Source organism: Adelges cooleyi, unplaced genomic scaffold, assembly GCF_023614345.1.
Source record: "Adelges cooleyi isolate 19-005CV unplaced genomic scaffold, UGA_ACOO_1.1 ACOO_flye_CR_arks_rails_tigmint_CR_PRNA_1, whole genome shotgun sequence".
In the NCBI taxonomy this organism is placed as follows: domain Eukaryota; kingdom Metazoa; phylum Arthropoda; class Insecta; order Hemiptera; family Adelgidae; genus Adelges; species Adelges cooleyi.
The window spans coordinates 5,915,905-6,204,262 of NW_026095751.1; the positions used below are offsets into that span (position 1 = coordinate 5,915,905).

Consider the following 288,358-nt stretch of genomic DNA (forward strand, 5'->3'; position numbering starts at 1 on the left):
TTATTATGGGCAAAAGTCATTCCTGGTAAATAATAAAATATACTATATCGGAAATAATTATTGTTTCTCTCTCTCTGGCCACACGTCACCGTGACATCGCACAGACTGTTTACAAAACGATCGCATGCAATAGCCGTTGTGGTGTTGGCAAGTTCACATGCTAACAAATCGTTGTATAGGGATGTGATTTTTAATCGACTAGCCGTTCAAATGGTTTGACATAGTGTTGGGAATCGATGCACGCATCATCCCAGAGCAAAATATCATCATATTAATAATAATTATTATTAATGTGTCCGTTATGTTGTCGTGACTCGTGTTGTGCAATAAATCCATTCGAGTACAATAATATCTCTACACAAATACAATTAAGAATAATAGCACTATTTGTGTTGACGAGTCCCTCGATCAATAATTATAATAATAAATAATAACTAATTGAAAATTTGTTTCATAAGCTACCTAGGCGTTGTGAATGGATAACTTGCTCTTACCACGTCACGTTTATACACGCTATTATTACCTATGTTTACGGGGGAGGGGGTACAGCCAATAGTATGGAATTGTATGTGGCCAAATCCGTGGTAATTGGTAAGTACTATAAGAATAGGAAATTAGTACATTTTTTTTTCTATTTAGAAAAATAGATTTTCTGCTTTGAAGTTCAATGTAACCGTTGTCAGTAACTCAGCCTATTCCTTTTATAAAGACATATCAAGATAATAAATTTAATGTGTTTGCAATGTATCATAATCGGGTAAGATTAAAAACAAATACCTTTTCTGATTGAGGCTAAAAAAGTAATAATAGTATTAACAAAGCAATTATTTTTTATTAAAAAACAATGTTTCTAATATTGTTTGAAAAAAAGATTAACTGCTGTTATTCTTTTCTTGAAGTTTATTAATGTCAATTAAGGTCATACAATTATTTGTGTTATTTTCTTACAACCAAATATTATTTGTTACATTTCCTATTTTTTAGTGTAAGAGTTATTGTAAGTTTGAAGACGCTAGCGTTATTGGAAAAAGTAGGTATATATATATTTAGTAATGGTTTATCGTTACAAGAACTGACGTGTTACCAACAAACAAAACTATGTATACGATTAAAATTTACTTTATACAATACAAATTTACCTATTAACAATTTTCTAAGCCCAGCGGATTGCAATTTACAACTTTTTAATTGAGATCATTCTCAAAAACCGTATTATTGATATGAAAAACCCTTTTATTTGTACTAAATGTTTAATTGTATTTCAATATTCACATTGTAGTTATTTTAATAAAAGTGATAAAAATCAAAATGGTACAAGTGACATTTTTTTAAAAGTGGATTTTTATTTTAATTCTACTATAAAATGAATTACACTACAACCTTTCATTAGGTCAATATAACACAATCAATTATTTGATTAGAAATTAATTATAAAAAATACGAACACATAACTCATAATATAATCTTAAACAAAAAAGGTAAAAATACAAATACACTTCGGATGTTTATTCGATTTATATTTTATCTTTTTGGTTTAACACAAAGATTTGTCAATTTTAATTTTATTAATACTTTGCCCCTAAAAAATGTTCCAATTATATTTTTGTCTTATTTTATGTTTTTTTTAAGAAAAAAAATAATATTATTTAAGAAACTAATCAAGTTACATTATTTTACTGTGCGTTTTTCGATTTTATGTGTTGATTTAAAGTCAATTTTTGTTTTTTTACAAAAATGATAACAGTTTACTTTACCTTATTGGTTATCGCGGTTTTCAATTAACTGCTAAAATAAATAAACGTGTTAAGCTCATTTCAGATTAATTATTTGACTTTTAATAATATACAGACTATTCTATCATAACCGTTATAGTTTAGATTAAATATTTTTTTTTCATTTTATGTAGCATAATAATTATTAACAATAAATAATATAACATACAAGGGATTTGTAATAATATGACTTTTATTTTTGACGCTGAAATGGTTATCATTTCCAAAATAGTAACTGTTTTGAATCAGCACAACCTATATAATAACAATTATTTTCACGGTAGTCTGTGAAGTGAGTTTTCGTATAACATCTTAGAGACGAGCGCGAGGTGCATACTTATACCAGAGTTGACAAAGTGTATGTTGTGCAAAATTACGTGTGATGTTTCCGTACTGGTCTTGGTACGTACATGTATTTCGAATATACATTATTATGAAATTACTTACGAACCCGGGTATACTGTAAGGAGATTAACGTCGTGTGATGATGACAAAGTATAAACAAGGAACGTGATAAGACAACAACATTCGGAGGAACGGGCAACGAACAAAAAAATATACACGTATAAAATCTCAATTTTAATAATTAATATATTATAAATAATGTTAAATTTAGTGATAATATAAACGTCTACTAGCCACAGAATAGTAATTTTATTATGTCGAAGTTTTTTAGTTTTGTACCGATTTACACATTTCAATCACTAAGTTACAAGAGCGCCCATAGGGAGGGGCAGGGCGGGTCCCCTAAGTTAAATAAATGTATATATACATTATCCGAAATTTGTAAAATATATTCCATCCTGAATTTTCACTTTTTTTTTTCCCAAGTAATCGCCAACCTGGGAGGGGACTGTTTGTACACTACTTCCTCTTAGGCAGCACTATTTATTATACACTACAAACCCAGGTTAAAAAGAAAAGACACATGTCTTTTAATATACAAGAAAACTAATAGTTGTAATTTTCTTATAATTCCTTTTTTTTTTGGAGGGGGGCGGAAGGGAGTGCGTTAAAAATTAATACCTATCAGCTTCCTCGGACTTCTTATGATTAGTATCAACTTTTCCTGACCTAAGAATAGATTTTGTTTCACATAGATGAGATATTGTGATACCTCAATATCTCATCTATGTGAATCCAAGAGTACCAAAACATCAAAAACATAAATTTTGCACATTTTATCGTGGAACGGCGGTGTAAGGTTAGCGAAACATAGTCGAGTTAAAATACATGCTTATTTCTTATTTCCCAACAATTGAATAATTCTGCCTATCTAATCTTAAACCTACTAGCTGTTATTAAAATATTTTTTTATAATATGTATTAATATCTTGTTTGTCTAAACATTTTGTCCCATTATTGGGAAACGAATCAATAGCTTCTGAAGGCTTCTCGTTCTAAAACTAAAATAGTGTAGTTGTAACTTAAAAATCATTGGACGATATCATTAGTTATTGTGGAAAACACTTGTTTCACTATTGAATTTAAGTATTAAATAAAGTTCAATAATTAACGCTTTATATTATAATAATTGTTTTCAAGTCTTATTAGTTCAATTCTTTATTTGTGTATTGTCATAAAACAGTACACAAATTATATATATAGTTGGTATTTTTTAAACGTAATTTTCAAATATAGCGTGAAAATTTGTTATTGTTTGAATTATTCAATAACTGTCAGTGTTACTGTTAAAATAGAATAACGTGGTAAAGACTTTTTATTAGTTACGTCGAAAAGAAAAAGACGCTTGAAAACTTATGATATATTGGGCCACAAATTCAGTTATATGAGGGCAAACTAAATCAATCTGGCGGGAGCACTCAGAGTTTGGTATAAAAAGTTTGATAAGTTTAATTTAAACTTTAGTCTTCACAAACACGTGTTATACTGACAATTTTTATCTTGGGACAAGACAACTATGTGATTAAGCTTTTTAAAATAGTTTATACAACACAATAAGGTTTCAAAAATAAACATGTCACAGACATATTTTTTTTAGAAATTTCCATATTACTTTAAATGCACACGATATCAGAAATACAAATGTTTTATATTAACTAATCTGTCTTGTGTGACAGTAAGTAGTTGGTAACTAGAAGTAACTTTGGTTAAAAGTACGGTTAAATATTATAATTCAAATAATATTTAATTTTTTACTAGCATAAGTTAGATTTATGACACTAAAGCCTTTTTTTGAATACTAAAATAATAAATGATTTTGCAAAAAAAGTTTGGATTAAGTAGATATTTTTTAGAACATTTATTAGTACGCCTTTAACAAACAGTAGCTGTAAATCTAATTTTTTATAAACATCCTCTCCCCTCACCCCAAAAGAAGTTTTTAGAGTTGTAATTTTAGAGTTCATGAACTGAAAAATAAAATGACCGTGAGTATACTTATTTATATTTAGGCGTAGCTTTATTGTTGAAGGTCATTTTAATGAGGTCATTAAGATGTAAAATATTTTTTTTACTTTATACCATTTTAGTGCTAGTAAAATAGTTAAATTATATTAGTCTACACAAAAATACCCGAAAGACAATTTTATAACCTGCATTAAAATTGTTTTCAAAAAAAAAACTACCAGAAAATATACTGACTGTAGTAGCTGATTCGTAGATAACGTGTTGTTTAAACGCTTATTATTTAAAAATTGTAATAATTTCAACAAAATTGTGTTAATATAGTGCATTTATTCTGCATCTTTATGTTATAACGTATTACCTTAACAAATACTGGTTAGTAAGCTAGCGGTCATTGGTTCGGAAAGGTTAGGTTAGTCAGGTCTATACTCACAACGTACTACATCAGCGGTCACTAGTTTGTAGGAAGCTCACGTAGTTCTTCTAAGTATACCTAATTTTTATTAGAGAGGACAGCAATAGTCTTTATCAGGGATGTGCTCTCCACTGTAAAAAAATAACCAACTTGAATTAAATTAATTAGATTATCAAATTTTGCTCTGTAAATAAATTGCTACCTTACAATGCTACAAAAATAAAATTAAGTAGATTACAAAACATTTAATGTTCAGAAGTATTTATTTTATCTAATTATAAAAGGTAGAATTAGTTGTTTTGACATGATAAATATAAAAAAATAACAGAAATAATAGTTAGTCAACCAACTGTTTGTTACTCGTTAGGTAATAGAGAGCTTAAAAATTAAAACTAACTAATTATAAAAGGAGAAATTTTGATCATATGGCTTGATGCAAAATCAGATTCTTTTTTTTTTTAACTATTTTTAAAAACAAACAATCTATAACTTAGTTATTACAATAAGCATGTAAGTGGAAGTATGTTTTTTTTGACATAAAACACGTGAGAAAAGTAGCCACCCAATGGCTACTTTACATAGGGCTTTGGTTAATTATGATTAGCATTTAATTTTGATTTAAGTCACGACACCAACTTCTCTTTAACCTACGAGGAGGATTACCGAGGAGGAATAGCGTCGGAATTTAACTCTAAAATTAAGGGATTTGGATGGTTTGTTAGTCGTGAGCGGAATCGTTTGTATAGTTTTTTGCGGTTTCATCTACTGTGTCTATTCTTAAGTCGGTATGAAGGGTGTGATTTGAGACATAGAGAGGGGCATTTGTGATTATACGAAGGGTTATAGATTGAAAAGTTTGAATTTTATAAATATTTGATGAGGTCTAAATGATTTTGTAGGTTATTACTAGCAAATATTGGGTTTTTTTTGTGAGGAATAGATTATTTTGTTGTCAGCGAAATCCGCAATGGAAATGTGATGGGTCGTCGGTTGATCTGCCGAGTATAGATTGAACAGAATTGGAGAAGAAGTGGCTTTTTGGGGATCCTGCTGCTATTGGGGCTAAAGTCGAGATTTCGGCCTCTACTTTGATTGTAAAGTAACGGTCTTCGAGGTACGATTTAAAGAATAAGTAGTAAGGAGGGGGTAGGATTTTTTTCAGTTTGTATAGGAGGGCAAGATGCCAGACTTTATCGAATGCTTGGGCTACGTCAAAAAGAACGGCTGAGCAATATTCTTTTTTTTCCAGTGAGTTAGCTATTGAGTCTGTTAGCCGGTGTATTTGGTGAATAGTCGAGTGGCCCTTACAAAAACCAAACAGGGTTTGTGGGATGATTGGTACATCGTTTATGAAGAGGGAGATACGTTTTAAGACCTATTTTTCACAAAGTTTCGTGAAGAGAGGTAGAAGACTTATTGGACGATACCAAGAGGGGATGTCGGGTGGTTTCCCTGGTTTTAAGATTAAGATTATAACTGAGGTTTTCCATTGTAGGGGAAAATAAGAAAGCCTTAAAATAGAATTTAATATATGTGTAAGGTGTATGATTGCCTTTTTTGGTAGCTGTCGAGCTACTTCTGCCGTGATTAGGTCCAGCCCAAGAGATTCCTTGAGAGGAATTAGTTTTAAATAATAATGAAGTTCACCAGGCGTAAATGGTTTAGGGGCTAGATAGAGTAGGATAAGGGATATTAGAGAGTTTTCAACATACTCTTCAAAATCGTTGTTGATAATGTCATGGTGGTTGGAAAACTAAATCAAATTCTACATACTATAATATAATAACCTAAAAATCGTCATTCTTGACCTACATTTGTTTAGTTCCAAGCAACAGAACTTAAAATGTACGAAAATTGTAGTTACAGTTTTTGTAGACAAAGCATAAATAATATGAAATTATTTGTTGAAAATTTGAATAATTTTGAGGTTTAATATTAAAACATTCAACCTAACCTTTTATTAAAATCGATAAAATTCTCATTTCAAATTAAGCATAAACAAAGAAAATGTTTTTGCCTACGCAGTCATTGAAATCCAACATGGAATATAATAAGCATATTGAAAGGGGGGAAGTGTTCTAAGCCCAAGTGCTCTAAGCCCCAGAACATAACCCATAAAATATGCTGCTAAATGTAACAATGCAGGAGGGTGGCTATTGAATACAACGTGATTAATAAAATGACCAAGGGCCAATTTTAAAGTATTAAAATCAATTAATACCTGTCACTTTTTAGATTAGCCAAGGAAAGACACGTATAAAATGTACATATCTTCATAAATATAGCGTCATGTTAAGGTTTAATCTGTTATAATAGCTCCCCAAACACACACTTTTTTACAAACAACTTGCTAAAATGTACAAAGGAGATGCAATTTCAAAATTATATCCTTTAAAACCTGCATTTTTATTAACTATTATCTCAATAGTTAGATATTATTTTTTTTTTGAATAATAATAGAGGATTTTCAGGTGTTCATATTATGTAAACATAGTACGATTCGTAAACGGTTGGGCGGTCGTGTCGTAAACTACGTGCTTAGCGAGAAGGCATAATATTAATTACTTAATCCTCTTAAGTGTAGGGTTATAATGTATTGAATACATTATATACACAATACGTAGAGGAAATGTCGTTTACAGTAGAAATAGTTTTCAAATAATATAGTCAGTAAAATGAAATCCAGTGACATGGTAGTGGTGAATAACTGGCCCAATTAACAGGTTCTCTAATCATTTTTTTAACAATCTTAAATAAAATATCAGAAGATTTGAAGGCAGCCACAAAGTTGAACACTTAATGGAAAACGGAACAATAATCCTGGTAAAATTAACCTAATCAATAATTCAAGAACAGATTGTATATTATGTACTCAATGAAAGATACTTTATCCAAAAAGAAGTGTTACAATTAAATTTGTATTATTAGAAATTACAGTACACAATTTATACTATTTTATATTATGTTGATGCAATTGTTGAGTGCAAAACACTGTGTATTAATCACAATTGACGCTATTTCTTTACTTATTTTTCAATTAAAAAATAAATGAGGATATAATTACAATGATTCTCAACCTAATGACATCTAATTTTAAATAGAATTATTATACTTTTAAGTTTTGCTTCTTATACAAATTTCCATTGTTTTAATTAAAATTTAAAGTTTACCTTGAATACGTGTTTGGATACAATAAAATACAATTTTTAAAACATTAGTATATTTATTATTAAGTTTTTATGTTTATAAATTTCATGCTATTTTATGAATGTATTATATATTGCTGTTCCTAGTATTTAAAGAATGCCAACAAAAGCACAACATCCCTTTGACGAGATTACACGGTGCTGTTAAGAACGCAGGCCGCATAAATAGCTATAGGAAACAAGCGAGCCAGTCAGTATAGTCACAACAGCGAAACGGTGACTATCGCTCTCAAGATGGTCTCTGCAATAAGAAATGGATACTTGCGTCCAAAAACTATCCACCTTCACGATATTTGTTAGACATATTGAGCAGTGCAATTTATGATTTATGATATTAATTATATTATCAACATAAATATAGGTAACATTTACTTAGCTATAATAAATTACACTATTAACCAATTACATTTGAAAATGTATTAAGACTTTAACATAATCTTTTTTTTTTTAATAATAACTTTTAGTCACTTTTAAATAATATTTACAATCAATACAATGTTACACAATAAGTTCATTTGATAATAATGTAACAGTGACAGTGACGGTGATTGGCGTATGAAGCAGGTTCACATTAAAAACCCCTTAACAATGAAAGAGAAAAAAATAACGAGAACAAATGCTGTTGGTAATTACAGATAAGTAATCGAGCAGTATTAATTATTATGATGTGAATGGTAACAAGTCCTGAACCATTGGCGAGCTTAGCGACGAGCTGGTTGTTAGGAACGGCTGTTAATACCCAGTTGGCATACAATGGTATTTGAATGATTCTTTAGTTTTTTAGGAAATCTCAAGTAGTAGAGAATAGCTGTTTCTTTTGCCGTATTGACTTTAAGGTCCTAGTAGAGTTGATTATTAGTTATGTATTAAGGAGATTTGTAATGTAGCGAAGAACAATTGGAATGTCTGGATAGTCTTAATATTTGAGAATTTGGCAGACCCTCCGACGGGTAATTAAATCTTTTATAGTTTATTTAACAACCAATGAATTTACTTAATATATAACAATCTAGAAAAAAGTTTTAATACATTTCGACTAAGTCAATTTATTTTTAGGTTAATTCGTATAAGCTCAGAGTATTATATTTTACTTATACATTTTTCCAATGAGTAATAGTCATTTAAAAAATTAATCTACAAAAAAAACTCACCTTTCGGAGAGTAGTCGGATCATAGTTTCTACTTTAATTTTTAATTGTACTACTGAAGAAAAAATAAGTCAAAATTGGTTACACTTAAACTTGTATAATAGAGTTTGGAAATATACTTTTGAAAATCGAAATCCAGTACACCTTGCTGGAAGGCTTCCTCTATTAAAACAGAAACAGACAAATTACTATAAGCGATCAACTCTACGAGGTGTGAGTGTTTTTCTCATAGGTGTAGCATGTTTTTACCCATAAAAAAGGACGAGTGCAATTCCTTTAATTTAATGAATGAAATAATTCACCAGATTTGTACTTAAACAGAGAACACTTCATCAGCTAATTGTATTATTAATGATTTAATTGGCGACCTCTTGTTGTAATAATCATCGTGCCATAATCGAGTTACAACATCTTGATACAAATACACTAATTAAGTCAATATTATGTTCGAATTGCACATACTAAAATGAAAAATACAATTTTATTAACCACATAAGGCTAGGTTACCTATTACAAGGTGATTTACCCATGGTCTAATAATAAGTACAATGTGTAATAACTAATAGTAATCTGCTTATAAATCATTATAATATGCTTTCTCCTCTACTTCGACCAGGTTTGAACATCGGTGCTATAAATATAATACTATAAACAACAATGTTGAGTAAAAAATAATATAATTGTATGATGTTACTGAAGTAAAAATAAATTATTTAGCGCTGTTTCTTGATATCATTGTGAAGATTGTGAATTAATAACGCACCAACAATATGTTTTAATGGCTAATATATCTATAAAATATAATGTTATTGTCAATGTTTTTTTAGTTTATTCTTCGAACAATGCCATTTATTTTTCAGTTTAAATTAGTAGTATTATAATAATAATATCAGGTAATTTAATTTAATAGAAAAATTGATTTACGTGACTGTTAAATAGTATACCTACAATATTACTATTATACAATTAAGAGTATAAACTAAGTATAATAAAAAAACTATATCGACGGCCCCAACAAAAAGGGCAGTAACTCATTTTTTGCCATTTTTCAGGAGACTAAAACCAAACTTTAAATCTGATTTCTTATTCTGTTTTTAATTTTTTTTTGCATCGTGGTTTTTTATTAAAATTGATGTTAGGTGCTAAAAAAAATTAATAATGCTAATTTTGATTCTGATATAAAGCGGACGTAACTAATGATACTACTTTTTTCGTCGGAAATCGCTATTTTGGGAGTTTTTAAAAATTGGTTTTATGATGTCTTTGGGCTCTTTGAGATACTGCCGTTTTCCAGGGAAATAAATAAAAATATGCACTATCAGATTTTATCAAAACCTGAAAAATGATAAAAAGTGAGTTACTGCCCTTTTCGTTGGGGCCGTCGATATTATAGTAACGTATTATTATTATTATTACTTATCGTTTAAGTATTAACTTTGACGAAAATGTGAGAAAGCATTGATTTTACATTTTTTAACGATAAAACTAATTAATTATATAAATATGTACATAAGTAATATAGTCTTATAGATATTGTGTAAATTATATATTTAGTTCATGATTATATTATTCATCAATATCTACTTTATTTTACAGTTTATTTTTAGGTAATAATATAATGTCTAGATAGAAAATGTGTTATGTCAATAACACATTATCTTGGTAGAACATTATTTGATGATTTTTAATAAAGCAGGATAGAGGCGAAATATGAAGTATTGATGAATTAGCTTAACTTAATTATTTATCTGGACCTTAGGCGTTAATCTTGCCCCTAAGGTAAAACAAAATAAAAAATTAAAAAATAATATTATTTAAAAAATACTAATATTATGAGCACTTTTCATAACTAATGCACTACCTCAAAACTGTAGTGGCCTGTTTAAGCAATACCATTTTTCAATTGTCAAACCTTCGATTTTGTTTTTGTTTTGTATCATTATAATAATAATGAGAATAAGAGAGTTAATTTGTTTTTTACATTTTAAATTAAATGATGTATAATACATATATTGTTTGTTAAAATGAATAAGTTCGTTAACTAATTTCCTTGTGCAATATAGACTATGTTAATATCAGTTTTAGACAAGTACAAGGTAACAATGCTACCGATATAAATACAATTGATAAAATGCGATTACGAACAAGGTTTATTGTTTCTAGCCTTGGTTTGCGTAGTTTGTTCAAATTTATAAGTGTTTTTATTTCAGAAAATAATAATTTAATATTTTTATCTGTTTTAATTACTACTCTAATTAATAATTATAAGAAAATAATAAATTATTAATTTATTAATGTAATCAGGGCCGTCTATAGGTTCGGCGAGGCCGAGGACAAACATTTTATCATACAACAAAAATACAAAATAGAATATTTTATGTTGTATAATTCTTTGAACTTTATCCATTCTAAATACAATTATAACAAAAATATTGATTAAGGAGAACATTTAAATTAAACGTAATAATGTTTTAGTTAATATGCGAAGCAAAGAATAGGTATTGGTTTTTTAGTATATTTTTCACGTTTTTGTTAAAATTGTTTTATTGTGTGTACCAACGATAGACTATAAATAGCAACTTGTTAGCTGCTGGACCGATATATTTATACGTCATATAATCTATGAACTAGTAAATTATTGTTCCTCAGCGGTTAGATACTTATTACGTCCATCGAATAAATATTTCAATTTTTCCTTTTTAAAGTCGAGAAAAAATCTTAGATAACGCAGAGTTTTTAAGTTTATTTTGTACCATACTGCTTACATGACTGTAAATATTTATGGCTAAATTTTTTTTTTCATTATCTCTAAATCGGTATTAAAGAGTTATCTTTAATATATTTTTTTAATATCAGACATTCTAAAAGTCTTGTGTTTTATCAAAAAAAGTTTTCTTAGAAAACATAGGAATCATAGTTACGATATAAAACAGACAGGATTATTACAATTTTTTTTTTAATACAAAGTACCTTAGCTGATAGTTTTAGTTGTCCAACTAAAATTTAGAAAGATATATTTATATTATAGAATATAATAATAAGTAAATATTTAGTTAAGTAAAATTCGAATTATTAGTTTGGCTAAATTTTAGTCCTAGGCTCTTCAATATTTTGGCTGTTTTGCTCTATTATGTCACCCATTAAATTTTATCTTTAGATATAGTATTATTACTCAATGACAATGTTGCATTATTATAATACAATTAGAAGACAACTTATAACCCCATCATTTTTTTTTATACATAGTTTAATAATTATACAGTACAATTAAAAAAAAAATATATATATATATAATTAAAAATAAAACAATATGCATTTGCATATTTTTTAACAGTGAGAACAATTGCCATAACATTTTAATGTTATTGTTATTTAATAAAGTATACAAATTAATTCAACACTAACTTAAAAAAATGTTCAAATACAGTATATATTATAATAAAACAATAGACATTTTACATTTTAAAGCAATAATGCTAAATTAAGCTTCGTATAATCAAGGTTATATACACTTTTTTTAAAACTATCTAACAATTTGAAGGTGTTTAGTCTGTATTAACATCAAGGTAACTCAAGTTATCTTAAGGGGTCACCTTACATTTATTTTTAATTTTAAAATTATATTATAATTTTTTTTAATAAACCTTACTACAATCGTGTACCTGATGAAACAACTGCCTGCGTCCTACGCAGTCACATGCTGTATTTTAATCTTTATGACAAACTGCATTAATTATTAAGTATTAAGTACCAATCAATATGTAATTAATATTCTAAAATAAACGCATTACATTAGTACAGTATATATTATCTTTGTTTCGAATTGTACCCTTTATCTTGTAGTAGGCGTATTTTTGTTAAACAAATATTTCCTTCTCACGTACACTTGTAATTTAACCAAATGAATTGTTCTCTCGGCGAACAACCACATGTATCCCTCCTAACAATAATCAGCTCTGAATAGAAAGGCGGAAAGCACAAATATTAATTGAAAATCATTCTGTCGGCATAAGCTTAAAATGTCCGGGCCATGGAAAACTGCAATTACCACAAAGCATAATTTTTTTAATAACGCGACCTAACACGAGACAGGGTGATACTATGTTAAAATATTTTGTTGGAGAAAAATTATAGTAAACTGTTTATATTTGTGACGGTTTTCAAAATTAATTAATTTGGCTCGTGACGTTTCTTACACAAACACATGTCTCAGATATATATCTTAGATGGGATGTGTTCGATTTTATGACTATCGTCAAATCAGTAAAAGTAAAAGCTTGTAGGAAGCCACCATTCAGTTGGTCAAGTTAAAAGTATTAAAAAAATTTAAGTCTAACAAAATTATACACAGTCAGATAAAATGAACGAATATTAATTTTAAACAATTCTTATCATTGATTTCTGCAGAGAAATATTCCCAAAAAGCTGCCAGTCATATTAAATTATGTTAGTTATTGTTTTAATTTTGTTCTATCCTATTATTATAAAAATATTTCAAATGTTTTGGAACACAAAAAAATTGTTACGTGAATGTATTAAATAATAATAAAGTTAATATATCAGAAATTAAAAATGATTCTACCAATATACATATGTAAAATGTTCCTAGTAGGTATGAAAGTGCGGCGATAATAAAATGTATTCTTCATCTTTAAATTTAGGTACTTGAGTTTTAATAACATATCCTGATAGTATATATTATACATAATATATTCTATCGTTAGGTGTACAAGAATAGTGCACAACTAAAAAAAGTAGATTTTCTAGTACAGACGTTTAAAGTTTTCTTGTGCCATAAGGATTATACAATAAGGAAATGACACAGCAGCTGCCGTTTTCTTTTGTTCGTGCACATACAATTATGGGTATTTTGCTATAAATGTTCATATCAATCTCGATAATAGTAATTTATGAGTTGTATAATATATTGTGTCATTTGACGAAATCTTAATAATATTAAATAAATAATAATAACAAATTCAACCAATATTTTATTTTTGATATGAGTTAAATTATATTATGAAGTTACTTAATTTACATTACATATTAATGAATGAAATACTTCATTTTTTAAACAATAAATTATCTACTGCAGTTCCTACAGAAATCAATATTTATAATTAATTTAACAAAACGCATATTAACAATATTACAGATATTATTATGTAGATTTTGACTTTGTATACTTCTGTTTGAAAATAATGTAAATACACTTTTTTAAATCGTACGTTCATATTGAATTCAAAACGTAGGTTTGTTGACTATTTGTTATTACACATTGATATAAGCTTTCCATCTCTTTTATAAAGATGGCTAAACAATGTTATTTTTGTAGCAACGAGGTAGTCTTGTAGTAAACTTTTGTTTTAATGTTATTTTTAATGCAATGAATATGTTTCGAACAAAATCTAAAATTATGAAAAACTTGTCACTGTGTACATATTTTTTATCAATGAAAATTTTAAAAATGTATTATTTATAAATTGATGATAATTGTTGATAAAAGATCTGTCAATTATCAATTCAAATTTCAAAATCAACGAACGCCTGACCTGGTGACTATTTCTATATACTGGCCATCAATATTTTAAGATTTTCTTCAATATACATATTATAGATCGTAAACAATTTTGTTGCACATAAAATGATTTTAGGAGCTATGATTTCAGAACTGTATTAAATATCATAACGAATTAACAGAATGTGTTCGCTTTATTTTACTTAATACGTGCATATTATTATTATTGCTGACAGGTATTCGAATCGAACCGAATCTGTTCAAACGTTACGCACGACTCACAATAGTATTTATTATAATAATATATTAATAAAACTGTTATTTGTATGGTTAAAGGAGGCGTGGCTTCGTCAATTTTCGCGTAAACGAAATTATGACTTTGTGGCTTTCAAACGCCACTTGTTCTCTTCCATTGTTCACGCCTGAAACATTTTGTTTGACTTGTACCTATATTATTATTCCATACACGCTTAGTAATTTAATATTATTACCTACCCTCTAATTTATATTCCTCAGCGGGTTGGTGATCTAAAATTCAAATATTGAATAATTGCAAAATTTAATTTAATCTTGCGTGTTGAAAATAGAATTCGGTGTACATTTGAGTAGTGTCGTGGAATAATTTAGGATTTAAATCCACAGAAATAAAAATACAATTTTTATACTACGGTCAGTCGAATCGATTTTTTTCAGGAAATTGAGTTTTCAAAAACCATAGAAATGATATTATTCCATGTTGTATGGATTGTATACTATCACACTAATAATGGTCGTATTATGCAAGAAACAAAACTCATATTTTTGGAAGTCTGTCATAGATATTTACATTGTGGTGACATAAATGTTCGCCGATCGCACGTTTCATTGAAAAACATTATAATAATGATTTCTAATAGTCAATAAACACGTGTTATCGATTTCAATAAATTATGCATTTTATCGGGTAATATTTCATAAATTTTGATCGCTTCCGTTAAACGTGCAATTTAGTTTTCATTGATCTTTGGAGCATTAGCAATTAACTACCAGTATTGGTACATGGGTTAATATTAAATTAGTTATACATTACTGAATGCTTAATATGTAATATTTATAGTTTTATAATTACAAATGCATATAAATATATTTTTGTTGTCTAATCCGAAATGTTGATAAAAGTGAAGAGCATTTCTATTGTGCTTGAACTAGTGTCTCATAATAAGTGGTGGGTAGACGCAATTTGAAATTCTCTTCGTCGTATATCCGGCAATGTTAAACCAGAAAGTGTTGAAAGTGTGAAACACGGCGGTGTTCTCGATTAACCATCAAGTGCCCCCGGCATGAGCGGTTTAAACATATATATTGGCATCTTGCTGATAACTACTGAATTTCCTATGTATTATGAATTATTATTTGTCTTCATTTGGTATGTTATTTTCCTCAGCGATATTGTCAATTATCTTTTGGCGGAGTAGAGTTTTGAGATTATGCCGGTCATTTTTTGCTTGAAAATATATTTCATAGAAATAGGAATGCATAATAAATATTATTATTTGATTTTTGTTTAAAGACCAATGTGTTTAAACTTAAATTTTTTTTAAAATAGTAATTTGAGCATTGAATCTAATGAACAAAAAACAAAATGTAAATAACAAATAATGAGGATTTAATTTTTAAACCTCACTTTTGAGTAGCAAAACTTAATATAATAATATTATAATGATATTTGTAAAAAAATTATAATAATACTAAATTATCACACGGATGTACAATTTTAACAGTATAATATATAAATAACTTTTTAAATTAAACTATAGGCAGCTCCTCACTCAAAAGAGTTGTCTAACAAAATACTTAGCTAGTTAAATCGTGGAACATAATACTTAAATTTGAATACAGTAAATATACAATACGAATTAGAGATATAATATAAATATAATCAAGACATAGAACATAATATTAAATCTTTTTTGGTAGTTAGTACTTATTGTATACCACACAGACGTCACGATTGTATGGTAGAAGTGTACCAAAAACCTATAAAATAAGTTTTAGAATAAACATTTTTAGTATTTTAAGTGAATAACTATAACTACTCTTTACTGTGAACCATGAAAGCAGTACCAAAATAATTACATACATTAGGTAAATAAATAAAAACATAAATCGTCATAATATATGTTTTATTAGTTGTTTCATTAGTGTAACAATAATTACCTGTACATATATTTATATTATTCGCGATAACACGATTATACGCAATGATGCTATTTTAATTTGACCTTCATAAGGTTTTGTTTTGATTTGCTCTTTCCTTTGAGACTTTTTTCGTTGAAATATGTTATCGGCTATACTATTGCAAACTTAAGTTTTAAAAAAAAAAGAAATATATATATATATAACTTAATTTACAACACATTAAAAAAAACAATGTAGCGTTTTTCTTTGATATAAAAACTGATAAAATAATTAGGTTTACAACATTTTTTCATTACACAAGATTCTTATCCGTCTCATTGATTGAAAAATGACGTACAGGCATGTTGATTTCAGATTTACTTCTAAAAACAAATCGTAGATATTATTGAAAAATAATAAATATTGGAAACAAAAATGTGTTATCTAATAAAAAAACCATCGATAAACAATCATAACAACTTCGGATGAATTTCTTAAATTTGTAAATCGTTAATTAATTTTATTTGTATGATATTTTTTCGTGCGTTAATCATAAAACTATATAAATACATTTACTAACCGTTACACAACTCTATTCCTAGATCTGAAAAAAACAAAGAAATGTCAATTTGTTTTAAATTAGTATACAGAAAATAGCCAAAGTTATACAAAATGGTACTGTAAAGTGATACTTTTTTAGATACTTTAAAATGTGCTCATGATAAGTGATAATTATAAATTACAAACAATATAATATATTTTTTTAAATGCATACATTTTTTTCTCTAGAACTTTTGTTTCGTCGAAAGTAAAGTCATAACTTTTTTAATTTGTTATCAAGTACTATAAATCTGTAATTTTGGTTTCCTTGTGCTAAATTCTTACCGTACTTACTCTATACACTTTTAGCATATTTCTGTGAATTTCAACTAGTATAAGATCGAATTAAAAAAAGTTTAACTTTTCTCTGGGAAAAATCGAAACCATACACTTCAATTATTGACATTTTTTAAACTTAAAAATACAACATGAAATACATTTTATTATAAGTTCTAATTTTTTGAGGCTATACTTAAAAAAATCATAATTCATCACATTTATACTTAAATAAAAATGTGCAGTCAGTCTAACTTATATATTGCTAACAAAGTGAATTCAAAAAAACAGTATCAGCACTATTGATTAAGTTGTTATAACGATTATTACGTATAAATAAATAAACTAGTTAATTATACACCGTAATTTTAATTTATCTCTATCTACAAAATTACCAAAAATATTAAGTATTAAAGAACTTAAATTTTTTTGTAATATACTTATGTAATTTTAAAATTAACTAGATCAAAACATATTTAAAATAATTTCACTTAATTTCACTTAATTCATATATTGTTTATAAGATGTGGTATATAAATTGCTTTGCTGTTCAAATTTAATGAGTAACTTTTCACTTTTCCATGGTTCTCTTTTTTTTATAACAAAGGGGAATAATTTTTTTAACATTATTTTTAACATATGGTTTGTTATCAAATACTAATGAACTATGAAATACTAATTATTATTAAATCAATATTTTCCTACTTAGAAGTTATTATGTTATTAGATAGGATATTATGTCATTTGATTGTTTTAATAATCAAAATCTAAAAATACTTTCGAACTTTAAACAAAGGTGTAAAGTAAAAATAAATTATGAAAAAAGATCAAAGATTAATGGAATTTAACTAAAAATACAATTAATTTGTGCATGGTAATAAAATATAACATAAATAATAGCTTTTAGGTTAGTTTAAATAAAATATAATATATTATATGGTCTAATTTTTATTATTTTCGGTGATATATGTTGAATATATCTATTAAGTCGATGCTGCCAAATAAAATAAACCGGTTAGTTACTCAAACACCACTGTTTGTTTCTAATTAATAGTTAATATTAAGGATATGTATTTTCAACAAAGGTATCATTGTTATATACAATAAAACTAGTGAATATAGTGAATAAGTGATTGAAAGCTTTGTCTATCGCTCCTGTACCTTATTACTTGAATGTTTTTTTTAATAATTTATAAATTGTTGCTAGTAAAAGTAAATATTAATTTTTTTCTAAATTAATGTAAACAAGACATTTAATATAATTGAAATATACTGTAATTCATTTTTTTTAATACATTGTTTTAAAAATTTCATATTTATACATAAATGTTAAAATATTTTAAGTGACCTTCATTTTTCAAATGTTAACAAGATCTCAAATTAGTTTAACCTGTATTCTGTAATACCTGCAATAATGTTGTTGCAATCGTTTTGATAATTGCTATACATTTTGCCACATGTTTATTTCGTAAATTTACACTTAAGTGTAAATATCTTCGAATTTAGTATGAAGAAATTTTCACAGAGAAATCAGTAATACCTATAAATATAATTTACTGTCGATTACCTAAACATGGATTAAATTGAACTTAAGAGAAAATAAATTTAAATCCTCTATTAAGTAAAAAGGTAACTTGAGGTACTTATAGATTAATAATTAAAAAATATATACAGTTCTGAATAATTTCTTGTAGTTTTGGTACAATATATTTTATGCCAAAAAATGACAATATAATATGAATGTTATATTAATATTGTTTCATCGTCGTAACGAAATCCTGAAGTCCAAAGACTAATTCTGCTGATACAGTTTCACTATAATCGCTACTTAAATATTAATTTTAATAGTAATATTATGTGTCAATAATTAACACAGCAGTCCATTAGAATTACATAAAATAAATTATAATGTTTTTATGTATGGATTATTTTAAGACGGGAAACAATATTAATAACTATATTATAGTTAAAAAAAATATCAAAATACAAACTTATGCTAACATATTTATACTGTCTGTCAAGCTTAAAACCATACCAAAATAATAAAATAACAATAGATTTTTCAAAATAATTTTTCTTTTTTTAGTCATTGTTTATTAAATTAAAACCACCTTGAATTGATTTATGTGCATTATTTTTGGAAATTATTATAAAATAATTGAATTTATCAATAATATCGTCAATTATGTTTTTTTTAAATTATCAGATATGTCTTGCCACTTTAAGGCATCCTTAAAGTATTACCACTAGAAGATATCGTATGAAGTAGAAATTTGTGTGTTTTTTATACACACAACTTAATTGTATTAATATATTTTAATGAAATATTTGTGGTAATATTATAGATTATTAAATTACATATTTATATATAATAATGTGCGTTAGCTTCGGCCCATATTTTTAGATCCACGCTTTTCTGGCTTAGAGGGATTCAAACAAAAAGTATTTTAAGTAAATATCAAGTTTCGAGAAATTACTAAAAGTTACTCCATATTTATAACAACGTTTAATTTGAATTTGTCTAAAACAATTTTAACAGTATTTTATGTACCTGACAAATTATTTTTAATTCCAAAATCGTAATCATAATTAAAAATTGGTTACTTGTAGCTTGAAACTGTGTAATGTTGGACCAGTATAGTTGTCAGTTTTTAATGGGTTCGGTAAAATGTAAAATACAATATGTATACATAATTCCTAAAATATTAATTGCTTATAATTTTTTAGGTATTTCTCAGTAAATTTGGGAAAGTTAGAAAATGTAATTTTTTTTGTTTTGCACAAAATATGTAGGCAGTTATATAGCAAAATCTAAAAATGTAAATTTTAAATATGGTTTTTTGAAGCAGAAGAACAATGACAATTTATTTATTTCACCAGAGAAAACTTAATTTTTGAAACCGACAAAGGAAATATACTCGTATTTCGAACAATTTTTGTATTCTTAGAATGGTTGTACTCCAGGCACACCAATAAGATAATTCGGAGAATTCGATCAAAAGTAAAGCTTACATAATTACTTTAAGAATACTGCAATTCGTTTTATATTTACTTCTTTATACAAATATTAATTAATAAAACTTAATATTTGCCAATTTTTGATTATGTTTTGTAAGTAATATTAGAGGGAAACATTTTATGAACACCAACTTACTACCGCTTGTGGTTATTAAATAATAATATTAAAAAAGAGCAAAATAATTTTCAAAAAAAATATTTTAATACTTTCAAGTTGTTATGAAGTTTTGTAAAAAAATGAAATTATGTTCTTTTTAGATGTTTTTTTTTGTATTGTGAAATTATATGAATTATATGATTTATAAATATATAATAGGATATAATAAGAAATATGTAATTGTTACTTGGGGGGTAAGTGATAACCATTTAATTAAACAAATAATTTTTGTTTTAACTACTAATATTGTCGTAGTTAATTAATCATCATACGTTGAGTACACTATAATAACCAAAATTTACATAAAAATTAATAAGTTTAATACGTATCTATAGAGTTTAAACTTAGGGTACAGAGACAATATTATTCATATTAATCATAATAATAATAATAATAATAATAATATTCACAACTATTATAATAATAATGAACTATTATATATGAAATGCTTTATTATAGAATATGATTAAATTTATATGAACGTTTTAATTAATTAATAGCGGTAAAAAGGTCAGCTCCTGGCATACACTGACTGCAATAAAAGGGTTAAATTTTAATCTATAAGATAATTGAACTGGTTTATATCCTAGTATGTTCTAAATTTAACATCAACACAAACAACTAATATCGTTATTTTAACAAAGAAATACACAGCTTTCATCTATTATTGACTATTTTTAAACACAAAATATTTTATATACGCTATAACAGATATTGATTTAAATATAGACAATTTACTTATAAGTAGAAAAGAAAAAATTAACTATTTTAGCCCCTATTTATGAAAAATATAATAATTTTCCCACTAGAATAGCGCAATTAATTCTTAAAACATCTTTAGGTTTGGGTTCCTTAATAATAATAAATAAGAGTTTTTAATTCTGTTATATTTTATAAATAATAAAACTATTTATTAATAATTGGTTCGTTAATTGTAAGTGGTGTAACACCAAATTTTTAAAGTATACATATTTTTGCTTAATGAAGCCACATTTTAGTCATATCTTTCATTATAAATGAAAAGCAACTCCAATTAATGTAAAAATAGATAAAAAATAGAAAACACTGAACGAATACTTGTATTTGATTTCTTACACATTAATTCACAAAAAGTTCGTTATTCTAAAATTCAGTTACAAGTATATATCACTTTTACAATGAACGTCATAATTATTGTTCTTATAATATGAATAGTACTTTTTTTTACATCATAGTTTATAAATTATTATGATTATACAACAATAATAATAAAATCAAAAACCATGTATAACTAATTACAAACTTTCACTTAACTTTTAAAAATAAACAATTACTTCCACACATTATAAATTGTTAATGTGTTGTTTTTCCTTGATGTAGTATTGTAAATCAATCTTCATTTATAGACTATTACACCAAATGATGATTGTACTCAAGTGTATTAAGAACAAAGTACACTGGCGGAGCATTACGTTTTGTGTTATCGGCAATAGACTAGTAATAAACCTAATTTGAAGTCTGATAACTATTGTAATAACTTAGTGGGTGTCTAGTGCTAAGTGTGTGGTTTAAAAGACTGTACATTTATATGAAGAGCCGTACATAAAATACACTGTAAGTTTAACTGAGAAAAGAAAACTTTTAAGTAAAAATAGATAAATAGCTGGTAGAATATTACAGTAGTGCTAAAATGAAAAATTATCGTTTTCCACTCGCATCAAATGCGTTTATAATTTTAGTAATTAAAAATCAAATATCGCACATAATATAGTATTAGGTTATAGGTAAGCGCTTTAAAATTAGTAATCGAGATAAAATATGTAATATTAATACCTAGATTTTGGATGTACAACTTCACACTTAAGAGGAAATCACACCACCTGTATTTTAACCGAAAAATGTGAAAAATACTTTAAGTAGAATTATAAAATGTTTACAGTACACAAAGAAGAACATCACCTTTGTCGTAGGGTTTTTATTTATTTGTTAATAACTTAATCACAACTCAAGTTTCGTAAATATTGTATTTTTTTTATTTGTTTATTGAAAGTTCGTGAGTATTTATCTTATAGACATGACTGTAATAGTCAGATAAAAAAAAATGGCAATGAATAATGAATCCTCGTTACTGTATTAATAAGTATAGACTACAGTTCAAGCTCTAAACTAAGATTTTGCGAATAATTGCCTTAATCCTCTCGACTGGACTTATAGTTAAATATTTTATTAAAATCAACTTATTTAGCGAAGTAACATTTTCAAACAATATTTTAAGAGCTAAAAATTCTTAGTACCCTTAATAAGACTGGAATTTGGTCGATATACTTGAAGTATTGGGTTTACGTTGGGAAACGCCCTGTATAAGTGGATTTTATAAGTATAGGATTTGATTTAAGTTTCAAAAGTTTCCCTATAAAAGTTAAAACTAGTAAGACTATGTCGGCATTAACAATGATTATAAACTATACTATATATATGATAATAATTATTAATAATACACTTTTATAGGCATAGCCATAACAAAAATCTTAAGACCTCCTAATATCGTATACCCTTAATTAACCATTAAAGGTTATTTTAGAATATTTTAGCTTGTTTTTTATTACGAATAAACCTAAAAAGAATGGTAAGTTACGTCAAAATACATTTTAATAGCTTTAGATTTGTAGTTTGCTCTTAACAATTATACAACGTTTCAAAAAATGGTCAATGCTAGTTATTTTATTTTAACAGTACGTATGTACACGCAACAACATAGAGGCATGTAAAGTCTCTATTTAAGTCCCTCAATAGAGGTTCCATTATATGACAATCTTCGTTAGGTAGTTGATACATTTTTGTTTGTATTGTATTAGAAAATAGGGGTTTTATATTTCGCAGGGAACCTATCAAAGGTTTGATTTCCAAAGTTGCAAAATGATTATTGAAATCTTCGCTTACGGTCAATATATAGTGCTCCTGGATAACTCTCGAAATCTTTTTAGAAAAACGTTCAAAAACAATAGACATTTTATATTTTTGACGACAATGAGTTTATTCAATGAGACATATAATCAACTATCAATAGTGTTTTGTTTTTATGAGATGCTCAAGTTAGGTTGTATCGACTAGATGGGTTTTTTTTGTTATTCGTTTATTTTGTCGAATTAGGTATCATATTTTGCGAAGTGCATACTTAAATGTAATTTCTATTTTATTTATTTCTTTCCCGTTTGATCACTGATCACTTATATTGAACTGAACTCGATAATAACGAAAATTCCATTTGAAACATGAGCCCTCTACTTAGGCGTTCGTTCAATGGTTTAACATTGGACTACTTGGATCGGATTATAGAAAAATAAGAACTATATATCTGATGCCACTCGTCGGCTTTGTATGTTTATAACACAACTCGGTGCTATCTTCTTTCGAAAATATTAAATTCTTTAACTCTGAAACATCTAAAGATAAACTTGAAGGCTTCGAATTTTTTTTTAAGAATCAAACTATTGGGCTGTTGAGGAGTGCGTCATTCTATGATAAAGGCTGCGTCTTTAACATAATTAAAAACGAATATCCTAACCTAGTCGATAATGATTACAAAATAAGGACAGCCTCTATTTTTCATTAAAAGCAACAAAGATAAAACGTGTATTTGCTAAAAATAAATACAATAATAATAATATTATGATTTATTCATTGTGAAACAGATTTAGGCAATGTCGAATCAGATAAAGGTTATATTATTATAATTTGTTTTGCTTACAAAACAAAAACATTAAAGTTTTTATTTTATAAATATTTCAGTTTCACTTACCTGTATTAATTATGTACTATACATATTTTTAAGAGCTCTACACAATTCGATTTAATAACGTAACAAACGTTCCTCTTAAAACTTAAAATAATTTTCTCAGATATGAAAAATGTGATATTGTTACAGAAATATTTGTTTGATTAGAAGTCTTAAGTTCACCTATAAATACCTTTAAATATTCAATTTGTAATTTGGATAGTAATTATAACAAAATAAACAGCTCGTTACAGATTCGAAACTCAAAACAATTAAATAGTTACTGTGCACAAGAACAACATTTTGGAATTTATAACACACATTTTAATATTTCATTTTGACAATTTTTGTTGTTGTTTGTAATATTTTTACTAAAACTCTTACTATTATTATTTGATAATTAGCAGATTATTCTAACATCGGATTATACACATACAATGTATATTATAATAAAATTGAAAGAGTTCTAAGCTCCATCCCTAAATCGTAAAACATATATTATCCATTTACAAACAACAGCTAAAAAACAATAATAGTTAATTTTTTTTTTTATTAAATAATACACATTTAAAAAAAATTTTAACACAAAAATTGGCTTACATCTTTGATGCACTGACTATAATATCGAACAAAATTTGCATACATTTTGATGTTGAACGGAAGGTTATCAGCCCCCACTATATTCAAATTTATCTAATCTGGAAGAACATTAGAAATAAAAGTAGAGCTATAAAAATAATTATGTTTGAACTATGTAAACCCGTATGGTCATTTACGTTAGTATTCATATTGTATAAATATAGTGTTCATATAAATATCTGGACATGTGTAAATATATAATATGATATGGTATATCAATATACATATACAATATGCATATATTACATATATTACATATCGATACATATACATTTATTTGTAGAAATTAATGTTTATTAGTTACAGATCGACTATGATTCATTGGTGGGAGTTATGATTATTGTTGCTTTTTAATTAAGCAAGTGCCAATTTATTAATATAATAACAGTGTTTTAGGATAATATTTGTTGTTTGTGTTTTTAGTTTTATCATTTTTGTCTATCTGCATTTGCATCTTGTCGTCAGTGTATTTAGTATAATATTAGCTATGTATGTTTTTTAAAATAAATTGTATGGGAAAACCGGTTAATTTATTCGCAATTATAAATATTCATAAATAGTAACAACTAGTTAGTTAAATGGCTGGTTTTGAGCTTGGATTGGACATTTTATCCTGGCTTCTCTGACATTTTCTAGATGATGATAATTAATTAACTATAAAAATTGTGTATGTTGAGTATATTAAGTCTTTTCAATTACTTTTTTTAACTATTTATTCAGTATAACTTATAATTATATCAAATTGATGTATTCAATTTAATTGTTTTCAACGGTTATAAATATTATCATTAAAAATTGCCTTACTAAAAAGGTGACAGTTTTGTCTTACTATTTATTACTAAAAAACATTATGGCTACGCAGAACTTATTTGTTATAGTGGGTCACTACTTGCGGTGGCCAATTACTAATTTCTCGTGTGTGATATGTATTACTTCTTATTACAACAGTATGAAAATTGATATTTCCTATAATAATTACATTAGATAATGAACTGTATTAAAGTATTTAGACGCCACAACTATACGAGTTGAAACGTAGATTCCACGAGGCATGTTGTTTTTAATTTTTGACTATAAAAAATACAATAGGTAGCTAAAGGTCACTTACAATGATAAACTCTTCAAATGCTTAAAAAACAGTACGAACGATGCAAATGTGTATAGTATAATACTAAATTATTAATTGTAAAACGGTGTTTTTTAATATTTAATGTGTTGTAAGCAATGTTATATATAAATATATAACTACTTAAGTTATAACTTAAAGCCATGAAAGCCTAATAATTGATGAACGATCCGATAAATACGAATATCATTATGACTATTTTAACACACTATGCTGTACTTAACTTACGTAAAGTTCGCAAAGTTTTTATCTAAATTGTCTATACTTATAAAAAAATATCCATTATTTACAATATTTCTAATAATTATACAAGATATTGGTATAATTAATGATAAGTTCAGAATAATTGCTATCACAGTTTGCTCTATTTCAGAAATAATAGAATCAAAACTGTGTATATTTTGACAATTCCGCTTTAAGATTTTATCAGATCTACAAATTCTGAAAATGTGTAGCTCTAGGAAAATGAATTATTTAAATTTAAATCAATATTTTTTATAAATTCTACAAATATTCGAAGAAAACAGAAAAAAGAGGTACGTACCTATTGATAATGTTGTTAACATTTTTCTTTATATTATATTAATATCTTGTTATTATTATTTTTTGTAGTAGTCTAAATGTTTTAACAAAAAAAAGCTTTCGATAATATTCCTAATAATTAAAAAGCTTCCCTTATATAACTTCCCTATTACAAAGTATGCAATTATTAAATATTTGTATCAAATCATTGTAGTTCAAAAGCTTTGTCTTTTTCAAAATGTATAACTAATTTAAACCAAAGGAAACCTCACAAAACTACCTTCCCAAACTTTTGTTAATTTAAATAGTCTATGATCTTTGCCATCTCAAGTATTAGGGTTGTCGTTATTTGTCTTTATTAAATGCATGAGAATGCGTCGTACTTGAAACCCTCTCGCTGCACAGTTTATTATTAATGAACTAGTTTTGCAAACAAAAAAATTGCAAACTTATTATCTTTACTGGAGTTAATATTACTAAATCGTGGGCTAATTTGTAAAATGATCTCACCGAACAGGTTTCACTGTTGTAATTGAGCGGGTTAATCAAAGAAAATAACCTGATATACAGCGTTAATCGGACGTTGAGTCAAAACTATTATGCAACCGTTGCTTAAGATTTTATTGTATATTCTGATCTAGCTGTTTATCCTTATGGTTTAGCACGTGTAATAAAAATATAAAGATAAACTGTATTCGAGTTATGTGTATGCTGTACAACAATATTAAACATATTTCGTTTGGTAACCAGAAATAAAATACATTGATCATTTGGAATTTTATCCCTAATTAACAATATAGTAGAATGACTAGTTTTTAATATATTCACGACTAGTTTTGTGATTCTTATTTTGTAAATCACGTCTCAAGTTTTGAAAGTCACAATTTTATAGTAACTTTAATGTTTTATGAATCTATACTTAATAAATATTATAAAATTCTATTTAGTCATAAATATGGCTAAGACTTTTACATATTATAAAATGTATAGAATATAATTATTTCAAAGAACATTTTTTTTGTTGATGTAAACAAAAGAAAAATACTATGAATATCAATTTATTGAATTTTTATCGTAATATATTAAATCAATATGTGGTTGCTTTTATAGTTGAAATCATTAGTTTTATTTTTATTTTGATGCTCTTAAAAAAACATTAGTAGAAAATTATTGTATTTTATATATTAACATTATTTATCATAAACTGTTTCAAAAAATTTTCTAATTTTTTTTTTAAATTTTTGACTTTAACCAAAGTACATAAGAGGTATATTTTGTTTTATTGGTTTGTAACAAATCACAAACTAATAATTTTGTATCCGCTATGAAACAAAACGTAATAACGAAATAACTACTATCAAAATAAAAAAAATTAAAAAATTTTCCATTTCTTTATGTATTTAAACAACTTATATTACATGTGCAAAAATAATTAAACTGCTCTTTAGATTTTTTTGTTTGTTGCGAAACGGAACAAAGTATGCAACGTCACCATACCCGGTTTGCTACAAACTCTTTGGTGTAATTACAAAGAGTACCTTTACATCCTCTAAATGGTTTAGTTCTTCAAATTACAGCATACTTTAAGCTTACTTTTTATACAGTTTACATCAATGGAAACTTTCATTAGCATAAATTGTTCATATACGTGCTCATTCTGGCCGTTAAACTAACTGAATATAGTGTATTGTCATCCGGAAAAAACTTGTTAATATCTAGATACCATTCAGTTTGTCAAAGATACTTTAATGATTTGGAGATGTAATTATTTGTTATATATTAATTCAACCACCGTAATATTTTTTCCCTGCTTATATTTAGAAAGATTTATGTAGTTGGGTCATTCCATGTGAAAAATGTTCGTTCAGTCACTATGTGTTGTGGGTTATTAAAATAGACAGTTTTCAGCAAATCGCAAATGTTTGAAACCATAAATTAATAGCAAAAAATTACCTTAATTGGTTCAATGGTGATATGGGTCACAAGAATATAACTTGGATTTTATATAGACAAAATACTTATTGACATTTTTTATCTTTGACCCCATAAAATGATTTTTTTTTTAATTTAAACATTTTAAAAAACGTTAAAAATAAATTTTTTTTTTTGAAAATATGATTAAAATACACTTAATTAGAAACTTAACTGTGCAGGTTTCCCGTTAACACCGCTATCGGCGGTTAAATTACAGAGCCTGGAACATGAGGTGTTATTGGATAGTTTTCTTAAGAAATCAAACCACTTAAATTGAAAAAAGTTTTAAAATTTATAGGATCTATAAAGAATGTATGATAAAAATGTTCAAAAAATGTTGACCTATAGTCGCACACACATTAGGTGATTATTAAATTATTAAAATATAATTAAATTTACTTTGGCCAATTACAATGTGTTTGTATTGATCTATTGTAAAATTATTTTATCTACTAAATCGTATGGTTAATACGATTTATTAGTTAATAAAATAATATTAATAATTATTACGTCATCGGCTCAAATGTTTAGGTTTTTTTTTTAACTCTTATAAACATTTGGTACGTACCACACACATATGGTATTTTTTATTTATCAGTTTTGACCTACCTATTTATTATTTTTCCCTCTTCACATGCATGTTGTCACGTGTACATGAACAAAAAGACGGAATAACATTGAAGACAGTGATACGTACCTGTTTTTAATAATATTTGGATTTTCGAATCGATTACGACGCAGTACATTTTTACATAACTTATATGTTAGTCTATGACGTGAATGCCTATTTTGTTGACATTTTTTTTACGTCAATTCCTTTGAACGTCAACAGCTAGTCGAAAGCGTGATAGAAATATGCATAATTAGCCCATGTTCAAAGTAAATAAACAAAGTATATTGTGACACATGGTTTCGGGCTCATTTTATGCGTACAATAAAAACTATCAACGTACTGTATTCAAATGAGTTAACTGATCTTAGGCAAAAAAGATACAATGTAATAGAATACATGTTGTATTTCATAATTCATTTGTAATACTTCGGGTCTAAAAGAGCCAAGTACCGTTTTTTTACATTTTTTGATAAATGTTTTAACATTTTTATAATTTCCCATTACAATCTGTGTTTATTTTGTGTATAAATATTTTTTTATAACTTTTTTAATTTGTGTCCAACGAGACGGTTTTATTTCCTGTTATTTGAAAAATATATATAAAATAATAATATTTTGTGATAATTAAAAACGATGAGTAATAATTATTACAAATCTTATTTAAGCAGAAATTAAAATGTTCGTAACAGAAATGCAAAAAAAAATTGTTTTGTTTTATTACAGTAAATTTACTTTTAAGTCGTTAGTATTTCTATCACGCTTTCGATTACTAATTGTTGACATTAAAATGAAATGACAATAAAAAAAATTGTCAACAACACAGGCATTAGATTATTATTGGGCAATAATTAAAATAAAATAAAATTTTGCCGTGTCGGAGCATTCATAATATATGTCGGTTGTTATATAACAATAACTAAACAAAATATAGATATTTTTTTTACATCCGCGTTCGGTTCGACATTAACTATTAATGTTAAATTATTTTAGGGCAAGCGCACGTCATGCGTTTTTCCGGCAATACTGTATAATAATGTCTTATTGTTCAAAACCGTTTGCACAGCACTATCGTTTGAAAAAAAAAGTGTTCTAGCTTTGTATAAATTTGAATTATATGGAATTTAATTCCACAAACGTCAATGATGTCGTCGGTAATAAAAATCGAATAGGATATTATTTTTTCGAAAATATATTATTCTATAGCTGTTGATAGCTGTTAGTCACTACAGCGCTATGCTATGATGCCCACATAACTTCGGGCTCGCACGAGACGTTAACATGTTAATCTGATTGTAAGAGGCCAACAACTGGTAACACGTAAGAACATTGTGTGTGTTAATCAGTACGTAACGCGTCCGATCAATATCAATCCGAATTATTAACGTTGGCACGTTGTAGGTATCTAAATGTAAACATATCGGTATTATCTATACCATATTATTATTGTTTATTGTGTGCTTGTGTATAATTTGCAAATGTGAAGTGCGTTTTGACACGGATATGTCTTATGGCTGGAGGCGACACGGTAAGTGTCACAGTGGGAGGATGGAGAGATTATGGAGCAGTATGGAAGAGTATTAAGGAAAAACATTTAGCCACAACATAAAATTCAGACAATACTATACTATCATATACTAAGGCCAAATAATAAAAAAAAAAATTAAAAAAGATTTGGCCACAACATAAAATTAAGACAATACTATACTATATTATCACATTTTGAAGTTGTTATCGTTTAAAGAACGGTAAAACTCAGTTCTTCTTCAGATTTATTTTTTGTATTTTTTTTTAATCCGTGCTCGTCTGCGGCTAAGTTTGTCGGTAACATAATCGGCCTGTATATTATGAAATCGTATAGATGCTAATATGATATGTAAAAAATATTAAAATATTAAAACAAAATATAAACAGGGAAGAATATTATAGTATGATTAAACTAAAACATCAGAGCTAATAATTACATTAAATTTTATGTTGTTTTTATAACTGCATATATTATTTCCAGAAACGAAAAAAGCCCAATTTGACTTAGTGAGAAAGCGAAAGTTTATCCTCATTGATGTACATATGTTGTTCGGTACAAGGAAATAATATCTATATGGATTATCTAAACATTATCAGCAATTTTTCAGACTAAAGAGCTGAAGCGTGAAAAAATTATTATTAAAAATAAACTTTTAATTTGCAATTTGTGGTCGTTTACACTACCTTTGATATACCGTCTCCACAGTGCTCTACCCCTTTCGGTCCCAAATTAAATTTAGAGAATATTATTTTTTTCTAATACAACATGCAACACTACATTTATAATTTCCTTGATATCTTTATCGTATAATACACATGTTTTTCTATTAAGTTAAATCGTCATCACGTGTGTAAGTATTATCATAACAATAATACTAAAAAAAAAAGAAAAGAAAAACAAAGTTGTGCACCATGTAATGTGCCTGAAACGACTAAAAGGGCTATATAAAACCGATAATAAGAAAGGACATTTTGTACAAAGCGCAGCGAGTCCTATAAAAAAAAACGATTTTAAAGCAAATAATATTCAGTTTTGGTATTCAAATTTGTAGGTATAAAAAAAAGTGAAATTTATCAGGGGCCTGATATATTATTTTGTGACGCCCGGCGGGTATAAAGGTACGAGGTTCCGGCTTTCCGTTGCGTTATCAGCGGTCAATGATATTCGTCGGTAGGTATAGATAGGTAAATATTATACATCCATTATATTATGTACATGCATAATTGCGTTAGGTATATCGTCCATTATAAAAAAAAAAAAAACAATATTATTATTATACCGGTCTGTTGATAAGGCGGCGGCGGCGGCGGTGGCAGAATAAATATTGGAGCGCGCCCACCGTACTGGTTCAGTGTAACGCTTGTGCTCGTCACTGACAATTTCACTGACTGTCTGGAAACACTTGTTTTGCGCATAACTTATCGACGAACTTCTCGAAACGTACATTGGATATAATATTATAATACTATATTATTATTATTATTATTATTATTAGTATTATCATTCGCGTCTGACAGTTTTCGGTGTTGTATTAAATTTATACGTAAGACGCACGTCTTACGAACCACCCGGTGTTGCTTTTAAGCAAATCTCGCTTGCCGTTTATCCAAGTGTTGTACGTGCGCGTCTCATGTTAACTCAAAGCCAAAGCCAAACGCAAAACATGGACGAGACCAACGAGTGAGCATAATATTATATTATAACATTGTAATAGTAATAAAATGTATAGTAATTTAATATCAACTGTTGTAAATCGTAGTGTGCATTTTTTTGTTGAAAATTATGATTATTATTTCATCGAATCGCGTTGTACGGTTACGGATTAAAAATTAATTAGGCTCTATCTGATATGATTCTATGTAGGTATTAACGGACATCAGGGCGGGGCAGGGGTTAAACTCTAATGATAGCCGCGCCCGGAGTAATCATCGTAACAATATTATGTTGTATTAGAGCAAAATTGGGCCAACGCGTTTTGCGTTGAAATTTGTTCGCTCAGCGTTTTATTAGTGAATCTGATTATTTCCGTTTTAGTTTTCGTTAGTATAAAAAATTACAATAATACATAGATTATGGACTATTATAAAATTATACTATGTTCCGTTGTAGTGAAAACGTGCACAACCGTTCAATAGTATTTAATGTATGTATATAATATAATAGTAATTTACTGTGGTACTAATAACGTGGAACGTCATCGCGGGGAACTGTGACCTAATGTTATCGACTAGGTTGAAATAATGATTGAACGAACCGCCGGTAAATCACTATAACGATAAGTGTGTAATAAATAATTACACGTTTATAGTCCCGACGACGTTTTCGAATACGGCTTTTCTTTTGTACGCCTGTAATATAATCGATATACAATAAACATGTGTGTGTTGGGCTCGGAAAATTCGGACTTGCCGTGTACCGTGTAACAATGAAAGTAGAAATAGGTTTTCATTATTATTTTCCGTAAGACGTCCGTGCCGGCGAAATTGATATTATCAAAGAAATTGGGCGAGGGCGACGAAAAAAAAATATATATAATATTTAGAGAAGCTAAAAGCGACGGGACGGGAATAAACATAAAAACGGCTCAGGATCGAAGGTAAAAAAAAAACCAAACGAAAATCTGCAGGTCCCAGTAGTAAAAAAAATCTCCACGCTAGAAAATATGTAGTCTTTTATATGCTCACTGGTCGCGTAGCAATGGCAAGACGTTAAGAGTGACTGAAGAAAACAACAACAACGCACTTTTATCCGCGAATAAAGATACCGTCACAAATTGAACACCACCTATCTCATTCCTGTCGCCGGTCCGTATTTGTCTCTATTTAATGTGAATAATAATAATTGCGACTTGCGGTTATTTCCGGTCGTTTAGCCAAAATCCATTTACCGTGCACTGTCCATTCGGCGGAGGCGGCAAAATGCGAGTAGGTATCCACTCGTTAACCGGCCCATTGTCTACGTTGAGTAATATAATTTGCTTTTATCTGAACAGTTGTGCATTACAAGAGTTGTGCAACATAATATTAATGAGGTTTCTCGGATTACGCTAGCTGTGATAATTGCGATGGTATAATTTTTATTCATGCATTGTGCATTGAATTGCACAACATTATATATTCGAGCATCTACCTCGTGTCTGAATAATAAATACGCGCGTGTGTGTGTGTGAAATGAACATTTTTATCAATCGAGAACAAGTAGGTACCTGTATGGATGTTGTGCAACGGTTTTTGTTCTCGGTATCGCATTTTTAATTGCACGACTTTAAATAATATTCCATGTGAAACGTGCATTTGTCTAACGACCCGTCCCAAAAAGGGAATTCGTCAAAAAAAAAAAAAAAACCACCTCATCCTGTTAAACGACATTATAACGATAATGTGTTAACGCTCAATAAAGATTATGTGCATAATAACGTTTGTGTTAGCTCGGTTATAGTAGCGAATTAGTATTTTCAAGGTCTAACTGATGTTTGTAGAACTGTCATACCAGTTTTCTACAACCAATTATACTCGTTATGCGTGTATTTTGTTTTACCAAATATTATAAATAATAAAAATCAATTAGCTGTGTAGCTAAAATATTCGTATGGCCGGACCGGTGTTTCTGGATTGGCTTCGAGACGGCGCCGGGCTGTATAAAGTAATATTAACATTTAGGTAATAAAAACATATTTTTTCAACATGATCGTTAGACCCGTTGTCTTGTTATTCGTATTTGACAAACACGCGTCAACATTGATAGCCAGTTTAAAAAACAGCGTTCGCGTGACTAACTATAGAGTCAACGATATAATATATCTGTAATAAAATCCAACTGCGCTTTATATTGTACCGGCGGAAGGAAATGTTTTTTTTAAATTTTTTTTAAACGTATTGCACATTGAATTTGTGTCATACCTATCTACTATTGGCACGATTAGATGATAGCTAAGAAAATGGAGTCCCTTTAAAACGGTTAAATCTTGTTTAGAATTTCAATGTAATATATTAAAAACGTTACACGGGGCTATGCTATAAAAATGGTTAATATTTGAACGGCAGATTTGAAAATGTTAACATTTACAGGTTTTGTTTGTAAATCACATTTTAATAAAAACGGTATGATTTTTTTTGTTGTAGGTCGTATTGTTCAAGATGCGTGTTCGACCGTCTTCCGCCAGAGATGATCAGGTTAATTTTCCGGGAACTGTCCACGGAAGACTTGCTCCAGGCTTCTACCACGACAGACCGGCTCTATCAGATCGCCCAGCACCATTTGTACCTCTCCAAAGGCGAGTTATTGGTTCGCGGCGGCCAGGACATCAGCGGCCGTTTCGATACGAACCGCGTCACTTCGCTGTACCTGGACGACGTGTACGACTTCGAAGCCGACGTGCCCGAGGAGCTGTTTGCGACCAACGACCGCAGTACGTTGGATGTGCTGCACGTGGGCTACGGGAAACCGGTACGGTATGCAGACTTGCCGTCGGCCGGCCTGCATCAGCTGTTGTCCGGGGTGAAGACCAGGCGCGTCAGCTTCAACAACGTGTTGATGACCGCCGACGACGTGATCGACGCCGTGTCCAGCCTGGACGGTGAAGACGAAGAGCCGCCCGTGTTGCGTTGCGCTTACGACCGCGCCAACGACGCGGAAGTTATGCGACTGATGGACGAGGTGGAGTCCACCTGCGCCGGTCTGCTTACCGAGTTTAAGGTAACCGTTCGGAGACCGGCGCCCCGTGCGTTCGCGGTTTACCCTCAGGCCAACGGCGGCCTGGTCGATCCCGAACTGCCCGAAGATTTGCACCGTTTCTCCGTCACCGATTGCGCCGGGCTGCAGGCTACCGCATACAAACGGTTGGCATCGTGCCGTCGGCTTCGCAGGCTGTCACTGAAAAACGCCAGGAACATAGAAGACGACGGGTTCGAAGCCATTGCGGCCATGCCTTCGCTGGAATATCTCGACGTAAACGGACTGAGCAACGTGACGTCCGACGGACTGCTCAACGGTAAGCAAAAACTATAACACCACCCAATTTCGTAAGCACTATAGTCTTCTTTTTCGGTCAAAATATTATAAGTGGTTTTTTTAGGAACAATTAATAGTAATGTTCGAACTCAAACTGCTTCTGTCATTTGTCCAAACCAAAAATATTTGCTTAGTCACTATCTACTGTAGACTATTGTGACTTGCGAAAAGTTAATTCAAGGCATATTCTAAATGATACGCGGATTTTATTAATTATAAAGTAAAGGTTTTTTAGTCGTTAAAAATAATTTCTCAAATGGTATATTGATATTATATTATCGTTCACTCGGTTTACGGGTGCACTCGTATAATAATCCGTTGTTTTACTTTCGGAATTCAATTTCCGATCGCGTACCATAAGCCAACCTCTGGAAATCCGATTATGGTTTAACACGTTACTCGACCCCTCACATATCTGCGTGTACGTCGAATCTAATAAATCCGCATAGCGTAGTTGTATATTTTGATTTGCGCAACCCGGCACGGTCTTTTGCGAAGAGAAAATATTAATTATGATTTCGTTTTAATTTACGCGACCTAAACAAACACTATCCCCGAGTCTTTTGATAGAAACGTCAAACACGAGAGGTCTTATTTGTAATACTACACCGCAGGGGTATCTCAAAGCAACACGATGAAAGGAATGTCATCAAACGGATACGACAAGTCACTTTGATAGGTTTTAAATGAAAAAAATGTATACATATTTATTATACGACTGAAGTTTCTGTATACATATTTTCCATATCATAACCCAAGTCCTAAACAACAATATCAATATAATGAATAATATAATAATTGTAGTGCTATAATAATAATTATTATTGTTTGTTTTGGCAGGTTTCGAGAGCCTCAGCCAACTGAAATCATTGGCCCTGCGGGAGTGTCCGTACATGACCGACGACGTACTTTGCCGGATCGGCGACTTGCGACAACTGCGTCGGCTCCACCTGGACCTCTCGGATTGCGTCAAAGTGACGGCCGCGGGCGTCCGGGACATGTTGCTCGGGTGCGGCCACGGTCTGCGGGAGCTTCGACTCACCTTACCCCTGAACCGCGACTACGCGGACGCGGCAACCGCCGCCGTCGCATCGGGACGACGTTCCAGTCTCCGAAAGTTCCAGCTCACCTTCGAGCGGTTGTCGTTCCAAGATCACCAACACAATCAGCCGGACGACGGCTGGGAACGTGCGCTGGCCGACCGCTTCCGCCGGGCCGGCGTCGACTTCACCGTCGAGCACGCGTTCACCAACATAACCGTATCGGTTGACTGAAGATCATGTAAAAAACCGGTTGTTTGGTGTGTCACAAACGAAACTAGTCAAAAATAAGTTCTATTAATTTTATAATATTAAAATGTTATTATTATTGTGTACATAAACGCGCGTATTTATATTCGACGAAAGATATACAATGTTAAGTTATGTATATAGTAAATCTTATTGCGCCTTGTGCAAAAGTTAAAGGTACCTTAATTTTTTTAAATATTTTTGTTTGTTTATTTATTTTTTATACGTTTAGTCTTAATAAGTCATGGTTAAATTATGTGTGTATTTCTCCGACTTCAGGCCGGGGTTCGTCATATTATTATTATTATTATTACTATTATTTATTAATATGCTTACCACATATATTTTTCTGTCGTCTGGTAATATTAATAATAATATTGTTATATTATATAAATTATGTCTATGTCTTATTTGTGTATGTATGTATGTATATATATTATGCATTTATATGTATAGAAAGACTGTTGTGTGCCTACAAGCATGTACATGTGAAACTTAAAATAAAACGTGCGTTTTACATTACCCGTGCGTGTAATACCAACTATAATAGCAGACCGCTGTATATATATATATATATATATATATGTATACGGCGCCTACACCTACGTGTGACTTAAAAGTTACTGCCCTCGTGTTAAAATAATAATATTAATAATAATAATCATATTATACAAAAGCAGCGGCGAGGCGGTGGCGTAGTCGTTAATGAAGTTACCTGTCTGTCGAACGATGCGACTCTTCACTCAACCGCGGCTGTTGTCATGGCTACAAATCGTGCGACGGCCGAATGCGTTTTCTAGTTAAACCGCCGTTTTCGAGCCGCCAACCGTCTTATGCTTCACTTCCATCACGTGCACTTTACACCTTCGCCCTCAACAACTTATGTTACTTTTGCAACGTTTACGGATATTTTTACTAATAAGGCACGGCCTAGAGTAACGAATATTATGGTACCCAAAGCGTTAAATATACTTTTAATAGACTCTAAATAGATGCTAAGCCATTTTGACTAGCAGTCAAAACACGGTGTTGACATGGCAATGTTACTGTTGTAGAAATATAATAATTATGATGTCTGAAATTAATGAAAAATAAAAGTATCCATGCGAATCTAATGATGGTGAAATAAACTTGAATACAAGAAGGAATTCTAAAAAAACAATATCGACTTCATACACATGTTTTCAGTCGTTGTGGATACTGTTCAATACGTCCTAGTATTATAATATTCAGGTTTTAACGCTCATGGACATCTAGTAAAATCAAGAACTAAAAAAACTGGTTTACGGCATCCGCATTCAATAATTAAAGCTTAATTACGTTAGTTTCATTATGCATTACAACAACACATTACGAAGCGTGGTTTTCAAGCGTTTTGTTCCATACAAACAAAGTGATAGCTTTATCACATATATGAAAATGGTATAAGGTTATGTGGCCGGTATAGTACAAACATTTATGATTCTAGGTAGAAATGATTTTCAAATTTTTATAATATTGAATTTTGTCTGAAACAGTGATAATAAAACATAGCATTTTTGGGATAATAGTACAGGTTAATACAGGTTTCTTAATATTATGACGGGGATGCACATTTGATCGATTGTCTAACAAGAATAGATTTAGCAGTAAAAAAAGTTATTCAGACATAAAAAACATTTTTTTTTTTTGTAAATCAATATAACTTCTCATTTCTGAATCTAAACTTAAGTAGGTATGTGTAAAATAAAAATGCCTCAATGGAGATCAAAGTACGTCAAAGTACTTGAGGGAATTTGTAAAAGTTATTTCTTTATCCTTTATTGTTTTTTGTAAATAATAACAATTGTAACAGTGATAACAGTAACCAAAAGAGCATAAGTGAATTTCTACAATAGAACAAAATGAAATCAAGTTTTTAGAGTATCAAAATATCCAATTATCTTTGAATGGCAGATTTCACTAATACATGAAATTTGGATGAACCTGTAAATCCAACACTTTAAACCGACTATTCAAAACAATATTCGCTCATTCATTTACATATTAAATGTCAACATTATTGTCTGAAACCGTCCAAGAAGACCTGTCCAACTATTCACATTACTTATATTGACTTTCTGTATTAATTACAACGTTTTAATGTCATTGTACCTCGACGAGACAGGACTTCAAATTTCATTAAAGCTTTTTTTTTTAAACTGATAACATTATGCTATAGTCATTTTTCTTTAGTTAACTGATTATTTATATTATATACAAAATAAATAATATATTATAGTCAGTAAAGACCTTGAAAAAAATAATTGTGAAAGTATTGGCATTGAAACGCCTATAGAATATGGTATAATATTGTACAGTATATACACTTGATACATTTTAATTGATTATCATGTGTGCGATTTATAAAAAGTTCAACTCAAGCAGCTAAGGCCGGAAAGGAGCTTTATGTGAATATAAATAATTGTGAAGAAATTAATTTGATTATTTTTTTATAATTTAAGCTTATTCATTTTACATAAATCATAAATGTAAAAATATATTATAAATCAAAGGGAATATTTTACGATCATTTATTTATAAATATTTCCTATTAATATTATTTGCTGAAAATGTTGAGTATTTAATAACCAGTTTTTAATGACTACTTGCAAAGTTATTTGAGTTTAAAATATAGTACGAGCGGTTGAGTAATGTACGCAGTAGAAATAATACTTCACTTCATCCTTTCTCCCATCCTAAACTTAAAATTCTAATGACGTCAAAAGTATTTATTTAAAATTAGATGTCGTCGACCGTTTAAAATTTTCAGCAAATTATTTTTCTTTTAAAAAGTTAATTAATTATACACGTAACCCATCTAAGTTTCAAAAGTTGATAGCGCTCTGGAAAATAATAAAAAGGGTAAATAATTGGAAATTAAAAAATATTATAGGTACAATGATGTAAATAAAAGTATTTTCAAAAGAAAAACTTCAAAATTGTAACTATTGCCCTGGAAAATGAGTGACTTACGTTAAGTACATCACTCCGCACTCGATACTTCTAACGAAAGCGCTTAAAAACCTCGGAGGTTATTTCCTTTGAAAAGTTCGTTTTCAACGATACTGCCATTTTTAAGAGATATTATATTTTCATTCGTAGAGAGATAATAAAGAGAATATAGATATTTAATATATTAATTTAAAAAATAATATAAGGTTCAAAAAAAAAATTTTTAAAGCCATGGTTTTCAAAAAAAAAAATAGTAAAAAGTAAATAAAAACGTTATAAAAATAATTTTATTACAAGAACAATTTACCAATCAATTGTAGCGTATTTTATTTAAAATGTCAATAACTTTGAAAACAACCGAAAATTAACTACAATATTAAATAATGTTAAGCATCTTTAATTTTTGACTAAAAAGAAAAGCGTGGGCCCTATTCAACAAAGTCCAAACTCATTGAGTTAAGTATTATAAAATGTATATGTCACACACAAATATTAAACTAAATTTAAATTACAAAAGAACTTACAATATAAAACATTATCTGATAAATTTATTAGGGACTTTGTTAAATAGGGCCCACGCTTTTCTTTTTATTTAAAAATTAAAGATGTTTAACATTATTTAAAATTGTAGATAATTTTCGGTTGTTTTCAAAGTAATTGACATTGTAAATAAAATATGCTACAATTGATTGGTAAATTGTTCTTGTAATAAAATTATTTTTTACTTTTTAGTTCACTTTTTAATATTTTTTTTTTTTAGAAAAGCATGTTTTTAAAAAAGTTTTTTTTAAATTTATTTATTTTATTTTTTTACTTTTTAGTCCTATTAAAGGTATTTAATAATTGCTGAATAGATTACTAAATTAATTTTGAAAGATTTGAAAAAAACATGAAATTTTAGTATAATGACCCCCACATTTGACTCTGTGTAGGGCGACCTAAATGTTCGAGTCCCAATATGATTACAGGATATTGTATTGTCATCTAAGATGAGTTTCAGCCCTATATGACATCGGGAAGTGGGTTAAATTAATTTTGCAAGATTTGAAAAATACCCGTACAAACGTACGTACGTGTTAGCAAGCTAAAGAAAAGCATGTAAAAATAATAAATTTATAAAATATGTTTATTACTTGCTATTGTGGTTAATATTTTTTCTTTCAAGTAATTATTCAACAATAATTTATGATTTTATCTAATTTTTTTTAATTTACCATGTTTGTTTTAATTGATCATAAAATGAGCACTTTATGATAAATGCGTTTTAATGGTTTTCCGATACCTAACCTTTCATGAACCTTCGGAATGAGAAACCCGCACTTGGCAACTATAAATAAGCAATACTTAATCAAAATTACAGATTAACCAGTGAAAAGTAAAAACAAAAGTACTCATTAATAATCATGGGCTCACTGAGCCTTCAAATTGTCAAAACTGTAAGACCACAAAACCATTATGATTAAAAGAAAAATTAAATAATTATGACCCTCGCTGATGGGCAAGTTTAATAATTTATTTAAGTTTGCATTTGGATTAATACTTATTACCAGGTTATATTTATAGTACCGAAGCGTATATTCTCTTGTATAAACACAATAATTTGAAGTACAAGAGTAGGTAAATTGCTCTTATGGAATTACATCAATATGCGGAGCAGAACAAGTTTCTTAAGTATGCTCTCCGAAGTCTGTTTGTGAAAATTATTCAAATAGTCAATTCAAGTTTATACATATACAATATTGATAATAATCTTTTAGACTTGTACATACAATCGAATAATTTGTATACACTCATAAAAATATATGAGACTTAAAGACTTCATAGAGGTTTCTTCAGAGTAGTTGGCAGTTTTCTAGGTTAAATAGCAAGTTCATTATTATAGTAAACAATTTATTAAATGTGAAAAATAATAATAATTTTTCACAATGAATTAAAGATTTATCACTTGTCTTTTAAGAGTATGCATTCAATGGACATTACATTAATTAGGTAATTTAAGGTATACCATCACAGTTTGTAGAATATGAATTGTTAATGCAATTTAATTTTTAAAGTAATTACGATTATTGCAATTCTGATGGCTTGCATTAACTAAATTGGATATTTGTTAATGAATTGAAGTTATATGTAAAAAAAAAAATGAGATTCTCTATTATATTCTAGACAACAAATGTCTATTGTGTTTATTATATGGAACTATAAGAGCTATAAAACATTGACCATTTTTATTTATTTCAAAGAGTTATGTTAATTGTTTGCTGTACAAGCGATGAGAAATTTAAATCATTTTAAGTGGGTAAGGTACCTAACATAGTCTGTCTAGTTTCTGGAGAAGGTTTAATGTATTCAATTCACGAGCGAAAAAGTATGAGTTTTTTACGTGGTTTCATTACAACCGCAACATCCCAAAGGTAACCATTAGAAAATGCAAATTGTAACTTCTCGTAGCTAAATAAAACACCCGTCGTTTAACAAATTAAACGTTTTAAATAAAGGTAATCGAAAAAAAGAAACTTTTTATTGATAAAATGGTGGAATTTAAAATAAAAATACGACGTTAAATAAATAAATAAAGCAAGCCCGGAATGGTGGGACCAGAGCAAAGTACGGTCGAAAGGGTCAATGGTTTATTGGTAGTAAATATTTGAGTGATAAAATCATTTTTAAATAAAACCCTTCCATATAAATCGATCATTCAGCATGTCAACTTTCACAGAAAAATTGAAAATTCTTAAATCTCATTATCGTATCATATCATATCACAGCATATTATTTCATTATCGCTTATACAGCGTCGTTTTAATAATTACATGTATACCTAATAAACAAACTGATAGTATTACAATATAAATAAATGGTCGAAAATTTCAGTGGGATTATCCTTCTTACTAAGTGCTAATCCACTATGGGATTGTAGTCGGTTATGAGAACGTTTGTAAAAGTGTTTGGCCTCTCCGTGTACAATCTTTAGTCTGAAGTCTGTATGAAGTGCATAATTTGAGATGTAAAGAGGTCCAATAACAGTGTTTTAAAAACGTTGAATTTTTCCAGGTTCACTTCACAACGCACATTTGTGATTCGTCTCACTTAAAAAGGCATATTTCTAGTTAATTGTGAATTGTTACTGTCGATGAAGATGGGTGTATTATAGATACTATACGTATTGGATTATCTTATTTTACTTGGTAGGTATGCCGTATGACATTCAGCCTTTTCTTCTAAGAATGGACCAAGTTCTATGGGATTTAGGATCTTTAGTTTGAATGTTTAAACCATCAAATGTTTATTTACATAATATGACATTTTCCACGCCTATTAGTTCAATCGTTGCAGTACAAAGCTCAGTTGGTGGCTCCTTTTACAAATATAGAAGATGAAGGATTATTAGTTTGCTCAGTGTTATTATTTATTATTCTCTTGGATATTTTCATAAATTTGTTCATTTTGACTAAGTATTTTATAGCGATTTGAAGAGTGAATAGGGTTTTTTTTTGTAGCTGAGAAGTAAGAGAATGTGTAGTATTTGAGTTTTATGAGTAACAGTGATGTCTTTTGTTTATTGGAATTTTGGTCCATTCGTCTGGTTTATTTGGTTTTGAGTGTTCGCAGTCTATTTGGACGGCTGGACATATTATTTGTAATATTATTAGCAGCACTGTTTGTAAATAAATACAACATAACAATGATTTAGTTTTACAATATTATACTGCTATAATATATTTTATTAGGTATAAATAATGCACCAAATGCATTGATCGAAATTTGTGAATCGTTTTATTTTTTATAAAGGATAACGATTTTAAGTAAAATTTTATAAATTAATGTTTGGATAATATAATGTGATTATTTTATAACTATATCGATAATATTAGTGTTACATTAGAGAGCGATAAAAATACAAATACAAAATACAAAATAGTACAAAAATAGCCGGTGTCCGCTTGGTTCGATTATATTACATTCTACTGGGTTACGTCGTTAAAGAGTCATAAACTATTCACGACACAGGCACGATGCGGTTGATGGAGTGAAAGCTCACTCTGGTCTCCGTGTCCGCATTCTGAGGTCGCATTTAAGTTCTCTATGTATATATATAATGTCGACATATGGATTACTATATCCCGATAATGATGGTAATAATTAAATGTACACATTATTAATTAAAGTTACCGTGTAACTTTGATATTCAAACGGGGTTAGGTTAGGTTATCCTAATCATATTATAACGATTAGAGATGATAAATTGTATAATATTGTAATTTGTTAGAGGATTTAAAAAACAGTCAATCATTAGTTAAATAATATTTAACCCGTTTAGTTTAAATGACTGGAATTAGATCATCAAGATGATATTGTATCGCCTATTTTTTATTTTTAAGCATTCAACGCGGATTTCTTTTTAACAAATTCCGCTTTTGACAAATTTAAACGCAAAACTATTTTGTAAAATATATCTTATTTTTATTTTAATTTTATATTTTATTAGTGCGGTTCTTTATTAAATTTTTGTAAGTTAATTTTTTTTATCGGACTATCTGACGAAGTTTTTCATTATTTTTTCTTTTTAAGTAAGATATTTACGCAGAGAGCGTTTTACTTGGTCTATTGAAAATAAATGTGTCGTAACATTATTTTAAATAGAATAATGATGGTTTTATTGTTTTTAAGCATCGCGCGTGTAATTACGTAGATTGTAATTAAATGATGACTTTGCAAATGTCGAAAGAGCTTTTTCTCTCGTTTACTTTTATAATTGAACTAAAACATTAGCTAATTATTATACTGATTATAATTGAAGTGGTCTATTAATTTCATTAGTGCATTTTCCCCAATGGCAAAACTATAGTTTTTATTCGTTAAAATTTGTGCACTTTGATCTTCAAATACTACTGCCCCTTTTCGAAACAAAGATTTAAAAACATTGATATTAATGTAAAATATAATAAAATAAGTTTCAACTTATTTTTCATTTAAACTCAGAATTAAGAAACATTTAGGGATGTCCGATTTAAAGTATTTCCGGAGTTTTTTAGGATTAAAAATACGTTATACAAATATAGTCTTATTGGACAAGATAAATGGTCATAATGTAATTCCGTCACTCTGTGTGTATGTCTATATATTTTATAAATCAGTTGAAATTATTTAACTACCATTTAATTAGCTGTTGTGATTATCTGATGGTTGTTAATTTGTACTTGGATTATGACAAAATAATTTTTATTTCGAGTATAAAATAAAATATAGGTAGTATACAGTTAAAAGAAAAATTCAATATTTTGGTTGGATGCTGTTTCCAAACAAACCGATTCAAGACAATATTTTACTAAATAGACCTACTAACTGTTATTAAAAACTATGATATAACAAATATCTACAAAACCTAGAAGATAAGTATATCAAGTTATTTCGTTCATTTAGTATTTTATCATATTTATGAATTTCAATTAACATATTGTATTATATTACACGGCATTATTTGTTTTATGTATAATTTTATTATTCAGTCATGACTTATGATTAAGATATGTGGATAAAGGCAATTTAACTTTAAGGATTGATAAGAAATAATTTTACTAAGTAAAATAAATAGTTTTAAGTTATGTAATTACCTGGAAATTATTTATTGTTCTTATCTTATTGAAAGTTTTTGACAGTCGTTATATTATTTTACTTTTTCATATTTTATTTTACACCTGGGTATAAATCGAGCAGCGACTACAATTTTCCAATGTTTTTGTTTTTATACAATTCCTGTGTTACGTCTACACTTTAACAATGGTCACTAGGCACAAAGAAAAAAAAAACACAATTGTCATTAAAACTTATTTTTCCATTCGAGAATCGCAATTCTCGGTGTGGTTAAAATTGCATGATATCGAGCAAGGAAAGTTTCAGGTATCAAAGTTTGAACTCTAAACATAGACAAATATGCCAAGTACAATGTTCTGTGACCAACTAACGAGTAAAACCGAGGTGCAGAGAAAGAATGAAGTAGAAAAACTTAAAAACGGTTTTAAAACATCGAATTGAATCGGAATGTTCAGAGTTTATTGGAGTTTTGCCAGAGGCCGAAATCGTACAAAAAAAAAGAAACCTGCCAGCCTTTAAGGCACTTTTTTGTTTCTACGAGAAGTATAATCGCCAAGAAATCTCTTTGGTTTGCCTCCTCTTTATAACTCGCTACTTCTCCATTTTTATATATTTTGATCTCGTGTTTATTCGACTAGAAAATGTCTTTAAATGTATCGAAAGGACGACCAATATTGTTTCCATAGTTTTTATATTAAATTACTGGTAAAATTTACCAAAGCATTATTGTATTTTGCCGTACGTCTATTATATTTAATAGAGAGGGGGTTTGAAAATAATATATACAATTCATATACATCATACTGACAATAATAGGTTATGCAAAAATAAATACAATTATATTACGGTTTTCTACTCTTTAATAATGCATTTTATTTGTAATAATTTTATTACGTCCATTAATTAAGTTATGCATTAGTTATAAAAGCTGTTACTAATAATATAACCAAAAAACAATTTATATTATAACACACAAAAAACTCTTAAATAACAGTTAGTCCATCTGACAATCATTAAAAAATATAAGTAAAAATATGTATTTATAGTTGTGGAACATTTATTTAATTGTAATTAAACACAATACATTAAAAAATCAGCAAAATGATAAGGCCATAAACCTAATACAATTTAAATAGCATCTGAAATAATATAAGCTAAAGAAAATAGTCTTCAACTAACAAAATGCAATTGTACTTTTTATTTTTACCTAATTTTATATCATTATGGTTTTATGATAAGAATATAAATCAAACCTATACTATAATTAAAAATGTAGGCAACAAGAAACAATTCTTCGTTTTATTAAATGGTAAATGTAGGTGTAACTGTAAACCATGCAAACATTTTGAATATGTTTTGTCTAAATATTTATCTGATGCTTTTAAGAGTCATTCATTTACAAATTTTTTTAAAAGTTCCGATCGGGTGATCGGTGTAATTAATGTTTAAGTGAGCATCCCGATCTGCGAGAAACTTTATTGACTTGATTCAATTCATATTTGTTTGGCCGCAAGCCGTAAGTTATTATTAATGAGCTTTCAAGTATTCCACAGTGAGTTTGGTTTACTACGGTTTTTGCTCTGTTTACAAATCATTTCAAAAGCGTTATTTGTTTGCTTTTACTGTTGTTTCTTCGTTTTGGAGATAATTTTAAATTGATTTTGAAAATAAGTATGCATAGAGACTGTACAGTAAGATGATTTCAGTGCTGTAGTTTGTTAGGCAGATCACCTGGATTAACATCTGTTACAGATGTAGTATATTAAATCTTTCATAGAGGTATAACAATAATACTTCCGAAGTAAATATCATACACTATTACTTGATACTTGAATCATCTATTGAAAACATGTATTATAAATAATTTGCTTAAAACACGTACTTACTTATTTTGATCTTGCTGTTAGCCTTACTCGATTTTTGACTTGTTTTAAAAATTGTAAAGATATTCGATGTTAACATTAATCTTTTCTTTAAATTTAATTAACTAGTATATTTTATTTTACACTTTTTCTTATTGTTGTATTGCTGTAGATCAATTGTTAGGCAACTATATATTGATTATAGTAAAGTCGTTTGTAAATTACAGTTTCTTTCTAATGATACTGAAAAATATATGTGAACAAGAAATTGAGGTTTGAAAGTATAGAAAAAGTACACTGGACCGATTGCTTAATATATTTAAAGTAATTATTAAAAACAAATTTGGATTTTTACGTTTGTTGAAACATGCTGGTATTTATTTCATTGAAGTGGTTATTTAGTAAATACACACACACATATATATATATTGTTAATTAAAATATGACGATCGACACAAATACAATTATTATAAATAATAATTTAAAAACATTCAAGAAATAATAATGAAACGACGACAAACTTAAAATTTCAAAACGATATCAAAATACTTTAATTGTAAATTGTTTCAACAACTAATTAACTTGCTCAAGTTTCTCGTTTTCTCAGTAATTGTATGCAAATGAAGCAAACGAAATACATGAATTAAGACAATAACAAAGTTATTATACTTAAGTAATGTTTTCTTGATGCTATTGGAGAGAACTCCCAAACCTGTTAGAAGTTTGTGGCGTGTGTTGCATTTCCCAACGTCCAAACAACTTATGGATTTGAAGAATACTCTAAAACCTCCTTGAGTTGTACGATTAACTACAATGCATTTAAGATAGTAAAGAAAGTTTTTAAAAGTTTACCAATCCCGTTAAGTACACATATTAGTATTTTACAGAACTTACATTTTCACGAATCTCGACTGGAAAAAAATATATTATTTATATTATCACCATATGAATAAATGTTATAAACGCTTTCATTTAGTTTAATGAATAGACACCCTAAGACATTTAATCTTTATTGCTAAGTGACAACGTACTTTTTTTTGTGGTAACATGAGTTGTGCTAATTATATCTCATCATATATAATAAAATGTTAAAAACTTAGCGCGGTACACTATATTTGACCTTAGAAAAGAAAATATAATACATCTCGCTCATGGAAAAGAATCTGAGGCGGCTTAGGCAGCGCATAGCGTTGGCGCGCGTTTTTATCATGTCAGAACGCTATTGTATCAAATAATAACGGTGACGGCGTGTGTTGTTTTTTTTGGCGAGTTTGTACTTTACTTAAATTAAATTAAACGTATAATTATTATTACTAATTACATATCTGTTGTTCATTGTCATACGTGGTTTTCATTCAATAGTGTTTCCGGTGTGTCAAACTTTACCTATGCGTCGTTGATTGTTGTTTGATTGGTTAATAAATGATAAATAAATAAACAATTGTGGTACGTTTCTTAAAAATATATATATATATATATATATACACATATAGTACAGTTCATATTAATTCATTATTTTTGTTTGAGTAAACCAAAATATCCAATTAATTAAATATACAAAATTCTTATATTTTTCACTTGATTTTTAACAGTCTGATTTTTTACTCGAATTTTGATAGGTTTATAAATCGTTTCTGATCTAACAGATAGCTAGACACACTACAGTTAATCAGTTAGCTTCAAAAATATTTTCTTGATAGCTAAATATAGGTACTATGAATTATAACGACATTACTTTAAGACACTATGCGTTGGCCGCGTTTAAGATAAGGAGATTAATTCGACCAATATCTAGACATGTAATATAGGTACTACGTTTGAAAAAATTTTGTTCCACATAGCAACACCATACCAGACATATAGCCGACTGATCTCTAAACATTTTTTTCTATTTTAAACCATTGCTTACCAAGCCTGCGAAGTAAGCAACACCAGATACTCGATTTTCAACATATTCAAATTAAAAAAAAAAAAAATTGTACTGTAAGCAAGTAGCACACTTGCTTTATTAGTAGGACGTTTTGAAACTAGGTATGAACTATGATTACTAGATAAAGGTACGATGAATTATAACGGCACTACTTTATAACGTAGTGAGCTGACTCGACACCATGGCTGGCGTAGCCGGGCACCCCCCTCGGAACCGCTGTGTACAGACATATAACATACTACGTTTGAACAAATTTTGTTTCACAAAGGTAAACTATAACAGACATTTAGCTGACTGACCTCTAGACAGTTTTATCAGTTTTCAACTCATAAAGCGAAGCTCTAGTAATATATATATATTTATGTAATAAAAACGATCCGATAACATGCGATATTGCTAAAAAATATATTTGCATAAAAAAAACAAACCAGTAAACTTATGAAATACAAAATCATTTTATTTTATAAAGTTCTGGTCGGTGGGGTAGGTATATAACTGTTAAAAACAAAATAATATGTAAATTTCTATGAGAAGTTTATTACTTGTGTGTCGACCAGCGGGTACGACCAATACGGTTTTTCACATTCAATAAGTGAAGTTCTGTCAAGGATTTTGACTTCGGGCAACACCATGCAAAAACCCGGGTAGGAAATCATATCTACACTGCAGTGCAAATGGCGGCTGTCCATCGTCAAATTCCAACTGACTTCTTCTTCCTTATATAACTTTTTTAGAGAGGTATTTTATATTTTAATAGATTTCGGAGAAACTTTTAAGCGCAAAACATTTAAATTTCTATGAGAAGTTTATTACTTGTGTGTCGACCAGCAGGTACGACCAATACGGTTTTTCACATTCAATAAGTGAAGTTCTGTCAAGGATTTTGACTTCGGGCAACACCATGCAAAAACCCGGGTAGGAAATCATATCTACACTGCAGTGCAAATGGCTGTCCATCGTCAAATTCCAGCCGTTTTCATGTAGTGCTGACTGGCGCATTGTTCCAATCAACACAAAAACCTTAGAATACAGTTTATACATATTGTATTAGCTGTAAGAAATCCTTCGAAACAGGAAAAATTAGCAAAAACGGTTTGGAGAAAAAATTTGTTTTTTACACTGAAATGGTGCGGTGATACAAATGTAATAACAGTTACGTTATAAACAAGCCGTTTTTAATACACATGTACCTATATTAGTAGTATTCGCCAGCATATTTAAATATGTAGAATGTTTTTTTAAATAACATATGTGCTACTTTTTACCGTGAAAAGTTCCGAAGTGTATTTTACACTTGTTGTAGGTATAATATGTTAGACCTATCTTCAGACTTATAAGAAAGCCAACACTCGGTTGAGCGCAAAACAAAACTTAAACGTGAATTTACAATTAATAATTAATATAAATATTTTACCGATTGCGCGGTTGTTGAAGCGGTCTTTATGACATTTTGACTTATTTATACATTTTTCAACTGATGACTATACTAATTATATCCGCGTTAATAGTAGGCATATAGGTTGCAATAATGCTGTAGTTGTGCATCATAGTATTAGTATTATCTTACTTGATGATGTTTAAATAATAGCAACAACTTTTCCAGTTGAATAACTTAGGTGCACCGCCCTCAAGTCATCCAACACGGATCGTATTGCTTCCATATTTTAATCATTATTGCACACTTGCGCGGCTTGTGGTAATTCCCATACAAGCGTTATGCAACCAAATATAACACATCAGTAGCAGAAATAACGTAAAGAACAATTCCTAAACGAAAATGCACTATTTAAAAACATGTACTGGTACACCTAATAAATGAATAGCCAAGTTATGATATTACAATTTTCATTTATCTACAAAGTAATTGTTTGCCGTAAACGTTAATAAGTTAATTTGAATGTATTTTATAATTTAGTTATAATAAACATATTTATTATAGTGTTGTTTGAAGCGACTGGAGCAGTTGAGACGATAATAACTAAAAAAATTAAATAATTTATTATAATTTATGTTATTTATGTACACAAAATATAAAATTTACTTTTGGCGTGTATTCTTGAACTCGAGTATAGGTTTATAGGTGCATACAAAAAAGTAAGTTGTTTTAAATGTTTAATTAGTAATAATTAAACTATTTTTTTTAAATTTTATAGAGAATAACGGCTTTGTTTTAAACAAAATTGAGCGGACTGTCCAATGAATGGGGCAAGATGCCTTATGATACAGTATACTTATATACAGTACTAATATATATATATATATATATATATAGGATGATTGTAAATAATAACACTTCTATTTATTAAATAATACATAAGTGATAATGTGTTCTAAAAAAAAATTTAGTTGTTTTATTTCACCGTTTTTTTTCTATAATATTATAGTTAGTCTTATAAATTTGTGTTTTATCACAATGTATATGGTGTTTTATCATATGTTGTATGGTAAGCCTTTATGTGACAATATTTTGTGTGCACAAAATCGCAATGGAACATTTTACTTGATGGTACTCTTCGAACTTCGTTGTGCCATTACTATAGTACGCAGTTTGAAAAAGGCCTGAAGGAGATGACCTATTTTCTTTGGAGGGGTTAAATAGGACAATACTAGTTATATATAAAAAAAATTTAATCGTTCATTAAAATGTAATGCCTTAATAAGGCCACGAAATAATGGTTAAGGATCCATTAAATGTCTATTGATTTATTAAACCTATAATAAAGGTTCAGCCAACTCGACAGAATATATTATAAAATAATGTTCTGAATAACACAGTAATGTGTTTAATTGGTTAGTTATTTGTAACATACGTATAACAATATATTAGTATTAAAGCTTAAAAATAATATAATAACTTGGCATCATGAATGAATAGTTCAAATTTGCCATACGATGATATAACATTTTTATTTTATTTTCTATAGTGCTGTTTTAAAATAGACATTAGTCATTAGTTGTTTTATTAGTGTTAGTTTGTTAGTATTAGCTACTAAACATAAGTAGTGAGTCTATTTAAGTAATACAAAACAAGTTAATGGTATCTAGCTAAGTGAGCGCCAATTCTCCTAGTACTATGGACTAGATTTAACAGTTTGTTCACACAAAGCGAAAAAAGGCTCATTCGACTTTTCCCCAGACTTTTATTGTTGTCTTCCTTATCACAATGGTAACATTATAGGCTATACATCATTCCCTTATCCAATCATCGTCAGACAAAAAACTACTCTGGTAATAAAGAAGACAATAGTGACTACATTTAATAATGTTTTTAAGATTAATTAATCATTCTTTATCCGTTATAAGTGGATGTAGAAAAATTAAAAAGATAGATGGAAAGTTGAGGCAAGGAATATAAAAGTAGAGCAATTGATGAAACGGGCAAATAGATAAAAGAGAAAGATGAAACAAAATTATTAAATATAAAAGTTTAAAGAAAACACGTAAAAAGGTAAATATTGGGTGAAGGGAGGGCTTAAAAAATAGGAGATGGAAAAAATATTTTTTAAAAAGATACTGAGTTACACAACATTAATTTTTTTAATATAAAATATGTATAACAGTAGTAAGTATACTTGCCTTCAATTTTTAACTATATACTTATAATTTCTTATTACTGTACTAGCTATTTTTAAATTCATCACTGTTATCGAATTTTTATATTTGGGCAAATTGTGAAGACTGACAAAAAACGAATGGACCATTAGTAATGGTATATCTATTACTTTTATGGCAGCGGTTAAAAAACTTAAGACGATTAACCCAGTGTTGGAGATTAACACAAGTGTATTTTCTCTTACAGTTTGAGTTTATTTTATATGTATATTCCATAACTATGTTGTGTTTAAATATATTTTATCCAATGGGGGCAATCAAACAATTATTCGTTATTCAAAGCAGTTTTTTTTATAACACTCGATTAAGCGTTACAATAAATTTCATTTTTTTTTTACTGCAGCTGTAAGCGCGTAAAATTAGTTTTCCATTGCGTGCATTTTATAGCATCTGTTACCAAAGAAGCGATGTCAACTTACAACGACACGCTGTGACAGTAACGGAGTTTTTAATTTTGAAAAAACCAATGTCAGTGTAAATGGGTGATCAAGTTTTGCCAGCAATCAGAGTGGGAGACTAAGTATTAAACATTTGCTATGTCAGCGGCATTGTCAACTGTAACTTAGTTAGAAGTGAGAAGGGAGGTGATGGAAATGAATAATCGACCAGCCCGAACAACCGGCAGGCATATTCCTCTCATTATTCAACTCCCAAATGCGGTAGTTCAAAAATCCACAGCACTGCCGGATCCTATAACGTTGGCCCGTAAATCCGAATGCAAAAATGATGACATAGAAATGGAAAATAGAAATGAACGCCATACTTTTTATTTCATAACTCTACCATTTTACGAGCCAACGTTAATCTTTAAAAATTAAAAAATAATTTTTTAAACAATTAATATAAACGAAGCTATTAGATATATCAAGAAAACCTTGATATATCTAATATCAAGAAAACCGTCTTTCAACCATAACCAGTTTTTTTGGTCAATTTTTAAAAGTTTACTTATTTAACTAATCATTTTTGTTTTATTTTATTTAAATAATCGGAATGTTCATTTTCTTTTTTTGCAACGTTATTTCTAACGGCCACCGTTGTATTTTAGTAATAAGTATGTACAGAATTAGACGAGTAGTCTAAATAGTAAGTATACCATTTAAATTATTATTAATTTATAAAATCAACCACTTGAGATCCTGTGCCAATATAATCTTATATTCATCATTTTTGCTTACGTTATAGGGCAATGGTCTAAACCAAACACAAATCGAAGAGTTCATTAGATTGTATAGAACTCATAAAACTGAATCCCGTTGCATTGATTCTTAAATAATTCAAAACATCTTCAAAGAGTTTGATATGGCTACTGAGTCTCTTGTAACCACATGCTATTTAAATTTAACCATAAAAATAAAATATAACTATATTCACGTTAGATACATTGTAGTTTCTTAAATTATATATAATTTAAATTGGCACAGGACCCGCTGCTAAAGAGTTGATGTAGTTGATGATCGTTACGGCAGAACTTTCTAAGAAAGTAAACGAAAATATAATATTATAATGTTATTTTTTTTAGCGATTTAAAATTCCTTTGCCGTTATGCATTGCTTCCCTATTATTTAATTATTACTATAATAGAATACGTACATAATCTTACTTTGATGATTCGGAGATTGTGTTAAGGTGTCAGATCATTGATAGATATCTGAATTCGCAAAACATGACACGGACAACGACGGTATACTCTCCGATAACGAAGATGATTAGATCCTGGAAGGATTTCACGCTAAGATCCCAACTGTTTTAAACATTTAATTTTAAAAGTAATTTCACCATTTATACATTAACGAGCTAACGATGGTTGTTGGCCATCGCCTAAACGTTTGTTACTGTGCTATTTAAATAAAAAAAAATTAAATGTTGTGGAATACTTATTGTACAACATGCGTAAAAAACTGAGGGAAAAATATTATATATATATTTTTTTAAAATTAAATTGTCAAGTTATCAATATTTAATTTAGTATCTTATTTGCATTATAACTTAAATATAATTTGTTTTACATATTATATTTTGTATACCTAATTTGAAGAAAAAAAACTTTTATCTCCACAATAAGCATAGCTTATGGAGACAATCATCATATTATATTTTTTACATTATAGTTTGCACAGTATAATATTGTAATACTATTATATTTATCTTTTATAACGGAAGTAAATAAATCTATAGAAATATAGTTGTATACAATTGTAATACGATGAAGACTGGTTGAATAGATTAGGCGCGTTCCGTCGATGGTTTGAATCCGGTTACGGGCGGTCTCATTTACTGGTTAGGTTGGGTTGGGAGAGTACTTTTTAATTCTAAACAATACTTCAACTTACTTATAGAATGATGAGTCATCGATTTCCGGTGGTATAGGAGTAGTAGGAGTAGTTGCTACTAAGGAGTAGTAGAACTATATATATATATATTTACCATGAGATCGTACAGTATAGTTTTTAATTCAGTTGTCGAAACGGAGGTTATAAAACAACTTTTAAAGATATTAAAAATAACGATCTTTCCGTTAAACTTTCTGTATTTTCTTTAACAAAAAAAATAATTCCGTTGTTATGAAGGCTCGTGCACACTCTTTGATTGATCGTGACACAAACGAGTTATAATTATATTTAAAAAAAATACCCAGATTGTTACTATCGCAAAAATGTAATTTGCTATTAAAATACCATCAAAGCTGTAACTTGCAGGTAGTTAAAAAGTCCAAAGTGTGTCTAAGTTTAAATCTATAAAAAGAACACTGAAATTGGAAAATTTTTCTTAATTTTATTTATTTGATATATTATATTCAACATTTTGAAAAGGCAGCTTAGTAGATGCCACAAAAAACAATACTTATAAAACAATGTTGTATTTACATCGAACCACATTTAATGTAAGTAAACATAATGTGAATTTTACAGTATGCAATCATGTATATATAATAACAGTTTAAACATCATAGGTACATTTTTAATAATTTATTATCGAATATATACGAGTATATATATATATATAATTAAAAAGTGATAAATACTATACAATGTATACTTACAAAATTTTACAGAAAACTCTTTTTGGGTTTTTTGTTGTAGAAAAGTAACTTATTTTGTACACAAAAATGAATTTAATTTTTTTTTTCCAAAATGACAATATTGTTTAATTTTTATGGTAGGTTTACGATCATAACTTGTATCTTATTTTCTTAGATAAAAGCAACAGTTTTTATTAATACCCGTGTCACTTGAGCCCTATCTTTAAAGTTTCGAGTAATTAATCTCAATCGCTTAACTCGTTTGCTCCCTTCGTCATTAACCTTTTTTCCATAATGTCTTTTTTAATAAAATAATTACTGTCCAAATTGGTAAATATAAAGTATTATGATATCATCTAATATTTTCGTTGGAGCTAATTAATTATGTATATTATATCGTATATATTTTATAATTTAATAATTACAATTCATCAGTTAATAAACAAGAAAACGTATAAAATGTGTATTATATATTATATTGTGTATTTTAATAATAAAACTGAATTAATATAATATAATGCGTTCAAAACAAAAATACGATATAGGGTGAAGGAAGGTATTTTCATGGCATACGCAATTTCGTGATATAGTTTGTTTGATCGTATCGCGTAATTCCCTATTAGAAAATTGTCTTGAAAATTACACTGATTGTTAAAATAACAGTTATTTTAACAATCAGTGTAATTTTCAAGACAATTTTCTTATAGGGAATTACGCGATACGATCAAACAAACTATATCACGACATTGCTTATGCCACGAAAATACCTTCCTTCACCCTACATATTTTAATTTGTTTAGTAAGGGAAATGCCTATTTAGATAGTTTACTAGATATTAGGTTATAACAACACATTTTGCCTACGTGAAATATTTTACTAAGGTAACATAATATTAATTTAAATATCTATAACATTTTATTTAAATTTCCCTCTACGAAGACATAACGTTTGAATATTATAATATATATATTTGATATAGATGAAAATGTATTTGGTACGTTATCATCTGAATAGCACTCTAGAATATTTTTGTTATTTTTTAAGAAAGTTAGGTATATGCATTTTATATAAATTAAAATTTGAAATGCTGTAGCATTTTGGAACCCTGTACATTACCTTAATTGCATCACTAAATAATTATACATTCGTTAAATGAATTTACAAATAATAATATATTATTCATACACCAAACAATTACATTGGTAACCATACAGACAAGTATGAGTTTTAAGTGAATAATTAAATAATTTATAATAGGATAAAGTTTATGCTCCAATTATGTGGGTATAGGTATTCACAGTTTAACGTAGGTATCTTGCAACAAAATCCTTCAATTGCAATGTACTTAAATAGGCATATTATACAGATTACTGAACAATAATTAAGTATAGTATTTTCACAATTATTACAAATCGTAATAATATTTACACATCATCAAGTACATCGTAAGTAAATATTATTATAGTAATAATCAATGGTTAATCGTTAAATCACTTAATAAAATAATAGCTGTTGTTACTTATCTAACCGATATAACCAACAGTGGCAATGCGACAAACCATAACATGACTTCGACGCCCGAAGCTGTTGATTTTCTGCGTGATATTGCAGCCATCGTGTCACCTAAAAAATATTTTTTTTTTATTATGTTACATTTTATATAAAAAAAAAAGTTGAATACTATAAAATAAAAATTATTTAATGAATGTTCGTTTGTCAATATAGTCTGAAACGTAGTTTATTTTTTATTACTCAGCTAAATGGAATCATAAATAAATGAAATATTATTAGGAGCTCGTAAAAATATAATTTTATAACTTCAGATAATCAAAATACTCCGAAGATATACATTTTAGAGTTAGATCTTAATTTAACATACCTAAATTCTTGTACCTATATGGTATTGTTAATAAGAATAAATAAAAATGTGAAATATGTATAGTAAAAATAGGACTTTTTATTTTATTTAACTATTATTACTATGTAACTTATTAATATAAGATGGTTAAAACACATTCCATTCCATTTCAGTTAAACATTGTTTGCTATATTTTAATACAAACAATTGAATAAACCTAATCTTTATTAGGCTATAGTCAACATATTTAACCATATGTTTGATAGAATATTTCAAGTGCAGAATAAATTATTTCAATAATATTTTATAAAGTTCACCTTACCACGTCTAATATGACCTAGTATATAAATAATTGATAATTAGTTTGTGTCATAAAAATAGGCTATCCATGCAGGTAGAGATAAAGTATAGAAGTTTGTTTTTAAAATATAGCAAAGATGTTATTAAACTGTTATATGAAAATAAAAATATAAGTTAGATTATTTTCTTCGGTAGGATAACGTAAAACTGCAAAATTTAACTTTATCTGCATACTTTATTAAATTTACTGTAATATTTTTTGTGCATAATACAAATTAACGCTGTCTATCAATTTGACAAATCTAGTTTAAATAATGTAATAATATGATGAATTATTTTTATAGTCATTAGTTTTAGTCCCAATGTATAGCCGTTTCGTTTTTATGAAATTGGAATTTTAAACACAACCTTTAAAAACATTATTTTACAGATTATTCTCTTAAGTGTATATTTTATTAACACAAGTGAAATATACCTTCCCATTTTGCGTGCTAAGTCAAGGAAAATATTTTATATTCTATGGTCACATAATAATTATTTAAAAAATTCCAAATGGTAAGTTTTGTTATTATCTTAGAAATGTTATGTTACCTTCAGAAACAAAAACATATACAGAGGCAGGTTCAGCATTGGCCGCTTGACATGTATAATTGCCACTATCTGTATCAATGACGTCGTGAATGGTGAGTCTGCTTGTACTACGACCACCGTTTTCAGCATTTACCACTATGCCTCCTCTGCTGTTGTCGTAGTTAATCATTTTTCGGTCGTGATACCAAAATACATACTGTGGAGGCTGAGGACTCTTTAAGCAAAATAGAAATGGTACGTGGTTAATGCGAGCTAATCTGAAGGATTTTATTTTGATTCAATAAAATAAAAACTAACAGTTTTGTATTAAAACTAATGCCTTTTTGTAGTCAAGGTACCTGTGTAAATTTGTATAGTAGACCGAAAAACATCCTATTCTAAATTTAGCCATTAACCGTCAATACTTAATTAGTATTTTTGTAAAATGTAACTTATTGTAAAAATGGTTAAAAACTTTTTAAATAACATTATTTAAATAACTAAAAGTAATTTCAAAAGTGTATCATACCTTGTAAATGTTATGGAGAGATTAAATATTTTTTCAAAACTAAAATCTGAATATTTAAGAACTTATACTGTTATAAGTATAAATACATGTTTTTTTACTGTCCTGATTACATTAAAAAGTTGAAATAAAATAGACGCCTCTTTTCTATACTATATATGCGTTTAAACATTTTAGTTGAATGTTAAGTTTTAATGAAAATTGTCTATGTAATACGCTTTAATGAGTTCTAGTGTAGAGGCTCCTTCCCATAAATGAATTATTGTTTTCTTTGTCACTCTTATGGTATATTGAATAGAAAAACTAAAATAATGACCAAATTAATCACAAGATATGTCGATTGACAACTATTAAAAGAAAACTAAAAACGCTCCACGATGTTTATACTGTTAAAAAATTAGTTGGTGGAAAAAAGTACAAGGTATTGACAAAAAAAAAAAAATACTTGTTTAACTTAATCTGTGTGATTTTTAAAGATGATGTTTCAAAAAAGTGACTGTGAAAATGTTATAAATATCGTTTGCAATAAAAAATATATTCAACTTTAATTTTTCGTACTTTTTATTATAAAAAAAGCGAAACTATTTTTCAGGTTTATACCTTTACAGACTACAGCAATGATTTGTCATTTCAATATGACAGGCTATTAAAATATTATTATACTATGGGATTTGTATGATAGTACAAAACACCATTGTTTAAAATAAAGTTTTTTTTTTTATAAATATATTCCGATTTTATAACATGTAGTATACAAACTATTTCCTGTATATCATGTATAATTTTTAGGTTTGTTATGGCCACAACATTTTGTTTTTTTTTCCATATGTAATGTAAAACGGCGCATTGGGTATGCAATTTAGGTACAGAATTGTGTAGAACTTTTGTTTATTTGCGTTAGAACAGAATAATACTTAATACCATTTTTTTAAACTGTTGTAATGTTAATATAGATAATATTATTATTTATATTGTAACTGTCAATAATAATAATACTAATAACAGTGTAACGTCCTTCTATAATATTAAAACTCTAACCAATAATTGAATATTAGGTTTACTTGGAAAACTCAGAAATTTAGCTTAAGGAATAATCCTAAAGTTAGTTAAAGCTTAAACACATATGATCGGTATTATTGTTGGTTTCTTTAGAACTTACTTTTTCGATAATGCAAAGAAGATTTATTATGCTTCCCGTGTCAACATGAAGTTCACTTGGTCCATCAATGTGAACTTCTGGTACAACTATGTGTAAGTTTATAAACGAAGACATTATTCCAGTTCCAGTGGATATCTAAAAAAAATTGAAATTAACAATAAAGAATAATAGTGGTATTTTTATTAAAATTGTTTACAGAAAACTTATATCAAAAAATAAAAATTAATATGTTAATTGAATAATTTTTATACTGTAGAGTAATTTGTTAATGATATTTTAACACTTTAAAACTGGATTGGTAATTATATTATTCGTTTTTATTAGCTGTAAAAATAAATAAAAATACATTTTTATAAGCAACAATAAGAGAAATTATGAAAATCACGTTAAACAAATTTTTGGGCAATTTCTCCAAAGTTTGGATTGAAATTCATTTAAATATTTTAGTTTCAAATGCTGTAAACCTAAAATCGAGAGCATTTTATAATTTCGTCTTTAGAATTCTAAAATAAAATTTTTATTAATATGTTGAGGTTTATTAGTTGTTGCTCATAAAACATAATTTAAATGAAACCTTTCTAAAACAAATTAATTTAAAAACGTAGACTTTAAATTTTGACGTGTTAAAAATGTACCCTGACCTACTGTTTTTTCACATTGGGTATTAATATATTTGGTTACATACTATAATATGCAATTTTTAATGGTCAAAAATGAAAACGATTATATATACAACAATAATTCATAATATGAAAGCACACAATGTGAACACTTGTTTTTATTGGGTCTGCATTATTAAGTCTGACAACACCTCAATTCAATAATAATAATATGTGCGAAACCAATGGAACACCTAATTTGCCTTTTAAACCTTGCTGGCATTGTGCTAATGAATAAGTCTGCTCTTCTCGGCATAAATTTATTCGTCCCACAGCACGCTATATGCGTATTAAGCATATCCCACAACTACCTATTACCCGCCACTATCTCCGCAAGCACCGTTACAATGCATACACTTTGGGCGTGAACCATAACGTTATGAGTTCCCAGCAGATGTTATGTGCACACGCACAAAGAATACCTTTAATTCGGTTCGTTTTTTTTTTGGGTTGGAAAAAAGATTAATTTTCTAGACTATGCTCATCCAAGTTTTATCTATTAAAAATAAAAAAATGTCGCTATTCAATTTAATGTTCAATAATCACTCTTAAACTTTTATCTGTCATAATGTTGTATTGAATTCGTTTGATTGAAACATAGTTTTTTAAAGCATTGTAAGCATAGAAAAAAAATATTTATATTGAATAAGATAAAAACCCTCAACATATTTTTTCTAGCTTCGATGCGATATTTTTTACGTGATTAACACCTAAGGGCTTTTATATATTCTTTTAGAAATTGAACATTGTCTTTTAAACTATAAAAATTAAAATATTTGTTCAGATATTCTTTAGATTTCACGTTAGAAGTAAATTGAAGCTTATGTTTCTTAAAAATATTTATACAACACTATTTTAAAATTCAAAAAATGAATTTTATACTTGAAATCCATGTAGTTAATTTTATCAACTTTTTAGCGCATACAAATTTCAATTTAAATGATGTCACAAAACACATTAAAATGTTTTTCGTTTTGCAAAGTGCTATATATATATATGTATTTTAAACTTTTTAAGCATTAATTTCATACTGTTATTAATATTTTAAGAGATAGATATCAATCAACTTGTTTAATTCAAAATATTATATTGATTTGTTCAAATTAATAAATTATCAATTATCAATTTTCAATAAAGTGCAGTTTATATGTAATATATAAAAGTAACTGCAATGACTCTAAACCAAATTTTGTCTTAATCGAGTGTAACTATAGATTTTGTTATGTATCAAAATAATTTTCTTTGATTTTTTTAGGACGTAATAGACCAGCCAAATAGCAAATATTTGGAACGGGTAATTAAGATACCTTACGATGACGTTTTTTTTAAATTAAATGTTAAATAATAAAAAACATTTTGTTATAAAATCTTTGTTTGGTTAGTCGGATTGAGTAGTAATTTATTTATTTTTTAAGATGTTGATTACGTTGTTATAATAACCAGAAAGCAAAGACGGTTTTTTATTTGTTATTTAGAGAAAAAAGCAAAAAAAAAAATATTGAATGTCAGAAGAGGAAATTAATTTTTATTTATCAACGTCATTATTGGATGGAAAATATTAAAAATATGGTTTTAAAATCTACTGTTTTTTTTTTAAACAAACAATACCTTATATCTGGTAAGTTACAGCTCAAGTAAATGGTAAAGTGGGTAGTGACAGTATTCGTTTTGTAGGCAGTGATTCCTTATTATTGTAAAAGGTACACGAGCTCTCTTTGGTGGTCGATTCAAGACTTATTACAATAAGTTTTTTCAAAAAGCTTTCAAATTTTAACGTTATCAATTTTTTCTATACAAATTAAAAAATGTTGATATTTGATTTATGTGAAGTTTTTGAGAAATCTAAGTTTATATTTGACAATGTTTTGTTCTATACCTGCCATAATGCTATTGAAACAAACGTATATAATAGTACGTTTAAAATTTTTATACAAATTAACTTAAGAATATACTTAACTAAACTTACTTGGATCTAATGATTAATAAGATAATTTATATAGTATTTAATATTATTGTTATTATTTGCCGATAAATCGATTTACGTTTATTAAGATTTAAATGTTATATTTGACTGATCTTAGTCGTTACGTCATCACTGTTAACCTATGTAAAACACAAGAAAAGTGAGAACGGTTTTTACGTGTTCTTGTGAATTAGCTCGTTTGAACCACTTCATACATTAAAGACACTTTCCAAGTGGTCGACTATTAAATGCAATTTTCTCTAGGTACTTCTCGAGCACCGTGGGTTTCAACGGCAACGGCACGACAACGGGTTGTTTTAATTTCTTAGGGGAGAGAAAAACAAAATCAAATTTCAAAGTATATTCATATATTTTATAGCACGCCATTTAACAGTGCGAGATAGTTACGGCCGTTTTTGGATTTCTCAAATAACTTTAAAAGGTCAACATACTAACAGACGTCGCTCAAGTCAAAGGGTTTTTAGAAGTCGAGCGACGGCGAAAATACTACACGGACATTATGAAAAATCCCACGGGCAATAACACTGAACGCAGTGGCTGTAAGGCGATTAATTATACTAACGGCCGGGCAACCGTCGGTTTTCGCACGCCAACACTCTACACTAACCAAGAGTGGAGATAAAAAAAAGTAAGAGAGAGACATAGATAGAGCGAGTGGTGTACCCTGCGCATTTATATTCAAAGGATCAAAAATGGCTTGAAGATGGAGTGAACGGGGAGACCGAGGAGCGAGTGGCACAAGGACGGCGGAAGGTTACTGGACGTTTTACCGAAATTACTAGTCGCTTTCCAGATTTCTTAGGAGGTGGCAGGTAAGACTCGACCGAAGTGTAACGGCGTAGCGGTGGACGGACAACGGATTGGTTAATGTGACCCTTTGGGATTACAACTTTTTGTGAATTTTTACCCCGAACGTTGGTCCAAAATATTATGGCCCAGATTATACGTTATGGTAATTCGGTGGCTATTTCCATAGCTAAGGAGTCGAAAGTGTTGTTCGCTGAATTCGTTATTCAAATGTTTTTTTTTAGAAACTAAAGTAGTTTCCATCTTCACGAACAATGGTATATATTTTTGAAATTAGGGTTATATTACACTATTTGCTTTGATGTATAAGTATATATATATATATACATTTTGGAGGTTGATTAAGCATAAATATTTTGTGTGAATAAGTAAAAAGTATGTCTTTCTAAATTGAACTTTGGCTTAAATACTTCCGATAAAAGAACATAGTTTTTTTAAAATATTGATACGATATATGTATTTTTTTTTATTTACATGTGAAAAAAACGATTATTGATAAAAATAACATACATTTAATCTTACTAATATACACTTTGTCAATGGGTTTCGGAATTCCAATTACAATATATAGCTCCTCTATACCAATAAAATTTCTAATCTAGTTTTAACTAAGGCAAAAAGGTTAAGTTCGATTAAAGAAAAAACTAAACTCCCCATTGGTACAAAAATGGTCATAATTTTGAAAGTGTTTAATTGTTAAAACAAATGGCTCTGAAAGAAAATTCTATACCTAGTTAATTTATTAAATTAAAACCAACACACAACTAGAAAACTTACTGGTGCATACCACATTACAAACTAAATGGCAAAATTATTTATTCATCCTTGAGAAAAATCTGGTAATTCGTATTACCTATAATACAATAAAAATAAGTTATTGGCTTAATTCAATTTCTGGAAAAAATACTTATACATTATGTGATACTTAAAACGTTTGTACTGAAATGCAAATAATTGTCTAACGATATTGGATTAAACTGTAGAGCTTTGGAACAATGTTAAACACTTAAAAAGCTTTATAATGGTAGTTATAGTTAAGTATTAATTTTATTTTTATTAGTATGAAATAGCATCAGGATCATCGATTGCAAATAATTTCAATAATATATATTAATACTCTTTTTTTAAACAATCATTTTATCTTACATCTTTTTAAAAGCTTTTTCAGATTTAAAATGATATAAATTATATTTATTGTGGTAAATTGTCATATAATTATAATATTAGGAAATAAAATCCTTAAGATACCATGCCGCATAATATTATATAATTAATAAATAGTATACTTTCTATCTAAATTAATTTAATATTATAACTTAGGCAACACTAACTGCATTAAACCCAATTGCCTTAATATATCTTAATAGGTGAACTAAGTAGCTGTTGACGTAATTAAAAACTAATGTATTTTGAAAGTTAAAAGGTATTAAATAAGTAATTTTTTTAATTTGACAGGAAAGCTAATAAAAATCAAAAAATAAGAGTTCTTTTAAAAATAATGCTGACTTCAAATTTAACTTCGAAGCGATTAATTTTGTTTTCATTTAAAAAAGTAATAACATTTATATTATAAATTAAGTGATGACATTTTCAAGAAAACTACTATATTTTATAATACACATCAAGAATACATTTTAATGATTTTCGCTTACAATGCATAATATGTCTAATCGCGTTTAAAAGTTTATATTAATTATTATTAATAATATATGGAATAATATTGTTAATGTTATAAACTACACAAGATGGTAGTAAATATTCAAAGTGTTGACGAAAAAGTAGCCGTGTATTTATTGGAACGTCTTCCGTTTAGGTTTTCGGCTATCCGAACTAACGTGATACTAACTAACTTGGATTGAATTTCAAGATTTTTTTTTCTCTCTGCCATATTAAGGTGTTCGACAAAATATTCTCTTCCGACACGACCCGTTCCGACATCGAAACTCTAATTTTTTTCTCTTTTTTATCCCTCGTACAATATCTTTTCACTCTGGCGCACAAAACTACAGAAAACTTTTAAATGTGCTCGATACTTTTCACGCATGATTTGAACTAGTTTGGGAAAGAACGTAAAAAATAGCACGGAAACCCCGAGCAAGGAACCGTGAACGAAATACAAAACGTGGCCCATTATATTATACCTACAGTAACACAAGCTTTTTCTCAAATATTTCACAAAAATTTGAAGTTCGCTTTTGTTCGAGTACAGCGCACACGAGTAAACATATTATTATTCGCCCAACTATATATTATGCGGATTAAAAAAAAAAAACCTAAATCTATTTAGTATCGTGTTTCCATATTATTTACTCTGGCGCCGTGTGTATAATTTGGTCGCAACATAATATTATTACATCAAAACTTTATTTTTATTTTGAAATTGAAGTTGTCGAATACATGTATTACTCGTATCGATATATTGTAGCTTGTATGGACAATATAGAATATACTTACATGATATTCAATTTTTAAGCCTTTCGATATTACCTTAATATAACACAAAAATTGGATATCAATAATATATCTTTGAAAATATCGTCCTCGACAGAATATCCTAATAATACGTAGACCTTTGAAATGGTATACTTTTAAATACGATACATGTTTATTATATTACAAGATATAATGTTGATATTATATTTAAACGAAAGACGAGTACATCGTGTAATAAAAACGTCAGCTGTGGTTACAAAGGAAAAATTAATGAGAAAAGTCTTTCAATTTGACACTGAAATAAATTTTGCATATATTAGTCAAATTTTTGGAAATATTAGCTGCTTGATGAACTTCAGCATACATTTATATACGGTATGAATACCTTTGATGTTTCTTTTTAAATTTTTAATTTCAATAGTGGCTATGGTTACTTCGGAAAACTCTGTCGTTTGTTTTATATAACATACAAATTCACAATTCGTAAATAATATAAGTGAAGTAGTGGCATATTATTTATTGACAACGTAAAACTGATAGCGATTGTGTATAATTGCTTTTAATAGTAATTAAAAATAATAGTTAAAAACTGAAAGTCAATTGTGTCTTTAAATTGTTATCCATTATGTAATACGGAATATCGGTTAGGTTATACATTATAATTGATAGCCTTTTATAATTTGATGTTGTTTGTGAAAAGTAAAAATTTGGCCAAAAAGTATTTTGTTATATTTACATGGTTCACGGTTCACCTATATATTTTACAAACTAGTTTTGCCTTGTAGGTGTAACCGTAAACCATGTAAAATTTCTAAAAAAAACCCTACACAAACTTCAACCAATTTAAAAGTATTTCGTTTTTAAAACACTTTTATTATCACTTTGTGTAGATCAAATCAGGTTATCCTTTTTTTACAATAGGAGACGATCCTGGGATATCGTGTGATAAAAAAAATACCAATTTAAACATATTGTTGGTTCAGGAGTTTCGAAGATTTAAGTCAAGAGTAAATATAAAAAGTCTTAAATTCGTTATTTTAAAGTATTATCGTGAAATTTGCTATAATACAGACAGTGTAATAAGATAAGAAATATTTAAATATAAAATAATTATTAGTGTAATAATATAAACATCATGCAAGTTTAGTAGTAACAGTAAATTGTATAAAGTCGTACAATATTGCCATCCGAACGAATATTAATAAGTTATAATTTATAATTATTTTAACGATGAAGACATTTATGAATAAATTATGATAAATGAATTTATTCTATTTACTGAAGGTTTTTGTATATTTTAAAATAAATAAAATACTAAATTATATAGAATCACAAACATTCGAGCTTCGAACCTTAATTTACAAAATCCAAATCAGAATCTCTTTTCTCGTCTGCGCTCTCGTTGTTTATATGTATATCTAACAGAAAGCGAGAGAACCAAGTTGGATTTTTCGAAATCCACTCAAACTGGCATACATATATGTATACATTTTGTACTTTTCTTACTTATTATTTTTTAATAAGAGATAACCGTGATCTAGAAGATTTTCCATTGGAAAATATGGTGTTTGCCATTACTATAATATATTATACGGAGTACCCAACGGAATGTATTAATTTTGTTTTTAAACATTTTGTATGCGAAACCATATCCTGCTCGAGTTTTGGAATTCTCCTCACACCTGGTAGACACGTCACTGGCCGTTTGGGAATCGAAGTCTTACTATCGCGTTCGATAAAGAATATCTCCACACAGTATAAAACACACGCCGTTGGGTTGAACACTTTGTATTTTCACACTTTCGTCGCGCCAAACGCATCAATTCAATCATCTTGCTCTACATTTTATGACAATATTGTCATCCCGACGCTGGTATCCTTAAACGCCCTATCACCCTTTTGGCATTGCCAACGTTGTTGGTCGTCTCCATCCGTTTAGTTTCCAATAAATATTCGCCACAAGAAGACGTATCCGCTTATTACTCACCTGACACTCGTACGTGCCGTTGTCCCTTTTCTGTACGTATTTGATTTGCAGGGTCCAGTCATCGGATCCCTCGGCGTGCAATACTGTAAACCTCTCGTCGTTAGTGTAGGTAAACATACCTGACGTCAGTATGTGCCAGTCCCTGCGGCGGACCCAAGATATCTGAAAAAATAAAACCAATTTAGAGTATAAGTTTTGAAGAAAAAACAAAATTAAGGCGATCGGTGAAAATCGGATCATCCGAATCTTAATGTTGATAATGTAAACTGGTATCCAGTTACAAGTATATTATATATTTAAATATATCATTATCCATTTCATTATTCGAATAAGATATACATATAGTGTGATAACAGTACATTATAGCTATTGGCCTAGGCAGGATCTTTATACTCGACGCCATGGCAACTAGACCTTTGCTACTCCAATTTATCTGGCATGAAAATATTAAAACGTGTTCAAAATTCGCATCGAGCAACGCTGCAGTTGAAACATCAAAATTATAACAAATAATGTGCATCCAATAAGTATGCGTTTATCGTATTAATCGCATTAATTCCACAGTTTATCCGAAAATGTAATTATTTTACTGGATGTGTTTAATTACAATTTCTAGAGCCACGACAGTCGAAACTATTTAACCAGAATTCTGGATCGATTTAATTTAATGCAAATCTAACCACAAAGATAATATTGATAATTGACAAAAACATTCGCCGTACCGTGACTCGATGGAGGAATAACGTTTCATTGTTGTTTTATTCGTCAAGTTAAAGCATTGCCGCGCCGCCAAATACATTGTGTTCTCAGAGGTATTCAAGTAGTCAATCATAAATCATTATATTCAAACATTTAAGATATCTTCTGTTAATTAAACGTATATTTTAACATACTGATGATTTTTGGTATCGTTCGTGCGCAACATTTCTGTATAATAACAATTTCGATCGATAAGACAAAATGTTTTTAACATCGCGTGAACATTTTTTTTTATCTATCTTGTGCGATTTTTTTTTCTTGCTCTTTATTATAACGTGACACGATCCGTTACCGTTTGGCGGGTGCCTTTCGTTAAATAATAACATCATAACTGCCGTCTTGGTATCATTAGGGAATCGTGGCGATTCATAGCGATAATACCATGAATGAACTTTATAGGTACAACAAAATATGTTACATTAGTCTTTTTTTCCCCCTTATTTTATCCATCGACAGATTACGGGTATCGTTGTGGCTTATGATTATTTTAATGCTTGCCCGTCACGAATATTATATGAATACTACGAGTGCAGGATGAATATTTTAAGGCTACCGTGCGCGTGACTGCACGTTTTCGCTTATCTGTCAAGGCTTCTAAGCTCTAAGAAAGCAAATAAGCTATTATGCGGTGCCTCTAGTATATAAATATATTTTGATAAGAATGTAAATTGTTAACGGTTAAGACCGTTTCGGGCTTACTTCCTAGTATCGATTGATATTGATTAGCCCGTTGGTGAATATGGATATTCGTTGATTTTTTCGTTTCTAAACAGAGCTGTAGCTGATCAGGGAATGAGTTGTTTTCTGTATAATAAAAACGAAACGTTACCTACTGCAAATAGTAGTTAATACTAGGATTTACCAAAGGGTGTATGGCGCCATACGCAGTGTCGGTAAGCATTTGTTTTTCTTTGTTCATCTATTCTTATTATGGATTTAATGAATACTTCTGAATCGAAAAAAAATGTTTTTTATATAATATTAGTTCATTGACGGGTTTACTGTTATTTTATATATTTTATAACTAAACAAAGCCTCTTCGGTAGTATGGTAAATAGGTGTGGAACAAGTCGAATTTGAATATTTAAAAAATGATCACACTTTAATATCTAAACTATCTCTATCACATAAATAAAGTGTAATAGCTGTTGTAAGTAAGCTACTGACACTGATTTTTTTTTCAGGTTACTCTGAGATATTAATTCATCAAAATACATAGCTAAATCTGATCAATTTGATTTTGAGGAAGTTATGTGCTAATAAATTGGCAACGAGCTTTCATTTAGAATTTGCAAAAAAAATATTAAAATTAATACTATGCTACATTTTTGGATCTACTAAAACAATCTTTAGTTCTTATTATTCTTTATTAAAGGAAATGAGTCTAGAATAGTTGCTATATTCTTCTTTCGCTCGTAATTACAGAAAAAAAAAGTTTTTACTTTAAAAGTTTTTCTTTCCGCCAAAACTAATCGAACTGTTTCAATAATTTGTTTTGGACAAACAAAAATTATCATTAAAGATAGTTTTCCGTTTTTTCCATACGAGGTATGACGTTATATTTTATAAAAAGGTATACTCGTAATTGTTTAATTAATTTTGTACCAAATTTTAGTTTTATTTGTAAGATCCAAAGGAGGTTTCATAATTTAAACTAACTACATGTTTTAATAATATAAACACTATTTTTTTTAGTAAAGGCTGAAAAAGTAAATTTGGGACAGAATGCATTTCGAACCTTTGGTGACAAATACGTCGATCCCAGTGGTGTAAACGGATGCAGTTTGATGATTTTACATTATACACCTACTTGTTATGCAACAATTGAATTATTATTAATAATTAATTAATATAAAAATAAGTAAATCAACATTTCTTAATTATTGTCAAAATGTAAAAAAATATTCTGCAAGAGAAGTGAGCGTGGTAGGATCGAAATAAAATAGTGTCGATTGTATAAATGGCCATGAATAAAACAGCAGCGATAAACAAATATCTTGAATTTTGTTTTTCGCCTACTATTTTTTTTTTTGCAACCATGTGTTGCTAAAAAAACAAAGCCAGACAAACGATTTATTCCGAGGCGCCGCCATTACAATATTCGATTTGCTTCGGTATTTCTTTTTCTCGTTGACTCACATAAACACATATACCTTTTCTCTTTATAACCTCTTTCGTCACTCTTCCTCGCTTCAATTCTTCTATCACCGTGTTGTTATCATTTTGATTCTCTGTTTGATACAACAGTGTTAACTTGAAAATCTTTGGGCTATAGCACATTGGCAAACGCATGTTTATCGCATTGATGTAATCCGGTGCAACCGTTTGAGAAATTTCTTTACAGTTGACGATCGGGACAGACGTTGTCTTTATGAGGGCTATCAAGACACATATAAGGAATCGGCATTGGGTTGGTATAAATAAATCGGTTTACATTGAAAACAATAAGGACTTAGGACAGGCGAGCACCGAAGCAAATCATATTTATGATGAACTCTTTGGTGACAACGCCGTCTCAAACGCGCACGGTTAAGAAAAATGTACAAATAAAACATACATTTATTTTTATGTACACATAATGTATAAGTCTACTGTAATGCAAAATAATATATACGCCTTACAAGCAAAACCTGTGTATTCTACTACGTAGTTTCTATTCGTTTCGTTGTAATGTTGTCTTTTGAGTGCATAATATATCTCCATACTGTAAGTGTACATATTTGGATTTGAATACGTGTGAACGTCCTTCGAAACCGAGGAACCAAAATGATTTGAAATAAAACCCCCCTTTTTTGTTTGTTATAATATAATATAAAAATCATCGCATCGAGACAGTATTTGACACGTTTGCTCAATGCCGTTTGTGCTGTTTATAATACTGTTTTTACACAGAAAAATATGTTTGACAAAATCAAGCTATACCTATACCTACCTTTACACAATAATGACAATACCAATTAATAATTTTTGCCAAATGTATCGTTGAGGTTAAGTGACGTTCTACAATGAGTCAATCGACTTATTTAGTTTGAATTTTAAACGTGATGCTCTAGAGTGATTTAATCTCAAATATGTATATGTCTATGATGACTTACGTTAAATTATTAAAATAATTATATACAATATAACTGTAAACATATTTTTGAGTAACATATTTATTATAAAACTGTAAATATATATAATTGTATAGCTTAATCGAATGTTTCATACAATTCAAATGTTTTTATTCTAAAATAGTTGTTTTTTAACTTGACCCACTGTTGCATAGAATTCGGTTGTTTCTTTAAAAAAGTAGTTCATTATAAATCAACTATTTCACTTTACCTAATCGAAGAAGTGCAAATATTTTTACTTACTAACACAAAAAAAACAATACGTACTACACAAATATAATTTTAATTATTTTGAGCTATAAAACAAGCACTTATTATCAATACCTATCAATAGAAAATGACTTCGTTGTTAAAAGAGTAGGTTAAGACAACAAAGTTTTATAATGTAATATACAGAAAAATGTTCTGAGCTCTATAGTTATTTTATACTTGTTATGTTAGCTTCGAAAACTTAAGTTAAATATAGAATATTATTAATTTAGTTTAATATTCATTTATTTCAATTAAATGCTACACCGTACACTTACATTTTTACTTTTAAAGTTCAATATTTTAAATTGTATATTGTATATAATAATGTAGTTTTATTGGTGTTTGATATTAGTATAAATTGCTTGAAACGTTATTTTATATTTTCTTGAAATTAGGATAATAATATTATTTGTATAAGTCAAAAACTAGCTTTTTAACTTCTACTTTGACAAAGTGTACAAGACTTGTGTTAAAAAAAACAGTACAGTTGAAATGTGAGACGTTATCAGGATTTCACAGAAACGTTATTTTAGTCACGCAAATAATATTTTAATGGTCGAGTTTGATTTATTTCACACCTCAGTTATAATATAAAAATACCTCAGCCGTGAATGTAAAAATTCAAAAGGAACACCTACACATAAATCAAAATATTAAATAATTTCTTTAACGACTTCTTTAGAAATAGAATTTAAAAAGCCTTTATTATTACTTATAACCATTTATGTATATCTAGCTATTTTAACTTTCCTAACTATAAAGTATATTTTTTATAGCTAATTCTTATAATTTTTTTTACATTAAATCATACCTTTTTATCAATTTCTTATATGTTTAAGGATGCACAATGTTTACCAATTCAATAATTAAAAGCAAAAGTTATTATAGTTTCCATTATAGTTAAATAAAAGAAACCTAAAATTCAATGTAACATCTAAACTTTATAAAAGATATATTTAGAAAATATTAATTTTTTTATAGAAAAAACTACTAAATATAATATTTTAAGGTCATAATTAAGAATAGATACATATACTATTTCTCCATTGATATTATTATTTCATTTCGTATTATTTAGTTGTTGGGGTGGTTAATTTCGACATAATAATTTGGACGTTTTACATTACCCTATTTGTTTTGATTTTTAATTAAGTATTAGAGTTTTTTACTTAAAAAGATTGTATTTTTAAAACTTAGGTTGAGTAAACGATGGCTTAACATCTTAAAAACTCATGCAAATGACTATGTACTTTTTTTAATTTTTATAATGAGAGTTTACGAATTAGATAGCGGGCACTTAATTTACAGAAACAGTGAACATTTTATATGGCGTCAATATATTATGTTTAATTAAATAAATAGATAAAAAACTTTCTACACGACTTAAACCTGTAATTTTCTATGGAAGGGTCAAATGGGGGTGATTGTACACAAACATGCCAAATTTACATTTCTTAATCGTAATTATTGAGAGCTTTTAATAATTTTTAGATGTTGCTATAAAATACAATAAATTACTCAAAAATTGTGTATTTTTACAATCAAAGAAATGCGTTCACATTGGTCCTATTTGTTTACAGTTAACCTACCTATTAAACCCTATTTCACGAGTTCATGGCATATGAACGTTATAGCATTGTTATATTATACTTATTGAGTTCTTAAGTTCATCGGATAACTGAACATACAATTTGTTTACCCAACTACAATCATTGTATTATCTTTTATCATTATTATGATTATTTTTCGTGTTCTTAGACGTTCCGCTTTGATGAATATTAAAACAATAGCACAATAAAAAGCAATCGCAAATGGGTTTTCATTAGTAAAATACAAATTATTGTAATGACAGAGGTGTACATTTTTGATAATGAACGAAGGGGACATTTATTAAAGATAATGACGTACAGAAATTCACATTGCGTGCAAAGTGCCTAACATTTTCGCCGACATCATAAGTCATGTTCTGTCACAAACAATGGAGTAATTTTAATAGTGGACAAATAATTCATTGCAGTTTCTTTTTACTGAATCTGATGGAGTGTTTCAAAAGATAAGAAAAAAAAGGATAAATAATATTGTCCATTTTGAACAAAATGGCAAAAAATATTAAGCTAATAATATTATGATGTCATAATGTCCATTATTATTATCGTTTAAATGATAATAGATGACAAATATTTGAACAATTTTATTCACTGTAGATAGATACTAATAGAGACGATCATTAATGTTACCTATTCTGGTGTTCCTGTTAGAATTTAATTAGATTGATACTGGAAATGCATCACTATCATAATTGATTTAACGCCTGATGAAAATTAACGCTAATGTAACTGATTGCTTTGATACTACTACTACGATGATGTAATACAATATAATCAGCTCGGTAAAATTATAGGAATCGTTACAAAATATATCAAAATGTTCACGTAATCGTATTAAAACATTTATTTGTACGGCTAATATTATCTTAAATTGCTGTTAATGGATATTATAAAGTTAAATGTAAAAGAGACAATTACGATTTTTAGATTATAAATTTTAAGAAACTGAAAGCTGATCAAAATCTGAAAAGAAAATCGTGTATTTTATAAATTTATCATACAATGATAACGAGGATTTCATGTATCATGACGATTTTAACAATGTGTTAAATACCTAAAAAATATTTTTACTATTTATTTTCTTGGACTATAGATACGTTGATGTGTTTTGAAAAAAAAAATACATTTATATAAATATATATTAGGGCGGTTCAAAATTGTTTTATATATTTTTCCGTTCTTTTATTGACATAATGTTTCTTGGGATAAAACAAATATTTCCCTATTTTTCAGATTTTTAAAATTATGTTTACAGGCTGCGAGCATCAGTTTTAAAAAAAAAAAAATGGTTGTTTCTTAGTTTTTATTTTTTTAGGGTATAAATATCAATGGTTGTATACAAAATCATCGGTAGAAAAAAACCCAATTATTAAACTAATTTAGGCCTTAGGATGTAAAATGTATGGCATCGTTGATAAATTAACTCTTAATAATACCCTAAAAAATTATATAAAACCCTAAAATTATTTTTTTAAGGGATGAAAATATTTTTAACTTCCTATTCCTCAATTAATTGCGAAGAAATCTGATATACTTACATAAGACATTATTTCTACAATAGATCAGAAAAAAATGATTAAAATCATATATAAACATTTTAATGGATCAAAACGGCAAAGACAAACGAACTTTTGAATCATCCCACTTATTATTATACATTTTTTTTTTAGTCAGCAACTTTAGATTAAATCGCAGAGGTAGAAGGAAAACGGCTAAAAGTTCTGTAAATTTTCAACAGGGATACACGATTTCGTTTATTATCCTGATAAAACAGTTACCGAGTCCATTTTAGGATACTCGACATGGGAAATGAGGCGGAGAGGCGGAGAACGGGTGGCCGGAAACGCGGCATGGCAGCAACAGCGTCAGGCGGAATTTAATTTCGGCCAATGGCATCTCTCTTTTCCGGACATCATTATGTCGAAAACGAACGACAACGACCCGAGAGATGTATAAACGCATATCGTCCGTCCGCGGCACTAGAATAGCACGTGACTAGAATGTTCGAACAAACCCATTCTATCTCTGGCCCCTATCTTCGTCCTTGTCTCCGGCAATTTAGCTTGGGTGAGTATGTTTTGATTAAGAGAACGACGGTCCATTGCCATAATCCACCCGTGTCCCCGTGGCTCCCGGCGATAGGTAGGAGCCACTTAGCCTAATTAAATGGTCAGATGTGTCATGTCATTTATGGACCTCACATACGTATGTTTGTCATTGTTGTATAATGTTATGCGACACGGTTAGAAACTGTTACAAGGTTTCTAACGACACTGCGCATACAACAATTCGGAGCCACACTGGTATATATTTGAATATATCCACATTCCCTTCTTCGCAAAAATAAACTAGAACGGGATTTTCTCAACGAGAATTTTGCAACCAAAAATGTCCGAAAACGAATTTTGTCTTGATTATTAAATTATTCGATTCGTTGAAGTATTTTTTTTTTTTTACACATTGTATCGTACCTATCATTTTTTAACGAGATATTATGTATCTATTACTTTTGCTTAAAAATTAATAATATGTTTAATGCTCCATTTGTCTCGTAAAATGTGTACTCGATGAAAAACTGACCATTTTTGCTAGTTCAACAAATACATTTTTAAGATTAATTGGCTAGAACAGCCATAAACGATTTAAACAAGTAAATAAGTAAATTAAAGTAAGCACTGTATAACTTTACCGTTCGCTCGCCCAAATTCCTGACGCGACAGTGCAAGTATGCGGTGCTGCCAAGAGGTACGGTCAGGTTAGTATCCGTTGTGTTGTCCAAAAGTGGTTCGGTAAGTTTTTGAAATTCGTCGAAGCTCGAATACCAAAGTTGTTGCCAATCTGTATTGCTAGATCCGGGTTGTTCGCCTTTATTCTTTGGCGTGTATATCTCTCGTTTATCTGCAAAGAGAGTTTCGTAATTAAACATAATATTTAAAAAAAAAAAAAATCTTGTACAACAAAATTACATGTCCATAAACCTAATACGATTCAAGTAGCGTCTGAGACAATATAAATGAAACAAAATAGTCTTCAACGAACAATGTATATTTATAACTTTTTTTTTTTACCTTATTTGTGTATCACATTATGGTTTTATGATAAGAATATGAATTAAACCAATATTATACTTAAAAGTTTAAGATATAGTTGACAAGGTAAAATTCTTCTCTTCTTTAAAGGCAATACCCTGTTTTAATACCCCTGACTCCCCCCTCCGTGTTTCCCATCCGGCGGGAAGAGGAGACGATCCCTTCAGTCTACAGGCAGCAGTAGAGCGAATAACACGTAACCAGCACGCAGCACAGCCCTGGTTTCCGAAACGTTGACATAGCCAATTTATATATTGGTGTAAGAGGGTAAATATTAAAAAAAAAAAAAATTCTCTATACAATCCACGACTTCTTGGATGCATTTGTCAGTTTTTCTTAACCTTATTTTGCTAATTTGTTTGTTTTAACTAGGTTCTTTGTTAAATTTTTCTAAGACATCCTGATATTTTAGTTTTCCTATGCATTAGCTTTTCTTTCAATCTTCTTGGATTTCGCTAAAACAGGAACGTGGTCGCTACAAAAATAACATTTAGGTACTATTTATTCTAATCTAATGGGTAATTTAGGAGTCAGGATTTATGATTTATAAGCTCGCTACATGAATAAATCAGTACAGCAGTTTAGGAGACATCGTGGTTTTAGACACAAAAGTACAAAAATAAAACGAGCAAGTACTTATGAAATATGAATCTATTCACTCCAAAGAACCATTTTTAATTAACCTTATAACTGTATATGGAAATTTATTTAATATTGATTGGCAATTAATTTATAATTAAAGGAATCATAATCGTAGTAATTATATTTTCAGCATCACTCACACAGTAATTATAATTTCATCGTTCATTTTATCACTATACTTAATTCAACTTAATGAAATTCAATTAGAACACGTCACAACCATTCTTGTTCTTTCAGAAATATTATGCGGAATTGTAAATGAAAAGAAGACCACCCTCACTTCATTACAATATGATAAAGGCTCAATCGATCCCGTTTTCCCGGGTTTTAATATGTGTTGGCGTTAGAAACATACCCAGATCTTTGTTATTTATGAGATTCATACTATATATTATGACGTCAATGGACATTATTTGCTAGAACCACGTTTGTTGTTTTTGTGAGTAGAAAGTTGGAAAAAAAACCTTTTTATGTTATTAAATACTTGAAAACCCATAAAGGAATTGTGAATTTGTGCTTTAACGCCATATTATTATGAAAATAATATTTGATACACAAATTGTATAGTTTTGTTTCTTATAGTTTGTGCTTTATGTTACTGTAATCATTTCTATTAAATTTAAGCCATAGAATTGCGTAAACTTGTTGGTAAACCATTTAAGTTCAGTCATTTTTCTTAAAAATATTAATAATACTGATTTTTATGTAATATGCTGGATAGTTTAGTTTGGTTTAATAGATGCTTGTTATTTAGTGAATTTATTTTTGGTTTCATTAAAAAACCAATACTTTATATTTTAGAATATCTCATATTAAACTCTACGAGTCATTCGGGTCAGTAGATTGTATAATAATGGTTTTTAACGTATATTAATAATTACTCGTTACCTGTAAAATGTGCGTGTCTAAGTAATGTTCAGAAAATCCGGAAATTTATAAATCGGATACATTTCATGGTTCTACTACAACTATAGCTATAGCACTATCGTTGAGTAAGCGTACCTTTGGTACAATGGCAATTGTGCGAAACACTCAAAGCGTACTTACCAGCCAAAGGGCCAATGCTAATTTAAATGTGGAGGGCATATTGTGCATGGTTTCAGTACATTTATAGCTTTATTTAGGCCATTCTAGTGGTAGTGATGATGGCGACGTTCGACTACAATGTTAGTATCCCTCTCCTCCACGGCCGTTAAGCAATCGGAAGTGGCCGCCGTTTGTTGTTGGGGAAAATATAAAACCCTCTCCTAATGTAACCGTCTCCTTGAGAGTATTGAACTAGTTTTAGCTTAGGCTAAGTGTTCGTATTGAATAGAGAAAAGAAGTACTGAAGAAAAGAAACCTTTTATAGACACCAAACATTTATGCTAACAAAAAGTAAATAACTCCCAGGCTCCTCAAATTTCTTGAAAATTTACAATTTTTAAACATATACTAATCAAACTATAATTATTAAAACTAAAATTTTCAAATGTCCTATTTTTTGAAAAATGCAAAGGATTTTGATACTTTTAAAACAGTTATTGTGAGCAATTTAAGAATTAATAATTGAAATTAAGTCTAAAAAAGTTGTAATTAACTAATATCTATAAGTAGTGTACATGTATGTAAATATATATTGATGTTTTTTTATACTTTGCTGTATAAAATTGAATTTCCAAGAAGTTTGATATTTACTACAAAATGTTGCTAAAATATTTAAATAATGTTTAATTGATAATTATATTTTCTAATTTATAGCTATACATAAAATATATCAATACCATATCCTAAATTAAGAAAAAAATTCGGTAAAAGAAAAATTGTCGGATGAATTATATTAAATTTCATACAATTATAGTTTTATAATAACCTAATTATAATTTTTAATAATTTGTTAATCAAAACTCATATGTCAACTTACATTAAAAAAATATTCACATATTTCTGTAACCATCTTTATGCAGGTAACTTTTATTGTACGTACACTTATTGTAGTTAAATATATTTTGAGAAATAAATTTTCAGATTTGAAACATTTATGTCAAAAATAATGATACCAGTATAAGACTGTAGCTGCTGTAGGGAAAATAATGATCAAGTTAGTAGTTATTGGGTTCATGTTAGAGAACATAATCAGACAATAAATAAAAAAGTTTGCATTTTTGAATTTTGTTTTTGGAGCATAGTACAATATGTATGTTATAAAAATGAATGCTTTTTCCAACTCAATGATTTTCTTTTAGTTGTCATTGGAACGCTTTTCGATAAGATCTGCGATAAAAATCACTTTTGCCAATACATTATTACTTCCAAACCAAAAGCCGTTTTTCTGTATATAGTTATATTAATACTATTTTGTTATATTTTTTTGCCTTTGTTAAACATTTTAATTGGTGAATTAATCGACATTTTTTTTTCTTTTTTAACAAGAGATTGTTTGCGTTTTGGCCCGTTTTGTTGTTTTTTTATATATAGATTATACAGCTTCTGCGCGTCCACATAATTACCAAGCTTAACTCACCATGTGCCTACGCTAAAAAACGACTAATTGGCAGTAATTAAAAATAAAAACCCATTGGCCGAGAAGGGGATTACGAAGGAAAATTTGCATTTTCAAGGATACGACAACGACGACGGCCACGTTATTTTTGTTCTGGATTTTTATTACAGTTACTTAGGACCGGCGGCAGCGGTATTATTATTTTTAATATTTTTTAGAATACCCTTTATTGTTATTATTATTACTTTCTTTTATTTTTTTTTTTATATAAATAAAATCTTTGTTCTTTTGCGAGGATAAATGTTTACTCTCTGTATTTAAATGTTCGACTGAGATTTTTCACGATATCGTTTATCTCCCGGTCATAATAGCTTACTCGGCTCCTTCGTATTAATATTAAGCATTATAATTTATAACCCGACGCTGCGTCCGCCATTGCTTTATCTTATTTAGGTAAAGCGCCACTTGCGCATCCGACACATTCGATTCGCCCGATCGAACAATTTAACTGAAATGCCACGTTCACTCTAATTGCGGACAATCGTTAAAACAATGTTATTATGGTCGTTTAAAAGGAGAAAAAACATAAATAAATGAATCGTGATACGATTGTTAAAATAATGTGACTTCTAAAGCAGCATCGGACTACGCGATTATTGTTATTAGGATTTTTAGGAACGTCAATTAAGAACATAAAAACAAAAATTGTTGTGTTTATAAGCCCAGATAGTATTTTTACACTGGGATAATTTTCGACTGGGTTCTTCGATAGAAATGAAGGACCCATACATGCTATAAAATAAATAGAACAATGTTACCTTGTAATATTTAACTAAAATAGCTCTAAACGTTATTCGTTAAAAAGGAATATCATTTATGTCACCCCTGTGAACTGATTCTATTATAATACACCTTCAAAAACATGAACACAGTGCAGTGAACGGAATGATCAAAGTATCATACATTTTTAAACGTGGATTTATTATAGAAATGTTTCCAATACTGCACGTGTACAAATACCCAATTATAATGTATGATCATAGAGAGTAAATTCTCAATAAGTAAAGAAACTAAATGAAACCAAACGTTGTTCAAAGTGATGAATTGGCTACTTAAAAGTACTTTGAGATGTATTTTGAATGCGAGTATAATAAGTAATTTTAAAACGCCAGACATACTTATGTGTCGAGTTAAATAACATAATAAAAATAATAAAAACGTGAATAAAATACCGTGTTAAAAAAACACTTACGTTTAAGATTATTACTAAAAATAAAAGTATAAGACCTTGAAATGTTCACAATGATTCGGCCGTTGTACTATAGCAGGTATCAATGCTTTCAAAAAAGAAAAAAAACAAAGCTGTTTCGTGTACTCGTATTGTATAATAATTGTTCTTTTCTCTGGAATGGTCTGTTAACACCTTATTGTACTATTGTACAGTACTAATAAAGCAGCACCTAGGATTTTAATTTTAAAAAGCCACAAGCACAAAACACTTTTCCAGGAAATTCAATTTACCAAACAAAGTTGCGCACGAATTCTATTAGCCGGCGGTGTTACAATTATTTCTAAGAACTCAGCTCTTGTATACATCATCTGGAGTATAATTTAAGTAATTGTATTCAAGTATAATGCTGACAAGCAATTATTTCAGAACAAAACACTGTCAACGACATAAACAGTACAAATCTTTCCACGGACTTTTCAGTGGTTGGACATTTTAAAAATGTCGCTTTATTAGTAGGACGTTTCGAAACTAGGTATGAACTATGATTACTAGATAAAGGTACGATGATAACAGCATTACTTTAAAACGTAGTGAGCTGACTCGACACCGTGGCCGGCGTAGCCGGGCACCCCCCTCGGAACCGCTGTGTACAGACATATAACATACTACGTTTGAACACAACGTATACCCTACGTATACGACCTATCTGGTTTTTCACATTCAATAAGTGAAGTTCTGTCAAGGCTTTTGACTTCGGGCAACACCATGCAAAAACCCGGGTAGGAAATCATATCTACACTGCAGTGCAAATGGCGGCTGTCCATCGTCAAATTCCAACTGACTTCTTCTTCCTTATACTCGTATAACTTTTTTAGAAAGGTATTTTATATTTTAATAGATTTCGGAGAAACTTTTAAGCGCAAAACATTTAAATTTCTATGAGAAGTTTATTACTTGTGTGTCGACCAGCAGGTACGACCAATACGGTTTTTCACATTCAATAAGTGAAGTTCTGTCAAGGCTTTTCACTTCGGGCAACACCATGCAAAAACCCGAGTAGGAAATCATATCTACACTGCAGTGCATATGGCTGTCCATCGTCAAATTCCAGCCGTCTTCATATAGTGCTGACTGGCGCATTGTTCCAATCAACACAACGACCATCAACACAAAAACCTTAGAATACAGTTTATACATATTGTATTAGCTGTAAGAAATCCTTCGAAACAGGAAAAATTAGCAAAAACGGTTTGGAGAAATATATTGTTTTACACGGAAATGGTGCGGTGATACAAATGTAATAACAGTTACGTTATAAACAAGCCGTTTTTAATACACATATACCTATATACTATATTAGTAGTATTTGCCAGCATATATAAATATATATAATGTTTTTTTAAATAACATATGTGCTACTTTTTACCGTGAACAGTTCCGAAGTGTATTTTACACTTGTATATAAATAAATCACTTGAATCTATAAACGCGTTTGATTGCCAAAATAATTTAAATTTGAGATAGTTGTTAATTTATTTTATTAAGTTGATTGTGAATAAAAACTTTTAATCATACATATAATTTATAAGTATGAACCAACATCACAACTATTTTAAAACAACTAACAATCCAAAAAACTTTAACGAATTCATACATATTTCATAACTTTCAATTTCTTGTAATACAAAATAATAGTGGTTTGTAAATTTAATATGACACGTTGGTGTATTTTATCTATACAATAGTTACTGCGTTAAGTATGTAATGTGAAGTAATTTAAGTTTCAACTAATGTGTGTGAAATAATTTTAGTAGTAAGTGTAGGTCAAAAAAAATATTTAGAGTAAAGCCATATAGATAGGTAGGTAGATTATCAGCATTTTATCTTAACCCTTAACTAGTATCGTCATTTTCATTGCCATTTGATTATAATGAAAATCGGGTCATTCTTGACCCGACGATCCAGTTAAGGGATAATGTTAAAAGCAAAAATGTTGAAAATACGAATGTTATGTATGTTAAAATAAATAAATATATGCATACATACACATTTCTCTTGAAAAATTTTTTAAACATTTTGGCTTTTAACATAACATATAATACAGCAGTAAATTATGTATGAACTCGTAAGTGTAGCATTCTCACACTATTATATCATAAATACAATTTAATTTAATTTCTTGTTAAATGTTGTTTTTTTATTTAAATAAAACAAGCATTGAGATCTGTGGTTATAATTTGACAGGTATTCAATAATTATTTAGTTCTCGAAAAGTATTACTACAATGTAATAACTGAACGAAGAACAAGCAGTATAAATTTATATTTTTTGTTAATTATTAAAAAAATTATAGTTTTTGTCATAATGGGAGGTACAGATTGACAAAGGACTATACAAATATCCCGAACAATTCAAATTCAATAGCAACGTAAACAAATAGAAGTAAAATACATTTTTATTATTCGAATATATGTTTAGTAGGTACCTTTCATAAATCATAATATTTACAGAAACAGAATATATAATATTAATCATGTTACGTACAATCACAGGACCTTAAAAAATGTTTTAGTCGAAAAATCAGCGTGAATTTAATTGGTCGGGAAAGATTGATCTTTAAGGACATATCAACAATCTAAGGATATTTGAATTATATATATATATAGTTTTTGTTATCTTATAAATATAAAAGAGTTAAAAAACAAAATTTCTGAACGTGTTTGACAAAGTCTGTTTCACCACATATAATCCACGTGGCTTACAGAAGTCAGTAGAAAAGTGATAGGGGTAACAAACTTGTTTTAATATATGAGAGTAACTCAAGTAAACTATTGATATACTTTTCACTCATAATATGGTGAAATATATACATATTTGTTTGTACGTGTATATTGTATATAGAATATAGTTCATAATTTAGTGGAAAAGGTCAAAAGCTGACGGGTCCAGGAAACAAAAACGCGATGTTAAACCTAAAATTGCGCCAATATACATACATCACCGTGTGCGCCCTAAAAACGACCGCTTTATCGACATATTTACATATTATTATGCATGATCGGGATGCCTTTAATGATGTTATTACAATATACATTATACATCGAAATATTTTACTGAATTCAGTATATAAAATAATAATACCCACATACTATACCGCACGCTACTGAAACCACATTGCAGAATTTAGTTATTACTGCGCAAACGTTTAGAAAAGTATCAGCGATAAGCACACATCAGTAGGTACATGTGTACATTGTGTGTGTGTTGTAAGTGTTAATATAATAATAATTGTAATATAACACGAAGAACACTTAACGGTATTTGTGAACCGAGGGGTTAAGTCACTTGGCGCTATCAAAACAATTCCCGGACCTTGTTGTATCGTGTTTTCATAATTCTCTCTAACTCTTGAACTATGTCGTGATGGTTTTGTCGTTGTTGTAAATTAGTCGTCGCTAACAGCAGTTTAACACGGCGGTACGCACACGGAGGAAGAAGCCCGTTTAAGTCTAAACGCATCGGGTTCAAGTAAATAGCGCGAGTTAATTATACGTGTAAATAATAAGATTCGCGAGACATATTCAACATATTCTCGAGGAACATAGAACACAGCACGAGGAGCAACAACGGCCAATACTGAGAGTTTGTGAAGTTTATGTTGCTGTTTATTCCAAACAGTTTTTGCTCGGGACGACTTGGAACAGCTTCGCTTAACTGAATAACGCGATGTCTGTACAATTGTGTAGTAGTAAAGATAATTACTTTGGCTTTAATATCAAACAGTTTTACATATTAGTTGCAAATCAAATATTTTAAGGGACTTGCGGAAAGCCGAAATATTTTATTTATTTGAAAAAAAGTAGGTAAAATGGTTCATGTACTAAAATCAATGAAAACACGGAAATTAGTGTACCTGATCATTTAACTTAAGCTACAAATAAGATGAGGATATATTGACTTACACTATACCTTAATCGTGCAATAATTTAACACAAAATTACAATTTTACGGTTTACAAGGTTTATTAGCTTATTAGAATGTCGTTAGGAAAAAAAAACATTAATAATAATTACCATGGAAATAAATTTCATATTTTTAATATTATGTATTATATTAGACAATAAGAAAAAACAATACACTAAATATTATATAAAATCAATAATTATACAGCAATAAATTCAAAACTATATAAACTTGGGAAAAGTCGACAAATACAATTTATATTATTGGTTAATTATAGATTTTTATGATACATTTAAGAAACAAAACTTATAATAAATGAAAATGTTGTTTTATGAATCTACATTATTTTGAAGTTCTCGGGTCGATTAAAAAGTAATGTTAGCTAAGGCTGCTTTTTCTTCAAATTTTCATACATGTTCTCATGGGAACTAGTGTTTATAAATAAATAAATATAATAGTAATCGATTAGATAGATTTCGGATATATTTTTTAAAAGGTTTTTCAGCAAAACCCATTTTGTTAGAATGTCTATTTTCAATAGCGTTTAGGTCACCATTTATTTCAGATTTTAACTGCTCGCTGAACAGTTTTATATCGTCGTCGTTCGTTAAACTTTTAATAATTGTTTGAATTCCTTATATTCATTGTAAATCAACAAGTTGCACTGGAACTACGATCAATGTGCTATCCATTTAACATGACGTAATAAGTGATTTAAATCTAACCATCTAAAATAATTATATTCAACAAAATGTAATAGAATATTGTATAATGCATTGATATTATGTTTTTGTAATCATGTCTGTGTATCGAACATTTTTTTGGTAATTGGAAACACTATATGTTTTTAACTTAAGGCCCTTAGAAATCAATCGAAATTGTACTGCCAAGGTGGCCATGATGCCGTTATTTGTATCATTAATTTAAATAAAGTTTGTTTAAAAATGTTTTCATCAGTATTACTCCATTAGACCAGAGATACAGTACTCGTTGATGTTCTTTTTCTTTATTTATTTTATAAAAACCTAATTTAGTTGAATAAAAACTCCATTATAGGCGTTTAATAAAAAACGTTTTGTTCACTTTTTTTTATTCAAAAAACAATAATAATTGAATCACGATTGTCCACTAAGGTCTTCGGCTTAGGTTCAGACTTATAATATATACTATTCGATACGTTAAACTGAACTTATTAAAACCCAGCTTAAAGCATAAGAATAAAAACATAAAATATTGTCTTTTATGAGAAATGAATAATGATGAATTCATTTTCTTCGTCAATAGCGGGAGGGCGTCCAATAGAAACCGGTAGTACCAATCGTTTTCAGCTTTTTATCAGATCTTCCTTTAGACTAACTATGGTCCACAGGAAAAAAAATCATCGTGTCATCAGACACAAAAAAAAACACATCGTTATAAAACCAATTCCAATACCTGTTCAGCAATCGCGTCGGAGCTAAACTGCAGTATGACACATAGGCGGTCAACACCAATGTTAATCAGGAAACTCCTGAATTGATTTATTTGCACGGTGTTTATAATGTTTTATACCGATGAGATCTCGCAGCTCTACTTGTATACTTTGTTAATAGAAATCAACGACGATAGTGCAATCGTAACCGTTAGCTGATATCAAATGAAAACATAATAATATTTTGTACGAGCCAACGCGTGTCCCCGATTCGTTAATATTCTGAATATCTAGATGTGTTCAAATAGGTATTACCGGAAAGAGGAAATAACGGTGTATTAACCGGTACCCGTTCACAGCTGTAATCAAAGGAGTGAGCAAATTCCGTCGAGAGAAAATGAAAATGTGAAGAGGTAATGTCCGTTAACGGGGAAGTGCAGACTGAAAAACGATTTGTAGACGGGCAAATTAATCAGTACTCGGCGCAATTGAATTGGAAAACATATCCCTGCTTGCTTTGCTTTTCCGCACTTTTGCATTTACAACTTGATTTAAAGTTCATAAGTTGTTCAGTTTTGTACCGACATCATTTTAATTGAGCAAAATATTGATTATCGTAAATATTATAACGAATATTTCAACTATTAATAATAATTACTCGCTGTAACTCTAATTAATTCATAGATGTGATTTGGCGATAATATGAAACTTGAGTGAAATATTTGTTTAGAAGTTATTGATCATAACTTCTAAAATGCGAGTGACAATTCATGATGTCAATAATTCTAATTTTTATATTGCGTTTTTGTTTAGTGTATTTTTTAGATTACATTTAAAATATATTTATTCGACGAATAAAACAATATAGATTGAATTTGCTCGTGTGTAAAAAGAGAATAAAATCAACTTCATAAATTAGCAAAGAAAAGTACATAATATAATTTATGTTTTATTGTACAACTCAAAAGTATATACCATTTTTTAAAGTGCGAAAATTTACAACTATTTTTTTTTGGTCTGCTTAGATTTTAAAGTATTTTATTCCTTATTAATCTTCAGACGTTCAATTAGTCTTAAAACTTTATTTTCATCTCGAATTTTAAGGGACATAATATTAAATACACAAAAAGTATTCGGAAAACTCTTGAAGTAATACCACTTCAGAAATCCAAATCCTGAGTACAAAATACAAGTTCACAGAAATGTTGAATTACTTACAAGTTACATTAACATTATTATGTTTTAGTTTAATACTATAATTTTAAGCAACTGAGTAGTTTTTCATTTAACTTGTGCGCCTTTTATTTTGGTTGTATTATGATTTTTAGCGTTACATTTTGTAACGTTTGATACTTAGTAAGTTTGATACTTAAATAAGCAGTTACCAACACTCGGATTTTAGTTTATGAGCATCTGGTACCCAGTTTTCTACATAGTTTACATCGGCAGTTTTCAAATTGTATTACTGGCTATTGTCATAAATAATCATGTAATACCATTGTTGTAATAATGGAAAGAGATAAAATATGAAGCACGTACCGCGTTGGTAATATGGATGTTTTTCAAATTAACTTATTTAACATTACAGTTGGAAATCGTTTTGAACTTACATTTGTGGAGAATATGCAACACATTCTGGAGAATGATGAGTTGAATTTCATTTTCAAATAAATACTATGAAACATGTAGAAGTTTTTTCTTGCGTGGTTATGGCTATTTGACAAAATTTTCGAGGCACCTAGAAGAAAAGGGTAGGCTTTCTTATCTCTTTAGCCGTACGTCTTAGTCCTTACTGTTGGCTTATCCACTCGTCCTCCTATACATAACTGTTTACTAATAAACTTAATACTCTTATAGATGTTTGACTATTTGGTGAATTCTCCACTTAAGTTGATTCCCGTTATTATTCTTGTTAGCTCTAATACTCATTGTAAAATATATTGCTTACACATTTTATTATAATTAGTGTTTGATAAAAATATTTTAAAAAAAATAGATGTTTCAAGAAATACTTTTATTTAATTAACAACGATTAATGTGTAATTTTCTAAAACAAACGACTCGAAGTGAAATTAATAACGTTTTATACAAACGAAATGGGTGAATTTTTGTACGATGACAGTAAGGTGTTCAATATAAATATAGGAAATAACTCAAGAACAATAAAAGATGTTTTGTAAGAGTTCTGTGTATGACTGGTGTCTAATGGATGTTTGCGAGAATACTGTTGTATTGTTTTTCTTCAATAGACTTCCTCGGATGTTTTCTTCGTTGTGTACTTAGACTGTGTGGTATTCGTAGCAACATTTTCGAACGGAGCAAGGGTTTAAAAGCCTCGGGCAAATCAAATTTACGACGCCTTGAATTTTATTTGAAATACAGTAAGCACAATCCTGCGGGGAGCTACGCTACCCTCATACCACTCAAAGTTTAGATTTGTTTTCCGTCAAATATTTTACAATAATTCATAGAGATGGATACCCGTTTTATATTTTATACCTCCGAGATCTTTCGGCAAAGTAAAAAAAAAAAAGTCAAATATAATGGTTCTTTTTATAGGAATTTCCAAGTCACGTCGTCCTGATTTTTATCATTTGAGTAATTGAATTATTCAAATGAGTTCTACATAAATTACGCGATTCAATGCCTTAAATTATACTTTTTATTTTATTTATTAAAAACAATCATTGTATAGTTACATTGTTAAAAATATATAAAACTTACGTTGATCGTTTTTGAAATTATGGAGCATAATAATATTTTCTTGTTTTGTATTTAACAATTCAATAGAAACAATATTTGTGTATAATAAATACATATAATATAATATTATATTGTTTTTTGATTATAAATAATAAAAACTTGGCGTGTGTACGCATACTTGTGTTGAGTATTATTGCACCTTCGTCTTCTGGACATTTAACAATGCTATTGTGGTAATTAAAGGTGACTAATTTTATATTACAGTAAACGCTCCAACCTTTAATTATCAACGTGTATCTGATGCGCCTATTGGGCCAAAGCAACGCGAGTAAGGGTAATATTTGGCATTATTGATACCGTTGTTCGCCAGAACTAATATATTACTGTATAATCGAATACGAGAATAGCACACAATAATTATTGTTGGTATTACATTTTATGCAAAACTGTCGACGGATAAAACCAGGTCGAATTGGAATTGGGATATACCGTCATCCCCCGGCGTCATCGTACTGTTTAAAGCACGGTCGGTTCGACTGACAAGGGTCGCAGGAATAATCGTATTTTACTAGTGTCGTTCAGGTTCATCCCGAGATCAATAATCCTTTACTTACACAAGCAACTAACAAACGTCGTATAGTGTTTGTAAAAATATAATCATTTCTGACTTATCCGTTCTCAATATCCAAGGCGATCCAAGAAGACGCTTAAAACGAAAACGGTGTTGAGACCTTTGAAATGAATAAAACTAATCTCGCAACGCTATGAAGTTCTATCGATGAATGGTTTCTACTATCAAGATCCCTGCCTACTTAAATCTATCATTTAACACTTACAGTTCTTGTAAAAATAATTAATCATAGATTGACGATTGTGAAAATTATATAAAATAAAAAAAATATATCATAATTCAACATCGATTTATTTACAAAAATATATCCAAAAATAAAAGTGTCGTTAATGTAACACGATAGTCTGTAAAAAGAATATATGTATAAAATGTACATATGTATAATAATAATATATATATTATATTATACATATGATTCTATAATAATAACAAATGTAATACTGTTTTACTTGTGAAGTAAGTTAATATTGTACCTGCTATGTGTATTACGGGTGGTGTAAATTTTAAATTTTGAATTTAATGTATACATTTTGTATTACTATTGAAGGGATGAGTTCTCCTTTTTTGGGACCTTAAACGTATTTGATCAGCAGATGTTAGCTTTAATCTCACCTCGCTAAATTACATGTCCCGTCTGAGCCCTACTGGTGTGCGTTGATTGTGTACTGCAAGTACTCTTTATGTTCTTGTAAGTCGTTCATTATATTCAAAATAGATTATTTTAGTGTTTTAATCCAAAAAGTTTTATACCCAATACGCATATGTACCTTAATTTATGAAACCGTTGTGATGTGTAAGAGTTCGACTTGTGTGTGCTTACAATAAATAACACGGCGGTTTGGGACTCGATTATACAATACTACATCCGTTTAAACGGATCCATGGGATAATTACCGCCAATGGGCTTCGTTTAATGATCCGTTTAAAGTTCAATAGCAATGAAAACACAATGATGATACGCAACAGTGACTATTCGTTGGAAAAAAAGAAACGGTGAAAACTCCATTTTCCCTTGGATAAAAACGAGTTGCTATAATAGAGTTCTATATGATTTAGGTTATAATCAAAATAAACCATGTGGAAAACAGAACATCTATACATAGTTAAAATAGTATGTTTAAGCAATATTATCTTTTTTTTTAAATTTATTTTTTTAACGTAATACTATTTAATAATAATTACTAATAAATTCAATAGTTTACACTACCGGATGTATTTACCGGAGAGAGTTCCTAAACTTTTAAACAACAAAATACGTTGAAACTTAAATTATCGAATGACGAACTACCCAACATTCACAATTTTTCTTTTTAATGTATAAAAATGTGTTTTTTTATGAAAATAATTGAATTTCGTATTAAATATTGCATTAAAAAGTAAACAACGATGTCGAAAGTCTAGACGATAAAAATATAACTAATTATAAGCATACAAGAGAGAGAAAATAGGGGTTTAGACAGGATTGACAGGTGAGATTTATTTAAATTTGATAATCGATATTTGGATTAAGAATGAGACATTAGTACGAGTGGGATACACAGGAACTTAACAGTTAACAAGAAACAGCAAACCGAACTTCATTGGAAAGACCATTAGAACGAATGGATAGATTTGGTACGAGCCTACAATCACTAGGCTACTGATGACAAATACTAGTTAAAATGGATTCTAGGAGACTAGGATATGTGGGTGTATGCCCCTAAGATAGGGTTGGGTAAATTTTTATATTAATTATTATTTCATTTTGTTTGTTAAAAACACTTTTTAACAAAAAATGTTTAAGTATATTTAGGGTGTAAAAAATTGTTTTTATTGTGGCTAGGAGTGCTATTAACAGATTAGTTATCACAACAAAATGGTATTTTTAAATTGTAAGTGTATTTTAAAAATTGTATACATCAATGATGTATAAAATATAATTGTATAATATGTAATATATTATACATTTACGTATAATACGCGCCAATCCTGCCTTAAGGTAAGCAAGGAATGCGCAGTGTGTAAAGCAGTCGAGCAAAGGAATTTTCTTTGTACTCTTTCGATCGTTGCACAAGTAGACCCTGTGAAAGGATCTCACAGGATACTGTCATACTATAGAATTCGAGCACAAGTGAAACCTTAAGGGGATACGATGCATAAAAACCAATAATTTAAAAGCCTTACATCACAGCACTCGGGCTAAGTTCGGTAAGACCTAATTCATAAAAGAAAAAGGAATTTTCGAGCAAAATTCTTGTAAAAATTAAAAATTTTAATGACAGTATCCACATTTTGTAAAATAAGCCAATAACCATGAATAAAATGTCGAAGCCCTAATGAATCATTGGAAGAAATGAAAAGCGAAATCCAATGATATAGCTTATTTAGTACTGTAAATGATTTGGAATGTATTATTTATAATTATAGATTTGTTTTTTATATAGTTAAGAGTGATATTATTTAAATTATTTAATTGTTATTAATGAAAATATTGACGAACAATGAAATGAACTCGTGAGCCATCATTAATTTATTGGCAGCTAAATGAATATTACTTACTATTGCTTACTAGTTATATTAATTATTATTACATTAGTGTCATGATAAATAATAAAGCTTATCCATAAGCTTGTATGGTCAGACTGTGCTAATCCGTTACTGCACTCTACTGTGAAATGTGTAATACTTGGTCTCGAAACCGCAACCGAGTACGACCCATTTATAAAACGACCAATAGGCGTTGTTTCACAGAACATAGCATAAACTCTGCGACCGGCGGACTATTGTCGGAGGCTTGTCCCAACCATACATGTACCTACACATTAATAATATATTACCGAGTCGCTAGCAGTTAACCCGTGTACTTGAAGCGTATTAACATAAACGGAGTAACTCTCCGGGTCCGATGAAAATAGTAAAAATATTGTGTGAAAACAAACTTGGCTAGTAGCAATAGTTCAAGTACAGACTACGGTGAAATTGTTAAGTAGTCGAAATAGCTGACTAATAACCAAGTAGTCGAACAGCTACTAGTGCTCGTATATATTATATTGTTTTATTATTGACGGATTCGTTGAAATAACGATACCCAATAATAGGTGTTCGTTGTTACATAAATAACGTGTAGAGCCCACGCTTGAATAATGTACACCGTGAACACTGAACATCACTTTACCTACCTACTTACAAGATCCGTATAATACCTTCGCGAACACACAGATAAGATTTAGATAGGCACGCACGCGTGGCCAACAAGTGTGTGTGGTGTGTGTGTGTGTGTTGCCCGCCCATACGATATACATATATGTATGATTCAATAATGAAAATTCCAGCCCGTACACTTGATATATTATGTATTCGCGAGTAAAGTGTAAACCAAGTTCTTAACGTGTTGCTGAGAAAGGTTTGATACGAGAGGAGAGTGTATTAAATTGAATAATTTCGTTGCATATTTTTCCGACCTGCTGACATATGTTATTAAACATTTACAGACGCACCGTTTCCATCAGTGTCAAAACGCGCACATCGTCGCAGTATGATTTATACGAAATATACCTACCCCCTCCTTCCCCCCTACCCTACCCTACCAGTTTTTAACGTAGACACGCTCGTCTCCCGTGATAATATAATTACGATTGATGTTGGAATTTTTTTTTTTTACCGTCTTAGCCGCGATATTTGAATATTACTATGTGTAAAAGAAAAAAAAAAATAATAATAATACATGCGAATTGTTGGTTGTTTGTTCTCGTTTTTTTGCTCGGTACAGACGAAATATAAATTTGGAAACCGAGGAAATTCACTTTTAAGTTGTTCCCTAACGATTCTCGACTCTCGCTATTACACTTTTACGATTTCCACTCGCTAATCGCTCTCCTCAGTACCATTATATGTATTATTATAATGGCTGTTGGCAAAAATAGTTTTCTCCCTTTATACCTGCCCGGCCGGCCCGTCCCTCTTTATTCTCCGTTGCTCTCGCGCGCACAAAACTGTACCTGAGGGAAATCAAAACTCCTTCCTGACAAAAACACGGTGTGCAAGTTTTAACGAATAGGCATTCCGTTCGTTACTGTCAAACCACAAACGCGAGTGTATTTTGTTAATAGCTGTTATTGATCTTATTCATACCAGCGGAACGGTTTGTTCTTTTTTGTTCGTCAATGAGAAGTTCTGATAAAAGCCCGAATTCGCATTAACAATATCTCTGGCTTTTGCGCTTTTTTTTTTCCCGTCCAATTATTGTCTGACCAAGATATTGCGCTAGACAAAAGTTTACCGAACCGTCTTTACTATATTATGAAATATACAATATATATATATATATATTATATTTCAATCATAAAGAATATTCAAAAACCCTTAACCGTAAAATAATACACTTTCCGCGTTTACGTAATTCGGCAACAGTGTTGTCATCTTCAGCGCTAACGACAGATTTCAACAATCACAATCATACAATTGTATATTATATGCAGAACCAATGAAATTAACTACTAAAGTATACAAAAAGGAATATTTGATTAAAATTAGAAAATTATTTAATTAAGTTTTGTCAACAATATAATGTTTTTTAGGCTTCGTTGTGAATCTGAAAAGGTATATAGGTGAATACAGAATAGGTATATTTGTATTTTGTTGATACGCTACGCACCCATATCTGTGGAAAGCTTGGCTTTCTCATCGGTACAGCCTATCCCTTAGAAAATAATGTATTATGCTATTGCGACGCTGTGAAAGTTTCAAAAGTTAAAAAGCCTATAAGGTTGCCTCCCTTAAAGTTGAAAGAACAAAAAAAGAAAAAAAGAGATAAATCTTTCAAGTGTCAATATTCTCACAATACACAGTTGGGGAATATAGCGGTATCTAGTAACTAGAAACTAGTCAACATGTTTTTCGACATTAGCTCTTAAGCATATCCTTAAAATTAAAAATCTTTTATCATCCGCATCGGCAGATTTATTTGCTTAATGTTCGCTACGACTTATGAGTTAGAACTGAACGTAGGTAAGTATTCATTACCTACTACAGTATGACTACAAATTGATATAGAGAGAAGATGACATTGTAAATAAGTATTTAAATAGGTACAATTTTAATGTAAATCAATAGTTAGATAGCTATATAGATAGGTGAATAGTTAGGTAGATAAATAAAAAGTCTGGTATGAGAAAAAACAAAATAACAAGAATGAGTTGTACGAATTTATTAAGGCTTAATTATTATGGCTAAAAATCAACATTTAAAAAATACTTGAGATCAATAAAATTAGACATATTGATTTATAATTGATTCATTTTTGTTGAGTTTTTATATGTATACAAGTCTGAAAATATCTTATAAGTTTCATAACAATATTTATCTCATAATAAAGTTTTTGGATGCAGTGCACGTATTTATAAGCTCATTGTTAAATGTAAAAAAGCTTGCTTGAAATTTTAATAATAATTCATTATAAAACTGTTGTGTACATTAACTATGGTTGATTTTCGATATAAATGAATTATATTATAATTTATTTATATTTCTCAACACAACCTAAATATTTTTTTTAATGCTCGAAAATTTTAATACATGTTTATAGTTCTTATAGTTCAAACGTAGGTGAATATTGTTAGGTTTAACATTTTGGGTTTTTTTTTCCCATTTATGACGGAACACTTAGGTGTTCTGAAGAGCCATTTAGGTATGCTAATTTGATTACCATAATAGTATTATTGGTATAATTACAATTAAAATAATCGTACGCACCTTGCCGCGCTTAAGCCACAGAGCATTGTAAAGTTTTGGCCATCTGGGTAGGCTACTGTACCATTAGGAGGAACCTATTATAATTAAAAGGATGAGGGTAAGACGTTTAGGATTTCCTTGATTGTAAAACTTTAGCAATTTGGTACATGACGTATTTCCAGTCCAGAATAATATGGCAACATTAAATCAGATTGCGGCGAATCAACCATACACGATAGAAACCAAATGCATTTTTATTAAAAAACAACAATGTGGGCGTGTATAACATGTATTTTGACTTGTGAATGACAAGCTGAGTGTACTTACCTTTGGCGTCGCCATGGCCGTAGTCTAGAAAACACAATATCAGCAGTGCGATAAACTTTTGGTGTTGCCCTTGCGTTTGATGGTGGTCGGACATCACCGTTCTTTAACGTTTCTCCTCGGCCGTTCGCTTTCTCAACCCTGAAACACGACAGTATTTAAGACCCACGATTAGATTAGTAAATTCTAAACTTCAACTAGCGCTACTACGACCATTAACTTAGGTAGTTGGCATAATATGTTTGGTCGTTATTTTAGAAAACAAATTATTCGAGCCCATTCGTGGAGATCATAAATCTTATGCCCGTATACATTCACATTAAACAAATTTTAATTAACCATTAGAATCTAATTAAACTAGTTTTTGAGATGTAAATTAATCCGTAGCTATATTATAATATAGTTTGTGATAATATTAAGTTACAATGATTTGTTTTAAACATCTTCTACCCGCATCAATTAAATTTGCTAGACATATTTTTAAGAAAATACATTAGATTCGTTTATGATATTTATACTGGAAAAATATAGGGAAAACAATATATTTTATGAATTAATGAGTTTGTAACTACAGATTAAGTATTAAAAAATGAAATACTTAAAAAATGTATTAAATAACCGAAATTAGTATCAAATAATAATTGTTGAATGTTCTCTATAAAGGGAAATATGAATTATACAATTTTATTAATATAGGTAATTAATACTGTACACGTTTTTACTAATACTCTTTCTATATTCGCAGGCATATGTTATAAAAAGGGCTATTTAATACGTGCCTCATACATCAGTATTAACATATTACATAATACTATGTTTGTTTTATCGTTTTATAAATTGTGAACTATATTCTTAAGTTACTTGCATGTACACTTAGAATACATCATACAGCGTGTTAGTGTAGTAGCGGAGTATTTAAATGTTTTTAAATAATAAATAGTACAAATCATATATGGAAATATGATATAAAATTACAATATTATTTTAAAACAAATAACTGAGTTTTATCATAAATGAAGTAAAAATACAATTATTCATAGCTATTGGCATACCTAATCATTTGCTACTTTGATATGTTTAGATTATCAAACATAATCAAGGATGTCCATTTAAAATAGTTACAGAAATTAGAATAGTTCCTGAGTAAGCAATGTAACGGTTACTTTCAGCCGCCAATTACCACTCGCCCTAAACATGCTTATTAAGCACTTGTCAATAAGACAATAGATAGGGGAGACAGCGAAGACACAACAATGCCCCAAGTTGCCGACGCATCTAATCAGCTGAGACCTTACCATCGCCAGACCACGACCGACTACTAGTTATCCTAATATAATCTGCTCTCTTTGCCACGTCTTATCGCTTTGTAACTTTCCTTTTTCCGCGTGTGTTGGCTCAACTCCGCTTCTCCAGCACCAGCTGACAATCTCAGGGACCCAGGTAGAAGTGTATTATAAATATCTATGTATGAGTGTAAAATCAAATAGTTCTTAAGTATTAAAATACTTTTTTTTGTATTTTGATTTTGTAAGTAGACAGCAGAATACTATATATTTCCAGTAATTGCTATAGTGTTGTTGAAGATGAGACAGGAATAGCAGTCTTCTATTCTTCCATTAGTGTTCCATTTTATTCCATTAGTGCGTGTTTATATATGATTCACCATCTAGCTTTACATGTACATTAACATGTGTGTTGACATTGCTACCATGTCAATGTAGTACTTAGCTGGAGTTAAGCTGTAATTAGTGTTGTTCGTTTAAGTCGAATCAATAAAGTACCATTAGCTTGATGAAATTTAATTCTGCTCTTGGCGAATAAGGCGAAAAACGAGTATCGTGTCTTGTAGTGGTAAATTTTATTTTCGACGAATAATCGCTTAAGTTTTGTACATGATCATATACACGTCAAACGTGTATACCTAACAGCAGCTCGAGTGAGTAAAGTAAACTCAACGTTAAGGAAAAGACACGTGGCGCAAAAATGGGATTTGCCGAAATCAAATCAAGCCAATGGTCATCGGGAAACCCATTCGGGCGAGAGGCGGTCATCAATCATCGACTTGGCTTTGGGCAACAAAAGGATATAGATTTATAACACAATATACGTGATGGAGAAAAGTGTCAATGTTGTGTTTAAGAAAAACGTAACTAAGTATATTATTGCAATCATACGGCGAAAAGTCCAGAAAACAATAACTGAACATCGCCAACGCGACCGAACCGTACTGAAGTTATGTCAGGGCACTCGAAATGTAATTCCAATATTGACACGTTGAGCTGAAATGTATTAAAAGTAATAACGGTGTAATGAATAGTGACATTTTCTAGCAAGCCTTCTGTCATATATACCTATACATCAATCAATACTATTTACAGAATCGCCAACACACAATTTTTAAGTTACAGCCAATATAGATCACGAATAATATATATTACCATATGTATTGATAGTTGACAAAAAAAAAAACACCCAAAATCACATAAAAAAAAAAAATCAAATCAATAGTTGTTGAAAAAATAATATAGTAGTTATTTTTAATAAGCGAAACTTTAGAACGACCTTTTAACTGTTAACTTAATATTTTTATGATATTAAAAAAGTTTTTATTAAATTAATTTAAAACTAATAAAAAAAACTTTGCCTAGCTTTAATCTTATATATTTATATATCATAAACTCTGTTATTATGTAATATTTTAGTTTGGTCACATATTATTATATTATGACAAATAAATTCAACATAACGTTTAATAATTATAGCGGAAGCTATACGAAATGAAAAATGTCACTGGCTGAGGTTATTTATTAGTAATATGTATTTCAAATGCAATGTATTCTTTCATGCCTCTCTGTGTTTTATCTTAGGTTCCAAGACAACGCACTATACAACAAATACAAAATGTATAATGATGTTTTACGAGTATTAAGTGCTACGGTATTGCCATTTAAATTCCATTTGCGAATATGCCCAGGAACTTGGATTCAACCAGCCGGATTGTGTTTGTTTAAAACAACGTCCCAGTAAATCTGTCGGGGGGTGGATCTTTGTGCATTAGTTACTGAACTGGACAGACCATTTGAAATATACGACAAGAGCGACGACGTCGGACCCAACAATGAGTGTTTACAGCCACAACGACTTCTCTGCTGCTGCTGCTGTTGGCCCTTATGCTGGTTTAGTTGCTATCTCTCTTACCTAAACTTCTTAAATTGCCGCTTTTTGCCTACCGGTACTTAAGAAAATCCACTAAAGCCACTCTGAAAATCAATGGTCACTGTTTTGAAAACAACCTCGCGTGGACTCGCGAAATCTTTTCAAACTAGTCAAATGTACAACGTGACATAGCACAGTTGTATTTTCTAAGTAGTTTTCGAACAATTTTTGATATGTACGACTATGAAAGTAGAGGTATTATTATTATTTTTTGAATATTATCTAAATAGCTTAACATATTATCCGACAAAAGCCAAGTATGTATTATTATTATTATTTATTAAAGTTTAAACTTCAGAAATGTCATATTGTAGGGTAGGGCGTAGATTATTATATAAACCACGTTGTGTCATAAAACTTTTCATTTCTATTATAATAGTATCTCGTCGGTACAGCTAGTTTTAGTAACTTTTTTTATGACTAATACAGCAAAATAGAAGTTTCAACGTTATTAGTGTCATTAACTGTTAATTAATTAGCTTTTATTACTGAACGTAAACCCACAATAGATAGTTTTTAACTATAGAATATATGGAAATATATCAGAAGAGCGGAGAAAATATAAAAACAGGGAAATCTGACAACCATTATAGAAAATGAAAAAAAAGAAGATAACAAGAAAAGAATACTATTGTTACAAGGTTCACAGATCGCATCTCCAGAATAACAAATAAATTCAAAACCAAAACGGTATTCAAACCAAATATAATAATTGGACCGTCATTCCGAGACCCAAATGATAGGAAATGCAAACAAGGTGCTTATAAATACCATTCACATATGGGAAATTATACATTGGACAAACTCGAAGATCAACAGAGATGAGGATAAAAGAACACTAAGAGATTAGGACTACAAAATAATAGACAAATCTATGGTAGCCGAACATGCAAAAAACAGCGTACATCGCAATGGGCCGTAATGGGTCATGTGTGACCCATTACGACGCCAATTGATCGAGAAACTCGGTTGCAACTATGGACATATAAATACCGGTAGCAATTAAGCGATGCTATAATTACTCAGTATAGTTGCGAAAATAGAGCGGTGACTATCTCTCTGAAGACGGACCATGCATTCGGTTCGAAACGTCAAACTAATGACAACATGGCTGGATCTAAAAATTATCAAATTAAAATGTATATAAATTTTATCCACTATCTGTCAGATAAATTATTTTAATTTAAAGTTGTTTGATTTTTATTTTTTAAAAATAAACCAACAGATGCAACTAACCTAGTCACTGGAATTGTATTATATTATAGTATTCACGTTCCCTAGGCAACGGCCAAAGATGTATGAATTGTTCGTCTAAAACACTAGATGTAGAAATAACTTTCCATCCCTTCGCTCTACGACCCTAATTGTTTTGGAAGTTTAGGATGCTGTTTTGCCCTTTCATAAAAGTATTCAATTCTAAAAGTCGCGCAACCCGTTTTCGAGATTTTGGCGTTGTTGCACATTTTGATAAAACGAGATCATAGAAACATTTCAAATGCCAGAAGTATTCTAAGAAAAATATTGTTCAAGAGCACAAATTATTACTTGACAACGAAAGTATTTTGTAAACACAAAACATATTCCTACAGTTAAGACCATATCAGTCGTTTGATTAAACTTTATAAATGCTATGACAATATAGGTACATAACCGATCATGTGGATACCTCACACTATACCAAGAACCACTTTTAATTTGTTCACGCCGTCAAATGATGTTTTATTTTTGCCCAACGAGATCCGACGTGGTATCAAGTCCGAAGATTTCAATTGGACAAGGCGCGTGCCAACGGAATTGAAGTACATGTGTTTGAATACCATTGCGAATAACTTCAGAAAATTTCCCAAAGATCTGTTCCAAAGAATCACTCCCATGAACACGGTTTACTTGACCGAAACGCTAGACACGGGTTTGCCATTATCGGCGGTCACACGTGTACCGGATGGCGAATACTGGAAACGAAGGTGCGATGACAATTGGCCGGATTTCAGTAAAACTCAACCGAACGTTAGCTCTTACAAAATTACATTCATAAGTGAGTTTGTATCGAAAACCATCGAAAACCTGACACCGGGCTACGTGGACCGAGCGGAATTGGCCGAATTGTTGACGGCTGCCAGCCCCTACATGACGGTTTTGAGCTGCTCGCAGTTGTGCATCCCAGGGTCTCTGTTGCACGAGTTGGACATGGCGGAAAGGGATGAACTGCCCGGAGAACCGGTCCACGTAGATATAGGTTTTGTATTGCGCCATTTGACCGGACTGCGAGAGGTGAAGTTGGTTTACGGTGCTAAGAGCCTCAACGGTGTGGATTACACGCCCGACCAATACAAGTTCAACATAGAAGACATGGACGTGTTGGGTCGTGGTCTTATCACAATGAACTATTTGACTAGCCTGGCTATCGTCAAGAGCGATTTAGACGTGGTCAAGTTTAACCGGCTATCGTTGTATTTGGTAAATTGTCCCGGTCTGGAACGAGCAGATTTTTCCTACTGTAAGATGGACTCCTCGGCGACAAAGTCCGTAGCCAACTATGCTAAGGTAGCGAACAATTTACGGTCGATTAATCTTTTCTGTAACGATATCAGTCCCGACGGAGTCGAAGCGTTAGCGTACGTTGCTTTGTGGAGAAGACGGAACAACATGATAGCTTTGGGACTAAATCTAGGTACAATAACCCCATCCCATTCCATCCTCTCATTAAATGAATACAATTACATTATTGAAACTAGTTTGGGTAAAAGATAAAAAATCATCAGTTACTATTGGAGTCGGTAATCAATCATTCAATGGTCAAAATGTCTATCTAAACTCTACAGTCATATTCCTATCGAATACAGCCAAAATCTCAAACATAAATGTTACACATTTTACTATGTTGTTTTAAATCATGTTCTAATACTAGTGTACATTATTTTGTTATTGTCTTAAAAGATTTTTTTTCTGATTAGCGTCCTGGATGTAATTAATGTTTGCTTCTTCAGGTATGAATAATATCAATGACATTGGCGCTCATTACTTGGCCTCTGCTATAGCATCGGGTATGCAACCGTTTAGTGAGCTTCGGATACGTAACTGTCGAATAACCTGCGTCGGAGGATTAAGCATTGTGCATTCACTCGAATATGATCAAGGGTTGCAAACTTTCCAAATAGATAATAATTTGGTAGGACCAGAAGTAGCCGTTGAATTGCATAAGCTGTTCCGAAATAATACTAACATAAAATATTTATCGGCTCATAATTGTGAATTTCCTTTGAAATTGGAAAAGTTTTTAGAACGTGTGGCTTTTTGCAATCTACGTGAAAAGCGTTCAACGTTAACTTATTTAGACCTCGAAGACTTAATAACACCCGATTATGAACCAATAATAAATTCTGAAGAATTAGATAAAAACAATGAAGAATATGAAATAAAAAGTGAATGATTCACAACATTTATTTGATTTTAATTCAGTTTAATCGTAATAAATGTTTTTTTTAAAACTAAATGGTATCTACTTGCAAGAAAATCTGGACTTACTCATAGTTTTTGTTAAAAAAAATTGTCGTTATATGATATAATTTATACAATATTATATATGGTATTGATTTGATAAACACATATCAAACAAATTATCGGCAATGTTACTGTACAAAATATTTTATCAAAATTAATTAATTATAGTATGGTTTGAATATGGTGTCCGAAAAGTGTAGGAAATAAACCTTTTAAATATTGTAGATATCCGATTCTAAATTAATTTAAATCTAATATCTATATTACAATTGTATATTTAAAAGTATGTGAAGGTATATTAATAAACAATTAACACATTGAATAAACGATGTGTATTTCTAATTAGAAATTTACATTCAAACTGATACTTATTATTGCCATAATGTCCGAGAGAAAAGAATACTATTTAAAGTCACAAAAATTAAAAACTTATTTGATAAAAAAAAAATACTTTTATTTTATTTTATAAAAAAAATACTTTTAAGGATGTAGTTTATTGTTTACAACAAAACGAATATAAAAACATGCATATTATTACGCTGTATGGACACAATCAAACGCACACATATATATGTATGAGTATAATAATTTATGTTATACATTAATTATGTACAATTGTACATAATTATGTATATATCATTCAATTATGTATTTATTATGCTAAATTATCAATTTATTTTATTTATAATATAAATTTACTTTGAATTAATAGCTTATTCTCTGCTAAATTCAAAAGAAAAACATGAGTCATCAAGTTCAATCACAGCTAATGACTGAACGGATAAAATAAAACAGAAAATGCATAGTTAATTGTATAAATTTACAAGTACTATATAAACTAAAACATAACTTCTACTTTGATACATTGTACTTATGTTAAAGACACTTTCTATTAATATTTCTTTTAAGTTTTTTAATAAGTATCTCCACTCATAATCGTGTGTATTGTTCATTGTAATTTCATTTAGTATGGTTCACAAACAAATATGCTTTTTGTAAAAAAGATCACACATCAACACAAATTTTGACTCAAGATTAAGTTGTAGATTCTCATTCTTTAGTAGCTTAGAAGCAGGAAATAAGTATTTTTAGTGTGAAACTTTATTTGTGTAACAATGAAAACTAAAATAATGAAGTTATTCGTCAAAAACATGCCTTTCGGGAAAAGTCTCACGTCTTGTCGAGTAGTCTGATTTCGATAACTTTTTATTTTTAAGTAGATAAAATCCTACAGAACTACATGGAGTATCTATTGTTAACGTATAATTTCTAAACTTAATAATAAGAGTTTGAAAATGTCCAACTCTTACACAAAGTTGATTTATGTTAATTTCGTTAAATTGAATAACATTTCTTTACTAAAGTTACAAGTTATAATTCAATTTATTTTTTAACTAATTTAGTGAAGTTAAAATTAATTTATTGAATCAACTCGTGTTAATTTATAGAAAAAAAAAATACCTTGTTATTATGTTAAAAACAGTCTATTAACCGTAAAAAGATTTGTATAGGAGATATTTCACGAGTCATAATATAACCATAAAAACGAAGTCTAGATAAGCAAGTATTGGCAATTTTTCGACGTTTCTTGATATACACAATCAGAATACAGGGTGATAAATTCAACACAACTGATAACCTTGTATAGAAACTATAGAATCCAGATTAAAACCAAAAATAATAATTTATTGGTCGGTATTATATGCTAATAATAGATATATAGCGGTAAAAATTACTTTTGATAATCACCGATAGTTTTTAAAGGTGCGAACAAAGTACAACGCATTAAGTTATTTTAAATTTGGATGTCCAGTCACTTTCTAATTAAATTTGAACACTTCATCACAACAGTTGTTTTTTTTAAATGAATGAATTCATCAATTGATCCTTTGTTAAGGGATATACGTTTTGGGAATTATAATCATGCAACATAATGTGCCAACAGTTCGGGACAACGATTCAATTACAAATAATATCCTGTACATTTTCCGGGTTTTGGGTTTGGAATGGCACTAATTTTCCAAAACCACATGACCGCAGTCGAATATCATTCCGGTCGTGTATACTACCGGTCTGTATATAATATCTCTAACTACAGCCTAGGTTGTTATATGTATGTACACGTAAGATAATCATATACACAAACTGTCGTGTATAATTACTTACCCACCCAACTTAACGCTACTAGGATTCTTTAAAAACAGAAAATACATATTTTGGATATATATGAAAATATTCTGCTTGAAAATAGACAAATTCTTCAGATAGTTACAAGATTTTGTAAAACTGGCTATGAGTAATATCCGCTATTTTATAGAAATTGTATAGAAAAATAATATACTACCAGTCTTTAGGAAATATGATTAATTTTTATTAAAGGTATATGTTTAGTAGTAGTCCTTTAGCGTACGCAATTTAACAGTCTTAAGTACGCTATAACTTTGGTAAATTATTTCAATAGCTTCTGGATTCTTTAAATTCATAAAAAGTCATTGCATATAAAATAGGAATAGAAACTGTAAAATAAGTATTATTTTTGACGGATGTCAAAAAATAAATTTCATCGCTGTTAAAATAACAAATTGAGGAGTATGTTCACAAGCCGTGAGATGATCTCATTACCGAACTCGCTCCGATTTTTAATTAAATAGCGAACGCGAAAGCTTAATTGAAAGCTTGATTAATTGTAACATTTATTATACGCCAAAATTAAATTCTCTAAAAGTACTACGTTATTGTATTTCTAGTATTTATAATTTATTAAATGCAATTTTAACATGATGAAATATAGCATTGAATAAATATTATTATGTATATGCTATAGAATAAATATGATAACAATTTTGTCATAGTTATAAGATTACATATTTTTATAATTCTACTATTAGCACTGAAGGTGACAACATAGTCGCTGTGAAGTACGTATTTACATTAAAGTGAACAGTTTTGTGGATAGGATTTTTATTTAATACACATTTTTCAGCTTCTAAGATTAATAAAAAAATATTTAATTTATCTACTACACTTATACAGTATAAAAATGTATTGGCTTGAAAAGTTAAAAAAAAAAAATCAGTTTTTACTTAGATATATAATACTTACCAAATATATTTCTTCACCAAGTTAAGTTTGTTAAATAGAACTCATTTTTTCTCCAAGTACATTACTCCGTTAGGTATCATTTCTTTATATACAATCTGCAAAATAAAAATATAAACTTCAATTAAAAAAAAACTAATTTCTATTCTTTTGCTTATGAATATGTTTTACACAATATTTATTCCATCGACATATTGTTAAACATCTAATGCAGTATACATAACCGCGTATGTATTTTATTATATTAATTACAATACTGTTGATGTGTCCTTTAAAAAAGCTTAATTTATGAAACATTAGGGGAACAGTTTTTTTAAAACCCCTGTAGGGAATAAGACTATAAATGTAAGAAGTAAATCTCCCAAGAAATATATAAAAATATGTTAATATTTTTGAGCACCTTTCAAAAATGATCTACTACATTTTTTAATAAAAAATAAACAACTTTTCCGTATCGTCAAAGCCAGGAAGGAAGTTGGAATAATTATAATAATAATGTCGTGTTTCCTTTGCAGGAAAAAACTGGTTTCCGGTTGAATTCTTCGTGGTTACGGCTGTCGTTGTCAGAAGTAAATTGGATACTACAGTGGACAATAATTTAGCGAAAAGGACAATGGCACAACAACACGCCTTTGAACCTAAGCTCAACATTAAGTTGTACGAGCTTATTGTACTACGGTGGAATGTCGAAATTATTTTACCTACTTATACATGTAGTATACATTACACAAAGAAAGGAAGGTAGACACTGTAGGGCAAATAGTAGGTGTATTACGGTACGCGTAAAAGTGTTTCTATTAATGCGCCGTTGTTCCAGAATCTCAAAAGTAGTGGCTCTTCGGGTGTTATGAGTCCCTTTGAACCGTACAAAAGCGGTATTGCAGCAGCGGGCGTGTCAAAAGGTCCGCGACGATTGTGTTCGTGGCATTTCGTTTACCGGCGTAGACTTGAAAAACATTTTCTTACTCTTTCATATTATATTTGTGTTTTAATGTAAATCTCGAGTAGCCATTATGCACCTACTGTACTGTCGTAGTGTCCTTTGTTAGCTCCTGTACGGTTACGCCACGGATCGTTTTTAGCGAGAGCGATGAAAACACCTTGGAAAACTACAATATTATGCTTAATGTCAATCACATTTAGACAATTGTCGGGAAAAACAAAAAGAAAAACCGAATAGCCTTTCAATAACTAGGTGTTTTTTTTTCACGGTTACTCATTGTTCGATATTTTTTTTTCTCGAAATAAAAGCGAATAAAAAAATAAAACAAAAGGAAATATTAAGTGTGTTTGTTTCTTTTGCTATACATTCCGTCATCGTCGTCGTCATCGACCTGACAAAACAAAAAACTTAAAGACGACCGTGTTCCGCCCATCATTAATTTCGTCCGGTCCTGCGTTGGTTGATTTAAAGTGTAGACGTCATGCAGCCGCCAAACGTCCATTAACACATCTGTCAAGCGAACACCTTTTTGGGCACGGCCGTTAATGCGTATGTATAAAACACAGCGTAAGACGTTGTTCCGCTGTCGGAATAAAAACAATATGAGTATAGATATACATATACATTGTGCGGGTTATATATTAATTGCTCGGCTTTATTTTTATATTTTGTCACGCCGTGAAAAATGTTGCGAAACGTTTGTTGTCGTCGAAACAATTAATTTTTCAAACGCCTAAACCGACAACGGATTAGCAACGGCGGCGTACAAGCGACGTCTTAATACGTTTCTCTTTTTATACCTTTTCCGTTTTATCCTTTTCCCTCCTCTCCGTGTATAATCCATACTTTGGGTAGTCGCACGTGCTTTGTCTTATCCGCCCGGCCTAACACCTAGCGCCGATAAATTAGGCCCAAAGCGTATATATATATATATTATTTTATGGGACTGATCGCCGCAAAAACGCAAATCTGACAAAGTATTTTTACTTACTCTACTTATATAGATTTATAATTACATGTAAATGTTACACCACAGTTGTAAAACTAGCCAACTAATGAAGTGGACAACAAGTTTGCTCACTTCACAAAATGTACCAAGAGTTCGGTCCACAACACTACTCATACGGTAAACGGTGTACTGATTTCACCTGATTAAAACTTTATATCATATTTAGCTAAAAATAATTATTTAATTAAAGCAATTTTGATAAAACGATAATGTAAATTTAAACGAACAGCGAGGTATAATACACTAATGACAACGAATACAGCTGGTAAATGAACACAGGTCGGAGGTCACAAGTGCACAATTTAATTGTAACATAAATTAAATCTAAAATAAAACATAATATTAAATAGTTGTTTTGCCTAGTCATAAACTGGACTCTTGGTCCATTTTATGAACTGAGTAATAATTTGCCATTTTCCCGAATTGAATAACTGCTCATCTGTAGTATATTGAATATAAACACCCAATTTCCAACTTAAAAAACCCGCCAAAAATTATATTTTTAAGAAAAACATTAACCTAAAATTTATATTATACTTTGTTAATTCTCTCGCCAGTTTAGCTTAAAAAATGTAATTTAGTTAAACAATACTAAAATTAAAGGCTGACTTTACTAAGCCAAACTGGCTAGAATGGTCATTAGTCATAAGTAAATTACAATGTTCATTTAATCAGCAGAATTAAGCGATAAATATATATTTACTATGATATAAGTCTTATAAAAAAACAAACAAATTTAGACGAGCTATTTTATTTTATCTAACCATGACATTCTTATAATATATCATTATGTTTAACAGAACAATCTAATAAATAGATACAACAATCAATTTAAAACCAATATAAAACATATTCAAACACTACATGATTCTTATATATATATAATATAGACTAATGTATTATTTTTTTCTTAAATACAACTATTCTACAATAATATTGTTTACATTGTTGTGAAGAAAATTTTATAGAGATAAACGCTACAATGTTTCAATAATAAATGCAATTTTAAAACTGTTTAATTAGTTTACAAAACAGTCAGTATTTGACTATATTGCCTATCTACATTTTAACTTTGACCTGTTTTTATCATTTCAAAGTGTCTACTTGTTATATTTATATAATCTGTTGAATTGCAATATGCGTTGAGTAGTTTGCCCGATAGTCTTAAATTAGTTGTATAGTTACTTGGTTCGTGGATCTTATATAACATTTTATAGTCTATAATATGTGTCGAACTATATTAATACTTGTGTTATATGTATTAAGTCCCCTAACTAGCATAGCAACAGAAAACAATGATCTGCGGTAAATACAATATTATTTATATAACATAAAATGTAATTATTTTAATTTTATAATAAATATATATCTATTGAAATTTATTTAAACAATGTTGAATTTAGCACAAGTTACAAAGTTTTGCTGCGATCAGACAATGGTCATATAATAGTATAATGTATTTTCCAAAAGTGCATATAATACAAGATTTAAGCATTTGTAATATTATTAATCAGAAAATGATTTATGTTAAATTTAATTGTCAATATATATAATTTTTTTTTCGACACCTCATTTTTGGTTAATTATTATAAATTGATTCTTTTTGGATATCCGTTTGTATTCATTTAATTATTTAAATACTGTACAATTGGGCATCATATACCACCAATTAATGAAATGTAGTTGTAGGTATAAATATGTTATTTTGATTTCACTTTCATACACTACTTAATATAAGATTACACGTTTACTTATTAAAATTAGAATTCAGAATGCTTTTACTGGTATTTATTATACAGATATAATAATCAGAAAAAAAACTTTGGACCTCTATAAATAATAATTTTTTAATAGTGATTTAAATTTTAAGTAATTTCTAATGTGGTCAAAATTTGATAGCAGCCTAGTCTTAAATACATAGACTTACTGAATGATACTTTATTATAACTAAGAATATATCCGTATCTCAGAGCAAAAGTATATTAAGTTAAAAACTTCAATTGCCGGGGTTTTTTGGTTCACCTAGATTTAAATTTCGCGCTCTATTCTCTGATCTAACGTGTACGACGTTTGAACTCTTAGATGGACTCATATCTAAGTTCATCTATTTAAATTAATTGGGTAAATTTAATTAATTAAAATAATTGAACAATTAAATAGTTAATTAATTGTTGATAACTTATAAATAATTTTATTGATCTTCCTGTAAAATTGACATTTTATGACTTAATACACTTTGCTCTTGGGTACGGATATTATTAGTCATAATAATACTATTAATCTAATTTAATTTCTATAATTTAAAAAATTATAATTTTACCATCAATTATCGTACAATAAAATTTTACTTACTTAATAATTGTTATATTGTTTATTTCAAGCACGGATTTAACAAAACTTTAAATTGTTTCAGCTTGCAATTATTAAAAGAACAAAGGTTACCACAAAATGACATACGTTTACAATACCATACAGAAGTTAAGCAAAATCTTAAAAAAAACCCACCAACAAATGAAAATATTACTTTGTTTAAATATTTAGACGTAAGTTTAAAATAATATTCTATTTTGTTCAATTTTATAGTCTCATATCTTCAATGGAGTTAGGTGTACTTAAAAGGTAATAAATAACAATGCATTTGTTTCCAGAGTGAATATTATGCTCAAGTGAGAGTTGGTAAACCCGGTCAAATTTTTAATGTTATTTTTGATACTACCTGGGGGGACATGTGGATTCCTTCGAAACTATGTTCCTCGAAGGTTGACCCCATATGTGGTAAGTCCGAATAGTTGCAGAATGTACTGTAGTTTTAGAACTAATGGTATTTTATATTTTATTGATGTTTTGCTTAAAGCACACAAAACTAAGTACGACCCTGACGAATCTTCGACTAATATACCTATTAACTCTGAACCATTCAATGTATCGGGATTGATTGGTAATTTAACATGCGACACCGTAAGAGTAAGAATACATATTATAATATCAATACTATTTCGACATTAGGGTTAAGCATAAGATATAGTACCTACACTTTTCATACATTTTTAAAAACTCATATTTATGTACATTTAGTTGGCCCACTTGAACGTATCGGATTTAGTTTTCGCCGAAATAAGGCAGTTTCCAAATATTTCGGACTATCGAACGATGTACGCCGATGGAATTATCGGCTTGGGGTACAATAATTTAGCACAAATAGATAGCGTCCCATTTTTTTATAAGCTACTCCAAGATCGAAAAATAGAAAAACCCATTTTCTCGCTGTACTTAAATCGGTAAGATGATGAGTTTAAGTAGTCGATTCGGTTTTTTTTTACATTAGGTGTAATATTATTATTTGCTATTACAACGAAAATCATAATAAAATACCTATTATAAAGTTTTACATTGTTCAACAGAGATATAACCACAAAGAAAGGCGGAATCATATTTTTAGGAGGAATTGAACCTAAGCATATTGACGGTGCCATGACGTACGTGCCAGTAACAAAAAAAGGATACTGGCAATTTCAAATGACCCAGTAAGTTATAATTAATCCGTATTGTATAATAAATAGTCTAAGTTAGGCGTTATGATATATTTATACGTGATATTATAAAATATGTAAAAGAAAATTAAAAAAAAAAATTAGTTTATTTGGATAAAACTATATGACAAAACCATAAAAACAAACCGGTTGCTTAGTCATAGCCTAATGGTCTACATGTTTGCTGAGTGTCGCAGTCTTGAGTTCTTCGAGATCCATTGCATTCCAGTTATTGTTTTGATCGAAAGAGATGTTTTGAATGGCTTCAAATTATTCTCAAAACTGAGATGATGAATGAAATGTCTTTTGTCGCGGTATTGATGATGTTCTGAACGAAAGATGTGGGCTTCTGATTGGCCTGGTCGATCGGAAGCCTTTAATTGGCTTTTTCGTTTACTATTCGGTACGGCGCTTGTGGTGGTCGTAAAAAGAACTGTTTTACTGTATTCTGGGCTGTCACAAGGTGCCTATATTTATTTCAAGATTAAGGACACAGACCATAGTAATAAAACATCTGGATAAACTTTTTATTACTTTTAAATAAGAAGGTTACAGTAATAAAAAAAATTGTATTATTGTTTATAGTACTAGTTTTTTTTTTTTTACTTAGATTTACAATCATAAAATACAATGTTAAGGAGAAAAACAAACTGTATTACTCGTTTTGTGATACTCCTTGTCAAGCAGTAGTGGATAGCAGCACCAACAAAATAGGTGTGCCCGAAGAGCAATGGGTCGCGATAAACGATAGAATAGGTGCTACACTTTACGACCAAGAACGTTATTCAGTGAGTACCTACTATTGCTGGCATTGGTTTAATATAGATGATAGATTTAAACTATGTATTTTTTTATTTAGGTGGATTGTAGTAAAGTTAATAAATTACCTATACTTACTCTGAATATTGGCGGTAGAAATTTTACTGTAAAACCGAGGCATTACATACAAAAAGTAAAACAATTTTTCTACCTGATTTATAGTAATAAGTACAAAAAATAAAAACAGCTTAATGATTTCAGGTTGAAAATACTAAAGCTAATATGGCATGCTTAACGACTTTTGTAAAAACAGAATTGCCTCAAAATACATGGACATTGGGTGGAGGATTTTTGTCTAGTGTTTATACGACGTTCGATTTAGAACAAAATCGAATAGGTTTTGCGAATTTGGCATCCGGATAGAACACTGTTAATACAAATTTGGTGTTTATTTGAAGTAGACAAATGAAAATAAATATACAACACTATTGAAACAAATTATGAAATATTTCGATTTTGTGTAAAGTTAATACAATGGTATACTACTAAAACATACTTCCGTTTTTTTTACCACAAAGTAAGCAAAAAAGGGACTAGGAAATTAGAAACGAGAAAAAAATTATCATACACGTGAACATTATGCAAAGCATAACCTAGAAAGCCAGTATTTATATTTAGTTATTAAGAATCCCTATCTAAAATAAATTGTATTGTAGATAGAGTTTCTTAACAATTAAATACGGTATGTTTATTACGTCGTGATTGGACATTTTTCAAATGTTGTAAAAAATATCGCTGATAAATACGTAGAATATGTGTAGAATATCCAAACCACCTAAATAATGGTGCAATAGTGGAAATAACTCCTTTCTGAAGTCGTAAATGCCTAAACTTTTAACATACATTATATATTTTATCCTCTTTGGAACCAGGAGTAGACGTTGCTAGGACAATTTAAGACGGGCAACATCTGGGTCCACCATCTGCCTCAACGACTTAGGACTTTTTAATATTTTCTTTACCCTATTACCGTTCTGAGATTGTTTTACCAAAAGCGTATAAAAAAGTATAATATATGCTGAGATGCGTTATTAACTTCGTAAACAGTTTTCTTTTAAATATATATATTTAATTTTCAGTCATCGGCTGTTATTAATTATATAGTTATTTTTTCTTAGTATTAAAACAATCTCAATTTCTGCACTCAACATTTTTTAATCAATAAAAATAAATAAATAAAGCGTCACCGTGAAGGTATTTTGCAATATGTAGATCATATCCTCAATATAATATTTAGAGCTTATGTGTAGGTATGTGTCACGTACTTAAACCCATGTGATATTCGTAATGCATTTTACTGTCCAGTGATTTTTGATATTGGTTACTGATGCGCGCTGTAATATCTTGAGGGACCATATTCTAGTAGTAATTAATTGTCGGGGCGCAACAACACATGTGTAAATTAGTATACTCTATGATTCTGGTTCCGCAGATAATCTGGTATCCTCATGAATAATTTATATTTATTACAAACACTTTACCAAAAATTAAATATAAATAAAAATAATCATCGTACCTAGTTGAAATTATTATAAAGCTCCTTTGGTTTTTTTTTGCAAAACAATAATTAAAAATCGTAAAGTGTATAATACACTTTAGGAGAATATAGAATTTCCTTCCAAATTTATAATTTGAACAAAATAAATAACATAATATTCTCATCAACTATGATATGTTCAATTAAAATACAATTTCAGTGTAAAATAATACGTTGTATTAAGTCTTTTTCATCTTCTAAAATTTCATAAAAAAATTAATTAATGCAACCAAAATAGTTATCTCAATTTGTTCTTCTCGGGATACAATATAGATTTCACGTGTAGAACTTAACAAATACCGAATGTACGTAGTTATAGTTTAACATTGAACCCAGTTTATGACTATATCGTACGTGGCGTTTTTTTTAAACTATTTTATAGAAAAAAGGTAAAGGGATAATAGGTACGAACCTTAAAAATGTACATCGTTTTATTATTATTGGGTGAAGCTATTTGTTTCTTACAAACTCTACACTTTTACTATTTTTCATTGAACCCAAAGCCAGAAGGCATTATCTTTGGAAAATAAATTAGATATTATAGTATGGTACATTTTTATGACCACAGTCTTCAAAATTCAATGACAAATAATGCAAGCTTGTATATCAATACGATACATAGGTGAATTCATAACGGATGTGTATTAGGTACTATTATAACCAGGGACTAATCGTACATTTTGCCCGTTAACTGCGATTCATTATCTTTGGTTTATTTTTTTTTTAAATGTAATTTATTTTTGCTTAGCTTTACCATATTTTTTCTTACACAACGCGACCAGTGTAGAGCGATCGTAAAATCGAAGGCTTTCACCATTAAACCAGTGCAAGTCCCCGCTGCCGTAGATAAGAGTGTCCGGACAAAGACTCCGGGAAATCGAATGGAGATCACGTGCATGCATATATATATCATATTATACGCACACTATATATAATACTCTATAAGCCTCTTAACATACATCTACAGATTGGAAATTCCAATAACCTGTAAATTACCCGAACGCCGTTATATATAATTTTTTTTTATGCAAATTTAAAATTGTAAATATACCCGGGAATATTGAAATACCATACAACATTATAATTGATACACGACTATCTTCAATCCTTATTTTCTCTCTTCTTCAGAAATTCGGATTTTCTACCTACGTATATATTATCTATTCGGAATAGACTATTGATTATTCCAAATTAGATCTATATAAAAATGTCCACACACGGAATGGCCATGAAAAATATTGACCGAGCAAGTATAATCTAAGAAATCAAATGGCCAAGGACATCAGAAATATTGTATTGGTACATAAATCAAACAGCAAATTACTTAAAACTTTTCAAAAATTTGTTTAATGTGTTACAAAATGTTATTAACAAAATATTGTTTTAAATATTATGATTTAGATATTGGACATATATTTTCAAAACATCTATTCTACATTAAATTTCGCGGCAAAACACCTTTAAAAAAATGTTTGACACTAGTTTAGAAAAATGTAATTGTTTATTTTGTTAAATATTTTTGACCCTTTTAGTTGTAATATTTTTTTCTATGACCATTTTTGTCGATAATCAATGAAGAGGAAGTTACCTAATTAAACATAAAATTATACTGAATTGTTACACCATGACTAATTAATAAAATAAAATTATATTCAATATAAATAAAGAAGAAATTGAATAACAACAATATAAGTACATTACATTAGTCAATTTATATTAACAAGCTGTGGTACATAGTTTAAACTCATTATTTATTTTTAGGCTATGTAATAAATTGAAAGACTCTCCACACCTTAACTCGAGCATTGTTTTGTGTAAATTTTGAATTTTTTATATAATAGTATTATTGTATAGCTAAAACACGTCATATACATTATGTAATATATTCCGAATGTGAGATAATATTATTATGAATGTATTTGCTGTTGCTAGGTGTTATTTGATATTTTAACATTAATATTATTAAAAACGAACATGTCTGAATTGTTAGGAACTTACAATAAGCGCGGTAGCGTCATCAACATAATCACTCTTCGAGCACACGTTTAGTGCACTATGTGTGGATCGCTCTCACGTAATGTCTAATGACCCTAATGTTCTATTAAACACTTGTCAGTTGCCAGCCAACCCAAGTTTTGTAACCTTAACAGCAATAACACATAAGACCACCAGCTGTTTTTGAAAGTCTAATAGTTTATTTTTTTATCTGTAAAATGCTCAATTATTATAACTTTTACGTACCGCAAGTAAAGCGAATTCGCCGGCCAAGTTCAAATTATTGCATTAATAATAATTCTATAAAAAATCCATATTTTACAATAACATACCCTTTCGTATACAAATTACAGCCTCCGTTTTGTATACCTATTTTCAAGTGACAAATAATTCTAAACAGTTAAATAAATACCAAATCTTCTCGCGAACCAACATAATATAGCGGTGAAGTTCGGGAAACTAATGAAATATTATATTCCAGTACCTTAGTCTAACGTTCATAAATAAACATCTTATGTACACATATGATTTACTAAAATTCGAGTAGAGATTTCTGGAAACTTTAGCATTAAATGTACAGATAATTTGGTAAATTCAACGACTGATAATTATTACTATTCAGCTAATATGTTTTATTTAGAAGAGTAAAACAAAATGATTAATATTAAAATTAAATTTTAAACGAGTGCTTGAGTACTAGATACTATAATATTGCGTTATATTTTTCCTCTCTTTTGGTTAATCCACAATCAACAACAAGGAAAAAATTAAGGGTAGTACTTTCCATATTTTTTGTTGTATCTTCTATTTTCGTTTTCCAGTTATCACATTCATTTGTATTCACCAAAAGAGTTTCAAAATTATTATTCGTACCGCTAAACTCGAATTTATATTGTTCCTACTCGTAACCAGGCTGCTTAGTTTAGCGTCGGTCATCAAAACCGAGTTCAATTATGCAAATATCGTACAATTTGTTCTTTCTTTCATATAATTTAGACATAAAAAAAAAATAAAAGATGTACAAATAAAAATATACGTTCTCTGTAGAGTAATACAATGTTAACAGTAGGGAAAAAACGCCACAAAATATATTTTTCGTAAGTAGGTAGTTTTATCGAGTAAAATAAAAATAGCCTACATAAATATATATATATATGTATATAACAATAAAATCATACTACGGTATACGTTTTCAGCCGGGCAAACTTAAAAAAAAAAATACAGTTTTTTCAATTTCAATGTTGACCGTAAATTGCTAATTTCAGTAGTTGTACTATTAAAATATGTACAAATAAAATCGCATGATACACATTGTTGCTTACATTTATCGATTTTTCATTATGTTTTACTACCCTGGTATTTTTTGGTAAGTGGAATTTTTGTGGAAATTTAGGTAATTATTTTGTTGTTTATCGCTACACCGCCGCCTGACTATCGATTCAATCCCTCATATACTGAAGTTGGTATAATATATAAAGGTATATATAAATATATATATAAACGTATACATTTTTTGTTTTACTGAAATAGTTTCTCTTTAAAAGTATTTTGTGTACCGTTTGGATTCCAAGAAGGTCTATAATGATTTTTTTTACTTTGAGTTACTCGATAATATAATATGAACTCGAAAAATCAATTTTACATCCCAAATTTGTTTGCTTATATAGCGAAATAAAGTAAGCTAGATAAGCTAGCTTGGATAAAACTAAATAGCGAAATCAAATTATTTTATCTCCAAAACTGTACCAAGGGGTTTGTTTATGATAGCCAATTAGCTATTCTGGTTATGCTTATTATTTTCTGAGAAAGAGAAGAATAGGTAATAATTCACTTATATATTATTTACAAAAAATATCATGACTTCTAACGTAGAAATATGTATAAAAGATTATTCAATAGTCAGGTGTCTCAATGTTTGTATTGTGTAAGTTTATAAGTATAAACGTTCCATGTTTTCATAATATAATAAATATAATCTCTGTATAGGAACATTTTTATTATAGTATATTATGCTATCTAGAATGAGAACTGCATAATTTCTTGGTATATCTCTACTACTTTTTACTCTAAAATACTGTTCCCTTTGGTCCTATTCATTTTACACTGTAACGAGTGCTGTTGTTTGTACTTTTTAGACATTATTTACTTCTTGGAAAGTTTTCTTCGCTTGAATTTTCGACAGTATACTCTTTAGAATCGGAAAAATAGCTCAATGGCTGTACAACGCTACAAGTTTTATACTGTAAATTGTAATACATGAAAATTGTTTACCCGACTTTCCATATTAAACTTGGCCTCAGTACAATATATTTTGATAACGATTTGTAAATTCTTATTTTGATAATATGATTCACACTGCTCGATATGATTTATGTTATAATTATAAGCATTTATTGATTCTAAAATGTCATTTCTATAGTAAACATAGTATTATGGATCTAAATTTTAAGCTTAAAATTTTTCTCATTAATTAAAATACCTATGTTATAACACTTTTTTCGGAACTACACTGTCGCATACTTATTATAGACAACACTTGAGAGGGTATCGTTAAATTGTCAATAAAACATTTACAACGTCTTGATATTTTAAAGTGTTTATTTATTATCTAAAATAAAAATCGTTTAAAATTATGTTATCTGCGGTGTATTAGTAGATGAACTCTTTAATTTTTAAAAAGAACACGTACGCTGTCCGGTGAGCTATAATAAATCTTAAGAAAAGCATTAGAGCGCTTCATTTTCTACTTCCTCCATTAGCCCCACAGTCTTCTGTCTCTATATTTTATAAACTCCTTGTCTTTTAGTAGCTCAACGAAAGTCCATATTTAACTTATCTCTGATTGCGAATACCGGAAGAAAGGAAGGAATAACAAGGGTTTCATGGGAACTTTGATAAATTAAACATGCGGGTTCGTCCGAGATCGTCTAAAGACCCACTCCATAAATAATTCATCGTTCCTTTTAGACGATTTAATTTTTTCTCCCGTTTCAATCGTATTCTTACATTATTGCTGCTACACTTAATGATTACGTTTTATGTAGCTGCGAATTATTAATGAAATTAAAAAAAAAAATTATCGTACAATAACATTTAAAAATAGTGTGAATTTTTAAAAAAAAATATATAGAAATATTGGCCCATATTATATTCACAAAACATTTGGTGTTATATGGCTTATTGCACATAGCGGACATGTCCCATTTAAAAACAAATTTAAAAAAATGTCCAATTTTTGATGAAATTCAGTTATAAAGAAGTAACTTTCAGTAATATTTTGATAAAGGTCAACGATTATTTTTACCATCGCTGACAGTGGGATTAGCAAACACAAATGTGTAACTACAATTAAGGTTAATTTATTTGTCTATAGAATCTACATATTAATGTGAAATAGCGAGGGTTATCGTTTAATTAAAATCAAACATACCTGTTAAAATTAATCAATTTTTTAAAACAATTATATCATAAAATTAGACAGTTACATAAAATGTATTGACTATATCCATAGAGACACATAAAATACTAGCATAAATAAAAGTAGCAATTTATAAAAAAAAAAAAAACATTGAAAAAAATGTAGCTTTCGGTGGGAACAAATAACAATCGATATGAGTATCAATGACGAATGGACCGATGCGATGCACACTAATATTTCCCTTGATCGCATTAAAAATGTAAAACAATTATTAGAAAATGGTGTCAATTTGAATACACAACTCCGTGACAGAATGACGCCGTTGCACTTGGCAGTTGAAAATGGAAGTCTAGAAATGGTGAAACTTTTGCTAGAGCACGGGGCAAATGTGAATAGTTTATCATATTTTGGAGAAAGCACTTTGATGACAGCCACTAAACGCGGAAATAAAGAGGTATGAAAATCTGTTTATTTTTTTTTAATATTGTAAAACAACTTAATTTATAAAATACTATGAATACAATTTCACGACTAGTTGCTAAAAGTAGTTGAGTAAAAAAAACGTGTTTAAAATTATTATTATGTATGATTTGATTTTTCATGTACAATTCAGATTGTAAAATTACTTTTACAATACAATGCAGACATGGAAATTAAAAACACAATGGACAGAACAGTTCTTCACCAAGCCATTAGTAAAGAAGATCATGAAATATGTAGTATTTTATTAGAACATGGAGTGTCGGTAAGCGTGATATCGTTGTTGTCATAAAACATTTATTAGTAGTCCTAATAGTATTTCATTTAATTATGAATTTTCTTTAAGTGTTTAGCGGTCTTATTGTAAATTTCAAAATGAAAGTATATTGATTATCAATATCTATAGATTTAAAAAAATATATAAAATAGATTTTGTTTTTTTTTTGGTAGTTGGTGCTTTTTATACATATTTAAGAACCGTTTAAAAAAACTTCGTTCATCTATTAGTCTGCAATAATTTTTAAGGTTATAGTTATTATTGTTTGTAACTTGGTTTGTTTTTTCCATAAACGCCTGTTAGATTGTAAGAAAACTAAAACTAAATGTTTGTTCAAATATAATATTTTTTTTAATGTTTGTAAGTTGAATACTATTTACATTTATATTATACACTTACTAAATAATTTTTGAATAAATATCTATTAAACTTTTTAAGTTGAATGAACTGTGCGACGATAATGTATACTCATCATATTACTAAGAGATATGACATCAGACGTTTTAACGTTAAATATTCAAAACTTTTGTCTGAAAGAGGCTCATATTATAATACATTTTAAAACCATTTTTTTGTTACATACATAATAACAAAATAATTGAATTATTAAATAGTAATTTCAAAAAAAAATAATAAGCAAAAAATGTACAAAGGAGAAGACGTAGATAGAAAACAATAAAATAAAGGTTTAAAATGCCATTAGAGAGCTTCTATTTATTGCCACATAATAGCCAACTAAAAAACACATTATTATCAATATCAGGCACCTATTGTCAATTTCTAAAAATAGCTTTTCTTTTAATAGAAAATTATTAACATTATTACAAATTTACATCATAATACAACTTGGTATATTTTTTTACTACATTTATAATGACAAAATGTATCACTTTGTTATGCATTAAAATAACAATTCGATACATATATAATGAAAATACAATTTTATTTTGTATGTTACCTAAGATTTATGAAGTTTATAAATGTCAGGTATAATACATTCTATACATATTCTTGAATAATGTATTAGTTCTTGGCCAATACTAATTCTTGATACATGCATGGTTGAAATTTATGGGTTATTGCACATCGTCTCGAATTGTTATCTTCGGAAATAAAATGGCAACGTAAGGGGATATCAATTTTACTGTGTACATGTATAATTGATTTTTGCACCCCTCCCTTTATGCTGATATATTTGTTTTTATCATCGAATATTTAATGAGGAAGGAGTGTATTTGCAATAACCTTGTATATTTCAATCATGGATACGCATGTGTCAAAACAAAAGTATCGATGCCCACCTCTGGTTATAGCTGTTGATATTAATGGGTTTTTTTTTTGTAAGGTTGGTCAACGTGATGTGTTCGGTGAAGCAGCCACGTACGCGGCGATCGTCAGACGTGCCCATCCGAAGATCGTGGACAGCCTGTTGTACGCCGGCGGTACGTTGTCGGATTTGGACGTTTGCGGACGCACGGTTGTCCACCGGTTGGCGTTGTCCACGGTCAGTGGCGACAGTAAAGCCACCGAATACGTCGGCGATCTGTTGTCTGACCACCAATGGTTGGCCGACTTCCCCGACGACGAAGCCGGCGCCCGGACGCCGTTGCACGCGGTGGCCGTCACCGGCAATTTGCAACTGTTGTCCGTAGTGTTGGCCAACAGCGGCCGGAAGGACGCGCCCGCTTTGTTCGGCGTAACGCCCAGCGAGTTGGCCGTCGTCTTCGACAACTATTACGTGGCCAACACGATAGACAGACACGTGGACGCCGACCGACTGATACAAAGACAGTCGATGATATTCGGCGCGGTAAAGCCAATCAGCAAGTTGTGATGGCCAACACACATTTTTCATTCTACCCACTGTCGTTTGCATAACAGATATAGATGTTGTCCATATTTCATTTTACAATAGTCACCAACACAGTATTATAATATTATTTAATATATGTATTTTGCTGAATGCGTAGACGTATGATTTATTAAACGGCGGGCTTAACCAGTTTTCGAAATAGCAATAAAAATATATTTATTGGAAAATCGGATTCGCGTCGAACCTAACAGTCTATTGTAGCAGTTTTATTTATTGAGTTACACGCGTAGTTCAACATAGTACAGGGTGGTAAATTTTTAATTAGAATTATTAGAACATCAGGGTTGTGTGTTGAAAATATAAGTCTACAAAAAGAAGAAATTATAAATTGAAAGAACTGCCCAGGCCAATCATGTCAACGATGATCCAGCCAGTAGATTAACGTTTGACATATTATTATATTATAGTTTGAATTTCTAAATAGCACTGCGCAGTTCATTTTGTGATTAAAACGAATAACAACTTTATTTCAACTATTCAGATTAAGTCTTGTATGCTCTTACATGACAGTTGTAGAGGGTTGAGATTCTCTTGGTTGGAAAACTATTAAATTATTATTCAAGAGGTAGTTAACCATTTTTTGTTTATTAAAATGTAAAATGTAAACAACTTCTCTTCTCATAGGTACATTAACATACAAATCCTTGTTGGCAATTCAAAATTGTTTCCAATTTTACAACGCAATCTAATTTATCTATTTTCATACTAAAAGTTCGTCACAAGACACAACCGTAATTCAAGAGATATGTGTTTTTGGAAAACTGTTTAAGTGTAACCGTATTAATCCATGAAAAAAATAAAAGATTAATTATTAGTTTGCTACAACGACCTATTTAATCAGCACATCTTTCATTCAAAAAATGAAGTCGAAATGTTGAAAAAGTCCACTTAGTCTTCTCCCGTCTCTAAAACTTTTTAATGTTTCGATCTGAAAATGCGCTAAAACTTCATAACAACGTCATCGCACTAAGTAACGTGACATTTTAAACCACCCAAAGACATTCAACCAATGGTTTATATTTACAATAGTCGGAACACGTTTTAATGTGATAACATGAAGTAAAAAACTAAAAATGTATAATATACATCCATTTGCAAAAGAAAAAAAACTTTATTTGACTATTTTATAAACTGTGTAACTTTTGAGATCATATCAGAAAACGTAGAAAATATGTGGAGATAATTTTTATTTGCAGCACGTCCTTCAATTGTAATGGCAAGTATGGAAAATTATATTGTAACACAAATAATTGAAAGTACTAATGTATGGATGCGAAATTGTTCATGTGGCCTAGAAGGGCTGTTTTTTTACTTTTTATTAAAAAAAAAATTCTACAGACTTGTAACAATGTAACATCATGTTTTACATCAAAGCCAAATAGCGGCGGTAGAATAGATGTATTTATGTGTAACCATATTAGTATACATACGAGTACATAATCATTTGAGCAACCGTAACGTTTAAATCTCCTTTAAATACAAATACATCAGAAAACTAAACTTTGGCATATATGCTCCGAGTTATTAATTAAACTTAACGATTAAAACTGACGAACGCAGTTACACACGCTTTGAAGAACGAGGTCCCGATTCGAATAATTATCTGTCTTGACAGTTTAGAATATTATTTATGCAAATGAATTTGTAGTATATTTATGTCAACTATATAAAATAATATTGTACAAATTCAATCGTATATATGCACATGTAATATGACTCGTTGTACGCACCTGCATCCGAATAATACCATGTACTATGCTAATCATAGAATCGCAAAATGACGTAAATAGCTCCTTCCACAAACACTGGGAAAAAACCTCCACTTTTTGCCCTTATTACCTATTGTAAAACGACAATAGCAGTCAGTTCTCAGTTGTCAGTTGCCATCAGCAGTTCTCAATTGTCATTCGTTTAATTCAGCCGTCGGTCGAATGCCATCCTTTATGACCTCTTGGTCACGGAGAGTGCGTTCGGTTCGACGACCATTACCTAAGTAATTCTCATGTAATTGTTTATAGCTCATCTCAGTGTATTAGTGTAAAATCCTCATTAATAGAAACGAAGTGTTTATCTATTATTATTCTATTTAATCATTTATTTGTTTTATTATAATTTAATTATTTTAAGATAGTCCGATTATAATTATCCTGGTTCACTATATTTCTTGGATAACGTACGTACGTAATGCTATCTGAGTAGTTGTCTTTGAGTGGGGTTAAATATCGACTCATAAGGTTGGTTGCTCTTTAATAGGATTACCAGATAGACTGAATTTCTAAACGAACGTTGAGTCTTCCCTCGACTAGTTATCAAGTAGCATGAGAGGGGATGGCCATAGTTGAAAAGTATAAAAATACAAACAAAACAACAGCTTGATCTGAGTAAATTATCATACGCTGAGTTTTTATATTATATATAAATACGCGTGTAAGGAAAACATATCAGTACCTAAAATAGATGACTGATTTAAATTAGACGCAAGTGTATTTATTTATTAAATCTAAGTAATAAATTAACTTAATCTACAAGCTGCTGCTTCAACATTGTTGCTTTACTACAATCGAGGTACGTACACAACAACATTTCACACATATCACAATACATAGTAGCGTAATGTAATAATTTTAAAGAGGTTAGGGTAGTGTAGGATAGCTCCATCAGCTTCCATAATCCCCTACCATTCTCCCCTTTAAATTTAAACCATTACAAATTCTACTAACGGAAAATATAAATTATTTTTGATTAACGTGAAGTAGTGTTTAATTAGAATATATATATATATATATCTGTGGCTTGGTGCAAGGAAAGCCAATGTCAAAATGTTGACAAAATTTGTTGATATGACTATGGTTTTTTTGTTCAAACATTTTTATTAACAAATTTTGTCAAAATGTGTGACGTACTGAAGGCGACATTTGTTCGACGTGCCGTTTTGTCTTAGTGCCGATAAAATGAAGCAAACACTTTCTGGTGACGTTAGTTGAGTTGTCGAGCTAGGTGAACTGTACCGTACACATATGACCCTGGACGCCGTAAGACACCCGGATTACTTCAATCGAGTTCGGGTAACTTTGATTACATATTATATTATTTTGAGGAGAAAAAAAATGTCTACACACCAGAGTCGGTGTCGACGAGTAAAGCGGATCAACGGAACGCGCATAAAAGACTGCGAGTAGTCTTCGCGCTATCGACACAAGCAGATGTCGATTTCCCAGCACACGCAAACACTATACACCGGTGCACAATCCTTATAATATTATGCCTCTTCTCCATCCTTTTGTCGTCGTCGCTTCAGTATTCTTATCACGTATTCAGTCTGTCACACGCGTTAAAAGTATCATAATATCGCCAACGTCCCAGGACTACACGCAACCCCCCGATCACCGCCCACCCACTTAGCGCAATCCCTTTTGACTATTCTTTGTGTATACGTTGTGTATGTATAATACATTACAAGACTGATTGCATTCAAAGCTCGTGTGCCGTGCTCCCGCTGACATTATAACCGTACACATAATGCTTTGTACGAGAAATAATAAATATTATTCGTTTCATCGCCGTTTCCAAACGGCCGCAACGACAACGTCATAAATAAGCGCACACTATAGGCGAAAATTCGGTGAAAGAGAATCGTATAGTAGTGGCTGTATAGTATATTATGTATAATTAGTGTAGCGAAAATATATATATATGTACATGAATTATATTATGACCACTATAAAATATTACACCGTATTCCGAACAATATTCTGTCCTCTCAACTTGCTCACAGGTATCACGTCTACGAATATTGCTAAAAGTTTAATTTTTATTCATCGTTTAAAATTCACATTATTTCTGTTTTTAATAACTTTTATAAAAAATTATTTCATTAAAATATTTAAAAATCTACGCCCTGTGTCGTATATAATATGTTTTAATTAAAGTTTCTTTAAAATTTTAAGACTGTATGACTGCATGACTGTATTATTATTATTATTATTATTATATAGATGAGTTATAATAATAATGTAAAAGAGTGAGTAATGTTTAAAATAGACTATTTAAAAAAAAACTACAAATAATAACTCTTCATTAAAATGTCATTAATGTTGTATGATTAAATTAGGATACAATATTATATTTTCACTCTCAGTCATAATCTAACGCGATATTAATCAGTTTTCACACGCAAAATAAATAAATAAGATAACTATATGGATTTAATTTTTGGCTAAGTGATGTTAATAAATTGTAAAACTTTAAACCAAAAGTTCTGGTTTTGATATATCATAATATAATTCTATAAAGAAAAAGTACCTACAAACATTTTTATAATTTACCTTTCAATAGATTGCATGAAACACGGCTTGAATTTTTGATCTGTAACAAATAATTAATAAAATAAAATATTTATATCAGTTATAACATTTTGTTAATATTCTATTGACAATATACCATTTTCTTAATTACTAAGTATTTAACCTACGTCGACTTTTTTTTTAAATTTTATTCTTTCCATTAAATAATTGGAATGTATTTGGTTGACGAAAAATTTAATTATTTTGCTATTAAGATACTGTGCAACGCAGCTTTGATTATTAATTAATGGGTTATTTAACAGTTCAATCTATGACTCGTCCATTAACACAACTGTTGGCAGTTAAGTTTTAAAACTATAAGATTTTAGTAACATTATTACAACAAAGAGGTTATAGCTATTTTAAACTAAATTTACAGGCCGTGCGTTATCTAGGATCTTCATGTATTACATCCATTGTCGTTAAAACTCTTAATATTGTAAGGGTGCAATTAAAAAGCACTCAAGACTGGCTCAGGTGAACTTTTCGACTTGATAGTTTGTCAACGTAACGTCAACCAAACAAGTGAACGACTCAAAAATGGTGGGTGTTTTTATTTTTATTTTCAAGACAGATATTTGTCCAGAAGGATAATATACCAGTGATCTCGTGAGTCAAGCGTGCGAGTCACGTCACGTCTCGTCTTATCCCAATCCTTCTGGTTTTGAATCTGATTAATTATCACCAGTACACTCAAAGTAAAGTATATTTGTAAACGAAAAACTCGTTATTTTAAAACAATAGTATTAGAATAGAACATAATATGATTTATCATAAAGTCCAACCAGCTACTGTATCGTACAGTAAATCAAATAATAGGTGTTGGGTTGGTATTTGCTGACTGTTTTTTTTTTAACAAAAAGACATTTGGGTAGTGATTTGCACGAATACACCTTCTCCCGTTGAGTGTTAAAACGTATATTCATTTTTGGTGAATACAAACCGCTTATCGCACTAGAAAACCCTTAAGAAAATATACTTGTATGTATAGTTAAGTAACAAAATAATAAAATACCCTTCACCACGAAAAAAAAATTAAACTTTTTGTATCATTATCAGCGCTACTAACAGACTGAGTCTTTTCATTACGCTCATAACAATTTAATAATTAAAAGGCACCTGTAAATTATATCTCGTGATTAGTGTTAAACTCACAATATATGTTTTTATAACATAATTTTATTTTACAAGATTACAAATATTTATCAAATTAATAGAAATTTAACAAAATATTTGACGTTAGAGTAATTTGTCTCTTAAGCCCAACTATGTTTAGCATCGCCCACTCATTTCCGTTCAGCTTATTGATTTTCGCTATTCAAATATTTCTTAAGTGCGAGTCCGCAAATGCAAACATTGTGATTATAATTTTGAAAACAAATATTATTCAGGGCTATAAAAGGAATTTTTTTTGTCCATGAACAAACTAAAATGTATTTAAATTCTTATCGAAAGTTTACTTTTAGGGCTTTTTACAACATATATTATAATATTAAAAAAAATAACGGTATTTTTGAATACTTGCTTAAAATTATTATATTGAATGTATTAAATTTATACAATATAATTTACTAGATATAATTTATTTATTTATTTAGTAATTATATCACTAAAGTTTGCTTACTAGGATTTAATTTTTTTTTTAGTACAATTCCCAAGGATTAAGTATACGTATTAATAACTATCAACAAGAGAAGAAAGTTTTGATTACACTTTTTTTGCATTGCATTGCTATTTCATCGTAGGCGTAATACATAAATATACTGTTTAAACTGCCTTAAATGCCCGCGGGGCAATAAACATTAAACGAAATATCTACATAAATTCAAGTAAGAAATGTTAGTCAGAGAGCTTTCTTTTATTTAAATCCAAGCCCGAATGTTATTAATCTTAAAAAAAAGAAAAGAAAACGCCCCGAAGTTGTAAAGTCCTATTATCCAAACATCTTTCGGTAGTCAGCTGTTTACATTTATGTATCATGCAATTTTCAAACTTCTAAAAATTAAATAAATTGTCTTAGTGACAAATAGTTGAGTAGTACTGGTGAGCATATTATGCAATTAATCTGTCTCAGCTGAATACCGCTCTATAAAGAAGGCAGCGATTTTTTCATAATATGAACCATTAAACAAAAACAACAAACATTTTTTAAATTATCTAATAATTAGTAACCCTTTATTGCCTACATAGATATTTAATTTGGGAAGTTTGCCTTTAATTATTGTTGTTTTATTCTTCAATATACATATTATTAATACGATTAAAAAACTGTTGTTGGGTTGTCAAGCTAAGAGGATATATTTAAATTCGACATTATTAAATCACTACTAAATTTAGCTTTAGAGCACGCTGAATTTAAAATATAATTTCAGCATCCCTTCTCATATTTCCCCAATTCAAGCAAATACAGCCAATTTCATACTGTGGAAAGGAATCGAGTTATCGGTCAGATTCATAGCCTGTAATTTATATTAAGATAAGGCCATGTTGTAAATACACAAATAGAGTTACTTAAAGATATGTAATAAAATAATTTTGAACTAAAATCTCCTTTGTGTACCTACTTGAAAAATTGTCAGTATAGCGTCCTTTTAACGAAAAAGAAAAATATTTAAAAATGTTGTTCATAAAAGAAATCTTACGTTGTTCTTAGTTTGTGGGATTATTTATAACGGGATAAAATAAATGTTTATGCGCATTCCAAAAAGCCGGTTGTGAAGGTATTTTTGTAAATGATTATAGGTAGAGATGAATAGAACTATTGTCAACGAGATTTGCCGGAAGTAGGTGACGGAAGCCGTTATGGTGTACCATTCAAATTTACCCCATCCAACTGTGGGCAGCAACAACTTGGTCACCCTACTATAACGAGCCCTGCCACGGCCAGCTTTAACCGTGGTTATTAAACCAAATTACCTGGATACAGGGGTAAGGCCGTGAATGCGGAAACATAACCACCCTCCTAAAAGCAACAACAGTTTCTATGAATACTAATTGCTTTTAAAACAACGGGTGGATGAGATGCTTATACGGCGACTTCAATGAGACCGTAAAGCACATAGTAGTAATTTATTTATAAGGAGAGAAACCGTTTTTAAATTAAATAATAAGCGAAATTAGTTTAGAAACATTTGCTTTTCAACAATATTTCTGGTCCGTTTGTTTTCTAAATCAGACTATATCGAAATAATAATTTGAATAACATGTGAGACTAAACTCCACCTTTTTTTTATTTATATAAAATTATTAAAACATAAGAAAACCATATGGATCAGATGTCTAGCTTATCTGAGTGAAGAAAAACAAATTCTTTATAAGGTATCTTAAAATATTTTTTTGTAAGTTGACTGAAAGTATTCAAATATTAGTATAACATTCTATAAGCATGTTAATTCTGAGTTATTATTTTAATTTATGGTTACATATAATATGCTATGTGTAATAGGTTTTCATATTATAAAATATAATATCATCAGACCTTAATAGTAGTGGTTTTCTTACTACTTTGTTTTTGCCAGGATTATTCGTGTTATTTTTTTTAACATTCCATATCTTCTCGTTTCATTTTACTTCGTTTGAACAAATAATATTATTTAGACGGCCGGTCAAACGAGCAACCACAAAAACCATGAATAATACATAGCAAAGGAGAATAATATTATAGCAACGCTGTTAAAAAATGAACTAGGAAAAGATGTTATACCATCTTCATAATATATCATAAATATTTCGGGCTATCACAAGAAACTTTTTAATAATATACGTACAAAATATACATGCTATCTGTAGAAAATCAAATTAGTTATTTACCATTGGAGTACGTAGAATATTTCCACTGGATTTCTGTTACGATCAATTGTATTTAGCTCAAAACAAATTGAAAATGTATGAGCAGTTGTTTACCTAATAGAAATTAGTTTTGAAAATTGTTTTCATAAAATAATATAAGATGAAGTATAAAATAAATCATGCGTCAATTTTTTCTGCAAAATCCTCTAACTAATTGACACAACAATTGACATATGTCATAACCAATGGACTTCTGCAATGAGTTCAAAACGTCAGTGACCAATTAAAAATATAGATACATCCAATGATTAAGTTAGTCATATTTCAATCCACAAAAGCTTTATGGATATTAAAAAAATTGTATCTATATCTAACAAGAACAAAATAAATATGTTTATTTGGAACTATTTTACGAACTTGACTATATAAACTTTGGTATTACATCTCAAAGTTTCTTTTATAACTTCCTCAAAACTAAAGTAGAAACAGTGTTAATTAACTATTTACCTCAAAGATTTTACATTTTCTTATTTTTATTTTTTATTATCTAAAAACAACAATAATTTTTTCGAAAAATATTGGATTTTTAAAAATTGAAAAAATACTAGCCAGTTAATACGTTTGATTATTTTAAATTAATTTTTTTAAACATTGTAGTTATAATAATGAATTGAAAAAAATAATGTTTTTATTTTATCGATTTTATATAATATGTTATAAACATTTAATTTTAATAGAGATTTATTTACTTGTAACTATTTCATAAAACATATAGTCAGTGTTTCTTTTTTGCATACAGTTTTTTTTTGTGGTTTAAGGGAATTTTAATCATATTATGAAATTTCATGGACGTTAAATTGATGGCCTGTAGGACGAGCAGGGGCGGTCATATGCCCGATGTTATGTTCCACACACTTTCTGAACACAATGGTATATGTTATTTTTATTCTGGACGAATATGAAAAAAGTTATAGAATTTTCAAAATGTGGCTGCTTTCTGGAACACCCTATATTATCATCCAGCTATAATATATCTCTATGTCCCTCTTGGGTACAATAATGTACTAAGTACTATTAGGTAAATACTTATCAAATAAAGAAAATACAAGCAGATTTTCAAGTGTATCGTGATTCACTCTAAACGTATAGCATGTATTTGACATGTATTGTTAATAATATTAGCATAAACTTTCAACAATCCCTCGATAACTTGTAAAAACGCCCTCCTGAACTGAAAAAACCTTGGCCTTAATTTTGAAACCTTTTTATTTAATGTACTCTATTAACTATAATTTCAAACAACTTCATTTATTAAAATCAATATTTTATAAAGTGTTTAAAAAGTATAGTGACAGTCATAAAAGCTTTTTGGTTCAATATTTTTAGTGCGCTACTATAAGTGTGCTACATAAATTAGACAAATTGAACATTTTATATTATTTTTTCACAGAATAATTACTGTCCTATGTAAAACTAAAGCTAAACGCTAATCTATTGAAAAAACAAGTTTGACACAAGTCTTATCCACTGATCGAAAACGACATTATTTATACACGTAACAAAAGATGTACTTAAAAATTTAGTGTTTATTTAATATTACTAAAGATTTATCAATAAACATAGCAACGTTCAATTATTGTATGATTTATTAGATAATAATCAAGTAAACAGACAATTTCGAAAACTATGTTAATAGAGTTTTCTGCATTTGTCATTATTTATTAACAACCGCTGTTTCCCAGAATGACATAAGAATTACGTTTTTAAATTGAAGACAAAATATGATAATATATTACATCGATGCACGCACTGGTGTGGGAGTTTTTTTTTTTGTATTATAATCCACAGGGATTGTTCGACATGCAACCGAAAATACTTGTCCCATCGGGTTAAACGAATCTAATTTATTTTTTGTGGTTACACTAAAAAAAAAAAACAAAGGAAAAGTTGCAACAGCCAGCGACAAAAATAAATATTGACGCTTTACACATAATAGAATAATGTTCCTATTTGTTGGTAATCTATTAATTGCGAGTGTGCGTTTTCTTATTTTAATTGTTACAGTCTAATTATTTACAGTAACATATTGTACATCAATATATTATTATCAACGTTTACAACTATTTTTCAAAACGGCCGTAAATCTGGTGTTTGGTAAAATGCCACTAACTCGACACGTCCCATAGGAAATCAAGCAACCGTTATAGGAATAAACAACATTGTTTCGGCGGAGGTGTAAGTTTTCAATCGTAAATTACACAGCGAACGGCTGTAATTCACCGGATACTTGAAACGCCGACAGAAGATTTCAAAATGTAAAACCGCCAATGAGAAATAGCCGAAACAAGAACTGTCCACAAAAGTAGTTCGTCACAAGTTTGGGTATTGAAAATGACAATAAAAATGAAGGGTCCGATGGATTTTGCCGGATTGGGTCCCCAAGAGAACGTTAGTTTATTGCATTTTTAAACTTCACGTTCTTCTTCGACTTACTGAATACGGAATATTTCGTTTTACATTTATTTGCTTATCACCAAAATTGCGGCTTAACGGCTGTGCACATTCAAAATATAATAATATACGTTGTACTCACGACAAATTGCAGTGTAACAACAATACTAGAGTATTACAATTAATTTTTCGGACATTTAAGTAATAATAAATATTATTTTATTTCTAAAAAAAAAAATTGGAATTAAAACGTCTTAAAAATATATTCCTTGTGTCATCAGCTATGTTGTGCTGAAATAATTGAAACGAAATTAGATTGACGAGGGATTAAGTTAAAAAATAGGACGAGAGTTGAATGAATAGATTTACAATCCAACAAGGTTCAAAAACTCGAGACAGTCAACTTTATTATTAATGCCCACGTGTGCAAAGTAAACAACATTTAACATTTACCTAGTTTACAAAGGAAAATTAACAACGAAATCTGCAACATTACTTAGCAGTCGTTCCATCGAATCAACGAGCATACACATGAATAGAAAAATACTTTTAACCTTATCCTACATTTACCTAGCGAGTCGGTCTAGCTCGGATTCGATAAAAGTATGACCTACTCAGTTCTTTTGAGCTCTTGACTATTTCGACTTTCCAGACATTGAGAATCTTTTAATTCGTTGAAATTTTTCTGGAGAATCCGATTAGTCGCTAACTTTTGTTTGTGTGTCCTTTATTATAAAATTGAAATGGCTGTCGGTCCAAATCCAGAAAATATAGTAAATGTTTTCAATTATTATACCACATTGTATAATATTATAGTTTGTATTATGTTCGTTAGAAAAAGTATAAGGACATACTATTTATTTACAATTTATATATGCACTTAAATTGCCTATATAAAATGTCGCGTTAAAAATGAAAGGCAATTTCTTAGCAAAATATAACGACTTGAAGATAGTATCCGTATTAGTTGTACAAGTTATATGTTTCACATTAACACGGTAATTATTAAACTAATGTATAATATTATTTTACTAACCTGATCAACGATAACGATATTATTGCTAACTTATGCAGAAAAACACTATATGCTCATTTGCATAGATGAAGCGTGGCATGGCAGTTTAATATTAAAAAAATATTTTAAGAGACCAGAATATAATCCAAACACAGCTCTTTGAAATTAAAGCCGATGGGAAATGAAATGATGTTACACGAAGTGTGCGTTGAGTCCTGCCTCAGGGGAACACATGGTAATTTTCATGAAAAGGGCATTATTTATAATTGTATATTACATATTTTTCGAAGAAAACATGCTTAAAATATTTTTTTCTCGTCATAACATAGTGTAGAAAATTATGTGAGTTTGTTTTAAAAATATAATAATAAAACTGAGTATAATACTTTGGTAGAACCGCGACAGCTATTGTTCAGCTAATTAAAATGAGTTATATCATACATACTTCATAAGTACGTTTTAAGTAGGTATTTTAATTTCTAAAGTAGAATATATATATTTTTTTTTTCTAAACCAAAATATATACATTTGTTACATTGCATTTTTCTTTATTTGCCACTGCTTATGAATATTATTATCTATAATATTTTTTTATTATTACAATCAAGTATATTATACTGCACTGTTCCCTTCGCAACAGTACATTATAAATTGTTAACAGAATTTCGATCGCTCGGTTGAAGATTTCTTCGGAATTATAGCTTAGAATATTGTTGTTTCTCAGAAGTTTCAATATTATGGTTTAACGTTTCCGGAGAATTAATAAAATAAAAATCGAAGAAGGGTCAACAAGCAATATTGAAAAAGCAGTCGAAGGCTATTAGTTTCTAAACATTTCACGAATTGTTATCATACTATCGCTTAATAATTCTACTGTAAGACTGTTGGCTGATTATATATTCAGAAAAGTAGCTAAGAAGTTTATGTGTATGCAACAGTTGGTCAACAAAGTTTTGACGTTTTGTCGACCATTTTCCACGAACTCTATTTACTCTAGAACGGCAACGAGACGTTACTGTAATTAAAAGTATAGCGACTAAGTGATTATAAGTTTAACCTTCATATTTGGTTTTTGTAGATTTAACCCGCGACGGTGATAATTTTGCATATTGGCCCAATTATTACTATCTTATTAGTAGAAAATGTATACTTGCAACAAGACAAAATTCTTGCAAACCCAAAGTTATTTTTAGATACATAAATACTATCACCAACATTATATAAAATCAATTTTTTTTAAAGCTTTGACTACAAAGTTGTTGTTTTAAACTTATCTCCTATGTAAGTAGTACAACATGTAATTTGATGATAAAGATTAAAATTACAAACAATTAATTAGGGTTAAACTTTTACTGCACTTTTTTTGTTTTATGTTTAGTTGAAAGTGTTCACAAATAAGTAGTTTACACAACATGTTGTTCCTAATTAATAAATAATATAAATTAAATTAAACATTGAAATAAGAATGTTAATTATTGTACATCAACTTTTAAAAAGCCCAATCACTTATTTTATACTGTATCATTCGTTATAGGTAAGGACTATGCCGACAGGAGATTAATTTTTCATTAAAAAAACCAAGGAAAATAATAATAATTACTTGACCTATTTATACATAAATTATAATGATTTAGTGGTAATTAAAATGAAAAATTGCAACGCATTACAGACATTCAAAAAGGTAACTAATATATTATACCATGTACGTGATAAGAAATTAATGATTTTTATACTACATTCTATGTTTTGTTCTTATTGTTTAACATTTTTAATCAAACCAAACGTGGTAGGTAATAATTACATATAGAAAAATATGAAATAAACAACTAAATCTAAAAGTCCTGAAGTACTTGATTTCAATTATTAAACTTGTTAATTCAACCCTTAAAACTTTTATGGTATTAGGGATTATTAATATTCATACTGGTATCTAAAAAATTACTTGTAGCTATAATATTGGTTTATTATTATACATTAGTATTATAAAGGAAACAGAAATGAAAATAAAAATAGTTAAATTTAATATACCACAATCATTGTATTGTTAAATAATTCCCCCGTTATTTATTTTCATTGTAAGACCAGAGATTGAAATTTCCTTATTAATATACACCATTTTTAAATAGTGTATTTTCGTCACTAATAAAAATGTCGTTAGTTTTACCATTTAAACTCATGACTAAAATTATTTAAACTATTATGTCATGTCTGCAACTTCAAATACATTGGAAACATAATATCAATTATGCAAATCTCAGAGATTAGACAATCTCATAGCCACATTACAAAGGTTTACAAAAAAAACGACTTTTGAAAAAAATCTATTGAACCAAAATGCGTTACAGTCATAAGACATTAATATAGCCAAGCTAAATTAAAACTCAAGTTATATTCATAAAAAGTTTCTACTTTAATTACATTTTCAGAATCTCTTGCGAATTTTTTTTTTATTAGCTTTTTCTTAACTCGTCTTTTTTTACTTCTAATTTTTGTTTTAAAACTTAGCATTTTCTATATCTAAAATCGTGTATAATACTTCCCTTTTCTTTTTTTTTTTAATTTGCACATAATTATCAAATGTTTAGGTAACGAAAATGAAATAATTGAAATGAATTAGATGTGACTTGAGTCTTCACATTGTTTTCAAAATGTAGTGTTTAATGTTTACACTGTACACATTACATGTATTATGTAATAAATTTAAATATTGCAGTGTTAAACTTTTTAAGCCAACGTTTGTTTTTTATATATAATCGATACACTATTTTCACTTATCGAAACAAATGGCAACTCCGTTAAATATTCACGATACGGTTGACAGCAAAATGGTGTTTGTAAAAAAACATCCAAGTCTTTTTTTTTTTTTTTTAGTAATTGGCTACCGAATAAAATGATACAAATAGGTGCACGTGTAATTGCCTCCGGTGTTTGTTCAACCCTCGTTTGAATAAGTATTTGTATTTCACTGTAGAAATGGAAAAGATCAGAGAGATTTATGGGCTGCTCGCGTACCTATATATATGTGTGCCTAGGTTATTTCGGTCAAAATATTCTACCGAAAAACAAATAAGGTAACCGTGCATGTATAGATTGAAGAGGGAGCTAGAGAGGAAATAGGGAGAGAATATATATATAATATTACGTATAGCAAAGTTGAGAATGTATAGAATGGTTTAGTAGTGTGTTTCTGAGTACGTTTGCTGTAGAAAATGTACGAAATAAATAACTCGAAAATAATAAATTTGGCGAGTCTTTAAATTGAATTTCAATATAATATATTTCAGGTACGCCGTAAACCGAGCGAACGTGACCGATTATGGTTTATTACATTTTGATACTTTATACTCATTGATTGATAATAATATAATCATATAGACAATAGTGTACAGTATGTTTTAGTTTGTACTATGATAATAATAAGCTATGTAATATAATTTATACACCAAGGAAGTTATGGTTGGAATAATTCCGTTTGTTTTTTTTTCGGTCTGTCTATTCGCGTTTACCGTTAACTTTAGAGTAATTATAACGTACAAATCTTGTTATTTCACTGTGCAGAAATAGTTGTACTACAAAGCTGATGGGAAATTGTTATTGATCCCGCCCCGGTCGGTGCTAGAAAACGACACATTAATGCGAACGAGATTGATGTTTTTTTTTCTGCAACTTATGCGCACACTTCTTAGGGAGGACCGTTATATAGTAAAACAAATGACTGAAAAAGCCAAATACTAAAATAATTACCATGTGGGTCCGCTCTCATGCTCCACCCCCCCCCCCCCGCCCGTGTATCGTATCTGAAAAACGCTCCGGGCTTAGTATGTGGGATTACAATGCTTAAAGGCACGGAAACCCACGGTTGTTTACGTGGAAACTAGTTGAGCTGTAATAATTTTTTATAAAACCAGCAGCAAGTAATACGCCGTATGTGAAACAGAAACGATGGGAGTAGTTTTCAAGAGGAGCATTTTTTTTTTTGCGCCCATAATAAAACTCAATTGAAAACCCATCACCGCCTTTAATAGCTATTGAACGCACGCGGCGCTCTCTCGCATGACCTCTTCCCGAAAAACGCTATAAAAATAACAATCAAATAATAACAATAACAACAACAATATCACATTCCATAATGTGTACTTCAGTACATCGTGTTGGTGTTATTTTTTTAACCGTTAACACATTTTAATACACCATTAAAATACAAAAAAAACATACCCTGTATACTTCATGTAATCATGTAATGCATACTATTATTATACACAAGAATATTCATAAACCATGTTACAGTAATATTGGCTTTGGCTAAAAAAGTTCCAAATACAATCTTTTTATACATCGAATGAACAAACTAGCTATTAATGTCTAATTTTATGTACCTATGTATATTAGGTATCCCTATGAAAAGCTCAATTGTGTAATCAAAAATTAATGTTTGGCCAATAACCAGTTTTGGATAAATACGTCATAGCTTGTTATTATTTAAAGATGTAGTGTTGAGGAATAAAGTGTAGAATCTACCATTGACTTTTAAATGTTAATAGCTGATAAGGTATTAACCTGATAGGTAATATCTAAAACTGGTCATCGACAACTCAATACATCATTCTGTTTCGCGTCTAACGCATATGTTGCGGGTTGGCTTCTAAAAGTTGCCCTTAAAAACAATATTTTGAACTCGAAAACTAAGTTTTGTCCATTCAATAATAATAAACATTGTATTTGGGACGTTTTTTTTTAAACTAAAACAAATTAATTCGTCGAAAATATTATCGCATTATGGGACATTTAAAAATGTTTTAACGGCATTCCGGTGGCTTCCATTTTCACACGATTCCATTTGACCGTTATAATAATTTCTATACTTGCATATTATGACATTATACATGGGTTTAATTTTATGCATTATTGAACACGCTACGGGATTATTTTTTTACGAATTCAGAGTTAACCCGGGTCCGGCGTGGGCGTGAAGGTGCGATGGAAACGGTTGTACCGTTGTAGTTTATTGTGGACGCAAACGTTCACAATAAATTTATGGCGGCAAAGCATTATCAGGACTAGGTGGTAAAAATATTGAAAACTAGACTCGCAGAAGGTGTACCTATACAAGCGATAAGGGTTATCTACGGGGATGGTCTTGTTGGGCTTGAAATGGCAAACACCACACGGTTAGGTTAGGCGATAGATCCGGCGGACGGCCACGCGAAAAACGGCATACACTTTTAATGGCCGATTGTTGGCGCGACTCTTTTGTCCATTGATTTTTATTGTTGCGTAACCACGGTAACCCGGTTGAATGGTGATTGTACCGCGGTAAGTGGTATTCGCGTAAGATGACTTGTTCGGCTTGACCACCACCGTTGACCGCATTAGGATAATATATATATATATATATATATATTATTTCAGTAGCCGTTAACCGAAATCACGCAGAAAACACAACGTCTAAGTATACTACGACGCCCCCTTAGCGTCCGCCTGATGTGTCACATCCGCCTGTGTAAGTCCATATCCGTCCGTTTGTGTAAGGCCATCACGTTCCGGTGGCTTTGGTCTATAAATCAATTTCCAATATTTTCAATTCCGTGTACATCAATATTAGATACACAAACTTTGTAAGCACGCTATAATATATTATATCCGCGGGCCCGCCAAAAACTTCATGTCCGTCCAGATTAATGTTTCTATTTTGACGAGCCTGCTATATCCCGTGGATGGCAAGTTTGCCCACACTCCTGGAATTATATTACCAAGACCACAGAATTAACGCGGAATAATATTAATTTGTACAAATATTCCATTTATATAACGAAATTAAAAAAAAAAAACATATAATATATAACATGTCTAATGCCTTGTTAAATTTTCAAATTGTTGTGTATTGTAATAAATGACAAGTTCGATAAAAAAATTAAAAAATGCATTTTCCCCAATCTATGGCCACATGATTTTTTATTCAAACTTTTAAGAATTAATAGTGTTTTATAAAACAAAGTAGGTAGCTGAATAAAACTATAACTATATGTTTTACAACATATAGTGAATTGTACTATTTACAAACACAATAAAACCATTTGACCATAGCAGGTGTACTAGACCATATTAAGTTGTATCACTACCCAATAACATATAATATCATTTTGCCAAAAAATAAAATTAATTAACCGATATATATATATATATTTATATATCGATTTTCTTTCAATTATTTGATTTTCATTATTATAAATGGTTCTGTTTTTTGGAATATCAATGGTGCGTTCAGATAAACTCAATTCTACTATACGAGTACTACATAAAATAGAATAGCCATTCACAGTAGTTGGCTGAAAAAGCCTGCTGCCTGCTTTGTAAAGATTTCAAATAGAACGTAAAATATTAAAATTGACGCTCCATGTAGTAATCAACCTAAATGGCGTATTGGCTTTAGTTCTACGGACAATTCTCGGTTAAATTATAGTGTATGTAACATAACACAAATATTAATGTTCTAAGTTGTTTGTTAGTAAATGGAAAGTCAGGTCGAATAAATTTAAAAAAAACTGCCTATTAGTTCAGTTATATTAAGCTAAGCTAATACAATTATAATAATTTCTTCGTTATAATAACCACTAAAAAGAATTTACAATTATTTTGACATCATAAACTAATTTTCCAAAAAAAAATCGAGATATGGTGCATTAATAACTATCTTTTGGCCAACGATGTTTCAGATTACTTCATAACTTAAATGAGAAAAAGTTTTGTTATTATAATTATTAATTTTTTAAATGTGAGCTAATCATTTTTTGTATTAACGTTAATTTGAGTAATCTGATTACGGAGGAACTCGATATATATAGTTAGAAATAAACTTTTTTACACTCATCCGATTAACATGCACACACACACACACACACGTACACTTTACTATATAGCAGTGTTCCACGAAACAATCTCATTTATTATTTAATTATGTTCCGAAAACTTACAAAACTAAAGCCGAACAATTTTTTGAAAAAATATTTTTATCACAAATTCAGCGAAATGTGTTGTGGTAAAACAAAAAAAATTAGTTCATTCTTTTCTCTAACGGCTAACCGATGTCTTTCCCATAAACAGATAAAAAGACATAACTTTGATTAAATAATTTATTCAAGTGTTCAAAATCTCCATTGAAAAAGTTGTAGTCATCATTTGATGAATATAATGTCGTTGGTGTCATCGATTTTAAATCATGAAGGACAGCTGCCTATCTTATAATAAAAACATATTATCCTATATCTGATATGACACGACAGTTGGCGTCATAAAAAATTGAATTCAGAATTGTATGAAACGCATAAATAAATTAGAGTGATAGTGTATTGCGTTGATAAAAATATGATTATGTGTATTTCGTCAAAATACAATGTATAATGATTTTGTTAGAAATGATTAAAATATGTTAGCTGTACCTAGAAATAAACCATTTATAGTTATTTGCCATACTTACCCCGTTAACAAGTTTGCTATAAATAGGTAGTAGAAAACAAACATTATTAGAAATATATTGGGGTTATGTAAAAAATAGAATTATCACAACTCCTTTGACAATAGACACCGTGGTAATTTCTTTTTTTAGAAAACCCTTGTTATTAAAATAAAACACACTTCAAAACATAATATTTTTAATACATTTTAAACTTGGGAAAGTATCGAATCCGTTTACTACCGTTGAACGCAGGTATGAATGACATGGAAAATAAATTTAGATATAAGGTTAGCTATATAACATATAATTTATCTTATATAATTTATCATGAATTTCACATCTTCAGAAATGAAAGTTATATTGGGACAGTCGGTTTTGAGAGTTAAAGGAAAACTGATTACACATTAATTGAACTAAGAAGAAAGTTATATTCAATCGACCATACCTTAAACTTTGAAAATGAAAATAAAAGCAATGTAATTACAAAACATTTTAAAATCAAAACAAACTTTTAGTTTCCCATGCAACTCATAATTATGTTTTGATGTTGTGATTCGGTTAAGGAACTTGAGACTTGAAACGATAATATCTGTTTTAGCTGTTTACCCAAACTTGTTTATCCGCGTTTGATATGCGTGGTTCACAGCATATTAAATCTTTTTTCCATGTAAATTATGCAAAACAACAGAATATTCTAATATTTTAATAGACATAATGTATGTTCAACTAAAATAAGCTATATTAGATAAGTATTATCATAACTTTTTATTGTTGTTATTTACATTCAAATTTTTCAAGGGTCTTTAATATTATGGTGATTTTTAAATAAGTATCTTTTAGGTAATGCTAATCGAATCATTTTACCATTGAAATACCATTTTCTAAAGTAAATAAAGTAAATTTGAGGAAAAAAATTCTTATTCAATTTATTAGTTTCGAAGTTTTTAAAACAACATTTCATGAAAATCTCTGTTGTTATTCTACATTATACTGAAATCTATGGAATTAATAATGTTGATAGAATTGTAATTTCAAGTTATCAGTCGAGTTTTTTTTTCAACTCTTATGCTGGTAATAATAGTAATTTTGTGATTTTTTCATTGGAAACATTTATCCTACAGTTATACTTTGTAGCTTACATTAGTATTCAGTTATAAAATATTCGCGGTTCGGTTTATTACCCTATCTTTTATAGGATGACGGTGGGGATATGCAATGATGCAATAAAATCATCTTTACAAATCGAACCACAGTCGTTTGCACATTGTTTTTAGCAGGTTTTGAAACTAACACCAACAACTAGGTTTTGACGGACATCAAATGTCCGATCATTTTGTGTTCGTGAATATGAAAATTACATTTTACAAAAGCATTTTAATATTTAATCATAACGCTCATTTAATTTGACCGAATGTCTCCACAATAATTTCTATTGCGTGTAAAACCAAAAACACGGACTCCATAAATAACCCGTCTATTGTGCTAACCATCATGTATAATATTATAATCGAACAGTAATGCTCACTCGTGTAATACCAACCCTTATCGGTAAATTATTTAATTTACCGTGCTATTAATTAATGTAATCAGTATATGTAATTATATGTTTTACAACACTGCATTATGATCAGAAAACAATTACGCGTAATTTATTAATAATACCAAAATTCTATGCTGCTTGAGTGAGTAAATGGAACACAATATGATTGTCGAATTGATTGATCACTGGCGATTTCTATCTATACAACAACAAAAAAAGAACTTTTCACACACTTGGAACGGTCGTTTATTATATTACAAACGGCGTTCCGAGAAAATAAAGTCGAAATAATCGGAGTTCAACGTATTTCTCGTACAGGTTAAGACTCATATTTGATGAGACGTACTTGAGTCGAACATGTCCGTTCGAATTCACGTCAATAAGAGATGTCTTATCGGTATGTCACCGTTATTAGTGAAGTGCCATTTCTTAGCAGTTGTGCTTGTAAAATATTTCAATTTGTTTGAGTTCGTTAAATTTCCGCACTAATCCTTGTTGATTAATTTTACATATTTTAGTGACCACTTTTTATGTTGTTATAATATTATGTGTTCCTCGTTCGAATCATCGCAGCACGATAAAAGCTATTAACATAGTACAGTTCTAGAGGAATATATATATTTTTTTTTTATAATATGATTACCAATTGAAATCGGATTATATTTAATTCGCATACAGATAAGTAATCAAAAAGTCGGGATCCGAATACTTTACTTTATTTTTTTTTTGGATAATTGATAAATCAATTATTTTCCAAATACAAAATTTTAGAATTAGACTTTTCGAATAATTCCCATTGCTCAATTTGAATGCATAGTATTATGATTGCTGCGTTATTGAGAAGTGATACAAATAGGTTGCTTGCATATTTGGCTGCTTTAAATGAAATGATGAGGGCTTCAGATTTTTTTTTATTACATTTTGTGGTAATTGATTTTGTATTATTGTAGGTATAGTAGATTAGTTACGCACAACCATCAAACTCTGTTGTCCACTATTGTTGATTGTGCTAATAAACTATAAAATGTATGCTTCGTGCTTGAATGGAGATTTAAATGAGAGTAAATTTTTTTTTTCAATTCATTGAGTTCTCAGAGTTTTAGCCCTATGGGAAATTTTTGATAAGAAAACTGTCTGTATTTGTATTTGCCGTATGGATTACCCAAGAAAGTGAGAGTGTGTTTTAGATGTTTTTTCTTTCCAGTATGTTTGCGCTGTTGTTTGTTGCGTTAGATTCGATATTTTTATATTCGTCATTATACGATTTGCTTTATTTGTTCTTTTATCAGAGAGTTTAAAAGTGAGAATTTCCTATTTTTTGTAAAGAGTGCAGATTCATAGAGTACAGCTGTAAGCTGTCAGGTTAACTTATTTTGAAAAAAAAAAACGTTTGTAAAGTCAAAGTACTACGCTGTTTTTAGATTTGTGTGGAGAATTGTGGTTTAGCGGAAAAGTTTATTTTCCATAATCAATAACTGAAAATATAGCTAATTGGCATATTGTGAGAAGGGTATTCTCGTGCATTCCATACTCGATGTGCAAGATTGTTGATAAGATGTATGCACAGTACACAATAAATGGTTTCATAGAATAATAAGTTTTTAGTATGCGACTATTTGGCTGCTATGAACTACAAAAATAACTTTTGTTTTATTTTTAGTAATTAAAAAAAAAATTATATTTAAATTAAAATAAACTGAATGTTATCAAAATCATTTACACGGAACCATTGCAATGACTATCCTCACGGGACACACTATGTACTCGTATAACATACATAAGGTCATAACAACATTTGTGCATATTATATAAACTAGATTATAAATTAATAAATTAGTTAAAAATGTATGAATTATACGAAACGGTTTTCTTGGTATTTTAAGTATTAATCGCTATATTATTATTATACATTTAACGAATTTTAACTTTTTAACTGCAATGCGGTCGAACGTACCTACTATTATTTCATTATTTAGAGAGGAATAAAAATGTTTAAAAAAAATTATATTTAAATTAAAGTGTACATAAATGCACACGCATAGCTAATTTATGCCTCCCCATTCCTAAAAGCTAGGATATCATAAATACCAAAAAAAAAAGCATTAAATAAATATGTATCATAACTCTACAGCAAAAATTAATGTAAATTTATCAAATTACAAATTAATATAATTTTACATGTTCAAAGCCAAATTTCATAATGAAAAAAAAAAGTTGTTATAGATACGGTATTATACCAATAAAAGGACGTTAACCCACCTATGTCTTAAAAAGTTTGGTACATGTAATCCCGTAAAAAATCTTAGTTAAAAGCTTGAACTGTAATGTTTAATTATTAGTTCAATAATTAGAACTCTTTTTGGTGTGTGGTGACCAATTTTTTTGTCCATCGCAGCATCCTCGACAGCGTTTTAAAATTTGTTTTTTTCATTTACACATAGCTACGCAGAATGCTTTTGACTTGTCCATGGTAGTCTTAGAACAAAAATAACCTGTTATTAAATCGAAATATGTATGTGTTAAAATGTTTTAATTCGAATTAGTTTGATTATTTTCAGGTCTATCCATGTCGACAATATGGACTGCTTGTTCTCCTTTATTTTAGGCACATATGACTTAGAATAATCGAGGAACTCAACATGTTTAACTCCTCTTACAAGGATTTTGGTGGTTTACAACACGTTCATTTTTCTAAGCATATTATAGAATATATATGTCGGTAGGTGCGTTTATGGTTTAACAAACAAAAGTGTAATTTAGCGAAAACTTTAAAACCGTTGTATAAGTTACAATAATTTACATAGGATTTTTCTTCTATTCTTGAATTGTATAGAAAGAGCAAGAATTATTCCTTTGTTTTGCATTTAGCTAGTTTATTTTGTCTACCTGTTGTGTATTCTTGAATGCACTTGAAATGTATAAATAATGCAACAATTTTTTTTTTTAAACTACAAGAATCAATACCCCAGACGCTGTGGTGAAATTGATTTTTAAAAGATATCTACAAACAACAAGACGTTTTCAATTTTGCCTTTTTTAATATTTGGATTTTATCAACTACTTGCGGATTTATTCGATAAAAAACGACATGGTCCTTGCGGTTTTACAAATATATGTCCAGAATAAATATTGTACATTAAAGAAAAAGAAAATGTATATAGTGCCTGTGGTAACAATATATTTTGCAAGATAACGTATTTAAGTTAGAAATCTGAAAGTTTTTGTAATCCAATGATCTATTATTATGTGTTTACACAAATGTATAGTTAAATAAATGTAGGTTAAACTGAATAATTAATTTGAAAGTCAAAAGACAACAGAATAGTTGAAAAACACTAAAAATACATATTTTTATGTACATGTTTTAGTTTAAGAAAAATAATGCTATATAGTAGGCGGAAAGACGTTTTTTTAACGTTTGTTAATAACTGTGGTTAAAAAACAAGACCATAAAGAAAAACGGTAGCTCTTGATTAATTATAAACAAAACTTGTTACACTGTTATTACTAGATAAATAAATATTCTTGTTATTTTTTTCGTTTTTGTAGTTTTAGTACTCTTCCGCAGTCGTGATTTTTTATAATAATTACATACACATAATTACTCGCTTACCGTTACTCTACCCCGCCTAAGTTGTTTTCATTCGCAGCACTATTCTTTTAACCAAACAGCTGTGCTTTGGCTATTTATTTGAGAACTAAAATTTAACGCGCAGCTTCAATAATAGGCTAACGACTACAGCTTGTCGTTTAAAATGAAAATCAAAGCCCTGTTTTTTTTTTGGACAACGCACATGACGTACGACACCGGATTGCATTGTATTGTATGAATGTTTTTGATTTTACACAAAAACCCATAAAATATAGCGTTTTTGAAATCTGCCACACGAAGGATAATAACAATAATGTAACACTGCAAACGTATACCTATTTATGTGTATTTATAAAATATGTACCCGCACACAATGACGGGGTTTGACTGTAGTCCTCGAATCGGTATAGCGGCGCCGCGGTCGTGCCCGCAATAAATATGTGCCTAGACCTCTGCACATTCATACATACTGCCGGCACGTCATCCGTCGGTTCTCCCGCCCGGGTCTGCTGCACGACCCGCCGATAAATCATGTTTGTTTTATAATACTTGTATTCGGTATATAATTTGTCGCCGTAATAACGTGACTTCTGTTCCAGCCGCGGTGGTCGGAGAAAACGACGTCGCCGGAGTAGGTCGCTTTGTACTCAGCGAGTGGTGGTGGCCTTACCCGGCCAATACCACCGGGGCAGGGGTTGCCAGTATAATATATAGTCTAAAAATAATATCAAGTAAGCAGTGTAATAAGAGATGCGCAGTGTGACCGAAGAAACGACGTAGATAAATAATTGCACCGGCGTTGAATGTTCGGAGGTAAACGTGCACGGACGAATCTTAGGCGGTGCGGTGCAAGAATAAAAAAAAAAAGAGTATAAGTGACTCTTATGCGATTTTACATTAAATAAATATACAAATTATACGCATAAAAGGTCCTTCCGGGTCATGCCCAACGGGTTCTCTTAAAAACATTGATTAAAAACGTCGAAACAAACAAAGTTAGGAATAGGGTGGCTTTTGTAAATACTTTTTGATCGAAAACTTACTTATGAAAATTCTGCCGCTCACTGTGTATAAGTTTTCTACAGGTTCTCGCCACTTTAAGTATCAATCATACTCGAATACAAAACAATTTATCAAGTAGGTATCATGGCGTTCATAAATATCACGGATCAATTCGTATAGTTTTATTGTATAGTTATTATTGAATAGTTCAACATGTATCAACCTGTCTATTGATACATATTTATATCATCTATAAGAAATGGGAATTGTATACTTGATACACAATTTTAAAATAAAAATACTATAGTTGTCGCTTTTCTAACAAAATTTATTTTCCAGGACATGTTTAGATTTTGTGATTAATTAGTAGTATAATATTATTAAATATAGTATACGTATTAACTAATACAATATTTTGTAATTAATAAAAAATATCGATACTTTTAAATGTAGTTATACATTTTCAATACCTATTTGATAGCCATCTTTGTCTTTTAAATGTATCAAAAAAAAGTTTTTAGGGTATAATGTTAAAAAATTAAGTCAACGTTTTTTTTATAAAAATAATATCCATATACGGTTCAATATAGATACAAAGTTTTGTTATATTTCCGGTAATATTACCAAAATACACATCATTACTATTTGCGGAGCACACAAAAGTGGTGTAGTTGCGTTAATTTGTTGAGTGTACTGTTGTATCTATCTACTCAATCATAGTATAGGGGCGTTTTTAAGTAGGACTACAGTGTCGCTAATAAGTATTTACAGAGTTAATTTCAATATTTATTCGTGCAATATATATATATATATATATATATATATATATATATATATATATAATTTGTTTTAATATCATATAAAACAAAAATTTTAAAAACGCAAGAAACTACGCCTGGAATAATATATAATAGTTATTGATAATATTATCTGTTATCATTTAATATAGTACTATGTAATGGCAAAAAATATATTTCAATCTAATAATATTTTAAAAGGGCATAATTATATTTATGAAATTTTTTTTAAAGAGGGGTGATTTTTGAGCTTTCAAAAGTACCACTAACTAGTTCCTATTATATTATATACTTTAATTAGCTAATTATAATGTGAATAAATCGGTAAAATGATTGTACATATTTCCAGTCTGGATTTCACAAAGGTCAAACTGAAAAAAGTAGTACTAGATCGATATACGGCACAGTCCGTCTATATTGTATATTTTTACTTGTATGATTGAGTTGAAAATATTGGCTATTTCCGGTAAACTAGAACACTAGAAACATTGAAAAATGTTACTGAATAAAATATGAGCTTTCGTAAAAACATTTTGATAAAAACATGCCCTAGTTTTATTTTTATTGTTATGCCTGTCGAGATTATGCATAGATAAGGAAATATTAACAACTGTTATGTGGCATAATGAATAATAATAACGGGTCATTTCATGTGAAATCACCTAATGGGTGTGCGACTATACTTCAAAAACGTTTGAAATTTTTTTTTTTTTAAATAACATTTATAATCTGTACATACAAAATATACAATAAGAAAATATGCTAACAATGTAATGAATGACTTGTAAACTATGAGTAGAGAAGCTATCCAGTGATAGGACCCTATGACAGGTTTCGGCTAGAAATTAAACGGTAGCATTACAATTTAGAAGGTCTCGACACCAACGTCTTTTAAGATGACGAGGGGGGTTGTCCGGGATAGTAGCTGTGTGCTGGCTTGCTATTATTGGATTCGAGTGGAGTAGTAATCTAGAGTGGAATTTTTTATAATGAGTCTTAACTAAATTTTCAACTGATTCGATGTGTAAGTCATCGTGAAGGGTGAGGTTGGAAACATACCATGGAGCGGACGTGATTGTATGGAGAGAAATCGATTGGAAAGCTTCTATTCATTTTTAGCTGGGATGGTTTAGCACAACCCGATATTTGTGCTCCGTATGACCAAATTGGTCTTAACATTGACTTATAAATAAGAATTTTATTATGAAGCGGGAGTTTGGATTACAGTATAAGACGTAGTAAGTGCGAACGAGTATTTAGTGACTTCCTTTTTGGTTTTTGATGGGGGCCCCAGGTTAGTCTTTTATCTAAAATAATACCTGGATGTTTGACTTGAGATAAGGAGGGGATAGGAACTTCTTGGAGGGTGAGAACAGGCGTATTTTTTTTGTTGAGTGTAAAAGAAACATGTACAGATTTTTCTTGACATTTTTATCATACATTCTTTATAGATCCTTAATAACAAAAAAATTTTAAAAAAATTAAAACATTTTTCTTTTGGACCTAGATAGGTAAATTTTTTTAAAAAATTATCCAAAAACACCTCATGTTCCCGACTCTTTAATTTAACCGCTGATAGTGGTATAGACATGAAACCTGTACAGTTAAACAGTTACCAAATGTTCTACTCCCTTATAAGTAAGTATTGCATGAATTTGGAAAATTTTCGTTCAGTCACATTTGTGTTGTGGATCATTAAAGTTGGCAGTTTTCAGCAAAATACCCATGTGTGAAGCCGTAAATTAATAGCAAAAAAAACTTAATTGGTTCAAAGATGATATGGATCATGAAAACATAACTTAAATTGTATATAACCAAAATATTTGTTTTTAATTTTTTAATTTTTTACCCCAAAAAAAGTTTTTGAAAAATTCAAATAAAATTTAAAAAAATGTCTAGGGTTAAAAAATAAAGATATATATTTTCTTAAAATATGGTTAAAGTACACTTAATTATAATTTTAACTGGGCGGGTTTCATGTCTATACCACTATCGGCGGTTAAATTATAGAGTCAGGAACATAAGGTGTTTATGGATAATTTTTTTTAAAAATTGACCTACTAGGTCCAAAAAAAAATTTATTTTTAAGGATCTATAAAGAATGTATGATAAAAATTTCAAACATTTTTTAAGTATAGTCGCACACCCATTACGTGATTTCACGTGGAATGGCCTTAATATATTAGAGTTTAATTATTTAAGTAGATACCACAAACATATAAATAGGTAGCTGGTGTTTTTTTTTAAATAACATATTTTGAAGAAAAAAACGTTTTATTTCGTGATGTTCATTTGTTTTTATTAATATAGTAAAAATATATATATATTGACACCTGAGACTTGACGGGACAATGACCATTTAGAGTACGGTCATGCCGGACAAGAAAATAAGAAGACAATGAAATACACGAGCGATATGAAATGGGGGCAATTAAACTTTGTCTATAAATAAAATATAATTAAATATAGTATTTATATTTACTCGTGGCAAGAATATAAATATGATATTGCCAATTAAAATATATATACCCAACTTGAATTTAAAAATATACTTCATTTTTTGGTCTGTAGTTAATATTTTTTTTTTACAAAAGTAAGGTTAAAATATAATCATTTACAAAGGCCTACTAGTGTCGTTTTATAATTAACTCTTTAATATCCTGTTTTATATATTTCCTAGAAGAAGTTATGGAAAAAAGTTGCTTTCATGGTTTCCTTAAGTTCGTGTACACGTCATACACGTGAACAGTGCGTGTTGAAATATGAATGCTAATAACGGTATTAAAATTCGAAAAGTCTTAACATTAAAAGCATAAATCGTACTTATATTTAATTTTGAATTTCTCTATATCTGCCTTTTGAAACTCTGCTTTTTCTTACATGAGTAAAACTATATGAATATTCAACCTGAAAAGGCGTAACATAAATTATAATTAATAAAGGTTTTCAGAACTATATGAAAAAACGATTCTTGTGGGTAATCAGAATGTGCACAATTTTGACTAAAAAGTAGCTTAAAATATGTTTATGTTGCAGAACCTACATTATTTGATTCAATTTAATTTACTCAGCCTGCTGCGTTTGAACATTAAATAATTTACTATTAAACAGTTACTTTAAATTGTTAAAAGTAATCTTTTCTAAATTATCCAATCAAATCCTAAACATGTTGATTTCCATTAATGTCATATAGCAACCTATTATACCAAATATGTTGTTGTACAAGAGACAAATATTTATTCAAATTTTTACTCTCATGTTTCTTAAATTACATCAAAAAATAGTAGAAAAGTTTTTTGTCTTTTGTCAAGAAACACTTTTAACACAATTTTGCCTGACATTGCATTCTCTTTTTATTATACAATTGTTATTTTTTAATAATATATTTTCTTTTTCCTATTTTTACGTTCCACGAATTTTTCCTTTGCTCTGTCATATCCGTGTCACAAAATTAATACATTTTTTTAAACTTTTTTTTCTTTGTTTCTCAAACAGTTCTCTGTCAATTATATTCAAACTGCGATGTATATATTATTCGTGTTTCAAACAAGTTCAACGTTCACCGAAAAACATCTTAATTGCACAGTCTATTCAGAATATATTTTATTCAGTATAAATGGAAAATAATTGCTGTATGTCGACTCTATATTTAATTACATACAAAATAAGTTGTCGAGAAAAATTGTGTAACTATCTGTTACATAACTTTGTATAATATTCAGTTTATAATAATAAATATAAATAATTTGTGTATAATTTTAAGTACACGGATAATGTGTAAACTATAATTTAAATGTTTGTTTCAGTACTTACATTTGTGCCATCGTCGAAATGAAGTTAATTTTGGATCTGAAAAAATTGTTAAAAGTGTAAATTAACACCAGTCGACTTAAGTTATTACAGTTTGGACGGGAGAAAGGGTGGAGTGAAGTATTAATTTTATCTCCGCGTAAAACTTAACCTCTCATAAGGCTTTTAAGCACTGCTTAATTTAGAAGTAATTATTCAAAACTGTTATCGATTGGGATATTTTAATTTGTCATTAAAAAATTTAAAACTCAAAATACCGAGACTGAGTTAACAATTATTACTATAAGAATGAAGTATATATTACATACTCGGAACGATCAATTTTACTTACTATATTTTAAGTAAGTGGTAAACGGTACTAAACGCAATTGAAGATATTTTTTCTTTAGTGCAAGAAAATAAAATGAATCGTAAGAAACAAAATCACTCACCATCGATGTATCCTCTTCAACCTAGCAAAGAAAGCAAAAATACTGAGTTATTGCTTGTAATTCAAAACTCGCCGGACGGTCATTTTTTCAAGTCGACTAATCATTCTTATTTTTCATCTCCACTTAATAATATTACTGCTTCTCTTTTAAAAAATCCAACACAGAATAATAAGACCATTTTAATTTAAATAAGCGTATTATTATATTATATCAACGAAGAAACGCCTGTGGTTTAGAAACGAAGCCGAATCCCAGAGGCTACCAGTTTAAGAGAAGCAATATATTAAAAAGTGATAAAATAGCATTATAGAAAATACCAAAGTGTCAGAATGTGGTAAGTACCTGCCTTTAAAATTTATAGTGACCGTCTCGACCCCATTTTACAATTTTTATTTGTACTAAACTTTTATGTATATTCTGCTCAATCGTCAGGATTTATTCATAAATACTTGTATCAATATTAAACTGCGTTTCATATGACCTGTTTTTAGTAGTACATTTTAAATGTATATATTTCAGTAGTATAAAACTAAAACTTTATATACTAGGGATTATTCTGAATAAATATGATAAACATGTACACGTATATCGCACACCAGATCCGTACATTTTCTAAATAAAAAAATGTTATTTGCAATACAACAAAAAGTGATAAGTGACAAGTAAGTTTATACTTTAAAAAAAAGGTTGTACGAGAATTTAACCATTAAAAAGCATCGATTTTAATTAAGTTTATTGTGTGTATTTATTATAAATTATTCATTTATTCTGGTCAGGTTGCACTGCTGAGAGCCTTCCTATTCATACATTATTGTCACTGTATCTTTGTCATCAGACTTGCTAATTATACATATTTTGTATAGATTGTAAATAAAGAAAATATTTTAATAAAAAAAAATAAAAAAAATATTAATTATAAGCAAGATCATTTTATTTCTTGCTAAAAAATACAGTTTGATTAACTATTATTTTAACACAAAGTTCAGGAGAAAACAAATTGTTTATTGGAACGAATATTAATATTTTTGTTTGTTCTAAACCGTTTGCCCGATTCCTTCCGCCTTCGAAACTAAATTAACCTATACTTGTATCAAACAAAAAATATACAGTATTTAAACATCTTCCATAGTAGGGAAAGGTAGTCCACTTCTATAATCTATACTTAAATTGTAAAGTTATTCTACTAACTATAGTTTGTCCACCATCGCCTGGACCCTTAACGTTTGATTAACAAAAGTTTGCAGGTACACGGGTATACAGCAAAGTGCAAAAACTTTCCTGAAACAAATTCAATCAAAAGCCATTCAAATTGAAAAATTAAAAGGGTCCAATTATACTAACCACTACCCGAGCTTAGGTCTAATAGACCTTAGGCATCTATAGCCATCACAGGGCATCCAAGGGAGTAAAACTTAATAAGCTTAGGGGTCTACCGCAAATTTTTCGTAATACAATATTTTCTTTGTAAAACAAGACAAAATTAAAAATTCTAGGTTAAGCATAGAATTGGCAAATGAAAATAGTATTTGTTATATGTTTTTTTAAGTATAGAATCAATTTGATTACAAAACTAATGAAATATATTTGTAGAAGGCTTACCAATCTGAGAAAGTATTATTTATTGGCAAAGATTGTCATAAAAAGAGATGACTGAATTGATAATATTCCCTTTAGCATTATTCCTGTGTATGTGTTTTGGATGACAGATTTAAAATTAATGCAAACTAACTCGTTGCTTTCTATGAGACCTATAGCGACAGGTATGAACGCAAAAAATAGAAGATTATCAGTACCATACTCGGCGGGAATATCTTAATTAAAACCTAATTATCCCCTCCGTTACATTTTTACGAGAGTAAGTTTGATTATAAAACACTTAGTATACACCTCTAACATATGTAAGTTATACCCTTTTCATATTTTAAGATACTAATCATTATGCAAAATATTTTTTATTTTACCGTAGTATTTAAATAGTTAAATTTGATCACGTTTCTAACGATAAAAAAGTTTGTCTTACTTTTAATTTACTTTAAAACATTATTTAAAAAAGTATTTTTTACATAAGTGATTTTATAAATTTTTACCTCCAATTCTTTTCACATTTAACCGTCTGCTTATTAAGTTATACGAATATAATTATTAAAAAAATTCTCGCGACCTAAGAACAAAACTTTTTAAAATGTTTGATTTTTTTTTTCCTTTGGGTTGCACATGTCTAAATATTTAGTGGTGTTATAATATTTCTGCAAACACGAATTTTGTGGTTTTGCATAAAAGATGGCCTTATACCTATTCAAATAATTCAAATGGTTATTGCATTATCCTGAAGTGGCGGCAGCGGAGGGTCATTGTTGGTCAAATAATACATCCACCCCGCTGACCTTTGTTCTGATTCAGTTCACAATTTCCCTTTTATTTTTCTCACGATTTCATCCCATAATCCGTACATGGCCAAGAAAGAATACCTTCATTGATATGCACACAAAAACCGGCAACACTTATGCATCGTTACCTCGCACCAACCGAATCAATATTATTGTTCGCTTTGGAAACCACTTAATGTATAATGGATTGGTAAATGACACTTGGATAGGTCAATATTTAATCAATTATAATAAGTATAATATTATAGGGTTTGAAAGTACACAACGAAAACTATGAAAGTTTTTAATTTAAACTATACATAACAGTTTGGTTTAAGAGGGGTTTTTAAATGCAAAAAGTAATTTTATCCCAAAAACTCAAACTTTCATAAGGTGTATTTACTATCATATTTATATTTTTAACACCGGAGATTAGTTCTTCCGATTACAGACAAGGATTATATACTAAAATGCGTGGGCTTTACTTGACGATTAATATATATCTTAGTAGTGCAGATTAAGTAGTATTATACTAAATGTAAAATCAGTCAAAACATTATTATTATGTTGAAATGAAAAACGAAAGTATAATATTTATTATTAATATGAATAGAAAATCCTAACTTATCTAAAGTGCCGTAAAACACGGGCATTGTTTTTTTAATTTTGTTTTATTAAAAACAATTATTTTTGAAACAGTGTTATAATAATTACATTTTAATATCTTATATTTTAACGGTTAATAGAATGCATTAACATGTCATGTGATCTGAAGCGAAAATAATGCGCGCCTTTGATCCATATTTTGCCTTTTTAATCTTGAAAGCATTAATAATTTATTATTGTGTTATGTTAATAGAATTTTTAATAACTACGGGTTAAACATACAATATTCTATATGTATTGGCTTAAATAAGCGTACATGTTAAATTTATGTTATTTAAATTATAAATAATGACGTTGAGTTAAAATAATTGTTATACTTTATACACGGATAAAGGGAATACACCATAGTTTTTCAAAAAGCTTTTTTATCAGTCATCAGGAAATACATTCATACATTCAAAAAACGTGGTTAAGTGAAATTTAGCATTGTCCAAGATTCGTTCCCGATACGATTGTATACAATTCTGGTACCAACTATAGGAACGTGTGCATTTTATGTCAAAGCACATCAAAAAGCGAAAATACGACAAAGGATAGCCTATATTATAATATCTTAAACCCTAATATCTTCATAATAGTATTTATGGAGCTTACTTTTATTTTTGTTAATATTATAAAACTATTACATTTAATTTAATGATAGGTGCAAAACAAACTAGTTGTGTTAATTACTTCCAATAAATAAAACATGTAAACGCCCAGATGACATACTAAAACACATTATCTATTAAATGACCTTTATTTATAATATATATATATATATATATAAAAATAAAAATATATGTATGTATATTTTTATACATACATATATAGTATGCGTGTTTGTGTAAATGTACTTTTACTGTTTACATATGCAATAATGCTTTTAAAGAAAAAATGCCGTGCAAAACTTTGGATGTGTTCCAAATTCTTTTATATAAAAAGGTTTCTTCTGTTATATGCGTATAATAGTTTTCTCTGTCCAAGACTATTTCGAAAAAAAAACCTTTACCGGCTATCGCTAAAAATCAATACAAAAGTGTTACATTGATATCCACTTCTTTCTATCTGCATCCATTAAATAAATACTAACAAAACAAATTAAATGCAGGTGTTATATTTGCTCTACATAAAATATTTTTTTTTGAAATGAGTTTGTGATAAATTCAAGAAATATATTCTTTAACCCTTATCAAGTAACTGTTATAGGCGGGTAGTTTATTTTGTATAACAACAAGGGAATACAGTAGGTACAACAACTGCTTAAGACAAATTTTAATAAATCATTTTTTTGAAGATTCTTATCAAAGCAATTTTGATAAAAATGTATTTACTTTTTATGAACCTATACAAATTTCTGGCACACGAGCTAGATTTATGTATTTATATTTGGTTTTCAAGCTGTATTGTGATAAATTCTCAGCTGTCACCTCAAAATCTAACAGTATTTGCGCATACTTTATATGGTTATACATTTATTTTAATAAATCTGACAAGAGTACTTCACTAGAAGGCTAAATATTAAGTACCTACAAAAAATATGATTTCTTTGTTTCGCAGGAGAAGAAGTATTGGAACTCTCAATTGCTAAATAAATGTATAGAACTTTGAAAAATTGTACGATCCAAATATTAATGCCCCCTGAATTGGAAGAAATTATATAGGTCAGTCAAGTATGAAATGTGGGATAAGCTTAAAATAATACAGTATCGTAAATTATTTCCATCAGATATATTCCATGGTGTATTTTCAATTACATAGTGGCCATTCGATCGTGGTAATTTATTTAGAATTATTTCAACAACGTTATGCAAAACCTTTTACGATTTTACCAGTTATTGGAAAGTCTTTTTTTAGAGATTATTTTATTTTTGTTATTTCTATAACTACCTCTCGACGCATGGTACTTAACATCGTAAAATAGGCTTGATTGACACATTATTTATCAGACGATACTAAAGGAATTTGTATTTACGGACTCCGGTCCAAAAAAAAATAAATAAATAAAAAACGAAAACTAGCATGGAATGTAAATTGCACATAATTTTCTAGAATCAATACTTCCTTATAGCGCCAGACCGAAGCTAAAAAAAAGCAAGTAATCCCATGAATAGCCGTCTCATAAATAGTGTGCAAAGTATACAGTAAGTAATTTTATCCAAGCGCATAAAAAAGATACCTGTTGTGCGCTTAAATTTTCGTGAACATAAATATAAACCATACAACCTGTTTAAATAAACTATAATATCTACGACGTTGTCCGTTACTTGAAAATAGCTTCCCAAAAAGCGCAGACTTTTAAAAAATTTACAGTTGAAGGCGCTTGTGATACCTTTGTATTTTAAATTATACGAAAAAAACTTAGCGCCATTAATTCAAACGAAAATCCTAATTTAATTCTAATTTTCAATAAAAACAACGTAAAGCAATGTTGATCCAAAGCAGATCCAGGGAGTAGTAATAATTCTGGAAGTAGTAATAGACACCATTATATAATAGGTAAGTGTATTAAACGGTTTCTAATTTAAACGTCATAATAATGTGATTTATCATACTTTTGCACCTTTGATGGTATTAATTAGCCGTTGTCCGTTTCAAGATAAAATCAAGAGTCTGATATCATATCACATATACTATATGTTATAATTTTATATATTATATAGCGATGTACAGTAGAATTTGCTCCATTGTAAGTTGTATTTCGTCTCATAATTAACCACCAAATACCCAACATTAAATAACATTTAAATTAGTACTCTTTTATATATTTATTTATACATGCAATAGTATAACTATTATAGTCACTATAATGGATTTTTTGTTTAATAATACCACCGTAATGATGTTATTGTACCTAATGGAAAACAAGTCGAATTTATGTGGTTCGAATATGATGATTTCTCCAAGGTATGTATTTTATAATTTGGTGAGTTTAGTTCTAGAGTATTATTTTTATAAAACACTGTATGGAAAAACAGCTGGTCAAATACCCAACATGCAGTTAACCACCGAGATGGTATCAAAATAATTTTGAGTTTATAGGGTAGTAGAATTTCAACTAGGTCACGAGAGTGATACTGACATTTATGTCGCGGTATTTGAAAAATGCGATTTATTTTGCTCTCGACCGAAAACCAAACCTGGTTTCGGTATTAATTCGGATAAAACGGTATCGGTAAATCCCAAAAAAAAAAATGTCCGTAAAAAACCCGCCAAATATTGTTGTAAATTTACACCGAATCGATTTAGAACACACATTGAGAATTAAACTATTCAAGCTACAAAATTAAAATGTTATCAAAACACATACGCCACGCCATAAGTAACTAAAAAGTCAATAACAATAATAATATTGGTGTAAAATAATTTTAAAATTAGCACTGTACGAAGTCGGTCCGAGTTTCAATAAGTTATATCGATTTTTTTTTTTAGAGAAGAAGCTGACTTTTGACCTTTCAACCAACCGCATAATATGATTTCGAATCGGTTTATATAAACTAATCGGACTAGTTTAGTTAAGTAAAATATCCAACGAACAAATACTTTAAACAAAAAAGAAAGCCCAAAAACACATTGTTCAGCCAATTCTTGCTCTGAATCACGTTGAGCATGAAAAAACATGTTTTTATTTAGATATCCGAAAGTTTGTAAAACGGATGATATATGATTTTGTATCCGGTAGATAAGTTCTCGATTTCGAACTCTATCAGTTTTATTATATAAAAAAATATATATATTTATATATATATATATATGGATGCTCATCATTTTGTAATATCGACCGAATATGTCATACTTAGCCAACGCATGGTATTCTTTAATATTATATTAATATACAATACAACACCGCAGCAGTTATTAACCATGTAGAGAACGCTACATCACATCTCCATTTCCCTTTATAATAGGTAATAATGGTTTTCTCCGGGAGAAAACAAAATAGTTTGGACTTAATTTGTTTTGCATGTATGGGATCAATATAATTATCTAACGTTTAAAAGATGATAATTATAACTATATTTTAACAGTTGCGGGGAATAATTAGTGAAACGATTAACAAGGATGAAAAAAAAAGAGTATATTTTGCTAATATTCTTTTATGTACTAATTTTTTTAAACAAAAATCTTCGCATAACTAGCAAAACTTAGTTTTACTTATCATTTTTTAACCGCTATTTAATATTATGTTTGTGTCTTTATTGATTATCGACTTGAGACTTCGTAGTAATTAAAGTACACAAAATTTGACATTGATCTTATTTTTGATACAAAATTTACGTATTAATGTATCATGTATCAATTAATAAAGTTCAGTTTTAGAATTATTAAGTGTTGTATAATTATCAACCACTATTATGATACCTAATTCATTTTGTAAACAATTATCAAGTATTATTTATAAACTGTATGCCTAAGCGATCAATACTATATAATATATCAGTAAAAAAGACAAAAGCTTAATAAATATACACGGAAAAAATACATATATGGTCCAACTAAAATTATGGTTGATGTAGGGACACAATAAATTCCTAGTTTAAATAACTAAATAAATAGTGGCCTAACTAAACAGTGGCCTAACTAAACATTTAGTTGGCCGAACTAATTGTACAGTTGCTTTAACTGAAAATTTAGTAAGGCCAACAATTTATTTAGAAATTTATTGTGTTATATTAACCATAATTTTAGTTGGATCAAATATGTATTTTTTTCTGTGTAAGGTAACGAATTTAATTTTTTTTAACTGAATGTATCATTTGATAGCCGATGCTGACAAAATATGTATCAATACATATTTGATACGTGATACACGGTACAACTTTTTTTTAATAAATAACATTTTAACCGCTGATACAAGTCCACCTCTACACCAGCTGTACCAGCAGTATATCCCGGAAATTGTTTAGTTCGGCGTCGTCCGAAGATTTTATGTAACAATTTATTATTAGCTTTTGATTAATATCGCGATGCGTGCATAGGTAAAAAGGGTTAGGTCGATGTTGATATTAACCGCATTCGGACGAGCACCTGAACCCGGCGTTCGTGTGTGCATTCGGAAGGATTTCCGTTGGTCGTATCCTCTTAAGCTTCGGGCAAGGTCCGACAAGAGTCGCGCAAAGGGGACGCAAGGGGTGCGGTTGTCGTATGTTTCACACTGACACGTGTTATGCGCGGTCTACAAGATAATATTTCATACCGTGGCCGCGTGTAATAATAACAAAACAAAAGCGGTTTCCAGCGGCCTTGGCGGGCACACAGGGACCATAATAATACAGAGGGACTTATCGATTCGGAAGTACTGCCAAAACGGACATGCATTTCGCGTATCGCGGTTTTCGCGTGGTGTTCGAATGGCCATCCGGATGTAAGTCGGGAAAAAAAACACCTCTCCGCACACGGCTAGCCGACAAACGCGCCATTGGCTGAAGTTTCCATTTCCAATACGCCAACTTTTAAAATTATAGACGGCGGTAAAATAACGTTATTTCGTAAATTGCTTTGCCGACGATAAAGCGGCGCGCGAGTGTGTTTGAAAAACTTTTGGCCGGTCTACTCTTTGAAAATGGCGAAAAACGTGTGTTGCCCTTAATGTTTACTCCGCGTTTGTGTGTGTGTGTACTTACATATATATATATATATATACTACACAGGTATAATACATGAAAGTACACGGTTTCCATTTGGAACCATCCGACTGCTTCGGAGTCAATCGGCGGCAGTGCGCGGAATTCGATTGGCTGATGGGATTTGCGACGGCAAATATAATACTATTGTGTAAACCAACTGCACTATATTATTATTTGTTGTACTCGGCTTTTTTCTTTTTTTTTTTTTCTTTTACCAGACACGTGTTGGCCTCCCTATACCGTGCTTATTTACTTCAGTCGCAGAGTGTGCTGCGGTTGACAAACATATTCCGCAGCAGCTATACAGCGCCTCTTCATGGTTTATGGATGCACATTAAACAACTGCAGCTGCAAATTCGCGGAGACCGCAGCGGTTTGACCGAAGACAGTGGTAAATAGCTGTTGTCCGACAGTCTTAGCTGTACATTATGTAGGTACATAAACGCAAATAACCACCGTTGATTCGACAATTTTCGCTTGGAACTTACGAAAGCCCAAGCTTATATCGATTGGCAGACACTAATATCGGTAGTAGGCGGCTAATAATTGCATCAAAAAGCTTAATGATCGAATAGCTTACTCGGCACCGCCCCACCTCTTCCCGCAACCACTCGGGGGTCCTCGAGTACCTACCGGCAGCTAAGGTATTGTCATGCAATTACCCGATGTCGGTATAATTATTTGTCAGGCATATTAATTGAAGCATCCCGGCGACTCGTAGAAGTACATCAACGCAATCAAACTAATTAAGCGGCTTTGGATTAAATATTGTGTAATGTAATAAATTAAGTTCTTTATAAAATTATCTGAGACCTAACCTATAGTGGCACTCGGACAAAAATGTGATTGTCAACTTAAAAACCTGACTAGACAACTTGAAATGTAACTTAAATTAGTAATTTTACAACGAAAGTTAATAAATTAATAATAAGCTAGTCAATAAAATATATAATTATTAATTTGTATTTATGCAGATCTTAATAAATAAGTAAAAAAAAATATATAATTCTCCAAAATGCATTTCTAAGAAAATCTTTAATAACTCTATGTGACCCATAATAAATTCCATACAAGTATACAACTAACAAATATTTACTCTTTGTTCTCAAAAAGGTTTTTATTTTGTTTTTTTTAAACTAGTTTTTGGGCATAAATTATATTATTATTAAAATATAAAACATATTTAAATTATAAGTAAAACATTAGTTATATTTTCATAATACTTCAAAAACGATATTGATTTGAAAATATTAATAAATTTTTTTACAACACTTTGGAAAATAATTGTTTGCTGTATGGGATAAAATAACATAACTATGCGGCACTATACAATATAATGACACTGGAATATTAGATTAAATAGAAAAAAAGAATTATTTAAATTTCACAACTAGTTAAATAATACAAACGGAGTTCACCGCTATTTTTACATATGTTCATACTTACATTTTTATAAATACTGACAGTCTGCATGGAACCGCACAATTTGCCGTGCTGACTAAAAAATATCATAGTAATTTATGTATCCTTATTGTCATTTCCATATCCTATAGTTTTGGCTAATCGAACGTTAATTATAATTAACTGTTAATTTATTGTTGTAACAACTGTTTTTTCGTTTGTTAGTGCGCAATTTCTGGTGACTTTCTGGTGATTTATGCCTAAGGCTGTTTTCGACACATTAATCCATTTAGGTAGTTACCATAATCAGCTGAGATAAATCATCGAGTATAAACTAACAAAAAAACTCAGTTTTTCTATCAAATATTGGTTTCGATAATAATATAATATGTTGTAGATCATCTCAAATTGATTTCCCTATAAATGCTACTTTTCCATTTCAGTATTGTTTACCTCTGAATATTTTATTCTAACGAATAACCGTTCAAACTCGCTGATAAGAATAGGTTTACAAGTCGTATCTGCCGTCAAGAACGAGCCGTCAGTTTAGTTAATGGCAACACGGCACGTCAAAATATCGCCATGTAACCTTTTTTTATTATTATTTAACACATTACAATATTTGAGTGAACTCGTTTTATTAACATAAACTATATAGCGCAGCGTAGAAAAGTAACCGTTTTACAAAGTCTACTTTCAACTGACACGAAGTACAATTTTGTTTACTTTTCAGCTGCTCCATTGCATATATGAGTGTGTTATAAGCGTGTATTTGTAAGAAATAAAACTGACCGGAAGTAAGTATCTCGTCGATGTAGTAGACAAATATAAAATCAGCTAATTACAATAAATAGGCGTTCATGTTTTAAATTATTTGATGCATATGTATATATTTTTTTTTTTTGCCCATGACACTCAAAAGCTGCCAGTAGGTACAAAAAAAGCGTAGGTACGTCCGTTTCAAGTGAAATTGTTTGAGAAGTCCAAACACGTTTTTATGCGAAATCAACCGTGTATATTTTTATGCGTGAGTGAACTTACGCTTGTGTGCATGTTGTATGTGCACACGGTCAACAATGTTGACTGTAGCAGCTTTGATGCAACACATAAAAAAGCGTTTGTCGCATATTTTTCTAGTAATATTTATTTTTGTCTTGACAACAACATTTCAAAAAATAAAAACCAATATATAAAAACAGTGCAATCGAGTCGCAAATATTGACTTGCAAAAAACATTTCACAAAGAAATGAAATATTGTATAAAACTGAAAAAATAGCATTTTAATTATCGTTGTAGAGCGAAAAAATAAATACGAATAATTGTAATATATTAGTTAGTAACCTACTGACTTACTTTTAGTATTATAATATAACGGAATGAACTTTACTTTATTTGACTTACTAATCAATGCAAATGAAAAAATACCCGTAGCCCATATTATAAATTCAAAGTAAACATTTTACTAAGAAACAGTGAAGAAATAAAATTAAACTCTTCGAGGAATATAATGTAGCCTGGTGTAAACAAGTGATGAGTGAATAAAAATGGGTTTTATAAATCCAGATTAGTCCATCCGGTGTATTTGCCAGATTATCCGGTTTTTCGGATTATTCCTAACTGCACCTAACTACGTTGGCCCTGGGGGGGGGGGGGCAGCCTGGTGGGGCATTACTTCCCTAAATATAACTATAATTTGTATTTTTGTGCAATTCTTACTGACTGAATTAGTGTTAGTTTTTTACTTATAAAGTTGCACATTAAATTAATGACTTACAAATTGTACATAAATATTAAAATGAAAAACTATGAAGAGAAGTAGCTAGTATTATAGATAACGTTTTGTAAAATAATTTAAATCAAAATATTTTTTTTTCGCTACCATAACTAACAAAATATATTATACTAGATACTGTTTACGGGATTATAGTGTTTTCTTCATTATTTTAGTTTTTCGTGACAGATTATATTGTTGAATTTTTGTTCGTATTCCAATAAATAAACTACACTGAACTATTATATAGCTCTAAATAATAATAGGTAGTTATGCGATAGTATACTAATAAACGATTGACTTTGTTCCAATTGTTTTTCAAGACTTTTTTAGTAATAATAATATGAATCGACAAGTCAGAATTAAATAATGTTGCACAATATATAAGTGTGTTAAAAACATAACAATAATATCATAGTATACTAAAATATACAACAGACAACATTTAAAATGAATGGGGAAGAACGAAAATTCTGAGAATTGATAAAGAACTCAAACTTTTCAAATTTATTTAAACTATTAGAGTCCTACTATTATTTCGTTGTAAGAGTCATAAGTAATTTATTCACTTTCTTTAAAATTACATTTTTTAAATAGTCTATTGTTTCATAAATGTATATTAGCATTTTACTATGTTGACTAGTAACTTTTCTACGAAAAATAATGGATAACTGTAATTAGTGTTTATCTCATTTCTCGAGGAATCCTCCGTCCGACAGTAATGTAGATACCGTTGTTATCAAAACATGTTAGTGCAGAATCTTTATCTGATTCACATTACTCGCTTTATAACAACCAATTAACATATTTAGTAATTAGCTTAAAATAATTAAAGTGACTAGAAAACGAACACTACTAATTGCGTTTAGTTGACACACTGCGTTTCAGTGGACTATATTGTCGAGAATGGTAATACCTACACATGACAATTTCAGACGATCACTTGAGTGCATCTCTCAAGAACACGTTTATTTATAATGTGTTGAGTTTATCCTATTATCATTGGTCATACTTTCATTATGCGCCATATCGTAAACGATAATTATATTAGGTAGTTGACGACATAGATACAGATTTTTGAGAAAATTGTATATGTTGGAGCCCTAATTTACATCTACCTTAAGTCTAATTTTCAGTCCTTAAATCCTAAAAATACATCTGAAAAAGCGAATAAGTTTCCACTAATAGGTAAAAAGGTAAAAGGTTTTTGATATATGTTTTGGTTTGTCAACGTATATTATTGTTAATAATATTAGATCTAAAGAATATTCCATACAAATTTGGAACTAATTAGGTTATTTAACCGTTAATTTTTTTCCCAGTTTTGGTGATTTTTGGAAGGAATTGGTTTTTGTAATATTTGACTTACCCAAGTACAAATCAGATTTAGGATTGATAGACATACGCTACTCAAAAATAAATAAATGAGAAGAGAGGAAAAAAGTTATGTACCCATAGATACTATTCTAATGAAATACATTTGAAATGATAATAAATCTTGGAATCAAAGTGCATCTTGTACATAGCTTGTACTGTAATATATTACTATATAATATATTATAATGATAATTTATATACATAACGAAAGAATATTTTTGAAAAATAAAAGCATAAAATATATTATAAGATTTAATAGTATAAAAAAAGTTTTTGTTACTAGTTTGGAATTCTTTTATCTGCATTTTTTAAACTCCAATATATTATATTATTTTTTTAAGTACTGCAAAAGTTTTCTGGGGATTATTTTTTTAACTGAGACTTTTATTCAGAAATGTAAGTGAAAGAAGGTCAGGTTTTAAATGTGGCGTGTTCGGTGTCAATAATAAAAAAAAATAACCTAAGTACGGTTTGCTTTATCAGATCAAAATAATTATGAAAATAAACGAATAATGGACATAATAATGTATTATATTAATATTATTATTTCATAACTTATACTTTTATTTTATAGTGATAACAAATAAAATAAAAATAATGTATACTGTAATTTTGGTATTTTTACTATTTAAATAAATAATTTTATATGAAAAATGTGAAAATATGACGGGTAAGATTAAAAATTTAGAACTACTCGATAAATCTGCATCGATATTATTTAATAAACTATTGTAGTGCAATGCTCTGTGACGGGATTAAATTGTTGTTTGAATATATTTGAAACTATATTTGCACTTAATTCCTATATTATATAATGATAATTCACAGCTTCATACAGATCCATTAGTAATTAATTTGCAATACGCACATAAATCATGTAACGAAAGTGATTTATTGCATAAATTATAATGTTGTATATTATTATAAAAATATATTAATGATTTACAAAATAAAACTTCTTATAGAGAACATAATTATAAGTTGTGCATACAATTTCAACCTTTTTCGGATCCTGTCTAAGCAATTTAAGTGACCCCTAATTCGTGGTGAGAATTTTGCACAGGTTACGAAAAGACACTTTAATTTTATTGAAATGCATTATTTTTGGACTTAGGAGGTTAAGCATTTAATATTTTAAATAGTTGAAAACGGACAGCGAGGGTTTTTTTGTGTACTCTATTGATGTGCACCCTTATATTAGTATGGGTTAATGCCGGAACACCCTGCATTATTATTTTACAGAAACTGGTGACAAAATACATTTATAAGATCTTAGGTGGTAAGTATATAAACTATATAATTAAATCTTTATTTTTATTTCTCCCAGTAAAGTTTATACGGTTAGAGCAATTCCAATTGGGTCCCAAGGATTTCTATTTATTGAACAAAAGACCAGCATCCTTTGTGACCGAAAGCTTGCTATCCGACAAAATAATAATAGGATTCCCTAAATAATATTCTTAATCAAAAGGATACAGTAAGATATATATCCTATTAATCCCCAAGAAAACGCTAAATCCACCGCCACAATACAACACCACACTGTATTAATAATACAAAACTGGTCTGCAATATATATAATACACATAGTATTAAGTATATAGAATACAGTTTTACTTTCGACTCGTATATTATGATATAACAAAACAATTATATTATATTTTAAAGTATATAAATACATTCAAAAATACAATTTTGTTCTTCCGTCGTGATTTAAAAAAAAAAAATTGCATACCTACTTGTTGAATATCGTATTTAAAACAATTTATAGTATAATTTTATACTGGAATGCGTTCCATGATCAAACGATGCAGCTGTTAAAAGGAAATAACTTTTTCTAAAAACCGTATTGTGTGTTATGAATTTGACTTTTTCCAAGGTAGTCCTCCAATGGTATATTTTGTGTACGCGAGCAACAGTCGGTAGCACATTTTAATACCTTAAATAGCGGTCTATACCGCTAAATAATAATAATAATTATCGCATGAATTCTTTGTACTCGAGTATAATACATGGCCGTTTGCGTGTTCGCGTTATGGCTAATCGGGTCACGAACTACGCCGGCAACGACATGGAACACAATAATAATATACTACAATTATTGTTACTGTTATTTCCATAGGATATCATTTGGTTCAAGTAGTGTCGGTGACATGTTATTATAAAGGTATAATATTTTCTCGATACAACTTATTTTCACTGTGAAATATAATTATTATTGACAGAAATACCAGCTTTAGCCTTTAATTGTGTTATACGAATACATGTTGTACCTATATACACATGTTAAACACGAGTACATGTTGTATTAAAATGAACAATATTTTTTCCACGGGGCGAAAATATATTTTGAAATTGTAACACCTTATTATAATAATTGTTATAGTACGTGAAAATCCTATTTTTGCAGGAAATAAAATATTATAAAATTATCATCTCTACGTTGTTAAACAATTGTTATTATTTAAAATCTAAATTATATTTTCAACCAAAACGTTGTAACAATTACTATAAATTATTGTATTTTTTAATTACATTTTTTTTACTGTATGGGATGTAACTTACACAAACCATGATTTTGTCATGCTAAAAACACACCATTATCGTTATTAAGAGTTGTAAATTAAATTGCGAATAGCTAAATGTTACTAATAGTTGTTATTAAATAATAATGAAATCAGAGATGTGTATTGATAATTTTTTTACACCGATACAAGATATTTGACATGGTTTTAGTGTATTTTAAAATACAAGTGCACTAAAATTGCAATAATTGTAATTTGGCTAATAAAGTGTTTTTTTCTTCTTCTATTTTACAAGTAATCAGTAAGTGAATGTACTAATATCAATAAATATAACACATGTCAGTATTATGAGGTAACTAATTTAGTATAATAATTGTTTTATCAATAAATTGTTTATACATTATACTTTATTTGTTTGTATTAAACTATCATCGCTACTTTAAATCGTTGATGCGTGCCTCCTCTGACTATGATCAAAATCAAATGATGGCTAATATAATTATAAAATTGCAAGAGTAAAATTGTTTAGTTTAGGACATATCATTATAGTAATGGCATTTTACACTCTTGACATAATATATTGATTATTGCATGGGCTGTCCAAGTAGGATAAGGCGGCAGTGTTGTTATTGGAGCTGATGCCGGTTCAATTCTCGAATGCTGGTATTTGTTTTCTACATGAAAGCTACTGCCTACAGTGAAAGGAATATCTACCCTCCTTAACGCCGAATTCTAAAATTGTCCGGTCAGCAGCCAGCTGTATCTAATCCCAAATCAAAACCCTGTCTTAGTCCGTTTGGTAGGGAAACTACAAACGCGAAGGAACAGCCTTCGTGGCACGTTAGAAAATGCTTATTGCCGTAACAGTTCATATTTTGTACGTTTCATAACATTTCTATTGGCAAACAAATATCGAACAAGTTTCAAACGATTTTTGTTTTGTATTTTTTCAATAACCATATAATATATATTTATACCAAATAATTATCTCAGTGTACAATGAAATACCATGATGATTTTTAATAATAATTATACCTATAAAAAACTACTGAAGTTGTTACTAAAATTACTAAAACATAGGTAACGGTTTAGGTAGAATCAAAGTTTTTCGACTCGTTTTGGACAAATTACTAATAAACGTTTGTTACTTTTTATTTTCCAGATGGAGGATACCGCTTACCTCTATCTTTACTATAGGAAACCATTCGTGTACAGTTCTTTTTTGAACACTTGCCAGCTTTGTGTTCATTCCTTAACGGGGGATGTCAGACATTATTACGATGGCTGCGTGTAATTGCAATTCGGGGAAAATGGCGAAAATAGAGCACTGTACTTTAAAAACAATTGGAACTGTATAAAATAATTGAGAAGGTGTATTTTACTTTATTTTATCGAATTTAATTGCATTGTGCCATTTTTCAATACTAGTTTCAAGAAAATAACTATCGGTTTAGATAAAACTTATAGAGCTAAAACAAGTTTTATTTGTTTTCTGACTGGGCGGATGGACTTGTAAACGGTAATGGTTAGTTGTGTAGTTTATATAGGAGTTTTACATATAATACCTACATAAATATATTTAACATATAATATATAAATACATTTAATTCTGTTGTGTATTTTAAGTTATTAATAATATTTAAGTTGAATCGGTTCAATTAAAAGGAATAAAAGGCTCACTTGACGGTAGTATTACAATTCCATGTGTAGGCGTATTTTAATTGTTTGTCATATATCTTATCTGTAAAACGTAACACGTTGACACAAATGCGAGTTGTTAAACTATAATTTGTGTTTAAACTTCACTACTAGACAAACAAACGGGTATTTTGACGTGGAGCGTAATTGTCATCATCTGGTTGTACTAATAACAAGCAGTTGTAAAACTTATTCATAAGTATGCCAACTCCAAAAAGAATGTCACAAACAATTCTGTTGTTTCCGTAATTAGTTACAATTTATCTATTTAGAGTCGTAAAAGAAACAGAATATCATAATACCAATGTAGTATCCAAAACAATACCAAAACAGCAAATGTTTGTATAAATATGTTTCGGTATATTGACTCTGTAAAATTTAGTGAAAAAGAATAAATAAATAAGTTTATTTGTAAACTAATAAAATATACATAAATATTATAATATAATACTCCATAACTCGACTTTAAAGAATAAAAGTTGTTCGAATCGTTTTAGACAAATTGGTAAACGCTTGCTTTCAGACTGAGGGTACTTTACCTCTTTCTTGAGTAAAGTAAACTATTCGTATACAATTCTTTTTTTGAACACTTGCCAAATTTCTACTGTCTGGGAATAGAGAATTGAAATAGATACGTGATCGTTTAGACTACTATATTTAATTTAGTGAAATAGAATAAATAAACGTTTTTAACTGATAAAATATACACAACTACTACTTCATTGAGATATATTGAAATAATAAATTGGGATATCATGGTATGAAAGTACGTGATTTTAAATAAGTTAATAAAATTAATTGAATCAATTATTAAATATTAAAAATGTAATAAGATACAAAAGGTGGAATCAGTTATGTAACTACATCAAGAAAAACTATGCTTAGTAAATAGTTGATGAGTACTGCTATCAACATGTTGGAAGTGTCATCATTTTGGAAGTTATCTTTGAAACCGTATACCGTGTAGCCTTTACCGCAGTCAATAATCTACGACCATTTGTTAATCGTCTGCTGAGCTATTTGGAGCGTCGGATTAGCAAATTGTACGGCCAAGTCATAGTCGAACAGTATTCGTGGTGGCAGAGCGGCCTCTCTTTAATCCCATTTGAGTTATACGTATCCCACTTGCACTCGCACATAAATTAGCTATTTCTTCATCCGTTAGTCGCTCCCCCCGCCCCTCTTCTGCGCAATTAAATGAAACGCGGCGGGCAATTAATAACGTCTAAAACCAAATATCCTCGAATGTCACAGATTGAATTCGGTCGATTATTAATGAGACAGAGAATAAAAATAAAAATCACTCGATTTATACAGCTGGGTCTTAAAAATGTTGGGTATTTTCCCTTTCTCTCTATTTTTTCTTTCCTCTGTAGAAAAGAGGAAAGCTTTCACGCCATCATAATCCTCGGTTAAGCACTCAGTGAAACTACAGGGAGCAACTTAAAAGAATGACAAGATTTATGAGTGGGGGGGGGGAAGAAATCAGTATTTCATTATTAAACCATCTGGCATTTGTGGTTTTAATTTTTTAACAAAAATAAAACACTCTATTTTAAGGGCCGTTAACCGAATAAATGGGTAAAACACACAATCGTATTGTTAATTGAACAAAAAAAAAAAACTTTACTTAGCCATAATACAGTTGGTGAATAATATGACAACACCGAAATAAGCAATCGATGATCACTCTGATCTTAGCCGATAGGCCGAGAAGCGACCTTATCGATGATACTATTAAATAGTGACCTACCGAGAATCGATCAATGCATCAATAAACTTCATCGATCAATACTAACCCAACATTGTCCTACATTGAATTTCAAAAAGACAACTCGAAGTCTACTCTAGCTGTTATATCATAATAGGTACGATAAGAAAAGCGCAAAAAAATAAAAATAATATTACTTGAGCTACAGTAGAATGCGTTAAAACGAAATACACAGCCAACGTTTCAATGACCAACCGGCATTTATTCCCCGTGGCGTTGATCGTTAAAATAATCATCATTGCCGAGGATTATGAAGCGAAAAGAACCATTCTGAAACGTTGTATAGAATGAGCTTACACAAACGCGTGAAAGCGAATACAACTTCAGGGCGAGAGCCTATTTGCACAACAAAACATCAGGTGATAGCATAATATTTACAACAATATGATAAATTCCCCTATTTTCGTTACAGCCCAAATAGTTTTTGTAATCAGTTAGCACACAATTCATTTCACCCATTGTGAAATATTCAGCAGGGTTTTCTACGGTAATCAGTCCAATACCGAGAAAAATAATATTTAACGGATTGGTAAAATTTGAAAAATAAGAAAAGGTAACACGAAGTAGGTAAGATTTGTCATAGTATATTAAGAAATATTAAATATTTGTATTTGTTAAAATTGTGATTACAACCAGTTAACAATTTAACATAGTGGACTAACCATTAAAAAATACTTTAGTATTATACAGAAAAAATAAACAACGAGTAAACACTTAATGTATTTTAAATAAAACATTCTTTCAATATGTTATATTTTGTCTGCCTCTCTTATGTAATATCAAAGGGTCGAGGAGGTTTTCAGCGGTTAGGAAATTCAAGTTTTGCCTCTAAAACTCGTGACTAGACATTTGTTTTTCGGTGCTTAAGTTAAGTTTATTTTAGGAACATGACGCCATCCAGCATAGAAAGTTCTCGGTGGATATCAAGAGTATGAAATGTGATCCAATGCATAAAAAAAGTTTTAATTCGTTCTACCGCAGATGCTATATAAATATACTTAAAAAACCTCTTTATAATTTAATGTCTTATTAATTGTTAATTAAAAATTAACGCAATTATGCACTTTGCGCATAGTATTTATTTTGTATTTTATTATGTTTCCTTAAAGCAACAGAAAGTTTATATAGTTCTGTTTTTTAAGACGTGTTATTTCATTTCAACGACAACATTATTAAATATTGCAAAATAAATAACATATTGTGATAAATCTGAGATGTTTCCAATTTCATATTCACTTGACTCTTCTTTAACATCTTTCAAAGGGAAAGTTCAAGTGTCATCATATCCTCAGATAAGTTAGATTTTATAATATTTATCTTATTCTGTTACTATTATTTATTGACAACTAAAAAAGACATAAATTCGACAGCTACAATAGTTAAATATCGTAAAATATTATATTAGATGATACGCATAGCTTTAGTTGTTTATTTCGTTACTTAAAATAATGTCGATTAAGTGTAAAAATAACTTTTTAAATTTAATAATTTATTTATAAAGTTTTCTTAATCAAATAAAAATAAAAGCCGTCGGTTTTATCGTTAAAAAAATAATGATAATTTCAAAGTTTTATTCAGATGTTGAGACGCATAAAATGAAATTAATCTCAATAGAAGGTTGCCTAAGGCAAGAAGAAGTTGGGCGTGGGAGCAAACGCACTTGTGATAGAAGAAAAAGGTATATGTCCGGAAACTGTTAAGGTACCATTTATTTAACCATAGGAAAACAAAGTTATGACCGAATAAATTATACACGACCTTGAATTTATTAATTCAAACAAATTTTGTCGAATCATTTTTTTTTAAATTTAACCCCAAAATAATAATATTATTATTTGTTGACAGTTTAAAAAAATACATTCACTATTAAATGTATATTTGGGTCCAACCCACTCGTTATAGCGTAACAGGACAATATTCAGTTTTAAAAGCATTGACATAGACAAAATAAACATTTCCTATCATTTGACATTTTTAGAAATTTACCTCACACAGCGATTAATAAATGTAAGTAAAAAACTTATACTGGATTGCACAAAAAACATTATTGGTTTTATAACCGGGTTTGAGCTAATCAATAATGTCCATTGATGGTTTAAGATCTATGGAATCAATTAAGTTTTGTGCAACCCAACACACACATTTTTTCGTTAAGGTTTGTTTCCGAATATATCATGAATACTTATTTGTTTTTTTTTTGTGCTTTCAATAATAATTCAAGTATACTTCTCAAAATTTATAATATTTAGAAAATATTTGATTTCCTGCCAAAGTACGGATTTTCAATTGATTTCCAAAAAGTAAATAGTTAACACTTACACATAACTTTACCCAAATGTAATATGAACTCGTGCGGTATGTTACTTCACAAAAAGCCGGGAAATTATATTATGTGCCTAATTAAATAGTCACAGGACTCGCGTCATGTTTACTCCGAGACACAAGAGCACTCGTTCAAATGTGTTTCTATTATTTTTGCCTCTCGTTGTATAGAATCGTTATAAAAAACGGTTAGGCCACACACGCACGTCTTGCGCGTGTGGGAAATAACATTATTTTACCATCTTCGGTTGTTTTTATAGCTAAAGACGAGGCACATAAACTCATTGGCGGGGTATGCGTGGCCAAATATCACGCAGCGGGATTTGCATAAAACGACACCTTCTGATCTAACATGTACGCAGTATGATCTTATATCTATTTCTCAGTATGTCTTCGTCCTTTAAATGACTTCCAAAACAATATGGCTATTCTGTATTACAATACAGGTGAGTCGGTGAACGATAGTCGTGTCCGCCATAAGGAAAGAGCCGAAACCGTAGCTGACCACACGATAACGTGTAGTAATTTACAAAGACTGACATAATTCCTGGGGTCCATTGCCCTGTCATAAGGATAATATACCATGATCCTACCTGCCACTGAGGCTACTACCGAGAGGCCGGTTCTATAGCCGTGACCCTCGCCGTTGACCCGAACAACCGTCCATTTTATTATGATAATACATTTGTCAAAGTATGAAAAATTCAAAATACTATTTTCGCATGAGTACGGCAATAAATTATGTTTTTTTTTTTTTGCTGGTATAGGTATATTTTTTATGCTGCATTGCGTTATGCGAATTGAGTGCACGAATATATATGCTTTCAAACACACTAATAACGCACTCTTGATAGTATATGTAGTACAATATTGTTAGCATAATTTTTTGGTTTTAGGAACAAAAACCGCTCTAAACGTGTTTTATAATAAAAAAAATGTATATATATTATTGGTGCTATTGCCATTTGTCAGCAGACAACATGTTTAACAGGCCAGTAAAGGTGTCACTGTAATATTGAGGTTAAAGAGAGGAACCATGCAAAAATAAAAAAAGTGGATAACTTAACTAAAGTGCATAATTACTATGCTACAAAACGCCGGTAAATGTACAAAATAAATGTCTATAATTTGACTAAATTCAACTTTTTTTTGTCCCTTAACGCTTTTCTGCCCGTTAAAATTCCCTTTCCTCTTTTCATAAAATATCTGCAATCATCTATTCGATCTCGCCTATTGTTTGCTGTTGGCGCAACTTACAGGTAACAACTTAGTCCATCTCAAGCCTCATTTTAGCTCTTTTCGCTAGTTTAGATTTCAAATACCATACTGCATCGACGGCCTTACTAAAAACAGTGTTGTTTTTCAATCAAATAAGAAATACTACAAGAACACAATATTGTTATTCAACGACAAAAACTTAATATATATATATTCGGTATTTATTCGGTCGTAGAACATTTTAATATAGTGAAGTCAACACACGGAAGTCGACGAGATTATATATAAATAATAATGTTGTTTGTAATGCGCATACATATAAAAACCAGATAGTGTTATTATATTATGTCGAGTAGTTCGCTTTACATTTTGTGTGAATTTGATGTAATATTTTTTTTGCCGCGTGGAAAAATTACCATGATGCATTCGAATAATATCATACAACTTTTTACCAAGTATGCATAGCAATCGTCTTGAGATTAGAATGCCGCGTTTAATAAAACGGCCAACGAAGTAACGACATCACGTACCATAATGCGTTCGTCGTTATATGCACCAGAGAATACGGGACCAACAATGTTTTCCCCGTTGGTTTTTAAACAGCGCGTGATAGTTATACGAAATGAATATATACTTTGGACGAAGAACAGTTTTATTAAAAACAAAGTAAAATAAATCAATTCCTTTACCGACGTTTCGGTGATCACAGTAAGGATTTGGCGACTATAAATTTAAAACCATCATAAATAGTTCAACTTTTGATAATTGCATGGGCTGGGCGATTTATATTTTAAAATCGAAACGGTTATATAAAACATTCAACTCAAATAGGGGCCTACGAGTAATTAAACACGAATTTCTAAATAAACCAAATAGCAGTTATTTTTTAAAATTTTTAAAAATGTTGTATTTTTTTATATTTTAGTATTACTTACCATACGTCTAATCTTTAACATATAGTTTTACAAATAGTATATGTATGCAATGTTACTTGATTATTTTTTTTTCATTATGACTTAAATTACATAAAAAAGATAAAAAACTAAACTTGCCGCCATTTAACATTTCATGGACGATATCATATTATATTCACAAAGAATCAATAGAGGTTACCAATCAAATATAACAAATCGCCTTCCTGGTAGTCTTACAAAATACGTCCACTCAGACAAGTAAACAAATATTTATCAGCATTCAGCTAAAATTAAAAGAAGTAAAAGTATGTTCTCGATATACTAATTATATTACATTACATTTTAATTTATAAATAGTTTTATAGCGTAATCAGTATAAGAATATATTATATTAGATTATAAAAAGTAGGATATTTATCATCTGACCAATATTTATACTGTAATGATAATCAAACTTGATTGATAACTAAGCGTTACAAAAAATATTTTCAAATTTCGATAAAAATTGAATATGTCCGTCTGTCTTCCATTTTCCTTTTCAATAAGCACGATCACTGGGAAAGCTGTAGCAGAAATATAAAATATATTTTGCTCGACGCTTATTTTCGAATAATTAAAAACTGCATTCGACTATTTAATATATGAAGAGCTAGCCGGGTCGTATATTAAAATAGATGGATTATGAGAAACATTGATGGATAGATTTGTATACAATATGCAAACCTCATCTCCTCAAACATTTCACAGTTATAAAACGCCGTATATCAAGATAATACTAATAGTACTGTCATAAAAAAATATCCCTCTCGTATCTACGCAATGAAGCCAAAATGCGATTAATCTGAACGAATACTTATGTCGCCGTCGATAAAAATGATAAAACAATTTTTTTTTCACTGTCGTCAATAATAATTTAAATTATTCGCATTAAGATGTATCACGGGGCACTGAGCAAGTAAAATGAAGTGTCGGAGAGTCGATTTTTATACATAAAAATAAACATTATCGGTTTCAACTTTTGAAAAAAAATATCAACGTCAAAAGTTGCACATTTAATAAAAATACAGCCATTTTTCAGAGCTAAACACAATATATGCAATTTATCATTGTCCGCAGGCATTTATTCAAATGACACTAGATATAGTAAAGAATAGAAACTGGAAACTGAACTTCTTTTATTTCAGTTTTATCAACAACAAAAAAACCGGCAGCAATCAACAATACCATGTTTTTCTCTCATAATAAATGTTTAAAATTTGTTTTAAATAATAATAACGTGTATGTCATGAGTTGAGTAACTACCCATCAACCATATCATGTACATGATAATAAATTACTGTTCAGTTTTTTAATAATAAAATAATCATTTTAAAAACAAAAAAATTGTTTTAATTAAATTATATATTTTGCTATTTTGTTATAACTATAATCAATGAGTTGCACAAACCATTTCACGTTTTAAAAAAATTATAGATTTAGAATTAATTGTATACTCTAAACTATCACTGTGAATAAAATTGTCTTTAATAGTATTGAAGTAACTAATTTGTTTTTGCTAATAACTAGATTTAGTTTTTATAATAACATTCAACATTAATAAACTAATAAATTGACTTAATACCATGAACATATTATTTCTTAAAAATTGTTTTCATATGAAATGTTTTATAATTGTCGTTATTAAAACAATCTAACTAAATGCAGTTACTTTTATGTTGAAGTAGTTACATTTGTAATATTGTTGATGCTCGTAGTATTTAAACAGATTGATTATAGAATAATACATTATATATTATAGCGGTTATAATATATAATATTAAAGGCATAAGTGTTGTTTGTACTCACGTGTATGATGTAGTTGTAAAAAAAATCTGAAACAATCTGAAAAAAAAAATATCCACGTTAATTATAAAATAACTTTAATGGTCTATAAAATGTAAAACATATTTGGTATAATAAAAATATCGCCGTAGTGTGATTCATGTTTAAAACAAAAAATGTGTTCCCACAATTACATGACGTATAAAAAAATTGTATGTCGCGGTATAACACCAAAGGTAGCTCATACTATAACTTATTTTCATTTTTAGTCGAGGTTTTATTAAATAATAAATATGTTGGCGGCACAAACGACTGCGAATTCTAAGTATTAAAGCATTAAAACGAATTTAAAGTTTATTTTACTTACTGCTGGCACACCAGCCTTGCCCATGAAAGACTATATCGAAGGGATAAGGATTAAAAAAAGTTAGAAAATAAATGTGCACAGCGTTAACGTTAAATTAAAGAACTTGGTCAGACGTGAATTGAATAGTCGGTTGACTACTTTGAACACCGCAGTTTTCGACGTTACAATTTACATGGAGTACAGTTTCTGCAAAATTTTGGTGATACTCAGAACGATGTTGGTATAGTGTGTGTAATAATTACTACATTTTTAAGCAAAGCTTTACTTTGCGTTGCATTTAATTGTATACGATCATTAAACATTTCTGCCGTTCAGTTTATTAAGAGTGACATATGTGCTTGTAACTTTGATATTTTTTAATATAGGTAGAAATTGATGTCGTATGAATGTAATCATAAATTATATCAAATATTCATTATACACCGGAGGTACGTATACACACTAAGTTAAGAAATGGTATCTACATTATAATAATGTTTAACTTTAAATGGTTAGCCAGAGTCGTTCTGAAATGCTGATGCTATCATATTTAAAAGTAAATAGTTAATATGATATTTTTGGAGGTAGGGTTAAAAGTAATTTGAAATTGTTTTAAAGAAAGAAATGTGGATTGATAGAATATTACAATTTAGTATTGTAAATTTTTTATAAAAACAATTGAATTTCAAAGTGTTGCAGAGTTAAAACTTAAATTGTAAAGTTAGTTAAGTTTTTTGGGACTTATTATTAATTCTTAAAATATTAGTTAAATTTAAAAAATGCGCAAAATGAGAAAAAATTAATGTAAAAATCACTTATATAACTTTGTACTTATACGATCAACGATGAATATTTATTAACGAAAACATATTAGCATGGAACATGCTTTAGTCTTGACTGACCCCCCAGCCTTTCGGGAAACAACACTAAATTGCGATATTAATAAGTAGCGCGCCTACTTGAAACGTATAATAACATATAAGATGCCATCGAAATAATAACGAGCCGGCGTGGTCATGCAAACGTTTATCCCGAGCATATAATTAAGACTATACTATCATCATAATTCCCAAGGAGATTATAGATCAGAAATAATCACTATCCTGGAGTCAGCAGGCTAAAGCATGTTTCATATTGTTTGATAATTTTAGCCGTTAGACTTTAAGTAGACTGTAACTTTCTTAAGTTTTTTATTCTATTCATTATAAAACTAAATTTATTTATCGTTATTTTTTATTATCCAATAAAATTTGCTCGACGCCGTTTGAATTCAAAGTAAGTATGTACGTATGTTGTCATAATATATGATTTTGCATATCATAGTTGAATCGCCTATATCCGCCGATGCGGAATTGGCGTTTTGGAGCCGCGGATAAGGTAACACGCAGCCGTAAAATAAGCGTCAAAGAGAATAAAATATTATATTATATCATGATATTATAGATCGCGGAATATACTTTAAGACACCGAGGTACTTATCCGTTGAATTAGGGCATAAAAAAAAATATTTTATATATATATATATATATATATATATCACATGATTAATTATTTCTTTGGCTGGCACGTGTATAGTTGCGGTAAGGAGATTCTGCAGGCGGCAGCGGCAGAAGCGGCGCATTATAATTTATAAACGAGAGCGCATCAGTGAGCGTGCAAACGAAAAACACCCAGCTTTCTGATTTACATCCCCGGACAACCACTCATAAATCCACAAGGCCGCCTAGCATAACGGTGCTTTACCCAATTTACCGAAATTCCACCTCTCCCGTCAGAAGACTTACCATGTATATGTGTATGCGTTTGTTTGTCTATCTCCCCGGTCCTTTCGGCTCTACGACCGCGTTATTTATAGCGTCAGCATTATTTTTATACCAGTTATATTTTGTTGCTCGAAAAACCAGTGGAATAAATGCACACCGCTTGGAGACCGCGTGCAAGCTTTATATTTCTGGCCGAATTACAAAAACCACGCGAAATGTCCCCCCAATACTTATATATATATATACTAATGTTTGGCCGAATATTATTATTATTATTATAAATTCGAACGCCGAACCCAACGGAATCCTAGTTTCGAGCTTTGCCAAGTGAGTATAATTTAATCAACGCTCTCTTTATGGTTTTATTATTGCTTGATATACACACAACGCGCGTTCGCAGAAATATGTAACACAATATTATAAATTAAACCAAAACCCACATTCGAATAAACTTGATAGTTAAAACTACATTTAATATAATAATAGTGTCCACACGAGGTCCTCGAATAAACGCTATATATATATATATTGTTTTTTTTTGTAAATTCTTATTTTGTTTATTTAACTATAACCAACATTATTGTTGCGAAGTTTAACACCTTAACGTTTATGTCAATTCAATTAATGTATTGTACTAGCATATTATTATTATGATATGTACCGCGATGACTAAAAATTATATTTCAGTCCTATCAGATTCCTAATATGATTTTCTGGTTTGAACTATATTTCCAGCGCTAGAAAATGTAATTTAGAATCGTTTATAGACGTTTAATATCCCTGGCGACACAGATTTATTTTTTGTAATTTTCGTTCAGTTTGTCGGGTTAAACATTTTGATGAACGGGAACACATTTAGCGCCAACACCAAATATCCTGGGATTACATATTATATTTTAAAAACGGAAAACCAACTTTGGCTGATATTAAATAAGATTTTCGGAGAAAAATCTCGTTTATACGTTTCCGCAATCGCAACGAATAAATAATACTGTACACTTGAAGTTACAAATGCGCAGGGAAATCAAAATACATAGCACCCTGTGAGCTGTATATTTATTGCAGGTGGCGTAGTTGTGGATTATTTTGGTAAGTAATTATGAATAGCAATTAATAAGTACCAGATATTATTTTTGTTATTCTATATTTGAAAAAAAAAATATTGAAATCATTTAGACTGAAGTAAAAATAGTATATACGCAGAGATTTCCATAGATTACTTACGTTGTTGTAAGTTTAAATTGTATGTAATTCAAAGAAATACTGAATACCACTAAAAAAGAAAAGGAAAACGTCCAATTGTCAGGTACTTTAGATACCTTACTCCTGCCACTTCAGTACCACCTGGTAAGAGGGATGGAAAAGGAGGTTTTATATTTTCTTGTTAACAGGATCGAGTTTTGCTAATTATCGCCTTTCAAGGCGTTGGGCCACATTAAAACAATAATTGTGTTCAACGACAGGACGATTTGGCGATGGTATTTGCACGAAGAAAAGGCAAACTTTATAATTATGTTTTAGACCATTGTAAGACAATAGTTTTTTTTTCAAACAAAAAGTTTTCCGGGCATTTTGTTGCTTTGTGTTATCTAGAATTTCGAATTACACTTTCGAAAATTAATTAAAAATAATTAAAAAATGATTCAACAAAATATGTCTTAAGATTTAGCAACAGTTATTTTATGCATTTTTGATACTATAATAAACGTATACTTTTCGCGATTAATCTAAATAATAAATACATAGGAATATTATTTACATTTTATTTAAATAGTAAAACGAAAAAAAACCTATAACACATTTATATTGTCAAGGTCTTAACAAAAAAAAAAAATAGATATTTAATGTAAGTATGTTTTATAGTGATGCGAAAAATGTCAAATATGAAATAAAATATTGCATTTTACTTCGTTATTTATATTATTACATAAAGTTCTTCAAAGAATATAAATTAATTCCCTTTTTTTATTATGTTAGGCATTCAGGTAATTACAATTATGTAGTTTTTCTTTTTGAACACATTTGTATTGGTTATTAACTAGTCAACATTTTCAGCAAATTATTCTTATTTTAATAAGTTTTTTTAAAAACATAAACTGCTACTTTTATGTTTTTTAGTTAAAATTAAAATAAAAACAAATATTATTTAGTGTATAATCTGGTCATCTGCACTATTATTGCAGCAATCATGTAATGATATCATCAGTGTCAAATGTACTACTAATAGTATTTACAAAGCATTGAACGACCTAAATTCGCTAAACTACCTTTCTAATATGGTGAGTTCTGCAATTTTTATATAATATATATTCATTAAAAATAACACCTAATTTAATTTTAAATTATTATTTATTAAAAAATTGTCATAACTCGAAGGCAGTGAAGTATTAAATTTGAATTTATTATATAGTCAGAATAAAATCGTAAAATGTTTTAATACTTAAATCTTTTTTTTTTTGCATTCTGAAATTATATTTTATTGTGTGTTTGGTATAAGTACCATAATATTATTGCGAGTACGAAGATATTAAATAAAGTTTACAGACATGGTGTGTTGTCCGGTGTTTATGGCACATAGCTTGGTTAATAAAGACGGTAGAAATAAAATTACTGGTTTGATTAAGGAGATTAAGGAGAACTAATTAAATTCCTCCAAAATTACTAGCAGAAAAAAGTTCGTTTATCTGATATATATAAAAAATTATAAATGTTGAGTAGTTCAACACTATACCGATCATTTTAATGTGTTTCATGTATTTTGTTTAACTCTTCAAATTATTATGTTTTTTTTTTTTTAATTTCTATTTTGTGACTTTTATTGTAGTCTATAAACAACAATAAACAGAATTGAACAGCATTATGATTAGGATATTAAAGCTAGTGAATTTAGTCACGTAAGTAATAGCTTAACGTTTTCGATGTACTAGATTTCTCTAGATAGTATAATACTGTATTTTAAAATAAAAAGTTGTCAATTAATTACATTTATAGGGACTACTCAATAAACGAAATTTTATGTTCAAAATATAATTACTTGAAGTTTGAATTTTAAAATTTGTTTCCGTAATTAACTTTTACGAGCAGCTATGCATTAGGCATTTCAGTTCGAAAATTCTGTTAACTTGGCAATTTATTTCAGGCCTTTGATGCAATAACGGACTTATACCAAAATATATTTGTAACATTATTGATTAACATTAATACTAATTATTCACTAAAATCAACATTTGTGGCTTAGACTGTTAAAGCACTGTAGGCCTCATTTTTTAAGATCAATTTATAAGTCATGAGACATTAGTGTACTTTAATGTGCATAAAGTACATTGCACAAACAGAAACATCAAACGAAGCTTTTACTGAACTCGAACTCGAAAAATATGCATTTTTATACAATATTAACTTTATCTCTTAACAAATATTAAAGTATGTATGCTCTATTATAATATGTAGAGTACTTATTAAATCACCATAAAAATAAAATAGATACTTGTTATTCATAATGGCTATACTCAAAGGCGTAAAAGGTTTTTTTTTTAAATACGATTGCATGACGTATCTAAAGATCTTAAAGAGTCCATACTTATATGGTTAAAATATATATGAGCTTATTTGAAATCTTAAATATCGATCTTCGGCCTATTCTTGAGATTTGTTTTTTGTTTATACGCGTTAAGAAAACTTTAGTGGTCAACATTGTTCTATAACGAAGCGTTGAAAAGTTTGATTTAACGACAACGACATAAAACTTTAGGTTTTTACTGATTTCCCAACAGAATTACATTAGTACAATGTATATTGTAGCAGTTTTTGTTGGTGTGCTAAACACTGATAAATAAGAGCTTTCAAAATTTACAATTTGCTATATTTTCACATAGCACTGCTCGACCGTTTTATGGAGTGGGACGTTAATGTATTTGCATACCTGTTACGGCTTGGAAACTTTTGGATCCGTGATGGGTTCGGTATGTTTAAAATTATACCCTTAAGTTTTATCTTCATCAAACGCCTTCACTGTTTTTTGTGCTGCTTGTACATACACCTTTGTCACAGGTTCATTAAAACAAAACGTTATGTCGTGTAGGTATAAGAACAACCCCGAAATAATCAAAAACATATTAATCAATTAACACATTTTTAAAAGGTTAATGTAATAAAATTCAAACAGTTAAAATATTCCAACTTAAATAATTGTTTCTTTTTCAAAAAAGTGATGATAAAATATATTTTAATTAAATATTTTCTACAACCGACTGTGGTATGCTTAATGTATGCTTGTTGGTATAATGTCTCAAAGTAATGACATTCTTAATCAAACAATGTTTACAGACAGCATCTAACTCAATGAACAATTAACAAACAATATCAGTAGTATAAATTACTTGGCTGCTTGTTTTAATTGAGGAGACTACAACAATGACGATTAATTAATATATTTAAATAAAGGAGTAAAATGTCTAAAATAGAGACATTTGCAGGTTACTCGTTGATCACAATGCAATGCCTTAACATATTTAAACAATCACAGCGGATTTTTTTAAAAAAAAAACATCTATTTTTTTTGTTGTAAATATATACATAAAATAAAATATTCATTTAAAATGTTAAACGTAAGACAGTTAGTCGGTTTCACCAACATTTGTTAAGAATTTAACTTATTGTTAATTATATTTAACAACTAGTTAGTGAAAATTGGGTTTCATCGAGATTTGTTAGCCTTAACACATTGTTAAAACAATTGTTAAATTAATCACCCGAAATCGGCTTGTTAAAAAGTTAATCGGCATGTTAATATGTATTTTAGTACTTTTATATAGTATTTATATTATTATAGTTCAGAAATTGTTTTATAATTTTTGTTGACTGATTATACTAGTAATATGAAATAATACATTACACATTTAATGAGGAACTTCTTTATTTTGAGTATTTAAAGAACAATTGAAAAGTAACTTCGATAACCCTTCATAAGGTAAGCAGAAGATATTTTTTGTAGGTAAATTAGGTAAAAAGGAATGGAACAGACTTATATTATAAGGTCATATATCATATTTTTTTTTATTTTGGTAATTTATATAATATTATTATGTCTTGCCTGTCCTTAGTATAACGATGAAAATAATTCTTATCACTGCCTACTTTTGTTATAGGCCTTTAAAAAAGAAAAAAATTATTTTAATGACCTTGATGACAAACTATTTTTAGAAAAGAATAGACTATCTAAACAATGTGTTAAAATATTTATAAAGTATAAACCGAAACGTAAAAAGAAAGTAAACAAAAATGCCAAATAATAACAAACTGACAAATTAAATAATTCAATCACTTATCAGTTATCACATACCTAATAACCAATGAGAACGTTGGAGTCAAGGTAACCGCTTTGGTAACCCAACTAACTTTTTGTTAACTTAACAAATAGAATTTAACAATAATAAAGTCATGGTGAAACTTATTTCATTTAACCAGATGTTAAATTTAAATGAATTGTTAAGTAAAATTGTGTTAAGAGTGTATTTAACAATAGTTGGTGAAACTAGTCAAGTACCTTTTTATGAAAATTATGCTGCCAAAATAATTTGTTTAGTTATAAATATTTAAAATCAAAGTACTTATAATAATATATTGACTTGTCGTAAGTATTGTTTTTATAAGTATTTTGCTCATTATTAATTTAGTATTATTTATTATTATTTATAAAGAGAAATTTATTACTATGGATATTAGTAAAATATATGAGTGTAATGTAATGTAATATTATTAAATTATCGAAAACGATTATACCGACAAACATATTGGTCGTCGCATTGTCTACGGACAAAAAGCGTAAAAACTCGCTGCATTACTTATTTCACTTTTGAAATATTTCATATTAACGTAAAAAAATGTATCGTTGGTCATACAATATATTACATATAATTTTAGTATTTGATGTTTTGCTTTTTTTTTTTTAAAAAAAAAAGGGGGTTTTACGAATTGTGTGTATAAAATATAGTTATGCGATTGTGTAACGACGCGACGGTTTTTTCGTTCTGAAAAGATATTTCTGAAGCCTTTGTAACCACAACAACAATGGCCTACAATAATTCAGAATTTTTCTCTTTTTTATTTTTTATATTTCCATTGGAACAAAAGCTCGAAAATCCGGAAATAGTTTAATTTTTATGAGTGAATCGTGGTTATATTTTTACAAAAATAAAAAAAACACTGTTGTAGTATAAATATTTTAAAATTCTAGGTAAAATTGATTTATAAGTAATAGTTTAAGCTATTATATTCTTATAATATTGCGTGTAATACAAAATATATTATAACATAACAGAATGTCTATAATAAATTTATATTTAAGATAATCTCGGTACAAAAGTTGCGAGACCAAAATGAAATGCGTTCAACATTAGTTAGCCTTAAAGTAGAGTAATAAGTCACCGTGGTTAATGCAAAACTGAGTGCATAAAATCATATTTTATACTTTCCCAAATATTAACGATGGAAAAACTTTCTAAACGCGCCACATTGAATAAAAAATGATTTTTTTCTGTTTACAATGATATTGTAATTAAAAGAGCGAATCGTTTGTTATATTTCCGAATAGCAATAATTTTTAATTTTGCGAAAAACACTTAATTCGGAATACTACATAATCGGAAGACGGTTTTTTTTATTATCAGAACACAACGGCAAACTTTTCAAACTGATAATACTGGGGAAAAAATTACATTTGCCAAATCCTATTACACTTTTGAGTCATAATTAGTTTTGGTTTCGAATAATAATAATAATAATAATAATAATGAGATGATACTTTTAGGAAAACGCTGAAAGCGATTAATAATATCATTTGTTATCCGAAACTTTAAGGAAAGCAGAAAAAATCACCAATGTATAATATTATTTTAACTGTTGTAGTTGGATTGTTGAACGCCAAGGATAGTGTGCCTGCTCACTTTATCTATTTTTCAGGGAGCTTAAAACCGCGTTTGTGTGTCATTTTGCCACTTTCCATTAAGTCAAAGTAATTTGTATTATATATATATATATATATATATATATATACATGTGTGTGTGCGTGTTGGTCACGAAATATCGTGGGCTGTTGGTGTGTTAACGCGAATCGTTTTGTCGGACGGCCCCGTATCTAATCCAAACAAAGGAGACAGAGCCGACACAGGGATGCACGCAGCCAGAAGCCCTTGGGTCTGGCGATACTGGCCGTGTCCGTTTCGAAGGGAAATGATTTATGACCGTGGCGCGTCATCGCTATTACAGCACCGTGTGAGAGGAGATGAACCACCAAATGTATATTTTGAACCGACTCGCTGTATGATATCATATACACGGTGCAATAATATTATTATATAGTTCACTGTGGCCGCACTGTGCGCGTGATCCGACCAAAGAGTTATGTGGCAGAAAGTCTGGGCATCTCGTAAAACACATTATAAGGAATCGCACACTGGCTAAATACCCGTTTGAAAAATCAGACGCTCCGGAATGGGATTGATAAAGCGGTGTAAGACGCGGTGAAAAAAATGCCAGCAGCCTGAGCGACGGTGGAGTAGTACACGAGTGTAATATAATATATTTCCAGAACTCGTTTAGTCGGATGCTTTTGCCGCAGACCGACGGGCTTTCTTAAGAGATTTCCTTTAGACGCGGCGGCCGTTTCTTTTAACAACGCACCGAGCCAAACGGCAAAGTATAATAATTATCAAACCCGACGACTGTACGGGTTTTTTCATTGAATAAAGACTCCGGCTATGTATTTTTATAATTACATAACAGTCCACGACGAGAAATAGGTATATATAGGGCAACGCGAGAAAAACCGTACTTAAAAAAAAACAAAAAAGAAACCATCCACTAAGACAATATCAAAGCGTGTATATAGGCTGACCGTCGCCATTATCGTTGGGTTCGTTTGCGGTAACTCGAAAAACCGTTATTTTAACCGTGTGTATCGCCATAGAACGGTTGTGCACCGTTTGGAGAAAAACAATAGGCTTTAGGGTCCATCGGCGATTTTCCCGACAACATGGATTCTTGTGTTTAGTATGTGCATTGTTTGCCTGTGGGCTTAGTCCGGGTATATATCGTCCCCGCATATGTACACACATATATTTATATTACACATACACCTTAGGTACAATAATATGCACAAACTCACTAATACTTATTACAACATATACACGGTGATATTAATTTTACTTACACGCACAATATCCGAGGAATATAAACAACCTTGATATTATAATGATATTATGTGTGTGTGTGTGTGTGCAAATAAATATAAACTTACAATAACAAAGTCTAGTGGTAGTTTGCGAATTGCTTATACTCTCTCTCGCTCTATATATTATATACATATATATACACGAGTACTTGTAAATACTATAATATAACAATAGCGTACGACGTCAGAATATGCAAACGGTAAAGGTTCTAAAAGTATTTTTCTACCTATAACAATCGTTTAGCCGTCGTTGCATGCTAACATTAGGTACTAGTGCGGAATAAGGAAAAACATTTTTAAATTTTCGATAGTACTGGATATAGTAAAATTAAATTTAAAAGTTGGCCGAGATTAAGTTAATTTTAATTGAAACTGAAGAAAAAAAAAATTATTATGTTTTTTACCATACCAATAAAAAGCATTCATTTATACATTTAGCTTTTTAAAGATTGACGTGAAATTATTAATATGAGCATCTACATTTCTTATTGTAAATACAGGAGGACGAGTCTCTTTTATTCTCTCTCTCTCTCTCTCTCTTCATATTTTCATATTTACTCGACCCCTATATGATTTATCTATAGCATCATCTCAATATTATCCTTCATCTTCAGTTTCACTTCAGTTAATAAGTTTTGTCTAATCTACGAGTATTTAAAACCTATGCGACCACTACCACTTATAACTTTTGGGCATTTTCCGTGCATTAAATTAAAAAAATAAAGTGTAACTGATTAAAACAATAATAATAGCTATTACAACCCTAATATTTTCTAGCCGCCGAAAAGCCTAATTAGGTAATTGTTGTATTAAACTTAATGACTTGACCGTCTGTATTTATTAGCTTAGTTAATAATTGCTAAAGCTAAAAATATTTTAAATTATATTCGTCAACTAAATCGTAATCTCATGTCTAAAGCTATAAAACGCAAGTTGCAAGTTTAATGAACTATGTAGCAATTTTTTTTCTCTTGTAATCGTTTTAAAAACTTTTTTTTCGCTATATAAAATTACAAAATATATAAATAGCCAACTTTTAAGTGAAGTATATATTTTCGGGACGTGATTCGGAATAATATCAACGCACTAGCGACGATAGCCGTGGGTTCACCAATGTCATGGAGATCCCTTATAATCGGTATGAAAGAAAAATACTATTTTGTCAACGTCAAATATGACATTATCAATTTTTATCATACACGGTTGCGTTCTAACATAAAGTAATAAACGGTTTTCAGGGATAGGATTTAGAAACCAACGCTAAATCATTTTATGAAATTCGGTGAGTATATCAAGAGTACTTACCAATATATTATGTAGCTCCGGTGGTGTTATTAAATCTGTCGACTGTAAACATTATTTACATCTTAAAAAAATACCCCAAATCGTCTTGAATTTAGTTTCAAAAGCTAGTAAAATGAATTAAAGAAGTTACACTGGCTGGAATATTTTTATTATTTATTTATAAGGCTGGAAAGGTCTAGCTTCTGAGTTTGGGGTTCTAATTTATTAATGATTGTGTTGTACATGATTATTTTAGTTAAGTTGTTTTACGGTAGAGACGGGATGTTTCTACCCTTAGGGATTGTATACAAGTAAGCGTTCAGTGTTGCCTAACCCTATCTCTATGTTGAATATTTTGTCCTCCATATTATAATATTAAATGGGTCTATGTTTGGCTGTCGTAGAGTTTGTACGATAATGGTAAAAATAATTACAATTATAATAATTATTTTCGAAAATTGGGTTATGTTTTAGTGTTGTGAATGGGAAGTCTTCTCCTTCAGAAGATATACCAAAGCTAGAGAGTTCAGAGGGTTTTGATCCATCTGTATAGATTTTATAGTCGATGTATACTGTTTGTATGCTTTCTGAGAATTTATAATTAGTTTATCGTTGGGTTCTATTTCTTTGATGAACCGGATCATAGATGTGTCAACTTTAGGTACGTAATTCAAGGGAGGATGTGTATAATATGTTTCGAATGGTAATAGTTTTTGTATGGTATTGTTAGTGTTCATAAATCATGTTTTTATGCATTGTAGGAGTGGAGTGTTTTTTCCTATTATTTTTTAGGGAGGCAATATTGTTATAATATATTTGTATACAAATTCCAGATTTGCTGACAATACTTGTAAAGACTTGTAGGACTTGTTTTATTTTCACTGGGACGTTCACAGCTGGGGTTTTTTCCTTGGGGCTCTTAATAAATGGATTACGTTGACGGTTAGAACTAGTTTAGAATTAGATTAAGAATAGATTAGGATTAGATTAGTTATGGCTTAAGGTTGGAATAAGAGTATTAGTAGATTAGCACGTTATTCATCGACGCAATCTGTGTTTGAAAAGCTCATAAAGAGTCTTATTTTCTTTTTGTATGGTATATCCGTATTTAAACAGTTCTCTTAAATAAAATACGTATTCCAAAAATACTTTAAAATGGATGTCACGGGGTTTTTTACCTCGTACCGTTTAATGTTGTTTTATTAACAGTGTGGTTAATAAACTAACAACTTGTATGTTTGACAAAAAGCACACAGTCCCGGTACAGCCAACGGCGGTGTACATCAAACTTGCGGGTGTGCAAAATAAATTTAAATAATAATGAAGGGAACAATTATAACTACTTGATAAATATTTGAAACGTGTAGCACGTCGAATTGCCTAATTGCATACCGTTACGGTAGCTTTGAATAAAGTCGTAATAAGGCAATTATTATTTAAGAAGTGTTCCCAGTGTAATTACTCCATTTTATTTGGATAAACTGGCGAATGGAATTCTTAAGGATTTGTCTCTATATGCTAATATATGAAATGTAACTCTTGGAATGTAGAAATTATGAACGACGCTTTGTCGATTCACAACCAATTATAAGTAAACGTATCGCATTGCGTGAAATATATGAAATAACAATATAATTTAATTGAACAATACACATTTTATGAGACTTTGATAATTGTTATGATGGATGAAGCACAAATGGTAATACTTAAGAATCTTAAGTTAGGTTAACCTCGCATTGTTCACAATCTGTGAAAAATCATAATTTAAAAACATTAATTTATCTATGCACGTTTTATATAGTGTGTATCTTTGTTTAAAGTTGAACTTTTAAAATAATATTCGGATATTTTAAATCTTCGAAGTATCTTCATAGTGTCACTGTAAATGATGTAGATACAGTTAACCATTTAACTGTTCAGTTTTCAACAGTAATTTTATTGAATTTTACTATACAATACTTAAGTACAGTTTAATATTTGGTTAAACCACTTTAACTGTAAAATAGGATAATATATCATCACAGAGTAATAAGAAGTATCTTGAACTTATTGGATACTGTACTTTTTTTGAAGAATTATTTTCAAATAAAAATTAGTTATTATTTAATCGTTTTATTGATATACTTTAAATTTTCCAACCAGTAAAATAACAATATACTATGGACAATGAAATATCATTAGAAAAAGAAATTTTAATTTAAATTAAACATACGATTTAACTATTTTGAGTCACCGTTCTTCAAAAATTCGGACAAATGTATTTGTTTTCATTTTTTATAAAATAAAAAAGACCGTTATTAAAAAGTATAAAAAATATAAAATAAAATGTTTGAAGCTTTTTTCTCAGTTTTAGCTTTGAGGCAAAACCGAGGGACGAAGGTTTTGATTTTAAATTATGTTTTTTTTATATTCTATCGTGCAGTTTTTAATTTTAACTTGAAATAACGTTTTTTTTACACATGGCGTACCTACATAAAACTCAATATATAAAAAACATTTGGATATTTAATAATAATTTGTTTTTTCTTGGAAAATCTTTTATAAAACTTTGCAGCATTTACAAAACACTATAATATAATTGGTACATAGAGTATTTGTGTAAGTTCGCATGACGTGTTATGGACTAATAATAAAAACAATTACAATTTATTTAGGCATCTGAATTTTGAAAAATATTGTTTCGTTAATATGGAAAACGCCTGTTTGCAAAAAATACAAATAAGTAATATCACACGTAAACAATGACCTAGTTTACTGACTGAACATTATCTATCATCGAATATTATACAATAACTTTAAACAAATCTCTAACCCGGCTTTTTTTCTCGTGTCGCCGTATCTTACCAAGTTTACGAGCATAGATTATTACGGACAGCGTCTGGGCAATAAAGAACCAAGTGAAAAACTAAAAATGTTTTATTTTTGATAGATGACTATAACGCAAGAATATATATTTATACATAAAACGCATGATAAAAAAAAAACAATAATTCCCACATTTTATTATCACTGTTCTTGTATTATTTTTGATATGGCTATTGCTGATATACATATCATACACATTACTTCAATTACGTTAAAAATGTATTATTTCGCTTTTATACTGTTTTTGTAATAGTATCACTGGGAGACTTAAAACATTACATTGTTGTATTGAACTAATAAAATATTTAACATGTTAACAAGTTAAAAAAATAACTAAAAGACTTATACCAATTTTATATATTTTCGCCTTTAGGATTTATACCAATTTTATGCGTAAAAAAAAAAGTGTACTGTACACACTTGAGCGGAATATTAATTAACATGAAACAGTGTGTATTGTGATACATATGTCTACTTGTTGGAGAAACAAAATTAGATACCGGATAGATTACGGATATATGGTCACTTGAGCCCAATTCGTCAGAACGACCAACGACAATATAGCAATTTAGAATTTCGAAAATCGTTTCCCAGAAATATTCTCAGCCTTCGCACCTAACCCCGGCTTCTCGTGTCCGGTAGTCTGCCGGCTGCTTCCATACCGTCATCGGTTTTATTATTATAACGGTTAGTGTGGTAACCTAACCCCTCGACATTACACAGCTAGCAAAACGGTTACCGGACGACGGCGGCGATGACGGTGTAGCTGTGGGTCAAAGGGGACAGACCGCAATTTGGTCCAAGACAATAGACCCGGGTCGAGCTGCCGGCTAAACTTTTATCTCGATTCAATTATTTTAACAGACCGACGACGTTACCCTTTCCCCCCTCATAATGTAATTTAAAATGATTAGTCGTCTTTTTTTTCTTTTTTTTTCATACCCGCCACCAGCACTATGGCCAACGTTTGGTTAGTTAATTTTTTTTTACATTTATTTTATACGTTACGGTTTCTCCAATACTGTTCTGCGGTCTGGAAACAGAAAATGTAATCGGCTGTAGCATCTCACTGGGTGCGCTCGTTCAATTGACGGGTTAACCACAATTATGTAGACAAAAAAAAGGCAATAATAAGCTATGATGATTATAGTTGCGGAACGGCGTGATGCGAATTCCGATTTAAATAAATTTACCGAATAATAATTTCACTCGATTGAAAACTCGCCGGGGTGACGTTTTCTGTAAAAGAAATGACCGCTTTTCCGGTAAAAAAAATATTTTATTTAATTACGAAATCTTTTTTTTTTTTTTTTCATAACATCATCGAGGTGCGATTTTCGAAAGACATTGCGTAACGTTGCGTTCATTATATTATTGAATTCATAATAATATTGTGATTCACAGCAATTTTTTTTTTGTGGGGAGGGGGGGGGACTCGCGATTAACAAATTAAGAAAAACGTTTATTCTATTTTTTGTCGAGTAATAAAGAGACAAGCACGACTCGCGGTACACAAAAGTATTATTCATCAAGCCAAAACTGTGAAATTATTGAATGAAAATACATTTTTTTTAAAAAAAACCAACGAGATGGAATAGGTGAAATAGAGTATAATTGGATGACCCGACGATAAAGCGAAGGACATAGCTAACACGTTTTACAACAAATAAACGTACACAAGCTTTTGTTTGGAAAAAGTTTTAGTCTCCGCCATTGTGTGATTGTTGGACCCGAGGCACGTGTATTTTACGACTGCGGTCGGAACAACAGGGAACGCATGGAATAAGCATACCAATACCTTTAGGAACTCGTAATCATATTATGATAAAGCGCAAAGGTTTAACTTCATGAATATTTAAACAGTCACGAGAACGATATATTGAATAAGCGGTTTAAACGTTGGATGTGACTAAATTAGTTTTTACAGTGCAAAAGATTTGTACCTAGATATTTAAAACAAACACAAGTTATTTATAATAAAATGTTTTGTGGAACTTGTTTTTTAGAAATAATTATACAACTAATTTATGGAAAATCGATTCGTTAAAAAACCGTTTAACCTTCTGAGATTTGCATCGTGTTTAGAAAATATATTCATAAATGTAATAGTTATTTATTCACGTGTGGAAATATATTTGGTTATGAAATAAACTAAATTTGAAAATATGTAATAAATATTTAGTAAAAACTTGGCAAACATTTAAAATTAAGATAGACGGTTTAATTTGACCCCGTAGTGCGTTGGCTAATCCCATCTAAAAGTATCATACACACACACACACACTATATATATATATATATATATATTATACACATAACACTACTCTTAACTTTAATATCTGTAGTAGTAAGTTAATGATATGCAAATATATTCAGCGCTACCAAGCGCAGAGTATATTATAAGCTTAATAATCAAATTAAACCCAAAAATAATTTAAGTTCGTAAGTTGTATTAAAGTCATTTTAAAAGAATTAAATATTAATCCTACATCATATTATGCACTGCTATTATTATAATATTATATGATAATATTAAAACGGGCATGTTTCCATTATTAATTTAATTAAGATACTTTGTGAAATTGCATAACGCGCCCGTTTGTTTATTTTAATTTAGGTTGTACCATAACGATTCGACGGTACAAGTTCAAAGTAATTATTTTATGATAATATCCTAAAACAAGATAAAAATACAAATTCGTTTGTTAGATGTTACAATTACACGTGCAACCACTGTTCAGTCAGTACTGTTAAAGCGATAAGTTTTTCTGCGGTAAATTTATAAGCGAATGCGAATGTTTGCATCGCTGTCGTTGGTTTATTAAATTGTAGCAAAACTATTAACAGGGTAGGCGTTAGAGTATACGTTTTGAATTACACAGCTAGGTTAATTTAATTTTTCGTGGCATATCGTATTCACGTGTTAGCGCGGGAATAATAATAAATCAAACGTTTTTAATAGAAATACATTATTTATAAGTGGCGTGCGGTAACTCGACCAGAATTATTACAACATGAGGTGGTCGTATGAAATAAAATCGATTGAGAGAAAACCCGTACTTACTTAACGAGTTCAATAACTCCTATCGGCAAATTAGTCATTAAAATTGAATCGGTTCAGTACGTTCACACCGACATCCAAAATAAGAACTAACCGTGGTAGTATATTTTCCTCCAAGGTTGTTTTGGTTATTATTACTATGTGCGTCAACAAGTAATCAAGATAATGAAACTCGCTTTATTAGACTGTAATAAATTTGCGTATATTTCCATTGTGTTTCGTTAGCCAGTAGGTATAAATATAATCATTGGAGAAGTGTGAAAATAAATTGTACCTAATATAAATATGAATTTCACAGCATGACTGGAAATGGAATTATTAAAGGAAACGGTGGATATAAAATGGAAAGTAGTTTTTTTTTGCTATTCTCGTCGAGGTTAGTGGTTTTTTTTTTCATCAGAAGCTATATAAAAACGCACGTGACCGTTATTTGTATCGTGTACATTGCACTACGACGCGAGTTCATCGATTCCAATTTATTAGATAGGTATTAACATTTTCTCGATGAATATTACTTACCGCGTTCATATTATGAAGACCTTGATATACTCGGGCCCACGACCGCAGTACAGTATAATCCATTTCATGCTATAAAACAATAAAATAACTTATTGTGCTTGGATAAGGTCTAATTGTTAACGAACGAGGCAAATGTAATATATCTGCAATTTCATACGCATGGCTAATACCAATAATTTCTATGTTTTATTTAATGTTGTAGGTACTAGATTATATAGTTGAAATGTGAAAACATTGAACGGAAACTTAAAATTGTTGATCGTTGTAATAATAAAAAAAAATTATTTTCATTTACCCCGTATATTTAGAATAATTACGTAGCTTAAGTTCACGCTACTTTTACGTTTGATAGCCTCAAATTATGGAAATATATTAATATATGCTCACTAATAGCAACTTAAAATATTCTCCATATTCCTTTATTTTAGTTTTTAGTTTTCTTATAATTATTCATTTTTTATACAGCATTTTAAACGTTAATTTATGGACGCAGAAATATAGAAAAATTTCCATGAGCACATATTATACAACAGTTATTAGAATTAGTATTAGATTTGTATTACAATTGGTTTTAGAAAATATAGCATTATCCGTACACAAGTAAAAGTCTCTGTATAATGATTTCTTTGATTGGTAATAGAAAAGTTTATACTGATAAATATTCGAAAGTTTCTTGAAATTAAAAATTTGTTAACTATTATATCAAACGGGGTGAAATAGTTCTTTAAGGATTTTATTATGCCAAGCCAAGTATTCGATTGTTTGCAATTAAATAAAATGTAATTGTGTTCTGGTAAGTATTCCATCAGGAGTTTTACTGAAATAGATTATTATGGCTAGTAATAAAAATAGCCTTTTCACTATCCAGCTTAAATAGTCAGTGGAAATAAATTCGAATTAAAATAACATTTACATAAACACATTTTTCTCGTTTATTTAAATTTTCAATTATTTGAGCTTCAAAAACCTTATTTTATTTGATTTAGATAAAGTAATTTAACCAATATATGTACGTTTCAATCATTGTCTGATATTTAATGAACTGCTAGCGTCGTCAACACATGTGCAAGTCGATTATAGAATATAATATATTGTACTATGTCGGCTAATAATTATTGCCACAAAAAACATATTTTAATTATGTTATTCTGTTTTTATGAATTTCAGTGATTTACAATTTTACAATAATTTTTAGTCTTTTAATACATTGGATCAGTATTTTTTTGTTACAGATAATTATTTTGAGTAAAATTTTCTTTCTAATAATTATTTTCATTATTTTATTATTATTATTATTATTATTATTATTATTATTATAATTACTTAATTGAATAACATCAAACAAATTTGTTGATTGGATATTTACGTCGGGTAACTGTTGATGTTTAAATTGACTGTTTAATTAAATTAGGAGAACAAATAACTAAAAGGAACTGATGGCCATTGATTGGTCATTCAATGTTGTTTCTCGTGACGTATGTACATTTAAATAGTGTAATCACTCTAAAATGTATAGTATAAAATATAACATGTATCTGAACGCACTACACAACCTACGCTTACTACTTCCTGTCTAGACTTTTAATACCAACGCCACTTTAATAGGTATTTTTAAAAACAAATTATTATCGACCAGTAGTTATATTTTCTATAAGTCAATAGCTTTTCTTAACCAATTTTCTTAAAAAAACTACAACCTTAATCATTTTTTACTATTATGTATTTGACAGTAAACTGTGAAGAATGTTTTAATTTTAACTTTTACAAATATTTATGCCAGATTGTAAAAAACTTTATCGATAAACTGTGGTATTGCACTAAAATGATTTATCAAAAATGTGCTATCGAGCCAATAAAGTTGTATACCATCTAGGAGGGGTATAAGCCGTTTTTGTTCTGAATAATAATTATATTTATGGAACAATATACCTACTGGTGGGTAAATTTTTTTAAAATTCCGTAGAATAATTCCATTGAGGCGAATACATGAATGTTTTTATTCGGCAATAACGAAAAACAAATATCTTGCACAAATAAAAGCGTGTACGCATATGGCGTTTAACGATTTCAATCGGACCGTATTTATTGATCAGAAGGCATCCTGTTGTATGTACATATATACATACAGTGTACTAGAATAACAACGAAATTCTTAACATTATTATTATTATCATCACAGGGGTTTATATTTGTTATAATAATTTTGGGTTAGAGTGTATGAACGACGCGACGGCACAGCCTCGCCAACGCGTTTCATTTTAAAAGAAATGTTTATGGAATAATATTTTCAATTATGATAGCGGACAGACAATAATATCACGATCAAATCGCGATGGCAGTATATATTACGGATTGATAAATAATTTTCGTTATTTTCTAGCCCCGTTTTGTACGTTGGAACTTGGAAATATTATTACATATCCGAAAACGGGGAGGGGTTTTTTTTTTTGTACACACCGCGGTGAATAATAATAATAATAATAAATAACACCGTGTGTACATTATTATTTGATTGCATCGGTACCATCAATAATAATGGAAACCTTGTTCGCTGTACGTGACACTGCATTGATACGGCCTAGGGCGTAAAGTAGCGAAATTTACCTTTGCATTTCATTTGCACTGCGCAAAATATATGTACGGCTCGGCTGTACACTATAGTAGCCGGTCTCTGCCGGAAGCGATAACGTGGAGGGCGCACAACCACACTATATCAACGTTTATATTGTCATTAAAAAAATAATAATAAAAAAACACACACATATATATATATGTATTGTAATATTTACATTTTTTGCGCTTTTTTTTTTTCTTTACTAAAAAAACATATTTCTCCGGTTGGGCGCTCGACGGTGTCTGCACGTAGAGAGAAGGGGGCCCATAAAAGCGTGTATCAAAAATATAGCTATAAAAATGAAAAAAAAAGCAATAACAATTGTTTTGTGTAACGTACGCACGGCGTTTGGTGTATGCAATTTCGCACCACGCATGTCGTACGGGCAATGTTTGCCATCGTTGAGCTCCAAGCAGTTCTAAAAAAAAATTATGATATTATTATTGTGTACGTGTATAGAGTAGTGTACTGTTGTACACACACACACACGCATGATTTTGAAAGTATAATAACTGTATACACACCGCGCGTTCAGTACGTTCTACACGAGTTGGGCGTCCGCCGAATATTCATTTTCAGAAATGGTTTTCTCAAAACGCATTAATAAAAATATAACGATATAGTATAATATCGGTGAGTTTTTTTTTTTTTTTTGCAAACATTATATTTTTACCTATATTTTTTCCGGTGTTTTTGTGTCGACAGTTCCCGTTATCGTTTGCCAAGCTAAGAGCGTTCACTATGCATGTGTTTGAAGGACTACTAGAAAAATGAAATAATTATTGGAGCAGGCATACTTTTTGTAAGTATATGTATTATACTTAGTATAATTACTGTAGTATATGTATATGTTTTTGGTATATTTTCATTGCTTGAATTCTGTACTTAGCGTAAAACCGTAATTACTTTTAAACGAATCATATTAGCGGTTCGTTAAACGTTTTGGGTTTTCAGTTGAACGTGTGCAAGTTTACGTTGTGTTTCTACAATTATAGGATCGATTTACCTACTCGACTAGGGCATATTAATACAGAATGACACGAGTTCACTATTTATTCAAAGGGCGTTTTAGTCTACATAAGGAAGCGTAGCACGGATATCAATTGTTTGGCTATAATAATATAACAAGCCACCATGGAAGTAAACGGCCTTGATTATATTCATATAATAATTGTATTTATCATCGATTATTATAAAATGGTCGATTTGATAAACAAATGTAGAAAATCTTGCTAGTTTTGTATAGTCCGCGAGGGAAAACAAAAATACTTTTCACTTGTATTTGTTAACGTAAACTTATTAATTTGTTATTTTAAATTACATTAATTGTTGTAATTCGGAAAATACAATACGTTTTTGTTGTTTTAATTGAGGCCGTAAGTGACAAACAACATGAACTAAATTCAATAATAAGAATTAAACTTCCTGTTTTATTGAACATGTATACCTTCTTGTTCAGACGATGTATAGTTATTCAATTTACTTTAAAACTTAATTAATTATTCACAACGGCACGGGAAACTAGCGTTTAAGAAACAAAAATGCTTATAACTCCTTGTTTGTTACAAAAACGTTATTTATATTAAAGTTTCTTCGACGTTTCTGGATTGTATAACAGGCATAATCTTTGTGATAGATGAATTATTGTTAAAATAATTGAGGCTAGTTGCACGAATTTGTACGTCATTATTATTTTAGACCAACATTTAGATAATCGTAAATTTAAATCATAACTGTTGCACGTTTTCTCAAACACATACCTTTTTATAATTCAAATAGCTATTTATCTATAAACTCTTTTAGGCGAAATATGCTAAAACGGTTTTTTTAGCTGTTGATTAAAACTAAACATTTTTTATCGTTCAAATTTTTTATTACCCGTGTGACAATCTGATTCTGTGGTTATATGTCAAAAAATCGATTTTACCTCGATTATAACGTTCAAGAATTTTTTTTTAAATAAAGAGTATCTTCAAGATTATTGACTTTAATAAATGTAAAATGTGGTGTATCATAATATTTTCTCTTAAAAATCACATTTTGCGTTTGTTTTAAAATATCGTCGTAGTTGCAATAACATTTAATAAAAAAAAAACGTATTTACTCTCGTACGTATTTTCAATGGTATAGAACATAATATTATACTTAATATAACATAAACGACATCCATAGACGAAGCACAAGCAAGCTAGAATATGTCTACTCCGTGAAACCAGATGCATCATTATTATAAGAAAATCTCTAAGAATAGAATTTCTCAGAAAATGAAATATTTTGAACACATTTTTATTTTTAAATTTATATTGTTAAAAGAAAAATGATAGAATTTAGTAAAATTACAAAGTATATTACATCACTGTAAATTTGATCTTTTTATTTTTCCTTTAAAGCAACTATTTAACCGGTTATAAAACTACAGCAATATGTGTCTTTTATTCAACTTTAATTATAAATAGGTACAGTGAAATTGAAATAAAATGTTGAAGTAGCTCTTCAATTATTTTATTTTTTATATTATGTCGTTATAAAAATGTATATTTTGCCCTGTACCTAAGTTTAATTGCATATTTAATGTGCTTTATTTACCACTTATCCCGTTTATGTTTTGAAACTTCCCAGTAGAATGATACAAATAATAGTCTTTTACAATTCAATAAACGTAAATTGTGTTTATGATGTATAAACTTTTTCAGTTATACCGAAATTAGGTTATCCAAAGTAGTTTTATGTAAATTACAGTGTTACTGAGAATATTCCAGCCCGAGAAGTCAACTTTGGGTTTCTTCCTATTAAGTTCAGTATATTATTGAATTTAAACTATAAAATATTTTAAGCGTAATGAGTTCTGTAATGACATTCACAATAATTGTTTTAGTTGATAAAGTAATTAGCAGAAAAACTTTTCAAGGGTTATTTTTATTTATCGTCTACAGAATACAATATATGAATGAATAAATATGTAGAAATTATAAATAACATAACACAAAGGCTTCAAAATGTTTATGGTGATCAGATCAGCTATTTATTTATGAATTAACATAACATAAGTAGTATTTGGATATGTCTATATAAATAGTTGCCGGTATATAGAAATGTGTTTACAGTAGACTACTTACCATGCTTTTTAACGTTTCTTGATCTTTCGGAATGATGAATTCAGGAATACTATTTATGTGCAAATTTCCTCTAAGACTCTTCGGTAATGTGCATACAATAAAACGGTCTGAATAGGTATTTTCTATTATATTTGAACATTCTATGAAAATAGAACGAATTTTATATTCTAGTGCTTATTACCTTGACGTCATTTACAGTTGAGCGAAAGAAGCCTCTAACGTTTTTTGAGTAAAATCTAATGCGTTTTCCTTTTCTTACGAAAGGACTTCTATCGTTTTTTTTAGAAGTGAGAACACGTTTCACGCAGTTGGTTTTTACTATTATTATGGATCACAATTTACAAAAGAAAATTAAAGGTTTTCCCAGATGAAGCCCGCAAATAGTAGATTTTTTTCTTTTAACTGAACTACAATAAATAAAATTATCAAAAGCATCATCTACAAAAAAAAAAAAAAAGAAAGAAAGAAAGAAAAGAAAATATAAGAGTAAATATGGTTTAAGTCTGTATGGATTACCTTCAGTGAGTTAGTTCTCGTTTTTTCTTTCTTTCTGACATTTCACGCAAACTTTTTCAGCTTCATAATAAATACAACTCGGTTTTTATACAGTAGGTTGTGTTATATATTTATATTTTACTTAATAGAAGTTATTTAGAACGCTTATTTATATTATATACTTAAGATTACGGTTAACATAACAAAATTAGATATTTAGTTTAAAAAAATAAAAGTTCTGTCTTAGGATTGAACCTTTTATAACAATTTAATTTTTAACTTAAGTACTTTTTTATTCAATTCAAATTTAGGAAGTGGTGTAAAATTGTTGCAGAAAATGTCTTAAAAAGATTTTGGAATATACTCTAATATTGTACAGACTACAAAAGATTTTCCAAAAATTGACAGGTCAGCGCGATTCAAAAGTAATTGTCTAATTTAAATCTGAAACTATACTTAAAGACACTATTAATTATATATTTTATAACTAGTTCGATTCATAAACACTATGTCAAACCCCATTTTAGTTTTTATAAACCGTATAAATTAATACAATTGTGTAAAAATCACTATGCATGATTGTTAAATTACAACGCAATATGAAATATTCTTTGGTATAACTAAATACTGTTTCAGGTTAAATAAAACAGATGGAATAAGAATTTATACTTGGGAAAGTGTGCAGCACGAGTCCCACGTGTTCTAAGTAATTTATTTTTTTTACTAGATTGGTGTCAGGTCTCTGGAGTAAGACGACCCGTAATCACAAAAAATGTCTCTTAATTTAGTGGCAGACGAAAATGTATTAGACAATTTCTCAGCCACTGAAAGAACTATTCTGGACGACCTATCATGTGTTTGTGACTAATGGTCAGAATTTCAAAATAAAGATGAACTATACCAAAATGATTAGGTTTTTTTTTTTTAATTGTATTTATTATTATTTAGATCAAACTCAAAAATATAAGAGCATTTTACGCTAACAACATTAACCGTCAACTTTGCGCTGGATTTTTTTTTATAAAAATAATAATTACTTTTGAAAATTGAACTTTTCGTGTGTAGATAAATCCTCAAGTTGAAAAATCGTCGTTGCTATATAATATTATAAATGTCTCGGCGGTTATATACGAACCTCTTGTTTTAAGTGTCATCCGTCATTTTCGATTAACGGTTAAAAAGTGTGTGATGTAATAATATTTTTCTCCGTTCTCCCGTCTTGACCGTTCAACGGTTATAAAATATGAAGATAAAGTCCGTATCTTTTCGACATTCCCGTCGGCAATCCATCAAATGTATCGTCAGTTAGGGACAGCTTGTTAAATTCAGAGGTTGTCATACGCATCGTCCCTTTTCAATCGTTCATAGACACGAAGAAGCGTATTAAAAATAAACAAAATACAATTTATAGAAATAAATAAAATACGGCGGGTCCGAAAGTAATGAATATCGTTTATGTGCCTGTGCTTGTTGTCTCTAGATAGGCCACTTTAAGTTAGAACTGTTTGCTGTTGGACTTGACAAACGTAATGCGCAGGTACTGTTAACGCTTATCTGATAAAAGTATTGTTATCTACGCCGTTTCAGGTGGAAATGACCAAACGTTCGACAATGAGTAATGACCAATCAGCTACCAAAAACATTGCAGAAATATCAGACATTCATTTTTTTGCCTTTATCTAAGCTATATAAAAATTAAAATAGTATACTATGTACAAGTAGATCCATTTTATAATTTATTGAAACAAAAAAAAAAATAGAATCAGCTAAAAATTTGAGTTTTTTATCTTGTTTTATCCGTAGCGTTTTAAACATAATAATAGCGACTACACTGACTATAAAATATTTATACTTGGACTCAAATGTAAAAATGTGTCTAATTCTATGTAAAATATTTTGTTTTAATTTGCATTTCTATGCTATGTCATTACAAAAAACCGTGTTACATTAGTTGGGCAAAACTGATAAAATATCAATGGGCGTTTACTTTTTCTAGCTTTTGTTTTAAACGATTTAAACATGCGAATTTCCCCCTAATAGTATTCTCATTCTAGTTTACTACTTACATTTGGAATTCTAATTTTACAACAGAAAAAAGTAACAATACCGTAAAATTGTAATTAGCATTTTTTACAAACACACTATAAATTGAATACTTGACTACTCTTCAGTATTAACCGAAAGTTTAACTGTGGCATCACTTGGACAATCAAAAGATTAAAACCACCGAAAAATAATAAATTTTTGTATTTTTATTTAAACTTAATAGTCAAAGGTCTCATATTGTTAGGCAACGGCTTACCGCATAATTTTAAAATTGAACGTCAAAACGAAAATAAAAATATAATGATAAAATAGTGACGGTTTGTTCAAAACGTCCTTAGAAGGTAAAGACTACAGCCAAAGAGGTAATGTGTTCGTGTGTGTGTGTTTTTGCATATTTGTACATTTGTGTATGTATACGAACGCTGGCACGTGAGTACTACACAAACAGGCCATTTAAATGGTTTTACATGACAAAACGCTTTCAGCAAGCCCTTGTCTGCTGCGAATTACAGAGATTCAAAATCCATCCCGCAATCCTTTATCCGTTGCTCCTTGTCATTTCCACCGCCTTCATTACCATCTTGTCGGGATGACATAATTATGACAGCAGCTAGTGTGCTCTTGCTATACCATAGAAAATAAATAAAAAATGACAAAATCCCATCTGTTTATTTTATTTTGTCATTAAACACATGAACAATGCTTTAAGAAAGGAACTTCGTGTTTTCATAAAGTCTTTTCGTCTGGCAATTTCGACACTTAATGTAAACCTTGATTTTTGTTTACTTACTGTTACCCGTGAAAAGGTTCTTTTATGTTTGTTCGTAATCTTCCGGTTGTCAAATAATTTTAACAAATTCATTATAGCATTGTTGTACGTTCGCCCGTATCACTAACACGTTGATATAACCATATTTACCAAAAATTGTCGAAAAAAAACAGTGTTTATGTTTTAAGACTAATCGAGTATCATCTTATTTGTTTTATAGCAACAAGCAGCTATGTGTAAATAAATAGCTATGTCGTTGGAATTTCATATAGAAAATTTGTCACACAAAATGTATTAACTTATAACTAATGATAAAAAAATCACTTGTACTGTCATTGAAAATGTATTATATTAACTATTTACACGCTATATTAATTCTGACATAGATAAGCATGCTAGGAAAGTACCTTTAATTGGTCTTAAGTTGTGTGGTTTTACAAAAACAAATTATTTAACATTAGGTGTGAGATTTTTCAATTCTAATAATTGTTTTTTTTCCAAATAATATTTAAACAACAATATCTAATATATCTGAACGTTTTTTTTATTAGTTACTAAATTACTAATTGATTACACTATAATATAACCCTACTTTGTACCAATGTTAGTTAACATCAAAGATGAAGTTGTTTGGACCATCCTACTCAAAATGACTAAACGATGATGATATACAAGGACGGGAGAACATGCCAACGGCAGGCACGCGGATTGCATGTAAACAGAATGGAGTCAGTGCCAGATTAACAAATCTAGTTCACAGACACTCACACAAATTAATTAGTACATTATTGTTTCTTGTTTGGTTAATCCTCGCTCATTAAGATAAACTAGATTTATTTGAACAATACAGTTTATGAAAACATTAAAATAAACTTAAATCGTGAGACGTTAAGCATAACTTAAAACACGAATAATGATTTCCAAATAAATTGTACATGCATTTTTCAATAATATTTGGACGAAACTCAGTAAAATATTCTAGTTGAGGCTAAACAAAACCAATGAAAAACTACTTCGGTGTTTTAAAGCTCATACAGCATTAACAGCAATTTATCACTTATGGCTTGTTAAAATATTATTCAACGTCACGGTTTTTGACCCGAAAACATAAGTTCACGTTGCAAATATTAATCAACACCAAAATTGTTGGAATGAGAGAAAAGCGAGTCAGCTCATTCAGACTTGTACAAACACACATACACACACACACACACACACACACACTACACTTGTGACCGAATAACGATGTAGAATTTGCTATGTGGATGATGATACTTACCTACATACGCTAGACAGACAAACATGACGCTGACAAATGAAGGAAACCCCCCAGGCAATGCTAAAACCATGAGGGTGAATTGAAATGTCGTCATCAATTTTATTTATGTTTACATATACATCGTAGGTACGCCAAATAAAGCAACAAAGAAAATGGATAACAAGAAACTTGTAAATTTATTGTAATACATTATCATAAAACCATAATGGCCACAATAATGGTAATGTAATTTCGGTGTTATTATTTGTTAATAACATTTTTATTATTGTCAACCAGTATCAGAGTTTTTATAATCCACAAAATGATCACAGATTAAAATTAATCCGTAATCAATTTTGCCTTTTTTAATCATGAACAATTGCCTTAGTAAAAATGTAAACGAAAATGTTTGATTTTTTATAATAATATGTAAATTTATTAATGCTATATTTGATATAATAATAAAGTCATCGTTTTTTTCGCAATGGGTTATACGGCAAACGAACAAAATGCAATTCCATTCTCTTCCAAAGAGAATAACGGTAATTCAAATTATACATAATATCCAGATGTACCTATTAATAAAAAAAATCAAAATATACATTCGTCGAAACAACAGCTGGCAATTAGCATCGAATACGGACAACGCAAACAAGATTCTGTCATATTGAGTAATGCGAGATATGAAAAACTAAAGCCGACGATCACCTGTCCACACGTCAACAATAATCCAAATACACGGACAAACCTTTGTTGAAACAACGTTAATAATTATTTACATTACAGTCGGACTATGATGAACTTAGCCAAGTTTTGCCAAAATAATAATTAAGTTAATACACCAGTATTTTAAACGGATGTTAGCTGTACACAAGCAACCAGTCGTTTACAAATATGTCCCTGCAAAAGTCTCGTTTGTTATTTATATATATTTATAATATATTTGCACGCGGAACTAAACCGGCAGTTGAATTTGACCACACTGGTAAATGTTTTGGTTAAAAAATAAATTTTTAATTAAAAAATATTTACTACAACAAACTACCGGTTCCAATCATTGTCAACCGGAAGACAGAAGGAAAAAGAAAAGAGCGCAAAAAAAAAATGGTTGGTAAAGCATTACTTGTGCCTTTTAAGTTTAAAGCTAGTACGCCTCAATTGAAAACCGTTTGCAAAATTGCACCGCCTAGTATTATGATATTAGCAAAAGATAACAAAAGAACATCGTTGAAAACTTCTTATCGATCAACGTTTTCTCAATCTGATAAAAGTTCAAAAGTGTGGAATTTCGGAATGATGTTAAAGAGCTTTCTTGCTAAGCCGGATCACGTTACCGAATTTTTTAGATACTAATATTATTAAATTTCGACACGCGTCAAAGGAAAACAATTTTCAAAGAACTCATAATTAACGAATTTAAGTATAGCAAAATATTTCTTCAGAGAAAACTCCCACCCCCCAATTGAGAGTTATTTTAACCAGTTCAGACTTTTTTTTTCCTGTTGTCTTATTACTTTTTTGCTTACACGTTATTGTTTATTTGCTATACCTACATAATTATTTTTGTAATAAAAATTATATTTTGATCTCAAGTAAGCTTTGAAATGATACTATTGAAAAGTAAACTATTTAAAAGTACGTTTGAATTTACTAAAATAAATTTTACTTAATGTATCATTCTTTTAGAAATAACTAAAGGCTTTTTTCTGGTTTTCTATACTATCTTAAAACGCAATAATATTTTATTCGTTATCAAATTATGTTTAAATAATTATGTCCAATATCGACGACAAAATATTTTTTTAGCATGCACACGCGGGCGTGTACCCCAATCATATAAGCTACAATAACTCACTGGTGGCAAGCGGATTAACCAATATTTTGTTACTTTAGAAAGTCCTACGCCGTTATAAGTAGGTCACTGATTTCTGGATATCATTTCCGCATGCCTTGAACTCACAAATCATCAATTTCTACTTTGACGCTGAACTAGCATCTTCATTATATATGTTTCAAACTTATTGAGTCTTACTTTATCAACACAGAAAAAAAGTTTCAATTCCTGGGTTCTCGTTTAATGTTTACAGGTTCTTGAATGTCACAAGAGCGACAATTACAGTTAAGTAGTTTCCAAGTTTACCGTAATATGTAAATAATGACATTCTCAAGCAAATGAAAACAAGCATAACAATATTAGAAAATGTACTATGTACACATATTTAGGTAGATATAGGTCGGAAAGTTATTTATACAATAACAGCTGTATCATAGCATTCTATAATAATTGAAGTGCTGATTAAATCAACTCTCGAGTGTGCTAAACACACATTCATAAATTGCAAATACAATTACCATCATGTAATAAAAACTGCTCGAATAAATTGTTTATATTATAAAAATTAAACTGTGTAAAAATATTCTACAAAAATAAATCTTATATCATTTTTATAACAATAATTATATGCAGAGATAACGCATAATATCGATGAAAAAAAGGTATTTGTTGATGACTAATGACCTATTATTATGATTGAAACACAAACAAGTATAGTTAAGTCAAAGGGTTCAACGATTAAATATTCTTTTTTGTTCAGTTACTTAATGAATAAAATTAAATAATAAATAACCTCAAAATTACGTGTCATGTACAACAACGATATCCTTTGAACAAATGACTTGATTATAAGTCACTTAACCTAAAAAGAAAATTCTCTCAATAATATTTTTTAACAAATAGAATATTTTATACCGTATATATTAATCATAAGTAATTATTACGATAAAAAATATAATGGTTTTGGATTTGCATATTTATTGATACATTATTCAAAAAATACATTAATACCGATGCGAACATAATGATAAATAGATTATAAAAAGTTTATTTTATATTTGTTAACGATGAAAAAGTTGGACGAAGAACTGTTTTTTTTTTTAAATGAGTTACTAGATAAATTACTTCCCAAGTAGTGCCAATATGAAATTATGTAAAAACGTTGGCATTTCTAATTGGTTTCTCTTTAACCAAAACCGAGATCTCGTTAATAACTTTGCCTTTGTTTTTTCCTCTTCTTTTGTGCTTTTTTCAAACTAAGCTTCCCTCATTCTACATTTCTTTTCATCACCGAATCTTTTTTTTAGCACGTTATTTACACTCTTTTCATTTTATTCTCGCGGAAAAAAGGAAACTAAACATTTTTTTTTTTAATAAAAAACCCTTTTCCTTAGTTTATTTAATTAGGATATGTTTCAGATTAGCAAATACATCTGTATTTTTACTCATACGATTTTTATATGTACAAGATCATCATTATTATTATTACCGGTGAAATATTTTTATAAAACTGTATTATACAATTTAAAATACGCTGTATCCTATCACACATGTTTCATATAATTTAAACATCATCGTGAAATATATAATAATGTTATGTTTTTATAATTAGGAAATACAGCTATTATACATTTTTTTTTATTAAGCTACGGAAGCTGAAGCCATTAGCATGGCGATATTTTTTATTTTGTTCGATTGTTTGGGGTTTTGATTTGTTTGTGTATAGGTGGGAACAAGTGCGGTAAGGGATATAATATGGTGTGGACCACCGCTAAATATTCAGGATGATTACCCATCCGAAATAAAGCGGTGGCTTAAATATAATAATTTATTTCCACAAGTTTATTTGTATACTGCGTTGTTATCGATGACTATATATTTTAACCAACGACCACATAATCGTAAATGCAGTTATACAGCTATTGCCGCATGTTGATATCCCACACAGCAGTTATACATTTCTAAAATATTTCAAAAAAACTTGCCAATATTTTTGAAACACTTTTATTGAGAAAGGAAATCAAACATTGTAACAGCGATAACATTTTAATAATACTTCAAGTGTTATAAACTAATTAATAGTTATACATGGATTGTTTTTAAAACCTTAAATAAATGTTATCCTTAAAATATTTTCTACCAAAAGCCGTATATTAAAATAGAATATTTTGCAATTGATGTGTGGGCAGCTGTAGTAGTGATTAATTAATACTGAAACACTTTGACCGTCATTAATTGTGTAGGTATCTACACGTTTCTTGGCGAATATAGACATGTATAAAAATGTAGAGCTATTGATTTATTATTAATAGTAATACGTGGGTTGCTAAATTGAACAATAATTGTAATTGTCAATTTGATTCAATCGCTGTACCGTGTAATTGCTTATCCAGTTGATTCGTGTTATTTATAACATGACCGTGCAATATTAACTAAGAAATGCTGGTCTACGCGTTTATCACGGATGAAAGATAGCGCAATTGTCGATAGTGAACTAACGGCCGGTGCAAGCTTTTCCTTTGTGTAAGCTTATCTTTAATTTAAAAAATACAAAAGCACTGACCTAACATTAAACATAGCTTTTCGGAAGCTTTTATGGGTAATTAGAAAATGTTCTACAGTAACAAAAAATATCTTCTGTGTGATATATTATTTTAGACGACCCCGAGATATCTATTTGGTTATACAACGGCCAACGCTGTAACTCAAAATGTATTAATATGTAACCAAAATCAAATGCTTTCGAGCAGTTTTTCCAATAATGTTGTGATTTGTCGGTCAAACCCACAGATGAGATAATATCATGATAAGGAAAAAAAAGACTCGAAATAGAGAATGGAGTCATCACTCATAAGCATTTTTCAAGTTTGGCAATTTGAACTTATTTTACCGAAAAAAATGTTTTTAATACCAACATCGCCTATTCAACGAGGTGTTTTTACAATTATTATTTTAGTAGAAAACAGAATTATTACGTCCGGTCCCCGGAGCTTTGGCTTCCTTGAAGCAAAACTTCACGCTTTTTGTTACATATTTACTAAATATAAAACTGAAATAATATTGTAATATATTTTCTATTTAATAAAGACGTGTGACACATTTTGTATTTTCAAAATAATTCTGGATACTCAAAAAATACAAAATACAATAAATATATCGTACAACGTATCTAGCTGTATCTATAGCTGAAGTTAATATAATTATAGGAGGTTCAGTAATAAACAAAATATCAAGGGTTAAAACCCTATTTTTTTAGAAGTCAGGTGCTTACATCTCATAGAACTCATATATCATTTATGCATATTTAAATCAGTAAAGTTTTTAAAAAGTAATTTGGATGTTAACGTTAGTATTTATAAAAAAACATTAGTTGCGTGACATGGTTGTTTTTAATTTGGTTTTTAAAATAGATTATTGAGTATTATTCAGTATTATAATCGACTATCGATTTAGACACAATTATCTTCTGTCTTAAGAAATTTAGTAAATAAGTTATAGATGGATAGTTTCAGTTTCATTATAATGTCTATGTATATTTCGCAAAATATGGGTTGTTATATTAACATGACATAGATGAGTATGGTGTGCCTATAGTTAATGATTTATCACATTTTCTTTTAATTATCTAATAATTATACCATTATTGTATGGTATTTTGAACTTAACTCACGCAGTTTAGTTGTGATTTGATTTTACTTATAAGTTCACCATTCTTATGGTATGATAATTACCTTACAACCCATTTTTAGCTTTGACGTTTTAATACTTATAAGATAAAAATTTTAATTTGTGAACAAATCTCTGTGATTTATATTGGCATTTGAGTCAGTTGTCATTATTTTGAGACATAATCATAACATCGAACATCGTGTATACCAAATACTGTATTATAACTAAATGAACACCTTAATAAACTTAAAACAAAATATGATACACGTGTTTTTAATAAAAACATTTTTGGACTAAATTTTGAGCAGGAATGTCAGTTTTTTTCTTAATTTATGTATCTAAAAAAAATTATTAGAAAAAAAAATACAATTGTAGGGACCGGTCGGGTGGTTATTAGCGGATAAAATCATCACAACTATGAAAAATTGTTTGATGCAAATCCGACGTTAGTTGGCAGAAAAATATTACTTTCATAAAACTTTAATTTCAAATTCGTTTTACTAAAATTGCGTTGTATTCTTACTTTATAATCAAAACAGTTTTTATCGTTTACCTAAACAATAAATCTTCATATACATGTTGATTTTTTATTTTTTTCCTAAATTTTAATCTAAAACTACCATGGCGTTTGCGTTATAGAATAGATTACTGTTATAATTTTTTGAATTCATTAATACTTTCAAATCAGTGACTACCTTCCCACCCGCCAGGTGGAACTGGTTTTCAAGGGTAGTAGTTATTTTGATTCCGTTCCTTAATATTGTTATCTATTATTGTTAATATCGAGGTGCACAGAAAATGATCACCACCATTTCGTGATTCGTTAAAAATAGATTATTTAGATTGAAAGATCCAACGGTGCCTGCTAGCTAATAAGATATAATTATTTTTATGCCTAGTCATATAAATTACAAGTACATGTACGCACTCTAGTTATACTGAATTTAGTGCATAATATATAATGCACTGAAATAATAATTATATATAATTTATAAGTGGTTTTATTTATAGAAATAGAGACTATATATTTATAAAGTAATAATAAAAACGTCATTACTATTTTTTTTTTTTTTTTTTTTTTATACAAGACTGCTTACCTACGATTCGAATCCAAGTTATGGCCAACTTACAGGGGAAGACCCTGGTATCTATACCGAACGAAATTAGAAACAAAGCACAAAATCACACGCACTCACGCACTAAGGTTAGTAATTCAATTTGTCTGCAAAGCGACCGCCGAATAGCGTTGTTCAACTGAATGTAGTATTTCGCCGACAAGACAACACTTAATCGGTGTGGTCAGCAGCCGACGAAACGGTTTGGAGTCGGCACGAGTATATGCGGCCGAAGCGATGGCAACGGTGCGGTTCGCGGCAAAACTAACTAGCTGTACGGGGGAAAAAAAATCGTACTTACTTGCTTATACTTACACGGTTGGGGTTAACGCGCGACCGAACCTACTCTCCGGATAAACAGTATTGCCGCCGGTACTTGGACGGCGATTCGTGCGCGACCGTCGGCGGTAAGTCACAGCTGAGCTAGACTGCGCCACCGTACGAAGTATGCACTCACACACGACCAACATCAACTTAGGCACTTTAGCAGGGGTTTTTTTTTTTTTTATCTACATTTTTATTCTTTTGTCACTCCGTATAGTTACTTCCCCGTACGCTCGCCAACCGTGTAACCGACACCGCCGTGCACTGCGCTAGCCTTACGCACTATCGTATAACAGAGCGCTTGATAGTAAAATTTTAAATCAGTTTTTTAGTTTTTTATAGCTTTTTTTTTTTTTTTTGTAACCTACTCTCCCCATCACTCCCTACCTCCCTTGTCCCAACAGCACGGCCCACAGCTCTTTCACAAATTCCGCAGTGCTCGAGCCCAACCGTCATATTATTACATAACAATATAATGGTATTCGATATGAAAAAACCAGGTTGAAATTTAATATTACAACAAAAATAAAACGTTGACGAAATCACGGGGGGGTTCCAATAGGAAAATAATTATGGCTTATATTGATGAAATCATTGACAAATAACGCTTCTATGAGAAACTGTAGACAATAAATGTGTTTATAATAGTGTTATTTGATCATTTGAGTTTTCCTCGATCAAATTGACTACAGATTTAAAAAAAAAAATATGTAACGCATTTTAAATTAGAGAAACATAATAATATTATTATGTATTTAAGCAGCTTTCATCTATACTTCTAAATATTATGTATTAATTAGTAGTGATGCAAGATGTAAGAAGGCAAACGATACCACGCGCTTACCCTTTTGGTAACCTAAATTTCAGAACTTTCACAGGGATTCTGGAAATAGCACTGTCGTTCTACTAAGGAACAATGTATAACGCCGTAATCGTATGCGGGTTACACAAGATGCCATAAATTCTGCACATAGTTGTTAAGCTCCTTTGTTTCTTAATATTTAAGGTCGATTTGTGTCCGCGACGTTAAATCGGTTTAGTTAAAACGTACAATAACGAACAATATATAATATTATTTTTGTTTTTTTGATAGTGATTAAAAAAACTAAATGTAAATCATTTATTTAGTAATACTATTTTTAGACTCTTCCCTCTCCACTGAGTTGTTTTTGTTTGATATTATTCGATAATATTTTTTGAAATAGTCCCCACTATTGGGTTTGGAAAATAACCATTGCAAAACAAAGTAGTACTAGATGTAATGATACTTAAAAAAGGGGTCACGTAGCAACGATGTATTTGCATTAGCGTTTGTATAATTTGGTACAAAATACACTAGGCTATCGCTGGTTTCACACATTGACAACTGTGCTATTATAATTAAAATATATTATTTGGTTTACTTTTACATACTTCATTGTACACTGTACGGAAATTATTATCCGCTACCGAAACTAATGGATCCTAAATCAAAATTTACATTGTGAACGACATTAATTTACTACACAATGACGTTTTATCATAAATGTTTTCTGTTAATATTGATATGCAAGTACATTCGTCCCTTGTTCGTACAGTTGTTGTAATTATAATAGTATATGTGTATAGCGAACATTACAGATTATATTATACGTTATTTATACTTAAACCTCAACAAAGAAAATTCAAGTAATATACTACCTATAATTATTAATGTCTACATGTTTACAGCAGAACTGAATTGGTAAAATAAATATAAGTTGCTTTGGGTAATTATGTTTAAATAATGAATATTTCATGCATTTTTTAAAATTGAAAAGTGATCTTATCTATAAAACCATTTTGAATTTGTGATGATATTTTGTATAATTTGCAAAGCCATTTAAATAGCTTTAATTTTTCTATGCTGTCAGAAAAGCAACAAAATCGAATTGAGAACAAATTTTTTAAAAAAAATGAATGAACGGTTATTCGAAAAAAAATATTGACCAGACTTTAACTATGTAGGATCATAGTTAGTAATAATAGAAAATATAAATCTTATTCTGTAAATTGCTACTGCAATTAGGCAACAATTTTGTATATTGTCTAAGAACAATTTATGGTTAGCGAAAAGTTATATCGCATTCATTTAATTATGGAATTATGCAGATTTTTTTGCTGCGAATAAACGTTACGACGAACTATACTGAGTTTAGTATACTAGTAAACTAAAAGAGGCTGCGTTCCCAGTAAAACTTATTTAAAATCATTCACAATTACAAGAATGGGAAACACTTAACCGTACAATAGTTGATGAGTTTAAAAAAATGATAAAGTAAAAAAACAACATTGAGTTTTATTTCTAAGAAGACATTAGCAGATGTGCCTGAAATTAAAATACGAAGTAAAATTAACCATGTATGAACATGACAAGACATGACATACCAAACAGGAACATCAAAAACATTTTAAAATTAAGTTGAATCTTATATAAAAAAAAAAGATACACTCGGGTATATAACTTGATGGGTGAGACAATTTCTAGTATTCTAGAAGCGTTTTTATTGCAAACTATGTTAGGGTGCAAATATTTTGGAGCAACGCAATTCTCGAAAGCTGTTGTGTGAATACTAAAGTATGTAAAGAGTTTCGTAGAAATTAAGCGATTCACAGCCCAAAAATTAATAGAATTTTATCGTGAACAATAGCGTGTACAAAAATTTAGTGAATGTGAGATTTTCAGCTAAATTTACAAAATAAAATAGGCATAACAATATTATTGTAATGTACAAACACGACAACATTCTATTTTTTTTTATTGAAATAAATGAGTGTACACTGCCTGCACCTGGCTTAGCACTGTAAACACCATACAGTATACTCAACAAATGCATTGCTTAGGCTTTAATGATAAGTAAATATAAATAGCTCAGTATTAAAATAATGAAATATTTCAAAAATGCCCTCCGCCACATAATTTAAATTTATATTGTATTTATACAGCCAAAAGTATTTCCTAAATAACTATATTATTTGATTTACCTGATTGGCATGACTATTTTGTACCTAGCCCTGATTTTTTATTACAGCGGCCGTATTTTTTACTTAGAACACATTTTATGTAGCATATAAGTTTTAAAAGTGTAAAAAACTAACAATTTTTTATAATTACTTTTTCTAACTATCAGTACATAGTAAATAAATGAGTATGAACGATATAATACGAAATAATACAATATCACAGTTTTTATTTATTGTTCAAAACTCAAATAATAATGAACAAAAACCAATATTTTGTTGCAAAAAAAAAAAGAAGAAAAGAGCAAACAAAAATTGTATTTTTTATTTGATGAGGCCACCGGATAAAGTTGTTATAATTATTGTTCTTCCGCTTATTGTGTACATTTACTTCTTTACCATAATATTTATCTTGGCACATTATATTATATACAGGAAAATGTTGAGCTTATGTACTTACAAAATATACTGTTATGCTTATGATGATAATCGTAACTGTCACACTAAAATGTAAATAGGAAGCGGCAAAGTTATTAGTATGATTTTTATTTGAATTTTGTCTCATTGTTCACTATGCCATTGTTCTAGAAAATATATAATACCCGGGTGTACATGATAATAACATAGAGCAAAATAAGTTCTCTCGCATTAAGAACTTTTAACAGGTTAAATTAAAGTTAGAGGTATATTGTATGCGAGCATGATAAGGGTACACTAGTTAAACAATATAGCATACACTGACGTTTTAATAATATTCACTCATGAAGATTTGCTTAGTAATCAAAAACTTGTATCGCCAGAAAATTTAAGGATATCTACTGAAAACTGCTTTATAATCTAAGTGTTATGTAACACTAGTACACTGTCTTATATTTACTTGGTAGCAAATATAAGAAAATGTTTACACTTACCAGTTATCATTATTTTTAATGTTTTTTTGCACAAAACCAAAGTGATATATTGTTATAATATTGATACTGAAACGAATGTATCAAAATAACCTGTTGGCATTTTTTCTAATTAAGAAGGGTATTGTGAATTTTTTTTCAACTTTTTGATTCCTAAACTTGCCATATTAGCATATGGTTTCTAATATTTCTATTGATACAATAGCTGTTTGGTAATAACTAATAAGATAATCTTAAGTACGATCCGTCTTGTTTTTCAATCACCAGCTTTTATTTGTCGTCGATTTGATTTTCAGTAGATGTAATAATGCGAATTTTGTGTTTTGGCCACTATTGGTCAGTGTAATTTGGTAATTAGTTTTTTTTTTATAAAAATGTACCAACTGTTAAAATACTATTATTGCCGTTGCCTATAATAAAGAATGGCGAGGTACGCCATATCATTTAAAGTAAAATTAATTCCATACGCTAACAGTAGACTAATTTAAACAAATTTATACAGCATAAGGTTAACTTGCTCGTGAAGGATAATGTAGCATCCCAGTTGGTACACGCCTTGACTTAAAAATGTTGTAGATCGGGTTTATGGAGTACATTTTAGGTTTTAAATATGTCGGATAAATAGTTTGTATTTTTTAGGTATTATTATGAGTTTGCAGTGATCAAATTAATAGTCTTTAACATATTAATTTTTATTTATATAAATGTAGTGATTCGGTGAAATTTAGTGCACCAACCACGGTTCGCCTATCTATAAATTCGTATTTTAGCTTCGATGCGGAGTTGAGAATTAGTTGTATTTTCAATATTGTGTTTTTAATTTTAATTCTTCGTGTAGCAACTCTATAAATCAAAAATTATACCTGAGAGGCTAAAAATTAAAAAAAGTCACCTCTTCCCCTTCAAAACTGAGAAAAGCGCCAAACATCTATACGTATTTTTAAACATGAAATTACGGCGCTTTATAACTTTTTTAAAAATAGTTCAATTAAATCCAAATGTGTATGGAATATTTGTTAAACACAGTACTACGGATCAACATTGTCAAACCAAAAAAATATAATAAACCTTTTCCCATAAAAAAGATAGAATTGTTTTCTTTAAAAAAATATTGAAGCTTGAGTGGGGTATTATATTCACACTATTTACATGACTTGAGGTTACTCCTAATTGGATGTCTTGACTAGTTCACCAACGTTTCGGAACACTTGCACGTTCCATCTTCAGGGCTGTGGTTCGATGTTGCTCGTACCGTGCTCTCCTGCAGACTGACCGATTCGCTTCCGTGGGAGTAGGTTATATACCATACCCCCCACCGCATTCTCCGCTTCTTCTTGCTGCTGCCAGCTGTTTTCTACGGCCACGCCCCTTCGCCTTAGCCGGCTGCCGCATGACTGATTTTCGTTTCCAAGATATCCAAGTTAGAGTAACCTCAAGTCATGTAAATAGTGTAAATGTTTTCTTTGTTCAACTCTTCAACAAAATTTTATGGATTTAGGTCTGAAATTTAGACCAAAGGTAGATCTAGAATGGAACTATAATCTATATAATTTTCTCAAAAACATGTGGTCAAACCTTTTTTTTATTAAAGAAAACCCGAAAAAAGGGAAATTTACACTTTGACCGTAGTCAATTGTCAGGTTGCTGTGTATGAGTGAATCAACAGCCAATAAGGAATGAAAATGTTGTCATACTGTTAAGTACAATGTATGTATCTATGACAATATATTTTTCAAGACGATTGACCTTAATCGTGTCCACCATAATACTAAAACTGAATTTTTAAGCACATAACTACAAGTACAACGATTTTATCGATATTTTAATTTTTATCTGAGAACACAGAACCTCCCTTACTCACTCACTACTACTACTACTTTTTTACTATGCTTGCCTTGAACTGTACTGGTTGAAACCTACTATCCACAGATTGGCATCGAAGTGGTTATTAAAAAGTGATTTTATCACTTTCATATTTTATAAGAACTCCCGTAGCTTTGTTTTTGTCATTTATTCATTTGACAAAATATGTTTATCTAATCGTATACTAGTGACCTTTGTTTTTTAATATAGAACTAGTGACAGAGTAGTATAGATCGGTGTGTGTGATATTGTATATTCCGATATTTATATGATGCACGACAAAAAACCGTTTAATATTACCTACAAAATAAATCACAGAAAAAGTAATTTGAAAATACGAGTAAGTCGACAAAACGATTCAGCTGTTTCTCGATTCGGCGATTATTTACCTTTTAAAAAAAAATTTTTTTTGTCACATTTGCATGCGACCATACACGGCAGCAATAAACATTTAAAAGGATCATCCCTGTTTATCACGTTTCCATAATATTTCACGACCAAATACCACACGGAGTCACGCACGCGCGCACTGTGTGTGGGGAGCTCCAAATAACGACTTGGTGCAATTTTATTTATAGGGCATTAGATATTAAATATCACTGGTCGTTTATTCCACGGCCAAAGGTCCGTTTCATGTAATATAGTATGGCCGCCATTTCATATTATTATATATAATATTGACAGATAATTTACCGAGGGTCCAACGTGTTTGTGTAACGCGTCAACACTATTCGGTGCGATCAGTTTTTTATCATAATATTTAGGTCCGTTTACCGTCGAGATATTATGATAATAATATAGTATAAATAAAAAGCTGCGGGGTCGAGGCATAAGCACTGTGAAGGACCATACTTGGAACGAGGATGGCGTCACAGGTTTTCAGAAATTATTGGAACTGTAAGTGATAAAATCACTTACAAATAAACCCTTCCTTCGATGTGCATCAGCTGTGGATGGTAGAAATATTAAATATCGATAAATACATTTTTACAAGCGAAAATGTGCTAAAAATTGATTTAATATAATATTATATCGCCATTAGCACGTTATAATGTACATATTTTTCAGATACCTATTGACTGTTGATTCACTCGCATAATGTATTTTCCCCTTTATTGGGTAGGTTTTTCTTAATAAAAAAAAGTTTGACCACAAATTTTTAAAGAAAATTCATTGAAAAGTCGAAAAAAATCATCTTATTTTTATACATGATTATTACAACTATTTCGATTACTGTGGTCCTTATTTCTGGTGTTTTTTTATAGAGAACTAAGTTTGAAATTTGAACATTTTATGGGAATTTGTCTCAGCTTTTTGAAAAAAATATTAAACAAATTCTCAAATGTTGGGCAACTCAAAACGCCAATTTTCTAGATTATAAAATAATTTATATTTTTTTTTTAGGAAGCTTAGACTATTTTACATAAGAAGCTGATTTTTAATAAACGTTTTTGTTGGTGGAAATTACTACAAAAAAAAAATAAGAAAAAAACTAAAAATACTTTATATGACTTTGCCAAATAAATCGAACAAAAAATCCATAACAAATTTAAAAAATATTCTTTTTATTGTAACTGGCATACAGGGTAAGTTTCAAAAAGTTCCGCGGGGGTGCTCCAAAAATTAATTTGTATTTGTTGTTTTTGCCCATTTATAGTATTATAATATATATAATCTGATTTCTGAGTTTCTTTATTTCATGCATATATTAAAATAATAGTCATCATCAAATTGTACAAACAAAAACAAGAAATACTAAGGTGGGTTTTTTTGTACTTTTCTTACCGGGATGTATTGTACCGAACACAACGTTTATAGTAAAAGTGTGTATTTTAATTAAAATAAAACGATTTCCGAGACACAAACAGAGGAAACTAACGAAACAGATGGCGTCTCAATTTAAATAATTGGACTTCGCCGAATTCTGAAAAATATATTTATTTTTTTCTATGTTTTCATTAGTTCTCTTAGAAAATATGATCAATAATCAAAATAATGGCTATGTAACTAAAAAGTTAAAAACTTATCAAACAACTGAGAAAAATTACGAGCGCTTTATAGTAAACTGATAAAACTGTTAAATTTAGAATGTCTTAAAATTTTTTTTTAGTAAAATATTTATAATACGATATTCTAGATTTGTTAATTAACTTGACAACAGTTAATATTAATTATGAAACAATGCACAGCGCGCATTTAACATCATTATTACTTTTTTATACATATTAATTATTAATAAAAAGGTAGTTTGTTCTATTTTTATTATGTAACAGCTTTTTTTTAGATTATTTTAATTTAAGTACTTGCTTGCCTACAAAGACCAAATTTTAATATTATTTCATATATAATAATTTATTAAAAAAAAGTTTTTTTGAGAAGTTATTTATGTTATAATTTGATTCTTGAACTTTCGTTCTAATTTTCAGACCTAAATCTCTAAAACTAAATAAAAATATCTATTCCTTGTAGGTGAAAGGAAATATGACATTTGTTTGGGTTTATCGGTAGTATTATGTCTTAAGAATATTCTTTACAAATTTGGAATTAACTGGACTATTTTTTAAATAGATTTTGAGCACCGTAATTTTAACTTAAAAAAGGTGTACATTTTTTGGTTTTTCTCCATTCAGAAGGATAACAGATGTACTTATCAAATTAAAATTAAAATATAAATTGGAATACAAAAACAAAAATTAACTAAATACTAATTAAATATTTACTATTGGCCTACCGATATATATGTAATGTAAAGCCTAGTACTACTTTACCTTTATATTTTCTGTTTTTATTCTGTTTATTATTCAAAGTGATTTTTAGAAAAATAAACCAACTGTCATTGTAGATTCAGTTTTTTGTCTTTTTTTTTAAATTGGATTTCTCATAAATGCTGATATCTTATTTATAGGTATCGCGGCTTTGTAATTATGTATTTCCTTTGAATAATGGAAAGGATATATCCGAATAGTGTGCAACAAACCAATATATTGGTCTTATAACTTATATAAATAAAAAACAAATTATAAAAATATTAGGAATACTGTATACATAAACAATCAACTCGTGCGTACTGCGTTGTATAATTATTAGAAAAAAATGCGTTACAAACCGTTCGATTTTATTAAATTTGTTTTTTCATAAAAATAAAATATAAATTTTAAAATGTATTACATGAAACTAAATAATACATGAATAACATTTGATTAGGCTATTGTCGATATGGTAGGTATACTGAAACAATAAAAATTAAGAATTAAATGTATTATTTTTTTTTGTCTAATTATAACAGTTTATTAACGACGTGATAAATTTTTACATTAAAATTGTTAAAAATACAATTTTAAATTACAAAAACTTTACTTTAGTAGTATTCATTAGGATATTAGGGTATTTTAATTACTACACAGAGTTGCACAGTAACTACCTAGGTATTTTAATTGTTGTTTTTGTTTTTAGATATTTTCTGCAAGCTTGCAACCATTTTTTACAAAGCATCATTTACATAGAAACCATGAAATATGTATTGGTAAAATTCATTTTCGTTTCTATTTGATTCATATTTAAATTGTTATTTGAAGTTTAGTCATTACACAATAATATAAATTAATATAAAAATGAATATTATATTGTATGACAATGTTATACAATAAAACTATAAAGTTTTTGAATACAATAAATACTATAAAATTTCGCTGAATGATTTGGTTTTTCTGGTTAAAATATAATTAAAATTAAGTTATTATACGTGCATTATAGTAATTTTTATTATGAATCATTTCTATAACAATTTTTACTTAAGCAGGTAACTGATGTAATAACTACTATATTTAAAACAAAATAATATACATTTTTTTTTTTATTTAAATGAAATATTTTATGAAAGTACCATTAGTTATTTTAAAAAATATTTTTTTTTGGAATTTTAGCAATTTTTTTAAAACTATTGTAGATGTCACAACACTTTAATTTCAATTAACTCATTATGTACGCATCATAAATATACGGTTAGGCGTTTTGGAATTTTGAATTTATTGATTTTGACTTTTTACCACTATATTTGTTATTATTATTAATTGTATTCATCAAATAAATTTAACCACAAATTAATTTTTATTTATCAACAATTACTAATAACTAACATTTTTCCAATAAATGTGTTCACAAAAAAGTGTTTAAGTTTAAACAAATTATTGACATAAATAACAAGATACAATACCATTAGTGCATTAAACTATTTATTTAATCAGTAAGCGGTACTGTTAAAAACACAATTTTCGTTTATGACCCTGTGAAAAATTTGATACAACAATTTTTTTTTATGTGAAGTCAAGTATAGATTTTGTAACAATTATGTTTATACACAATAAAACTAATGAAATATATTGAATATTTTTCACTTCCGAAAATCGATTAAAACGGCAAAATCATTGTCTGCAACAAACAAAACAAAACCATTTATATATTTTTTTTTATTAAAAATTGTTTTAAATATTTGTCTAGTTTAGGATTAAACATTAAGAATAGGATAGAATATTCAATTAGTTTTGTTAATACTAATTGAAATACAGTAATAAGTGTAATAATATAGGTAAATACTGATATACACTGTAAAGGTTTTTAATTTAATTGATTTACTGAATAATTTAGTGGCTCAGAATCCGCACAGTAATCCTAATAATTGGTTTTAATTATTTATTTATTTTTAAAAATGTTGAAATGTTTGTGATTTATACGTTCATATTTTTACAGAACAAATAGCATTTGAATACATGTACAGTATGTTGTTTAGAGAGTCCATACAAATGTGGCGAGCACATGCATTTAGAATAAAATTTGATTTAGGTTAACTTTATTAAGTAGGGTGAAGGAAGGTATTTTCGTGGCATAAGTAATTTCGTGATATAGTTTGTTGATCGTATCGCGTAATTCCCTATTAGAAAATTGTCTTGAAAATCACACTAAATCTTAAAACACAGTATTTTAACAATCAGTGTGATTTTCAAGCCAATTTTCTAATAGGGAATTACGCGATACGATCAACAAACTATATCACGAAATTGCTTATGCCACGAAAATACCTTCCTTCACCCTATATTACATTAAATATACAGTACTAGTGTATGCCAACCGCTATTTAAAAAATAAATTAATCCTTAAACATGTTTTATTGGGGTTGGTTCTAACTCATAATCATATAAATCAAGAGAGTTTTAACATACACATACATGACTTAACCGGAGTCAAATTGAAACTCTAAGTTTTACTACAACGTAGTTAGGAATTTAAAAAACTTACCGCACTTGGGTTGATTGTTAAACCACATTTAACAAAGTTATATGCCACTTCACAAGCATCAGGTTTTCCAGCTAAAATAAAAAGTATCATATTATATAAGTAATGTTTATAAATTATTTAGTTTAATAAATTGTTATAAACTGGAAAATACATAAGGTTTATAACAATTTTTATTATTTCTATATTTTTAAATGTATTTTGTTTAAATCGTGTCAATCATTATTTAAATTAAATAGGCTTTTCATTAAAATTATTTGATAAAAAAGGTAAAAAATATTAAATTTGATACAATGGTTATGTATACAATAATGTTTGTACCTATATTTGGTAAACATTGATCGATGATTGGTTTTATATGTTTTTGTACTTCTTCATTTGGCATCATAGATATCATTGTTTCTCCATCAATTTCAGCTGTTTCTGGATTAATCTAATGCATAAAATATACGTTAAATTCGTTGTTTACATACAAAGTTTCGAATGAATACTTAAGTATGCAATTTGTAAAATCAACTTACTAATGATAGTTCATCCAAGCTACACATCATGAAACACTAAAAAATTAAAATACAATTATGAGTTACTTTATTTTACTACGTGCACCAATTATTTGAAATAAATAAAAACTATTAAAAATTTAAGTTTTTCTAGGAAATATTCAAATTAGGTATTACTCGTGGAACACAATAAATATTTAAAAAATATGTCTATATATACATATATATATTTATTCCTTCAGAAACAAATGTTATTACTCGGAAAATAATAATTTGGTTTTAGTAAATGGTCAGAAATATTCTAGTTGGATCTACTATAAAATGGTTGCACCAACTACATTACTATAGTTAGAAATTCCAAACTAGTTTATTGGTTTTTGGGTAGTAAATCCCGTACAACAGTAGCAACTAGACAGGGTAGGTAGGTTTAGGCGTTGGGCTTAAGAATAATAGGCGTTTAGGTAGTCGCGGGTTTGATGCCCAAGAGGACATATACTAACACACTAATACTTTTTGCATTTTTTTCATAAGTTGTGTATATTTTTAAAATCCAATATTGTAAATCCAAACTTATTATATAGTTGATCCAGCTATATATAATTAACTATTTCAGTTTAATACTCCCAACTTAACATTTATTGTGTCCCTATATTAACCATAAATTATGGTTGTCCCAACTATTTAGTTTTTTCAGTGTAATTTGAAATAGTTTAAGGTTGTGTGTTTACACTAAGATATTTAAAAGTTCTTTATTTATCTGTCTTCGAAAAAACAAACAATTCAGTATCGTTTTATTGGTAGTAAAATATTTTCAACGGGTATTCAAAAGTAAAGCGTAATGTGTGATGCGGAAAACCAAAAAGGGCCCTTTGTTTGCAAAGTTGATTTCGAGAAAAACTTTAAAACGTCGGTTAAGCTCTAAGTGCAATAACTTCGCAATAAATGCGTTAAAATGTCTCGTTCGCTTTCCGCATCACATATCCAAAATTAATAACGATGAATATAAACTAACTGTATAAAGAAATAATATTTATTTCAGATATCCAATTTTAGCGTTTACATTTTTTACCTCGAGAATTATAGTTTTCCAAAATAATTCAAACAATCTTAACTTAAAAATCAGATAATTTTGTTACACGCCACCTAAATTTTGAGCTTAAGAGGGCGTCGCACCACCTATTTTTAAGGAGTAAAGTATAGGCAATTTTTTACAAAAATCTTAATTTAAAGGTTAAACTGTGATGTTTAATTATTAGTTCAATAACTAGAACTCTATTTTGGTAGTTAATTTATTTTTGGTCTATCACAGCATCCTTGAAAGCGATTAAAAAAATGTTTTTTCATCTCTACTTGTTTAAGCAGACTGAAAATAACTCGCTTGATTTTGGTTTTAGAATAAAAGCACTCATTATAAAATTAAAAGAAAACAATATTCCGAAGGGAAAGACGGTGCGTTTTTTTCATTATTCCAAGTTTAACGCTCAATACATAGTTTAGAAATAATGACTATTTTAACATTTTTAAATGACAGTAACTTTTCAAAAAATGGGGGTTTTTTTTAAAAACGCACCATTTTGTCCTCTGAAATATTGTTTTCTATTAATTTTATAATGGATGCTTTTACTCTAAAACCAAAGTTAAGCAAGTTATTTTCAGTCTGCTTAAACATGTTTTTACCACTGAAATTCACCGGTACGACGCCCTCTTAATATTAATATTTATGCCATTGGACTTCAGATAATAATTAAAATTTATTAACTAAATACATTAAGATAATAGTTAACAAATCAAATAATAGTATATAGTTTATTACAATAAATGCAAATATGTTTTAACACTATCAATGATTCGTATTAATGTAGGTATTTCATTATTATATTATTTAAAAATCGGTTCAGTGATCAAAAAGAATATTCAACCCCATCACAATCAAGCAGATCTTCTCAAATATTCCCGAATTAAAAAATAATTTGTTATAATATTTTATTTGATAAACTAGAGGCGCAGTTAAGTAAATCAGTTATTCATTTTAATCTATGCATAAATTAATTTTGGTTTGACTATATGTATTAGTAAAGCATTCATTCGAATTGCATTCATCTATTAACTAATGAAAAAACTATGTATAACTTTATTATATCTAAATCGCTTAATATATTATAATATAACTTTTCGTACACGGGATTCCATAAACCCGGATTAAATAGGATTATTTTTATTATAATAATTTGACTGAAAATGTTTGGTGATAGTTCGCTATTTATGAAAATATTATAGCTATAAAAATATTAAAAATTTTAACTTACTTTGAAATTTCGATCTTCAGACAATATTCCTTTTTTTGCGTCATTTTTAATAGCTGTAAAATTGAATTGAAATAATTGTAAACTTTATAGATTATTTTATCGCGATTGAGTACTAGATATTTTAGTTGAAAACTTACCGTCGCTTATCGGATACTTATTGGAGCACACATCGAACAAAGCCTTTTTCATCGCTTCAACATTGTCATCAGCCTAAATTTGAATTATTAAAAAAAAAACCATAACTATATTTTTCAACTATTCGTGTAATAATCGCACATTATAGTATATTTTGAATAAACACTATAATTCCCCACGTTCTTCGATAATAATTATATCATTTAACTCACCAATGATTCAGTAACGAGATACAGCGTCGATAGGACAATTAAGAACTTGTAAAAATGCTCCATTTTACGTTCAGTTTGGTGTTGCGATGCTTTGTATTGACACTGTTGGCATACAACGAAAGACAGAGTAATATTAACAGCATTCGCATTGTGTGTTGTGGTATTTAAAATAAAGTGATAGACTATAATTATTATGAATAACCTTCCGATCGGGCCGTAGCCATAAATTATTTACTACTCGGACAAAACGCATACAAGTACACAAAACAAATATTACACTCCAGGAAAAATTGTTTGCCTTTAATCACAGGATACTACTACTATGCAATTAATACGGTTTATGTACATAATTAACATTATAATCAACTTAATTCGGCTTCGTATATATGGATATGATTATACGACTTCAAATTAGCTACATTCATCCGCAAATGACAACACGAACAATGTTAAGCGATGAATACATAACGTACAAACAGTGCTGCAGCTAGTGATTATATTCACAAATTAAAACCTTTTTTTTTTCATTAATAATAATAATAGTCGGTTATATGGCAAACGCTATGTTATTATAACAGACGTATAATTAGGTTTTTGTATTAATTTAGAAGAAGGCAACTTTTACGTTCATATTTTTACAGCTTACAAAAGTTATAACACCCATTTGCTTCTTGTACGTAGGACTTATAAGTTAAGCTACTCAAAAGCGTTTACGTTGATTTTGTGATATTAATATTAAAATATTTACAAAGTATGATTTAAACAATAATTTTTACACTGATCAAATAATGACTTAACAGATTTGTTATTTGTTAACCCATGGGCGTTTAATAGACTGTAGTGTACATCAAAATATATATGTTCATTTTTCAATTTAAACAATTTTGTAATTATACTATTATTTTCTATTGACCCGTTAAGCAACGCTATTACTGATTATTTGATTATATTTTAATATTTTCAAAGTATTTTTAAACTTCACACCATACAATTTAAATTCTACAGTGGCGGTGTAAAACCCGATTGCGGTAATAAGACAGTAGTGTTATAAGAAAGCATTTCTGTAGTTGTTTAGAGTACATTAAATAGCATTTCAAGTTGCCATGCTGTTTACCATCCACTCGAAATAAACGTTACGTTTTTATTAGGGCTTGAAAGCATTGGCGATGTTAGAGTAATTTAATAATTTTACGAGCATTTGTATTTAAAGAAAACCTTATTCTTGATACAAAAACGACTAACTAAGGATATTTTTATATGTTTTCTACTCTAATAATAAATATAAAATTATTATACAGCTAATGAATATAATTCAATAATAGTAACACATTTTTATAGTATACCAAAATCATTTTTAACTAATTCGCAAGTGGTAACTTGACTATAACTAAGTTATATATTATATCTTTTTCAAAGAATTTGTTTTCCATATTACATAATATTTATAAGTGTTACAAAATTACATAATTTTAAATACATCCTTAAAACAAAATGTACGTAATTATGTAATTATTGTAATACACTATGTATAATGAAGTTAGCTTTATTACATTGTAGCCGGAGGTAAACATTTGTATTGCAGTTTTATCATAATTTATGTGTAAAACTTATTTTCATGTATTCTATTAATATTTTTAAATAGTTAGAAATATTTTTTTTAATATTTAGGCAAAAACATGTTTCCCGGAAGATTTTGACAATTGTTTGTAAATACATAATATGTCTGATACATTGCTTAACTACAAACCTAAAACTATTTTTAAACGTTTTATATGTATTAAAACGTCCATACGTACAAATTCGCTAATCCTATTTATTTAAGTAACAGGGTTTTAAAAAAAAAAGTGTAAATTTCGTTATTTTTGTTGCCTGGATACGTACCATTTAATTTTTCATATGAGTAATATTATGTTATCACTTATCACCAATGCATTGAGACTTAAGTGATAATTTCATAGCATTATGTGTTTTAATTTTATCTTTAGTTTTTATAGCTAATGACAAAAACAACAGCCTTTGCGGTAAATAGTCCAACAGCTACAGTTTTTGAGAAGCCATAATTTTACAAGCCATATTTTCATCTTAGCTTTTATGTTGTTAATATGAACAATAAAATATTTTTGGGTGTTGTAATTTAAACTCGTGTCCTCTCTTGCTAAACAATTCATAATAATTATGGTTTTATGGTTAGCGTATATTATCATCGTAAAAGCTAGAATGAGAAAACATTACAGTAAATAAATACAAAAACGGATATTATTACAAATTTATAGTGTTGGCTTTATACATTTAATATTTACCGGCTGTTATGGTCACTAGCGTTGCCTATATATTGTGGCCATTTAGTAAAATAAACGTTGTATGTACCAGTTTAACCAATCCTCAAATTTAATGCAAAAACACCATTAACACTAGTAAGGTGATATTAGTCTATATCAAACATTTTCTTTTTAAATAAATAATGTGTTCATCGGTTGTTACATTTTTTACCCATAGCTTAATATTAAATAAATGGATATTAATGGTAAAAATTAATAATATTTAATTATTAATACCAATTTAAAACCTAGTTCTTATCTCAACATACTTAACATACCTAACTTAACTCAACATTATACCTTCGACGATATAAGTTAAACTATTTTTAGTGTTGAAAATTTAGTTCTTGCTAGGTAAAGGATTAGGAAAATCGAATAAAAAATAAAAGAGGTTTTAATTCATTAATTTGTTTCTTTCGTAAGCGACAGCTGATAATGGCTCCTGATAATAAACATGATAAGATATCAGTGAATAAAGTCTAGTGATAAGAAACAGCTGATAATGGAAACAAAAATTAACATGAACACCGGCCGACGGTGGAATGGCCGGAGCATGATCCAAATCATGATGATATTTTTCATACCTATTTGTGTAATGTTAACAGAGAGAAATAGAAAAAAAAATCATCTGAGATAATTTTGTCTAGCATTTGCCGTATCGCTAATATCGTGCAATTAATTTTTAAAAACCGGTTGGTCGGATAATTAGGTCTGCGTGAGCGGCTTATATGTTGCTGTCGCCTGTCGACACAAATTCCGGTTTAGCATTCGAGCAGTGACTTTGTCAGGGTGGAAAGTGATTTGGGATCGTTATCCTCATACTTTTTGTTTAGTCACACATAAAAATCCGAGTCAACCAAATGTGTAAAAAATCATCGCTTATAGCACTATAAAAGTATCTTTAAAATTCATAAAGGAAATGATACTCCAAGAAACGGCGCTTTGCTTTCTAGCGCTCACTAATAATTATTATAAACTAATTAATATGTGTAAATTAATTGTTCAAATAATTAATTAGTTTACCTACTAAATAGTAAGTATAAATTATTTGTTCAACATCTATTTATTGATCAAAGTGCAACTCTTAACATAACAGTGGCTGTAAGACAAATCAAAAACTAGGTGTATATTATTTTACTTTTTGCTTTGCTTTCTTCTTCGTCTTCCAATTTATCACTTGAATTCTTATACAGCCACGCAAGAACCACTATTAGAACTTCCTTATTATTATGGGTTTTACAAAAGAAATGTTTAAGTAAACGCGGAAGTTTAAATCAATATATTATACTTACGCACTCCACCCAAAAACATGACCACTATTGTACTTAAACATCAACTCCTTTAACTGTCTTAAAAACACTCGCGAAATATCTAAGAATGACAACGCACATGGACAGAAAAATAGAAGCACTGAACAACAGAAACAGATGTACCAGCTATCTCTTAGCATTAAAACACATTAGTAAAAATAAACAAATACTCAATAAACGAATTTATTTTATTATGTTAGACATATATGGAAGAAATCATTGCACCGACATCAAACACGTTTTACAGTACAAAAAAAAAACAAGTGTCAAAACAAAACCTTAATTTTTATGGAAAAATTTAGAGACGTTTTTAACGAAGTATCATAATGAAATTGTAATCAATAACGCATTTAACGGTTTGAATTCAGATAATTTCAAAAACTTGTGTAGAAGGACCAACATTAGATAACTAATTATTTATTTATTTATTTAGTAATAATAATATTATTATAATTGTCTAATTTATTTATTTTTTAATCGAAGGTTAAAGGAAGTTTACGAAAACCGCAAACTATACTATACTGTCTGCTGAGTAAATATTGACAATTAATATGCTATTACATTTTGTATATATTTTTTATGTGATCCCTTCTCAAAGCTGTCAAAATGCCATTGTCAACACAAACAATGTTAAGCAAATGTCTTGTTAAGCAATCTCTTGTAAAATGTATGCGTAAGGTCAAATAGAATTAATGGGTACGTTAATGGCTGAATACAAACTCAATTTAAAAAAACCAATTATACATTGTTTTAACACGATTATTATTTACCTATCTAATATTAACTATTAGTGGACAATTTTCTCTAAGAAAATACTAAGTTGACTTTTAAACATTTTTTTATTTATTTAAGTTTTTCATTTTGGAAGAAAAAAATTATTATTAGAACTACATTCAAATATTAACTGTTATTATAATATCTACATAAAACTGCTATTAAAATATCAATTTTACTATCGATTGTTAAAATATATCTCAGGTCTGAGTTTTCCGTACTCGAAAAGTTCATTACAGTTTTCAACCAAAAAGTTGAGATAGACTTTGTTTTCCCTGCAGTCATGTAACTCGTGTTTACAAACACAAAATAGACTGTACTAATGTAATCGAAACACGTTTGCAATTTTATCCTGTCTTGTTAACCCTTTCAGAAGTCTTTAATTTATTATTTTTCTTACCGTTCGCTGTTTCGCCAGAAATTCATTCCTTCCGTGTTTTAAGACCGGCAGTGGCAAAACTCGATTAGTGCGTTCTTAAAATGCTTGTGCTTCTTTAATTTGTTATTCTTTGAATAATAAATTATTCGTAAAATTACACAGCATTTTCACAAGTGTCCAATACACCAAGAGTACAATTTATAATGTAATGAATAAACGGCTAATAGTATGATATTGCAAAAAAAACAAAATGGAAAATAATTTTTAAAAAATTCAATTTTAATAAAAAATTACTATAGAAATATTTTGGTTTTGTGTCAAATATACTTTATACCAATTGGTATAAAGTATCAGTCAGTTAGTATTTTATTGCGTTATAAGATTTTAACTATTAATATTTAAGATTATATAACTTTTCAATATTATGAATAACTGGACATGACAGGAATAGTTTTTTTATTTACATTTTGTTAGTTTAAACTTTATACGTTGCAGGTACAAATCCGATTCTATCCGACTGTTTGTTTAGTTTTTCGGACCTTTTGTTTATTTATTTTTTTACTCTGTGTATTTTACCCTCCGTTTGACATAAAAAAAAACGCCTTTCTTCACGCTTGGTAAAAGTTAGGTTATTCCAAAGGATCGGATGTGACATAAGAGGGCGAAATTTCAAAAGCTTATGGCACCTAATTGTCGGTGGAAACAACGAGGTGTCAAGTTGTTGGATATGGATGACGTTTGTTATGAGCCTTTATTCATTGTGGTCACGCCCAAGAAAAAAGAAAACAATGCTGTGGATGAAATTGACTTGTTTCGCTTTCCTTATGACTATTAACTTACTAATTATCTTATGATTCTGTTATTAACAACATATTAAATTGTTAGTATGATAACATATTTGAATGTCGGTTAATTAATACCATGTGTATCAACTAGCCCGTAGGTACAAATTGTATAGTAACTGTAACAAAAAACAATTATTTAATTGATGAAACAAAAATGTACACATGTATAATATTCTTCTTTATAAAATGTCGCAAGGTTAAAACAAAATATATAATACGAGCTCAAATTAATAATGACATTGCAAACAACTTTGGTTTTGCCTGTTTTAATATACAATTATCAATAATTACCCATACATAAAAATTAACAATAGCCGTATTCGTTATACATTAAAGGACATGTTTTGCATAAAAAATATTTAACATCAAAGTAAAAAATGGTAGATAATTTAGCTGTAACGTATATATATATATATATAGAGAGAGAGAGTTATTGTTTTCAAATTGATAATGAAAATAAGTATTCAGCTGGCAGTATTCTCTTTATTATACAAATTAAAAGATTTTTGTTATTTTATTGTAATATTTTATGCCTTCGATGATTTTGTGAAAAATAAAATTATTGAGTTAATTTTTTTGAAACATTAATTATAATTAATTGGGGATAATATTACTATATTGTATTTTGAAGTATAAAATGTCTTAAAAACCGACCCCTAACGAATAATTTATATGATTAAATCCCCTGTGGATGTACTTAAAATTAGGTTTTCATTTGAACAATTTCGGATAATTATGTTTTCTGAGTGGCCTTTATACAACCCTTATACAAATTATTTAATTAAATGCATTTAGGCGCCTTTTTCGGAGTATATATTTACAAAATTAAATAAAAGGACAAGCTTTAATGCAATAAACTAATGTGTTAAATGAAGCAAAAGAAAATTCGGTATTTAGGCTTAGTTAGTAATAATTTATTATAATTATATTAAAAGTTAATATTTGTATACAATTTAATTAGCTTTTTATAGCTGTTTTGCACAGTAGCTTTGTTTCGATTTTTATTTTACCATTTATAAAGTCTCTGACTAGTGTGCAAGATTTTGTTTAACTGTATATTTAAATGGATACGTGGTTTGCTGGAATACAAGGTAATAACGAAATGCTATTGTATATGTCAAATATGCTATATAATTTTAGCTTCGATGTGATAGCTGAGAAGATATTGTATTTACAATGATGTGTTTTTATATGTTTGTGTCTGTACCCACGATATCTTTTAAGCCACTGAACCGATTTCTCCGTGTAGCTGCTTTCCAGATCGGAAATCGTACCTGTAAGGTACTTTTTTAGACTAAACATTTAAAAAGTTCATCTCTTCCCCTTCAAACCACCCGAAAAATTTATATTTTTTTCAACTTAAACTTACGGCGCTCATATTTTTTTTTCAAAATAGACCTCTCCACCCCCACTATGCCCCGACCCCGTTTGTACCTTTTTTTCTCATAGGCATGTTTTAGTAACAATTTTTTAAAACTTATAATTTGTATTTATATTATTTTTTTATTTAGTTTTGTTTTATTATTAAATATATACCATAGTCATATTATAATAACCAGGTGATAATATTATGTACAGTGATAATTTTGTTGGAATAATATTGATTTTTAGCTAAGATTATCATTCTAATTTTACCCGAGAGATTATTCGGAAGGTTAGGTTCGCGTTCGGCGTTTCTTCATTATAATATATAATATTTCGACCCCATGTGCGAAATTTAAACCCTAGGCCAAGTTATTAACAATATCGCAAAATGCATATTCCATTATAGAAAACGAGTTTTAATGTATTTCTTGTTTATATAACGTTGGTGAACATCTAATCTTCCAAAATTAGTCGTTCGAGCTCCTAACTAAATAATTATGATTCGAAACTCTGGAACTTTTTTTTTGCGAATTTGGCTTTCCGCAGACTACTTTTAAACGTTATGGCATTATACAACGAACAGAAAAAAATTATTATTATTGAAATCATGCAGTAAAAATGACAACTCACACTGTCTTACAATTTAGACAATACTAATATATTATAGTATTTACTTGGGCAAATAGCGTTACTTCTATACTACGCAGTGTTATCACTGTTTGAGTCAAATTATATAGTTAGCTATAGTTTAACATTAAGCGTGGCCCCTCGGCTACAAAACTTATAGCCGATTAATCTAAATAAAATAAACATGTACAATGCATTGCCTTGGAGAAATCTTTAGCAAAGTTTATACGCATAGCGCACGACCTTCATGTTTAAACTGAACACTTGTATTTATATAATTCATAAGTACAAACAGACTTGTTTTTATACTATTTCTTCTTAACTTTTTCTTGTAGACAAAAACCTGATAACTTTTCAACGGTTTGTTGAAATTTAATTAACTTTTGTACATTTGTCCTTAATCAACATAAAACATTTTTTTTTTTGCATTTAGGTATTACTGTAGGCCATGTGGTAAATAAACTTGAAGTATTATTATACTTAAACGTTGATAGATGCAGTCAATCTGTGACTATAATGTTACATTTGTTTCTGCCATATTTTTCTGAATGAAAAATTGCATTTTCAGTTTTCCCAAATTTCCACTACTCTTTGTAGTATCAAAGTATATACTTTTGTAAGAAGCTATGAATGCCAACAAATATATCTAGAATAATACACATGTATTATGGACTGCCATAACATCTTTAGTATTTTTAATATTTTTTTCTGTAGGTAGGAAGACAAATAGGTAGAAATAAAGGATGTAAATCGACATTTAGTTTTACCATGTTCAAATCCGCTATGTGTTTAAGCCATAAATTGACATTGTACCTCTACAGATAAAAACATTTTATGCATCTATATAACTTTCCATGACAAACCTTAAAATTACTATTATTTTAATTATTTTTAACGAAAGTGTTAACTAAGTTATTTAGACGATATTTTATTTTTCATTATTTTGCTTCTTTCGTGTTAACTTATTTGGGTTAAGTTCATGTAGCATGCCTACGTGAGTTAAGACAACTTTTACATTCGCTAACAAAGAATAATTAAATAAATACACTGCACCACATTTTTGAATTGAGTAGGGTTTTTTTTTCAATACGATTTATTGGTTTTGTAATTTTTAAATTTGTAATTTTTTTTTCAACAATTTAAGTATTTGCAGAATAATAAATTTAGCGTCACGCAAAGCTGCGAGGTATTCATTTTACAATTATGTGTTTTAATTATTAATTTTATACTTGCAACTGTGTGGGTTGTGTACAGCTTTGTTAATTTTGCTAATGTACGTTAAACAGTTATTAACAAAGGCATATTAAATTCGGGGTTAATTAATACTACGCAGAATTTAATAAGGTCAAACAAATTATACCCACATTTTTGTTTTCATTTAATATCATACAATTTAATATTCGTGAAATCCGAGCAGTCAAATTAAAATAATTTCCTAATAACTGAAATGTATTATTTCAGAAGTCGATATTTTTGAGAAGGGTTCGAGTACTTTTTGGGATACAATATTTTACGTATGAATACCATATATTTTGCTAAATGTTTTTTTTTGTGTGATTTTATCTACCTTTGACACTTTTACTTTTTTGTGTTTCAGTAAAAAAAAAAAAAGTTTTCCATTACGGAAAACGTCAAATGGTCGCAGAGGGAATAAATAATATAAATACCTACGCGTGGGTTTGATGCATACTCGTATTTAGCTGATATCTATGATACTGAATGATAATTCTGTATTCCGAATTAAATTCAAATAAATCATATACATGTATTATGTATATATATATACTTAAAAATTTTCAACATTAATTAAAACAATTGTTATTTTTTAATGAGTTAATCCATTTAATCATAACTTACTACCGCCTAACGGGAAAATAGATAAAATAACTACCTACATAAATTAATTTGATACAATTTGAGTACATAAAAGGTAATCAATCTAATCTGATGCAAGACACTAATTTTCACAGAAAATATGAATATTTTCAAAATTATTATTTTCCTACATTTGTAGATTTATATTTTTACTATATTTTTCAGTACTTTGAAAACTGTGTTTGATTTTGGGACTTTGAGAGGAATGTAGTCAAATTTTCAATTCTCTCGATACCTACTTTTCTTATACAAGTTATTCTGAACAAGTCTAATGCTACTTATTGTATGAATGGTTCAGCCCAGCGGTTTCATTGGTACGTCACGGCCACAGACGATTACAACAAAAGATCATTGTACAGATCATTTAAATAATATATATATTTTAACGCTTATATTTTTTGATACAACTAAAAGATGGACCATGTTTATGTGCTGACTTGTATATTGATGTATACTTATATTATTTTCTTTCATGCCTAATCAACTTTATCGTTTCAGTTATTCAATACATTTTAACAATCAATTTATTGTTAAGTCTACAAGCAATCTTCATTTTTGTTTTTTTTTTCAAAGAATAAACTTTTACTTATTTAGAAGAAATGTTGGCTATAGGGCGCGCGGTTGTTCGTTACTGCACTTAATAAAGTTCATTGTTTTTCACAAGTTTTGCTCACGAACGTATTTCTAGTGTCACCCTTGACGGTTGTTATGGTGTTTCACCACTGCCGTGGCGCTGTTAAGAGCTGTCGAACTCTGCTAAGCCTTGGAAAACTATTATTCAACCAGATCGCAAATTAGCGACAGACGACAAAAGCTATTAATTATTCGTTAAGGCGGTGTTGGTTTTCAATATAACGACAGGTTTTGATGAACGCGCCCGGTGTATACGGCCACATCACAAGACTTTGCCAAAAGCTCTCCATCGCCACTGCCGCACAATCAATTTATCTTTCACCGTGAACAAGTGTAAGTACGGGTTAAATCAAAACGTTGAAATATATAGCACCCGCCCATATGGGCACAATAGAACGACGGAAACTTTAAAATAAGACGTTATCGTCGTTACGCAATTTCTACTAGTAAAACTTTTCTGATATTTTACCTTTCACAGTAGAAGGTATCCAACACGCGTTATGATGAAGTATGTAATAAGTCTACTGTGTATCCTTCCTGCAGTGTTTACTTGCAAACGGTTCGGCGTTTATCCGTCAATTTTTTCTCTATTCGATATTAATTAATATTATAGTATACGACCTTAAATATTATTTCTAGGTTTTAGTAGAAATTCGGTTGGATTTAAATCATTTTTAATGAGTATGTTATGTACTGCTTTCATACGCCGAGTTGTACATACTTGGCCCTACAAAATTAAATCCGATTGTAATAATAATATTATAAAATATTCGAATAATCATTAAAGTTGTACACATAAAGTCAATAAATGTATAACAAAATTAGTCAATAATAACACGTGAAAATTGTCTGATAAACATCTTTATAAGGTCTTAATTTAGTGTGAGAATTTTAGTAAAGTTGATTCAGTGTGTACGTGTAAACATTAATATTTACAATGCGTTTTTTTTTAGTAAAAATGCATTCATTATAAAATGTATACACAAGTTGTATTCTCGGAATAGAACAGTTTTTATATTTTAATAAAAAAACTTTAATTGCAACGCATTTTAAAGGGGTCAACGGTACTTTAACCGTATTGAGTATCATAAATAATAAAAGTACTTTATTTATTCGTTTACAAAAAAAAATATGTTTTTATGTTATAGACACTAACGCATGCTTACACACACACACGCACAAATAATTTGTATTACAGTAATAACGTGAATGATGAAATTAATTTATGCACGTGTAGCTGCCAAATAGCGGTCTTTTCATTACACAAAAAAAAAAATACAAATTAATACCGATCACCAAATATTTACATTCCGGAAATATTTTTATTCTGTTGTATACACACCTTATTAAATTTAATACACATTAACCCCCCAAAAAAAATACTAAAACGGAATGTTCAGAATATATGGTATATACAAGCCTTTATAGTTTTATCAATCATGAAAATCTGACTATACAATTTTTTCTTATTTCTACTAAAATATAATTATTAAATAGTTATTTTTAGATGTATTTTATGTCAAAATTAACATGCTCCAATGTACAAACTATTGGAAGTACGTGGGTTTTATCTTGTTGTGGTTAATTTGCAAAAAATTAAACATTTAAGTTGTTCACGAAAAATAGATTCTTAATTTATATTTCATTACAACAACGACATAGTTCCAAAGTAAATATTATGTTAAAGTCATAATGAAATTTCAAACATATTAAATAATCAAGGTTAGGAATTATTTAGTTTAGTTCAAAAGCATTCTATAAAATTATAGAATTTTCACAGCTTATTCCAAGTAGAAAGGAAACATTTTTAACACGTTATAGAAAAGGTTCTATTATGCTGTTAACAAAATATTATAACAACGTTTTGTTGACCGCATTTTTCCGGCGAAAGAAGTATTTATACAACATTTTATGTAATTGTTTTTAAACACATTATGTGAAATATTAAAATAAAACAGTTTAAATTGTAACAACAAAAAAAGTTTTTAATAACCGATAAAAAAACATATTTCTCGTATTCTGAAAATGTTATTTTTAAATATTATACATTTTATATTCTAACGTTATTATTTTTTTTTTTTTGCAATACGTTACAAATAGTAATACATTGTAAAGTTTTATTATTCATTATACATTTTGAAAACATTTCTTTGGCAAAAAACGTGTCTATATCTTACTTTCTAAAAGTAGGTAAAACAGCGACATCTCAAATCAAACAAACAAATAAAATACTTTTACAGCGCGTATCAAATAAACAACATGTCTTTATAATATAATGTTTTATTTAAATGTAAATATCTTATGCAAATTTCTTTATATAATACTCCTTTAATACTTTTATCTTTCAGCACAACGATGGCGTAATGTTGTGTAGGTACATCTTTAAATTGTGTCTCGAATAAGAAAAATATACATAATATGTATTATGTATACATACGTATACATTTTTTGCTAACTAAATTACTATTCAATGCGCTAAAAAACACGGGAGTGAAGACTAAGTATTGTATAATCGAGTGGAGGAGATGATCGAGTTAAATCTTTTCAAGTTGTGCCTACCTGCCTAAGTGAAACTTCTCGTCGCTGTCAAAGTATTGTTTCAATTTCCCAGTGCCGCCTCCGTTAAGTCGAAGTAAAAGTTTTTTCCGGTCCTCGGCTGGTTATATGCATATTATCAGAAAAACTAAAGTTTTCAAAAGCCGCCCGTATTATTCAAACGGACTTTCGCGCAGAGACGCCTTTCGTATTCTATTCCTTCTTCTTTTTCGCGTTCCCGCGTGGCTTCTACTAAAAATAAAATATATATACATATTTCAAAAAACTATTCAGGGAAAAAAAAAAATATATATATATATACGTGCGTGTGTTCCAGTAACGAACGACGTAATTTCGGAGAATATGTTTCTTTGTATAAGCGTTTTGTGGAAAGCCGTAGCTCGTTACTTTCGTCTTAAACGTATCTAAAAAAGTTCTATTGAGATATTGTCCGGGGAAACGCACACCGATATGTATGTGACGTTTAGTGTATACAAAAAAAATAAAAAAGAAAACTCTTATTCCTAGATGAAAAATACAAGATTGCGTTTTCCAATATTTACGATGTAAACGACCGTTTCTTCAACCACTACCTACCTATATTTATATTTCTTCTTACCTGCACGGTTCACACACACACATGACGTATAAAGTTAGGCCTAAATTAGGTATATACTTTAAATAGGCCGAACGAACGGTTTGTTGCCTTTGTGTTGTATACAATATGATACCTACATATGATCAGATGCGGCTCTGGTATAGGCGAGGTGTCCAAAAAGTCTAAATATTTAAATACAATTATTCAAACAGTTGCCTTAGTCATAACTGAAAGGATTTGGATTCAGATTTCTTGTGCATAGGCATGCTTAGGCAATTTAGTGCGAATCGATATTGTAGAGCTCTATTACAGTTTCAATTAAAAACCCTATTTACGATTTCATATATGTATATATATTATTAAAATTACTGGCATACGCTGTACAGCGAAAAACAAATAAAATATAATTAACCTTTTCTTCTAAAGGTGGTGAAATTTTTTCTATATTTTCCTTACTACGAATATTAATTAATAATGATACATCCGACTTAACAAACCAAAATAAGTCAATTAATTATTTTTCCTTAATGGTAGTATGTGAATTCAGTGTCTATAAAATATGAGTGATATCTTTATAATGGGTGTTTTTTTTTTTGTTTCAATATTTAAGATAATAATATATTCATAAAGAAGTCCTGTTATTCAAAATAGGATAATGGAAATTTATGTTTTGTAATCGTTATTGCAAAGAAAATATATTCAGGTTCTTTGACAACGAATTTAGGAGAGGATATCCAAGAGAAAATACTCATAGTAAAATTGACCGGTATAAAATAATCCGACGTAATATTGCCGTGGAAAAATGGTGCTTTAAATATTTGTCTTAAATGTTATATAAGAATAATTGGTATTCAATTTGCTTTTATTTCACATTGCATGTTAAAACTACTGTCAATCAAGCTAATGGCTTAGATTATGTAACTTATTTCTAATCAAATATTCCAGTGGAAATATGTCAGCAAATTATAAACTACAGTTTCACATAATATTATGAAATTCTCATTTTATTTTATGCACGTCAGAATCGTTCGATCATAATTTTTGATTGAGAAAACATCAAAACTTTCCAATACTTACATTAATGATTTTATTAATTAAAAATTACATTGAACATAAAAACTTTAGCAGACCGTTGTATTAAAATTTCCAGTAAGACAGACAAAATTCCAGGAATTTCAAGGCCTTCAAGGATTGAGTAATAAAGAATATTTCCGGAGTTATAAACTACGAATCAGAATCCCAGAATTAATGATACACCATTATCACAAAATGTGAACCATTCGCATAAATATTATAACAATAAATTGAATCTTCTTTGATGCATGCTGTTTAGCTTTTTGATATATTTATTTTCCTAGAACTTTATCCATTTCATTTTAATTGAATCATGGAATAATGCGAGTTGTCGGTAAATTGACCCGTCCACGGCCCCAGTATAATTTTAAAATGTAAATTGCTTTTATCTGGATAAATTATTTAATATGAGAGTTCCGTGCAGGTGAATCTATTTTAATTTAACTAAAAGTAATTAATAATTTAATACAAAAAAAAAAAATAATAATCCACAGTTATAAAAAAGCAATGAGATAGAATATTAAATAAAACATTTGTATTAAATATCTGACCAGCGATAAGTGACACTTTGATATCTGATTTTTTAATGTTTTATTATTTTTTTTTTTTACAACTTATTTCCATTAAAACACTATTTTGAAATCATTGACGTTAGCATAATGTACGTAAAAATCCGTTTCTGTCTAATTCTTATTTTTTTTTTCATTCACTCATTATTTAAATGAAACAAAATCGAGATTTTTTAACGAATATACTAAACTACAATATTGTAAATTATATTTCTATTTTCACTGATGGTATTTCAATTTTGTTCATATTGTTCATCAGTTATTCAAATTAATATTACTTGACTTAATACGGAATCAAAGTTATTCCTAAGAAATATATTCTGACAATGAATATACAAGTAATTTCACAACAATGTATACAAATTTACATAAAAGAAAATTTAATGGAGTTGAAAATTTGAACTGTAAAAATATTTCTTAAATTTCTGCATAATTATGTTTTAACACAAATGATTGAATAAAACTTTATCGTTTCGCTACATTATCTTCTATGATCTTATGTAAATATTAGATTTTTCCAAATGAACATTTAAATTTGATTGTTGTCCATAATATTATAACTATTGCGAGTATTCAAATATCTTGAGGTATTAAAATTTTACGACTCTATTGTTCCATTATTATCTTTCTTAACCCAATGGACAAACTTTGAGATAACTTTTTCTTTGGTAAAAGGATACGCTGCCTATTTATTCAGGCAGATTATAATATGTTCTAATTATACAAAAAAGCGCACGTACCGTGCTTTAACTTTTCTTACTTAATGTCTTTCGTTACGATAATTTTTCCCAAGTTGGACGTGAGTATATTTGTAAGAATTTTGCTTAATAATAATATTATGTTACAGCTAGTATTTCTCGAGTAATTTTAACAACACAACTTTAAAAAGGGCACGTAGACACAATTCTACAAAGAAATTGTGTTTACAAGTGAATTAAAAACGAATGTACGATGGCTAACATATATTTGAAGATAGTAGATAGTACTTAATTAAAAAAACACAATTTACCTAATAATTTGGTATCAGTACACAGAACAACTATCGCAAGTAAAAATTAATCTTAAACTACATACCAAAAGATTTTATGCTTATACATAACGTTTGTCTGCGGTAACTTCAAACAACTTTGCGTTATCTTATCTAATATAGTAACCCTCAAGCCAACTGGCTAAGACTTTCGGAGCACATTGTGATCAGATAATGCCACTTGGTTTCATCATATTAAACTGGAATTGAACAAACGTCTAAATATTGTTATACTTTTTTTTTTTATTGAAAATCTAAAACTTACTTTATGCAAATATAATATTGAAATCATCATTATGAACGAGAACAATATATTGTAAATTGAGATTCTGCAAAAACACGGAACTAAATAACATAACACTAATTACTCAAACTGAAATCTCCAATTAATAATTAATAAACTATTCATAGTTTTATACATAGTATATTAAAATCTCTTAAAGTAAACTATATACCGATATTAGGTTGTATGAAATATTGAAATATTCATAATGATATCATGATGGCTTCCTATTAATTTGAACTACATCAGAAAATATGAACATAAATTATTTAAAAACTATACACGCAATTTCAATATTTTATGTTGTCAAACATGTTTTTAATATTAGATACGTATTCAAAACGTTTATACATTTTGTAAATAACATTTGTGGAACATTCATTTTGAAAAAAAATTGTTTTGCTGTTTTGGGAAAGATACATTTATTTATTTCATAAACATCAATTACAGTTCCATGATTGGTCTATTTTAATTTAAATTAACTGTACAATTTACAAATTTATTGTACAGCCTCTATCAGTAGGATATTTCATAAAAAAAAAATTGTCCATTTGTTATAGAATCTATAGAACTTTAGTTAAACTGTTTAAAAAACTAAACAAAAATATATTTTTCCACACGGTACCTATACTTTGGTGTGCATAACAAAGTTGTGTGCAAAAAAAAATCACTATACTATATTTCACGGTTAATATAAAATATTAAATCACGTTATTTATTCGCTCGATCTTATTTTTTTCATTAAAAGTCTCAAATAGTTGGACGATGCCAGAAACGGAATATGTGCGGTAATGGCTTTTCCAGTTGAAGAATCACGGTTGATTCACAGAAACCGGTCAATTCCAGCGTCTCTTGGGGCCATCAATCTAGATTATATTCTTTACCATGTCAATACTTACATCCTTGCAAAGTTCAAGATTATTTTGAAATGAGCAAACGTGTATATTGTATACAGTGCATACTATATTATAAATATATATATATTTGTATATTATAGCATTATATTGAAATGAAAGAAAAAAAAACGTTAGATAGCGAAATCACACTCGCATGAGTTGTACAATATCGCTGAAACGTGTCAGAAAGTAAAAAGTTTCAAATCAAATTTGGCATAGCATGATTGCTTCTGGAAGTCTGCAGGGAAGTACCTACTAACTAAAAAATATCTTTTTAGTTTGTCCTCGAAACGACAACGGTAACCATATAAATTCATCACATTTCGTTTTTCTTTTATTTCGTTCAACATTTCGCTTTCGTTTGTATATATAATACATACATTTATACAATTTCTTTTATTTAAGCTCACTATTGGGACTGGCCTCCTATGCATTTCGATTTCTATTTCAGACTGACGTCAAGTAAATCTGTAAAATTGCTGATTAGACTTTTGTTATGGGAAACTGTAGCGGAAGGAAATATTTTATCGGTTTTACAATGATGTATTTATTTCAGAAGTACCTTGACCAAACTCTTCAAGCACACAATGTGACCTATGATTCACATGTTAAACTAATTGGTAAACAGGCTTCATAACAATTTATTACGGTAGCTATAGGTAAAAATAATGAACTTACAAACAGCTGTTACACAACAGCCATCAGTATCCAGCAAACTTGAGCTTCGTGGCAGCCGTGATCGATTATTGTCATTAAACCAGCGCTTATGGAAAATGTACTGTATTTCATGCACAATTTATTCTACTGCATACGGTAAGATGTAAAGCGGCAGTCAAATGGATCATTACCAACAATGTATGTAGCATGATAGTTGTTAATATTTCTACCTCGATTGATAGTTAAACGCTTCCAGAAACATTACAACATAATTGACTAGTTGTTTCTGTCCGGCTTAGCCTGAGATAAATGTAGCTATACAAAATTTCATTGATTTAATCCAAGTCAAGTAGCACAACTTACTCATAGCTATATAAATACAGTTAATAATTTACTTGTTTTATTTATTTATACGACTAAAACTCATCTTGTTACTAAATTATTAATAAATCAATCTAATAACAAAATAACTTTCATGTTTTTTCTCTCTTAGCTTACTATTAAACTACAAAACTTAATGCGTACAAAAGTGATTTTACATTCATAACCAAAAAGACTATATTTATAATAAACTTTGTAGGCTTTTGATGTTTAAAGCCGTTGAGACATTAAGTATGTCTAAAACTATTATTTTTAGAAAAACGAGAGAAAAACTTCAAAGCGAAGGGAATAAGCTTGCAAATTTGTTTGTAAGTTTTGTTGAATTTGTCTAGGTCAATGTAATTTAAAAGGAACTTTATAACACGAGATGTAGGCTGTATCTGTAAATATATATATTTTTTTTTTCATTTTTTTTTTCAGTCGTTATAAGATACAGTAGCAGATTTTAATTATAATGAGGCACAGGTATAGAAATGCCATCAGAAACACGGATAATCAAAATAATTCCGTTTTGACGAGAGACATTTTCTATTCTGTTTTATTGGTATACTGTTTGTGCAGCGTGTGTTGTTTAATTTGTAATTTGTGTGCGGTTTTGTGATGTCTATCTTCCGCTGTTGATCAAACAGCTGTCGTTGTCTGTGAACAACAATCGACGTGCAAGCAAATAATACATTTTAAATTAAACACAGTACACACAGTCAGATAGCAAATTAAGAGCTAATGATTTTCGTTAATTGAAATGTTCAGCTTATCCTACGATGCATTACGAACATAGTTTCTTTATTTACAATAATGCTTGTAATAATCACTCAGTGACTCTATTACCAAAATATGTGATGATAACACGGAACGTAATTTGTAATAAGTTATATGTATAAATAGATTATCCACAATAGTGGTGCAAATAATGTTTTGTTTATAATCGTTCAAATGTACCTATAGTGATTTTAAAATATTGTAAAAACCACACAATAGAATTAAGTGGTCAAATATAAAACTTAATATCCTTCATCAAATATACATAATTTGTATATGCAACATACTTATGAGTATGATATAATATTGTTTAATGTATTATTTAATTTCCAAGTAAGAGTATTAGTAAAGATATATTAGTATTCATGTTAACTCAATTTTATCATACATCAATGAAAATATCTATACATTTTCTATAATTATTCTATTTTTTCTACTTCGCAACTATGGTGAAAAAGTTTTAGTGCATAAATTAGCATGGTTGTCGTATTATTATCCAGAGTACCAACACATTAAACATAATATAGTTAATATGCATAATAAAGTGGTATTGTGGCGGTAAACGATTGTATCAAAATATGTTCATACTCGTTGTCCCTAAATTACATATTGATTTACCAATTAGATAGGTACATAGATGTTCATATGTAGTTAATTTCCTATTTTTGCTATCAAAGCATTAATATAACATATTAATTCGGATATTAAAGTAAAAGTTTACAAAAAACTCGAAATGAAATTTGTTTAATTAAGTTCTTAATGTATTATTATATTTTCAAAATTGTAACTTGTAACTCACCAGATTTAAGATACCGACCTCGCCGCTCTCACAGGCGTGCATATATTTTTGGATTTATGTGAAATAACATGACTAGTATTGTTCTCCAGAGTACTTTAAACGTAATACATTATGTTTACTCTTTGCCACAATACCTACAATAGTGTACAGTTACGATTTTGTGGCACTATTGCGCTGTTGGTGTTCTTACGGACAATGATAGACGGAGTGTCGTAACATACAACAGGGCCATTCGCATAAAGCATATAATAATATAAACGTAAGTAGTTGAATGAGCAAAATGAAAAAGACTAAAAAAGATAAAATCAGTACACGCGTACTTTACGTGTCTTTTCATCTTTTTCCGGTGAACTTGTTATCTAATGTTATTGTAATATAAGTAATCTAAAACCAAGTCACTTTTCACTAATTGACATATTATACCATATTTGCAAGCATTTATACAAGTTATTTGAGTTATAAAAATTAGTGGAAAAAGAAACAGTGTTATTCCATACATTTCTTTCAGTGGACTATTTAAACACATAATACATAATATTCATTTTTGAAAAAAAAATAAGATCAAGATAGTCATTGTAACCAAAGATAAATTACCCTTAAAAATTATAAGGCAAAGATAAAAAAACGATAGGTACGTTGTTATTAAATTAAATACTTTGATTCAAGTGGTGTATAAAAATTTACTTAGCTAAGCTACCTTTTTGTTTACACATTAAGACATTTTTTTTTATTGCATCGTGTTTAAAAATAAAGTATGAATGTTAAATAAATAAAATAGTTTAGCTTGTGCATTTAAATCGCAACAACGTACGTAGATAAAATACATAATGGACAACTTGGTGATCTCCGATTCCGCATGGCACTTTGAGTTGATTTAAGAAAATTTAGAGAATGTTGGGTTACGTGAAAAGATTTTTAATACGGATTACCGGATCGAATGCAAAACAGAAATCAGCTCGACGCCGAAACTAAAAAAAAAAAAATAAACAAATTACCTAAACCTGTCTACATTACGCCAAAGTATTACTAAGTAGTAATTTGGGATCATTTGTCAGTTGTCTCTTTTTGCTGAATCGTGTAGTTTCTTTTTTTAGTACCATATCCCGACAAAAAGAAGGTAATATGTAGTAGTATTGTCATTTATCTAACATACATTTTTGTCCTTCCATTAAAATACATATAGGTTCCATCTATTTCCTAAGATACCAACTGTCATGGCGACTGACACAAAGTTCATTCAACGTTATAAATCCTTTTATTTTAAGTGGTCATTTGTAAGAATCAACGTTAATTGTATTTTTTAGCGTCTGTATAACGTATATAAATCCTGTACAGTAAAAAATAAATAGCTACAAAAAAAGTATGGAATAAGATCAGTTGAAAACTAGCACAGATTAAATCAAAACAGTATTTATCAACATAATCTAAGCGTTGTAGAGCATAAACAGGCACAATAGATATCAGGTACAATATGAAGTAAGGTAAGAAGAGAATGCAAATTATTAAATCTCAAAGTATTTTAATCACATGTATTACAAAAAATTGTACATGTTTAAATATTAATAAATGGTTTTATCACAATCAAACGCTCCGATGCAATTCTAGAAATAATAAGAATTCAGCACAGTCCAAACCAAGCACAATAAGAAATTACCAGTAATCCACAATGGGAACCAGTATCCACAGATTCGCATCGAAGGGGTTTCTTGAATGTGATTTTACTACTACCTCTAAATCACAATTCTAAAAGAACGGAAAAATATACCTCAAATAGTACTACATAATTTAGCATAATACAGAAGTTTCTATAAATATGCACTAGTCTTTAATCTTGTAGCTCGTATGCAAACTAACATAATAATAGGTTAGTATAATGGAGTTGGAACACCATTCGACACCATTTGGTTAGTCGTTACTTACAATGAGAATAGATTCTTTCACAACTGATGTGATAAAAACACATTCAGATTTAAAAATTGATATGAACCAACGTTGCTCAATTTGTTTTATTTGATTATAAGTGAGGCAATTTGTTTTTTTTTTAAACTAACAAATAAAAATCAGAACACAGTTTAAAATATTTTTGTTAATAAGTTTTTTAAGTAAATTTTGTTTGCTCATAACGAATTTGTAAATTTAAAAAGGATATTGATAATTTTAATGTGATAAGAATATTATTTGTTTTGTTTAAAATTTGTGATATAGTTTCAGCATATAAACGTGAACAATTCTCGAGTTTCCCTGTAAAATAATATATAGTCTTATCATGAACATAGAAGCGAAAAAGTTTTTAACTAAATGGGTATAGCATTGAATAAATGTTCTTAAAAAAATTGGAATATATCAAACAGATGGTTAAATATTATTATTCACAGCACATGTTTGTGCTGTGTTTTCGACAATGAGCTATTTCATTTTCAATCTGTTTTATTTCATAATAACTATTATAAAATATAAATAAAACAAAATTCTTCAGTTTTGATAAACCCTAGGGATGCAGATCGTTTCACTAATAATAGTTTACTGTTGGTACCTGCTGAGAATTGCTCACGTAATTCGGTCGTATTACGACTTAGATCATATTTACCAAAGCATATAAAAAATTCAATATAATACATACTTTAATGTGGGCTATGTGACATTCTAGGCATACTGATATATTATATTATTACATTTTGGACCAAAAATGCCCGCTGAACGTGATATATAGATTTTTCCTCTCTACTAGAGAATTATATTCGTGGATTACCGAAAGTCACAAAACCAATAGTTAAGTGAGTTTTTCTTGAAAAATATTTTGAGTACATATCTACAATAGATATTTTCAAAATACGAAAGAAATATATTATTTTTAAATGAACAAAACAAATCATATATTTTTCCAAAAGACAGGGTGATTCATTTTGGGTACTCATTGTACTCTTTTTTTCGGGATATATTAATATTTTGAACAATATTTTAGAAAAAAAAAACATTATAAAACCAATACCCTTCTCTGCTATTGCATCGAATCCAAAATATACAATTAACGTCGATTGACTGTCGATTCTTACCTATATTTTATTTCAATTTTGTGCTATTCAATAGTCCTAATTTCACAAAGTTGCCCCAGATTTGGGGTAATTTTTATTTCAATTTTGTGCTATTCAATAGGCCTAATTTCACAAAATTACCCTAGATATGGGGTAATTGAGCACAAATTACTAATTCGGTTTCCTTGACCCTTCCGTCCCCAAGAAAATATTATGTCTTGTACCTTAGTAAGTTTTAATTTAAAATTATGATATTGTATAACGCATAGACAAGCTTTTTCATGAAAAAAACTTCGGTGAGAATCGGAACATTTTCCGATGGAAAATATCACGGACGGTCCTTGTTATTTTGTTTTCAGAAAACTAAAATTATCGCGGTTCAGTATAGTTTGTTTTTTAATTTAACTGCATTGACCATTAAAACCGCCATAAACCAAATATTACCTTGTTACCCCTCGTTTCGTCAACAAATTTATGTGAATAAAACCATACGTTGCCATTAAAAAAAACAAAAATCTCTTTTTGGCTTTCCCCCGTTTATAAGGATTGGTGATAAAAATTTTCATAATATTAAAAAAATATAGTACAATGTGTACCTAAAAATATCTTTAAAAAAAATTGTTCAAAATATTAATATATTCTGAGAAAATGAGTGTCTTACCCAAAATGAATCACCCTGTATACTGACTTCAACTATAACTGATCTATTTTGTCGTAGTTGACTTACAAAATCGTTTTGTTTTTTAATTAAAAAAAAATGATTTTACTTCCATGACACAAAATTATACATTCAATATTTTGTAAACAGAAAAAACTGTCTTTAATACTTTTTTCTGTATATGTGGCGCCATCTGCTTTGTAATGTCAAAAAGGATTATTACACTTTGTAGTATACAGATGGCGATGTGTGGAATGATCAAAATTCGTGTTTCTTTTTGTAGATGGCGATGTAAACACCATTGTTGGTCGTATTAAAATACATGATTTGAAGACATTTCACGAAATATGCAATTATTAGTATAGAAATAGTCATGATCTATTTATAATAGATCATTATAATAACAATGGTATAAAATATATATTATGAATATTTTTTTGAACCGTAAATGGCCAAAACAAATGTTTAAAACATTTTCTCGATATTTTTTAAGTACTTACTAAATTCACTACTAATGCTAATTTTAACTCAATGTTTTATATACCTAGTGCATTGTTAATGCATTAAAAAGTTACATAAAAACACAATTTTTAGTTACTTTTAGAAGAAAATGTAAATAATTAAATATTTTAGAAAACTAAGTTTTATCATTTTTAATCTAATACATGTACTATTAATGTACATTATGGTGGTCGTTTTATTATTTTAGCAAAAATCTCTTTGTCGCCATACCACCGCTTTCGCGTTTTATTTGGACTAAACAAATATACATTACATAATATTGCAAAAAAAAATGCTTGATAGTGCCATTTAACTTAGTAGATAGGCAATATGATTTACCGATTAGACACAAATAAACCATTACTGTTAGAGTATACAGGGGATGGTTCACTAACTATGGACTTAGCGATGGAGTCGAACAGTTGAAACATACTTCAAATTCGAGTTCAAACCAATAACTGCGAAAGTAGGAAGAAAGTAAAAGAATAATTTTTAAAAGTCTTAATATATCTTTTAAGATATAAAAGGTACAAAAAAGAATCGACCAACGGGTCATATTTTAAGTTAGATAGTATTAAATTGAGATGCTGTGTTTACAAATAAGCATCAAAGCGTTTATTTGAAAGTGATTTTATTCACTTTTATTTATAATAATTCCTGTAGACCTGTGGCCTCTCCGTCCCCTCGTTGCTTTGATTCCATTATGCCTATACTCTACTGCACTAGTCCTCTCGGATAAAATCACTTTCAAATTCAAACTCACCAGAGTTATACCATGGAGTATAGCATTTGTATAGGTTTTATTAAGTGTATAATATTATAACTTAATGTTAACAACACTATCATAATTATAATATTGTCGTTTAGGGACAACTAATCGCGTGGTTGATCGTGACGTATAAATAGCGGTATTGTGACATAACTTTGAGAAAATCAACATGGTTTCGTTCTGAAAAAGAATTCCGGGTTAAGTGTTGTATTATTCTTTGGACAATAACTTACACCGAGGACAGTACAATATATACATAGCGATTTGGAGGGTACATACAAGAATAATTTTGTCTTACCATTTTTTTAGCGCATGTTTGCAGATACTTGCAGCTGCTGCTGATCGCGGTCGAGAACAAAACGCTGTCGAAAAATCTGCAGGATCTCTGCGATGCAACGGCGACGTGTAAGCTGTCATAGTAATAACAATGAAAATATATGTATAGCAAAAAAAAAAAAAATGTTCGGGACGAGTTAAAAAAGCCAATTAAACGAATACCGAACGGCAAAAGGCGATGGTAAAAAAAAAAAAAAACATAAGAAATTTGAACGGAACACTCCAAGCGGAACCACTTGTGGTACCTACTACCTAAAGTGACAATCAAACGAGAACCTCCGAAGTACCTTGCCCAGGTGTATGTTTAGTTAAACAATGTTCAATCAGAAGAGTAGCCACTTAGACGGTTCATATAAGTTTCTGCCGCCTGTTGATGTAGAGAAATATTATGTCCAAACCAACGATTAAGACTAACCAGACCATCAATAGGAACAACGTCCTTTTTTTTTCCCACTAGTAATGGATTTGCCTGCGGATGTATATAAATAAATATGTATGATATATTATTTTGTACCGACGCCGGTTTTTGCCAAACGAATAATTAAAATCCCAAACTTGCGGAATGCTACGCGTTTTCTTTTTGAATTCATATTTTTGCACTTCGGTTTTTTTTTTTGTTTTAGCGATTTTTGCCCTCTTGGTTCTCTCTTTTATTTTTACCGAGGGTGTCGGTTTTCAATTGAATAATTCAGTTCATTTATTATTCATTAAAACTCCTTAAACGTCTCTCCGTCGTTCCCGGGCTACCGACACCCACGGAGGACTTATATAAAGGCACGGTTCCAATATATCCAATTTGAGCATCGCCACGATTTCACAACCGCCCCCTACCATCGCACGTTAGTCCCCGTTTGAATTAATATACCAAATATACATTATTAGGGTTCCAGGCAATACTGCAGCAGAAGAGTGATAATATAATATTGCCCCGGCTAGAATTCAATATAATTAGTAGCATAAGACCGTGGTGGGTAATAAACCATATACCATAAAAGCTATTGAAAATTAATACAGTATGCATAAGTACTGAAAAAAATACAAATTGGGCAAGCGCAACATTAAAAAAAAAAAACACTTATCACATTAATAATTATCTGCTATGCAGTATTAAAACTAGTAGCAAAGTAATAACAGAAATTTAGTTGATACCTCATACCACTAGTTTTATCTTCTTATCTATATATATATATATATATATATATATATATATATATATATAGAGCTATCATCCTTATGATCATTTTAGGAAATAAAATCCTATTAACAAACCTTCAAATGTTATCATTATAATTGTATGTTGTTGCTATACTAGACATTTTAACATATCAAAATACCATGAAAAGGCAACTATAAAATATAATCCAAAATAATGAAACTTAGTTTATAATATTGTGTGTCGTTTTAACTTTTAAATAAAAATTGTGTCACAATATGTTTCTATTCACAAGTGAGTTATCAAAATTGGACCTAATTTGTACAGTATCGTTACTGTTTTTGAATTTTATAACTATAACCTAAATGTTTATTACTAAACGTATAAAAAAACCTCATTTATCCACTGTCGATGTTACATAACCCACACAAACTTTCAGGTAGGTTGTAATTTGCCAATTATTTGATTTTGCAACGACGATGGGAAGATTGGTTAGCTAATAATATAAGTTAGAAAAGTGGAAGAAGGATGTTTCTAATTTTATAAAGAACACTGGCTAGTAAGACGTTTTCAATATAAAATCGTATTTCAATTCCTTAGCTAGGTATATTAAATTATCTTCAAAAATACATTTCTAGACATTTAGACAGTTAAAACTGTTAAATAGTATTGTAATCACTAAATGTGTACTTATTTCTCTGAATAACTTTCTACAAAGCATTTAGACATGGGTTTGTAGAAAATTTAAAAAAATATTGAAATATCAAATTGCTGTACCACAAGAGTTGGATACCATTGTTAAATATTAGTAAAGATTCGACTAGCTAAACTTAACAAAACTACATTTTTCTCCAAAAATAATTTGCAGTTTTTTAGTTTTTGACAATATACTTAGTAATACAATTTCGTATATTTATGTTGGCATGATCATCTTTACAAGAAATACCTAACAACAGCATCAAACGATTCAACCCCATATATCGTTATAAATTATTATCGTATTGACTTTTGCTTTGTATATTTTTGTAATTGGGTTTATAAAGTTACCCACTAAAAAACGTCATCCATTTAATCTTTAAGTCGGGGAAAATATTTAAAAATATCGAATTTATAAAATTAAATTAGTTAAAAGTCGAAAACCGCTTTACGTTACCTCTAAATATAGGCTAATATCTGGCCGAAAATTGGCATCGCGTTTTTATCCTATTAAAAAATAGCGATTGATTAGTATGCTATGTCGACCGGCAACACAAAATATGTGCAGCTCACTTAATATTTATTATTTTTTTAAATAAAGTTGTTTATAGTACCACAATATCTGTACCTAATATATAAACGATTTAAGAGTATTTTCTAAAAACCATTTCCATGGCAACACTCAGTAACTGCGGATTCGATGACTTCTTTGTAGTTTGTTTGTCGTTGACTCTGCGGTGGCGTCAGCAGTACTTATGAACATAGTATTATATGATTTAAAGTTCAGGGTGATTCATTTAGGATAACTGATAAGACACTCAATTTCCCTTGAAATAATAGTAATTTTGTAATTCACCTACCACACATTACCGTCCGTCCTGTATTCTAAACTGATTTTAAAAGTAATTATACACAATTGGTTACCGACCAGTAAACATGTTCAGTAAATTACTCTTTATTTTCAAAAGTTCACTAAACATATACGTTATCGTTTAAGTTTTAAAAATTATCAAGAGCCCAAGAAAATGTGAATATTGTCTAATACTATAGAGTAACATAGACTAAAGTGTCTCAAAAAAAAAAAAAAAAACCAGAAAATTGCAAATATTTTAAGAAAAAATGAACGTCTAATCCCTAATGAATCACAATAATGTATACTCACCACGAGTTTACAGAGGTTTTCTAGGGTAACATCAATATTTGTACGCGTTGTCTTTGTAAAAATATAGCATAATACTCTGATCGGTGGCTACGGGGAGTATAGGGCGGAGTGGGGACATAATAATAATCTTACACTGCGTGCAATGTTGTAGTATTTATACATATAAATACACTACGTCGGTTGGCTGCGGGGGGCTAATCCTGTTTTTCGCAGGCCAAGGGAGAAAACATATTATGGCAGTGGCAAAATATATTATAAACGACCGGTTTCTCAGCAGCAGTAGTATAATAGTCGCAGCGAAAGGGTGCGGGCCACACCACATAATAACCTATGGTTGTGACAATATTTATGTGCGTCGGCGGCCACGAAGAGCCTCCGTCGTATATTTTCCGGTCCGAGTGATTCGCCTTACAATATAAATAATAATAATAATAATAATATAATGTGTAGCCCAACAATAATAACACGGGCGCATAAAAGCGTGTGACGAAAAATATAAAGCCGAATAGACCGGCGATGATGGAAAACCGAATCGACGTGAAAATAATGTTTTACACGCGGCTATAATAACGCTACGGCCATAATATTATGTGTGTACATAAAATAAAACCCAAGTAGAACAAATTGTTTCCGGGACACGAGTTTTCACCGCGGGGGTGGTGCCGCGTTCAGTGTTGTGTGTGTGTTTATGTGCGATACGCTCAACTTCATTTTTACCTGAACCTTTGTGGTATCGCCGCCCACGTTATTTGGCCATGGTTTTTACTCTGCTGAAGAAAAATACACAAAGCGCTACTGTGCAAGAAAAAAAAAAAACAAATACTGTCTTGTCGATGGAGTTTCAAATTTTCTTTTTCTAAATTGGCATTTCAAAAACGTCATCGTTAACACATAGCAATACACGGACGTCACTCTTCAAGTAAAACGATGCCCGTTATGATAAAACCCGTCGACAATCCTGTCAAATTGTAAATTTAAACGTTATTGTTTTGGTCGGGGGAGGGATGATGCAATACAGTCCGTGTCTGTTGGATGCTTTATTATTGTCGTTATCAGCTGAATGTCCATCCCATCCTACACGCTTCTCCTTCACTCACTTTCCATTTCCCTTCACTTTCTTCTATATTTATTTATATATTATTAAAATAGTATTATGCATGTACGGAACACTTTACAACGACTGATATTAAATTAACGTGCTATTATCCATTATGTAATGAATCGACGATGTATATTATGGATCAAATTTTATAAACATACTGTTTTAATAATTTCCAACGAAAAATAATACTAAGAAAACTATAGAGGTCACATTTTATATTATTCGGTGAATTCTAAATAAAAATAGTACATATATTTTATTACAAAAAATTGTTCTTTATCTAAAATATTATTAAAAATATCTAGAAAACAATATTCTTTAACCGATTAAACTTTATTTAAAATTCTTACACGAATATTATTGTAAAAAAGTTCGCCGTATGCAAAATAGTAGTCGAATAAATAAAATAAATTAAATATTTACATTCGAATAATTTTATCGCTTGCGAATTTTGATAAAATAATTAATAAAATTATCACAATTGAGACGTTAAATTGACATACATTGCAGTTTTAAAAACGCACTTTAATTATCAATATTATACTACCGAAAGTATGTAAGAGATACAATCTGTATAATTTGTATCATATTTTATGCGATACCAATGAAAGTAGGTATGTTACAGAATAACATTAAGTTATTTAATTTAATTTAAGTTTTTTGATTATGTTCAAAGGCATTAAACTGTATAATAGCTCTTAAAAACGTAATCTTATAGATAATAATATAATATGCAGCATCTAAAGTGAACATGTGACAAACATAAGTACATAAAAGTTATAAAAAAATAAGAGTTTGATTTATGTGTTTGGTTGTATTTATAAAGCGTACGTGATATCTAAACCTCAAACACATATATTTTGTTTGCTATAAAAACTAACATTATAATATGGGGAAAATATTATTCGTTACCCATTTATTGTGTACGCGTGTCTAAAAGAGCGAGCGCGTAATAACATTTTCATAGATATGATTTACATTTTACACAACTTTTATCACGTTAAAATGTGTTTATCAAAATATTAATACACCGTCGTAACGATTTCTAGAGGAAGTAAATACCAGATTATACAAATCTCTGAAGACTACGTTGTCGTACATGCAGTTTATGATCTGGGATTAAAATTAAACATTTGTATAGTTTAAAGTTATCTTACTGAACCTCTACTAAAAAAAAAACACAAATTAATAATACTAAAATTATTTTTTATTAATATTATGCAATTTAAAACTTAAAAATACATAACTATTGACCGATACAATCGTTTAAAAATGATTGAACATTTGCATATAGTATATTTATTTTGTTTTAGCATTTTGCGTACCGTGATAACATACCTATATCCTAAATGAAATAACGCGTTGAAATAATATTGTACTGTAATATTTTTTTTATTAAACAAAGTGGTGAGTCCAGGGCAAAATTTAAGCAAATAACTAATAAAATAATGTATTCTCATAAATTAGCAGGTGGTTGTGAAAAAGACGTCGAGACAACTTTATATAAGTTTTCGGTGGAGGGGAGGGGTCGCAAAATTAACTTTGATTAAATCACGTCAGATTAGGGTTTAACGTTTTGTAATTATTCAAACATTTTAACTTACAACAAGTCATTCTTATTGCCTATAGCATAGTATAAAATTAAAATATAAGGGGTGTTAGTTAAATTTAAAAAATAAAAATTCATTCAATTAATGTCGCACTCAGGTTAGAATCATACGATAGTCCATTTATAACGCATTACGACTTAAAACGCACGAAAAATTATCAACTTATCTAAAACATACCTACATTGTATCAGACAATTCAATATTACCAAATGACACGTCTTACCTATCACAAAATAGGTATTTTAATTTGTTATGTTTGTATTTTTTTATTTAAATAACTCATTTTACACAATTTAGTGACTTAGCAACCCTTTTACGCGCACTAACGGGTTATTCGAATAATCAATTATATTTTTAACCGAATAACGTTTAACTCTGTAAATGACATAGTGAACTTTTTGGTAATTTGTAGGCAAATCGAGGAAGAATTGATATCTTGCTCGACTTGCCTTAGTAATGGTATCGGCAAGTTAAATCCAATTTTTCCACGTTTAATGACGTTTTGTTGAAGTTTACAAGTCCACAAAAAGAAAACGCTTATATTTTAGTTTTTAAAGAAACCGTGTGGCGAGTTACGGATGGATCTAATTTGGGTCTGTATAAAAAAAACAAAGTTGAGATTTCTATCAAAACTTGTCTATTTACATAGTATACTTGTTGACACGGTGCATTCTATACATGTTATATGCGATAAACATTGAACTGGTACGGTGTTATCAAAAGTTTACACGGCCGTTTTTGCACAAGAGATAAACGTGCCCGCATATTATCTAATGTGTGTCTACTCAAATCAACGTCGGCTTTGTGTACCTACTCGCGGCACACTCTTTCCCCAGCGGTGTGCGGCTTTTCCCATCGCGTTGGGGACGGATGATGTTTTGTCGAGTACAAAAGCAAATATTCCAAAACTAAAAAAAAAAAAAAAGCAGCAGAAGTTTGGGGTGAGGTCGGGCGCAATTGAAACAAAAAAAAAACTTCCCGGTAAAGAGAACGAGCCGAGTATAATATAGTTTGTTTTTAAGTAGAAACGCCAATAAAACATCATTCGCGTATTGGCACCGTGCGTTTGTATGCATTATAAACAGAGAAGAGAAGAGGAATAAAAAAAGCTGTTTGTTACTAATCCTCATCAGGCAGCCAACGGGATCACGACAAAACGGCCTTTATCACGCGTTTACCCCATATCTCTCTCTCTCTCTCCACCTCTATGCACTTTTTGCCAAACGTAATATAATGTGTATATATATATATACGGTGGTAAGTATACAAGTAAGTACAATCGCAGAGTGGTGCTCGACACTTGCACAAGCAGCGCCGCTCGGGACCTTTGTATTTTTTTAATACGTCCGGCAAACAATCGTTTGTATTTTAATCGTTATGTTCGCAGCTGTTTCGAGGGGACAAACGTATACATATTATATATATATATATATATATAATGTTATTATGGACGACGACATATATTATTATTATACATATATTTATTTACATATTCGGCCCGGCGCGGTCCACTTGTCGCTACTATATGTATCCAGCCTATGATCATCGTTGTCGTCGATGTCACCTTAGTAGTGTGTCAATTTTATTGCGGTGTTTGTGTCCAGTACTTGGATGTACGGTAAGTGGAGTTTTCGAACTTGTACCGCATCTGTCACGTTATACTGTATAACTCGGATGCAATACACTATAAAATGTTCGAATTCATTGACCACAGAGTATGAAAAAAAACCCATACAGCGGTGAAGTTGTACCATAGTGGGGACAAACCATATATTGGAGTCGGGGAAGTCAAATATGCTTGGGAATTATTATTATTGTAACTGAAAGTGGTAAAATAAACGCTTTCGATGCGAAATTCTATGTAAATAGTTACTATTATATCTAAAAAAAAATAAGTGTCTTACGTTTCACTGATCAACTATATTACTTTTTATAGAAACTATGATGTATAGCATCAAACATTACAACATCAATACCTAGTTACATCAACACTACCTAGATGTATCTTCTGTCTAATTTACAGACCTTATATTCAAAATTTACACAAAACAAAGAGAAATGAAAGAAAATGGTTGATGACATTTTCTTGATTTTAAAAATTCATCAAAAGTACTAAATTTAAAGAATTTCCAGCCACGTTCGAGTTACTAATTATACTTTTAGCTGAAACCTAAATTTACAATATAAATGAACGTGTGTGTTTAAAATAAAATATACTGGTTTGATGGTTTATCACAATAAAATTTCATCTCAATGCATTAAAATAAAATAAAATACAAAAAATAAGAATATTATTATAGTGTACGTATTTATTTGTAAAAAGACTGATTTGTTGTATTGTTCAAGTATTTACCGAGTTTTATGAAGCACATTCCAAGTTTTTTTAAACATTAAACCTATACTTTGAAGAAAAATAACCATTGTTGTTCTTTTACATTTTTTTACTTAACTTTTAATAAATAATAAATTACTTTCATTATGCATCCTTATTATCTTGCTAACAAAAACAGCTCTGTTCAAAGTACTCATAAAATAATATTTTGGTAACATTTCATTTAATAATATTTTATTAACATTTCTTAAAAGAGAAATAAATTATGAATCAAATTAAATCATCGTTAAAGACAACATGAAAATGTAGGTCTTGTGCATTCAAACGATTTTATTGTTATTTGTTATTATTATTACACTACCTCGGTTTTTTAAATCATTCAACACCATAGTTGAAAAGAGCTCGTTTTCTACTTTAAGCATATAATACCTAAGGAATAACATAACAACAAATTATTAATCATTATTAATCAGTTTAACCAAAACTTGTGGGCAATATTTTTTATTGTATTATACATAACATGCCATATAACACATTTGCACATCGTTAATCGAAATTAAATCTACAATAATTGATGAAGGTGACATAAGAGTATTTTCAATTTCACATACCGAACAACATTACAACTTGTCTTTTAGCATTGAATTATTATGATAAATATAGCACCAATGTAAAGTTTATCTAACTACAAGCACTCATCAAATAGTTCTAATATAGTATTACAAAGATCGAATTATCTAATTTAAAAACAAAAAAATTTCAAAAATGTTGATGTTGCATATAAACAAATAGTTTCAAGCTTACTAACACTCCTCGCCTAGCTGTCGTTGAAAATTTCAATAGTTTGTCAATTATGTGTGTCTTTCATTGTAAACGTGAATTATCTCCTTGTAATTTTATTTTTAAATAACAAGCTTTTTGTAAATTATTGTTTAGGAAAAAAAATACAATTATTCATTCAGTGTTTTCTATTTTTAATTTATTTTTGCATTTATTGGAGTTGTTTCTCTTTTATAATGAAAGATATGACTAAATGTGACTCCATTAAGCAAAAAAAAAAAAATATATATATATATATATGTATTAAAAATTTGCAGTTACACCACTTTTACAACGAACGGGTTGTATCATGATTAGAATAACTGGAACGGTATTCGTCAATGTCACTTTGAAGACTCAAAAGTATTTTGAACTATTTGTATTAACATCAGCCAAGTACGGTCGTTGACGTCTGCTTAAAACGACCGTCAATAAATAATTGTCGTTTGTAGTTTTTATTCAAATCAATAACTGTCGTTAGTTTTTACTTTTTAATGTCTTGATATCGCGTGTCTACTATAGTTCCGGTCGTCTGCCATTTGTCCGAGTGATTTCAAACGGTTATTGTTGGTTTGTGTATGTGTATATATATATATTCGTCAAAGTTTATAAATATGATTATACAGTACGGAGAAGCGGTCAAACAGTAGGCGTTTTCCGAAGCGTCCATGTGGCGTATGGAAACACTTTGCCGAGGATTTCTTCAAGAATATCTATCAAAGGATCTCGCCGCCGCGGAATGATATTTCCTTGACAAACTATGATTTACAGTTAACAGGCTTTAACGGTTGTAAAAACGGTTTTTTCTGTGCTCCGATTATCCACACAAATAATATTGTTCGCCACTATGTATCGTAAACGGCGGCATTTTAGTGCTTTCTTTTTTTAACACAAAGTCGCGTTATTTAATGTTCCGTTCAGCTATTAAAAAAATTTACATTGTAGCTTGAAGGGGCTGTTAAAATAATAAAATACGCATGTTTCCGTTGCGAGAAAAATATGTTATTAAAAACTCGGCTGTGTGTTATTAAAAAATATATATATATATGTTTATGAAGTGCGAATACCTATACTGTTTAACACGAGAACAACAATAACTATCCTGTGCAATGATTATTAGCTGCGGTATTTTATTTCACAACATACATACTACATCAACATCAAAACAATTTGTAATCTTGAATAAAAAGAGTTGTTATAATTTTGGACTGCTTTATTTTTAGCTGTTATTTACTTGAAGACGATTCAAAAACAAACATACACTCACAAAAAGTATTTTTAAAAGTGAAAAGAAAAAGATTTAATCAAAAATTTTCGTGAAGTAATTGTATATTTATTTATACCGCACTAGACTTATTCAGTTTGTATATGTATAATATTTAAAATAAAATGTATTCAGTTTTATGAGCGCTGACAAATGTAATAACCGTATTTTTCTACTAAAACTATCAGGAAGTGTATCCAGTATGATAATACTGGTTTAGTTTTTTAAACTAAAATTCACCAATCGTTATGTTTCGTTCATAAAAAGTGCTATGTTTTATTAGCCGACGGTTAATAAATACACAAGGATACTGTATTATAAAATGCATGACAAACAGCACAACAACTAAATAGCCTATTTATATTTTTCCGTATCTGCATCAAATAATAATTCTAAGTAATACAAAAATTGTATCTGAAATAAAAAATAAGAACAATAATTTATTATTGTACGTTTAGTTATTAGTAATTGATGATTTTTAATAAATAATTTTAATAGTGTTTTAAATTATTTTGTTAGGGTAAACTACCTAATTAAAAAATACAATTTTTGTTATTTCGTTATACAATATAAATAAAATCAAACTTTTTAATCACTAAGTCTTACACAAATAAATCACTGCGATATTTTTTTTTATGTTGGAAATGTGTACGTAAAATAAAATTAATGAAATAAGTAATAATTTCTAACTGCGCGGTTTTGTAATACTTATTGTTAAAATATGAATAACTTTAACAGATTGTACATTTTTATGTCAAATGTAGTTGTCGAGCATGTATGTTAATTTGGTAATAAAATAAATATTGTCTTTGGCAACATTAAATTTATCCTACATTATATATTATTATAGTTGCTTCTCACTCTGTGGAAAAACTGTTTGGCACTGGTCTCCCTTACATTATCATAAGCATTGTTTTATAGTCTAGCGATTTCTAAAAGGTCACGGTTTCGTTAAGATTTTCACGCCTATTTATACCAACAGAAAATTATGTTTAACACCCATTGTTTGTACCCATATTTTCTCCTCGTTCTTCCAATAATTAATTAAACATAAACCAAGTCAATTAGATAGAATAGATTACAGAAAAATAAAGATAAGCAAATAATTATTAAAAAACGAACGAGGAAAATAAAATAAAAAGTCAGTACGCTGGATTCCTCTGTCTGGCACATGAGAAAAAATAACTATAAAAGTAATAAATAATGTTGGCACTGTTTTAGTTATTAGACTCGTTTGGCAGTGTTGCGATTGCATTCAGACGGTGTACGGGTTGTGTAAATGTGATGTTGACAAATCACTGGCACATTACTCTTATGCGAACCGACAGCCGACCGAAACGACGTCTGATCCCGAAGAGGATTGCTGTATGCATTATCCTACACTATGCTTTTGTCGTCACTTTTCTGAAGACAATACACGTCGGCTGTATATTAACACTACAAAAATAAACGACCAACCCGTTCTATACATCTTACCCACTTCGTAATGCGGACAGTTCAAATGAATAAATCTACCGTTTAAACGGCGAATTCCCCACTATACCGCTATAGTATGGCCGCCAACGAGACATTGATTTGTAGAAGTTTGACATTCACCAAAAAGTGTTATTATACTTAATCGTAGTAAAACGCGTAGGAAAAGATTAATATCAAAAATGTTGTTCTTGAATGTTTGTTTAATAACGAAAAAACAAAACAAATAATACTTTTAAAATAAATTATTTATTTCGGTATCAAAATAAATAGGAATGGCTTAAGGCAAAGTCTACGAGTCTTAAACTAGACGATAACATTAATGAAATGTGTTTTAAAACGTTTTCTTGAGTATAGTTAAACATTTTATTTTAGAAATAAAGATATAATAATACTTTAACACGTTACTTGACACTAGTAGATTATTGTATTAAAATATACTAGAAGTTAGAACACTTAATACTCAAACGTGAGGATCCAACACCTTATAAGGGGATTAACTATATATACTATAGTCTTTAAAGCTCCTGTTTGTTATAAATAAGTATAGTATACCTAGAGATTCTTTATTACAGTAAGCATAACCTAACTAAGTATTATAAATGATACTTTCAAGTCTAAAGAAACTTATAATTAGTGCGTTAGTCTTTTAGAGTAATTGATAATCGAATTATTAAATTTCAGCTGCGTTCAAAATGTATTAGTCTACCCCCAAATGTGGTGTAAGTTGTAGTAAATTCGATTTTTAGTTTTTGAGTATTACTAAAATGCGGTTAGTGTACAAAATACTAAACATACATATATAATAAAAATATTGTACCTATTGATTTACACTCGTAAAAAATGTAATTGCATTTGGAACCATTTAAAAAATCACTAATTATAATTTAGATTGCAGGCCATAAAGGTTTAAACTATATAGTCAAGTAAAAATGTATTTGAAGAAGTGTTTAAAAAATATGAAGTTTACATTAAAAAGGTTATTTCAAAATGTATTATATATAAATTATATTTATAAGTTTGCCATTTTTTATTAATAATGTTAATATATTTAACTTTATCCTCAAGTAATTATCACTGTAGAAATCGTTTTTACCACAATTGAATAAAAAGTATTTTATTTTTCCAAAACCCCTTTTTATATTGTTTAGAATGGATGGTTATCAATAAGAAAGATTGAATTTACAAATATTTATAATTTTTTATTAGCTACACAGAGAATATATAAATTTGTAATTTTAAAAATTATCTCATTAAGATAATATTATTTTATATTAAAAAGTAATTAATAGTTTATTTTAAAACATGTGTTATTATATTAATCATAAACTTAAGTGGAATGAACACATATGTATGTTTGTCGTTAAATCCTAAAATTATTTTTAATTCCTAATTATTTTTTACATTTATTATTTTAAAAAGAAATAAGAATAATTAATTCACATTATCAATTGCACTATTATACTAATTTAGTTAGTCTTAGCCCAGTATATTCTTTCATATACATTTCTAATTTGCATTTGCGGACTCATTTAAATGAACTATAATAGGTTACTCTTAATAACTTAATTAAAACTATTTTATGTAATCCAAAGCTTTATAAAATTGCTCTATTCTAAAATGCACGTTAATAAGATTCAATCAATCTTCATAAAATAATATCTCATTCTACATCTACACTATATTGATAATTTCAAATTCAGTCGTAAGTATTAAACTAGGATAAAATGCGTTGTATCGATCTTCAAAAAATACTAATTTTGGTATAGTTCAAAACATAAAAATTTGGTATTAAACTGCAAAAAAAAACAATATAATTTCTTTACTAATATAATTGTTTAATATTTATAATATATTATTTAATAGTGACATATTTACTACGTGATATTGTGTTGTTTTTATTATAAAACGTGACATACATAATAATTTTTATAAAATCATTTTCTATTAGTTTTGTTATAGATAACTAAAACTTACCATTTAATGATTAATGTTATTAACTCTTTCTTAGGCTAGCTTCTTAAGACAGAGCCAATCGATAATTGTATATATTTTCTATTTATTGTAAGTGTTAAATTTCCGCCTAAATTCTATGTCGTTATAGACCAACTTTGAAAATACTTAATGCATTAAAAACATTATAATATAACACTGTAGACGTTTTAAACTCAAAAAGCAAGTATGTCTATGCATTTTTGAATAAAATTAACTAATACAAATTGAATCTTGTCAAATTAACAATAACACTATATGGGCTGCCGGATGGTTGTCGAGAGAAAAATAAATAAATTAAACCCGTCACATAAATAACGAGAAAACGGCGAAACAGACATAATATTTCACGCCGGCACGACTGTGGGCTTAATCGAAAATCTTTGCTTCTTAGCAACCCAGAAAAAATTAATTACACTCTCCGTTTGTTGCGTTCTCGCCTGTATGTTTAAGTAGCTTCGCGTCCGGTCTGCCGGCGCAGGCTTATTCGTCACCATCGCGACTGCGAGCATAATATAATATACATTATTTTTTACAATATTATCATTATTATATGTTCGCTATATGTGTACAGGCCGAAGCGGCGGTTAATTAGCATCAAACGCCACAACGACAGCGACATATAGTGACGGGAATCCTATTAACGGTGCCGGGTTTTCTTAGCGGGACGACGAAGACAAGGAGGCAGTACTTTAATTTCGGTTCGTCAACATTTTCCCTGGCCACGAGAAGTGACAAATTGAGCGGAGACGGTGTCTTATGTCTAACCGTAACCAATCTTCTACCCCCCGTCACTGTACGCTGCATCGGCCGTTTGGCAGTTCCGGGCTGACTGTGTTCAGAAATGTTAATTATGTAAACCGCCTCACCCCTGCAAAAGGCTACTTATGTGATTTTAAAAACAAAAAAAAAAGCAACCTATGTACAAATTAGCCCGTCGACAAGTCGAACCGATATGTCACCCCGTATCGTTACCGCCTAAGCGCACAAAAGACAACAAAATCTACTACAAGACCAATGTCGGAATAGGCGCCAGCAAAACTTTTCCCTTTAATTTGACTTTTTTTTTATATAATTTTTTGTAAATAATAATTTTAATGAGAAATGTATTCGCACGGTGCACGCACAGGGCGTATAATAATTGGTGAGCTCTCCCCAAAAGCTGGCCCGCTTAATTCCGCTTGTTGCCAGACAGCTATAAGGGTACATTGGTGGGTGGGTTTAAAACAGTGGTTTGGAGGGCTGGTTATATTCGCGCGTGTTTACTTAGTACTTAAACAAAAGCGTAAAAGGTGTACGGTATTGCATCCGAGGGGTGTTTCTGTTGCCGATAACCGTTTTCCGCCAATGAGAAAATTCCGTACTCTGATGCGTGAAAAGTAATATATTATACTGAAATAGTGTTGATTTGACCAAGTATCGGTGGAAAACGATAATGGTGTCATAAAATAGACAAATATAATCCTGGAAAAAAAGTATGCCTCGTTTGAAATCAGGGACAATACTATTATATTTGCTTTTGAATTTGTCACATGTATGATTTGATATTAGGTACGTGTTTAATTTCACTGTTTAGCGTTAAGATTGTTTTTTGAGAGTACTGTGATAAAATTGATATTCTGACGGTGTGATCCATTCGCCGTATATAGTTACCATTATTTAAACACAACTTTAAGAGTAAAATGTGTAAAAATGTTGTGTAGTTAAAAAAAAAATGATTTTGCTGTAATTTATCATCACACTATTATAATGATATAACAGAACTTGTGGTCTACAAATAAACACGACTAGGTATGAGTTTCTTTAATTATTTTTTTTTTTAACATACATATTGTTAGTGATGTATTTTACAGTGGTAACATGATCACCTGTTAGTGTGGTTTCTTCACAGAGTAGACAGAAGACTTGATAAAATACACGCACTAGCTTATGACAGCTATATAGGGAACATCAAACATCTAGAGGTGTACTTGCATGATTAAATACAACAATATGTTCTAGAGGCTTCTCGCTGTTTATTTTAATAGTTTGTACATCCTATATTTATACATTGTACAATTAATTACACAGCCGCGCCATAAAAATATTATTGTTATTGGACAAAAAGCAAACGGTTATTTATTTTTTTTTTTTTAATTAAGAAAATTAAACAAAATGACTATCATCAAATAATAATATGTTAATCTCAATGTTTTTGTCTGTGGCGCAACACACTGCCACATATTATACTTTTATACGTGCATCTGTTTCCAAAGCAAAAAGCTAACATGTATAAACATCGACTTTCTGACTTCTTGATAACTAAGGATTTGACATACGCGTCGTACGTTATTTACACAGATTCTCCACTACACCCATCCATCAATCCAGCCTACTCTATGCCTGCACACTGTATATTCCAAACATAAATAACCCGAGATTAGTTTTGACTACGCGTCACCGTCTGCTTGTAGCCGGGCAGGGCCAAAAACTGTATCACTGAGATAATTTCCACCAGACAGTAGCGTTTCCAAACATATTATTATTATCATCATCATCATCGCCGTCGTCTCAACATTCAGTTTACCCTCCAACCACCCCCCCCCCTTCGCCAAGAGTCAACAAAATAATTTAAAAGTCTTACATCATACGAAATCTGTCTAATGTTGTTTTTTAACTTATTTTTCTTTTCTTTTCTAGGAAAATGATTACCACTCAGCGACAATAGTAATTGTACTCGTATTATACATAATAATTTAATATGAGAAGCATTACATTGTACTTCGGTAGAGAAAATATTTGTTTACTAGTTCGAACAAAGATTCCGTTTTACTAACTACATTTTATATTTCAATGGAATTCCTTTGCAATTTGTTCATAAAATCTACTCGTACAAAGATCCAAGACTATTTGAGTTTTACCACGAACAAAGGTATATAATAATATTTCCCTAAACAGTTGTACACATAAACATAATATATCCAATTATAATATTTTACCGATAAATAACGTTTAGCGCCTACTGAAATTTAATTAAATAAAAACTTTAAAAAGTCGAATGACAAATTAATTGAATTTAAAAAAAAACGTAACCGAAGACTTTATTTAAAATAATAATAATTTTGTTCGAAAAATGTTTTATTTCGAAGAATATAACCAATCAATTTCTTAATATATTGTTTTTTTAAATACAAAATTATTTATAGGTTAATTTTAAGTTTCAAATTTATTTATTGTTTATATAATAATATAATTGAACATTTTAATACCAATAAATCACAAATCAGTTTATTCAAATAAATACAGAAAGAAAAACTATTTTCAAAAATTATGTTAGTATAAAAAAAAAAAAATGATTTAGCAGGATATATGTACAGGAAGAGCAAGAGGTACTAAAATGTAAATATATATATATATATATATATATATATATTTATTTATATATATTATTTAACATTCACAAGGAATGTATGAAATATACATTCTAGTTTTAAAATGTAAAATTAAAAATTAAGTTTATATTAAAAATTTCATATATATTTTAGATGTGATTTGTGTGGCGATCTCTTTAGTAAGTAGGTACTATGAAAATACTTCCATTATGTCTTACTTATTTTTTAAATGCAATGATACTTTTTTCTAATATATAAATAATTGTAGTATTAATAATATTTAAACGATATTTTATTTATTTTTATTTTTTAAACAGTTAATTTCTTGTCAACTTGTGAATTAAAAATATTAACAACATTTTTTACTAAATTTTAAAAGAAACATTTTTTTTTTTGATATATAGGATAATTCTATTTTAATTTATAGCCCAAAATATATGAAACTTAAACATGATAGTCACCATAGAAATTATCGCTTTAGGCTTACCTAAGTCTCGAGACTCATTACAATTGAAAATGTACGTTTCCCCGTTTTATAATAACACACTTTACAATAGCAAACAGTACATAGACTTTTAGTCTTGCAATAAAAGACAATTGTCTACTTCAATTCCTCTCATTCCCGTTAATGCCTACCGCACATTTGGAAGACAAATAACGTTAATGATGCAACACTGTACTTGGCGAAATATACAATGCACGCTAATAAAAAAAAATAATAATAATACCCACGCTAAGTATTGGATCTCTAATGGTTGTATAATGCTGAACAATAGGGTGGAAAATTAAACTTCGTTGTGTTGAAAAATTACAATAAAGAAAAAAACAATGCGTTAAAATATTGGCGACAGTTTTACCAGACTGTTCTACTCTTCGGGTATGGAATTACCATACAGCTGGAGAACAAAACCCAATAAGTTGCCTATTTATAAAATACAAGTTATTTGGACGTTAATGGAAACTTGGCATTATCCTAATTGCAACGCATTTAGTATAATATATTATTGTTTATTATAGAGATGGGTTTTGTTTTATGGTAGGTTTTTAGCACATTTATATTACAATATGTACGTTTATTTAAATGTATAAACGTATAATAAGTATGACAGTAAGTTATTGTATAATTAAATTATCGTACACAAAGACCCACTCATTGACCTGGGTACGATATTGGTATAACAATATATTTTATAGTTTTTATAATTGTATACAATACGATAACCACAAACAATCAAAATTAGCTTTGTACAATAATATTCATCAAATCCAAAGTTTAACGTAACAAGATTTAGTATTATAAGCGAGGATAATAAATCAGTAAATGCGGGACATTCTGCTTTGTGTAGATTAATAACGATGGACTTTTTTGTTTTGTAATTTATGTATTTGCTAGTTTATTAATGTATTATAGCGTAAACGAAAAAAAAAAACACTATAATACTGTTATTTGTTTGTGTTGTTCGATGAGTTTTTCGAGAGGAATCTCAATCACATTCATTATGCATATTCGTAAAAAATTAACTTTTTTTTATACATAAAGTAGATTTTTGACATGTATGTTATACCAATAAATTAATAAATCTGGTACTAAACGTCTTAAATAATTTGTTTCAACATTATGATGTTGAAACAAACAACGTAAGAAACGTACAACAATACATAATAATATGATCAGTCTATAACCTTATAGACAATTTTAACTTAAATATAATTTATTGATGGGAGTATTTCGATCATTGGTTTTTACTTGCATACATACATAGGAGGGCACTGGGCATGAATCAACGCAACGGTTCCAATATTAGCAATGGCATTCTTTTTGACACAAAACAGTATCAAAAATGTATAGGTACACGTGTTAGTGTATCATGTATCAATCAAATATAAATACATATATCTATAACTAATTACTTGTAAAGTTTATAATTGTCAAAAAAAAAAAATACATTTTGTTAAACTATAATTAAAATTAAAATCTGTCTTATAGAATGCCTTTATTAATGTATACTAAATATAATCGGTCAATATTATTGATAGGTAGGTACAACAGTTTTCGACACTGATGCATATTATGTAATGTTATTATTATATTATGTAATTAATAATTAGCAAGTATTTTCAAGTTATATCTCTGCTTATAAATACACTTAATTGTTAACGAGTGGTAGGCAATTTTAGACGGTCGTCCATTGGCCGTTACCTAATTGTGTGGCGTGTGTGCGACTTCTAAATCACAACTCGGCTAAAGCGCAGGTGTGACAGGGTTTCAATGTTTACCAGCCGTGATTATTGGTTCTCTCGGTTTTCCCTGCTCAACTCGTATTGTTCGGCCTTTTTCGAGGGGCGAAAGAAAAGGCGAAACGGGCGACAACTAGGTGTATACTCTCCCCGACGATTAAACTGATCGCCATTGTTGAGCCAACGTTGTCACTGTGTTGTAACCGTATTGGACCGTCTTATAACGATAGTAATCGCAATCGTTTTTTTTTTTATACCGCAAATAATATACCTATCCTCGTATTATATAGTTGCACGGCATTTTTATTGGCCAGGTGTCACCGCTCATTGACGATTATACTATGAAAATGTATAGCGATAATAATAATACCTACATTATTGTAGTACCTATCGTGCGAGACTAAAAACACTGATGTGTAAAATACCTCCACTCGAGTACGGGCCAGTGGTAATACCATTGAACCGTATTGGATTAGAGTAGTATAATACAATATAATAATATGGTAACCAGTTTAAAACACACAGGACGACGCGTCGAGTGTCGAGCACACGTTAAATAGCACTCGAGTCCGTTATTGTGGTGAAAGTTACACACGATTATATTAATATGTACCTTAAGGGTAGGTATATATATAATATTATTACTATCCGAACCCGGGTGCCCGTACGGGTTACGCTGTACTTAAATATCCGAATTAAAACTGTCTCTATACTAATCACCGCGGTATTACTGGTATTGTACGGTTTATACAGTCCTTTTCATGGGATAATCGTCGAGTTTAAGTCTGCGATATAAAAAAAAAAACAATTTTCGAATTTAAAATGTTTAAATTATATTTGATTCAGTACATTAAAATCGTACTAGGCAACTACCGCATAAATTTTGTTTCAACGGAATGCTGAATGATTAGTAAACGGACGTTTGTAGTGGTGACAATCGTTTTACTTGTAAGTGACAACGCGTTTTGGAATATTGCCACCGCGTTTTAACAGAGAAACTAATTTATTTCAACCGCTTCGCTCTTTAAAATTAAATACTCGCGGTCGCTTTACACCGGACCGTTTTAATTTCGTTTTAAACATTTTAAGAAAACAAAAACAATTACAATCAAGCTCTTGTTTAACAAAATATTTTCTTTTAATATGATCGTTTTTAAAATATAAATAAACGTGTAGACGAAAAATCACCATACAAGTTGAATAAACAAAACGTTCTTTGAATAGTACTATATTTTATCTCAGTTATATTGAAAAGCGTAATTATTAGGAACTTATTAAGAAGTAAAAATCTTTAACTATCGAAAACATGATAATACTAGCAACGGACTTGCTATATCTAACGAGTATGTCATTTAAAACGGTCATTATTATAAATTGCAATGTTAATAAATTTTGTTCAAATTTCGAAGTGTTATAAATTACCCAACTGTTACAATTTATAATAATTATCGTTAGAATTATAAAAAAAACTCGAACAATATATTTAGCTCCAAAACAAATATGATTATTAATTGAGGCATTGTTTAAAATTCCAGTTTAAATTAAATTTAAGCTGTTATTTTTGCTAATATTGTTATCATGTTATAGGTTTTAGAATCAAGCTAATAGCGATAACTGTTGTGTACCTATGACTGACTTATGATATTGCTAATATGTCATAAGTATTGTTCTTATTGTATTTTATCAGGGTGACATTCCCTACAAGGTACACTTGACAAATGAAAAAAAGGTAATGACCACAGTTGATTGACCCAATCGGAAACTGATTATTACTAATATTGAAAACAATTTTTTTAATCTTTGATTGCCAATTTCCGCACTCTGCCATATATCCATTTCTAAATAAAGTGGTAAGAATCAAAAAGGGGTATGTAAGAGTGAAGTGACTTATATAATGCATACAATTTTACAGGAGAGCGAAACAAAATAGAAAGACGGTTAATCGAAAATTATTATTCCAAGATGAAAAACTTGTTTTTCAAAGAAAAGTCACTTGTACTACTTTGACTACTTCGAATACGGTTGCTGTGGTTTATTTCGGAATTATTTATTTGTTTTTTTAGTAAAAATGTTTTATATTTGACTTGATTGCGACCGGCGAAATTTACCCGCGACAGCTTGTTACTAACAAATTTAGACACGGGGAGTCTAATATATATTTTTTAATCGGCAAACGCACACTATCAGACACAAAAACGCTGATTTGGCGCTTATCGTCCCAATAGAGATTATTAGCGGGTAGAATAAATATCAAACGTCCCAAGTGCTCGGGGTGGTGTTTGAGTACGCAGTCACTTTGGGCGCACGTGCCTAATAAAATAAAATGCCCTCTGCGGGGGTAATAATAAAAAAAAGTACTCAAAACGGTTATGTGTGCGGGGTGAACAATATAAAACGATATCCCGAACGCCAAAAAACATAACAACTCGATAAATGCTCTATAAAAATTGATAACGACAAATTAACTCGATGACGATAACACAATAATACCTACATAAAAATATAAGCACCGCCGCCGTTGGTTTTTAGTCACATGTGTGTCAAATTACAAACGTGAAAACATTTAAATAATAACATTTTTTTATTTCCTATTCCAGTATATAATCTTAAAAACGATATGATATTTTAATAAAGCGACAAGTGCTCCAGTTTACGACTAATCGATACAGATAAAGGTTTATTGGACACACGAACGGATGTTGTTTATACAGCAACAATAATTATTATTCTTATCATAATATTAAATTATTAGGAATAAAACCACCGAGATCGCCCGTTCGTAATAGCCATCGCCCAACCAGGGAATAGGTGGTGATAAAGTATATAACAAATTTCAAAACTCAAGGGGGTAGCTAACCTGATTTTTGTATGAAAGCAGAAAGGGATATTCAATTTAGAAATGAACCATTTAATGAAATCATGACTTAATTATCTATAATAAGCTGTACCTCGAATAATTTTATTTCTTCTGCATGGTACAAGAATTTATTGATCTAAGTGACTATATGACTTATGATCTTTGATAGTCGACAATCGATGGAAATAGGTTTTCTTTACACTCGACATCGACTGCCAAATCCTACACTCCTCTACTTCGAGCAGAAGCTAAAGTAACCCAAGGAAATAATTTCAAATGGCAAAACATTTAATTGTTTTTGTATTAGTGATTATTCATTTAAACATTAAGGCCAAAACGTCATTATAACAAATTAAAAAAATACTGAAAACTTTTTTGACTACATTTTAAAAATATTAAGGGTTTAAAATCTAAATATAATATTATGTTTCATAAAAAAAATACATAGTTGAAATTTGGAATAACTAAAGTTATGGTTAATACAACATAATTTTATGGTTTGAAAAATTAAATAAATGATTTTTGCTAACTACATTTTTAGTTAAAACAACAGCTATACATTTAGTTCGGTCAACTCAAATATCAACCATAACTTTAGTTGGTCCAATTATGTATTTTTTCCGTTTTTTAATTTATAATTTTTTAATCCGAAATGTATATTGTTTTGAAAATTTTATTAAGTAGGTACCTATTATAGAAATATTTTAAATAGTATCCTAATAATTTCTATATTTGACTCATATCTAGATAATTACTTTTTTATTAGTATTTAGGTATTTTTGAAACTTTCAATCTCCTGTCAAAACATGATTTAAAAATATGTGTTTTTATAATATTAACAATCTCTGATAACATTTTGAAAACATTAATATTCTTTTGTTGTATATAGCAATATGCAAACGTTTTACATGACAATAACGGAATTATAGTCTTTGCTTAAAAACCTATTTTAAATAGGTGGTAGTACTTTTAAAAGTTCGCAATTTTGCATTGTCCGGCCTGAACATATTATACTTTGTCCAAGTGATAAATAGTAGTTTCTATAATTTTTGTGGCCGCGGTATAAATAAGATATTGTATTCACAATCCACATAATAGGTGTAAAATAGACTTTAATTTTTGTTTTTCTAAAATTTGTCTTCTCTTAACACGGCGTGTACATATTTGCCACCGAAGATCTTCGTCCCGTATTTAAGCAATGGTAGCACATATAATATTATAAAATATAATATATCTAATGTACAGATATATGAATATATTGTATTATAGGTATATTATAAGATACTAATACAGATCACCCACGATTATTCGCATTTATAACATGTACCTACGCCGACAATCGATAAACGTACCGCATTAATGTATTATTATACTGATGCCGACCACCCCCGTTGGCCACGGCTACATTATGTACGATAGATCCTAATCTTAACCGTTTTTAAGGAATTAGGCCCGTCGTCTTGGATGGACACGTTGATTGTTGTTCTTCTCGTGTGATCGGGTTGATTGTGTGTTTTGTTGTATATTTTATAATAATATGTGAGCGCGCGTACGCCTTCATTCGGGGCTACCGGTCTTTTGGCGGCGGTGGCTATTATCTTTTATAGGTAAGACAGCCATACAAAAGTACCTATTTATATATATAGGTACGGGTATAATAACAATATTATATAAAAGGCCGGCAAAAAAGACCCGCGTAAATATTATGTCTCATTTATTATTGTTACACTATTATTGTAAATGTCGGTGCCTCTGTAATTCGAGTAAATCGGTGCTACCGGAATTTGACCAGGAGGTCGTGGACTGCGCTATACCTACGTTCCTTATAAGTTATTTCCTACTTCCTTTGTACGACCAAAACATATGTAAATACAGCCTGAACGTTTACGAGTCTAGCAATGAAAAACTAAAAAGGTACTATATCATAATGTCGATGACCAAGAATAGCGCAGCCAAGCTATAAATAAACTATAATATATTATATATATCTGTAATAAAACTATGAGACTGTTTAAAAAGACGAACCGCAAGAAGTGGATGTAAAACTAAAATCTTTATAGTAAAAATATATAATTAAGTTTTAACAATAATTATTACAAATTATACAATACTACCTATAACTAATCATTTATGTTTACTTCTAAAATGTGTTGTCCACTCGGCTTTTGTTTTTTGTCCATACTTTTAAAATTATTAACTAAAAATCGAATTAAAAAAAAATAGAGCCCATGAGAGCCATGTTATTAAATTGAATAACAAAAGAAACAACGGTATAATTTTAGCTATCATATAATATGTACCTTTTGGTAGGCTTAGATATTTTTTAATGTTTGGTTTTTAATTCGGCACAATGTACCTACATATACTTATGCGTAGGACTGAAGTGGATAAAACGGATGTACATAAAGTATAAAGTAAAATGACAATACAAATAACGAAAAGGAAAAACCTCTTTTGCACTTTAGGAATTAGGTACACGTAAAAAGACGAGGATGGGTATTGGTAACGCGGTGATTGTACTGTAGAAAAGAAAACCACGGTATAGATAATAATGGAGTTGTTTTGATGAAATAATTCGCCTTTTATACCCGTTTCTAACAATAAACCTTCTACCTTCAGGCAATGACTTTGAAAGAGCATTAACAAACTTTCGCTATTGAAAAAAAAAATCATGTTTATTTGTTTGTAATATTATGTTGGATTTTGAGATGAAAATAAATACAGTTATTATTTATTGGAAATAATTTATCGTGGAAGTTGTAGTACATGGGTATATTATAAATAATTTAACGCTATTGAATCAAAAAACATTTTGAATATATTTTTTATTTTTGCTGTCCCCTTCCCGCCCCTCCCTGCGGGCGCCTTTGAGTAGATACAAAAAAGTAGTATCAATGTCTATCTCTGTCCTATATAAATTAATACTTTTGGAATATAAAACCATTAGCGTTAACTGTTTGTGTTGTAAACAAATTATGGTGGCTAACTTTACTTAAATTCAACGGTGATTTCAATTGGTTCTAATACCGGAAACAGAAAACGTCGCGTGTGACGGTTTGGTCGATTAAAACGGTGACATAGGCTTTGAAACAAACGTGCAGAATGAGCACATACATTTTATCAGTTACATACATGAACAAAGTATATATATATATATATATATATATATATATATATATATATATATGAAGCACGTCGCACAGCTGCGGTCAGATTCCAGAGCGACACGTCAAACTTACACGGAAATACACTCTTGGCGGGCGCCAAGTCACGGTCGGGGGTGTGTGGGTAGGTTAAACGTGCATCGGTAGAAACTTTAACGCGCCCATTACTATATAATGGAGGTGGCGAAGACAAGAGGGAGAATTCCAGGGGTAACAACAGCGGAGCACTGTATAAATGATACGTAGACTGCACCCCCATAGCTAAGTGCACTCCCCCCCCCTCTCTCTTGTTGTATTTATATATGTGCGACGCGATCCATGAAAACAAGGAAATATACGTGACTGTGTGTGTATGTATGCGATGGGAAACAGGAAAGAAAAACCCTCCAGTAAATCGGTCCCAAGGGAACGCATGCAATACGCTTTGTACACTGATTATATACCGTTTTGGTTTAAGCAAACACATAATATCAATAATGAAGTAGGCGTGAAATTTCCATTATGTTTTCTGAAAGCATATATATATATATATTATTGTATCATATTCGAAGAGCACTTATTAGTAAAGACGAGTGCGTGCGTTTATATGTATGATATCGCTGTTAACACTAAATACCGATGCGTTTGCTAAATACAATTTTAATTCTTCCCCCTATGATAGATAAAATGAAAATATATTGTAACGTCGATAATGAACTTCTACAATTCAATAAATTTTTTTTTTTTATCGTCGAATCGCCAGGATCGGGAGGGGAACGCTTTCGCTTTGCTTCCCTCCAATTCAATTTAATTTAAAATATATTGAAAAAAATGAAAACACCTTGTTTGCACAAACATACTGTGTTAGACTGAGGAACACAAACAAGCCCGGGCTATTTTTTTACCTGCTTTACGGCCTAATAGATTAATTTTTATATCAGCATTCTTTAGAGAAAAACTATTATAGTAACCATTCTCAATGGACCCGTTGGCGGTTAGATCAAGGGGTGGCTGTAGTACTTTTAATGTGTTGCAAAAAGTAGGACTAAAATCAGTCTGCCAAGATTTATAAATAACTATCGTTCATTATATCGTGGTGATAAGACATCAATGATAACAGTATTTTGAAAAAATATTGTTTTTAAATTCGATAAAATATATTAAATGTATTATTATTAATTTGTATAAAAGGTATATAAGTTTTAGCTATTTATTTGTATTAATTAACAACAATGCCTAGTTGTTTTATTTGTTCAACAATAGAGATTTTTTTTTTCTTTTATGTGGTCATACTAGTTTTATTCCTACTTTTTACTTCGCTCTTGCATACAAGCTAGTATAATATGTTAGTTCATCTCTTTATATTATTACTCTATGGGTTAGATCAACTGAATGAACACAAATAACAATATATGCTGTATTTGTAACTAAACTATAAATTATAATATCTTACTCTAATATCAAAAATATCAAAATGTTAACACACTGAAAATCACACTGAATCTTAAAACACAGTTATTTTAACAATCAGTGTGATTTTCAAGACAATTTTCTAATAGGGAATTACGCGGTACGATCAACAAACCATATCACGAAATTGCTTATGCCACGAAAATACCTTCCTTCACCCTACAAGCTTGTACAATTTTATGCTCGTTTGTAAGGGTTTTCATACTATATATGTGACTATAATATTGCACCTAATATAACATATATATAGGCTGTATAAATACCATCGCTAACGGTTTTTAATTTAACATCAATTTAGCCATAAGGGAACGAAATGTAATGTACTACACACATTGTACGCACACCTCGACCGGATGGTATAAGGAAACCAATATATATACTTGCACTTGGTGCTTCGGTAAGCACACATTTCCGTATTCAGGCTCCGCCCCGCCCACAGTTGCTATATTGTATGTGTAGAACACTGTACATGCTTACCACTAAACTTGCTGTATTTGTTTTCTGTGTATACACGCCGGCGACCGTCCTAGGCGACAAAGCATGAAATTAAAATCGAATTGAATCTCTTTTCTGGGCTCGGGGTGTAAACACAGTCTCTGTGAAATGGTGTCCCGTTACCGTACCAGCTCCTCTTCACACAGCTTTTGCGAGCACAACCGTCATATTTACCGCTGTATATTACATCCCCGGGCTATTTGCCGCCGACCCCTTTTGTCATTTTGCCTTTGAGACGCGAACGCTGTACATACATACGTCGTATTAATATTAATATTATTATTATTATTATTATTGCTATTGCTATTATCATCGTCGTCTAAAAAAAAAAAGTCTACAGCTGCAGGTGATGTGTACAGTGGTGGTAGAAACACTGGAGATAAGGCGGTGGCCACGGGTAAAGTAGCCTCGAGGTTATCTGTCGATAAAAAAATAATCACCTCGTGGGAGTTATTATGATAAATAGACCGACTTTGGAGCTGATAGTGGGCTCCGGTGTATATATGTAAGGATATACATATATATTATATGTTAAATAAATAAATCCCAACAGCCGTTTTGTGTGCCGCCGACACGATTCAATAAGTAAAAACCATCGGGCATAATATATATTTGTATTATATTCCATAGCCGTGTTTATCGTGTCATCGTTGTCGATCGTCCGCCGAACAATGGACAGAATAATCATTTTTGGAGGGTTGTCTTATAAAAAAAATAAATAAAGAGTGCATCCAAATGTTATTCTTTGTTTGTTTTGATTTTGTGATCTTAATGCTGCCTTGCGTCGCTCGCTTAAGGCGATAACCAATGCACGTTTTGTACTGCTATTGTGTTTTCGCCGATGTTTCAAGTGCGATAGGCCAAATCATCATCAACGAAAAAAAATGCATTTAATGTCTTCTCCGGTCGGCACCGTACAAGGATTACTTACAATGAGCAAGCCAAAACCGTTGTGAAGCTAAACAATTGACAATAATATAGTTTTGTGAAAACACGACGCGTATAATAATAATAATTTACTTGTTTTCGTCACTTTGATTGCGTTCCTGAGCATTGTAAATCACATAATACACCAGAATCAATAAATGGCTAATGATAAAAATCAGACGTTCTATACAGCCAACTCGACAATTAGAATTATTTGAAAAATCGGTCTAAAAACAATATTATGAAGATTAGGTTAGAAAGGAAACGTGTCAATAAATGTGAATCTTGCAACGTACCACCAGAAAAACCCATATAATTATAATGACCCAATTCATTTTATAAACTATTGTGAGTAATTTAAATGTGTTAGGTAAAATTACTGTCCGAACTTATAAACTAATACTTCAATTTTAGAGCTTTTACGGTCATTAAAATAAAACATGTACGACTAAAAATGTTGATACCTACTCGTTTTAATTATACCACTATAATATTATTAACCGTTGTGGACAGATATCAACTTGTTCACAATAAATTATGTGTTTTTTTATTGGATCATATGTTTTACTAGAAGAATAAGACATTTTGTTGGAATGTAGCCGATGGAAAATATAACATTTAGAGTTTAATGACTGTTCCTTTAAAGTTTAAACATTAATATAATTTAGTATTGTTAAACACCGTTAAACGTTACTTATGTATACAGTATAATCGATGAAAACTGAAGTTATTAATATTAATATTACTGTTTCACGACCTTATTCGAATAACTATGTAGATATTGTAATGTTATTTGGTCGGTTTTGCATCAGTCACAGTACATTCAGTATAATATTTTGTGCATCAGTGAGGCTTCCAATAAGTCTTAGTTTACTTATGCAACGTAAGGTTTCGGTAAACAAAGACGCCGCAGGCTATTCGGAATAGTGCTAATTTGTCATCCATAAAACAACATAGGTATATTATTTTGTTTAATACCGTCTACCGGTCACGGCAGCTATACAAACCGATCGATTTTTATTAATTCTTATTTTAAGATTCTTTAAACTAAAATTATCACAATTGTTTTGTCTAAATAGTTTTCAGTCTCATAAACCAGCAAGATACAATGATTAATTCTAACCGCAACAGAACGTTCGTGTCAGAAACTCGAAAGACAAAATATTGTACAAATAATGAGGTTAAGTCGAGAGTATGATAAGATTCATTGCGCATAAATATCATTTTCAAACATGTTCATGCTGTATTACCAGAAAAATAGAGACATTTTTTAATGACACGTTATAGTCTAATGGTAATTTCTTAGTTTTTGCATTATTTATAATGAACAGATACATTTAATCGGTATAATGCCATTATACGCATTTACGGTTGAATCCAAAAAAACATTTTTCGAGTCGTTTCCAAATGCAATATGGCAAACAGTGAGAGCGTTGAGCGTGTGAAATATTATGTAAAACGACTATTAAGTTTAGTGTGTGAACGTTAATGTCTTTATTAATCCTCACACGCGCCTCTTGACCTAGTACCAAGCGGTTGAACGGTATGATATAAAGTCAATAATGTGAGTTTTTTTTCTACTTATATTATTATTGTAAAATATTGCGGTAGTTTAAATGTGCAGCGGTGTCAACACTTATTATGTTTTATACGATTAAATATTATTGTACACAGTGGGTTAACAGACAATCATTATTGTGTAACCTATTAAAAGTAATCTACGTAATAAAAATAACTGTCATTGTTGTTTTCAATAAAGACAATTGGCTTTGGCTATTATAGAGTCATAGGCAAAAATACAGAATATTACAACTACTAATAAAGAGACAAACTAATAATTATAATAGTGTTAAGCCCAAGTCGATTACCAGTGCTGCGTTTAAAAAAAAACGCGGTTTCGTCGTCAAACGTAAGACTGTAAACAAAACACGTCATAATGTTATTTGAAAAGGGATTAAAAATATTTATGTAAGCCGACGTTGAACTGTAGTTGTTCTAACAGCTACAGAATATATGTGTACAAGCACTGCGACAGTGTGTTTGTTGTATACCTAACCTGTATTGCTAAGTACCCAAGTCGTATTGTCCCGAAAATTATGCAACGCCAAGATGACACCATTGTGTTCAATTTATAATACATATACCAATTAAACATATATATATATATGTATACCAAAAAGATGAAGCAATTGTTACTAATTTTAACAAAATGGTCATTTATTGATTAAAACGTTTTTTTTCTTATTATTCTAAAATAACACAGCACTTAAATAGATAAATAAATATCATGATAATATAACTATAAACTGACTTGTTGTTTTAAATATATATATATTATGTATGGATATACCTATAGAGGTATATTATATACATTTACAGAATATTAGATATTATGTACACGCAGCATAGAACAGCTATATGGTTTTATGCCGGAAATTCTATAATATAAATTACATGTTTAAATATTATATTAATTTCAAATTAAGTTTACACTACGCGTAATTTATAGTGTATACTGTATACCTAATCATCAAATTAAATATAATAATAATAATAAATATATTAACAGCTAAATCTAAAACGCTATAATTGCATGTATCGATAAAAACAATAAAATATAATAATAATAATAAATAGTGTAGTTGGTAACAATATTTTAAGTTATTTACAATAATAATAATAGTTTTAAGTATATTATTTAAATGAAAAAAAAACTTTATCAGAACGACAGTCGTTGTGTGTGTGTTAATATCCGATAAAAACAAAATTTGGACTAGATTCGACATATGTCCATGGTCGATGTCATAAATGTATTTCGCTTCTGAAAATTAAATTAAGAAATATTATTAATTATAATGTTAAGACAACACGAATTATATTCGTTATTATTAGGTGTTCAATAAAAGTTTTAATTAACTGTTTTATTATTTTATATAGTTCATGTTAATATTTAGATGAAATGTCAAACTAATAAGGTATATTATCTGATAATATTAATAACTTTGGAAGTATAATAGTAAGTATAGCTGGAAGTCTTGTATTGTATAAATATAATATAATATAATAATATAATAAGTATTGAATACATTTTCTATAATTGAATAATTTATTAAAAGTAGAGCTTTCGATCAGTAACACGGATTCGTGTTTTTGTGTAACGAATAGGTACACGTTTCACAAAACAACGGTTTAAGCTTTCACGATTAGGCATTTATGAAAAAATAAATAAACGGATGCCAAAGGAAATTATGAACTACACTAATCGGATACACGTAACTTCGTGTACTCCTAAAATAAGAGACTCTACTTAAAAGCAGAGGTGAGCATTGATACAACTTACAAGACAAAATATCTTGATACGAACTTCCTACAATGCACCTATAAAATTACATTTTTAATACACCTTGATCTTTTTATCATTTATGCATATTTTACAATGGTAATATCTGTTAATTATTTTGACATTCGATTGATTTAATATAGTTGAGACCAATTAAAACATTGATATTTGTCTCTGATTAAAAGTTACAATGATTTGCATAATCCTTATATTTAGTTGGGTATACATAGTGCAAAAATGTCGATGCTAATGATTTTGTTTGATCTTTTATAAAAGTTTATTATAAGAAACTATTTAAAAATAAATAATAACTACCTTTATCGACTTCGGCGATCATTACAATTGGACACCAGTCCAGTGGCACGTATATTAGTTATTGGATAAGTGGCGGCAGGAATGTCGGGTACCGTCGGCGATGGCCGTATCATCATCTAGCCCAAGTGGTTTGTTGAAGGGGCGTAAACGCGGAATCAAAACCGGATCTCGTAACGGCCGGAGGTGCCGGTAACGGTGACGGAGTGCCGGAAATCGTAATTCCGGTAGCCGTCGGGTCGTTTTCCGCGGCCACTTGCCCGGGGATGGCGACCGGACTGCTGGGTTCCGATCTTTTACCCATTATTGAATCGATGCTAAACCCGGTCGACGGCTGTTTTCCGACCAGCCGCCCGACCACGTTAGTCATCGGGTAAGACGACGGCGGTGCAGAGGTGACCGTCGGCTTGAACGGCGGCGGAGGAAGACCGACGGCCGCGGCCGCGGCTGCCACTTGTCCGTTATGCAGCAAGTTGAGGCCGAAAGTGATCCGCGCCAATTCGGAGGGCGGTAGCGGTAACGGCACGGCGGGCGGCAACGGCGGTGGCGGCGGCCCGAGATGGTGATAAGGGTAATGGTGGTGATGGTGCAGCACGGAATACGGGTCGGCCGCAAAGTGGTGGTGTTGCGGCCCGTTGGGGGCGCCGCCGTGATGGTGATGGTGGTGGTCTCGCATGCCGAAGAAGTCAGACGGCGTCTGCATCCGTTTGTAGCGTTTTCGGCGTCGTAAGAAACTGCCGTTGTCGAACATGTCCTCGGCCATGGGATCCAGCGTCCAGTAGTTGCCTTTGCCCGGGTTGCCGGGTTCTCGTGGTATTTTTATGAAGCAGTCGTTCAACGACAGGTTATGCCTGATGGAGTTCTGCCAGGCCGGAAACTTGTCCCTGTAGTATGGGAACCGGGACATTATGAACTCGCAGATACCGCTCAACGTGAGCTTCTTGTGCGGCGATTGCAAGATAGCCATAGTGATGAGCGCTATGTAACTGTAGGGCGGTTTCACCGGCGACCCGTTGGCGCCCGTCCCTTGTTCCTCTTTGCCGTCACAGTCGTCGTCTTCGTCGCCCGCTTTGCAATTATTGTTGGTGGCTGCCCTGCCGTTGAACATTTCGTCGTCGTCGTCCTCGTCGTCGTCGGCCGAGTCTACGTTCACGTCCGTCGTCTCGGCCGAACCCAGACTGCACGGCGGCGACGAAGAGGACGTCGGCGGCTGGTGTTGAGCCAAAGCGGCTGCGGCGGCGGCGGCCGCGGCGCCCATCAGCGTACTTCCACCCCTCAGGTCCAGCGGACTGCTGACCGCTTGGACAGCGTCCTGTAGGGCCGACTGGTACCGGCGGCTGAAGTCGTACACAGGCAGGAACACGTTGTGTCGATGATGCATGTCGTCCTGCTGCATCATAACGGTCGCGGCGCCGGTCACCACGCACATTTGACAACCGTTTCACACATAAAACGTTATCGGACAAGGGCTATGGCGTTAGTACTAATAATAAGTCTGGTGAACGTGTCCTATAACACCTGAACGCATTCAATACCGTTTATGCACAGAAATAATAACCCCGGAAAAAAAAATCACAGTACTATTTTGCGGTCACTATAGCGCACGACAAAAATAATTTTACCGGACGTTCCGTCGTGACGTGCGACTATGATACTGAACGCGACCGAAACGCAGACGGTGGCGGTACGGTACGGTCGACGTTGGGCGTGGCCGAAGATGGGTGGCTACCAACTTTATACGATGGGCGTGTGCGGTAAAACGCAAACGGTGGCGGTGGCGGCGGCGCCGACGGAGGACTGAACCTTTTGTGTGCGCCACTCATCCCTCGTGTCCGAGCCGCCGAGTTGTTTAATATATTATATACATACATATTATTATACCTATATAATATTATACACACTGCGATTGTGCTAACTAACCGGTGCAACCTCAATGTGGATTGTTGTTTGGGCTCACCGTTGCCGCGCCCTCATCCTCGTTCTCCCTTCTATCTCCGTTTCTCTAACTCTCTCTCTCCCACCCCCCTCTCCTTACTACAATGTTCATTCTGTCGTTATTTACTGCATCCGCCATAGATTATAATACAAACGCAAATAATTATACAACGCATCGTCTCACTCTTTCCTTCTCGGTTTTCGTGCGCTTCCCCTTTCTTGGTCTACCCCGCCGAGTAGGTACCTAAGCGTATTATAGGAATGGAACCCCCGGATCGAGCTTTGAAGTTGAAGTGTTTTGGCGTACTTGTACCCACCATGTCGACCATCAAAGGAAACCCTTGGCGACGTTAAAGCTTTTCTTCAAATCGTAACTAACAACTATTGTAGCCCGTAGGTACACAACGAAGTTATTATTTAGAACAGGAAATCTCATATATATATATATATATATATATATATATCACTCACTATGTTCACCCTCGAATTATTAACTATACCTACATACACCACGTTCTTACCAAAATTTTGTTATCTTCGTCATTATACATCGGACAGCGTTGAAAGTTATATCGGTATAAACTATATTGATTAAATTATTTAAATATGTTTAGTAGTTACGCAGTGAACATGTATCTACCTGCAACAAGCGTCTTTACCGTCTGGACAGCAAGCAGCGATAACGACGTCTTGCCAGAAGCACAACTCTCCCTAGTGGCACCACTACCAAGGCCTCTGTTAGCCCCCTGGCTTAGCCCCTTTTTTGAAAATACAGTTATTTAATTCAACATTTAAATAATTAAAGACGCACGTATGATATTAGAACGTACAGCATTTAAAGCGTTAATATTAAGGTTAACAAAGTAGTTCTATTCTCAAAAATTACACGAATAAAAAAATATATATATTTAAGAGGTAGACATTTTTTTAATTAAAATATTATACCTACCTTATCTAGTCAGCAGAAAAACTAAATGCTATGAGATAGTTTTATAACATTTAAAAATATTGTATAAACACAGACACGTTTTGTTAAAATTGGAATGATATAGTTTTATCTACTAACATTAGTAATTTATTTGGTATGAAAGAGAGTTATAATTAAATATTGTATTGCTCACAGCACAATACATTTTTGAATATAGGTAGGTACACGATAATTATGTGATTGTGAACTATCATTTGATCTTTTATCAGCATATACTGAAAGGGGTACCCTGTACTAGAATTATTTTATTTCTAAAATAAATATCTTCTAATTATTAGTAAATAGAATTTTTAATAGTTCCGGGAAAATAGGTTAACTAAATTAAAATGAGGTTCTTGTTGTCTTTATGACTTTTGCCTTAGGTATTCGATTACGTTCTTTGTCGGATAGATAAATTATATTTCTATTCATGGTAAAATGTCCATGTACCAAAAAATAAAAATCTTACTTTTAGACCTTAAAATTGCTTTCCTGAAGAATTTGAAAAGAATTAGATGGAACTTTTTTATTCCAAGGCGTCGATAAATTAACACTTAGGTAAACGAAGCAAATAATAATGAATTAAAACTAGACATAGGTAATAATATTATACGGTGCAACCCAAACGACTTCCATCCATTGTTTGTTTTTTTCTAAACGGCTCCCGTCGAAAAAGGTTTAATGAGTAGGTAAAGTCCCAAACGGCTCCAGTATTCGGTACTATGCGTATATTTCCCATAACATAATAAGTACAGATGCGACGCAGAAAACATTCGTGTCATAACTTACTTTTAAGTTCTATTGAATGGGATTAAACCACTTTTACCAATCTTATCACTTTTACCAAAGACCATTTTCCATTGTACACTTTTTCCCAATGACCCGCTTCTTATCAAGTCTCTTTAACTTTTCAAAAAAACTTCAACTAAATTTTAAACCTGTAACCTCCTCCTAAACTGTGTAGCCTACAAACCTAGGATATTTTTAGTTAGCGGAGCGCAGCAAGCGAGTGCCAAAACACTCGGAGTCCTGCCGTCTATGTCAGTTATCAATACGAATTCTGAATTTGGTAAAAGCGGTAGCAACCCCTATTAAATCTATTAAAGTTATTGAAAAAATGATAGACAATTTTTCGTTTTCTTTCTATAAAAAACTCGCTGACGAGAAGGAATTTGTGTTGTAAAAAACCGGAGCCGTTTGGGAATTTACCTGTTTGTAAAACGGGAGCCGAATGGGCTACATCCATATCATAGACAGGTAGATAAGGTGAGACAATTGTTTTTTTAAATGACATTCCTATATTATAACACATAACTTATACAGACAGGCAAAACATACCTACTGCTTATTAACATTCGTAAGTTACTTACAGGATACGTTTAGTTTGTTATAAATAAATACTTGAGCTACAATCCATTGTAGAATTTGTGAATTAAAACGCAATTAAAACATTTAACAATTTTTGGTAAAGTTGATTAGGTATGTATTTTTTTTTTTACTTATTATATTTAACCGTATGGATTAGGTAGTAATTATTCTATTTAACG

The 288,358-nt window shown here is 29.6% G+C and overlaps 7 protein-coding genes across 8 annotated transcripts; 4 read left to right on the plus strand and 3 right to left on the minus strand.

The window, feature by feature from the left end:
- Nucleotides 1–32,148: 32,148 nt before the first annotated feature.
- On the plus strand, nt 32,149–37,608 carry LOC126834830 (uncharacterized). The gene is made up of 3 exons (XM_050567022.1): nt 32,149–32,467; nt 34,909–35,777; nt 36,638–37,608. The coding sequence occupies exons 1-3, from the start codon at nt 32,418–32,420 to the stop codon at nt 37,069–37,071; spliced, it is 1,353 nt and encodes a 450-aa protein (XP_050422979.1). The 5' UTR covers nt 32,149–32,417; the 3' UTR covers nt 37,072–37,608.
- A 19,155-nt stretch (nt 37,609–56,763) lies between these two features.
- Nucleotides 56,764–212,998, minus strand: LOC126834704 (hemicentin-2-like). Of its 2 annotated transcripts, XM_050566817.1 has the most exons (11): nt 212,620–212,998; nt 177,678–177,713; nt 151,769–151,804; nt 126,299–126,338; nt 106,096–106,190; nt 96,280–96,417; nt 76,781–76,989; nt 68,361–68,522; nt 60,491–60,625; nt 58,827–59,040; nt 56,764–57,700 (listed from the first exon to the last, which is right to left on the minus strand). In XM_050566817.1, exons 6-11 carry the CDS (start codon nt 96,371–96,373, stop codon nt 57,597–57,599), a joined length of 918 nt encoding a protein of 305 aa, XP_050422774.1. In that variant the 5' UTR covers nt 96,374–96,417; nt 106,096–106,190; nt 126,299–126,338; nt 151,769–151,804; nt 177,678–177,713; nt 212,620–212,998; the 3' UTR covers nt 56,764–57,596. The 2 variants fall into 2 exon arrangements, with proteins under 2 accessions (XP_050422774.1, XP_050422783.1); XM_050566826.1 differs by lacking the exon at nt 151,769–151,804.
- On the plus strand, nt 101,149–102,922 carry LOC126835802 (dynein regulatory complex subunit 5-like). The gene is made up of 2 exons (XM_050568627.1): nt 101,149–102,163; nt 102,480–102,922. Exons 1-2 carry the CDS (start codon nt 101,149–101,151, stop codon nt 102,920–102,922), a joined length of 1,458 nt encoding a protein of 485 aa, XP_050424584.1.
- LOC126834694 (uncharacterized) lies at nt 109,196–112,831 on the plus strand. Its single transcript, XM_050566805.1, has 9 exons — nt 109,196–109,349; nt 110,458–110,587; nt 110,693–110,819; nt 110,899–111,008; nt 111,120–111,322; nt 111,446–111,568; nt 112,185–112,362; nt 112,434–112,526; nt 112,595–112,831. The coding sequence occupies exons 1-9, from the start codon at nt 109,270–109,272 to the stop codon at nt 112,754–112,756; spliced, it is 1,206 nt and encodes a 401-aa protein (XP_050422762.1). The 5' UTR covers nt 109,196–109,269; the 3' UTR covers nt 112,757–112,831.
- Nucleotides 119,537–121,934, plus strand: LOC126835810 (ankyrin-3-like). Its single transcript, XM_050568638.1, has 2 exons — nt 119,537–119,797; nt 121,446–121,934. The coding sequence occupies exons 1-2, from the start codon at nt 119,537–119,539 to the stop codon at nt 121,932–121,934; spliced, it is 750 nt and encodes a 249-aa protein (XP_050424595.1).
- Nucleotides 212,999–222,935: 9,937 nt separating the features above from the next.
- On the minus strand, nt 222,936–227,285 carry LOC126834440 (uncharacterized). The gene is made up of 7 exons (XM_050566357.1): nt 227,154–227,285; nt 226,944–227,016; nt 226,807–226,859; nt 224,522–224,557; nt 224,322–224,433; nt 224,004–224,074; nt 222,936–223,139 (listed from the first exon to the last, which is right to left on the minus strand). Exons 1-7 carry the CDS (start codon nt 227,214–227,216, stop codon nt 223,119–223,121), a joined length of 429 nt encoding a protein of 142 aa, XP_050422314.1. The 5' UTR covers nt 227,217–227,285; the 3' UTR covers nt 222,936–223,118.
- Nucleotides 227,286–282,525: 55,240 nt separating this feature from the next.
- Nucleotides 282,526–285,546, minus strand: LOC126833677 (forkhead box protein D1-like). Its single transcript, XM_050565140.1, has 2 exons — nt 283,913–285,546; nt 282,526–283,078 (listed from the first exon to the last, which is right to left on the minus strand). The coding sequence occupies exon 1, from the start codon at nt 285,336–285,338 to the stop codon at nt 284,025–284,027; it is 1,314 nt and encodes a 437-aa protein (XP_050421097.1). The 5' UTR covers nt 285,339–285,546; the 3' UTR covers nt 282,526–283,078; nt 283,913–284,024.
- Nucleotides 285,547–288,358: the final 2,812 nt, after the last annotated feature.

Bases quoted from the DNA above. Each gene is read 5' to 3' on its own strand.
- LOC126834704 (XM_050566826.1), bottom strand. From the start codon at position 96,373: ATGTCCGACCACCATCAAACGCAAGGGCAACACCAAAAGTTTATCGCA. The intron at 68,523-76,780 runs GTAAAGTTATAC...TTATTTTTTCAG, and splicing joins GGAATTTGGGCGAGCGAACG to ATATCTTGGGTCCGCCGCAG. The intron at 60,626-68,360 runs GTGAGTAATAAG...AATTTTTTTTAG, and splicing joins ACGGCACGTACGAGTGTCAG to ATATCCACTGGAACTGGAAT.
- LOC126833677 (XM_050565140.1), bottom strand. From the start codon at position 285,338: ATGTGCGTGGTGACCGGCGCCGCGACCGTTATGATGCAGCAGGACGAC.
- LOC126834440 (XM_050566357.1), bottom strand. From the start codon at position 227,216: ATGGAGCATTTTTACAAGTTCTTAATTGTCCTATCGACGCTGTATCTC. The intron at 227,017-227,153 runs GTGAGTTAAATG...ATTCAAATTTAG, and splicing joins ATCTCGTTACTGAATCATTG to GCTGATGACAATGTTGAAGC. The intron at 223,140-224,003 runs GTAAGTTTTTTA...TGTTTGTTGCAG, and splicing joins TAACAATCAACCCAAGTGCG to ACAATGATTTTGCCGTTTTA.
- LOC126835810 (XM_050568638.1), top strand. From the start codon at position 119,537: ATGAGTATCAATGACGAATGGACCGATGCGATGCACACTAATATTTCC. The intron at 119,798-121,445 runs GTATGAAAATCT...TTTTTTTGTAAG, and splicing joins CTAAACGCGGAAATAAAGAG to GTTGGTCAACGTGATGTGTT.
- LOC126835802 (XM_050568627.1), top strand. From the start codon at position 101,149: ATGTGGATACCTCACACTATACCAAGAACCACTTTTAATTTGTTCACG. The intron at 102,164-102,479 runs GTACAATAACCC...TTGCTTCTTCAG, and splicing joins AGCTTTGGGACTAAATCTAG to GTATGAATAATATCAATGAC.
- LOC126834830 (XM_050567022.1), top strand. From the start codon at position 32,418: ATGTTAACTCAAAGCCAAAGCCAAACGCAAAACATGGACGAGACCAAC. The intron at 32,468-34,908 runs GTGAGCATAATA...TTTTTGTTGTAG, and splicing joins AACATGGACGAGACCAACGA to GTCGTATTGTTCAAGATGCG. The intron at 35,778-36,637 runs GTAAGCAAAAAC...TTGTTTTGGCAG, and splicing joins GTCCGACGGACTGCTCAACG to GTTTCGAGAGCCTCAGCCAA.
- LOC126834694 (XM_050566805.1), top strand. From the start codon at position 109,270: ATGTGTCGAACTATATTAATACTTGTGTTATATGTATTAAGTCCCCTA. The intron at 111,323-111,445 runs GTAAGATGATGA...ATTGTTCAACAG, and splicing joins TTCTCGCTGTACTTAAATCG to AGATATAACCACAAAGAAAG. The intron at 112,363-112,433 runs GTGAGTACCTAC...TTTTTTATTTAG, and splicing joins ACGACCAAGAACGTTATTCA to GTGGATTGTAGTAAAGTTAA.